The 288,358-nt window shown below is 39.9% G+C and overlaps 8 protein-coding genes, 2 long non-coding RNA genes and 2 pseudogenes across 23 annotated transcripts; 5 read left to right on the forward strand and 7 right to left on the reverse strand.

Annotated features, from left to right (window-relative positions):
- Positions 1-9,024: 9,024 nt before the first annotated feature.
- Wdr31 (WD repeat domain 31) lies at positions 9,025-30,146 on the forward strand. 5 transcript variants are annotated; one of them, XM_063260513.1, is made up of 12 exons: positions 9,025-9,149; positions 9,936-10,032; positions 11,371-11,398; positions 14,405-14,545; positions 14,979-15,111; positions 16,666-16,740; positions 19,673-19,817; positions 19,916-20,016; positions 21,774-21,841; positions 22,719-22,860; positions 24,429-24,591; positions 26,373-30,146. In XM_063260513.1, the coding sequence occupies exons 4-12, from the start codon at positions 14,433-14,435 to the stop codon at positions 26,531-26,533; spliced, it is 1,101 nt and encodes a 366-aa protein (XP_063116583.1). In that variant the 5' UTR covers positions 9,025-9,149; positions 9,936-10,032; positions 11,371-11,398; positions 14,405-14,432; the 3' UTR covers positions 26,534-30,146. The 5 variants fall into 5 exon arrangements, with proteins under 5 accessions (XP_063116583.1, XP_003463876.1, XP_005001014.1 ...); XM_003463828.5 differs by lacking the exon at positions 11,371-11,398; XM_005000957.4 differs by lacking the exon at positions 11,371-11,398 and having other exon boundaries at positions 14,982-15,111.
- Positions 30,147-31,899: 1,753 nt separating this feature from the next.
- LOC134478658 (uncharacterized) lies at positions 31,900-43,239 on the reverse strand. Its single transcript, XR_010051407.1, has 2 exons — positions 43,074-43,239; positions 31,900-32,023 (listed from the first exon to the last, which is right to left on the reverse strand). It is a non-coding gene; the product is annotated as an uncharacterized LOC134478658 (long non-coding RNA).
- On the forward strand, positions 38,490-44,878 carry Rnf183 (ring finger protein 183). 5 transcript variants are annotated; one of them, XM_023562416.2, is made up of 4 exons: positions 38,491-38,746; positions 38,986-39,057; positions 39,567-39,675; positions 44,113-44,878. In XM_023562416.2, the coding sequence occupies exon 4, from the start codon at positions 44,137-44,139 to the stop codon at positions 44,734-44,736; it is 600 nt and encodes a 199-aa protein (XP_023418184.1). In that variant the 5' UTR covers positions 38,491-38,746; positions 38,986-39,057; positions 39,567-39,675; positions 44,113-44,136; the 3' UTR covers positions 44,737-44,878. The 5 variants fall into 5 exon arrangements, with proteins under 5 accessions (XP_013001358.1, XP_023418184.1, XP_013001355.1 ...); XM_013145901.3 differs by lacking the exon at positions 39,567-39,675 and having other exon boundaries at positions 38,492-38,746; XM_063260546.1 differs by lacking the exon at positions 39,567-39,675 and having other exon boundaries at positions 38,494-38,746; positions 44,045-44,878.
- A 2,227-nt stretch (positions 44,879-47,105) lies between these two features.
- On the reverse strand, positions 47,106-63,188 carry Prpf4 (pre-mRNA splicing tri-snRNP complex factor PRPF4). 2 transcript variants are annotated; one of them, XM_003463795.4, is made up of 14 exons: positions 63,032-63,188; positions 62,064-62,241; positions 60,970-61,156; positions 56,853-56,940; positions 56,389-56,468; positions 56,155-56,248; positions 55,564-55,658; positions 54,428-54,486; positions 53,684-53,807; positions 51,991-52,080; positions 50,127-50,249; positions 49,918-50,025; positions 49,715-49,833; positions 47,106-49,201 (listed from the first exon to the last, which is right to left on the reverse strand). In XM_003463795.4, the coding sequence occupies exons 1-14, from the start codon at positions 63,056-63,058 to the stop codon at positions 49,008-49,010; spliced, it is 1,566 nt and encodes a 521-aa protein (XP_003463843.2). In that variant the 5' UTR covers positions 63,059-63,188; the 3' UTR covers positions 47,106-49,007. The 2 variants fall into 2 exon arrangements, with proteins under 2 accessions (XP_003463843.2, XP_063116601.1); XM_063260531.1 differs by lacking the exons at positions 56,389-56,468; positions 56,853-56,940; positions 60,970-61,156; positions 62,064-62,241; positions 63,032-63,188 and having other exon boundaries at positions 54,428-54,525.
- Positions 63,189-63,247: 59 nt separating this feature from the next.
- On the forward strand, positions 63,248-72,924 carry Cdc26 (cell division cycle 26). 3 transcript variants are annotated; one of them, XM_003463794.5, is made up of 3 exons: positions 63,248-63,400; positions 65,569-65,690; positions 72,492-72,924. In XM_003463794.5, the coding sequence occupies exons 2-3, from the start codon at positions 65,610-65,612 to the stop codon at positions 72,666-72,668; spliced, it is 258 nt and encodes an 85-aa protein (XP_003463842.1). In that variant the 5' UTR covers positions 63,248-63,400; positions 65,569-65,609; the 3' UTR covers positions 72,669-72,924. The 3 variants fall into 3 exon arrangements, with proteins under 3 accessions (XP_003463842.1, XP_005001013.1, XP_023418183.1); XM_005000956.4 differs by lacking the exon at positions 63,248-63,400 and adding an exon at positions 63,409-63,572; XM_023562415.2 differs by lacking the exon at positions 63,248-63,400 and adding an exon at positions 64,864-64,952.
- Positions 72,925-74,713: 1,789 nt separating this feature from the next.
- On the reverse strand, positions 74,714-136,818 carry Slc31a1 (solute carrier family 31 member 1). Its single transcript, XM_003463793.5, has 5 exons — positions 136,595-136,818; positions 105,283-105,449; positions 104,498-104,570; positions 79,183-79,351; positions 74,714-78,226 (listed from the first exon to the last, which is right to left on the reverse strand). Exons 2-5 carry the CDS (start codon positions 105,409-105,411, stop codon positions 78,025-78,027), a joined length of 573 nt encoding a protein of 190 aa, XP_003463841.1. The 5' UTR covers positions 105,412-105,449; positions 136,595-136,818; the 3' UTR covers positions 74,714-78,024.
- Positions 113,533-113,691, reverse strand: LOC111755203 (U2 spliceosomal RNA; annotated as a pseudogene).
- A 72-nt stretch (positions 136,819-136,890) lies between the features above and the next one.
- Fkbp15 (FKBP prolyl isomerase family member 15) lies at positions 136,891-205,952 on the forward strand. 3 transcript variants are annotated; one of them, XM_063260516.1, is made up of 28 exons: positions 136,891-137,058; positions 149,573-149,688; positions 154,608-154,692; positions 155,475-155,544; positions 161,337-161,411; positions 161,670-161,768; positions 163,643-163,792; positions 164,751-164,819; positions 166,163-166,309; positions 173,033-173,175; positions 173,630-173,687; positions 177,919-178,026; positions 180,242-180,347; positions 180,823-180,929; positions 182,321-182,435; positions 183,707-183,816; positions 184,110-184,217; positions 184,629-184,723; positions 185,830-185,932; positions 191,660-191,831; positions 193,877-194,013; positions 196,658-196,813; positions 198,914-199,066; positions 199,969-200,085; positions 200,583-200,690; positions 200,962-201,677; positions 202,628-202,718; positions 205,322-205,952. In XM_063260516.1, exons 1-28 carry the CDS (start codon positions 137,006-137,008, stop codon positions 205,397-205,399), a joined length of 3,645 nt encoding a protein of 1,214 aa, XP_063116586.1. In that variant the 5' UTR covers positions 136,891-137,005; the 3' UTR covers positions 205,400-205,952. The 3 variants fall into 3 exon arrangements, with proteins under 3 accessions (XP_063116586.1, XP_063116590.1, XP_063116593.1); XM_063260520.1 differs by having other exon boundaries at positions 185,830-185,902; XM_063260523.1 differs by lacking the exon at positions 136,891-137,058 and having other exon boundaries at positions 154,608-154,646.
- On the forward strand, positions 149,695-154,601 carry LOC134478657 (small ribosomal subunit protein uS14-like; annotated as a pseudogene).
- On the reverse strand, positions 169,552-171,593 carry LOC101787900 (probable RNA-binding protein 46). The gene has a single exon (XM_005000955.3). It carries the CDS (start codon positions 171,364-171,366, stop codon positions 169,912-169,914), a length of 1,455 nt encoding a protein of 484 aa, XP_005001012.1. The 5' UTR covers positions 171,367-171,593; the 3' UTR covers positions 169,552-169,911.
- A 2,729-nt stretch (positions 205,953-208,681) lies between the features above and the next one.
- Positions 208,682-219,495, reverse strand: Slc31a2 (solute carrier family 31 member 2). The gene is made up of 4 exons (XM_003463792.4): positions 219,362-219,495; positions 214,178-214,244; positions 210,948-211,137; positions 208,682-209,980 (listed from the first exon to the last, which is right to left on the reverse strand). Exons 1-4 carry the CDS (start codon positions 219,365-219,367, stop codon positions 209,812-209,814), a joined length of 432 nt encoding a protein of 143 aa, XP_003463840.2. The 5' UTR covers positions 219,368-219,495; the 3' UTR covers positions 208,682-209,811.
- A 29,902-nt stretch (positions 219,496-249,397) lies between these two features.
- LOC134478661 (uncharacterized) lies at positions 249,398-252,728 on the reverse strand. Its single transcript, XR_010051408.1, has 2 exons — positions 252,166-252,728; positions 249,398-250,448 (listed from the first exon to the last, which is right to left on the reverse strand). It is a non-coding gene; the product is annotated as an uncharacterized LOC134478661 (long non-coding RNA).
- Positions 252,729-288,358: the final 35,630 nt, after the last annotated feature.

The following is a 288,358-nucleotide window of genomic DNA, read 5'->3' on the forward strand; positions in this document are numbered from 1 at the left end:
AGTTAATGGGATGTGTAATTAAGACTCCAACCAATGGAATTTAAGTGACTTACTGGGGATGACAGTTACTCATAAGTGGCTATGAATGAGAAACTTTAGCAGTGATTTTTTAAAATCCATTTTATTTCAAAGAGAGAGAAAAAGCAAACAAAATTTCAAAACTTGTCAATCAGGGAACAACAACGGTATCTAAGCAGTGATTTAAGGTTATGATGACTTTTTTTTTTTTATCCTGGGGATCAAACTCAGGACCTCTTGCACCCCAGGCAAGCACTATACCCTGAAGTATACTCTAAGCCCTTACTGATAATTTTTAAAGTTGCAGATTGAGGTTTACCCAAACTTCAGTACAAATTTTCTGAATTTGAATTTGAGTTTTTTAAAAAAATTAGCACTGTGGAACAATAATGCATGTTTATTGTGAAGAAAGTTGACTTTCAAAGAAGAGCGTAGAAGAAAAACCTACCTACTACTTCTAGAAAGAATGGCTAATAGGGACCTGAGCCATTTTGGGGAACTCTCCCCAAATCTTCTTATGTCAAGATTAAGAGCCAGTCTGGGGCTACAAGGAAGGCACCATTCTCCAAGCCCAAACTCCTCTAAGGAGGTCTTGGCAGAGAGCTGAGCAAACTCAGCCAGAGGAGACAAGTCCCAGGCCTTTTTTGGGGGTTAATTCTGGACACAGATATCTACGGACAAGTGACAGCAAATCCGGGGGAAAAAAACCCTTACAATCTTTGAGATTCCCAGGGACTCAGGCGCCTCTAGCCTGAGGTTCCCCTGAGCTACCATTACACAAAGCTGACAGAACTCTTCCTCTTGAAGGCAATAGGCTTTAGCCCCAAGGAAGTAAGGGTAGCTAACAGCCTGGAAACCACCCAGAGCAGTACCAAATGGTGTCACCTTCCAGCATGGACACTTTATTACCCTACATAGACAAACATATCATATGACCAGACAGACTACAGAGTGGGGTACAGAGTGGGATTACTACAAGTTTCATCGCAGCTATACTACCTAAATCTATGGGACTTCAGTCAAGTTACTTGGTCCTTCTGGTTTCGATTCCTTCATCTTTCTGTTTGTGGTGGTGTGTGCCTGTATTCTCCATGCTCAGGAGGCTGAGGCAGGAGGATCACTTTGAATTAGAGGGCAGCCTGGGTGACATAATGAATTTGAAGCCAGCTTGAACTACATAGCAAGGCCCTCCCTCAAACAACAGCAGCAAAAAAAAAAAAAAAATCAATTTCTTGATCTCTGCAATGGGAGCAATAATAATATTACCCTGTTTAGGGTACTGAGTCAAGAATGAAATGAGATCTTATTTGAAGAATGTTTTCTTTGACATACACTTTGACATACACATGAATAATAAATGATTTCATTATACATTATAACATTATACATGTTAGGATCTGTACATATATTCCTATGGCAGGTCTGGGAATATAAATTGTGTAAGGTTATTTAGAGAGGTTTTGCAGTAGTCGTGGCATCAAAAGTTTTTCAGCGCACCCAGTGGGAGGGTGATGGCCTCATAATAGCATCTCTCCTCCTCTGGGGTTAGGAATGGAAATGGGCCATGGTAATTAGAGATTAGTGTTGTCATCCCCCCCCCCTGCTAAGGATGAGGAAGCTATGGGGGATAGGAGGAGGAAAAGGGGTAAGGTCCCTGAGAAAAGCTGGGCCCCTTCCTTGGATGTAGCCCTGCAGCAGTCAGTGGTCCTAGGAGGGCTAGGTCTGGAAAGTCACAGCAAAATCACCAAACATGTTCCCAGGCAGAGGGACTTGGAAATTCAAAGGGACATGATGGGGAGAGATTTGCCTTTTGTTTCTTCCGTTGCTCTTGCACTGAGGTGAACTGGAGCTGGAGAATCAGCCCCTTCCTGAAACAAGCAGCAAGCCGTGCAGGACTTGCATCCTTGCCAGGTCTAGGATACTCATAAACTCCCAGGTGGGGCCTTTCAAGTTCATCTAGCTCAGAGTCACTGAGGGATGGGGCACAGGAGATGGAGGTGGGAAATGGAGCATTTCTAGTAAGATTTTCATTCATTACATCAGGAATGGAAGCTGGGCATGCCTGTAATCCAGTACCTGGAAGGCTGCGGCAGGAGCATCACTGTGAGTTTGAGGCCAACCTGGGCTACGTAGAAAGTTCAAAGTCAGCCTGAACTACATAGTGAGACCCTATCTCAAATGGGGCTGGGGATTAACTCAACGGCATAAGCGCCTGCCTTGCAAGTGCGAAGTCGTGAGTTGGATCCCTGTTCCAAAATAATAATAATAATAATAAAAAATAGAAGAAGAAGAAGCCTGAAGCAGAACCAGGAATCTACATTTCTAGCAGTCATCCATGATTAGGAAGCAGATGAGGCCTCTGAACTGAACAGTGCCCTGAGCAGTGGCAGCTCTCTATTTGGTGGGGAGATGAAGTCGAGAAAGGAGCCTTTGTGGTGGTGGCTCCAGCCTGTAATGCTAGCACTCAGGAAGCGCAGCAGAGGTTTGCCATGACTTCAAGGCCAGTCTGAACTATGTAGCAAGAACTTGCCCTCACCCCCAAAAAAGAAACAAACCATTATGGATTAAAAACTGGTGGTCAACTTAACACCAGCTGAATTAAATCAGCGTGGTGTTGAGTGTAGATGGTCCATCTGAGGAAAGCTGCCAGTAAAGAAGGAGAGCTAGAGAGGAAGAATAGCATTGTGGGTTCTCCGAAATACTGTTGTTTGGAGTCATTGGCTCTCCTGGAGGAGCCTGCAGAGTTTCTTCCCTGATGTGAATTCAGCCATCATCATCAGAGGAGCTGGGGACCTTGTCACTGAGGATGGTTGTGATTCACTTTGGGGGAGCTCTGGTGCTTACTTTGAGCATCTGGCTCCGGAGGGGAAACTATGTGCTGTTTAACCTCCAGAAGCTTGTCATGCTGGCTTCCTGATGTTTACTTATCTGTTCTTTGGGAGAAGGAGGAGGTCAGGAGCTCATTGTCACTGAGGATAATTGTGGTACTTTTCCGGGGAGCCCTGGTCCTTATTCTGAGCATCGCTTCTTGGCTCCAGTGTAGAACCCTCAACCTTCTAGCGCAGGTCCTTCCCCTTGCTGGCATAGACTTTCTAGCTTCCACTGTTTACCTTTGGACCTTCCCAGTACAGATCCGTGAAGCAGACTTGCATGAGTCAGTGTCATGGGCTCTGGGCCTCCAGTTGGACTCTTGGGGGGTACTGTTATGGGCTCTAGGTCTTCAACTGGACTCATGTAGGACATTGCTGTGGGCTCCAGGCCCTCAGATGGATTTCCTTGGGTTTTTAGTATTGTGGATAGATTTCCTGCACTTCTTTGTATTTAACTCTTGGGTGACTATTACAAAATAATAAATTATAAGTTATGTGTTCTGTATGTAATTTTAAATTACGTGTCCTCTATGTAATTTTTCTCCTTTCAACCCCTGACTACAACAGAAAGGGAAATGACAAACCAAACAACTTTTAGTTCTTGTTTCAGTTAAATACATGTAGTTAAATAAAATTTATGGGAAGCCATTGTTTTAGCCTAGGCTCCTACACTAGGCCCGAATAGACCAAACCAAACCAAAATGGAGTCACTCATGCCATGCTAAAGTTCCACATTACCAAACTGAAACTAAGTTGTCACAACTAAAAGCAAAAACAAGAGATTATTGCCCCAAACAGGCCATATTTAGATAGTATGATAAAGGAAATTCCCTTTGTTTTGACCCTATAAGAAAATAACTTTGAAGTGACTTTATTTCTGCTTCCTTCAGCCCTGTTCTACCCATAAAGCCAACCTCTTTGTCTCAGCCCATTTGTTTTGTAGAATGAGGTGCATTGTTAATTTTAGAATTGTTAATAGAAACCAATTTGATCGTTTAACTAAATTTAGCTAAATTTGTCATAATTTGGTCTTCTGACTACATCTAAGTAAAACTATACATAGGCAGTGAAAACCAAATGTGTTTCTTTCAGACGGTTATGTTCAAAATGTCCAAAAGGGCTTAGGCTGTCTAGATAGAGACTTCTGGAGCCCTGTTGGGCATGAGGAGGGGTGTGCCTAAACATTAGGGTTGTGTATGTGGGACACCCTGAACTGGGGCAGAGAAGAAAGGCCATGTTTATTACATTCTAGTCATTCCGCAGGTTTATTGGGCACCTACTTGTATGCTAGGCCTTGTTTAACTAGGTTACAACAGTCTAGTACAAAGTTACTTCCATGGACAAATGAAACAAATGAATATGTAATCTAATGTCAGTAATGAGAAATGAAAAATATTCAAACATTATATATTAAGAGAAAATCTCTGAGATGTCCTATATTTAATTAGAATGACTGGAGGAGGACAGATGGAGGGAGGACAGATGAAGGTCATCAATCATCTAAAAAAATCACAGGCCAGTGACAAAAGATGGTTTTGTATTCATGAATGTATATTAAAACTTTAACTCAGGGCTGGGGATATAGTTCGGTGGCAGAGCACTTGCCTGGCATGCAAGAGGCCCCAGTTCCACCCCAGCACTGAAATGCAAACAAATCCCCCTCTCATTAACTCAAATACCACCATGAATGCTCTGCTTGCAACCCCTGCCAACCCAAAAGCAACCATTACTTCTCAGAGATTGCCCTCCAGCCCAAAGCTTTCCCCACTGCTCATAATCCCACATTTCTTTCTTCCCTGAATTTTAGAAACAATATTCCTGATTCTGGCCCTGTGGGCACATTCCCAACTCTTCCCTAGCCCTGCTGCTAGGAGTTATGGGAATTTGTCCCAGGGCCTGCTCCTTTTTCTGGCTAGCATCTAACTGCTAGCATGTAACTGCTCCATAAACCTTTTGTTTCAGAGATCACAGTCTCCAGAGTTTGTTTGAACAATAGGAAAGAGGCGTGACAGAGGAGCTGTCCAGGCAGAGAAGGTAGCAAGTGCAAGATTTCTTTTTATGCCATGGTTCTAGTGAACCTCATGAAATTCCACGATGAGATAAATAACATGCTAAAAGTACAATTAGAAATCTTCCCACATATGCCAAAGCATCCACCCTTTTTATTTTATTTTATTTTGAGACAGGGTCTGACTAAGTTGCCCAGGCTGGCCTTGAACTTGCAATCCTCCCACTCCAGCTCCTGAGCAGCTGGGATTACAGGTGTGTGGCAGTGCACCTGGTCTTAAGTTATTTTTAGTGAATATTTGGAACAGCTTTGGGGAAGAACTACCCTTCTCTCAGATCTCCATGAAAGATCTAGCTTGTCTGCTTACTCAGTTGGGCCCTTGGCCCATCCATCTCACCCTGCCTGGCCCTGTCTCCATTCTTCATTCTTCAGACCCTTTTGCAGCGTGGCTAGCGTTAGTGGTAGAAATCACCTGACTGGTGTTTGTCTGGTTTCTACAGGTATCAATGAGTATCAGCCCTGTGGGGCTTTTTGTCCTTCTGTGACATTTTCACTGCACAGTCAGCTTCAACCATTACCTTTAAGAGGGCTCGGCAGCCTGCCAGTGCAGACAAACTCAGACCGCATGGGTCCCATGTGATGGAGCCCAGGCCTCAGGGAGACAGCACTTTCTGCTCAGGTCAGACCAAACCGGATGTGCCGAGACATTGTCTCCAGAGGACTGGGACCAGCTCACTTCACAGGCAGGACATCACCAAATAGAGCAAGCCCAGGAAAAATAGCCAACCTAGGCAACAAAGAATCCAGAGCCAAGATTCTATTTATATTAGACAGAGCTGGAGGCACTGTTAGTGTTAGGCTGAGGGGTTAAGAGGTAAAGGACCTCTTTATGTTGCTCACAGCATAAAATCCTATTTTGTGGTCCAATGGTCTTTCCATGACTGCCTTTCCTTCTCATTCCTTATTCAAAAAATTTCAATAAGGAACTGGGAATGTGGTTCAGTGATAAGAGTGGTTGCCTGGCATGTGTAAGACCCTTGCTTTTATCCCTAGCACTGCCAAACAAAACAAAACTCGATAAATGCCTAGTGTATGCTAAATTTGCACTAGTCCCATGAGGCTATTTAAATTTGATCTTAATTAAAATGAGTAAAATTTAAAATTCAGCTCTTCAGTTGCACTAGCCATAGTTTAAGTGCTCAGTTGCTATATGGAGCCAGTTGAGCTGGAACTGGTCAGTGCAGAAATGCTATGGAAAGCCATAAGTGGTGGAGCACACCTGTTTAATCCCCAGCCCCACAAAGCTGAAGCAGGAGAATCACTGCAAGTTTAAGGCCAATTTGGGCTACGAAGTCAGTTGAAGGTCAACCTGAATTGCATAGTGAGACCCTGACCCCAAAAACAACAAACAAGAAGAAACGGTATGGTATGGTGCTATGGGACTGCTCAGGGCAGAAACAGAACATCGCAAACATGGTAGAAACTTCTATTGCAATGTTCTGCTAGACCCTGTGTTAGGCACCATCCATATAGTTGTAAATGAGACTTAGTCGCTGTCCTCAATATGAGGAGAGAACCTGTCACAAAATCAAGAGATAAGTAAAAAGGCCTGGGGGGTGTAGCTCAGTGATAGGAGTACTTATATAGCATTCACAAGACTGTGGGTTCAGCCTGCAGTACAGTGAAAAAGAAAAAGGAAATAAAAAATTACAGTATGTTGGAGAAAGTGTGCAGGCTTTGAAAGTGCAGTGGTTGGCGATCTCACCCAGTCCAGAGCAGGACAGGAATGATTAAGGAAGGCTTGAGGGGTGAGAAGGAGAAGCTGAGGATAAAGAGCCAGACAAAAAGACCCACAAGGGAGATGATGTAGGTAGAGCACCACACACAATGATCTAAAGGTGGCAGCTAGCACAGTAAATTGAGAAACTGCAAGTAGTTTAAACCACTGCAGTGCAGTGTGAGTGGCAGAGGTAAAAGATGACGCTAAAAAGATTAAACCTTACAGAAGGAATTTCCATGTCACCTCAGGTATCTGCTACTATTGTGTATAACAATTTTAAGCTTAACAGTTCACAGTGACAATTATTTATTTGATCAGAATTTGGGGACTAGCAAATGGGACTAATCTCAGCTAGGTGGTTCTTCTGATGGCTGCTCATGGAGCTACAGTCATCTGATGGCTCAGGTAGTAGTCTAAAATGGTATCACTCACAGCCAGGTGCCCTGGTACACACCTGTAATTTCATCACTCCAACAGGCTGAGGCAGGGAGATTGTAAGTTCACGCCCATCTGGTGCAATGGATTGACTTAGCAAAACCATGTCTCAAAAAAACAAATAAATTAAACATGGCTGGGGATGTAGCTCAGTGCAAAGGCCCTGGGTTCAATCCTCATTGCTGTTAGTAATGGTGATTTATGATGTCTCACTCATATGTCTGTTTGTGCTAGCCATTGGATGGACCATATCTCTCAAACTGGCTAGTCTGGTGCTCCTCCCATGGTGGCAGTGGTCCAAGAAGATGAGAGCAGAAGCTGCAAGTCCTTTAGATGCTTAAACTCAGAAGTCCTGCAGTCCCATTTCTGCTACATCCTATTGGGCAAAACATTACAAGGCCAGCTCTAATAGAAGCTACAAAGAACCTGAGTCATTTTTAATCTATCACACTCTAGATGACCTTGGCCTGATAACAGTGGAGACTAGAGAGAAGGGCAGATTTTTATTTTTAGGATATTTAGAAGGTAGAATTGAGGAATCTTGGGGATTTTTCTCGAACAAGGAAGAAGAGAAGTCACAAGTGTTCATCCTTGATTTGGCTAATTAACAAATGGCAGTGTTAAAAAAAATTGGCAGTGTTCAGCATTCAGAGAGAAAAGAGGAGGAACAGGTTTAAAAGAAAGATGACGTTTGAATGTGAGTCATGTCAGGAAAGAGGTGTCTTTTAGACAACCAGGTGGAGACAGGTGGATATACAGGTGGCTCAGAAAGTGGTCCTGCTACAGATACCAGTTTGGGAGTAGTAGATGCTACAAGCCTAAGGCATCTCTCAAAGGGGCGCCATGCCATATCAGGAGCAAGGTAGGAAGCGAGTAAATCAGTCTGTAACCATACTGAACCTAGCCCAGTACCCCAGAACAAAGCAATAGGTCTATCCTAGTTATAGGGAATAGGAATATGTGTGTAGGGAGAGCCCTTAGCTCTGAACTAATATCATTGTTGCAAGTGGCATAGGAGTAGAGCTCAGCTCCTGCCAGGAAATATGTCTCCCCACAGAACAGGCCACTAACCAGAATAAAATGAGTATATCATCAAGGAGGAAGCATAGACAAGGAATGCTTTAGAGATTCCTTCCCTGGGGTGGAATACACTGATTCAGTGGCCAGCAATGACACCTTGCAAAGGCAAACTTCTCTGGCCACCCTCGTTCTGCTCAGGCACCCAACTTTCAAAAACTCCACAAATCTTCATTTGTGGCAGTTTGGGAGCTCTGCCACCAGAAGGTCTACATACTAGAGTGCAAAAGAACATTGGCTAGGATCTTATTTATTCATTCACTTGCTCACTCATTCATCAATTCAACAAACATTCAAGAAGCCCAACGCTGTGCACCAGAAATGCAAAGATGAATCAGTTTTAGTCTGGAAGCAATGGACTGTAGATGTAAAAGTTTGTCTGCTGTTAGTTTGGGAAACTCTCTCACATTTGGATCTCAAGAAGGTGCTAAAGGGTCTTCTTGCCGTTGTGCTGGGCTGCTATGGTTTAATGAAAGAACGATTGTAAGGAGTAGGGAAGTAGGGTACTGAAGAAGCATCCAAAGAAAGGATCTGTGTCTGGCTGGAATCAGAAAAAACTCCAAAGAAATAAGGTAGCCCACTTTTCTGGGAGAATAATAATTAAAAGATGACATTTAAGCATTTTCTCCATGGCTACTAGATACACCACTTTTCTTCATTATAGAGATTCTGCGGACAGCATGGTCTTGGGTACATCTGTCCTCTTTTCTGAACCTTACCAATACATTGTTACATTAAGAAAGCCATACAGAGAGCTCTTGTGTCCCCAGAAGACTTCCAGCGAGCGGAACTTAAGTTTGGAGGCCTGCAAGAATGCCGGAGGTCTTTCTCCAGCACACCTGCCCTAGCGACGCGCGGCTGGTTACTAGGGGCGGAGACGCGGGAGCGCTGAAGGCTGCGGATGCCCTCCTGCTCCGTGTCCCCGTGGGCCTCATCGCTACACCTGCCACTTCACCCGTGGGTATGAAGCCCCAGATGGTAGAAAGAGTGCCGCGGAGAGGTGGGATTGGTCGCGCTCCCAGGCCGCAGCCAGCCACCTGCCCGAAGCAGCAAGGGGGTTTCAGAGGGTCAGCGTTGAGCAGAGTGGCACCAGGTTTCTACCTTGGGAAAATACTCCTTGCTCGCAGAGATACCAGACTTAAACCTTAGCCGTTTAGATGATGGCCAGAAAACATTTGTGATCTAAAGAGCCAGAAAGGAAAAATTGCATACAAGTTGTCCCCAACCTTGGAAGTTCCGACCTAGGGAGAACTATATCCAAACAAAAATAAAGTGAATAAAAAGGGCCGGGAAGTTGGTCAGAGTGAATACCTTATCAGTGTTGAACCCATAGCACGCGTTCCTCTGCTGGCTGTTTATCATTGAAAGCTCTGAAAGGTTCGCAATCACTGCTAGGTTCAATTCGCAGTACCATGCTAAAATAAGTAAGGAAATTGCCTTTTTCTCAAAAGCAGTAATCTCTAAAGATTTTTGATTAACATAAGTAAATCAAGATATTTAATGATAAAATTAAATACATTTTGTATATTTAAAAAGACATAGTGAACATTACAAGATGGTTTTTCTGTTGGAAACGTGAATTATAGAGCTAGGAAATTTTATAAACTATTGCTTTCCTTGTAAAGGAAAATTATACTTAACAATCTTTCTAATTAAACAGAGCCCTTATTTACCTTGTAAATCTATTTTCAGTGCAAACATATGCTTAGAGAAGAGATTAACCTGAGCGTCTTTTCACTAATTACAGAGATTAGGAAGTGGCTACCTGAACTATTTTTCAAAGGATTAAACGTTACAAATCATTGAATATGGCAACTCACTAAGAAAATCCTATTGGTTCGAGGGTAAGTAATTCTACAAGTTACATTTTCCTTAAAATATACCATTAATACTCTTTATTTGGGAAGTGTAGCTCTTAGAAGTTGCTATACTTAGGAAGAACTATGCTCCAATCAGTTTTAAGCACAACCAGTCCATTTATAGCGCTCGCAATTTCAAATGACCTAGATCTCTGGATAGCATCTGCTTTTATAATTTGATGGCAATGTCAGAAATTGGGTTAGGCTGGCAGATAGGAAGTCTTATGTGCTCTATAAACACAACATCCCAAGTATTTTGAAACTGTTCTGGAGCTTTTTCTTTTAGCACATTTCATGGCCTATTGTGGAGAATCTTAGAATGCCTAAATTGGGATGTTAGAGTCACTGCTTCACAACAAATATTTTTGTTGTACTGTGCAAGTCACTTGGAGCACAGTAATGAATAAGGAAAGTCCTTTTCATTATGGAGCATATAGTCCACTAAAAATCATTTAAGATCTCATGTCCTAGTTGTTTTTTAGTACTATGTATTGAACCCAGGCCTTACACATGCCAGGCGAGTACTCTGCCACTGAGCTTTATCCTCAGCCCTTTTTATTTTAAGACAGGGTCTCACTAAGTTGTCCAGGCTGGCCTCAAACTTGTGATCCTCCTGACAGCCTACTGAGTAGCCGAGTGTAGGGTGGGCTGGAAGTACTCAAAGACACGTCATGAAATGAGGCAGAGCGGGGGCCTGAGCTCAGACTCTTCATGCAACAACCAGTGTTCTTGCCACTGCCTGTACTTCTGGATTACTTACCTATTCCTGCCAGGTCGTCACTTCTGACAACAACTCAGAATTATTCTGGGAAACTTTTTCTGATGATCGTGACATGAATGAGAATACTTACATAGTAATTTTAGCTGCTGTTCTCCCTGAAGACAGTTGTTTCTAGAGGTAGGTTTATTTAGTCCATAAGCAACTCATCTCCTAGAACTTTATAGAGAACCCCTGAAGAAATGGGGTCTGGGCACTCTACTGCCCCATTTACTTCCCTCAGCCTTCTCTGGCGTCTCATCTCAGGGTACAGCTAGTTGTGGAAGACACAGGACCTAAAGTGGCTGAGATTGGGCCCTATCAGATTCCTTCAGTGTCAGCAAATTATCATGCTGGCCAATATTTTCAGTGCTCTCTCTTTTTCTCTCTCTCTTTCTCTGATACACACTCTCTCTCCCCTCTCAATCTGTTTTTCTCTGTTTCATTAGTGACTGGTACAGGGCATGAACAAGTTAGGTTCTTTGATGTTTATTAGGTACTTAGGAAGTGTTTTCTGAGAATGAATGAATGGGCATCTTTGAATGTATAATTCATTCTCTTTTTAGTTCTAGCTTTGTTATTGATGGAGACTATGTAAGTAAATCTGGGGAACAATAATTTTTTGATTCTAATATGTATCATCTAGCATTAACATGATTTTAATTTCTAGGCCAGTGGTTCTCAAATTTTTTGCCCTCAGGACTCCTTTTCATTTTTAAAATTCATTGAGGCCTCCACGGTGCTTTTGTTTACATAGGTTATAGATTGGGTTCAGATTCCTGCTTTGCTACCTCCTATTGACATAAAACAGAAATTTATTTATTTGTTTTAAAACTACAATATATAAACTTGTTGCATGCTAAGATAAATAATATAATTGTATGATAAACTTTACAAACAATTTAGTTGGGAAAATTGTATTACATTTTTCTAAGCTCTTACATGTTTGGCTTAAACAGAGAATAACTAGATTCTCATATCAGCTTCTGCTTTCAATCTGTTGCATTTTATATTTAGGTTGACGGGTTGAGAAATCACACAGAGGTCTAGTTGGAAAAAGGAGGAACTCAAGGCCTCCTTGAAGACGCAGGAATCCCTCCTGGTCCTTAGGCCATACTTTGAGAACTGCTGGTCTAGGTCATTACCCGTACCGTACCATTTAGTGTCATTACCTCTAGTATCTCATTCTTATTATGGAATAACCTCATGATCTTGGAATGCTGATTTAGAGAAGTACACAATAAAATTATTAATTTAATGCAATCCAGCAAGCAAGGAAGTCCTAACACTTTGGAATAACTAAGTTTCCTCTCTTGGAAGAGGCTTCATTAATGTAGCTGATTTTTCTGTTTTTAATTATCTGCCCTTAGTATTTATTTTATTGTGATAGAGTAGAATTTACCACCATAAAATTTACCACCGGTGACATTTGGTACATAGATAATGTTGTACAGTCACCACCACCTATCTAGTTCCACAACATTTTCATCACCCTGAAAGGAAACTCTACCTGTTAAGTAGCAAAATGCTGCCCCGCCCTTCACCTCACCTTTGCTGTTGGCAACCACTGATCTGCTTTCTGACACTATAGACTTGCGAACTATGTAGATATTTCATATAGGTAGAGTTACACATTGTGTAACCTTTTGAATCCGGCTTTTTCTTGTGTGCTCTTGAGGCTTTCACACTGAGCTACATCGCCAGCACTTTTTAGTTTTCACTTGTGACACAGGCTGTCACTAAGTTGCCCCAGCAGGGGTCAAATGCAGTCCTCCTGCCTCACTTTGCCCCAGAGTGCTGGGATGACAGGAGTATGCCACCACATCTGGCTTGTGGCTTGTAGCATGAAACTTACAATCTTCACCCAGGTTGTAGCCATCCACTGATGAAGGTGTTTTGCACTTTTTGACTATTATGAACAGTGTTTTTATGAATACTTATGTGCTAATTTTTGTTTGAGCACCTATTTTCAACTTTTTTGGCTATATCCCCAGGAATAAAATGGCTAGATCTTAGAGTAATTCTGTATTTTTAACTGACTGAGGAATTTATTAGTAGTACTTTTACATATTTTTAACTAATACATAAAGACAAAATTTGTACATATTAGTGGGATATCATGTAATGTTTCAACATATGTTTACTTTGTGTAACATTTAAATCAATTTAAACATAATTCTTATTTATTTATATTTGAGTTTTTAAAAAAAGAGAATAAAGCAAAATAAAACAAAACAGAATAAAGCAAATCAGAACAGAACAACGCAAGTGATACAAGACCTTAAAACAAGATAACAGGACATTACCAGTGTCTACCATAATGCCTCTCATTTTCTTCAAAATAGCTGTCTATACCATCACACACGATAAAATCAAACAAAACAAAACAGAATAAAACCAATCAAAACAAAAGTAAGGGGCTGGGGATTTAGCTCAGCGGCATAAGCGCCTGCCTTGCAAGCAGGGAGTCATGAGTTCGATCCCCGATACTGATAAAAAGGAAAAAGACAAAAAACAAAAGTAATAGCATTATAGGACTTCAAAACAAGATGAAGTCCTGTAATGCTTTCAGGACTTTATTTTATTTATGTTTTTGTATTTTAAAGAGGGAAAAACAAAACAAAACAAAAATATAAGAAAACAAGAGATAAACAATGATAACAAAAAACAATAACACAATAACAATATAGGCTTTCTTAATTTTTTTTTTTGTCTTTTTCCTTTTTATCGGTACTGGGGATCAAACTCACGACTGCCTGCTTGCAAGGCAGGCACTTATGCCGCTGAGCTAAATCCCCAGCCCCACAATATAGGCTTTCAAAACAAGGTGGTAGGAATTTAACAAAGATTGTTACTTTGCATAGTTATTTTCAAAAGAGTTACTCAGATTGCCAGATATAGGCATGCAAAATTGATCTAATCCTATGAATGTTAACTATTTTGTTCCAAGAACTAATAGAATTAGTGGTACAATCATATTACCTACCTTAGGTGTATATATACAAATTTATATCTTTTTTCTTTTCCCTTCCTTCTTTTCTCCTTTTCCCTATCCAAGTTATTTTTCCTCTTTGAGCAGTTTCTTACCCTTTCACAATATTTATTGAACATTTTGTATCTTATTTACTCTTTCAGTTTCTTATACCAGGGAGACAATATGGTATTTTTTCCTTTTTTGTACTCACGACTTTGCACTTGCCGAGAAGGTACTTGTGCCACTGAACTAAATCCCCAGATTTTTTTTTTTTTGAGACAGTTTTGTCTCAAAGTTTAGGCTGGCCTTGAACCCACTGTGTAGTTCAGACCAGCCTCAAACTTGCAATAGTCCTCCTGCATCAGTCTCCTGAGTGCTGAGATTACAAGTGTGCACCACCATGCCAGGCTAATTCTTAGCATTTTTAAAAATTAGTTTCATTTTTATTAATCTGCTATTGCCTTATTGGCAGCTGCCATCCCAAGACCATAAGAGGAGAAGCAGGGAAAAGAGGAAAAGCAAATGCATAAGATTAGTCTTTTAAAAAAATAAAGGTTTGACATAACCATACTTTATTGTTGTGTCTAGCAAAATTCACCGTGCGCATTTGTCTTTTTAATAAACAGGGAACACAATTTCCAGCCCCTGTAAGGGATGCTGCTATTCCACTGCCTATGGAAAGGAGCCCTTCAGAAGATTTCTTGTCACTTCTGTGCTGTGATGGGGAAACTGCAAAGCAAGCTCAAACACAGCACTTACAAGTACAGGTACAGCAGTCTTTTCCTGAGGTCTCCAGTTTTATCAAGTCCTGTTACAACTCTCTGTGAAAGGAAGGGGAAGCCCAGAGTGAGTGTTGATGTTTTTTTCTCTGACCCGTTGCTCTGCTTTCTTTTAGATGAGAACAAGTCACCTTCGTAGTTAATATCGGCACCCGTACCTGGAGGGCCCTACATCTTGGGAGTTAGTCGGGTGTCAGCAAAGACGCCTGGCTTCAGGGTCCCCCTTTATCACATTTCAATCACTTAGTCATCCTGAGCATTTTCAGATTAACCAGTACTATTTCCAGCAGTGGCAGCAGGTCTCATTTGTCCTTATTCCCCTCAGCCTGATCTGAATTGCGACTGTCACCCACATTCCTCTTCCCCTTGCTCTCCTGTCTGCTCTGAGGCTCTAGACTTCTCACTGTCCATTCTTCTTTAGCAGGCCTGATGGAATTATAGAAGAGAGAATCCAAACTAAAACTCTCCAAGAGTATAGCCCCGCTCATGCGGATTCTGTTTTCGTTGTTGCTGCTCTGAACTCAGAACTTTGTATCTCTGGAGGAAAAGATAAGGTGAGATTTGCAGTATTTCCTGGGAATCCACCTCATTATGGGAAAGATATTTTGAGGGAGAAATCTAGGCTTGCATTTCTGGCAGGAGCAGAACTAATTAGTGTAGCAGGGTAGACTTCTGTTTCCTGGTGTTGGAGATCTAACCCAGGGCCTCCAGCACGCTAGGTAGGTGCTGTATCACTGAGTTACATCCCCAGCCCACAAGGTGGACTTGAATTTAGGAGGACTGGATTTAAATCCCTATTCTGCTCCTTCCTATTACTTTGGGCAAGTGTTTAAATGTTCTGAGTTTCAACTTGCTTGCTTGTTAAGTGGAGGTGATAAACCCAACCTCACAGGGTACTGCATGGACCAAATGAGACAACACAGGTAGGATCCCTAACACTGTGCCATCCCTCCTACATGCTTTCTATGAACAGCAAGTATTACTCCAACCAACCTGTTTTTGTTGCTATAACAGAGTCAGGAGTCAGCAAAAGGAACTTTCTAGTAGCTTCCTATATGCCTTTGTTTTGCTGAAGTCTACACTGCTATGCATCATGATTCTTCCCTCATATGTTCCTGTCACTGCCTCCTCTCCTTCCGATAGCTGTATCAGAGCACTCACTGGCAGGCTACCATCAGCAATGGTGCTGAGTTTTTGTACTGAATAACATTAATAATGCTTCCCATTTTCAGCAGCCTTGTAAACTCTTCAAATTTCTTTCATATACTACATTTCCCTGATTCTAAGATGTCCCTATTTTCAAATTCTAACACCTCTGAGATCAGGATGCACCCAAGTATCCTAATCTAATTAACAGCATTTTTGTCTTAAAAATCTGTATTATCTTCAACATAAAAAATGTTATACGTCTCCCTTACACTTGTGAGGAGTAGATAGGGCAAGGGTTATCTTTTCCACTTTGCAGATTAGAAAACTGATTTTTAATGAGGTGAAGTGCAACAAGGGCTGAGTCCAGTACAATGCATGCTCTTTACTGATTGTAGCAACAAACCACGGAGATGGAGCCAGAAGATGTGTTCATGGTCCCTCTTAGAAAGGCTTACAGTAAAACATTAAAATATAAACCTGTGAAAGGAGAAGAAAGAAAATATTAAAAATGAGTCTCTTTGGTATTTGAGATTATGGGTGAGGTTTTTCTTTAAACAAAAAAATGCAATCTTTTCCACAAAAATGCGAATATATTTAACAGTACCAGACTGTACACTTAAAAATGGTTGAGGTGGTAAGTTTTTAAAAAACAAAAATAAATGCAACACAATAGAGACAAAATAATACCACACAGAATTTTCCTTCACTATCTATGCTAGAACCTCAAGTAGAATCCATTTTCCTTGGGAATGTTATCCAGACCCATGAGCATAGTTTAAAGGAGTGGTCTAGTGTCTTGGAAGAGACAGAGGAACGATCATGAGGAAAGAAAAATTCAAAGCAGATAGATGTGAAGTGAGACCCTTGACAGGGAGCAATGAGATAGGAATGGAGTAAAGCCTAGTTTCAGTTAAATGGAAATTGAGTAATTGAACTAACCTGTTCTCATCACTCTGCAGACGGTTGTTGCCTATAATTGGAAAACTGGAAATGTGGTGAAAAGGTTCAAAGGACATGAACGTGAAATTACCAAGGTCAGTGATTATTATGCAGGGAATTTGGAATGATAAAGGAATTTCTCATAGCTCTTGATATTGAGTGATTGATATTTAAACACAAAAAGCTTTGTTTGATGTGGTAAAGCCCCACTCTAGGAAAAGCAGAGCGAAGCATTCCAGAGTGGAAACAACCCAATATCCATTGACAGCTCATGGATAAACTAAGTGCATTAGTAGACTCGCAATGGAATATTACTCAGCCTTTAAAAAGAATGGAATTCTGATATGTGTTACAACCTTGAAAGCATTATGCTTACTGAAAGAAGCCAGACAAAAAGGACAAGTGTTGTGATTCCATTTAGGGAGGTACCTATAATAGTTAAGTTTACATAGACAGCAGAATAGTTGTTACTAATAACAGTAGGGGAGATGGTATAAAGTTTTAGTTTGGGATGATGGAAAAGTTCTGGAAATGACTAGTGGTGGTGCCTACACAACAATGTGAATGTACTGATGTCACTGAACTGTATACTTAATAATGGTTTCCCGGGTGTGGTGGCACTGCCTGTACTCTCAGCTCTCTAGAGGCTGAGGCAGGATTATTGCCCTGAGTTCAAGGCCAGTCTGAACTACATAGCGAGAGCTTGTCTCAAAAAAAAAAAATCGAAATGATAACTTTCCTATTATGTGTATTTTATCACCATTTTTAAAAAACATGGAAGATATTAGAACAGGGGAAAAGAGTGATCAAAGTTATATCAGGAAAATGCAAGCCAAACAAATCCAGGAGTTCTAAAGTGAGAACAGAGAAGTGGGCTGGGGATTTAGCTCAGCGGCACAGCGCCTGCCTGGCAAGCACAAGGTCATGAGTTCAATCCTGGTACCGAAAAAATAAAAACAAACAAAAATGCAAAACCAGAAGTGAGAAGCATTAAATGGCCAACCATTGATGCACATTTGTAATCCCATCCATTCAGGAGGCTGCAGCAGAAGGATCATGAGTTCAAGGCCAGCCTGGGCAACACATCAAGACTCTATTTCAAAAAATAGAACAAAACAAAGCATTAAATGGAACAGAGACTCACTTTAAGTTGATCAAGAGAACAACAGAATCACCTGTCATAACAGGGGAAACCTTAATGGTTTCAAAAGAATTCTTTTTGATTCATAAAAAAATAATAGATTTGCTACAGTGGAAACCCTTAAGGTGTAGAGAAAAGGAATAGTCTTAATTCTTTTATGTGTAATATCAGTAGCAAAACCTAACAAACCACATAAGGCAACTGCACGCCAGTGAGCTTCTGAGTTCGATGGAATTAGGTACGGCTCAGATCACAGAAAACCCAAGTACGCCGTGGTGGCTCCTGGTCATGAGGGAGCCAGACTCCCATGTGTGTATTTTTTTCTTTCCTTTTTCTCTTTTTCTTTCTCTTTTTCTTTTTCTTCCCCTTCTCCTTTCCTTTCCTTTCTTTATGTTTCTCTCTGTCTTTTGTTTTCTTTCTATCTTGTTTCCTTCCTTCCTTCCCTTCTTTATTTCTGACAGTGTCTTGATATGTTGCATATGTTGCCCAGGTTGTCCAGAGTAGTTGGGACAGTAGGTGCCGGTCACCACACCTGCCCTTCTGTAGCTTCCATCTACCATCACTGGAGTTCAGCTTCCTCCTGCAAGGTTATCTCCCATTTACAAGATGGCTCTGCAGCTCCAGTCATTGTATTTGCTCTCAGGAGCAGGAGGGAAGAAGGGGCCAGAGCGAGCAGTGCCTGCGAGCCCTTGTAGAGATGTTCCGGACATCCCACTTCCACTGCTCCATCATTGCGTACCCTGTCTCCTAGGAGGTTATGAAATCCGAATTTATGGCTGAGCACAGTGCCACACCCAACAGTAGAGAGGTTTAATTATTAATCAAGAATGGGAAAGTGAATATTGGATACATTGCTTGCAGACTGCTACAAGTATTCATGTAAAAACCTTAAAAATGATATATTAGCAAAATAGAATTTAAGTTTTCCTAGAATAGCATACTATGAAAAATTGAATTTTATTCTAAGAATGCAGAAATGGTTTACTATTAGAGAATTGATAAATTAAGGAATTGATGATGGTTGTCTATTACTTGGTCAAAAGAGAAGGATATGATCTTCTTAAGTAGACCAGATGACCTCGCAAACATCCCTGCAGAATCCCTTTGTATAATTAAAAATGAGTATAAAAAAGGCCTCTTTCAAGACAAAGTGAGCGCCATCACAACATGAGATAGGAGGCGGCATAGGGCGGTTAAGAGACAGTACTCATTAACCTGGTATGCTGATGACCCAGTGCCCCAGGGTCACACAGAGATGTTGTACAGTGGACATGAGAGGTGAGACAGTCTGGGGAGGTTCATGGAGGACATGAAGGTTTACAGCCTCACCTTGAAGGGCAGGAGGAAGTCTGTTTTGTAAGACAAGAGAAGAACACAGCCCAGGTGGAAATTCAGCCCAGCTGTGCTTCCAGCCACAGATTTCAAATTTAGGCATTCCTCTTAAAAGAGCAGAGCAGTACAGCAAGTTCAAGGCTAGCCTGGACAATGTCATTTGTTTTATTTTGAGTTTTTTTTTAATGGTACATTTTAGATATACATAGTGATAACATTCATCAGTGGAATTTGTATCTGTACCAGCTATGTCTAGCTTCCTTTTTTTTTCCCATTCCTTTCCCCTTCCTTCAACCCTTCTTCTGGAAATTTAGCAAGACCCTGTCTCAATACAAAATTTTCAAAGGGCTGGTAGTGTGGCTCTGGTAGAACACATAGATAGCATGCAGCACTGGAGTCACTTTTCTCTCTGTCTCTGTCTATCTGTCTGTCTGTCTTTCTCTCTCTCTGTCTCTTTGTGATAGGGGGAATTATCCCAAACTCATCTCTTTGCTATTTTAAAGTCCAATCCAGCCAGTGTACCAGAGCTATCTCTTTTTTCCCTTCCTGAGCAGCTGGCCTGCATCCCCAGATCAAGCCAGTTCTTCAGTGCCTCTCGAGACAGGATGGTAATGATGTGGGACCTGCATGGCTCCTCACAGCCCAGGCAGCAGCTGGCTGGCCACGACATGGTGGTCACTGGGTTGGCTGTGAGTCCAGGTAAGATGAATCAGATTTCTTCCCAACACCTGCCTGCTTTCCCCGAATCCCATGAAAGTCCCATCTCATGGTCTGGCTTCTCACCATTGTTTCCAAAGACTTGACACAGCTGTGCACTGGCTCTCGGGACAACACCCTGCTCCTGTGGGATGTGGGGACAGGACAGTGTGTGGAGAAAGCCTGCATCTCCAGGAACCTGGTACGAATTCAAACTTGGTACAGAGCAGGGCTCCAAAAGGGAGCAGGGGGTAAGGGAAGGGGCTGGGTGCACTCAGTGGAAGAGCACATGCTTACAGTAGTGTGGAGGAGGCCCTAGGTTAGGTTCTCAGCACCGCGGCAGGGTCGGGACACAGCCAGGCCTCAGCACCTCAAGTCCTATTGTTGCCCCCACTAACTTTCTGTGAGTCCCAACCTCTTGGTTTATTGCCTTAGCTGATATCTTGATTCTTCTGCTCTAGAGAATGATTCCTCTGGTTTATACTGGAATCTACAATGGTATCATTTGTTCCTTCAATATATATATATATTTTTTTTCCATTTTTCCTGTGGGCCAGACACAGCTGGAATAGGATTAGTGACTGAGGCATAGTTCCTGCCTTCCAGGAGCTCACTGCCTGTGTATACTGTGTATACAGAAGGTGGCTGGCTGTTCTCACCTCTGCATGTGTAGCATCGTGTCAACAAATAAGCCTTTCCTTTTGCATTCTGTGAGTTACTGTTTTAGAAGGCCAGTCGTTTTCTGGTAGTAGGCTGACTGATACATAAACTGCCTGACTTTTTGAGTCAGTCATACTTTGCTTCAGATCCTCTGTTTGTGTGAGCTTTTTGTTTTTTGTGGTGCTGGGGATCAACTTCAGGGCCTTACACATGTGAGGGAAACTCTCTGCCACTGAGTTACATCCTTACTCCTGCCTGCAAAACCGGAATCTATCACTCACTCATTAGCTGTGTTATGTAAGCTCTTGGAGTCTATGTATTCATTTAAAAGATGGGGAGAATCATATCATTACCTCACAGCCTTCTAATTAAGTTAGATCACATATGTATGTGAAACACCTGGCACACAGCCGATGCTCCTCTAGTGACTGTCAAATGTCAGTCATAGGCATCTTTTCAATTTTTTTTCCTTTTCATTAGTTAGGGTCTCCCCATTGAGCTGCATCCCCAACTCTTTTATTTATTTTTTTTTTTTTTTTCATTTTTGAGACAGTGTCTTGCTAAGTTGTTCTGGCTGGACTGGAACTTGAAGTCCTCCTGCCTCAGCCTCCCAGAGTGAAGTATACAATGCCATGCCTGATCTACCCTATGCAGTCCAGGCTACCCTTAAACCCACTATGTAGCCAAAGCAGGCCATGAACTGATGGTCCTCCTGCCTCAGCCTTTCAAGTGTCAGTCTTACCAGCATGAATCACTGCACATGACTTCATCTTTTCTACTTTTGAATGTAACTGTTGATGGCAGGATGTGTTTGCCAAGACCTTTCATATGTGTGGCAGTGGCTGTACTGCAAAAGGAGATCTTCTTATCCTGATTTGTTTTGAAAACTGTCTTGTGCCTGCCCAGCAGGGGCTTCAGGGGAAGAGATGACCAGTGTCACTGTTCTGAGCCCTGGGAGGTATCGGGCCAGAGCTTCTGTGGCCTTACCTTACCATCAGGCCTATTTTCCCACCTGCTGCCAAGCACCAGCAGCTGCCCATTGCCCGCTGAGTCACGGGTGCTCTCAGGCTGTCCACTGGCATTTGGGCACAAAGATTGGAGGAACACTACATCACTGTGAGCACCAGGAGTGGCAGGCAGAGCCCAACTCATATAGATATCTACAAAACCTTGAATCCTCTAATTTCCCACCTCACAGTCCTTGAGAAGAAATTCAGAGACACTGCTTGCACGATTTACAGGAATTATAGCAGAAGAGTAACTCAGTAGGGAGGGGCTTGAGAATGTTGCTTTTTCCAGGTCACTCACCTGTGCTGGGTCCCCAAAGAACCATATATACTGCAGACTTCTGAAGATAAAAGCATTAGGTGAGTGGCAGGGAGGGGTTTCTGGTGACACTTACATGACTGTTCCTCATACCGCTGTTCCCTTTCCTGGTCTCCCACTATCCTCCTCTTCGCTGATGTTAGGATCTCTCTGGTCTGGCTTCATAGATGATCTGGGTACAGACTGGTGCCAGGAGATCAGTCAGGAGTCAGACCAAGTTCTAGTCATCTGCTCGTCTTGCCCTGTCAGGCTTCCTGGCTCCCTGCTTGCTGACCCTCAAGGCTCCTGGGACCCCAATCACCTGCCCTCCTCAGCCAGACCCTGCCAGAGGAAGCAGAGGCAAAATCTCCAATAGGCAAACCAGATGAAGTCCATAACTGTTAGATTGGAGAGCTTGCTAGAAACTTTGGCCCTTAGAGGAGATTCTACTTAGAAACTGTCAAGCATCAGATAAAGAGAGAAAAGCAAGACCATAAGAAAAATAAAACTTTCCTGTGGCCCCCGAGAGTAAGGTGGCCAATACCTGTAAATCTTTTGTATCTGCCTCTGGAATGATGACTGCTGACTGTATCATAATAAGATAAAAAAAATCTTATCTAAAAAAGATTAAATCACAGGCACAGAAATAACCATTGTGAGCTGTATCCTGAAGAACCAAATTAACAAGTTAAGTTGAATAGTTAAGACACATGGTCTAAGTTCCTACTAGCTGATCTCAAAATAGAACTCAGATGTCATTCGGTTTGGTTATGTCCTGAGGGCGTGTGCTGGTTCATGCCACACTGTTCAGGTAAATCATGACATTCAGTTCTGACTGGCTTAAGCAGCAAGAGCCAAGGCTTTTATGCTGGTGGGGTATTACAGGTGTGTGTCAGGCATATCTAGCACAAACTCACTAATTGCTTTCATTTCTTTCAGATTATGGGATATTCGGGGGCTTCAGGTGGCTCATGTGTTTCCCCCAAAGCAGCACATTCAGACCTACTGCGAAGTCAGTGTGGATGGACACAAGTGTGTTTCCTGCAGCAGTGGCTTTGGGGGTGAAGGCTGTGAAGCCACGGTGAGAGCTTCGTGGGGCCCAGGTTCTGGCTGCTGCTGAACAGATTATACCCTCTGCCCTCAGGCCTTTAGCCAGGCTACAGGAGGCAGCTGTACTGATGACCCAGACCTATTCCAGTGCACACCATGAGTGTGCCTTTACACTCCCAGTGCTCTTTGAGGAAGTATCCTTTGATCTAGGGCTCTTTGTGCTGGTTACAGACAGGAAGAATGAGGTGAGAGCCAAGCTAGAGAAGGGCTGAACACAGAACCAGCCTGCCAGTGTGTTTCCTGAGCTCTGCTCAGATAAGGCAGGGGATGCTTTAAGAGCACTTGTGTTGGGGCTGGGGATTTAGCTCAGTGGCATAAGCGCCTTCCTTGCAAGCAGGCAGTCGTGAGTTCCATCCCTGGTATCGATAAAAAGGAAAAAGACCAAAAAAAAAAAAAAGAGTACTTGTGTTCCGGTTGCACATGTGGCCATCGGAAGGAAGTTCAAGATATTTTTTTTTTAAAGTCAGTAAAATTTAGCAGTGGGGGGGTGGCATACCAACTTTAGTGACACTAATGTTAATAAGTTCTGATAACCCACTGCCATCGGACCAGCCGAAGTTCAAGATTTTTAGGGAATATGGAGCTCTGGTGTTGGCCATATACCTTCTTATCCTGCAGTTATGGCAGGATAGATTTTTAGGCTCCTCCACAATACCTTACATTTATAATTGTTTATAATTATAGGTGCTCAGTTAAACAAGTTATGTAGTTTCCAAATAGGACAATGACAGCTCCCATTTTATCAAACACTTATGTGTCAAGTACTGAGCCAAGCACATTACTTGCACTATCCCATCTAATCCTGAAAACAATCCTGTGAGTTAGTACTATTACAATCCCCATTTTACAGACACAGAAACAAAGGCATGATAAGTTGAAATCTCTTGCATATGACTACCTCCCTGGTAAGTGGTAGATCAGTGTTGCACACTTTGGTTGTAGCATCTTTCATCCAGGATAATGGATGCCATGATCTCTAGGGACATCATTGTTCTAGGGCACAGTTCAATTTAATCTCCTCTGCATGTTATTTTCCTGTGAATAACATTCACGTAGGAGAAATAGTATCAGTAAGAGTGGAACCCAGGGGCGATTTCACTTCCCTTATTGTAGATAGTGGGCATTAAATCAGAATGCCTGCAGCTATATGTAGTTATAAGAAGGTACCTCTAACTGGGAGGTCCCTGAAGTACCCCCACAGGTGCCAAAAAGCTGGTATAAAGCAGCTTCTGAGTTATAGTGGAAATCAGGCATCTCCATACTCTTCCTTCGTGCTGTAGGACTGGGAAAAGACAAGGACCCTTTGGCACTTCTTTAACAATGTTGTTTGGTACATATTTGATGATGGTACATATTTGATATTTGTATGAGTGTTTGGATATAATGGATGAAGATAAAAGGTTTTTGTAGCTAAAGGAGTAGGGAAGTGCATGGAGTAGGTGGAGCACTGGAGGCCAAGAAGAAGGATATTAGCGTTGGAGTATGCATGAAGCTAGAAGAACATGTATGATCTAGTCTGTATTCTTTCTTTCTTTGCAGTTGTGGGACCTACGGCAGACAAGAAATAGAATATGTGAGTATAAGGGACATTGCCATACAGTGGCATCCTGTGTTTTTCTGCCCAAAACACTGGCCTTGATGCCCATGATTGCTACCTCATCACATGATTCCATGGTGAAGATCTGGAACCAAGACACTGGAGGTAAGGAGCCTGCTGTCGTTGCTTCTCATACACACATGAAGTGCCCAAGCCCTTTTTATTTCTCATCATATACATAGTCACCCAACTCCTGCTACTGTCCAATCCTCTAGTGGTTAAGAGATGACACTGAGATGCCAAAATCGTGCTGGTCAGCCTTGGTTCTGGTACCAGGCCAACCTTCTGGTGTCTTGGTGTGCAGACTCACTCCTGAGAGCCTAAAGCAGTGGCGGCAAACCCATGGAACGCGTGCCACAGCTGGCTGCTTGTTATCATTGGAAGCTCTAAGAGGTTCGCCACCACTGTCCTAAATAAAATATATTTGGCCCTTCTGTTCTTTCTACCTGAAGTTCCTCATCAGGTTTTAACTTGTGGTGCTCAAAAGTCCTAGGAAAGGGAACAAGAATTACCATTTATGAATTTGTTTTTCAAGTGTTAAAACAAGAGCTTCAATCTATGGTGGGTTTGAAGAGGAGTAAGTACAGTCTCAGAAAGCTGCAGCCTGTGTGGACTCTGAAGCTGTGGTTTAAGGTCACAGTAAAGTTGTGACACTTCAAAGCACCAGAGAAATAATGGTGTCTTATGAGTACAGCTCCCTAGACTTCTCCATGTCCTCCTACTTGTGGATTGCTAAACATTCAAGAATTTATATGCTGTTTAGGTTTTTAAACCATTGGTATCATGAAGTCTAGTCATGGTGGAGGTATTTATATCATGGATATTGGCAAATAAATGTCATATATATATATATATGGAAAATGTTATATTTATATAGAAAGCTGGTTTCCAAGCACCCAATATCCTTTATGATATTCTGTCCTAGACACAGGATTCTGCAAGAGACAAGAATAGTATTTAGAGAACTTCAGCTCCTTCCTACAACATATTCCAGGAACTCAGTTTCCCCCGGGGGAAATAAGATACCCTCTCAGAGAAAGGAGATGGGACTGTCTGATGGCACTGTGCAATCAGCTGTGGCCTCAAGCCAGGCTTCCATAGTAAGAACAGACCTGTTGGACCTGTACCTAGAGTCAGTTTCTCAGCTGCCTGCGTGTAATAGTGGTGTCAGAGGGGGAATAAATGTTTTAAATTTGATGATCATGACCTATGAACAGCGAGTGAGGTCCGAGAGCACTGACCTGAACAGACTGGGCCAAAGCCCTTCCCTGGGGCATGCACCCAAAGGTCTTGGAACAGTGGCCTCAGACGTACAGATGGAGGGAGGCCAGGTGAGTTGGGAACCTCCAAGATATCCCACAGGTCCCCATTCTCCTTTATCTTAAAGGAAGCAGCAGCTGCAGATCTGTTCTCCCTGCTTGTGCCCTGCCTTGTTCTCTGGGCAGGTGAGCTGGGACACCTTTTTAGCATGTGTTTAGCAGGTAAGGCCCAGCTGCCTGAATCCGCCTTTTGATGGCCTGGATCTTGTTTTGCATGGGTGCCATTCTCTGCGGTTGCAGTCCTGGAGCAGGCCGCTCTCCTGTGCTTTAAGTCGGCACAGCACATGTTGTATTTCCTTGGGTTTCTCATGAGGACATGGTGTTCCATGATACAGTCACACACTGCAAAATGATGTTTCAGTCAACAACAGACCACATCCATAGTGGTATAAGCCACATGGCCCTGGCTGTATCGTCTCAGGGAGTGTGAGTTTGTGTGTGCTCTGATGTTGCACAGGGATGAATTTGCTTAACAATGCATTTCTCAGATGCATCAGTGACATCACCCAGTGATGTAGACCGCAACACACTCCTGGCCTAACCTACTGGCGCCCTTTCCTCCCTCAGCCTGCCTTTTCACTTTGTCTCTGGATGGCTCAGGACCCTTGACATCCCTGGCTGTTGGTGATACCAGCTCCTTATTATGTGCAAGTTTCAACAGAGGAATTCACTTGCTCCGTGTGGACCACAGCAGGGGGCTGGAACTGCAGGAAGTGGCAACATTCTGAGGCCCACAGGCATTCCTTGGATAACATGAAACTACAGCCTCTCCTTGCTCTATGTGGCGTTGTGTGTTTCTATAGTGTCTTGGGAGGACCGGAACATAGGCCTGGTATTCTTTGCCTACATTTATTTAGAAGATATATCAGTGTTAGAAGTCGATTTAAACCCTGCACTTCACAATCAAGTATAGAATTTAAAAAGATGGACTCAACATAGATTCTCAGTCTAAATTAAATCCAACTCTTATAACATGTGTTGCTCAAAATGATGACCAGAAAGTAGATGGGTGGCAGGCCTGTCTATGAGAGTAGAAACATGGACTTGAGTTTGTCCAGCTGGTATTTTCCTTGTCTCCACAAAAGAGAAAAAGGCAGTAAGGACAGAAACTCTGCTTTGGTTGCAGAGATGGGAAAGCACAGTGCAGCTGCATGGAGGAAACAGTTTGTAGACAGTGAAATTAAGCTCCAGTCGCTTCTCTTCAGCAATGTGAAGAATCAGAGTGACAGTGAGAAAGCTAAAGCCTTGGCTTCTTTTCAGAATAGCAGAGCAAGCCGTGTGTGGTGGTGCACTCCTGTAATCCTAGCATTCGGGAGGCTTTAGAAAGAAGATTGCCATGAGATTGCCATGAGCTCAGGCTGAGACCAGCCTGAGCTACTTAGTGAGACCTGGTCTCAAAAAACAAACAAACAAAAACTCAGAGGCAGGAAGTGGAAAATCCCAGTTGTCCTCGGTATAGCTTCCTAAACAGCGCTGCTGAGGGTGCATGAAAACCAGTGCTGAGGTGGCCTTGAAGTGCCTGACCAGCACGAAGGACACTACCAGGATTACAGGAGTGGCCAGAGTAAGGCCGGTGAGATATGGAACATACAGAATATGGAGAGAAAGAGTCTACTGAACCCCAGCCTCTGTCTCCCACCAGTGTGGAGAGGAGGGTGCTCTGGTTAGCCTGTGTGGCCCCAAGAGCCCATCCCCTGCCTGGTGCTCATAAAGCCCATTTTCCTTGAGAGAAAATGGAGTCCCTCCTGCCTTCAGGTGAGCCCAAGGATAAGGGAACTAAGATTAGATTAGGAAATTTTTCTTTTTTTTTAAAATTTACTTTTTTTTTTTGGACATGGGGCCTCACTGTGTTGTCTGGGCCAGCTGAAACTTATAAAGTCCTCCTGTCTCAGCTTCCCACTAGCTTGGACTGCAGGCGCAGGCACATACTACCATGTCTTTCTTTCTTTTTTTTTTTTTTTTTTTTTCCCAAATTCATTGTTTTTTCAAAGAGAAAGAAACAAATAAAACAAAATTTCAAGGGACAACAATGATACATACATTGCACATTGCCATCCCCAAATCAGTCATCCAGAGCTCAAGACATCTGCATTGGAGACGCCTTTTCTAAGGAGTCCCAGTCAAAGAAGGAGTTTGCATTTGTCTTTTCTGGCTTTTGCTTGTTTGTTTGTTTGTAACAGGGTCTCTCTGTGTAGTTCAGCCTGACCTTGAGTTGTACGAGCCAAGAGCTGGGATTATAGGTGTGCACCACCACACCTGGCTGTTATGTTTTTGAGGCCAGTTAGTCCAGGGCCTTGTGTGCACAGGCCAGCACTCTGTTACTGAGCTACACACACTGCCCAGCCATAAACTCATTAACTATCTGCCTGGTCCAAGGGGGCAGTAGACAGATGTCTCAGGGCGCGTCCTAGCATGTGCTGCATTATTCTTGCTGCAGCTGAAATTTTCTGGTAGAAGGAAGATCAGCAGAAAGTCCAAAGATGGGTAAGGAAAAGATTCCATAAAAACAGAACAGGCTGCTGAAAGGGGAAAGTGAGGAAACAGCAGCCTTCTCCTGAGTTTGCAGGGCTCTATGCCAATATAAACCCTTTCCTAAACTACATGTATTCTCAATGTCAGAATTCCTTCTCTCTATATCATAAGTAGAAATTTGTTGGAAGTTGGGCACAGGCTTATAATCTCAGCAGTCTGGAGACTGAGGCAAGAAGACTGGCTGGCCAGGTAAGCCCCACTTGCCGTAAGAGTGAGTTCTTGTCAGTGAGCTGTGAATGGAAGTGACACATACAACTTCCAGCTTGTTAGTGTCAAAGGAATGTGCTTGTCCAGGAGTCCCCTCAGGGTCCTGCCCAGGAGTGGAATTCAGACAGCCAGTAACTGCTGCAGAAGAGGACAAGATGATGGGACAGCAAGATAACCTAAGTAACCCCGAGGAGTGAGCTGCTCTGCCAGCCTGCTTGGCTCCACTGTTACTAAAAGGGAAATGAACTCTACTTTTGAAGCCACAATTTTTTAACTTTTAATTTGAGTCTAGTAAATTTTCAGATGTCTTCGAAGGTTGCTGAATTTTCATAAAGGGCACAACTCTAGTAACCAGGTCCTAGATGCAAAAGTGTAATATACTCAAGAATCCAGATCGTCTCTTATGCTCCTCAGGCCTACCTCCCATGATTCTGTAATATGAATTTTTGTCTACTTTCCTCCTTTATATAAATGGGGTCATGCTGTGTTGTGGTCAGTGGAAAATATGGCCACAAATGTCTCCTGTTGCTGTATGTGTGACCCTTCAAAATGTGACTTCCTCTCATCAAGAGGAACCTCTGAATCCGTGCTGGCCTTTAGACTTGGTTTACTCAGACAATACAGAGGAATGGGCACTGTGTACCCGCTGAGGCTGGACCTTCCTTAAAATGTCTCATAGTGCCTACCTTCACCTTGGAACGCTGCCCTCAGATCACCACATAAGGAAGGTGGTTTGGGTCACGCGAAGAATGAGGTCACCTTAGGTCTTCAAACCCAGCCAACTGCAGCTGAATGCAGCCTTGTAAGTAAACTCAGGTGAAATCAGAAGAGAAACTTTATAACTACTGCAGAAGCTCATGAGAAATAATAAATAATTGTTCTAAGACACTGTTTTGGAACGATTTCTTATGCAGCAAGAGATTTAAGTGAAAGAAGCATGTACTTTTTTGATTTCTGGTCAGATTTCATTTGGTCAGACTTCCAGTCAGATCCACATTTTTGAGATTGTTTCATATTGCATGCAGCTGGGTACCTGCTTATTCTCATTACTGATAGAACTCCACTGTGAAACGATATATATATAAAATTCATCTATATACTGATGGCTATTTACTTGATTACAAGTTTAGAATGTTCACAGTGTTACTATGAATAGCCTATTAACAGGTTTTTTGGTGAACATTTGTGTGTATATGTGCTTATTCCAAAACTAGCCGGCAACTTGGTAGGCTACTGGGAAATTCACACAATAGTTTTTTGGAGATACTGCCAAAAACCTTTCAATGTACTTCTTACCAGTTGTTCAGGGGAGTTAGAGTTTCAGTTGCTCACAGGCTTGCCAGCATTGTGCCCTTGAGTTTTACAACCTTTGGTTTTAAGATGAGCCCATAGATGTACAAGAGTGCCCCAGAGGAGTGGTAGCTCCAGGAAGCAACTCTAGGAGAAAACTAGACCAACTGGTTTGGTTTCTACCCCTCTCCCTGACACCTCCAGTAAAGCAATCAATAAAATTTTACATGTACATGGTGCACTATGTTTTACATAGTGCTTCCACCATAATGTTATCTGAGTCTGCCAATAAAACAACACTGATTGGAGAAACTGGAGACTGGAGATTGTTTCTTTCCATCTAGAGCAAAGATGTGCCTAAGCTCACATGGCTTGCAGCAGAACCCGGGTGGGAACTCTGGGCTTTGGACATGCAGACTGGTTTTCCCAGCAAGGCCTTCTCCTTTGTACAGTCCGTTCCAGTGGTGATAGCCATAAAGCTGAAAGGGAAGGAAGCAGGTAGGTGTTTGCACCTATCAAATGAAGGACATTGATTAAAACATCTCAGAGGGAAGGAACATTCAATCCATTCCCAGATATTATCTCCCAGGGTCTGCCACACAGCATCCTGCCTTGTAGGAGCTTGCACGCAGACTCGAAAAGCCCAGCTTTAGGTGATGGGGGCTGGTGCCACCTGGACTGCAACCCCAGATGCGGGGCTCTCAGTTCACCTGGAAATCATCTTTTAGTAACTGGCTAACATCACGTGACTAATAACCATGCACATGTTTAAAATGAGGCTGCTTGGAACAATGACTCATTGTAAGTGAAAAACACAAGTAACAAAACACCATGCAGCATGGTCCATCCCATGGTGGTAAATATGTATCCGTACATTCAGAGATAAAGATCTGGAAGAAATATGGCAAAAATGTAGACCGTGTTTAGTGTGGATACTGAGTTTAAAGATGAATTTATTTTCTACTTTATGCCTTTCTGCATTTTTTTGCAATTAGGATATAGTAATTTCATTTTCTAAACTTCATTTTCAAATAGATAACACATTCACAGTCTCTATAAAGACTGTAAAATGGCATACAGTGAAAATTCTCTCATCCCTGTCCACCTTCCGTCTGGCTCCCTCTGGAGGTCACCAATGTGGCCAGCAATGAGGGCGTCCTGTTTTATACATATGCAGGTAAATACATTTTGGGGTTTTTTTCCTATATCATTTTTGCAGCCCTCATTTTGAAAGAAAGGCTGCAGAAGACTATTTTATAGTACAGAAATATGATAAAGTAAAAAAAAAAAAGGTATAGAGGATGACATAATTTACAAAAAATACTTATTTCTATATTTGAAAAGAGAAAGGCTATACATCCCAAACATGATGGTGATTGTTTGTACATATAGAATTTTTTAAAACTAGCCTCACTTTTTTTTATTTTTGGTACCTGAGATCGAACTCACAACCTTGTGCTTGCCAGACAGGTGCTTGTGCCACTGAGCTAAATTCTCAGCCCTGCATATAGAATTTTTAGATGAGCTAATTTTTTCCTTATAGGTGGCAGTGTGGCCTGGTGATTGAGGGTGTGGACTCTGGCACTAGACTGCCTGGTTTAGGTCCCACTCTGACATTTGCTAGCCCTGTGATCTTGGGAAAGTAGCTTAACCACTCTGTACCTCATTGTGTTCATCTGTAAAATGGAGAAGTACCATCACATAGAGTTGTCATCAGAGCTCAGTTATAAAATTCAGATTGAGCCCTCCAATGTGCCTTCCATTGTTCCTGTCATTATATTCATCTGAGTGTCCTAATTTTTCCGTATTGGACACATCTTACAACGAAGATTGAAGAGTAAACTCTGGGAGAAAGGAAACTGTATAGCTATAGAGAAGGGTACAGATGGGAGAGAGTGTGGCCTCAGAGAATGGTGAGAGGCCAGGAGGCCCTGGGAGGAACAGAAATGCGAACCTGCAAACCTCAAGAGGTGAGAGAATAGCTTCCTGATTCTGACAGAAGCCCTGTGGGAGGGGCCTGTGTTGCTCTGTTTACCAGTGCTATAGAGGACTCTCTGAGGCTGGAGAATTTGTAAAGAAGTTTATTTTATCCTATGGCTTTGGAGAGTGGGAGGTCTAGTTGTGCAGGCTTCCAGTAAAGGCCTTGTGTTTCTTCAGCTCATGGTGGATAGTGGAAGGGCACACAGCACCTGTGGAAAACATAAGCATAGGGTCTGGAACTGCTTTGTGACAACCCCTCTCTTTAGAATGAATACACAGAAAAAGGCATTTGCCCCTCTTAATGACCTCATCAGCTCTTAAAGGCCTTCTCAACACAGTCATACGGTCAAACACCCAGGTGAGTTTGAGGAGCAAACTAGCATTCCACCCCTGCCCCCTTCAATTCATGTCCTCCTCACACTGTGAAATATAATCATTCACTCCCAAAACTTTAACTTGTCCCTAAAGTCTATCCCAAAAGTCTTGTTCAAGCAGCAATTTAAAAGCCCAAAGTGTCATCTGTGAGCCTGTGAAATCAAAACAAGTTATTTCCAAAATACTATGGCAGGACAAGCATAGGGTAGGTATTTCCATTCCACAAGGGAGACATAGGCCAGAAGAAAGGCCCGCTAGATTACAAGCAAGTCTAAAACTCAGGAAGGCAGAAATTAAGTGTTACAGCTGGAAGACCATTGCATGTGCCACCTCCTAGACACACTGGGAGACCTAGCTCCCAAACGTGGGGCAGCCCCATGCCTGTGGCTTTGCTGGGCTCAGTCCTGCTTCAGCTCCCTTGGTTTGGGGTTGCACACTGATGCTTGCAATGGGCCTAGGAAGACATCACATGCTGCATGTGGCTGTGTCATTGTGGGTCCCAGTAGTAATACTGTACTCATGGCTCCTCTATACATGGGCCTGGTGGGGAATCTCTCCCTCAGTGCCACCCCTGTGGCGGATTTCTGCCTGGCTCCCAAACTGTCTACAGTATTCTTTGGAATCTAAGTGGAAGAAGCCATGATTGCACAGCTCTTGAATACTGTCCATCTGAAGACTTAACACCATGTGCCAAGGCTGACCACTTGTATCTCCAGAGGAACAGCACAAGTCACAACTGAGCCCACATAAGCTGTAACTGGGCTGGCCAAAGAGGGCCATACTGAGATTTGAGGAGCAGCATTCTGAGATGGATCTGGGAGTGCAGTCCATGGCTATAACCCAGGCCAGTCCCCTGATCCCATTTACCCCTCTCCGGCCTCTAGTCTGTGATTGGAGGCACAGCCTCGAAAATCTCTGAAATTCCTTTTGCTCATTGTCCTGATGCATAGCACCCACTCACCTCTACCCGTTCTAAGCTCCTTAGCAAAGAGTTGCTTGGTAGAAAAAAAAAAGTAAAAAACAATAACCAAAATAAACAAAGACAAAAAAAGTTTTAAAAAACTAAAAGAAAAAAGATAACAACAGTGAAACCTCAAAATCATAGGGCCTGCTTGGCTTCACTTCTGCGTGCCTTTTGCTCTTTATATGGCCAGAGGGATTTTCTAAAGTTTTACACTGTTTTCCTTTTAATGATAGAGTCTGTCTTTATCGTCTCTTGCTGCTCTTTCATGTCTGTGTAAGTGGTTAAAAATAACCATGTGGCCCTTGTATTTTGCTTAGAAATTCCTTCTAGACCTGGAAGAGTGGCACATGCCTATAGTCTCAGCTACTTGGGAGGCTGAAGCAGGAGGATTGTTTGAGACCAGGAGTCCAAGATCATCTTGAGCAACATAGCCTTGTTGCTAAAGAAAAGAAATTTCTTCTTCCAGAATTCCTAGTTCATCACTTTTAAATTCCGTGTTCATAAGGCCTAGGGCATTGATTTAATGCAACCTTATAATAAGAATGGCTTTTACTTTAGTTCCCGGTAAGATATTTCTCATTCCTACCATCAAAATGGCCTTCACTGTCCACAATTCTATCAGTGTTCTGGTCATGGTAATTTCTAAGTCCCGACTTTCCCTAGATAAGAACTCTTTTTGTCTTCTTCTGAGCCCTCACTGGAATTTTTCTCAATGTTCTATTCATAGCATTGCACACTGTCTCCAGCACTCATTTCAAACTACTGCTGCTTCTTCCCACCACCCATTTCCAAACCACTTCTGCATTTCCCACTATTGTTATAGCAATACTTCACTTCTTGGTGAGACAGTCGTACTTATGTAGCCCAGGCTGGCCTCGAAGTCATGGCAATCCTCCTGCCTCAGCCTCCTAAGTACTGGGATTATATGTATACATCTCCCTACCTGGCAATACCACTTTTCTGTCTCAGTCTGTTTTCAGTGGCTATAACTGAATTGCTGAGAATTGGTAATTTATAAGGAAAAGAAGTTTGCTTAGCTCCCAGTTCTGTAGGCCGGAAGGTTTCAAGAACGTGGTACTGATATCTGAGTGGCTTCTGGTAAAGCTTTAGGTTGCTTCAACTCATCACAGAAAGCAGAAGAACAAAAGAATCCATGGGAAAAACAGTCAAGAAGGTCTGGGCCTGCTTGATAACAACCCATTATTGTGAGAATGAACCCAGTCCTGTGAGAAAAGAATTAATCCTTCTCAGTGACCTTTAAATCCATGTAAAAGGCCTTGCTCCTCCTCAGCTCTCATGGTGGCAAGTTTCAACATGAGTTTTGAAGGGAACAAACCATACACCAGGTTCTTTCACCAGTGTTGCCACCTGAACGTTACAAAACCAGAGACCGACCCTGGTCCAGTCATCTCCTGAGATTTGGACGAGGATCTTAACACTTCCTGTTAACCGCCTGTACGAACAGCCCCCAGCCAACTCTGCCAGTGTCTTCTGGCAGGACTCACTAGGAGAAAGACTTCAGCAGAATAACCCTGCCAGCTCATCTGACCCTGCCTGGGACAACTCACACCACAGACCTCCTGGGGCCTCTTACTGCCACCTCATGCAGTCTGATAGTCCGAGGGGTTGAAAGATGAGGTGCTTCCAGACCTGCTGGAGGAAAAGCTGTCCAGTTTCAGTCCCTTGTTTTTAAACACACCAGTGGGCATGAGCAGGAGGGGTTTTATCCCACATCCTTCAGCTAGAGCCGGTTCCAGCACACAGAATGTGAGAACTGGGGGAAGGAGTCCTGCCCAAGAGCTCAGACCCTCTGTGGAGGGGGAGGCGCAGCAGCATTGGACCACAAATTGGAAGCCCTGGGTTCCAGTATCAGCTCTGACATTTAGCGTCAGTGTTAGCTGGGACGAATGGCTTAATTTTGCCAAAATCCAGCTGCTCCTCACAGATCCCCTTGAGTTGAGCTGAGTCATGAGGGATGTGACCTGCTTAGAAAGATGAAGTATGTGAACTACTTTACCTGAAGGAATATCTAGACATTGTAGTTCCTGCAAGGTTTGAGTTTAACAAGAGCTGAGAATTTGAACTACATCAGTGTTTCTAAATTTATTCAGTTGACATAGTATAAAAGCAAAAAAAAAAAAAAAAAACAGCTCATAAGTTGATTTTCACACCCTGAAAATCAAGTTTTTTCACTAAATTTGGTCTGATCCAGTTTCAGATGTTTTATTTATTTATGTATTTACTTGGTGCCAGTATTCATAACAGACAGCAACATATTGTCCTAGAACCCACTGAGACTAACTTAATGTATGGTAAACATAGTGCCTTCCTAAACTATGAAAAGCTCTGAAGTACATTTGACTGCAAAGGTTTTTCCTCAGGGATTGTGACTTGTAGTACCAATTCTGATTTCTACCTATGGGAGAATATAATCAGTTCGAGTCAAGCAGCACAGATTCAGGGAATTTCCCCTAAATTAGTACTCCTCATTTTTTGCTATATGTCTAGATCTGCTAAGGATCTTGTGAAAGTAAATTCTGCCTCAATTGTTCTGAAATTGTGCCTCTTTTTTTTTTTGAGTCTGTTTCTGTAAATCACCAGGTGATGCCTACATTGCTAGAACTGTCCTAAAATTCTGGACAGGCCTAAGGCAAAACTGCTACGACTGAAATTAATAAGAGATGACCATGTAGTGACCCTCAGGGAGAATGACCCTCTGCCCTTGGCTGGGGCGTGCTAAGCACTGTCATCTATTCTGAACATGTCATCACTGGTTTTTTTTTAGATCCATCCTCTCTTTCTGGGAATGAAAAGAGAGAAAGCAACAGCTTCTTCCCAGATGCTGAATCCCACCCCTCTGATCTCTGCCTTGGCGGGGCTCCAGGGAGTCTCCGGACTCTGCTCCTCCGGCTCCAAGGTACTGCTTAGGCAAGGTGCTTTTCCAGCTGGCTGACTTCAGTCCCCAGCCCGGCCCCCAAGCATGAAGTACCTTAATTAAACTCTCAGATTCCTGAGATGCCTCACTATCTTTCTCTGGTATCTCTTCAGAAAGTTTCCACTGTTTGCAAAGGACTCCTCGGTGCTGACCACCCACAGACAACTATGATGATGCGTTTACTCACTAGACAATCAGTGACCTAGAAAAAGTCCATAGCTTGTTTTGTGTTGATTTCACTGCTTGCAGTTCCTTGTCTGATTCTTTACCCACCTCATCTGTTCACCTATTCAAGTGCTGAATTCCCTGTCTGTAGAAAATTCAGGCTACCTTACTGTCTAAAGAAATTTTCTTTCTATAAAGGCAAAATATATTAATTTGAAAATTTAGAAAATGCAGATAACAAGGAAGAACATAATGTCCATTGCCCAGAGATAACCAGTGTAAGTAGCAGTGTATGGTGGAAACTGCTTCCTCCTCCTTATACAATATGTTGTGGCCATTTTAATAAGTCAGTAAAGTTGTCATACAATCATTTCAAATGATTATGTAGTTTCCTACTTAGGAGTAATTGGTGGGATTTGAGTTGTTTTCAGTCATTGAGTTGTAGTTAAAACTTCAATGAACATCTTCATTCAACCAAAATGTATACTCCTTTTGCATACTCCTGGGGAATTAAATTACTAAGTGAAAATCAACTTCTTCATGGCTTGCTCTAGTCTTGTCAAGCGACTCTCAAATACAAACTGGATCTTTTGAAGTAAATAAGTGTCTGGAATCCCCCCTAGCCTTAGCAGTGATAATAGGAAGCCCAGAATTCAGAGCAGAGAGGAGCCTCCAGCCCATCAACACTCATCCCTCTGTCACCAGCTTAGAGAATTGCTGAGAGTGCTTTTTGAGAGCTCTAAAATGTTCTCAGGTCCACAGTCTTTTCTTTCTTTCCCTCCCTCCTTCCTCCTTTCCTTTTTTGGTTTTTTTAGACAAGGACTGGTTATGTAGTTCAGATTGGCCTCAAACACATAATGATCCCTCTGCTTCAAGTGCTGAGATTACAGGCATGCACCATCATCCTTTGCTTCCAGAATTTTATTTCATATGCACACAATTATAGGTTAAATTAAAATCATTTCTGTATTTATTCTTTTATCCAATATTTATATATTTAAAAATGAAGGATTAGGTCAATAGGTGACTGGTTAAATAATTTATTATAGTCATTCAATGAAATGTGGTACAACCACTAAAAAGAGATAAATACTGTGTTAGTATAGAATGGTATCTCAGATTTATTAAGTGAGAAAAGAAAGGTACAGAATAGTTTATACAATATGTGTATTTGGGTAACTGGAGAAAGATGAATACATACACATTTTGGACATGGACATTTTGTTTGTGTATGCATTAGACATTTTTGGAAAGTTACAGAAGAAACAACACAATACCTTAATTTCCAGGAAAACTGGGTGGTTGGAAGACGGTAAGTTCCTTTGTATAATCAAACCTTTCACATGTTGAGTCGTGTGACTATCATCTATTCAAAATAATATTAGATTTCAATGCTTACTTCAGCAGCTCATGAACAAAATAATATTAAATTCTAAAAAACTTTAAATGAGGGAACTAGGGCATTTGACTAAATCCCATTTAGGTATGTTTACTATTTGTTTGTGTTTACTTTCCTCTGCACTTCATTGAAAATATCACTGCAGGAATGAAAGGATCTTAGGTACAAAGAGAATTGAGCCGTGTGAACACCCTTCTGGAAGAAGGAGAAGCCAGGACACAGTTTGCAGAGTGACTTCCACACCTTGCTCTTTAAACTTACTAGGCTCGCGCTGCGCGCATTGCGCACGCGCATGTACAACGCATAGGCACCCTACACAGGCACTGCCTGCGGGCATGTGCACACGCTTGCACTCGTGTAGTTATTTGCATTCATTCTTTATTTGATTTTCCTGATGGTACTACAAGAAGAATAATAGTCTAATGAACATCTGCTATGTATGTCATCTGTGTGCCATTCACGTTACAATCTATTATTTCATTCATAGATCAGCTAGGTGGATTATTACCCTCAATTTCAGATGAAGAAAGTGAGGCTTGGAAAAATTAATTTATCTGGCCCCTCCCTAGTAAGTGGAGTCTGGATTCTGAGCACAGACTCGACTTGCTGAAGAAGCCACTCTTCCTACTAGCCTCTCCCCTCACTACTTTTCTGCTGGGTTATTTGTATTTTGCAAGAGGTCTTTGTGTTTTCACTGGAGGCCCTCAGAAGAAGGGTCAGAGGTCTCCCGCCTTCCTGTCAAGGCGAGGCTGTGCATGGATCCAGGCAGTCACCAGAAAGGGGCGTGAGCAGTCTCAGCCCCACCGAGAGGCCGGCACGGGTGAGTGGACTTCACCCCACCAGTGAAAGAACAAGAGTGACTCACAGGAGGAAGATGAAGAGATCATAGTTTCCGGGTGTGCGCTGTACGCACCAGTAGTCCAAAGTCACGAGAGAAGAGCAAAACCCTGCTGCAGAGAGTGGCTGGCAGGAGCTTCAGACACAACGCAGTTGAGGCCCGCCCCTAGCGGCCGGACAAGCCCAGCAGCCAGAGCCCAAAAAGCCAGGGCTGCGCTCCCTTGGGAGAGAGGAGGAGACAGAGCCCTGAGGGACCGGTAAGAGAGGGGCTTGGAGGGGCAGGCAAGGGGCCCTAGGTCGTGAGAGGCAGCTGGGCCCAGGCAGCAGGTGAACTTAGGCCTCTGAGGCAGGCTTCGAGGGGTCTGTCTTTCAAGGTCCCATCACCATGTTGAGCCTTAGCTACCCAGTGTTTCCAATGGGTGTAAAAAAACAAAACAAAACAAAAAACCGATCATGCTAGCTAAGGACTAACCACCTGCTGTGTTCTGCCACACAGGTGACAGACCCTTCCTCACAGCAACCCTGTGAGGGTTGCTCCCTTTCACGAGAAAAACACAGTTCCGAGGAGGTAAGCCATTTGTTCAATACAAGCACAAAAGTCTAGTTTTTTACTCCCCATTCTGCCTCTTGCACTGGGTGGTTTTAGAGACTCAAATGGCCTTGTGCAAATAGAAACAGGCAGTTAACTATCTAGATGTGTTGCCATACTTGGATCCTAGTAAGGCCCTTTGAGAGCCATGAAGGGCTATCGATTGATCGATCGACCAATAGATAGGCCAGTTTGCCATCTCTGCCGTGCTGATGTTGAAAACGAGCAGGTGCTGCTGTGGACAGTGTATACTGGCGAAGAGTTCTTTACAGACCAGGGTGGTGACTGTGGGGCGGTGCTTAGGACTTGCTGTTGCTTAGGTGGCCTGGCCAGGCTGGGGGTGGGGGGGACGCATGGGAAAGTGTCTCCCGGAGAGACTGAACTCTGACCGGCTGGTCCTGGAACCACAGAGAGCTCCACAGAGAGCTCCGAGGCTGAGCCCTGATGATGAGGGCCAGGCTACAGTCTCCATCTCTGCCCCTGAACAGCTTGTTACAGCTTTAGCCACAGATCTGCAGAGAATGTAGTTCTGACACGAAGGAAACGGGAAGGTCTGTAAGGCCAGCAAGACAAGCTGAACAGAGTTAGAATTTTCAGGTAAGAGAATTAAAACAACAGCTACCTATGTAGTCTTGCCTCCAGAAATAACTACTATTGACATTTGCTTGCCTTTCCAGATATTTTTTACATTGTACACGTGTTTTTGAAAATAGGATTATACTGTGATATGGTTTTATTACTAATCCTTTTTCTTTTTTTTTTTGTACCTTTGTATTTTTACCGGTACCAGGGATCGAACTCACGACCACACACTTGAGGCAGGCGCTTATGCCGCTGAGCTAAATCCCCAGCCCCACTAATCCTTTTTCTTAATGACATATCATGGATATATTTCCATATTAGCAAATACTTTATCACATCATTTTAAAGGCTGCAGAGCAGAATTTACTTAGTGTTCTCTTATTGGGTAATGAGGGAACTGGCTGTACCTCACTGTGACAGTAGTACCTCTGTGAGCATTGCTGTAATCAGATCTTTGCATAGGCCTTCCTTGATTATTTCCATGGGATCAGTTTCCAGGGGAGGAAGTACTCGGTCCAGGTGATGTACATTTTAGACTCTGGACACATGCTGAAGGTGTTTCTGACACATGCTGGAATTTAGGGATGCTGTAAAGCTTGATGCAGAAACTTTCTCATGGATTTTTTTTTTTCTTTTTAGACCAAGTCTTTCTTTGTGGTTCAGGCTGGCTTTGAAGTGACCTGGCCTTGTGGGGCTCCTGGCCTTGTGGGGCTCCTGCTGCCTCAGTCTCCTAAGTGCTAGGATTATAGGCATGCTCTGCTATGCCTGGCTTTCTCATGGCTTTGAAGTCAACTGTGATCTTTTCTCTTTCTTAAATCTAACTTTAAGTAGTAACAACAACTTCCTTATCCTATATTTAGTTTTTACTGGGTGCTGGGCTCTATCCACAAGCTTGACTACTTTTATCTTTCTTTTCTCAAGGGGATCGGAGGCATAGGAAGGTTAAGCAGTTCAAATGGAATCACAGTTCTAAAAAGCAGTGGCTCTGGGCTCATGAGCCTTATAAACTTGGCTCCAGAGTGTGTACCCTGGTTCCCAAGAAGGCCGCAGCTTATTAGGAAGTGGCTTTGATTCTGGCCCCACGATATCTTTTATGCTGTCCGTCTGTTTATCTTCTCCATTCTTGCCTGGCCTGTACCACACATTACCATCACATGTCTGAGCCACACTGCTGCAGCCCCAACTTATCTGCCATTCCCACTCCTGTCTCTCTCAGTCTGTCCTCTTCTCAGTTGCTAGAGTGGCATTAAAAAAAAAAAAACTCCCCTTCCTCCCAGAATAAAATCCAGATGAGGGCCGGGGATATAACTCAGTGGCACAGTGTCTTGCCTGGCAAGCACAAGGTCTTGAGTTTGATTCCTGGTACAAAAAAAAAAAAAAAATCTGGATGAGCTCTGGAGCTTAAAGGTCCCATTCTCCACCTTTTTATCTCATTCTAACCCTCTGTCCACCCTGGCTTCCCATAGGCCCCTTCACCTGGCCCCTTTTCACTTTATCAGATTGGAGGAATTTCTCTCCTCGGACTTTGATTTGGCTCTTCCCTTGGTCTGTCATGTTTTTCCTCCACACTGCACAGTTGAATTCTTTCTTTCTTTCTTTTTCTTTTCTTTCTTTTTTCTTTTTTTTTTTTTGTTTTTATCGGTACCAGGGGTTGAACTCACGACTGCCTGCTTGCAAGGCAGGCGCTTATGCCGCTGAGCTAAATCCCCAGCCCCTAACAGTTGAATTCTTTCCATCCTTCAGTCTCAGCTTTCATATCACTTCTTTGGAGTAGCTTTCCATTTCATGGCCATTTTCTTTTGTCTATTTGTCTCTGTTTCTCTCCCCCTTTTTTTGGGGGGGGGGCGCATTTTGGGATTTCAATCCTTAGACCCTTGGTACTGAGCTACATCCCCAGCCTTTTTTATTTTTCAGAGAAGTTCTCAGTAAGTTATTTAGCTGCTCAGATTAGGTTCAACTTGCAATTCTCCTGCTTCAGTTTCTCAGAGTACTGGGATTACAGGCATATGCCACTACATCCAGCTCCCTCTTTTTCTTTTCTCCTTTCCCTCCCTCTTCCTCTCTCCTCTGCTCCTCCTCATTTTTCTTTTCTGAGATGTAGTCTTGGTACTTATTCTCATTTCCTTTTTCCCTTTTGTCCCTTATAGCATTCATTAAAACTATGCATTTCCAGGGCTGGGGGTTTAGCTCAGCGGCATAAGCACCTGCCTTGCAGGCAGGCGGTTGTGAGTTCGATCCCCGGTACCGATAAAAATGAAAAAAAGACAAAAAAAAACCTATGCATTTCCTTATTTCCTGTTACACAGTAAATGTCTTTGTGCCTCACTAGCTTCTGAATACCACAAGGTTAAAGATGATGTCAGTTTTGTCTTCATTTATTAACCCAATCCCTAGCACGGTGCCTGCTGTGAAGTAAGCACTCAGTGAATGCTGAACAGATGGTCACTGAGGAAAGCAGTGGTGTGGCCGCTGGCTTTGGGTGTTAACTCAGGATAGAGAGTGTCTGAGGGAAATGCTTTACTCCTAGATCTCCCCTTGCATAGCTTCTATGTCCCCACCACAAGAGTCTTATGGCTATAAAGATTCTTTTGATAAATGCAAACACTTCCTACTGATAACACACATCCACTAGGTGGACTGAATGGCTGTAGGGTCTCTTTATGACAACAGTATGGCGGTAGACTGGGAATCCGAAGACAGTATCACCAAAACTAGCTGGGTAACTTTTGTCTCCATCTGCAAAGTGAATGATTATGACAGACAAGTGGTTTGTGAGTACTTTTCCCCAGCAGGTCAACTCTTCAAATAACTTAAATGACAAAAATGAGAAACAGATAAAAGCTAAACGTTTCTGATGGAAATGGGGAAACAAGGCTGGCCTGCATTTCTCTGAGAACTGCAAATCCCCAACATTGGCAGGACAGTTGGCTCTGGATTGAAAGATCTCAGCTGCTGACCGTCTGCGTTCCAAGAACAAAGCAGAAGGTAGCAAGGTTTACCCTCTGATTATAGCTACTTAGGCACAGGAAAGCTAGAAAGAGATGGAGAGGACTTGCTGGGTCTGATTTGGCTGTGAAGCAGGTGAATTTCTCAGTAAAAGAAGTTTAGGACCAAGCCAGGTGTGGTGGCACACGCCTATAATCCCAGCTGAAGCTAGTCAGGAGGATCATTGCAAATTCAAGACCAACCTGAGCTACAATGTGAGCCGAAGGCCAGCCTGAACTGCATAAAGAGACCTATCTCAAAAGACAAACAAACAAACAAACAAAAACTCACAAGTGCAGGACCCATGGCCCCTTTGTGTGAGGAAGAAGTTCCAACCACTTTAGAAAAGAAATGAGGCCCCAAGAGAGAACAAGCCCAGAAGACTCAACCTCCCCACAATCTAGAGAGCGGAAATTGCCACCCCTTACCATTCCGGATCAGGGATTTCAGGTTAGGAAAGAACCACTCACAGTCTTGCAGACACTTGGCCTCTGAGTTTGATTGGTTGCCATGCTGAAGGTATGGGGGTGAAACTTAGGTTCCCTACCTCCCAGCCACCACCCAGACGGCTCTCTAGCCTTGGCTTCAGGCAGGTGTGCTCAAAAGGCTCGGCCGCCTGGGCCACCTGGCAGCTCCAGGTGCTGTGAGTGCGCTGCCATGGAGACGGCCCCGGATTTGTGGTGAGAAGGCAATTTCCCAAAGCTTTGCAGATTCAGGAGAGGGAGAGCACGGAGCCCCAGCTCTCCAGAATAGTTTGCCTGACCATCCCAGCACCCTCGGAAGCCCAGGTGGGTGCCATGAAGTTCCCCCAGGACAAATAGTGTAGAGCCAGGAGAGGCTGAGTACTACTGAAAAGAGACTCTGGAAAGGCTGGGGGACCCAGTCAGGGAGATTCCCCGAGGTTTCCAGGTCAAGGAGAAAAAGCTTTAGCAGGTGCCTCCTGATCAGGTCAATCTAAAGATTGGTCTAGGGGGCTCTGGAAGATTTGTCCCACAGGGAGGAGGGAAAGCAGCCTGGCATTTGTCCCCAGAGGGACAGACGAGGGAATTGACAAAGCCCATCTCTGTCCGGGTCAGGGATTTGAGGTATCGGAGCAGGAAAGAAATATTTGTCCTCTAGCAAAAATCAGAGTACATCTCAGCCACCTTCTCCCTAGACTCAGGGCAGCCAATGGCAAACACACTGAGCACAGGGGCATTTTCAGGCATTGCCACAGGCTGGTACTTTCTTTACTGACACCAGATCATTCACGACTGTTGGTGGGCTCGACTGGTACAAGGTAGCTGTGTGTCTTATGCTGAACTTTAATGTGTAGAGATTGCCTGATGTGACACAAAATGCTTTTGATCCCAAGCTTCTTCATCTGAAAAGCGTGGGTGATACCTTTAAACCCCCACAGAATTCAGCTCAGACCAAGCACAGGGGCAGAGCTTCGTGGGTGTGACTGTGCTCCTTCCTTTCTGCTAGCACAGTCCCTGGGAAGCCTCGCAGATGGCTGACCCACAGGGCCGTGAGCTGGAGGCTGAGTGCCCTGTCTGCTGGAACCCCTTCAACAACACGTTCCACACCCCTAAATTACTGGACTGTTGCCACTCTTTCTGCGTGGAATGCCTGGCCCACCTCAGCCTGGTGACGCCGGCCCAGCGCTGCTTGCTTTGTCCACTATGTCGCCACCCCACCATCCTGGCCTCTGGGCAGCCAGTCACTGACTTGCCCACAGACACTGCCATGCTGACCTTGTTGCGCCTGGAGCCCCACCACATCATCCTGGAAGGGCGTCAGCTCTGTCTCAAGGACCAGCCCAAGAGCCGCTACTTGCTGCGCCAACCTCGAGTCTTTACACTGGACTTTGGCCCCGAGTCTGGGAGCCACACTGGCCCCCCCCAGGTTATGGCCCCTGCCACTGTACCCAGGCCCATTCCCATCCCCAGCCACTACTCTCTGAGGGAGTGTTTCTGCAACCATCAGTTCCGGATCTTTGCCTACTTGATGGCTGTCATCCTCAGTGTCACTCTGTTGCTCATCTTTTCCATTTTTTGGACCAAGCAGTTCCTTTGGGGTTCTGTGGGACCAAGCAGTTCTGGGGGGTGAGTGCTGTTCACGGACAAGGTACAAACTGCTGGGGCTGGAAACTGCATGCCCTCACTTGGTGCTGTCCTCCTTTGCAGCATCGCTCATTCACAACCCAGGGATCGGTGTTTGGCCACTCATTTGCTGGGAACAGAGAAGGCAACACTCCAATGAGGGGGAAAAAATGAAAAGCAAAAACAAAAGCTGAAGGACTGGTGGACAGAGACTTCCTGGTGTGAACCATGGGGTCACAGGACAGAGAAGTGGCTTTATGGCTACAGAGCCACACAGCAAGTTGTGCCAAAGGGCTAGACAATGGTATCCGGGAACCTGGCTGGCCCAAACAGTGAGTTATGTTTCTCACTGGAGCTGCTCTGGGCTCACTCACTGAGTTGCTCTTTTCATTATGCATTGCTAAAATTTTTGAAAAACGAAGCTTCCAATCTGTGGGCAAACATGCTTGTCCCCACAGAGCTTTCTATTTGGATGTTTTGCTACCAGTCTCAGTAAAATGGTCTATATTCATTAATTCATTTATTGGGGACACTCATTCAGCAGCTTATTATGTAAGACAGCCTTTTATCAGCATTTAGCTCTTGGAGTGTCAGAGAGTAAGAGTCTAATGATGAAAGATACCAGGATCAGTGAATTAAGAATCTGGAATTCTCTGCTGGTAGGTACAGAGCCTTGACCAGATTGGGTAGAGAGCAGAGCTCACTCTGCTCTTGCAAGTACTGTAACTTTGGCCTCAACACATAAAACAAACTCCTGACAGAGGCAAAACTTTAGCTCCAACCCCAAGATACAGTAGGGAGGGGAGGGCCTGGTTTTCACTTTACATGACAGAATCCAAGAACCAAGGAAACTGAATGTGAATGATCAGGCTGCTGTTTGGCAGACTGCCACTGTCGGTATCTAAAATCCACTTGTTTCCCTAGTTTTAACCTGGCCTACTGCTGTGGGGCTCTGAAAATCCCCACGTGGCTAAACTATCACAATCATGGAAAAAATAACATTTGAATTAAAATAAATTGTATAATAAACTGTCAAAGGGCAGAACTTGAGTGTTTTACTTTTTAAATCAAGTTTTATGGGACTACCGTCTATAAACTCCTTAGAGGTTTTAATATATGAGATGTATTTCTTGCATTTAGCAAAACGGTATGGTTTTTAGCTCCAATGTAAAGAAAATCTCTACATTATGAAACTGGAAAGCTGCATATGTAGCCCACCAGGGACCAGAATCTACCTCTTCACTTTCGTCATCAAAGATAATTACACTGATGCAGGGACTCACTGTCTCTATGGACTTCATTTTTTTACGTCTTTTGCTCCCTAACCTGTGGCGGACAAGTTAAGCAATGAGCTCACCATCGATGTCTGAGCTGCCCAGCTCCAGCTGCCCAGTATGGGGCACAGAGAGGAGCCAGGGAGCCCAGGGAGGGACATCTGTTTCGCTCCGTCTTTTCTGATGAAACTCAGGCTCTGAAAGTAAACTGCCTTCTTTAAGGCCACCTCACTAGTAAATAGTAGAGTTCTTTCAATCAAAAGTAGTTCTTCTAGAAGTGGCTGTTATATCACTCAAATAAAATAATAGGTTTGAGTTACTTCAGATAGGAAGAGATACTTAATACGCCAGCATCTTCTATTTTCCCATCCAGTAGATCTCACGTTGGGGCAGTCCCACTCTCCGAGGGGGCATTTGGAAATGTGTGAGAATACCGTGGTACTCAATCAAGAGGGTGTTTCTGTATTTAGTGCAGAGGTTAGGGACACTTGAGACCTGCTGCTATGCTCAACTGTCAGTTATCCCAAAATACAAATGGTCATTGTGCTGAGTAACACACTAGGCTGCTCCTAAGTTCACAAGGCAGCAACAGGGGAATGAACTCCATTTGGGATGTCAGACAGTGACCTATCGATAGGGCAGTGTTACAAAACTATAGGAAATGGGCTGTACCTGCCATAATGGTCTTGCTGCCAAGGTGGCCAATATACTCATCTTCACAAGATCCAAATGGTTAGACATCTGGAACTAAAATTCAGTTCTACCACTTACTAGTTGGGTAATCTTGAGCATTACTTCAAGCATCAGTTTTGCTTGTAAAAAGGGAATAAAGTAATTATGAGGGTCAAACAGTAACAGTACCTGGTACATTATGCAGGCAGGAAGTTAAGTATTCTGTTAAGTGATGGCTACGATGTGATGAAACGCTATACCTGGCTTTGGGTTTCTTAGCAAACCATTTCTTACAATGATGCTTGAAGAAATGGATTATTCCAACAGACAATCTGCCAAAGGGTTTAGATGATGTTTTTGCCCAAATGCTACCTTTTTGGAACAATAACAAAAAAACCCCTAAAACAACAAACAAACCACAAAAGACAAGTCCAAGGGAACCAAGAGTAAAATTCAAACAGAGAAACTAAAAACCTTTGTCAGTATACTGTATCTAAGTTGCATGCTAGTACACCAACATCTATCACTATTTTACACATACTATAAAAATGGTGTTGAAAAAGTCTCATGGCAAACCATAAAGGAAACAAGAGTTAAGACTTGAGCATTCTGAAGCTTAGCAACTACACAGGAAAGGTAACTACTTGGTTATAACTGAAATCTGATTAAAAACATTACATTTGGCTACAATCACATTCATAATTTGCAGAAGAGGCAAGGCTATCCTCAATCTCGGAAACGGCAAATAAAAAGGATTTGGAATATTCAAAGCCTATTATAAAGCCTTTCCTTAGTTCTCCTTATTCTTTCTTCTTCCATTCTTCTACTTGTATGTAAATTTACTAGGTCATTTCAGAGTGCACAGTATGTTTATCTGGGGTGGAAAGAGGTGGACGTTAACACTAAGCACCTGATGAATAAGAATTATGGAGTCCATATACAGTTGTTAGTCTGGCCCACCAGGCCAACACCCGTTGCTCTTTGTTGAAAAGGATAGTAGAACACTTTTCCATGAGACAGAAATTGGGAGGAATCCACATCTGAAATCATTCTAGATTAAAAACAAAATGACTAAAAAGACTTCTGGATTAATGGCTAGGAATCAGAAAATGCTTTAACTTCAGATATTTTGTGTTTTTGGGTGCTGGGGATAGAACCTAGGGCTTCATATACCCTACCACTGAACTATATTCCCAGTACCCCAGAAAATAATTTTTTAAGGAATAGTTTTTTAACGGTAGGATTTCATTCTTAGCAAATTATATACAAAAAAAAGGTTCATGTTTAAGAATGCCTATTAGGGGGCTGGGGATTTAGCTCAGCGGCATAAGTGCCTGCCTTGCAAGCAGGCAGTCGTGAGTTCGATCCCTGGTACCAATAAAAAGGAAAAAAAAAAGAATGCCTATTAGGTGGGCTGGGGATTTAGCTCAGCAATATACCGCTGAGGTGCCTGCCTTGCAAACCTGCAGACGTGAGTTTGATTCCTCGGTACAAAAACAAACAAACAAATAAGAATGCCCATTAGGGATTTTTTCCAGTTATTCTGACATGACATACCCTGTAATACATGAAGTACATCCTTTAACCAACAGAAAAGCAAGCTGTACCAAATGAGCTGTGCAATTTCAAAAATTTCTTTGAATCCTGACACAATGGCTGTGCTTTAGGGTAATAGGATGTCAAACTTAAAGCAAAATGGAAGACTGCTCTGACCAAGTAGATGTTTGGTTCTGAGTTTCCTAAGGCAGGCAGTGTTTCAAGTGAATTCCACAGGAAATGTCCAGTCTCTTTCCTGCACGAGCAACTTTCCTACACAATCTACTGCTTCCTCTCTCATTCTCTAGGACAGGAAGTGGGGTCGCTGTCGCTGTCAGGTCAGGCACTGTTCAACCAGTGAGTGGCCAGCTGCTCCTCGTTATGCCAGGGCTTCCGGAATACAGTCCAATCACCTTACTTGCTGAATGGATCATATGCAGTCGTGAAGCATGTACCATGAAAAGGCAAGTTTTTGAGAACTAAAATGCAGTGTATTCACAATTTTGAGTGCTGTAAGATGGTAGGACATTTAAACAAAGATTAATAAAAACAACATCCTACATAATTCTTGGCAAGGCCTGAAGATGAGAAATAAATTTTCAATCACAAAAGGGGTTTACCACCATGTAGGGACTGGGCTGCTTGGGAGTTGATGTGAAAATCAAATCTATTGAGCATCTATACTTGATAACTGTAGAAACATGATAGAACAAAATAAAATACATCAATTTTTTTCTTTTGAGAAAAATGGCTCCTAAGGGGCAGTTTGAGGCGAGTTTTTCTCCCATGGCCTTGCCTATTCAGCCATCCAGAGCTTGAAGGTCCTATCATATGAGCAAGTGGCTATGAGCTGCCCATCAGAAGAAATGTCCAGACCCATGACTTTGCCTTCGTGGCCTGCCAGAGTCTTCAGCGGGGACCAGCCCGGGTGGGTCCAGATCTTGGCTGTGTTGTCATAGGCACCAGTGAGCAAGAAGTTCCCATGGATAGCTATGCGAGAGAGTAAGCAGAGTTGTTTTAAGCATTCAAGTGTTCAAAAGAGATTAACAGAGCATAAAAATCTGCCTAAACGTACTATTTTGAAAAAGGCATTTCTAAATTTAGCAAGACCCAACATTCTGATTCTATATTTCTACTAGGTTCTCATAAAACGGGACAACCACAGGCAGACTGAAGAGAAAAAATAACATTATTAAAAACTTTAGGCTCTTTCCCAGGTAGATAATCATATAGAGTAATATTAACAACTCAGTGTTAGGAATGTCCAAGGAAGAAAGAAGAAAGCATAGCATTCATAGGAGTCTTTAACTTTTGGCAATAAGAAGTATTCTTTAGCATAGCTTAATTTAGGGGTATAGTACGAGGGAAGGGAATTATAATTTTTTCCTTTAACAAAGGTCCAATTACATCCTATTCCACTTTGACACTACGCTAAAGCCTGGCCTGTTTCCCATGAAACAGTCTTTGTCTGCTGTTTAGGCCTAAAACAGGAGGAAAGCTTACGCTCAAACTTGACCCCGGTCACTAAGTTCTGATGGGCAGGGATGGTATAGATGCAACGCCGCTGTCGAAGGTCCCACACTTTGCAGGTATTGTCACCACTGCCAGTTGCAATGTGGTAGCTGTGGATCGGGTGCATTATCAAAGTTAGAAACACAGTACTTTCTAAAGCACCCTCTCAACCCTCAATCGGCAAGTTCATTTACCCATTGGGGGAAAAACTTATTCCGTAGATTTCCTTTAGGTGGCCTTCTAGGAACATGATGCAACGTCCTGTGCGCAGGTCCCAAACTCGACCAAATGCATCCAGGCCCCTGATGAAATAATGCATCAACAGTGAATCCAGTGCTCTGTGCAAGCAGGCATATGAAAGAGTGAGACTGCTGAGATGTCCCTGGTTTCACTGAAGTCTTACCCAGTGCCAGCCAAAGAGCCATCTTGATGGAAGGCAATGTCATATACACCCATGCTGTGACCCTCCTGATGCAGGATTTCCTCTTGAGCCTCCAAATCCCATAAGCGCCATGAACGATCATAGCTTTAAAAACACAAAACCGAACCATTCTACAGTTAACCAGCAAAATGATTCAATTTCTGCAAAGTACTATAAATAACCATATTTTATGAACTTTTGCCTGTGAAACCATTCATCCACATTAATAAGAAATTCCTTTCTGCTTCAACAACTAAATCCAAAGGTCTCCGGTACTAACCGGGAAACCCTGGACTTGCTATTAATCCACTCCAGCGGCTAACTTAGAATTCCTAAGAATGGTCCAGCACACATTCTATTATCTTTTTTCTTCCCTCCTTCCACTGTTATGTCCTTTCATTCACTGAATCTACAGGAAGGAATCAAACAGATAAACAGATCAATGGAAGAGAACAGAGAATACAGGGACGGACCTGGACACATACATAGTCTTAATGTTTTTAACAAGGATAGCAATGTGATTTCAATAGAGAAAGAAAAGCTTCATCTATACATACTGGTGGAACTGGCTACATAAATGGAAATACAGACGAGGAAAAAAAAAAAAAAAAAAGGATATGCAAATGATCACTAACCATATGATGAAGTACTAAATACCATAGTTACCAGGGCAGTAATTACTGACAAAACTGGTCGTGGTGATATACACCTGTAATCCCAAAACTCTAGAAGGCCAAGACAGAAGGACTGCAAGTCTGAGCCTAGCCTGGGCAACTTAGGAAGACCCTGTCTCAAAAGTAAAAAATATAAAAAAGTATGAAGATACTGGGTTCAATCCCCAGTAATGCAAAACATCACAAACCAGTAACAACAAAAAGATATCACTACACTCTTGATTTTACACTGAGTAAAATGTTAAGACTAATGAGACCTAATGTTGAGAAGGAACTAAAACATCCAGAACTTTGTAGAACCACTTTGAAAAATTGCTTGGAGGTTTAAAAAGAGTTAAGTGTGCACCTATCCTATGATCTAGCAATTGGATTTAAGATATTTACTCAAAAGAAAGAAAAGCATATGCTCATGAAAAGCCTTGCACAAGAATATAACAGCTTTAGTCTGACTCACCAAACAGTAGAAAGAAGCCCAAGGATCCATCAATACAACAATGGGTAAGATGTGGCATACACACAATAAACTGTTCCTTAGTAATAAACGGGAACTACTGATACACACAACAGGAATGAACTTAAAAGTGTTCCACTAGGTAAAAACAACAACAACAACAACAAAAAAAAAACCCAACAGGCACAAATGAGTTCATACACTATGAATAGACAGAATTTATACTGACAGAAATCAGAGCAGTAGTTTCTTTGTAAGAGAGAACAGACTAAGAGGAGTCATGACAGAACTTCCCTGGGTGACAGAGAAATGTTCTCTGTTGTCATATGTTGACAGGGTTGTGATCACACAGGTGGTTTGCATTTGAGAAGACTAAACCGTAAATTTAAAAATGTCTATTCCACTGTATGTTAATTATACCCCAAAGGAAAAGTTCTTTAACAGATTCTATTCTCACTAAATTTACAGAACCAGAAAGGCAAACTGATTCATTAGCACAGACTTAAAACTATATATAAGGGGAAAATTACATCTCTAAATCACTTGCAGCAATTTAAAAAGCAAATCACTTAGCCTTTCCTGTATCATACACATTCTGCTGATACAGCCTAAGAAAGTCCTACCTGAAGAACTCTGCTCTAAAAATTTACCTGGCAGATAACTAAAGAGGTTAATGAAATGCCACAGGCCTGTATGGATAAGACAGTAAGTAGGGGATTACCAGGTGGTGCCCAGGAAACGTCCTGATGGATGCCACATTACTCGGGCTACACGCACGGTATGGCCTTCAATATCTGCCACTGGTTCATCACTGAAAAGGAACCAAACGTATGTAAGTGGACACCTTTGTTGTAAGACTTGTACATATTCATTGAATTTATTTACTAGGCCACTCCCAGTAAGTGGGGAGACTGAAGTGTAACCACACCTACTAATTTATTGTTAAAACATTAGAGCTGGGTGGGGATGTGCAGCACTTGCAGTTGCAGCACTTGTCAACATGGCTTGGATTCAACGCCAACAACAGCAAAGACAAAATAAAATCTTCCACTTTAGGGGTACAATAATTTAGGACACTTACAAGGTTTAAAAGATTTGGGATAGTGGCTGAGCATGGTGGTGCACACCACAGTCCCACTACACTAAAGCCTGAGGCAGGAGGATCACCAGGCAATCAAGACCAGACTGGACTACATGGTTAATTCAGGACCAGCCTGAGCTACCTAGAGAGACCCTGTCTCAAAAGCAAACCAAGCCAAGCCAGGCAAAGCCAAGCCAAGCCAAGCCAAACCAGAACATAACATTTGGGATAATTTCAGGTACCCACAGAGCAAGCTGACCACCTTCTTTAACTCACTGTGATAATAAATTCTTAAGGCTATACCATTTAGGATTAAAGAAAAATAAAGTACTTTGGCCTGAGAAGGATACTCTGCATCAAAACAGTGATAAGATTTTAGGAAAGAAATGTATTTTGGTAAAGACAGGATACAGAAATTAAAGTTTTGGTGTAAGTGGGTTACACATAAATCTTTCTCTAATCTTAGGACAATTCAAGGATGTAAATGGAAAAAGGAACTCCTAAGGAGACAGAGGCTTTGCCCTTTCTGCTGGTCATTATATTCAGCTACCCAGCAGTCATAGAAAGATCTGAAACACTAGTGCAGGGAAATAAACATGAACTCTAAAGAGGGCAATTAAAAAGGGAACTTTTATCAATGTGCATACATAGAACTAACCAGCACCCTAGGGGAATAAACACTGTTAAGTATTACCAAAACCAATTAAAAGTTGTTGGGCTCATTGGTAAGGCCCAGTCTGGCAAGGAGTGGAGATGCTAATTAGCTCTTTAAAAAAACTCAGAATAAAAACCTTCCTGTGTTTTCCCAAAGAGAAAAAACTAAGCAACTGAATTCATATTTTAGCCAATAAGGTGCTTCCAAAATCTTGGGGGACTAGCAAACATAACCACGTTAAAAAAAACTGTGCAGCTGGAAAATACACCATAGGAGGATGACGTCGGGAGCAGGAGTGTTCCTTGGCAATACTAACAGGCAGAATACTACCTCTCCCCTATGACGCGTGCTAAGAGCCAATAGACTGCCAATATTTTTCCAATGTCACTGTACTGTGTAGGAAGTAGGTTAGATCTTTCCAGAATAACAAGAGCCAGTTACAATTACAGTGCTATTAACAAAAAACTGAGGCCTAGAGTTAACTATAAGAAAAACTTGGCATGTCTCCTATGCTGAGAAAAGCTCTAAGAAAGAAATCTCCATTCTGTTTTCATGGCATATTATGTTGCTGCCTGCACTGTCTCTGGGATTAGGGCGAGACCCTTACCCCGAGGTCCTGAGGGCCACCACTCACGGACCTAAGTTAGGGTCGGCAGTTTAGACTTAGAATAGCAATACCTGTCAAGACTCCAGAGCTTCACAGACCCATCAGCAGCACAAGAGGCCAGGTTGACATCTTTCTGATCCAATGACACAGTGGACTTGGGATGAAATACAATTGCTCCTACATTTGTATTATGACCTAAAGAAGTATCAAGAGGTAGAAGTTAGTGACTTCTTGCCTTTTTATAGTTTACATGCAAAATATAGACTATGATGAGTACTGTAATACAAATAAGTTTACATTAGGGAACAAATATGGATACAGAGAATATTAAAGTGACTATTCAACTACTAAAAAAGAATTACTTAAAATGAGTATTTAAAAAGTAAAACAAAAAACCCACGGTTTTTGGTTTAGATATCTGAAAATGTCAAGACTGTGGCTGGACATAAAAGCTTAACAAAGTCACTACAGTCTAGTCTTGTGGCTTAAGAAAACCAAACTATGTTAAATCAAATCAAGCATCAACTGATGATGCATGCCTTTAGCTCTGCTACTCAGGAGATGAGGAGGGGATCATGAGTTTAATCATGCGTAACCGCACAACGAAAAAGAAAGAAAAGAAAAAATGAAAGAAATAAGACAGAGAGGGAAGGAAACAGGGAGGAAGAAATTAATTAATCCACTGATTTTTTAAAAAAGTCAATGCAGCATGGGGTCTGCGTGCCCCACTTTTACTGCTTAACAGAATTTATGCTGGGAAAAACACTGTGATCTAAATAAGGTTCTAAGTTATCCTGAATAAGACTCTAACTTACCTCGAAGAGTGTGAAGGAGGTTACAATCTGGAACAGACCAGAGCTTGCAAAGCCCACTCCTATCAAATACAAAGGAAAGCATCTCAGCCAGGGTTGGTCTGGGAAGGAAAAGGTATCTTGGTAACATTAATAAAGGACAATCTCTTCTCACCCCCATACACTTTATAGTGGCAGACAGAAAAAAGAAAAGGCTGATAATGTGAAGAAAGCTCTACAATCAGTTCTTAGGCAAGCAGAGGCTCTGCTGAACTACAATGTGCACAAGTTGCTATTCTTAACTTTTGGATCAAACTGTGGGGGAAGACAGGACAAATTACCTATTTAAAAAGATGCTACCTTAAATCTGAATCATATTTTATCATCTACAAAACCCTTTTGTTCTGGAAATTTCCTAAAGAATTTCTTTTATACAGTATAAATATATGATCTCAAAAGATCTTTGTAAAAGACCAATGAGGCAGATAAGGCAAGAATTACCATTTCTAGTCTACAACTAAGGTAACTGAGGCTGGGAGAGGCAGAGTGATCTGTACAGATCGTTGGCTTTTTCTTCAATCAATTTCTCCCTGGTTACATAGTTTTTATCTCAGTTTCTACATTCAATGTAAGTAGTTCCTATGCATTCAATGTAAGTTTCCTCTCTTATGAGACAGTCACGTTTTCCTCAAAGAAGCAAAACCAAAATAAAACAAAATTATGACATCCTAAGAGTTTTCAGCATATGTGGCGATAAAAAGGAAACAAAGATAAAACCATTACTGAACATTTTCTGAGTTCTTACTGAGTACTAGGCACCATCAAGGTGAAATGTTTTAGAAATACTACCTCACCCCACTTTACAGAGAAGAACACTGAGCTTAAAGGGATTATGTATCTTAGCTAGACCACAGAATTTGATCTATAAACTCGCTATCTCCAAAGCGCCAGTGTTGAGAATGACAGACTGTTATATGCCATGGATCTCTGAGGCCTCTGCTCAACAATAAGAACTTTAAACAAAGCCTATGTCTTACTACACAGCAGGTAGAGCCCTAGCATTTGTAGTTTGGAAGAAGAAACAGTTAAGGCAGATTAGTTTTTTTTTTCTCTGAGCCTGTCCCCCATTTGGTAAAATGTCACTGTAAAACAGAACTTACCAACAAGCTGTGGCCAGCATTTTGGAATTGGGACTAAAGTGACAGTAGGAGATAGGCCGATCGTCCCCAATTTGGCTGCAGAAATTATTCAAAGACTTAAAAAAAAAAAAAAAAAAAAAAAGACAAATGGTAATCATCAATAGGGCAGTTAGAGAGTTTCTTGGCTTTTCCACCAACCAACCAACCAACCAACCAACCAACCAACCTATCTACCTTTCAGTTTTAACTCACTCCAAGACTCTTCCATTTTTGTTAAGAGACATTAATGTTAAGCCATGAGTGGAATCATAGCTTATCGTAAATTTAGCTGTTTTCCATTTTTTTCACTAGTTTCTGTGCAGCTACATATAAACAGAAAACCCTGGAGAGATATAAAACACATGTGTGACATAAAAAAGGAAGAAGCCAAGAGCAGAAACATTGGCCTATGCTGAATATGAAGCGTGGTGGGCTGCTGCTGCCTTACCTGATGGGGCCACTCAACCCAACAGCTCCAGGGGAGAAACGACTGTAGCTGCCTTTATTTTTACTCAACATGGACCAAAGCAGAAAATCTAGTAAGATATAGGACAATCACTGAGAACATCTTACCCGGAGGGATTTGTGCAGCTCTTGCATCTGGGATGTTCTAGTTGTCTCAGGAATCTCTTTATGGAGACGGGCCTCTTCCAAGCGTTTCATTGCCCTGTGAAACGAGCAAAGGGATGGCCAATGAGGGTCTGCATACAACTATAACTTAAATTTCGCATAGCCACCAATATAATAAAGCCAATCCTCAGTGCACAAAAGAGTAAGTTTCTTTTTTCTGCTAGCTACTCTGCTTACCTGGGCAGTGAATAATTAGCAATCCACAGTCTAGCCACCTTCAGGCTGTTTGGTCCTTCATGGTACCAGGTTTGCTGATACTAGAAGGCAAATCAAGAGCAGAAAGGTTAAGTCTGAAGTATATCTGTGCCTCCCACGCTTTACCTTATAGTGTCACTTCCTACAAAGAAGGTGAATTAGTTCAGCAATAGGATGAAGCCCAGGCATATGTACTTTCTACCATTTTTTTTTTTTATGATATCTTATTAGATGGCTTCATGAGTTACTGCAAGAGTATTAGGACTTTTTTCCTGAAAACTCAGCCCCACTTATATCCACACAAGAATGACAAACCATTGTCAACAGTATTCCTGAATAGCAGAAAAACATTTTCCTCCTCGTCCAAGAAAATACTGAAAACAGAAAACAAGAGCAGTGCCTTATTTCTTTCCTGTTTATGCTGGGAAGCCAAAAACATATTTTACCTCTTCTTTGGACTTCTTAGATTTCTCATCATCTTTTTTTGTCTTTTTTAAGGCATCAGTGCCAACCACTGAGAGAATATTTCTTAACCTGTAACAACAACAACAACAAAAAAAAATCAGAATACAAACACAGTTGATGTTAAGATGCATTAGTCTTCCCAACCTCTATCCACAGTGGGATATGTTTGAAGATCTGGTGAATCATGAAACTCTACATATACTACGTATTTTTTTCTATTTATACGTATCTATGATAAAGTTTAATTCATAAATTAGACATCATACAGAATCAGCATTAATAAAATAGATGAACCACAACAATATCCTCAAATAAAAGCTATATGAATGTGGCCTCTCCCTTCTGTCCCCTCACAGTGTTTTACTGTCCTGCACATACCAGTGCGTAGATCATCCTATAGCATGGATATGAGAGATAAGATGGTTTTCTTCCTGGGTGCATGGAACAAGATGGTGTAAGGTATGTTACTAAGAATGGTGAACAATCGTAAAAACTTACAAGTTGTTCATTTCTGTAATTTTCCACTAATAGTTCTGGATTGTGGGTGACCATGGATAACTGAAACAGTGGACAGGAGAACCACAGGGAAGGGGGAAACACTATTTATTATTTGCAGTAGAGGGAGTGGGTCAAACAAATGCAATCAAATCTTTAGCAACAACTGTCTTTCTGTGTCAAAAGGGTTTGTCTAAACTTTCACCCAACTGACCTTTGTCACCTTTTTTTTTTTTAAATTTTGAGATTAGGGTCTTGCTAAGTCACTAAGTTGCACATGTTGAGCTTAAACTTGTGATTTTTCTGCTTAGCATCCCAAAGTGGGAGGGCACAGTGGTGTGCGCCTGTTATCATGGTACTTGGGAGACTAAGGCTGGAAAACCACTGAGTTCAAGACCAGCCTAGGCTATAAAGTATGGCTATAAAGTAAGTTCAAGGCCAGCCTGAACTCCATAGCAAGATGTGTCTCAAGAAAAAAAAAGTCTTAAAATAGTGCAGTTACAAGCGTGTGCTACCATGTTCCAGCTTTAGTGTGATATCATTCAAATCTTTATTTCAAGATTCTCTAAATCCAACTGCAAGTAGTTACTGCATTCCACTCAGTTAACCAGCCTGTGTACTGCAACTACCTGGTCTGTGAAGATGGCCATATTTCACTGAATGACACAATGTGGTGGGTACTTACTCAGATATAAAGTATACAACAATGACTAAAAAATAGCCACACAAGTCTATGGCCATACCACCCTGAACCCACCCGATCTCGTCTGATCTTGGAAGCTAAGCAGGGTTGGGCCTGGTTAGTACTTGGATGGGAAAAATAGCCACACAAGTTTCAAGTAGCACAGTTCTTGCAGCAAGAAAGTAACAGGGATGTTATATTAAATACCATGACATCAGTAAACCTAGTGCTAAAAGGAACTGCAAAGGGGATCCAAACTTAGGTGTAGAGAATCAGGGAGGGCTTCACAGAAAAGGTGTTAACCTGAGTCCTTTGTCAGGTCAAGGGGTGAAAAATGGGAAAGGACAGTAGAGGGAGAGGGACAAACAAATGTAAAGGCCTGGAGGTTTGTTGAGCTTGGGATCACATACAGTTCAGGATAGCCGGAGCGTAAAAAAGGACTGGTGCAGCATAAGGCTGGAGAGTTAGTAGGGGCCAGGTCACCAGAGCCGCTAACGGTCTGCAAGGAGGGCTACACTTGAGAAAGGTCTCTAGAACGGCAGAAAGAGGAGACTGAAGAGGGAAGAATAAAAGCTGGAAACTGAGATGGAACACAGTTGTAGAATTTTTCTGCATCATACTGGTGGACTTGAACTAAGATGGAGGCGGCAGGGATTCAAGGCATTCATAAAAGGGGTATAATAATGAAATAAGATAGGCTTTGCTGGCGGAGAAGACAATAAACAGTAACAAGCTAGTAAAAATAACATTCTTTGATAGAAAACAAAAGAACATACTTTGCAATGGGCCAGGTAGTGTTGAGACTTAGAATAGGTGGCATTATGCTGAACCAAAAGAATTAAAAGGTTGTAAAAGGCAAGAGAAGAACAAAAAGACAATTAATGGAAAGACAGTAAAAGAATGTAAGGTAACCTTGACTCCAGTTAAACTGGGGAGAGTGGTAGAAGTAAGATAGAAAGGGAAATTAAAATTTTAAATAATTTTAAAATTCCAAGAATGCCCTTCAAAACCAGGACATATCCAGACAGGCCTGGTAACAAAATGGATCTTCCTTTGTGTAACCCCCGCCTTTAATGTCTCTGTTTAACTGATGGCCTTGAAGTGTAACTTAAAATGTAACAGGACACTTCTTCCCTTGCAAAACCCATGCTTTGTATAACTGATGGCCAGGCCGTGTAACCTGAAATGTTTACACTCCCTTAGCAGCCCAAAATGTCTCCTAACCCTGCAATTATAATGCACGAAATCTACTTTTGTACCTCCTTACTTACTCTCACTATAAAACCTAGAACCCTACCACAATGGGGCTCTTTGGGGGAATTTCCAGTCAAGCCCACTAGTGTAATTAAATGCCTCCTAAACCTCCTTGGGGTTATGTCTTCCTGTGTTTGGTCCGTTTTCCATAACATTGACTGCAGAGTACACTGAAGCTAACTAGGAGTTTTTTTTTTTTACCTTAAGTGTAATGGAAAAACTCTGTAGGATTTGTTTTATTTGTTTGTGGTACTGTGATCAAGCGCAGGGTCTTGCACATGCTATACAAGTGCTCTACCACTGAGCAGTATTTGTAGGTCCAGACACCATAGGATTTTAAGCAGTTAACACAGTTGCAGCTAGCACAACAGCCTAGATGTGAAAGCAATGAAGACAGAGCAAAGACAGATCTGGGCTATTGGGGAGTCTGCACAATATACATAGTAAACGATGCCACAGATGTAGATCTGCCTAGAGCAGTGTGGTGAACCTATGGCATACGTGCTATATCTGGCTATTACCATTGAAAGCTCTAACAGGCTTGCCATCACCGGCCTAGAGAATCGCATAGGGCAAAGAACTGCAGCCTACAAATGCTAGGTGAGAAGCCAAACAAAGTAGTACATGCCCGAATCCCAGCTATTAGAAGACTGAGGTGAGAAGCTTGCAAGTTCAAGGCCAGTCTGAGCAACTTAGTGAGCTCACATCTCAAAATTTAAATAAAAGTAAAATTAGAGGGTGTAGCTCAGTGGTAGAAGACTCTAGGTTCAATACTCAGTACTGGGGTGGGGAGGTAGGGTGAAAAAGAGGCTTAAAAAGTGAGGAGAATGAGCTGAAGAAACAAGAACAAAATCAGAGGAGCAGGATTTGGCCTTCTCTGAGTGAAGGGAAGGGAATGCTTGAAGGAGGAAGTCTTTTTAGTAAAGATGGTGACTTTTATAAAGCACAATTTCCAGGTGAGAAGGGTTAATCAGTTTGCAATGGGTTGAAGAATAAATGAGGAGTGAGGACATTATGGGTGCAAACGTAAACCAGCTTTCCAAGAAGGCTGATGGAGAGACAGGGTCCCATCAGGATGGTCAAGATGGTAGCCTCATAACTGCATATTACTAACTCTTCATTAACACTTCAGAACCTTAAAATCATAAGAGGAGTATTATCCAAGAAAAAAACCCTTCAATTATATCCAGAAAAATTTTATGTTTTATGTCACTGATATGGAATGCATTTGATATCAAAGTTTTCAAAGCTTAACCATGTTTACCCAACTCAAATTTCATACTGTAGTGGGAAGAAACTATGTTTGCACCCACCCTCTTCACAGATTGTAAAAAGAAATTAGCAATGCAGTAAAATTGGTCTAAGAACAGCCAGGTGTGGTGGTATACACCTGCAATCCTAGCACTCGGGAGGCTGAAGGAGTAGGATGACTGTGAATTTGAGACCAGCCTGTACTGTGTAGCAAAACTCTGTCCACCCCTACACCCCCAAAGAGAAGAAAAAAGAAAAAAGGAAATTGGCCTAAGACTGTGATCCAGGGCTAACCTATAGAAACACAACCCAAAATTTTGCTAACACTGATATTAAAGTTTCAGGTAAAAGATCAATTGTACTTGGAACTAGAACCCAGTGATTAATAAAGAAGAGAACATAGTTCAGAAAGGCACCTTTCTCTTCTTTCAGCAGGGCCCTCTCCAAAAAGTGTGATGGGTTCCCCCAAGGCTCTGAGGCAAGCCTTGACTTCTGAGTCATCTGTGGAAACGTTGATTTGTCGAGCTCGCTTCCTTCTTTCAAACTCAGCCAATACTTCTGCCTGTCGCTCACTGATGTGTTCTTCAATTTCAAATACCTCTCCTATAAAAAAAAAAAAAAGAACAGGCAAAATCAGCCAATTACTAGATCTTCCAATGAGGAAAAGAAATAATTTCTAAGCTAGGTGTGGTGGTGTATGCCTCTAATCCCTGCACTCTAGAGGCAGAGGCAAAACTGCCTTGAGTTCAAGGCCATCCTAGGCTATGTAGTGAATTCAAGGCAGGTACATAGCTAGACTCTGGCTCAAAAACAAAACAAAAGTGAAACTCTTTTGTCACTAACATGGTAAGATATCCTCAACAATTCTCAACAGTATGTACAGTGAAAAATGCAGAACAAAACAGTATATACATTGGGGCCAGGGATTTAGCTCAGCAGCATAAGTGCCTGTGTGGCAAATACAAGGTCATGAGTTGAAGCCCTGGTACTAAAAACAAAAAACGAAAAACAAAACTATCTATCTATCTTTTTATATATCACATGGCTTCATTTACAGAAAGAAAATTTTATATTTTTATAATTATGTTAAAATTCAGATATATGCCCAGTTAATAATGCAAGACTTTCTACTGCTTGATCTTTTAAAATAAAACTTATCTTTATGAGATTATTTTATTTTGCAAAATAAATGAAAAACAATTCTAGCTGCAAGCCAATACTAGAACTGTGTTATTCCTCTAGAAGACATGTGTAATCAATTTGAATCCAAATATGCACTGAATAAATTCGATTACTAACAATTCATGAAAGAAAAACTGTAAAATCTTGTAAGAAAAACACTCTCTGGATGATGCTAAGAGGGGTAAGCAAAATATAAACCTATTGCAGCAAGTTGAACAACTGAAGTTTTTGACATTAAAGAACTGGCAATACCCAAGTTTGGGAAGGTGTTCATTACAGAAAACGGAGAGTACCAAAGCTAATAATGGACTTGTAATTTGCAGCTTACCAGAAGTTATATTAATATTTCCTGCTTCAATGCCTGCTTTAAGTCCTTCTTTTCCCAAAATTCCAGACTCTCCCTTGGCAAGGCGTTCCCTTTCCTTCTCTTCCAAACTTCCATAATAGATGTGTGGTTTCTTCACAACAGGAGCGACTAAGTCATCGGGTGCTTTAGTTTTGGTTGCCTGTTAAATCAAAGACCTTGATTAATCTAGGGCTTAATTTTGGAAATCTACCAGACTTCTCCAAAGGATGAAGATCATTCTGAGGTTAATTCCTAACTCCTTCACAAACCAAAAGTACAGCTATACACATTAGCAAATAAATTCACTGGACCTTTTATTCAGGTAAAGTTGTTCTTCACTGTTTTGCAGGGTGAGACAGCGGGTGTTTCAGTCTCTCATTTAAACTTGGCAAATAAGATGTTCATGAAACTAGTAAAGTTATCTTGGTTACTGTCTATTAAAGGTTTGTTTTGGAACTATGTTTATTTCATTCTTCTGGAAGTGCAATCGATTTTATGATACTTGAGTTTGCTGCTCATCACTTGAGAAACATCAAGGATGACTGAAGTAACCAGCGTAGTGTTAAAACGGGAACAAGTCACAGCGTTACTGCTCCATACGTTTCAAACATTTCACATGTGCGTCAGTAAATTTAGAGTTAGGAGGCCGCATTAAAATTCCAAGGATAGCAACTCTGGGCAAGACACTTCTCTTTTCTGAGCACCGTTTTTGGGCCAGTCGTAAGAAGTGCTCATCGTTCGGGCCACGATGGGAGAGATGCACACAACAATAACACAAGAACGCGCTTAGAGATCAGAAAAACTCTTTCATTCTCTAGGACATCAAAGTCCCGCAGTCTTAATCCCGGCCCCCCTATTCCCTTAGTCTGCTCCCTAACGGCCCATTCCTGGAGGCACCCCACCCTCTCTGCGCTCCCCGCCAGAATGAGCTGAGATCCCGAGCTCTGTACCGTGGAAGAGGCTCGCGAAGAAGCCATGCCGGGCTCCGGAGCCGGGAAACCTCTGAGAAAGCCTCCTTCTAAGTTTCAGACAGTCCACAGCGCGCCCAGCAAAGCGGAATTTCGTAACCAGCCGGAAGTGAATTGAGGATCCACACGGAAGCCTGGGAGGCGCGAGGTATGATGGGAGTCGTAGTACTATAGTAGTTTCTGTTCTCGTCGAGGGGCGTGATCCGAAGAGCCTTCTAGGAAAGGACACTGAAGACCCGGGTTCTACGGGAAGAGCGTCGCAGGGCAGTCTGGGAAATGTAGTTCATTTGGCCGAGCAATCGATTTGTAGTGGGGGCCGAGGTTCCGGGAGGGACTGAAGCTTCAAAAGAGGTAGGTATGCGATTCTCATGGCTGGGAAGTGAACTGAAAAGCAAACCGAGGGTCGTCAGGCCTACCGGAGCTTTCAGTTGTCCGAGGGAAGAGGGCTGTGTTGCCATGGGAATCCTTGTCCTGGACCCAAGAGTGCTGCCCTGGAGCTGTAGGAAGAAAGCTGTTCTCTAAGGTCTGGAAGTCCTCCAGGGGTTCCAGCGAGCTGGGTGGATTTGAGATGGATTTGGGCCATAGCGAGAGCTTAAACTCTAAGAGACCTCCTGAGTAAAATAGAGCGTCTAAGTGAAATAAAGATGTCGAGGGGGCGCTTCGGCTTGACTTCGTTGTCTTCAATCCTTTCTTTAAATTGGATATAGAATGGGGTGATGGATAGGAAGGCACCAGGTAAACTGCATGCAAACGACTGTGCACTGCTGCTTGCTGGGACGTCAAAGATAAAGATCAGGTGGTTTCTTTTTTCTCCCCAATATGGCCCGGTGGGAGTGAAGATTCCAAGAATATTTGTTTGCTGATCTGGACAACAGACTTCTCCCCAACCCAATACTCCAGGCAGCCCTCCCCTATTTATTTTTTGAGTGCTTAAGTGTGAACTGTGTTTCAGGAGATTACAGTGCATCACAGCGTTCAAGTCACGCCACACAGTAAAGACAGAGAAACTAAGGTCTTCGTTTTGTTTTTGTAGTGCAGGGGATCGAACCTAGCGCCTTATGCATGCAAGGCAAAAATTCTACGACTAAATCATCCCTAGCTCAGAAACTAAGGTAGAGCTAATCGCTTAAGATCAGTAGCGGAGAGGGTTCAAATCAATGCTATCGTCGCAGAACTGGCGTGTTTAGCTGTTATTCTATACTGCCTTGTAGAGGCGAGTTGGTGAGATTTTCACAGTTGGCAGAAAAGGCTGTCTGCTGGTTTTTTATTTTCTTTTTCTTTTTCGATTTTTTTCTAAGTATGCTGCCTTACCCTCTTTGGAACTTTGTTTTCAAGATAGTATGTGATTTAATACAAAGCAATTTAAAATGTCAAGTGTCAGTGTTTTGTGTTGCTGTCATGTATATTTGTCCCAATCCTCAGGGGAGAAGGAAATGTTTCTTCTTTTATAGACTTCATAATCCCTGGTTAATCTGGATAATCTATATCTATATCGTTTATATCTGTACCTACTTAATAGAATTTTCATTTACATCATCAGCCTTTAATCTTCACCATGTTGACCTATATGTAATTTTTATAGGAAGCCAGCATCGTTAAACTGAACAGCTCATTTCAACTTCTTTATAAAATGGAGATAATTTTTCCACACAAAGCCTTGCCCGACATCCCTGTGCACCCATGTGCAGACCAGACTGGACTGGGATCTGTGTGGTGCCACTGTATTACTTGTATCAGTAACACAGTGTAATACACTGCGTTGCAGTTTTCTCTTTACTTGTCTATTTCCCTACAGATTGAGACTGCCTTTTAACTCTGTAGTTGGAGCACAGGAAGAGTTTGTTTAATCAATGACTAACTCATTTAGGATTGAGTTAGATCCTGAGGATAATCTTGTAAATTGGTGAGTTCACAATTTTCATGATAGTTAGCAAAAACTCATTTTGGCTCCAGAGTGATCACAATCTCTGATGAGTTCCCTGTGGAGCAGATTAAATTTAATGATTTTTCCATTCACCCTGTTACTATCCGAACTAAGATATAATAGCATGATTCTTTTTTACTTTTCTTTTTTTATTTCTTTTTCTTTTTCTTTTTTTTTTTTTTTTGAGGCAGTATCTTGCTGTTGCTCAGGCTGACCTTGAACTAGCTCAAGCAATCCTCCTGCCTAGCTGGAATTATAGGCATGCACTGCACCTGCCTACCTTTAGTTTTAGCTAGAATATTTTTGTGATTATGACTATAACGTGAAATTAAAGTGATTGTTGCCTGGAATTGTTTCACAAGCACTTTGCTGTTTTTAAGTTCTTTTAGAAAGATTTTTTTAAACGTAGGTGTTGTAGATCTCCATATCCTATAATGAAAATGTAATAATCAGGCACCTAAAGACTTTAGTTGTCTGAGTGAATATAAATGAATTTTTAAATACTGCTTTAGTGTACACACTTACAAATTGATCTCATATGTGTAGCTGCAACTTACCACCTATAGTTTTTCTTCTTCTCTGCCACCTTTAACAGCTAGTAGTTTACTGGGTCTCACTGTTAGTGTTGACCTCAGTATGCTGCGAAGAAAACCAACACGCCTGGAGCTGAAACTTGATGACATTGAAGAGTTCGAGAACATTCGAAAGGACCTAGAGGTAAAAGTACAACTTTCAAACCCTTAGGACCTATTTAACCCCATGTTTATAGGTTCTTGGAATTAGGACCTGATAAGTCTAGAGGGTTCTGAACCTTAGACTTTAGACTCTTATACCAACAGTTTATTGGAAATCTCTGATGTTAACAAGCATCTCATATTTAATGTATTAGTTTCTTGCCATAGCAAAGTACTGCATGATGGTGGCTTACAACAACAGAAACTAATTTTTTCATAGTTCTATAGGCTACAAATCTTAGTATCATCAGGATTGAGATAAAGGTGTCAGGGGCTGTGCTTCTTTTAGAGGATCTAAGGAGAATCCCTGATTTGGCTCTTTAGCTTCTGATAGCTGCTGAAGTTTCCTTGCTTGTGGTCACCTCACAGCAGTCTTCTTTCTGGTCACGCTACCTATTTCTCTTCTGTGTGTGAAATTTCCCTATCCCTCTTTTATATGTGTGAGTAGTTTTAGGGATTACTTGGATAATCCAGAAGAATCTCCACAGCTCAAGATCCTTAATTTAACTACTTCTGCAGAAAATTTTACTGCCTATTAAAGGCAGCATTTATGGGTTCTAGAACAGTGCGGGTGCACCTATGGCATGCGTGGCTCAGTAGGTTGTTTTTTGTTTCATTGAAAGTTCTAAAAGGTTCATCATCACTGTCCTAGGAATTACTGTTCCTAGAACACTGTTCTAGAAATTACTGTTCTGATAGACTGAGGGAGGGCACCTATTCTTACAGGTTAAAAAAAAGTCTCCTATTCTTACAGGTTAAAAAAAAATCCCGACATTTTGAGTTTATTATTATCTTTTTTGAAGTCCTATATTGCATTCATTGTTTTGTTTTTACTGGTTTTATTCTGTTCTGATTTGTTTGATTTTACTAAGTCTGATGGTATGGGCAGCTATTTTGAGGACAACAAGAGGCATGGTAGCCACTGCTGATTTCCTATTATCTTGTTTTGAAATTCTGTATCATTTATACTGTTTTGCTTTGATTGACATTATTATGTTTTATTTTGCTTGGTTTTATTGTCTTTAAAATTAAAAATTAAAAAAATTAATAGTCACAATGTTGTGCCCCCCACCAAAAAAAAAAAATCTTTTTTGAGGCAAGATCTTACAGTGTTGTTCAGGCTGATTTTGAACCCACGCTAGATTACAGGTGTGTCACCATGCCTAGCTAAAAACTCTTGATTTGTCCCTCAAATCAGTCCTCTGTGTCAGTGTCCATTCAGCTGCTCACACCTGAAACACAGTTATTTTGAGTCCATCCTTTCTCTCACCCTCCATGTTCAGTCTGTCTATAAACCCTGTGATTCTGGGCAACTAGAATCTACCCAGGTATCACTCCCTGTGCAACTGTAGTAGCACACTAAATGGTCTTTCTATACCATTTTTCTTTTAACAATTCGTTGTCCATCAGGTGGATACCTAGAATGTTCTTTAAAATTTTTTGGAGAACATTCTATTTTGTCGTTTAAAACTCCTCAGTGGCTTTCTGTACTTGGACTATGATCTGAATTACTTCCCGTGGCTTCCAAGCCTCTATGTGTTTGAACCCCTCTCTAGTTCACCTCATGCCACCTCCACCTTGCTTTCTGTACCTGGTGGTGTTTTCCTTCTCTTTCCAGTGTTTGTTTTTTTCAGACCCAGGCCTTCACATTGAACTACATCCACACTCCTTTTGTATTTTTCAGTTTTGAGACATGGTCTGGGAAGTGGCCCAGCCAGGGCCCAAGCTTCATGCTCCTGCCTTGGCTGCCCAGAGTGCTGGGGTTGTAGGTGTGCCCCACTACTTCTGGCTTTTTCTTTTTGAATATGATGAGACATTGATCATTTCTGCACGTACCAGTTTCCTCTGCCTTGAGTGTATCTTCTTTCTTCATTCCTACTTTCAGTGTTGCCTCCCTACTCTGAGAAGCTGTTTTGAACCCATCCAATTAATTGGGTGTATCCTTCCTGTCCCAGTGACATTGATCTCATTAGGTTCTCACAAAGCATCGCATGTTTTTCATAGCATTTTTTCTTTTTTTTTAGTGTTTTGAGACAGGGACTCACTGTGTAGTTCAGGTTGGCCTTGAACTATGTATCCCTGGCTGACCTCAAACTCACAGTGATCCTCCTGCCTTTATTTATTTATTTTTTAGAGACAGAATCTCGCTATGTAGCCCAGCTGGCATTAAACTCACAGCAATCCTGCTTCGCCTCCCAAGTGCTGGGCTTATAGTTGTATGCCACCATTCCAGCTTCATACTATTTTTTAGAATTTACATTTTTGTTTTTTGAAGGGGAGGTTTCACTATGTAGTCTACGCTGGGATTGAACTAACTATGTAACCCCGGTTGGTTTCAGAATTGCTGCAGTCCTCCTGCCTCAGCCTGCCAAGCAGTGGGATTACAAATGTGCACCATCACAGTGGGCTATCAATATGTACTTTTAAATGTGGCCTTGCTACATTGTATTAAATGTCGCTTGTAAGACATAAATTCTTCCAAGCCTTTCGGAAAAAGTCCAAGATTCTCATCGTGGCACATAAGAAATGTGACCAGGGGTGCTCATCTCTGCTTTATCTTTAATTGCCAGATTATCTTCAAATTAAATCTCAGTTCCTATGCACATAGTGTTCTCGTTGCCTGAATGCCATTTTCATCTGTTGACTCAGCATCTTGCAGACCTAGCCTCTTCCCCCATCATAGGTACTATCACTGTCTATTGTAATTTTCTATTTTTTTCTCTTTTCCTCCACTGGGCCATAAGCTCCTTCAAGCAAAAGTGGTGTCTCTCCTGGGCATGGTGGTACACATGTGTACTGCTAGCACATGAGAGGCTGAGGTTGGAAGATTTGTGTGAGTTCGAGGCCAGCCTGAGCTACATAGTGAGTTCAAGGCAAGGGAGACCCTGTCTCAAAAAATAAACAAAAAGGATTAGTTTATCGATCTCTGCAATTTCTTCCCAAAGGAGGGCTCAATACACATCTATTTTCATTTGTTATCCTAATACATATTTGTAGTATATGGCAGGGGACATTATATCTTGCATGTATTCAAAAAATGGTTAGCTTGCTTTGTATTAAGACTGATAAGCTTACATTCTCCACCCATTTTTATCCCAGCAGTCACATTTTAAGAGCTTATATCGATAGTACCTTACTAAGCATATATTTTAGGTATAGTGAAGCTTCAGATGTAATGCATCTTATAAAAATGCCAGCAGACTGAACATTGCAGAGTCAGCTTGCTCTGCTAAACACAGAGACCAGTTATCGCAGTGACTGCAGTGGAGGTAGTGGGCCAAGATGGCGTGGGAGACACTGTGCTTGTATGACTGAACACAACAAAAGTATGGATATGGGAAACCAACATACTTCCATTACTAGCCTTTAGAAAATTTAAAAAGAAGTAAAAGGTATACTAGAGAGGATTCTAGCAAAGCAACAACATTTTTGAAATAGACTCTGTACCTACAAGAGACATTCAGCAAACTAGGAAGAGGGTGGATCCACCTTCTCAAAGAGTGGAACAGAATGCAAACCACCCGCACCCAGATCAAAATATAGAACATCTTTAAGGAAGTCTGGCCTTTGAGGAAGAGGAGATTGTGCCCTTTTACTGTGGAGGCAGCTACACAACTGATAGAATTGAGAAAGGGTATAATTCTGAGGCTGACAGTCCTAAGAGCAGGCATGATAAGTACGTGCAGGTCCCATTACTGTCCATTCTCATTGGAAGCATGACCTGTACTTCACTGGATTTATTGTAATACTTGGCTTTAAAAAATAATTTTTTAAAAAGATACTGTAGAGTGAAGCTAGGGTGCCTGCTCTGAGTTACATCCCCAGCCCTTTTATTTATTTTTTTAAAACAAAACTTGCACCAAGTTTCCCAGTTAGGCCTCTTGAACTTGCTGTCTTCCTGCTGCAACCTCACGGAGCACTGGGACTGTAGTTGTGAACCACCAGACCTGGCTCTGACTCACTGTAATACTTTGATGTTGTCCTTTAGATGCTCACAGTTCACTGTGAGTGGTACAGAATGGCAGTCATTCCAGTGATTAGAGCAGCTGATCTACTCTGGTAAGGAACTCCAGCTCAAACTTTTACTCACTTTTAGAGAAAGCTGTTATCATCCAGTAATTACAGTCAGGTCGTAGTTGTTATGGGATCATTGTTAGTCTCTCCTTTTGAAAATAAGCTGAGATATACTTTGTGAATTGAGTAGTCACTTGTGATTGAAGAGCCAAATGGTTATACAAAGATAAAATGAAGCCTGGCCTCCTCTTCTCTGTCTAATGTAAGATAGATGTAGCTCAGCATGAGTGTGATCACCAAGTGGCAGTAAAGCACTGCCTGGTCACCCCTAGCCTGACTGCAGCCTGCCATAAAGAGCCACAGTTGAAAGGAGCCAGGGCAGTTGAGAAGATTTATTTGCTTGTCTAAACTTTGAAAGTGCAGAGGATAGTATAAGAGAACACTGGGAAAGCTGGCACACTCACAGATTGTGTTGATGCAAGAACTTGAGTACATAAACTTGATGGGCATGGAGTAGAACTGAAGAGCTATTTCTAGAGAGGACTCTGTAAGCCAGATACACATCTAACAGTGAAGAAGATTTTTGTTGGCAGCATTAAAGATGATACAGAAAATAATTTGAGAGGCTACTTTGAGAAGTATGTCAAGGCTGAAGCAGAAATGGGGGTTGTGATACACACCCATTATCCTAGCACTCAGGAGGCTGAGGCAGGAGAAGAGGCACTGGAGACTGCACAAGTTCAGGGACAACCTGGGCCTCATAGGAAGATCCTATCTCAAAAAATTCAGAAATCACACTGTTGATGGGCATAAGTGTAAAGTACAAAAGACTTTATTTAGAGGAAAAAAAGCAAAACAAGGGTAGAAATAATATAGAATTTCAAAAAATAACACAAATCACTAGTTGATAAATTATATATAGTTATCTTAGAAGTAGTTGTTCAAGTCACAAAATCAAAGCATAAAAAGTGATCAAACAATGACAGTAAAAACTATTCTATTTGATCAAATAACAAAAACAGCAGTATGGTTATTTATCTTGCACACTTAAACATAGTTAAATCCTTTAGAGCACTGTCTTTGCCTTTCATTATCACAATATCTATTATACATTTTGGATCTTACTACTCTTTCAGCTTTTTATTTTTATACTAGACAGACAATATGATATTTGCAAATGTGAGTCTGATTTATTTCACGAGGATAGTCTGAAGTTGCCTCCATTTACCTATAAAGGCCTCAAGACCATGCTTTTTTATAGCCGAGTAATATTCCATTGTATAAAAATACCATTCCATTGTATAAAAATATCTGCTTCATCTATTCTTCAGTTGATGGGCATTCTGGTTGTTTCCAATATTTAACTATTGCAAATTACGCTGCTCTAAACATGGGTGCATATATATTGCTGAAACATGACCTTTTCAATTTTTCTTGGAAAATACCCAGGAGGGTAATAGCTGGATTGAATGGAACTTCCAATCCTAGTTTTGTGAGGAATCTCCATACTGATTTCCACAGTGGCTGCACCAGTCTACACTCCCACCAACAGTGGAGCAGTGTTTCTTTTTCTCCGTAGCCTTATCAATATTTGTTATCGGTTGATTTCTTGATGGCAGCCATTCTTCCTGGAGTGAAATGAAATCTCAATGCTGTTTTAATTTGCATTTCTTAAATGACCAGTGATGGTGAACATTTCTTCATATATTTATTTGCCATTTGTGTATCTTCATCTGAGAACTGTGTGTTCATCTCAGATGCCCATTTTTGGAGAGGGTCTTTGAATTTGGGGGGCTTGATGTTTTTCAGTTCTTTGTATGTTCTAGATATAAGTCCTGGGGGCTGGGGATTTAGCTCAGTGGCATAAGCGCCTGCCTTGCAAGCAGGCAATCGTGAGTTTGATCCCTGGTACCGATAAAAATGAAAAAGACAAAAAAAAAAAAAAAAAGATGTAAGTCCTTTGTCTGTACCATTCTGTGGGTTTTTGTTTCACTTTGTTGATGATTTCATTTGAAGTGCAAAAACTTTTTAGTGAGATGAGATCCCAGTTGTTGATTCTCTTTTTAAACAAGAAATGTTGCCAAGTGGATCACAGAGAGGCTGTGGAGGAAACTTTGGAGGTAGTGGAAGTAATTTTGACTTTGGTGGCAACTGGTGGAAGGGGAAGCAATGGTGGCTGTTAACAGATTTAGGTGATTGTAGTTCAAGTAGTACTGGGGGCTAAGGAAGTGGGCCAGGCTACTGAAACTAGGATATTATAGAGGATATGGTAGCTGTGGTAGAAGCCATGACAGTTACATTAGAAGTTTTGGCAGCTTCTTGATTCAAACCTCTTCTACTGTACCTCCAACTTTTTACTTGTGTTTGACAATGTGGGCTTTCCTCTGTCCTATCGCTGATCATCCACTGCTAAACAGTTTATTTGCCTGTTTCCCAACCGCACTATGATATCTTGGAGCAGAGATATCTTTATCATTGTATGTCTGTATCCCTTTTATACTTAAATATCCAAAATCTAGGATATTCAGTTTATTGTTCATTAGACCCTAACTGTTTCCTTTACTCCATGCCCAGTGCAGAGTAGGTACCAAATAAACATTTGCAATTGAAAGAATATTGCCGGGGCTGGGGATTTAGCTCAGTGGCATAAGCGCCTGCCTTGCAAACAGGCAGTCGTGGGTTCAATTCCCGGTACTGATAAAAAGGAAAAATACAAAAAAAAAAGAAAGAATATTGCCTTAAATCCTGAAAAAAACTTTTGTACTTTCAGACCCGCAAGAAACAGAAGGAAGATGTGGATGTTGTAGGAGGCAATGATGGAGAAGGAGCCATTGGGCTTGGCACTGACCCCAAAAGCCGGGAACAGATGATTAATGATCGGATTGGTTATAAACCGCAACCGAAGCCAAACAATCGCTCATCTCAATTTGGAAGTTTTGAGTTTTAAAGATGAATTCCCTTGCATGAGAGAGTCCTGGAATGGAATAAAATGATGGCAGAAATACAAACCAGATTTAGAGAACTGAGTACATGCAGTGAAGCAGATTCTTTTACTTCCTGCAGAGAAAGATAAATTCTGCATGAAATTACTGATGTTCACCTTTCACACTAAGCTGGAATCTGAACTCTGGTTTGTCTCTGGAAAAATTTATTCTGTGAAACATCTGATTTTTGTTTTTAAAAATAAATATATTTTTGGAAAATATGAGACATCTTTAATGAAGCAGAGTAGCACTGCTAAGTCCTGGGCCTTGAAAGATAACATTGATAAAAGTAACGTCATGCTAAAAGACTCTAAGCACAGAACATTTCTGGTTGGTCTTTGTCAATGTCATTTAACTCATTTGTTCAAGTATTTGAGTGGCTTCCAATTGTAATCAGCAAAGATCTCTGTCCTTATGGCCATTAGATCCTATTGATTTGTATTAATCTAAGCAAATTGTAAGTGCTGGATAGGTTTTCCTGAATGACTCTGTAACCGGTTTGAGTATAACATAGAACAGAAAATTAGTCGAAACTTAAGGAACTCTCCTGACAATGTTACTGTTTTTCTAGTTTTCTTCCTAAGTTTTTTTTTGTTTGTTTGTTTCTTTTTGAGACAGTTTCACTATGCAGTTCAGGCTGGCCTTGAACTCACTTTGTAGCCCAGGCTGATCTCAAACTTGCAGCAATCATCCAGTCTCAGCCTCCCAGGTGCTGGGATTACAGGAATGTGCCACCACACGCAGCCTTATCTCAATTTGTGTAGTCATTTTTCCAGCATGAACACATTTTAGCACAACTCAGGATAATCTTGAATCATCCATTAAATTCAAGGACAAGAACTGGTACAGAAGCACGAATACAATGTACCTTCTCAGTATCTTCTCTGTTCTTACTGATAACAAGCTCTAGGACTGTAAGATACGTAGCATGCTCTATGCAGATAACTCCTATGAGGATACTTAATTCTGATTTTAAAAAAAATTAAGTTCAGCAGTTAAGTGGTAGAGCTGAGATTTGCACACAGATTGCTTTCTGAACCCATGCTTGTGAACTTCACTGTTGCACTGCCTTTTTGGTCTTCCTTTGCGGAGTCTAAGGAAGTGGCGATATCAGATAGAGGCTACTGTATTTAGATTTCGAAAAATTTTCATGCTGTTTTATTAGCAGAATGAGACTATTGCCAGATCAGTTAGGTAAGGTCTTACTGCGGCTGTTAATCTCTTGGTACAATTGAAATCACATGCATCAACTCTATTTCTTAGAATCTATCTGTTCATTTCTGGATTAGCCAAACTCAGGAAGTTGGTTAGAAGCTTGTAGAGATACTAACCTTATCTAGAAGTGTTTATCTTTTATTTTCCTGAGCACTGGAGGAAGAATATAATTATATAATAAACACATGGCTGGGGTGCCTTACCCAAATTGCTAATTGAAATAAGCACTATTATTGCCGTTTTACAAGTGAGAAAATGAAAGCTTAAGGTTAGATAACATTTCCTAAAGTCACATTGCTGGAGTGGTACAGTTCAGAGTCAAACCTACTGACTCCAAAATCCTTGCTCTTCACGTTATACTAAGGACAAAACTAGCAATGGCAAGATGCACATGGAGGGGACAGCAGGACAGCAAACACCACCAGCATTCTGGCATTACTGGAGTAACAGGGAGAGGCAGGGCTCATCACAAGTTTTGCAGTGAACTTCTGGGCCCAGTTCAGAGCTTCCTCTTGATGGTATAAACACAGGAAAGGGATTATGATGACTAGCTTTTAAATTCAGGAATACTTGGTATATGGACATACACAACTTCGTGAAGAGCCTGTGTCCCATGCAGAAGGTAACGTAGATCTTCTGGTGTATACTAAATCGTTATCTTAAGTAGAGTGAGATGACAATGGGATTGTGCCACCCTAACAGGCCCTGACATCTTAAAACTGATGCTAATGGCCAGCACGTATGCTGACTGAAGAGACCAGCTTTTGATGCCATCTTGAATGGAAAGACATACTAGAATCACAAAATCAAAATATTTATTTTGTTCTTTTGCACATGACACTGTTAAAACATTTCTAATTTAGCAATACTGCTCTCAGGAGCTTACAATCTAAAACAGTCAACATGAATTGTAGACCCAGTGATTAAGGCATTATTTGAAATGTAGATTTTGTATCTTTAAATGTATCTTCTGTAGAAGCAGCTCAAAAGGGCAGGATCAAAATGAAAGGACATGAGTGTGCACCACCTGCCTCATTCCTTTGTGACTGGAACCCAATCCCAGTACATACAATCTGAAAGGGCATTCTCTACAATCCTACCATAGAAGTACTGAAAGAAACTAATTTTCAATCCTGTGGTGGACCCAGGATACCACTTGTGGCCAATGGGGGTGTTAAGTATTCCTTCATCACAGACTAGAGAAGCACCTCAGATTTATAATGCTGGCATCAGTACTAGGTAGCCTTTTACCGAGCTGTATAGAAATTCCAGTGGGGCATTTGCTTCCAGACACATACTTAAGGGATCTACCAGGTTTATAAATACCTTTATGGTTGGTAGTTATATCCATGGCATAGCAAAGACTGAGAGATAGGGAGGTCAGCAAAGATGGCAAAGAAATGGAGACACACTCTTATAGCAGGTGTAAAAAGGGAAGAAAAAACCTGTTTAGATATAAAATACCAAAAAAAAAAAAAAAAAAAAAAAAAAAAAAAAGCCAGAGAGTTCAGGCATTAAATTCCAAGTGAACAGGGATACAGAAGTGAAAGTCAATGAGATCACTGTATCATCAGAATCCATGAGCTCAAGAAAGATGGGAATTTAAGCTTTAACTGTTTTGTCCTTCACTAGCTTCAGCCTTTGGCAATCTTGTCTAAGGATCTGTAAAATTCGTGTGTTTCAGATTATCTCTACCCCAAACGCCTTAAGAGTTGTCTGGGAACTGAGATTTCTCTCTGAGTTTCAAATTTGTAGCACTTTATCTCAACTGGCCTAGATTTTTCTTATCCCACTGATATCTGTTCTCTGAAGGTATTTTATAGCAGCTCATGCCTAGATTTCTAAAGAGCACCAAAGTCACCAATAAACATTGATTCTTATGTTCACCTCATGGTATTATTCCTTGACTTTTAAGGAACAAAGCTGTTTAATGAAGGCTATTTATATCTACATTAAGGGTGTTAAATGCCTGTGATTCACTTTGCTCATGCTAAGTATTAGCACTACAAGGGGATGAAATGTGAGAGAAGTACAGAGGTCTAAGTGTTGATTCTTGCATTTTAATCTCCACCCAGGAGGCTTATAACCCTCTCTTGGTTCACAGATGTGGAAGTACACATTCTTTGCGCTCCAATTTTAACTGGTACCCACAGAGAAAGTAAAAATTTCAAAACCACAACACAGGACAACAGGATAACTGTGTTTCCTCTCTTCTGCCCTGAGGCACAACCAGATCTAGCACCACGGAGGGCAAGAATGAACAGACCAGTACAAGAAGAATCACTTTCAAGAGGTAGTTTGGAAACAAGACTACAGCATAGATTAACAACTGAACAGAATAAAAATCCAATGTAATTCTTCATTGAGAAAAGAGGTTTTGGCCACTTGTGACCTAATAAAGCCCCCAAGTATAATAATAATAGAGGTGGTCACGCGAAGCATGAGGATGATGTACCTAGTATAGACAAGAATGTTGGGGACTGAGGAAAATCTGGGCATCAGCAGACCACACTCTATGTCTCTATAAAGAGAAAGGTGGACTTCTGTTTGCCCTTCTGGCCCCATGAGTGGCTCATTTTTACTGCACAGCAAAGGTCTCTCTCAGCCTTCAAACTGTTTCCAAGGAATCATAGATCTTTTAAAAAAAGGACTGACTTCATATGTGCTGATGTAAGTACTTTACAGTCCTTCACACATGTGAGTACACATACACACAGTTGGCGCTGAATAAATATTTGTGGAATGATTAAGTATTGACAACATTTACGATGTGAGGTATGCCCAGACATACCACCTATCAACCAGCAATTCAAATTCTCATGCCCAATACAGGTAGCCTTCCCACCTCACAGTTTTCTAGTGTAAAACAGAGATTCTTAAAATGTGGTATTCTAGTTCAGCAGCAGGGCATCACCTGGGAACTTAGATATGTTATATTTGGGGCCCATAACTGGTGTTTTAACAATCTCTCCAGATGATTTATTTTTTGGTACCAGGAATCGAACTCATCACTTTGAGGCAGGCACTGTGCTGCTAAGTTACATCCCTAGCTCTCCAGATAATCCTAATGTAAGCGCAAGTTTGAAAACTACTGGTTTGAGCCAGGTTTGGTGGTGGTGCACTTTCCTAATCTCAGCACTCGGGAGGGTGAGGCCGGAGGATTGCTGCAAGTTCGAGACCATCCTGGGCTACAAAGTGAGCCCAAAGCCTGCCTGTTTCAAGAGACCAAAAAAAAAAAAAAACCCACAAAAAACCAAAAACCCCCACTGGTTTGGAGGTGGGTGCATGAAAACAAAATGAGGAATAAAAATCAAACTCTTGCTTTGTGCAGCTGGGACAAACAAAGATATCAAGTGAAAGCAAAATGCCAATGGTTTTATTTAAAAATGTCTAGTCTATTTTCTCAAATTGATTGTCATTATTTGATTAATAAGCTCATTCTAATCAAAATGTTAAGTGAGAACCCAAGCTAATGAGTTAGCAACTCAAGAATACACACTCTACAGGTTCTGGGCCTGTATTTAGTTTCAAAATCACTCTTCTGCATACTACCAAGATTTTGGTGCAACACATTGCAGCTAAAAAAGGCACAATGTATTTCCCCGTTTTGGAGTCTAAAGACTGAAGCTTAATTTTAATGTGAAGTTTGAGTCTGGGAGTTAGGTGGGCAAGAATATCCTTCAGCTTCCATCAATACTGGCTCAAGTTAATCTCTTTCCATCACTGACTCAGGGTTGGGGAGGGACACCAAATTCACATATCATCTGTTAAAAACAAAAAATCCAGAAGACTAAAAAAAAGGAAGCAATCAAGTCATTGACTAGAAAGCTACCTAGATTAGACAAAAATTTAGGATGATGAAGGAAAAGACATCTCATGGGTAGTTTCTCTTCAAGGGTAATGGGAATCTCAGCTTATTAGAAAAAAATGATTTTCCTTGGAGAAGAAACTGTAAACTAGACCTCTATTCAGCAGGTGTGTGGGTGTGTGTATGTGTGTGTGTAAAGAGACAAGAACACGGAGGGATGATTGGAGCAGGAATTACGTCTTCCAGTCCTGAACTGCTTCCCACTTCAATCAATAAGGCCACGCCACAGACTGACATTAATGGCAATGCTCTGTGATGTCCACTACCACTGCCTTCTTCCAACTGAAGAGAAAGTATCCTGTTCCAGCCCCTGCTGCTACTGCAATGCAGAGGTACCCGTTGTAGGTCATGAAGATAAGCATGAGAAAGTAGCTGATGACCACCTGGATGATGTGCAGCACTGTCTGCAGAAGGTGAGGAAAACTCAGCATTTGCTGCCTGGGGAATAAATAAGGACACAACAGTCAGACTCAAAGGAGCTCTGCAGATCAGAAGAAAGAGGCAGCAGGTATGGCCACGAGGTCAGCCTCAACTGGACTGCCTGACAGCCAGTTGCCAACTCATGGATAATACATGTGTGTTTTTATTGGTTCCTGAAATGAAATACCATAGGACTGTCACTGTACAGATATGGTTATGTGTTGTTGGTAGGAGGCACAATTCTTGACAAGAGGGTAAAAGGAGAAATAATCTTGATTTATCCCCACTTTAGACCCTGAAAGGGAAGCCCAAAACCTTTCCATATGTATTAATTTGAAGATTTTGGAGCTATCTACCTTTGCAAATTTCAGTCGACAAATAAATAGAATTAAAATTGAGAGCTGGATGGTATACTAGAAATTAATGAATTAGAGATCAGGAGGTTTTACTACTCATTCTCTGTGTCATCTTAGGGAAGTTTCAATTATATTAGGTCTTCAAGCTATATTGAGTTTTATAAAATCCCATCAACCAACATCCTGCTTTTAGGCAAACAATATTATTTATTTCCATTGTACTGATGAGCTTCCTAAAGCCTCAAATGAGTTTTTTTGTTTTTTGTTTTTGTCTTTTTGAGACAAGGTCTCACTATACAGTTCAGACTGGCCTTGAGCTCACTTTGTAGCCCAGGATGGTCCTGAACTCGCAACGTTCCTCCTTCCTCAGCCTTCCGAGTGCTGGGATTACAGGCATGAGCTACCATGCCCGGCTTGTTTTTTTGTTTTTTGAGACAAGTTCTAGCTGTGTAGTTCAGGCTGGCCTTGAACTCACTTAGTGCATACTGGCCTTGAACTTGCAGCGATTCACCACCTGCGTCTACTTCATTCAAGACAAGGCTACTACAAATAGCTGCTTTGCTGCTTAACTAAGCCAGCTCTCCAGAATTTCCATGTAAACCTGTTGAATCTTCTTACCCAACAGTTTTGTGTGTTTCCATGAGGATGGTTCCATTTGGTCCTGGGACAGGCATGGAATTGTAGCGAATGCTGACTTGTGATTTACGCAGGAGACCTTCTCGGGCTATCTTGAGTCCTTCATAGAACATTGCTAGTAAAAACACTGCCACAAAAGCTCCAGCCATTTCTAGGTAGGGAAGGAAGGGACAGAGATGCCATTAAATATGTGCAAAACCATTAGCCAGTGTGTGTGTGTTCAGCTAGAAAGACAACATAGAAAAAGAGCTATTTTCAGTTTTTGAGAATGGTTGTATAGTTAGTTTTTCACCTGTCCAGCAGAATAGCTAGGATGTTGTTAGTGAAAGCCATTCCCTCTGCTGAAGAACATATTTCATATTTACTTTTTTGGGGAGAAGGGGGTTGTTATGGATTGAACCCAGGTGCTGCGTATGCTAAGCATATGATTTACCACTGAGTTAAACCCCATCCTCCAGTTTACATTTTTCTATCCTTCTTTTCTCTCTGTCTCTTTCCTCTTTTTTTTTCTTCCCCAGACAGACTCTTATTTATTTGCCTAGGCTGATCTCAAACTTCTGGGTTTAAGTGACCCTTCATTCTGCCTTAGCTTGCCCGGTAACTGGGATCACAAGTATATGTCACTGTGCCTAGTTTTTTATTATTATTGTTTTCATATTAAACACTTAATTTTTTTTGACATGGTCTCTCATTTTGTTGCTTAGATTAGCCTTGAACTCCAGGGCTTAAGTGAACTTCAGCTGCTAGAGTACCTAGGTATTTAGGCTTGTGCTACTGTGCCAAGCTTAGTTTGATTAAGGTACAAAAAAACTCTGCCTGTGATCCCAGAACTCTGAGAGGCTGAAACAGGAGGACTGTAAGTTTGAGCCCAGCCTGGGCAATTTAACAACTCTGTGAGAACCTGACCCAAAGTTAAAGAAAAAGGTGAAGGGCTGACGATGTAGCTCAATGCAAAGGCCCTGGGCTCAATCTCTAGTACTTCCTTCTCCCTCAATCATTGGAACAACAATAATCTTTTGGTCTGGCTGCTGAATGGCATAAAATTAGCTGTTTTACATTAAAACACATAAAGTAGAGTACTGAGAAAGCTAATAAATCTGGGCATGGTGATGCATACCGATAATCTCAACATTTAGGATGTTGGGGCAGGGGGATTATGAGTTCAAGGTCAGTCTGGGCTTCATAGTAAGACCCTCCTCTAAAAATAAAAGAAAAAGGAAATAATTTTGTTTTTTTCCTTTCTCCTCAGATGGGATAAGGTATCACTGTGCTTTTCAGGTTGGTCTCAAACTCCTGGGCTCAAGTGATCCACCTACCTTAGCCTCCTTAAAACAACCTATTTTTAAGTACTTTGCTAGATTTCTTTTTATTTTATTTTTTTTTTCTTTCTTGAGACAGAGTCTTGTTATGTAGTTCAGGCTGGCCTCCAACTCTTCCAAATAGTTATCCATATCTTCACACACAATAAATTCATACAAAACAAAATAGTACTAAACTGATCAGAACAGGATGATGAAGTCTTTATTATAAGTCTTTATTATAAAACCAGACAATAGGGAAATCAACAATGGCTGCTATGTCTCTTGTTCTCTTCAAAATAGCTGTCCATACCTTAATGAATGTTGAAATTAAACAATACAAAACAGACTAAAATCACTCTGAACAAAGAATAATAGCGCTGCTGGATTTCACAGTATGACACTACAGAATCAGCACTGGGTACCACAGTGTCTCTTTTTCTTCAAAGTAGCTGTTCACCTCATCACACATTATATAATTGATTCTCATAAACTGTTTAGGAGAAGTTCTATGCATGAATGAGTTTCTACATGTATATCTATCCTTTCTGCATTAGAGGGAAAAACAAAACAAAACAAAATCCTAGAAAACACAAAACAAAAAAGACAAATAACAATAGTAAAGAGCCCAAAACACTGACAATTATATAGGCCTTCAAAACAAGGTGGTAGGAGCATAACTAGGGTTGTTATTTTACATAATGATCTTCAAGAGTTCCTCAGATCAGCATACACTAACATGCACAATTGTTCCAACCCTATGAATGTTAACTTTTTGTTCCAAGAACTTATAGAATCTGTAGCATAGTAATCTTAGCTATCCTAAGTGTATTTTTTATAATTTTAGATATTTTTTCTTTTCCCTTCCTTCTTCTTTTTCCTCATTTTCCCTGAGATAGTTTTTCCCCTTTAAGCAAATTCTTATATTTTCACTGTATTTACTGAGTATTTTGTATCTTCTGTACTCTTACCATTTCTTTTTTTTTTAATTTTAAGAGGAAAAAGAGAAAAACACAAAACAAAACAAAGCGGTATAAGGGTACACGTAATACAGAACTACAAAAAAAAAACATAACAGTAAGCAATCACCTGTTAATAGATTACATATTATCATCTTGGAAATAGTTCCTCAAATCACAGTATCAAAGAATACAAAGTGGACATTCAAACAGAGAGACTGCAAACAGCTGTGTTCAATGATCCAAAAACATTAATATAGTCAGCTATTTAACACCCCTAAACACACTTGCTGTTATATCCGTTAGAGCTCTTTTTTTTTCCCATCTCTTTTTTACAACAAAATTTACACATTTTGGATTTTATTACTCCTTAGTTCTTATTACTTTTTGGGGGGGGAGAGAATAAAGTCAAATATGGCAAAACAAAGCTGTCAGTCAAAACCAAGGATAGACATAGCACATGATGTAGAAGAGTACAAGGTTATCAACAATGGTTATCAACAATGTCTCTTGTTTCCTTAAAAAGAATTGTCTATCTCATTAGATATTATAAAGTTGGACAAAACAGTAGAGAACAAGACCAATAAAACTTAGGCATTGTAAACATTACAGGACTTCCAAAGGAGACAATAGTCAAACCAGAATGGGCATCTTAGTGAATCTTATTGCCTTCAAAGTAGTTGCCTATAACCTCAAACTTGATACTATCATACAGAATGGAACAGAGTCTAATCAGTCAAAACAAGATCGTGGGAGTATTACAGGACTTCAAACCAAGTTAATAGGAAATCAAAAAGAGATACTATTATATATCCTAATTTTTAAAATTTTTCCCCTTAATTAAAACAAACATAAGAAATAACTAAATAATTTTTTTAAAGAATAAGGGAGAGATTGAGATAAAACAGGACATAACAATATAACAATACAGGTCAAAGCATGACTGTGTCAGCAACCTAGTGCTTCACCACCAAATAACCCGACTTAATAGTAGTTACCATAGTGTCTGTCTTTTTCCTTGAAATATTTGGATAAAACTTCATATACTATAGCTTCAAATATTTCCATATCAAGAAGCCCAGAATAAAGCCTTTCTAATTAATAAGTGAAAACCTTATAAGGCTTCAAGGCCACATAATGGGGAATCATGATTACCACATATTTTTATATATTTGAATCATTACTTACATTAGGGAAACTATTCAGTATTCACACATGTGAGATTGATTTATTTCACTTATGAGTATGGTCTCAAGCTGCGCCCATTTATTGATAAATATCTCAATGTGATCCTTCTTTATAGCTGAATAATACTCTATTGTATAGAAATACCACAACTTTTTTATCCATTCCTCAGTTGATGGACACCTGGGTTGTTTCCAAGATCTGGCGATTACAAATTGTGTTGCTATAAACATAGGTGCACATATATCACTGTGGTATGATGCTTTCAGTTCTTCTGGGAATATGCCTAGAAGTGGAATAGCTGGAATAAATGGGGTTTCCAATCCCAACTTTTTGAGAAATCTCCAGACAGAGCTCCACAAAGGCTGTACCAGTCTACACTCCCACCAACAGTGCAGGAGAGTTCCTTTTTCCCTACAGCCTCTCCAGCATTTGTTGTTGTTGGTTTTCTTGATCCTGGCCATTCTTTCAGGAGTGAGATGGTATCTCAGTGTGGTTTTAATTTGCATTTCTCTAATGACCAATGATGATGAGCATGTTTTCATGTATTTATTTGCCATTTGCATTTCTTCATCTGAGAATTGCGTATTCATCTCAGATGCCCATTTTTGGATTGGATCTTTGAATTTTGGAGGTCTGAGTTTTTTTAAAATTCTTTATATGTTTTAGATAAGAGTCCCTTTAGTGAGAGAGAGTTCACTAAAATCTTTTCCCAGTTTGTGGGTTTTCTTTTCACTATGCTGGAGATTTCTTTTGACATGCAGAAACTTTTTAATAAGAAGTGGTCCCAGTTATTGATTCTGGGAAGTATTTCCTGTGTGGTTTGAGTCCTGTTCATGAATTCTCTACCTACTCCTATGTCTCCAAGGTTTCTACCCAATTTGTCTTCCAATAGACTTAGTGTTTCTGTTTTAATATTCAGATCTTTGACCCATTTAGATTTTAATTTAGTACATGGTGATAGACATGGGTCTAGCTTTAGTTTTCGGCAAATGGAGAGCCAGTTTTTCCAGCACCATTTATTAAAGAGACTGTCGTTCTTCCAATGAACCTGCTTGGCTCCTTTATCAAAGATAAGGTGGTTGAGTGTGTTTGTAGTTGTGGTTGTATCTTCTAATCTATTCCATTGATCTTCGGCTCTGTTTTGATTCTAATACCATGTTGATTTTACTACTGTTGCTTTGTAGTATAACTTCAAGTCAGGGATTGTGAGGCCTCCTACTTTGTCTTTGCTGCTTAGAATTGCCTTTGTGATTCTAGGTCTCTTCTGGTTCCAGATGAAATTTAGGAGTGATTTCTCTAGATCTATAAGGTATGTTGATGGTATTTTTATTGGGATTGCATTGAATCTGTATAACAGTTTTGGGAGAATGGCCATCTTCACAATGTATGAGCAAGGGATGTCTTTCCATTTTCTGAGATCATCCTCAATTTCCTTTTTCAGTGTATTATAATTTTCACTGTATAAGTCTTTCACTTCTTTCGTAAGAGTAATTCCTAAATATTTCATTTTTTTGCTTGCTAATGTGAATAGTCCCGTTTCTCTTATTTTCCTCTCTGTGATTTTGTTGTTCGTGTATAGGAATGCTATTGATTTCTGAGTATTGATTTTGTATCCAGCCACATTACTGAATTTATTTATTGTATCTAAGAGTCTTTCAATGGAGTTTAGGGGGTCTTCTATGTAGAGTATCATGTCATCTGCAAACAATGATAATTTAACTTCTTCTTTTCCTATCTTTACCCCTTTTATTTCTCTTTCTTGCCTAATTGTTCTGGCTAGTACTTCCAGTACTATATTAAATAGGAGTGGTGATAAAGGACATCCTTGTCTTGTGCCTGATTTTAAAGTAAAGGCTTTCAATTTTTGGCCATTTAGTATGATGCTGGCTGTTGGTTTGTCATAAATGGCCTTTATTATATTGAGGTAAAGACCATCTATTCCAATTTTCTGTAAAGTTCTTATCATGAATAAGTGTTGGACCTTATCGAAGGCTTTTTCTGCATCTATAGAAATGATCATGTGATTCTTAGTTTTGGCTTTATTGATGTGGTGGATTACATTTATTGATTTGCGTATGTTGAACCATCCTTGCATTCCTGGGATGAATCCCACTTGGTCATGGTGTATAATCTTCTTGATGATTTGCTGGATTCTATTTGCCAATATTTTATTGAGGATTTTTGCATCTGTGTTCTTTAGGGAGATCGGTCTATAGTTCTCTTTTTTAGTTGGGTCTTTCTCAGGTTTTGGTACTAGAGTAATATTTGCTTCCAGGAATGACTTAGGAAGGATTGCTTCCCTTTCAATTTCATTGAATAGTTTGAGGAGTGTCGGAATTAGGTCTTCTTTGTATTTCTTGTAGAATTCTGCAGTGAATCCATCTGGGCCTGGGCTCTTCTTGGTGGGTAAGGACTTAATTACATTTTCAATTTCATTAACAGAGATTGGGTTATTCAACAGTTTTACATCCTCTTGATCTAGCTTTGGTACTTCATATGCTTCTAAGAATCTGTCTATTTCTTCTGTGTTGTCAAACTTTTGAGAGTAGAGGTTTTTGAAATAGGCGTTGATGATCTTCTGTATTTCTATTGGGTCTGTAGTGATTTCACCTTTTTCATTTCTTATTGTATGAATTTGAGCTTTTTCTTTCCTTTTTTAAATAAGGTTGGCTAGAGGCTTATCGATTTTATTTATTCTTTCAAAGAACCAACTCTTTGATTCGTTGATTCTTTGGATTGTTTTCTTAGTCTCTATTGCATTGATTTCTGCTCTGATTTTTATAATTTCCTCTCTTCTTTTGGCTTTGGGCTTGACTTGCTCTTCTTTTTCTAGCTGTTTGAGGTGTAGCATCAAGTTATTTATTTGTATTCGTTCTGTTTTCCTGATGTGGGAACTCAGTGCAATAAATTTTCCTCTCAGGACGGCTTTCATTGCATCCCACAGATTCCGGTAAGTTGTATCTGCATTTTCATTTTCTTTTAGGTATTGTTTAATTTCTTCTTTAATTTCTTCTGTGACCCACTGATTACTCAAGAGTGTGTTATTCAGTTTCCAGTTGTGGGATTTTTGCAGTATCTTTTATCATTAATTTCTAATTTCAGAGCGCTATGATCCGATAACATGCAAGGGATGATTTCAACTCTTTTGCATTTGTTTAAATATTTTCTGTGAGCTAATATATGGTCTATTTTAGAGAATGATCCATGTACTGCTGAGAAGAATGTGTATTCTGATGTTGTTGGGTGGAACATTCTGTATATGTCTATCAAACCCATTTGTTCACAGGTGTGATTCAGTTCTGTTATTTCTTTGCTCATTTTCTGTCTGGTTGATCTGTCCCTTGGTGTCAATGGCATATTAAGGTCTCCTGTTACAACTGTGTTACTGATAATTTGAGTTTTCATTTCTGTTAATAATTGTTTTATATAACTGGGTGCTCTGGAATTTGGTGCATATATATTTAAGATAGTTATCTCTTCCTCTTGGAGTTTTCCCCTTACAAATATGTAGTGACCTTCTTTGTCCTTTATGGTCATTGTTCGTTTAAAGTTCACGTTGTCTGCAAACAAACTGGCTACTTCTGTCTTTTTTTGGATTCCTGCTGCATGAAGTATTGTTTTTTATCCTTTGGGTTTCAGTCTGTGAGTATCCTTCTGGGTTAGATGGGTTTCCTGTAAACAGCATACGTTTGGACTTTGTTTCTTGATCCATTCTGCTAGTCTGTTTCTTTTGACTGGTGCATTGAGACCATTTACATTAATGGTTATTACTGTTAAATGCTGGTTTATTGTTGACATGTTATCTCTCTGCTGTTGCATCTTTATCTTTCTGTTCTGTTTAATTACCAGCTTTGCTTAGTGGTTTTTTCCTTTGTGTATCTAAACTGTCTTTCTGGGGCTGGGGATTTAGCTCAGCGGCATAAGCGCCTGCCTTGCAAGCAGGCGGTCATGAGTTCGATCCCTGGTACCGATAAAAAAAGGAAAAAGACAAAAAAAAAAAATAAACTGTCTTTCAATATTTTGTGCAGGGTTGGTTTGGTGTTCCTGAAGTTCTTCAGCTGTTCTTTGTCATGGAAGTATCGTATTTCACCACCAATTTTGACTGATAGTTTTGCAGGATACATCAGTCTAGGTTGGAAATCATTTTGCTTTAGGATCTGGAATACTTCACTCCATGTTCCTCTTGACTTTATTGTTTGTGCTGAGAAGTCTGCTGTGATTCTGATAGGTTTTCCTTTATAAGTGATCTGTCTTTTCTCTCTGACAGCTTTTAATAATCTATTCTTGTGTTGGATTTCTGGGATGGTGATTATTATATGTCTGGGTGTAGTTTTATTTTGGTTATGACTATTTGGAGTTCTATATGCTTCACTGATCCTGATGTCGGTTTCTGATCTCATGCTTGGGAAATTTTCAGCTATGACTCCTCTAAATATTCTCTTGACATCCTTTATGTTGTCTCCTTCTTTTTCATTAATCCCTATCATTGTTATGTTATTTTTCTTTGCATCACCTTGCAGTTGTTGAATTGTTGTTTCCTGATTCCTTGTTATTTTTAAAAGATCTTTCCTTTCCTGTTCACTAGCTGCAATCCTGTCTTCAAGGTCTGAAATTCTATCTTCACTTTCATTAAGGCGGTTTTTACAACTTTCAGTGGAGTTTTTTATTTCCTGTATATCTCTGTGCATCTGCATTATGTATTGTTTGTTTCTTATATTGCTCATTTAAGGATTCTTTTTGTTTAGTTCCTCCAATTTTTTATCTGTGTTTTCTTTAGATATATTCAGAATCTCTTTCATTTCTTTTATCATTTCTTCTTTTATCTGGGAGATTATTTCGAGTTTGAATGTATTTAAAGCTTCCTCGAGTTGCTTGTCAATTTCAGTAGCTATTGTATCCGATATTTGAGGTGGATGGGATATATTTTCTTCTATATACATTGCTCCTAGGGTTTCTTGAGATGGGCTGGAGGTTTGAGGTTGTAATTTGGTCTTTCGTTTTGTCATTTGCCTATATTTCTGTGTTTCAAGTGTTATTTGAAAGCTTCCTCAGGATCTGTTGAAAATACCCTTCTATGTTTGCAGCTACTGAGACTCTGGCACCATGCTACTCCAAGCCATTGGGCCCACAGAACCAATGGCCCTCCTCTGCCTGCTCAGAACTCCGCAGTTCCAGACAAGCTGGGCCTCAGGGACACTGTGCGCCCACCTGCCCCTTGGAAGCTCCACAGCTCTTCAATCACAGCCGGGTTAGGGTAGTCACCACAGGCCGAGGTGCCTCATGAACCCTCTACTCCAGTTCACTGCACCCGGAAGCCTGGAGGGTCCAGAACAGTCTGAGATCTGGGCAGAGTGCGCCGAGCACTCACCGCAGGCCACGGTGCCTCAGGAACCCGCGATCCCCCCTGCCCGCTGAGACATCCACAGTCCTCCAGACACATGGAGGGGCCGATGTAGGCACCCCAGATCCTCCCAGCTCCTCCTCTGCACATCGATGGCTAGGCCCAGCAGCGAAACAGGTTGGGCTCCAGGGATAGTGTGGGCCCGCCCACCCGTCGGAAGCTCAGCAGTTCTCCAAGTGCAACCGGGATAGGGAGGCGGATGTAGAGGCCTCAAACCCACCTCTCCCCTTCACTGCACCTGGAAGCCTGGAGGGACCCAAACAGTCTGGGCTGAGATATCCACAGTCCTCCAGACACATGGAGAGGCTGATGCAGGCACCCCAGATCCGTCCAGCTTCTCCTCTGCACACCGATGGCTAGATGCGGCAGCGAAACAGGCTGGGCTCCGGGGATAGTGTGGGCCCGCCCACCCGTCGGAAGCTCAGCAGTTCTCCAAGTGCAGCCGGGATGGGGAGGCGGATTTAGAGGCCTCTAACCCACTACTCCACTTCACTGCACCCGGAAGCCTGGAGGGTCCGGAACAGTCTGAGATTTGGGCAGAGTATGCTGAGCACTCACCACAGGCTGTGGTGCCTCAGGAACCTGTGATCCCTCCCTGCTTGCAGAGATATCCACAGTCCTCCAGACACACAGAGGGGCCGATGTAGGCACCCCAGATCCGCCCAGCTCCTCCTCTGCACACCTATGGCTAGGCGCAGCAGCGAAACAGGCTGGGCTCCGGGGATAGTGTGGGCCCGCCCACCCGTCGGGAGCTCAGCAGTTCTCCAAGTGCAACCGGGATGGGGAGGCGGATGTAGAGGCCTCAAACCCACCTCTCCCCTTCACTGCACCCGGAATCCTGGAGGGACCCAAACAGTCTGGGCCGAGATATCCACAGTCCTCCAGACACACGGAGGGGCCGATGCAGGCACCCCAGATCCGCCCAGCTCCTCCCCTGCACACCAATGGCTAGGCGCAGTAGCGAAACCAGCTGGGCTCCAGGGACAGTGTCACTCTTACCATTTCTTATACTAGGAAAGCCATATGGTATTTACACATGTGGGTTTGATTTATTTCATTTATGAGTATGGTCTCAAGTTGCATCCACTTATAAATATCTCTATGTGATCATTATTTATAGCTGAGTAGTACTCCATTGTATAAAAATATCACATCTTTCTTATCCATTCCAAAGTTGATGGGCATTTAGGTTGTTTCCAAGATCTGATGATTACAAATTGTGTTGCTATAAACATGGGTTCACATATATCACTGTGGTATATTTCCAGTTCTTCTGGGAATATGCCTAGAAGTGGAATAGCTGAGTCAAATGGGACTTCCAATCCTAGCTTTTTGAGGAATCTCCAGACTGATCTCCACAGTGGTTGTACCAGTCTACAATCCCACCAACAGTGCGGGAGAGTTCCTTTTTTCCCATAGCCTCTCCAGCATTTGTTGTTGGTAGTTTTCTTGATTCTGACCATTGTTTCTGGAGTGAGATGGAATATCAGGGTGGTTTTAATATGTATTTCTCTAATGACTAATGATGATTAACATTTTTTCATGTATTTATTTGCCAATTTGTATTTCTTTATCTGAGAACTGTGTATTCATCTCAGATGCCCACTTTTGGATTGGGTCTTTGAATTTTGAGTGATTTTTAAAAATTCTTTATATGTTCCAGACGAAAGTCCTTTGTCTGAGGGACAGTTCACTAAGATTTTTTCCTAATTCATGGGTTTTCTTTTCACTATGCTGGAGATTTTTTTTTTGACATGCAAAAATTCTTTAATAGGACATGATCCCAGGTACTCCTTCTGTGAAGTATCTTGCGTGCAGTTTGATTCTTGTTCATGAATTCTCTACCTACTCATGACTCCAAAATTTATACCTTTGTCTTCCAACAGATTTAGTGTTTCTGTTTTAATATTTAGATCTTTGATCCATTTAGATTTTAGTTTAGTACATGGTGATAGGCATGGGTCTAGTTTTAGTTTTCAGCATATGGAGAGCCAATTTTTTCAGCACCATTTTTTTTTTTACAGTACTGGGGGTTGAACTCATGACCTCAAGCTTGCCAGGCAGGCACTTATGAGCTAAATCCCCAGCCCCACCAGCACCATTTATTAAAGAGACTATCTTTCTTCTAGAGGATGTGTTTGGCCCCTTTATCAAAGATAAGGTGGCCGAGTGTGTTTGTAGTGGTAGCTGTATCTTCTAATCTATTCTATTGATCTTCAGGTATGTTTTTATTCCAGTAGCATGCCAACTTGATTACAGAAGCTTTGTAGTACAACTTCAAGTCAGGGATTGTGATGCCTCCTTTCTTGCCTTTTTGTTTAGAATTGCCTTTGCTATTCTAGGTCTCTTCTGGTTCCAGATGAATTTTAGGAGTGATTTCTCTAGATCTGTGAGGTATGCCAGTGGTATTTTGATTGGGATTGCATTAAATCTGTATAACAATTTTGGGAGAATGGCCATTTTCACAATATTTATTCTTCCTATCCATGGACAAGGGATGTCTTTCCATTTTCTGAGGTCCTCTTTGATTTTTTTCAGGGTATTATAATTTTCCCTGAATTGATCTTTTACTTCTTTTGTTAGATTGATTCCTAAGTATTTCATTTTTTTGGATGCTATTGTGAAGGGTGTGGCTTCTCTTATTTCTCTCTCAGTGATTTTGTTGTTAATGTATAGGAATGCTATTGATTTTTGAGTGTTGACTTTTTATCTAGTTACATTACTGAATTTATTTATTATACCTAGGAGTCTAAATGGAATTTTGGGGGTCTTCTATGTAAGTATTATGTCATCTGCAAATAAGGATAATTTAACTTCTTTTCCTATCCTTACTGCTTTATTTCTCTCTCTTGTCTAATAGCTCTGGCTAGTATTTCCAGCACTATATTGAACAGGAGTGGGGATAATGGACTTCTTGGTCTTGTGCCTGATTTTAGGGTAAAGGTTTTCAGTTTTCGGATGTTTAATATGATGCTGGCTGTTGGTTTGTCATAGGTGCCTTTATCATATTGAGGTAAAGATCATCTATTCCAATTTTCTGTAAGGTTTTTATCATGAATAGGTGTTAGACCTTATCAAAAGCTTTTTCTGCATCTATAGAAATGATCATGTGATTCTTAATTTTGGCTCTATTGACATGGTGGATTCCTTTTATCAATTTGTGTACTTTGAACCATCCCTGCATTCCTGGGATGAATCCCACTTGGTCATGGTGTATTATCTTGATGATTTGCTGCACTTTGCTTGCCAATATTTTATTGGGAATTTTTGCAGCTATGTTCATTAGGGAGATTGACCTGTAGTTTTCTTTTTTGGATGTGTCTTTCTCAGGTTTTGGTGTAAGAGTAATATTCGCTTTCAGGAATGGGTTAGGGAGAATTGCTTCCCTTTTGATTTCATTGAAGGTTTGAAGAATGTTGGCATTAAATCTTCTTTGAATTTCTTGTGGAATTCAGGTGTGAATCCATCTGGACCTGGGGTTTTTCTTTGTTACTAAGGATTTAATTACATTTTCAATTTTGTTAATTGAAATTGAGTTATTCAGCAGTTTTACATCTTCCTAACCCAGCTTGGGTAATTCATATGTTCCTAGGAATCTGTCTATTTCTTCTGTGTTATCAAGCCTATGAGAGTAGAGGTTTTCAAAATAGGTAATGATGAACTTCTGTATTTCTACAGGGTCTGTAAGTGATTTCACCCTTTTCATTCCTTATTGGATGAATTTGAATTTTTTCTTTTCTTTTTAAAATAAGATTGGCTAGGGGTTTATCAAATTTATTTATTCTTTCAAAGCACCAACTCTGTGATTCATTGATTCTTTGGATTGTTTTTTTACTCTCTATTGCATTTTCTGCTCTGATCTTTATAATTTTTTCCCTTCTTTTGGCTTTGGGCTTGACTTGCTCTTCTTTTTCTAGATGTTTGAGGTATAGCATCAGGTTGTTTATTCATGTTCATTCTGTTTTCCTGATGTGGGAACTCAGGGCAATAAATTTTCCTCTGAGGACAGCTTTCATTGCAGATTCCGGTAAGATGTATTTGTATTTTTGTTTGCTTGTAGATATTGTTTAATTTCTTCTTTAATTTCCTTTGTGATCCACTGATTGCTCAGGAGTGTATTATTCAATTTCCATGTGTTTGTGGGGTTTTTGCTGTTTCTTTTGTCATTAATTTCTAGTTTCATGGTGCTATGATCCAGTAACATGCAATTCTTTTGCATTTACTTGAGCATGTTCTGTGGGCTATTATAGGGTCTATTTTAGAGAGCATTCATGTGCTGCTGAGAACAATGTATATTCGAGGTTGTTGGGTGGAACACTGTATACGACCACCAAGTCCATTTGCTCATAGGTATGATCCAGTTTTGTTATTTCTTTGCTGATTTTCTGTCTAGTTGATCTGTTCCTCTGTGTCAGACGTGTTAAGGTCTCCTGTTATAATTGTGTTATTGCTTATTTGATTTTTCATCTCTGTTAATATTTGTTTTTGTATAGCTGGGTGCTCCCATATTTGGTGCATAGATATTTAAAACTGTTATTTCTTCCTCTTGAAGTTTCCCCCTAACTAGTATGTAGTGATCTTCTTTATGTCTTAGGATCATTCTTGGTTTGAAGTTCACATTGTCTGCAAACAGAATAGCTACCCTGCTTTTTGGGGGGATCCTGTTCATGAAGTATTGTTTCCTATCTTTTGACTTTCAGTCTATGAGTTTACTTTTTGGTTAGATGTGTTACTTGTATACAGCATATGGATGGGTGTTGTTTCTTGATCCATTCTGCCAGTCCATTTCTTTTAATTGGTGAATTGAGGCCATTTACATTAATGGTTATAACTGATATATATTGGTTTACTTTTGACATGTTATCTTTCTGCTGTTTATTCTTTACCTTTCCACTCTAACTGTTTGCCTTGCTTAGTTATGTCTATCTAGAGTGTCTTTCAGTATTCTTTGCAGGGTTGGTTTGGTGGTCATGAAGTTCTTCAGCTGTTTTTAGTCATGGAAGTATCTTATTTCTCCATTTATTTTGAAGGACAGTTTTTCAGGGTACATGAGTGTGGGCTGGAATTCATTTTCTTTTAGGATCTGAAATACTTCACTCCATGCTCTTCTTGACTTCATTGTTTGTGTTGAGAAGTCTGCTGTGAGTCTGATAGGCTTTCCTTTACAGGTGATCTGTCTCTTCACTCTAGCAGCTTTTAATATTCTGTTCTTATGTTAGATTTCTGGGATGTTCATTATTATATGTGTGGGTGCAGTTTTATTTTGGTTATGGTTACTTGGAGTTCTATGTGCTTCACTGATCTATATGTCAGTTTCCATTCTCATATTTGGGAAATTTTCAGCTATTACTTCTGTAAATAGCCTCTTGATATCATTTGTGTTGTCACCTTCTTTTTCATTTATACCTATCAATCTTATGTTGTTTTTCTTTGCATCATCTTGCAGATGTTGAATTGTTATTTCCTGATTCCTTATTAATTTTAAAAGATATTTCCTTTCCTGTTCACTTGCTGCAATCTTATCTTCGAGATCTGAAATTCTATCTTCACTAGGGTTGGGGCGATTTTGCAAACTTCCAATGGAATTTCTGATTTCCTGTATATCTCTTTGAATCTGCTTCATGCATTCTGTTTGTTTCATATACTGTTCATTCAGGATTTCCATCTTTTTGCATTGTTCCTCTAATTTTTTAACTATGTCTTCTATAGATGTGTTTAGCATTTCTTTCATTACATTTATCATTTCCTCTTTTACCTGGGAGATTCTTTTTTTTTTGTCTTTTTGAGACAGGGTCTCTTACTGCAGTTCAGGCTGGTCTTGAGCTCACTTTGTAGCCTAGGCTGGTCTCAAACTCTGAAATGATTCTCCTGCCTCAGCCTCCCTAGTGCTGGGATTATAGGTGTGAGCCACACCATGCCCTGCTGGAAGATTATTTCTGATCTGAGTTCTTTAATACCTTCCTAGAGTTGTTTCTTTACTTCAGCTGTTATCTTTTCAGGAATTTCAGGTGTATGGCTTACATTTTCTTCTATGCCCATGTCTCTTAGGCTTGCTTGAGTTGGGTTAGAAGTTTGAGATTGCATTTTTGTTTTGTTATTTTCCTATACTTCTGGGTTTGGAGTGATGTTCCAAAGATTTCCCCGTGTGCTGGGAATCACCTGGCCCACTTTTGGCTTCTAGGGCAGATTGCAGGCAACTACTAGCTAGCTATTTGGAGGTCGCTGGCCATGGCCCAGTTTAGGCCTGCGGGGACCACCTATGTGTCCTCCAGTGATTTGGCATGCTGGGTGTGGTCTTACAGGCTGGGAGCCAAGTTCCAAAGCTTCCCCTATGTGTTAGGAAACACCTCGCCCATGTTTGGCTCCCAGGACTGAATTCAATGCCCTGTTAGCCACTTGGAGGTTGGTGGGTGTGGCTCAGTTAGGCCCATGGGGACCTCCCATGCGTCCTCTGGTGATCTGGGAAGCTGGGCAAGATCTTACCAGCTGGGAGCGATGTTCTAAAACTTGCCTGTGTGCTGGGAATCAACTGGCCCATGTTCAGCTTTCAGGACTGAATGGAGGCCCCTGCTAGCTGCTTGGAGGTCACTGGGCGTGTGGCCTCTAACTCTTGATCTTGACTGAGCTTCCTGAGTGCTGAGATTACTGCCATGTGCCACCATGCTCACCTTGACTACATTTCTTGAATAGACATTTTGATGCCTAGCCCTTCATCTTGAAGTGTTGATAATGAAACGAGGGTATTACACTAATTTAACATTATTACCTGACCTAAATATTCTCCCTTTCCCCAAAACAAATGAAATTTGTGGTTCAAGGATAAGCCTGCAATAGAAAAAGATATTCTATTAAACAGGACTCCAAAACCAAGCAGGAGTACTTCACCTATTTTCAGACACAGTGAACTTTAATCCAAAGCTGATCAAAAGAGAGAAAAACATTACATATTGGTGAACAGATTATTCAACAAGGAAGAGATAATAGTTATAAACATATAATGGACCAAACCACAGTGTGCCCAACTTCATAAAACAAACACAGACATAAATGACCAGATAAACATCAATACAATTATAGTGAGGGACCTCAGTACCTACTATCAAAATTGATCAACTAAATAAAAAAATCAAAGAAATATCAAAAGTGAACCAGACCTTTAACCAAATGGACTTAATATCTGTAGTGTTCCATCCAATAACAGAATACATATTCTTTTTGGAAGCACAAGGTACTTTCTCTAAAATAGACCACGTATTAGCTACTAAAGCAGATCTAAGTAAATACAGAAGAATAGAACTTTTACCATACATATCACCAATATCATCAGATCACAGTGCAATGCAAGTAGAAATCAGTAGGAAAAGAAACCTCAGAAACTATGCAAACATATAGAAATTAAACAACACACTTGAATAATCAATGGTTCATAAAAGAGATTAAGGAAGAAATAAGGCAGAATTAAATGATAATTTAACATACCAGAACTTACGGAACCCAATGAAAACAGTGCTATGAGGGAAGTTTACAGGTGTGAATCCCCACATCAGAAAACCAGAAAAAGTTCAAATAAATAACCTAATGATGTATCTCAAGGTCTAGAAAAACAAGAACAATCCCAATTCAAAGTGTGGACAGGAAGGAAACAATAAAGATCAGAACAGCAATTAGTGAAATAGAAACTAAAACAACAATACATGGACTCAGTGAATCAAAGAGCTGATTTTTGAAAGAATAAGCAAAATAGACATACCTAGCCAGTCAAAAAAAAAAAAAAAATGGGCCGAGGATTTAGCTCAGTGGCATAAGTGCCTGCCCAGCAAGCATGAGATCATGAGTTTGATACCTGTTACAAAAAGGTGAAAGAAGGACAAGAATCAACGCATTTAGAAATGAAAAGGATTGTTGTAGATTGGGGTTGCAGGGAGAACAAGACAACACAGGACACATAATTTACAATATTATGTTTTAATAGTCACCCAAGGGTTAAATACAAGAAATTCAGGAATCTGTCCACACACTGTGACCCAAAGAATTCAGCTAAGGGCCTGGATCCCCACAGCAATGTGCTATATGAGTCCAGCTGAAGACCTAGAGCTCATAATAATGCCCCACCATGTGTATAACTGGAGGCCTAGAGCCTACAACAATGACTCATGCAACTGTTTCATGGGTCTGCACTGCAAAGGCCCAAAGGTCAGCGATGGAAGCTAGAAAGTATATGCCAGAGGGAAGAAGGATCTGTGCTAATAGACTGAGGTTTCTATACTGGAGCCAAGAAGCAATGCTCAAAATAAGAACCAGGGCTCCCCTGAAAACTACCACAGCCATGCTCAGTGACAATGAGGTCCCGAGCTTCTCTGAAGATGATAACAGATGAGTTCATATCCAGAAGGCAGAGTGACAAGCTTCTTTTTTTTTTTAATTTTTTTTTCTTGGTACCAGGGATTGAACTCACAACCATGCGCTTGCAAGATAGGCACTTACGCCACTGAGCTAAATCCCCAGCCCATGACAAGCTTCTTCTAGAGACTGAATAGGACACATCTTCCTCTCTGGAGACAGGGAAGTGATGCTCAAAGTAAGGACAAGATCTCTCCCAAACTGAACCACAGCCACTCTCAGTGACAAGGTCCCGATCTCTTCCATTGATAACAGCTGAATTCATGTCAGGGAAACTAGCATGACAAGCTCCTTCAGGAGAACTAACAGCTCCAAAAGAACCAACAGCTCCAAACAACAGCAATACATAGGAGAACTCACAATGCTATTTTTCCTCTTTAGGTCTCCTTTTTTATGCTGGCATCTTTCCTCAGGTAGGCCATCTACACTCAGCACCATGCTGATTCAGTTCAGCTGATGTTTAAGTTGAACACCAGTTTTGAATCCATCACAAAGATGGGGAAAAATCAAAGGAGTGAAAAAGATGAAATCACAACAGTTACCCCTGAAATCCAGAAAATTATCAGCAGCTATTTCAATAACCTGTATGCCAAAAAACTGAAGAACTCAGAAGAAATGGAGATTTCTAGATACATATGTATTACCAAAACTGAACTAAGAAAACTCAAAAATCCTGAATAATCCAATAATAGGTAATGAAACTGAAGAAGTAACAACAACAATAAAAAAATCCTACTGACAAAGAAGAGCCCAAGACTTACTGGATTCACCACTGAATTCTGAATTCTACAAGAACTTGAGGTAAAATTTACATCAGTACTCCTCAAACTTTTTAATAAAATTGAGAGAGAAAATCATTCCTAAAAGCTAGCATTACTCTGATTCAATAAAAGAAGACTTATAGGCTAATCTCTCTAATGAATATAGATGTAAAAATCCTCCACAAGATATGGACAAACAATGCAACAAATCATCAAATAGATCATACACCATGACTGAGTAGGCATTATTCCAGGGATCAAGGATGGTAGATATGAGATCTTGGGAGAACATGGTGGACAGATAGCAGCAGCTACGGAGGCTCTCTGATAGACCCAGCTTTGAATTCAGGAATGGTGCGGAGTAAGGAATCATAAGCAAGAGGGGATATGCCCTAAGCAAGAGGAGATATGCCCTGCTGACCCAAGAACAAATTGGGCTGAGAGAAACCAACTGGGAATGCAATCCTGGTGCTATAACAGGAACAGAAAAGCCTCAGTGTGGAAGCTGGAGCCCGCGCCATAGGAAGCTGCGATTTGGGTTTCCTGCTGCCGCCGCTGCGTCTACATCGGCTCAGCAGGGAGAGATGCACGAAAGCTCTGAGAACGGGAATCGGTGAATGGAGATGAGAGCGGGACGGGTGGGCAGCCATGTATCGACCTGCAGTGAGTGAGAGAAACTGGGACTCTTCTACGGTCTAGGAGACTCCAACAGAGGACATTCTGGGACCGGGCAGACTTGCGGGAACAGGGCGCTGCAGTGACTTCAGTCACGTATCCCCCTCTCAAGCAGGATTGGTGAGCAGTGCCTAGCCTACGTGATGCTGCTGGCTGAGACCCAGTAGGCTAGCACAACCCAGATCCCAACTCCTGAAGGTGACCTGGGAGGGGTGGGCCCTGCATAGGCTGCCTGGTCTGCAACTTCCTGGTGTGCTGTGGTGGGCGGGAACACGTAGCCGGCGCAATTCAATCAGACTGTGGCCGACAGAGAAGGAACTGGGCCTCCTATATACGCTTGCATATATAAGGAACAAAGAATATGGGAAGAGGCAGCAACAAGAAAGGCTCCTCGGCTCCTAATCCTGAGAAAGAGGCAATAGCAGACACAGCACCAATAGATATAAAGCGCTATCTCCAGAGCCTCAAAGACAAGCTCAGGAATGAAGCTATTAATGACCTGAAGCTAGACATAAGCAGAATAGTTAAGAGAAATGCTAAGCACCACCGAAGAAAAAACAGATGGTGGAATGGAAGAACAGAAAAAGAGGGGAGAATTGTTTGATGGAGAAAATAGAGAAAGCATAGAATACGTGAAGCAGGTTCAAAGAAATTACCAGGAAACTAAAAATTCTATCGAAAACTGGCATAACAGCTTGAAAGAAACTAAGGACAGATTATCTGAACTGGAGGGCAGATTTGTAATATGGGAGCATGAAATGAAAAACTTCTTAAAAATAACAAAGAAACAAACAGCAATAATACAAAGACTAGAAGATGATAAGAGGATCTATAACTTAAGAATTAAGAACATAAAAGAAGAAGTAGGGACACAAACAAATGAACTACAAAAGCTACTCACAGAAATAATCCAGGAGAATTTTCCTAATTTAGCAAAAGGTAAAGATACTCAGTTGTATGAAGCATACAGGACCCCAGCCACCTACAACCCAAACAGAGCAACACTCAGGCATATAATAATTAAACTTCCAGAAATCCAATACAAGAACAGAATATTAAAAGCCGTCAGAGACAAGAAACAAATCACTTACAAGGGAACACCCATCAGAATTACAGCAGACTTCTCGGCACACACCATCAAATCACGAAGAGCGTGGGGGGAAATAATTCAAGCTTTGAAAGATAATAATCTCCAGCCAAGATTGATATATCCTGCACAACTATCCCTGGAAATTGATGGAAAAACAAGGTGCTTCCAGGATAAAGAGGAACTAGGGGAATATGCAACCACCAATTCAACTCTACAGAGAATACTGTAGGATATTCTAAAAAAGAAAAATATGAAGAATCCAGAAATAGTGGCAGAGAGGCCATAATAAATGGAACAGAAAACAAAATGAAGAAGACAAACTGACAACTAATGACAGAAAAAGAGCTCAACAGAAATGAGGCAGAGAAGATTGGATGATAGGAACAGCTATTTTGGAGAAAATGATGTCTTAATAGGTAATACTGATTTAGTATCATCTTGTTTTGAAGTCTCATCAAGCTTTTGTTCTTCTGTCTCCATTGGTCTAAACAGGTTGTATCTTATTGGATTTTATTATATATGATAGTACAAGCAAAAACTTTTATAGACAAGGAGATTATACAGAAACCATTGTTCATTTTCTGTTAGTTGATTCTAAATACCCTGTAATACTGTCATTCTCTTAAATGGTTTTATATTGATTTGATATATTTGATGCTATAGTATACGAAGTTATACTCAAAGATTTCAAGGAAAGAGACAATATGGTAACTACTTTTATGTCGGGATTATCTTTTGGTGAAACACTATTTTGCTTAAATGGTTATGTTTTGATCTGCGCTGTTTTGCTGTTATGCCCTCTTTTATCTCAATCTCCATTTTATTATTTACTTTTTTATTTTTATCCTTTTAATTAAGGGAAAAATAAATAAAAAAATAGCAGGATATATTATAGTAACCCACTTTGACTTTCCATTATCTTGATTTAAAGCCCTGTATTGCTCTCACCATCTTGTTTTGACTGATGTTCCTCTATTCTGTTTTGCTTGATAGTACCAGGTTCAAAAGTTTAGGCAACAGCTGTGAAGATAGTGGGATTCATTATGACACCCATTCTGGTTGACTATAATCTACTTTTGAAGACCTATAATGTCTCCAACGTTTTGGTTTTGTTCTTTACTGTTTTGTTCAATTTTATTATAACTGATGATATAGGAAATTCTATTAGAGATAGTGGGAGGCATTATGGTAACCATTGTTCATCACCTTGTATTATGCTTTTATTATCTATTATGTCCACCCTTTTGATTTGACTGACTCTGTTCTGTTATGTCACATTTGGTTCTACTCTCTTCCAAAAAAGTAATAAGAACTGTGGGAGCAACAAAATCCAAAATGTGTAATTGTCATTGTACAAAAGATAGGAAAAGAAAGTGCTCTAAACGATATAACTGCATGTATATTTAAGTGTATAAGATAGATAATGATATTACTGAGTTTTGTTGGATCATTGAACAGAACTGTTTGCAGTCTCACTGTTGGAGTGTCCACTTTATAAGCTTTAATTTTGTAACTTGAACAATTATTTCTAAGATGACAATATGTAATCCATTAACTAGTGATTTCCTACTGTTTATTTTTTTCTGTAAATCCGTATAACTTGTACCCTTTCTCTGTTTTTTGTTTTCTTTTTCTCCTTAAATAAAATTAAAAAAAAAAAGAAAGATGGTAGATATGCAAACTGATAGATATATTTCAACACACAAAAGAAGGACAAAAATCACATGATCATCTCAGTAGAAACAGAAAAAGCCTTTGATGAAATGTAACATCCATCCATGATAAAAGGATATTATGTCAATCTGATAAAAGCCATTTAAGACCAAGATACTGCCAACATCACATGAGATAGGCAAAAACTGAAAGTTTTCCATCTAATATCACACAAAAAACAAGGATATCACTATTACCACTCCTATTCAACACAGTCCTCAAAACATTAGATTCAGCAGTCAGGCAAGAAAAAGAAAGAAAAGGGATATATACAGGAAGGGACAAAGTAAAAGTACCATTTGTAGATGATGATTCTCGAATTTACAAGACCCCAAAAAATTTCATCAAAATTCTCCTAAAATTAATAAACAGATTCAGCTGTGTGATAGGGTACAAAATAAACACAAATCAATAGCATTCTTCTACACTAATAACTCACTGAGAAAATTAGGAAAACAGTACTGTTCATAATAGTGCCAAGAAAAATTAATTACTTAGGAATTAACCTAAGGAAGTAAAAGACCACTATACCAAAAACTACTGTACTTTGGAAAAGGAGATCAAGAGGACATCAGAAAATGGAAAGATGCCTCCTATTCCTGGAAAAGCAGAACTAATATAATCAAAATGGCTATACAGCCAAACTGTTATATAGATTTAATGCAATGTTAGTCAAAATACTCTTGAATATGTCTCTCAGAACTAGAGAAAACAATCCTAAAATTTACATGAAACCAGAAGAGACCCAGAATAGCAAAAGCAAACCTGAATGACAAAAGCAAAGCAGGAGGCATCACAATCCCAGATTTGAAGTTATACTACGAATGTGACTATAATATATAATGATTAAAATAGCATAATACTGACACAAAAAGGCATGTAGATCAATGGAACCGAACAGAGGAAGCAGAAACAATCCCATTCAGTGTTGATCTTTGAGAAAAAGGCCAAAGATAAACACTAGAAGAAAGATAGTGTCTTTAATAAATGGTGCTAGGAAAACTGGATACTCTCATGCAGAAGATGGAGTCTAGACTCATATATCTCACCTTGTGGCAAAGTAAAACCAAAATGGATCAAAGATTTAAATGGTAATACAGAAACAATTTACTAGAAGATAAAATAGGTAAAACTCTTGAAGACACAGGGATAGGCCAGTTTTTCTGAACAGAATCCCGGTGGCACCAGAAATAATGCCAAGAATCAACAAATGGAATCATATCAAATCAAAAAACTTTTGTGCAGCAAAGGAAATAACCAACAGACAACCTATATAATGGTTAAAAAGTTTTGCTAGCTCAGATAGAGGACTAAAATCTAGAATATGTAAATTACTCAAAAAAATTAGACTCCCTCCAAAAAAAGATTCAATCAAAAAGGGCAACTGTACAAATGGCCAATTAATAAAAAATATTCATCACTGCTAGTCTTTACAGAAATGCAAATGGAAACTACATTGAGATACCATCTTAACTGTAAAAGAATGGCTATCATCAAAAAATCAGTAACAAATGCTAGCAAGGATTGGGGCAAAAAGGAACTCTTTTTACATTGTAGTTGGGAAAGTAAGTACAACCACTATGGAAACCAGTGTGGGGATTCCTCATAAAACCAAAACTAGAAATCCCATTTGACCCAGCTATCCCCCTCCTAGGTATCTTCTCAAAAAGTTAAAAGTCATCATGTTACAGAGATACATACCTATGTTAATAGCAAAATTTATAACAGCTAGATTTTTGAAACAGATATATGTCCATCAACATGAATGGATAAAAGAAAATATATTTATACACAATGGAGTACTACTCTGTCATAGAGAAAGATAAACTTCAGGCATTCAGGTAAATGAATGCAATTTGAAAACATAATATTAAGTAAAAAAGGCCAGATACGCAAGCTTAAATATTGCACAGTTTCTCTAATATGAGAATTTCTCTCTCTCTCTAGATATATAGATATATATATACATATATAGGGGTAGATAGATATCTACATATAAGAAAAGATAGCTAAATAGGAAATAGGGTGAAGTCCAAATAATTCCCCAAATTACTAATTCCATTGTTTCCAAAGTATTTTAAAATAAATGCTAGTTTGTTTCTTCATACTACTAATTTCTCTGTTCATTGAAAAGAAGTTTTGTCCTTTTGTTTGGTTCCTCTTAAGAAGAGATTCTTTTCAGTCTATAAATTGTACTCTGAGTGACATTTTGTCCATCCTTTTAAGATCATGATACATAATGTAATAATTATTGTTATTTCTAATTTTTTTCTCTTTTTGAGACAGGGTCTCACTATGCAGTTCAGGCTTGTCTTGTACTCACTTTGTAGCCCAGGCTGGCCTCGAATTCATAATGATCCTCCTCCTTTGCTTCACAAATGCTGGGATTATAGGAGTACACCATCATGCCTGGCTCTAAATTGTTTTGTTATGAAATTTAATTTTATTTTTTAATAGAAGAGTGCTTTTTATATTTTCTTCATTAATTATGACTTCTATTATTAATACAATTAAAATAATTTAAAAATATAAGAAAACAAAAACAAAACAAAACAAAACAAAACAAAACCAAGGTAAGTCTGGTACCAAAGGCTGGTACCAACTGACTGCTGGGCTCTAGAAATCTGAATTTAAAGCATACTGAAGAGATGGATGCTCAGCTACACCAAAATTAAGAATGATTAAGGATCAGGAAAGATATGAACCATCATTTGGTACACTAGAAACAGCTCTGGTCTAGGCAGCTCAAGAAGGCCTGGGCGCTTGTCTTAGCTCTAATATATTAACTTTAGGATTTAGAGCAATTCATGTTAAGATTTGAGCTTAATGTATCTGTAAAACAGGAGTGTTATGGTTTGTGTCTAGGTGTCTCCAAAACCTCACAGGATAATAGGTGGGGCTTTTCAGAAGTGGCTGGATCTAGAATAGGTGATACTGGAATGTGATTGCTAAATTAGTCCACCGATTGGTTTAGCACAGTTCTGGGAGTAGATAATGGGAGGGCCCACGCTAAGTGTGAGTGCTACCCACCCTTAGGGTGGGTAGCCTGGATAGAATTTAAGGGACAGCAGGTGGGCTATTGTTGTCACATCCTACTTTGTTACTTTGCTGTTTCTTCACTGCTTTGATGCCTTCTGCTTGCCACGTACCGTTTCTCCTTTGTAATTCCCTTCTGCCATGCCACCCTGCCTTAGAGCCAGCTGACTTTGGAATGGAACTTGTACAAACTGTGTACTAAAATAAACCTTTCTGGGGCTGGGGATTTAGCTCAGCGGCATAAGCGCCTGCCTTGTAAGCAGGCAGTCGTGAGTTCGATCCCTGGTACTGAAAAAGACAAAAGCAAAACAAAACAAAACAAAAAAACAAACCTTTCCTCCTGTAGCTGATTGTCACGTATTTTGCCTAACAATGAGAAAAGTAGCTAAGACAAGGAGGATTATATTAGATGAGTAGTTTTTAATGTAGGGTTATTTTGTGGAATTTAAACATGTCTGTAGCAGACAGTGCAGTACCAATAACTTATCCAATAAGGAAACCCTGGGAAAGGACACAAACTGCAGAAGATTTTTATCTAGGATCTGTAGTATTTTTAATGGTTTCAAAACATGCACATGTTAATTAAAGGAGATATATTGAAAGACAAAACTATTACATCTTCCAGGTTCTAGTTAGGAAACAAGAAGCATCAGAGTTATACAACATGACCAGACTGATTCAGATATTAAGTCAAAAAGAGGTGCTGGGGATCCAAATACTTTAGCACCATCTCTCCTGTGAGTATCACCTTCAAACACATCTGATAGTTTACTTACCTCCAGCTGTATTGATCACCAAACCGGAAAACAATAGTTCCACATCTTTAAAGCCAAAGTAGAAGGTCATAGGCTGCCAGAAAACCAAAATAAGTTAATTAGAGATGACTGAAGACAGTAAATAAGAATTTTAGTCAAAGGAGTCTAGTAAAGTAAATATTTAAGATAAAGGTCTGGATAAGAATAGCTATTCAAGAAAATATTGGTATCAATTTATTAGTATCAAAGCACTGAACAATAGAACTGTCCTGTGCTTCTTTTTCTCTTTTCTACACAAAATATAAAGACTAGAACTTAGCCGGATGTGGTGGCGCACACCTGTAATCCCAGCACTCGGGAGGCTGAGGCAGGCAGATCATTGGGAGTTGGAGATCAGCCTGGGCTACAAAGTAGCCTAAGGCCAGCCTGAACTGCACAGTGAGATCCTGTCTCAAAAAGACAAAAAAAAAAAAAAAAAAAAAATAGGGCCAATATAAGCGCCTGCCTGGCGAGTACGAGGTTGTGTGTTCAATTCCCAGTACCAAAAAACAAAACAAAATAAAAATAAAACAAAATCAAAAGAAGGGATTGGAGAAGAAAGAATTCTAGATACCTTGGTTCTACTGTGTCTCTAATTTGCCACATGTATTTAGGCAAATCAGTTGACTTAGGGTATTTCAGAGTCTGCTTTAGTTTTTCCTCATAAGTAAACTGACCTTTATAGATACCTCCTAGTACTAAAAGTCCTTTATTTCTAAAACCCAAGTGGTTGGGAAAGAACTTGCGTCCTCTCCCATAGCACTCACCATCATCTTCATGCTGCCATCTCCTTCACCATGAGAGTGTGAAGGTGAAGTTGGGTGATGGTGAGATGGTGGCATAGTGCTGCTGCTGTTGTCCATATAGTTTTTTCCCTTATGGTGGGAATGATCCATTTTTCCAGGAAAGTTGAGAGCACTGAAGAGTCTAGAGCCTAGTACCACCGAAATTTAAAAAAAAAAAAAAAAAAAATATATATATATATATATACACACATAGTTTAAGGATAGAAAAGTTTTGTTTTTTGGTTTACATGCAATTTCAAATACTTACACAGAATTTCATCTGATGAATGAATGCTGTCCTATAATTATTTTTCAAGATCACATTTGAGACTATAGTACAAAGGATTTATACTTAGGTCTTCAGACACCTAATCTTTCTTTCTTTTTTATTTTTTTTTTAACCAAACCTTTTTTTACACTGCAATTCTTACAGAATTATTCTTTTAAGAGACATATTTAGGTGGGTGTTGGTGGCGCAGGCCTATAATCCTAGCACCTGGGAGACTGACGCAGGAGTATCATCATGAGTTTCAGGCCAGCCTGGGCTAGAGAGTTCAAGACCACTCTGAACTACACAGTGAGACCCTATTTCAAAAACTAAAATGAATTTACCTTCACACATTTTTTTTTTTTTTTTTTTTTTGTACTGGGGGTTGAACTCACAATCTCCTACCTACCAGGCAGGGGCTTAAGCCACTGAGCTAAATCCCCCACCTAAATTTAATATATTGTTCAAATTTAAATATGAGATAAGGAGAAAAGTAGCCTTTTAGGGGTTGCAGGAAACAATTTGTGGCAATACACAAATAGATACCATTAAATTTAATTGTTCCAAGCCCTTCTAAGCTCAAATAGCAGATAAAAAGCCAGTATTTCAGATAATTTAACTAATTTGGATGGGCTGTGTTTACTCTGATTAGATTTCACTTACAGGACAACCAATCTTCAGCAAATTTAAATTTGAAGAAAGGTCTACTGTTGCCCTAGGCAAGCAATATGCTCAGACTTCAGATACACTTTCCATCTCACATTAGAGAAGAACTTTAAAAACAAAGTTAAAATTGAATATTCTATATTAAATTAAGTCTACACACTGCATAATCGGCATTGTATCTTTCCTACTACATCAATACTGAAAAAGTCAGCTTAGTACATAAATCTGTACCAAGTAATTCCTATAGCTGGAGTTGGGTAGGGGACTGGAAAGTCCAGAGTGGTGTGGAGAGAAAAGTGTTAGGGCGATCTCTTGATGTGTCAATCAACTTCCATTTGTGGAAAAAAAAGAATAGCTTTAAAATTCCAAGTAGATATTCATGTCCATGAGCCTGAGTATGTATCTCATTATTTAATCACTACATGTTTTTCAAGCTCCTAATATGGGCTAAATTATGAGCAAAATGCTCATAATTTAATAGTGAATAAGATAAAGTTCTGATAGGGAGAGAAAGAAAGAAGTAAACAATAATTTCATGCCGTCATTAGTGCTATAAAGGAATAAACAGTGATATGACATTAGTAAGATGTACAGAAGTATATCTTAGTACAGATGTATATATACTTTATATAGGAAATTTATATATTCATGGAGCCATGTATCCAACTCTAACACAAATAGTCATTTATTTCTTCCACTTTAATTCCTATTCCACAATTTTATGACAATAGGCTTAAGAAAAAGGGTTGATTTACAGTGAAAGATAAAGTTGCACTTTGAATCTGAATAATTTTCATGTCAGGTACTATGTTATTTTATAATTATAAAGCTTGATAATCTGGTATTAATACTACTGTCCTAAAAGGACTAGATTAGAAGTACAAAGAGAGATTTAGCAGGTTTTATAGTAAACACTATATAACAGGACACACAAAATATAGTAAGCACAAAGTGTCAATGATGGGGACAATCAGTAAATGGGCAGCAATTTTCAGAGGAAATCACAGTGGGATGGGATCACTGGTGGAGATCACTGGTAGAGAGATCACTGGTAGAGTGATGATATGATTATGATTTTGAAACAAGCAAACAAATAAAAAAAGATTTTTGCTAGCCAGAACAACTGATAACACATCTCATAAAGAAAATTAGAATAACAAATTTTGTTCTCTTCCAATAAGAGCCTAGAAAATAACGACAGTATTAGAGAATCATAAAGTGTAATTTTGTTCCACATTATCAACATGAATTCTTGCCATGAAGACACGGAGAATATTTATTTGCGAATGCCTTTTGTTGTAACAGACAGAAAGAGATACACAGAACTGTATATACTATTTCCTCAAGGATATTCAAGCTTAAAAACTAGAAGGGGAAACTGATAGCAACATTTTTTATTTTGGAGTATATGACAAGTAAAGGACAGTTTAAAAAAGCAAGAACATAGCACTACAAACTACCTAAGAGTTGTACCCTTGATTTCTTCGGCGAACATTTACAATGTTCTTCTTATTAATAATGTGTTTGTTTTTTTAGTTAGAGTATCACAAGGGAGCCAGGCTAGCTTAAAATTCTCATCAATCCTCCTGCCTCAAGGTCCAAAGTCCTGGTATTACAGTTCTGGTGTTACCAGCGTGCACTATCATACTCACTCCCATTTTTTCTTTTTGAAGACACACAGGTCCTTTTGGTGCAGGCCCCTCAATATGTACTAGAAAAATCAGTTCAATGGAGATGTATTGTCAAATTTCTTGAGATATGTCAGTGACCCAGGAATTCGTATGTTCAAATCTTCAGAAAACATTTTAAAGTATGCAATTGTTTTATTTTTCATAGTACTAGGGGTAGTATTCAGGCCCTCGAAACCTGCTAGGCAAGCATTCTACTACTGAACTACATCTCCAGTCCCTATGTACCTGTTCTGAAGTGTCATCTGTGCAGGACACATTTCACATTCAAATATACTAAGAAATACAGCAAGAATAGAACTGATTTGCTTTCCTTGCCAGTGGACAACAGAATTTTGTAATGGAATCTTATGCAAGGCTTACCCAATGGTATCTGAATACAAAAGCATAAATCTGGTGGAAATTAACATACAAGTGTATTGAAACAAATCCTGGTAAGTCCCAATGCTCACTAAAATACTCACTAAATGCCTTATTTTGGGCTGATTGGCAGCTCTATGGTATAGCTTTTGCTTAGCATGTACAAGGCCTTGAGTTCAATCTGCAGTTACTGAAGGAGGAAAAAAAAAGCTTTATTTTAGGGAGGTTTTTGAGGTAATATGTCAAGCCTAAAGGTGAGAAATTTAGAAATTATTAAAGCATAACAAAATTGATTATATTTATCTGTTTACTTAACACTTCAGTAATGTGTCATGTGTATTTTTGCATAACCCACTTTTTTTTGTCTCTTTGAGATAGGATCTTGTTTTACAGTTCAAGCTGGCCTTGAGCTCACTTTGTAGCACAGGTGGATCTCAAACTTGCAATGATCTTCTGCCTTAGCCTCCTGAGTTCTGGGATTACAGGAGTGCGCCACCACACTAGGCCCTACAATCACCTTTTTAAAATAATCAAACACATCTAACCTAGTCTCTCTAGGATAAAAATCTTATTTACAGGAAGTAAATTTACATTGTAAGTTTTCATCTCTTTCCTTGTATAGTTTTAATCTAAGATGATTTAAGCATAGCTTCCTAGAATAAATCAAAATCAGGACACAGAAATATTGTCTGCTCTCTCAATCTGTAATTTGAAGAGAATGGTTTAATTTCATGGTAATCATGAGCTGTAGTGTTCCATCTTTGGTTCATTCAAGTTTCTCTAGATTTCACAGCCAACTTTACTTGCTTTCTAAGAACTGTTTTCTCTAATTTAGCTCCACTATTGCCATCTAAGAATTGCATTCAAGATCCACAGAGCAGCTGGACTGTATTTTTATGGAGTCAAGGTTCTTGACTGCAAAGCAATTACAATTAATTGAAATTAATGTGCCAAGTGTAGTGATATATGTCTTTAATCCCAGCGAAGAGAGGCTGAGGCAGGAAGATCACAATTCAAGGCCAACACTGGCAATTTAACAATTCAGGGAACCAATCTCTCTCTCTCTCTCTCTCTCTCTCACACACACACACACACACACACACTCACACACGCACACAGCTCACAACCAAACTTAGTGAGAACACTCTGTATTCAATCCCCAGCAGCCTTCCCTCTCAAAAAAATAATGATAATGATGATTGATAGGTGGAAATTTAGCAAAATCTCAGAGAGAGAACTGAAAAACAGACAAAATCCCTTAGGATTCTAAACTTTAAAATTATGATAAAGGTTTAGACTAAAACTAAGTGAAAAGACTAGAAATACTATACTTTATTTATATTTTTTGTCAATTCAAATAAACTAGTTTTCTTTAACAGAATTCAAGATGGATTCACACTAGCCAGTCACCTGTGCATCAGATAATGGAGTGATGGAACTTTACAACAGGAAAATGTCTTTCAAAGAATTTGGAAGTACTTTGCCTTTAGAAAGTTACTTAGCCTTTCTGGAGCTGGTTTCCAGCCCAGTGACCTTGGAGAAGGGGCTACTGGGAGTACTGAATGAGGTAATTCATATAAAACATCTAGTGAAGTATCTAAAAAAATGGTAGCTATTATCATTATGTGGGATAATAGGGCATAAAAGATCTCAAGTAGGAGAAATTCAATAATCAAACCTTGTGATAGAAGACATTAATCAACATACTAGCATTCCATTAGCATTTCTCCTACACAGGATTTTAGCAAAGACCAGTTGCAAGTTCCTTTTTGCCTATTCTGTCTCTGTCTCTGTCTCTCTCTCTTTTGGTCCTGGGAATTGAACTCAGGACCTCGTGCTAGCTAGGTAGGTGCTATACCACTGAGCTATATCTCTGGCCCTATCCTAACTCCTAAAGTCATAAAATGACTTATTAACGTTCATAGGAGCTCCTTCTTGTAACACAGAACATCTCTTGGATCTTTAAGGAAATGAGAAATGGCTTAGGGATTATTAAAAAATTTCTAGCACAAATATGTATGGAACTTAATACATATAAAACAAAAAAAGACTTTCTCAGGGAGACTTTACACTATTCAGTTTCTTGGGAACATTTATCTTCTCTTCATTTAGGTACCTCAAGTTGGCAATATGTCAACTTGTTTCTGCTGACCTGAATACTGACAGGTGAAATGGCACCTGCTACTCTGCCAACCGGGAAACCTTTACATTTTGTTTTGCTTCCTCCATTTCTTTATTTAGTAAGTGTGGTGCAGTATTTATACAAATAGCCTTCAAGACTTCCTTGTATTCAAAGTATAATTCTTTCACAGTTTACCTCTGAGGATTATCAAAACAGGAGTTTCCCCTATGCCTGTCCCAAGAAGGACTTGTCCATTGCAAAGCTTGATGGCTAAAATCTACACGCTACAATCTCAAGTAAAATAAACTTAAATTTATGGACAGAAGCTAGGAAATTAGCAAGAAAGCTAAATTCTGGTGGCTATTCTGAGTCTTAGCACTAGTGTTATTTCTAATAGGTTTAGTCTAAAGCTCAAATTATCTCTTATTTTCCTGATATTGCACAATGATGGATGAAAAACAATTCATAGGGACTATGAAGATTAGATCCAACAAAAAGTCTATACAGAAGTGGTCGTACATTTGTCACATGGTCCCTCTTTCATAGCTTAGCAGGTGTAATCTGGAGTTGTGGGGGATTCTTCTGGAGACTGCCTGTAGTCTTTCCTGACTTTCATGATAAGGGAGATAAGGAAGAAGGTTTTTATTCTTTAAACGATTAGGCTCATGTTCCTTTTGAGGTTTATAAAAACAGAAAGTGAAGAGAAATCTAGTTGTTTTTCTGCTTTCTGTAGCCATTACTTATGATTGGTGGCTTAAGCTTTTGGCAAAAACAGATACGGCAAACTCAAGGTCAAAGGCATTACTCCACCATAAACCAGGATTTAGGCTTCTGAACTATGTCCAGTGATCAAGAAACTAGTTTAAATGAGTCAATCTGCCTTTTGATGACATATATGCAATTGGTAGATGTTTTGCTTTACATTTTCTAAATCTTTCACATTTTAACTCTTTAAGAGAGATTGTAGGTGAAACTTCCTGTAGATGAACTTTAAAATTCTTTTATGGATTTATGAATTCACTTTTAAGTTGTCCTTTTGGGGGAGGAAAGCAGTGAAGACAATGGAATAAGGGGGAAACCTTGATAAAATAAACAGTAGTAATATACTATTATATATAATAAATAAATAGTAATACATAGGGCATCAGTATCTATCTGTACTTTACCAAGTACCAAAGCCAATATGCTGGAGTTGCTTGGAAAAAATGTAATAATTCCTAGTAAATGGGAGGGAAAAATATAATTTGATGAATGTATAAGGGAGAAGGCCCTTCTCCTTGAGGGCTATGATGTTGTTCCATTCTCTGGGATCTGGACTTACATACCTATTAAACTGATTTGCAACATTGTGGTCATAGCTGGGTGTGATGGTGCTTGCCTGTAATCTCAGTACTAGGGAGGCTGAGGCAAGAGGATCACTACAAGCCTGTGGTACATGGTGAGTTTGAGGCCAACCTGAACTACATAGTGATACCCTATCTCAACCAACCAAATAAACAAACAAACTAGCCAAAGGGACATATAATTATATTCATACACTATATATAACCACATTTTTTTTTCTTTCTGTCCTTTCATGGTTGGGGGGCTTGGTTGGTTTATGCTTTTTTCGAGGTGCAATGGTTGCAAATATACTTAATTTTTATCAATTTCTCCTACAAGGGGTATTAGGGTTAAGTAAATCTTAGGACTCTGCTAGAAATGGCAGAAACATGACTCCTAAAGTTTTGTTGTATCACTATATTAAAAGCAGCAAGTAAAATGATCAGTAGAGGAGGTGAGAAAATAGTTCAGGTCAACAAGACATTTAAAGAAAAAGAAAAGAAACATGAAAGACCTTAAAATTATATACATTCAAAAAGTGAGAACTATTAAGATAATCTTCACAGATTACCTGTGAAACAGTTTTCAAGGAAAGAAAACTGTAGAAAGAAAACAACTGTAGGCTTCCAAGGGCAGTCACAATGCAGGGGAATGATCCCCAGAAATCCAAAACATCATTATCTCCACCCCACCAGGATGTTTAGATTTTTATCTTTTACAAAATTCTCCAACAAAATAAAGGCTACCATTTTATCCTCTGATTTTTTTGCCTCTGCTGAAAATTAAAAGTCTAGGGAGTTATCTATACATTCTCATTAGCTTTTCTTCATAGCACTGGTTGGGCTGACAAATACATATCCGGCCAACAATTAATTTAGTGATTATTTGCACATTCCAATCATCATTATTACTACATTAGTTTCTCTTTCTTCACCATACACCAAAGCAAGAACTCCCACTTCAAATAATCTTTACAGAAGTACCTGAAAACATTTTTCAAGGAAAGAAAGAAAATTATGTACAGTCTAAATGTTCAAATAATAGCAGGATTTATATGGCTGAATTACTCATACATCAGACTCCTGGGAGACATCAAAAGTAACCAACTGCCAGACACATAAAGGGGACACTACTTCAAACAGTTATACTTAAAACTTAAATAGTCTTCATTTATGAGTGGCCAATGATCTAGGCAAACAAGAAATGCTGCATGAATTGACAAAATTTAAAAATAATGAGAACAGTAGCTATGAATTAGTGGGAGTGGCTCTTTTACTTGGAAGCTCATGGCTAAAAATAGATCCCCAGTAACACACACACACACACACACACACACACACACACACACACAGAATTATCTATTTTAGCAAAAATAATAGTAACTCAAGAGCTGCCCTGAGACTCTTACTCTTAACCGTATGGATGAAAAGATAGAAAGCAAACCCACGATTTGGTTCTCATAAGAAAAAAACAAAAACCATTTATTTCCAGATATTAGTTCATGGTAACTATTTTTTTTCTATCATGAATCTATTCACATCATTCTACATTATTAAGCTGCTCACCTTGTGCAAAGGAGATGAGAAACCTGCTGGGGCAAGACAGATCCCAGAGGAACCAATTACATGATGAATTATTAGCCACCAAGAGCTATTATTTTCAAGAGAAAGCTAACATCAAACTTAATTTTTAAAATGCTCACTGTCCAATCTCTAGATGATTTATGTCTGGGAGACAAACATGAATAAGCCATACCATTACCATACAAGCAACAAAATATAAAGAAAAGAAACAAGTTTAAACATGAGAGATGCAGCTAATAAATGCTATATTGTGCAAATTATCCTCTATTTTAGAGCTTCACTTTTAACTGTAAAAACAGTAAATTATATGATTAACATAGTTCTACTCAGTGCCTAAACTGTATTCTACACTTGATCTTAGCCAAAAGGCCGAGAAGTGATCTAAACTGTATTCTACATTATTTCTCAGTTTCTAGGAGAGAAGAATGCCTCTCGCTCTCTCTTCTATTTGATAGTAAGCCCCGCCTTTTTTTAGCCTTGCCTTATTTATTTAACTTTTGTTCTCTTTAATTAATATCTTTTTTTTTTTTTTTTGGTCTTTTTTCATTTTTATCGGTACCGGGGATCAAACTCACGACCGCCTGCTTGCAAGGCAGGTGCTTATGCCGCTGAGCTAAACCCCCAGCCCTTTAATTAATATCTTACACACAGCAGGAGATTATAAGAAATGTCTGCAGAAATAAATTGCTCTTTTTTCTGAACTGCTCTCCTGGCAACTTAGACAAATGAATTCCTTAATGTTTTAATGACACATTGGGCAAACTTCAATTCTCTCTATACCAGTTTAATGAATCTGAATGCTACATAATAGTCCCATCTGATGGATGTGCTAAGAAATTATTCAATAGCTCTATCTTTAAAAAAAATTTTATTTGAGACTAAAACAAAACAAAACAACAAAGCAGATCAGAACAAAACAACGCAATCAACACAGGACTTCAAAACAAGACAACAGGAAATCAATAGTGGTTAACACAATGTCTCTTGTTTTCTTCAAAAGAGTTGTCCATATCTTCACACACAATGAATTCAAACAAGAGAAAATAGTATAAAACCATTCAAAACAAAAGAATGAAAGCATTACAGGCTTTCAAAACCAGACAACAGGAAAATCAACAATGGCTACCATAATGTCTCTTGTTCTCTTCAAAATAGCTGTCCATACCTACACATATTGAAATTAAATAATACAAAACAGACTAAAACTAATCTAAGCAAAGAATAAAAGCATTACTGGACTTCACAACAAGATGATACGAAATCAGCAATGGCTGCCATGATGTCTTGTTTTCTTTAAACTAACTGTTTCTACCTTCACATGCAATAAAATCAATTCTTGTAAACTCTTTAGGAGAAGTTCTAGGCTATATAGGAGAAGTATAAGCCTACACATACATCTATTCTTTCTGTATTAGGGGGAAAAAGAAAAGAATAGAAAACGAATTACGAGAAAAGCGAGAAACAAAAGACAATACACAAATACAAAACACAAATAACAATAACAAAGAGCCCAAAAGAATGACAATACAGGCTTCCAAATCAAGGTGGTGGGAACACCCTAAGGTTGTTATTTTGCATAGTTATCTTCAAAAGAGTTACTCAGATTACCAGATATAAACATCCAAAATTGATCTAATCCGATGAACGTTAACTGTTTTGTTCCAAAAACTAATAGAATTGTAGCACAATCATTTTAGCTGTCTTAAGTGTGTACATTAAAATTCATATCTTTTTCTTTTCCCTTCCTTTTTTTCTCCTTTTCTCTACCTCAGTTATTTTTTCTTTTTTGAGAAATTTCTTACCCGTTCACAATAGATTTTGGATCTTATGTATTCTTACCATTTCTTACAGTAGGGAGACAATATGGTATTTACACATCTGATTTATTTCACTTATGAGTATGGTCTCAGGTCTTATCCATTTACCTATAAAAGTCTCAACGGGATCCTTTTTTATAGCTGAGTAATACTCCATTATATAAAAATACCACCACTTTTTTTTATCCATTCCTCAGTTGATGGGGACTTAGGTTGTTTCCAAGAGCTGACTATTACAAATTGTGCTGCCATAAACATAGGTGCACATATGTCACTGTGGTATGATGTTTTCAATTCTTCTGGGAGTATGCTCAGAAGCAGAATAGCGGGGTCAAATGGGACTTCCAATCCTAGCTTTTTGAGGAACCTCCACACTGATTTCCACAGTGGCACAGTCTACACTCCTACCAACAGTACAGAAGAGTTCCTTTCTCCCCCACAGTCCCTCCAGCGTATGTCATTGGTGGTTTTCTTGATCCTAGCCATGCTTTCTGGAGTGAGATGGAATCTCAGTGTGGTTTTAGTTTGCATTTCTCTAATGATCAGTCATGCTGAACATTTTTTTCATGTATTTGTTTGCCATTTGTATTTCTTCATCTGTGAAATGTGTATTCATCTCAGATGCCCATTTCTGGAGTGGGTCTTTGAAATTCAAGAGTCTGATTTTTTTAAAAATTCTTTATATGTTCTAGATAGATGTTCTTTGTTTGAGAGACAGTTGACTAAAATTTTTTCCAATTCATGGATTTATGTTTATGGCAGCACAATTTGTAATAACATAGAAAAAACCTAAATGCTCATCAACTGAGGAATGGATTAAAAAATGTGGTATTTTTATACTACTCAGTTATAAAGAAGGATCACATTGAGACTTTTATAGGTAAATGGATCAAGCTTGAGACCATACTCATAAGTGAAATAAATCAGATTCACATGTGTAAATACCATATGGTCTCCCTAGTGTAAGAAAATGAAAGAGTAAATAAGATCCAAAATCTACAATTAATATTGTGAATGGGTAAGACATTTCTCAAAAGGAAAAAAAATAACTGGGGTAGAGAAAAGGAGAAAAGAAGGAAGGGAAAAGACAAAAGGTATAAATTTGGATATATATATATATATATATACACACACACACACACACACACATAAGATAGCTAAGATAATTATACTACTAATTCTATTAGTTCTTGGAAAAGATCAGTTAATACTCATATGATTAGATCATATTTGTGTGTCTGTATCTGGTCATTTAAGCAACTCTTTTGAAGATAATATGCAATGTAACAATCATTGTTAAATTTCTATCATCTTGCTTTGAAAGCCTGTATTGGTTTTTTTTGTTGTTTGTTTGTTTGTCTCATCTGTTTTTTGTTTTTTTTTTTTTTTTTTTGTATCTATGTTCTCTTACCCTCTCTTAAAAAAAAAAAAAAGAGTTGTACACACTAGGCATAGTGGCACTTGTCCATAATCCCAGTACTCTGGCGGGTCGGGCAGGAGGATCACTGTGAATTTGAGGCCAGACTAGGCCAACCTAGAGACTACAGCGAGACACCTTGTCTCATTCCCCACTCTCCCCCCAGCAAAAAAAGAGTTGGACAAATTGGCTGGGTGGTGTGGCACTCTGCTTCCATCTACTCAGGAGGCTGAAGCAAGGGGACCACAAGTTTGAGGCCAGCTTTGGTCAACTTAACAAGACTCTCATCTCCAAAAATAAAAAAAAAAAAAAAAATAAAAACAAGGAGGATGTACATCAGCACTCCTTTGGTTCAATCCCCAGTAACACCTCAACCTCTAAAAAACTTGGACAAATTCATCTAGTTGCAACCATTCATTTTAAAATCCTAGAGTCTGAAACCACAATGCTCTCTGAAGAATCTGAATGTTTACATTTTTTGACAATTTGTCTTAATAGCAGTTTTTTAAAGGAAAAAAAAATAATACTTGTGAGGAGAGACTGTAAACAAATCTAAAAATGGAAGAAGAGGAGAAAGTATACTTGCTGCTAACTGACCTTTAGGTGGGCTGAAATGTCAAGTCCAGGCTCTTCAAATGAATTAACTCCCTAGGCCCCTAAATTTTGACAAATGACACATGAAAGGACAGTAAACAGAGAAAATTCTAAAATCAACTTAAAAGTATTTTTGCTTTGTATACCTACCAAACAAAGAATTGCATAGAACCTGAAAAATGACGTGATAAGAAAAAATGGCATTTCCTTCCTATAAATCTAACAGTAATATTTTATTCTTACATATCTCTCTTTCTAAGAAGAACCAAGGCACAGTGAGCTTAAGTAACCTATACTAGAAAGGTTACTTTGCTAGAGCCGAGGTACCTTTGCTAGAAGATAGGTATCCTCACCCCTAGTTGCAGGGTTTATTCTCCATTGAGCCTGCCTTACTCTAGTCCCAGTGTCACCTTCTAAATCCTTGAATGTCAGTTTTAGTCACTTTTCCTAATCTCCAACAGCAGTCTCTCTCTGCTTTTCACCATTAGCAGCTCTATTATACGTATGGGTTGTCCTAATGTTACTCTGTCCTCCATCCATTCTATATGACACATCAATAACCGTCTATCTAATACATTATTATATTTACCTGCTCAAAAAATTTCAGCACCTATTAACCTCTCCCTTTGCCTATCAACTTTCTTGGTCTGAAATCACAAATTTCCAAGACAAACATCCCAGCATACCTTTTTGCCTACATGTACTTTGTGTTCCAGCCAAACCTGTTTGTCTGATGGCTCAAGTTTCTAGTGATCTTACAGCATATCCCACGCATTTTTTTGTTTTGCTGTTATTTTTTTTTATAATGTTTCTTCAGACTGGCCTACCCAGCCTTAAAATCCCTACTGCAACAAATCCTCATCATCATCCAACAAGACAACAATCCTCAGGCAGCTCATCCACAGTGAGCATCCAAAGCCTAGTTGTGAGACTCAAAGATATTTAAACATCTATAGCACACTGTGCTTTTTTTTTTTGTACTTGGGATTGAATCCAGGGCCTTTGTATTGAGTTGCATCCTCACCTCCCTTTTTATTATTTTTTATTTTAAGAGAGGGCCTCATTAAGTTGTCCATGCTGGGCTCGAACTTATGATCCTCCTGCCTCAGCTTCCTGAAGTAGGTATTACACCATTGTACCCAGCTCACATTGTATCTTTCCTAGTAATTCTAACTGGGAGTAGGTTTCACCAATTACTTCTAAAAATTTAATGATTTTTTTCAATGTATGCCTATTACTGTCATGCTAACAGAATGATACTGAGGAAAACAATCAGTTGAAAGTAGTTATATCTCTAAAATTTCTTTTCATTAACTGGAGGTGTTTAATGAGCACCTCTTGGATGCTACTCTTTCTTGACCCTGCTAAGGAAAAATGTCTAGTTCTAAAGAATTAGGCCTGGAAAAAGGTAAATGAGACATTTCTTCATCTATATGGAGATCACCTAAAATTGAAATCTGAGTGTCTGGTCTCTTAATTTGTGGGTCTCAGAATCTCACTAAGAATTGGAAATACCTTAGCAGTCACTGCATGGAACACTTCAGTAATAAACAAATTCTATAATAAGCATTCTAATACCTTTTAGGGACTTGTCAGGTAAATACGTTTTTCCCTTCCAGGAACATAAATACTCTCTTTTTAGCCATGCCACATAGAGAAATTTTCCACAGGATTTTGAATCTTGCTATTTGCCAGTGATGAGGTGAGTTAAAGAACAAGTATTTCAAGGTAAAGTAGTATTTGTACTTGTTGTAGTCAGGGCTTTCAAGGAAAACAATTTAATACAGAACACATAATGTATAGAATCATTTTATAATAATCATCCAAAGTATCAAACACAAAAAACGTGCAGGATATCTGTCCATACACTAAAGACTCAAAGAATCCAGCTGAGGCCCTGGATCCCACATCAATGTCCTGAATGAGTCCAGATGAAGACCTAGAGCCCATGACAATCCCCTCCATGAGTCCAACTGGAGACCTAGAGCCCATGACAATGTCTCATGCAAGTCTGCTTCATGAATCTGCACTATGAAAGCCGAAAGGGTCAGTGGTAGAAGCTAGAAAGTCTCTGCCAGTGGGATGAAGGATCTGTGCTAGTAGGCTGAGAGTTCTGCACTGGAGCCAGGAAGTGACATTCAAAGGACCAGGGCTCCCTGAAAAGTACCACAGCCATCCTCAGCAACAGTGAGGTCCTGAGTTCCTCTGACGATGAGAACAGCTGAGTTCATACCAGCATGCCAGAGTGATAAGCTTCTTATAGAGATGGAATAGCATGTATCTTCTCCTCTGAAGCCAGGAAGTGATGCTCCTCTGAAAAGTACCACAGCCATCCTTTAGTGACAATGAGGTCCCAAGCTCCTCTAATGATGAGAACAGCCAAGTTCATTTCAGGAAGCCAGTGTGACAAGCTTCTGGAGATTGAATAGCGTATTTCCTACCCTCTGGATCCAGGAAGCAATGCTTAAAGGACGGACCAAAGCTCCCCCAAAGTGAATTGCAGCCATTCTCAGCAACAACAATGTTCCAAGTTCCTCTGATGATGAGAACAGCCAAGTTCGTATCAGGAAAGAAGCTCAACAAGCAACTCTACGAGGACCAATGGCAACAGGAGAACCAATACTACCATTTCTTCATTTTCAGTGCTCTTTTTTTATGTTGGTAATGATCCTCAGGTGGGCCATCCACACCGAGCACCACCTTGATTCAGTTCAGCTGGGTGTTAAAAGTTGCCTACCAGCTGTCAGTCCACCACAGTACTCCAGACGCTTATTATTTGCCTGTATTTCTCAATCTGTGATTTGCTTTTTAGGCTGTACTACCAGGAACAAATTTCTGCCTGCAAAGACAAACCTTAGTATCTTATCCTCCCTCTGACACTAACGTAGTGATTTTATGCTTCCTATCAAGCATTTAAGTCTCTGTTCTGAACTTATTTTTTCAGTCTCATCTCAATCCTCTTCACATTCATTCATGTTTTCCTTTAAAATTGATCTCCTCACTTTTCTTGAATAAATTTAACATTCTGACACTTATTTACCTTTGTTGGCTTGTGTAATTTCCTGGCATTCCTTTCCCAACTATTTTCTGTATGTGTACTAATCCTGCCACTACTTATTCAATATTTATCATGCATTATAATGTGCCAAAATCAAGGAGAAAGCTAAAACATGGCTCTTGCCCTTGTGAATTTACACTCTAACTCTTAATGGTTTGTTAAATGTCACTCCTATGAGTTTTTCTTGAATTCCTAACAGAAGGACTCTTTTTTCTAAATTTCCCTAGCAATTTTCTCTCATGGAAATTTAAACTTCTAGTTCTTGAGATGTAAGATTTTTTTTCCCGTCTTTTTGAGACAGGGACTCACTATGCAGTTCAGGCTGGTCTTGACTTGTTTCTAGCCCAGGCTGGCCTCCAACTTGTAATGATCCTCCCACCTCAGCCTCTTGAGTGCTGGGACTGCAAGCATACGCTATGACGCCCATCAAGATATAAGATTAAAAAACTACTATATATACAACAACAAGTTCCTAGAGAGCAAGAAACTAACTTCTATCTTTTTACAGCCTCCTGGAATCTCAGCTTTTTGAGGCTGAGGTAGGAAGATTGTGAATTCAAGACCAAACTCAACTATATGAGACCCTGTCTCAACAAACAAACAATTCTTACAAAATCCATGTATGTTTCAGTGTCTACCTATGGGAAACCAGAGACAAAAGTCAATGTGTTTGCCTTTCTGGAGCTATTTCAGAGGAAGAAATTTTTATTAAATATGTAAGCAAATAAATGCGGGTAGGTATACTTAATTACAATTTATAATAATTGCTATGAACAAAGTAAAACATGAAAGGTAGGAAAAGAAAGGGAAAGAACAAATTTATATGGGGAAGGGCAGGTAGGAAGAGAAAAAAACAGATTAATAAATTATTAGAAGTTAGTACAAGGGCAAGGAAATGCCCTTCCCTCTTCCACTGATCCCTTTTTGCTTCTCACTGCCATGTCATGAACTGTTTCTACTTTGTCACAGCCCTCTGCCTTGGAGCCAGTGGTCTACAGACTGAAACCCCTATAAACTGTGAGCCAAAATAAATGTTTCTTCCTTTCAGTTGTGGGTGTCAGGTACTGTTTCGCAGTGAGGAGACGGTAACTAACACACAGTCCTTGGGGCTCTGATTCTTCTCTCAATACAGTCTTTTTATACTATGTGAGGTATAGTACTTCTATACAACTATCTTGTGTCCCTGTCTCTTAAAACAAAGTTAGCTTTTCTGCTTTCTGGAGGCAATTTAGAAAAAGTAAGATAAGGAAACAGTAATACTTTTTTGAGAAGCTTGGAAAGGAATGCAGACATATTCCTATTGCGAGGCACTGCTGAATAGTCTCTACATTCAGACTAAGGCAACTTCAAATTATTCAAGCATTCTGTCCAGTACATGAAATTCTTGTCAGTAAGTTGTCCAGAAGGAGCTACCTATCACTGGAGTAGTTGTGGTCTTACAGTAATTTATACCATGCTTATGACACATATATGCTAATACTGTTGACCACATTATTTTTGGCTATCCTATCTCCACATGGCTCTAAGTGAGATGAAAATAGAGCCCCAGGACTCATTTCACCATGCTTTTACTCAAACACCATTCTACATATTTGCAGTGTCAGAAACAGAACTTTAGAGAGTAATTCATAAAAATGTCAACATTGGGGCTGGGGATTTAGCTCAGCAGCATAAGCGCCTGCCTTGCAAGCAGGCAGTCGTGAGTTCAATCCCTGGTACCGATTAAAAAAAATGTCAATATCTATTCTACTTTTTTAAAATTCAGATCACTTCTGTAATGCCTTGTATGAATTGTCAAAGGCTAAATGCCGGTACAGAGTTATGATTTCCAACTATTGACTCAACAGTTTTCTGGATAATTCTCAGTCAATGAATGGTTTGGAGTCTTACTTTAAGCTTTATAATGCTTACAATTTGAAAAACATAAGATTAGAAATTTTAGTTATGATTTTCATATTACATTAGGTAATTTAGCCTTTCTGATCACTGTTCCCTTAGTCAAGAGATGAAATAACTCATGATTAGAGCCTATTCAGTTAGAAAAGTTTAGGTCCATATAATAGTTTTAATGAGAAGCAAATGCATATCTGCCTTTTCTAAGGCAGACTGTGCCTTGGACTGCGACTGTGAAAAAGTTGATAAATTTTAGACATTCTCACATTTTAGGGGCCTTACCATTTACTTATCAAACACATTTCAGAGCATCTATCATTTTCAAATTTACTAATCTTAAATAATCAGTTTCTCTAAGAGGCATTCTGCCAAAGCAGAAATAGCAAGAGCAAGAGCCTTCCCCCTGTCCTTGAAGTTAGACAGCTGACTACTAAGGGTCCTGACATCTTTGAAAACTTTGTGAGATTGATACCCATAAAACTGGATAAATAAAATCTCTCATTGATAATACCATAAGTAAATATACACATGAAAGCTCCTGGCATATTAATAACACATATGGTAGATAATAAATGCTAATTATTTTCCTGCTAAATCAGTTGTTTCTCAAAGTACTGTATAGTCCAAGGGCAGCATTGATCAAGCCAGGCATAGTGGTACACACTTGTAATCCTACCACTCTGGACACTGAGGCAGAATTGCAAGCTTGAGCTCAGCCTGGGTAACTTAGTGATACCCTAACTCAAAACAAAAAATTAAAAAGGGCAAGTGATGTACTCAGTGTGAAGGCACTGGGTTCAATCAATTCCCAGTACCATACACAAATGAAAAGGAAAAATAATAATAATAAAGGACTGGATCAGAATCACCAGGGAGTTTTCCTGAAAATAACAAATTACACAAACCCTGCACCATTTCAGTGAGTCATCATTTAGGAAATAAGGCCTCAAAATTTAGATGTTCATCAAGGTACATAGGAATTAACACGCACTCTAAAACTTGAGAACCACAATTCTGAATTACACAGCTATGCAATCCAGATACATAGTACAATAATCCTTATCCATTTATGATTTTGCTTTCAGTGATTTGAGGAGTGAATTCAATACACTAAGATATTCTTTAAGAAACAGACTTTTAATTAACATATTATAACTGTCTATTAGTTATTGTTAATTTCTTATTGTTCCTTATTCATAAATTAAACTTTATCACAGATATGAATGAATAGAAAAAAACAAAATATATAGAGAATTCGGTAATCAGTGGTTTCAGACACCTGCCAGGGTCTTGGAACAAATCTCTCAGGGATACAAGATCAGGGGGAATACTATACACAAAATCTAAGATTTGGATGTTTAATAAGTGAGTACTTAAAAAAGAAAAAAGGAAGCAAAACAAAAAACAAAAAAGAAAGCCAAGACTCTACAAGAAACTAAAATATAACATTTGTTTATTTTGAAATTGCAACAAAAGCACAGAAGTGGCCTACATTCACTTAAAATTTACATGTACTACCATCTAATGATTGAACAACCTTCTATGTTAACATGGAATGTAATACTGAATCACTCATCTTTGCGGTTTAGAGAGGTGAATTTAATTCTAATGTGAAAAAATTGTGGCATGTAATTCCTAACATAATTAATGATTTTAAGATTTGCTCCCAGTGCTGGGAATGTAGCTCAGTGGTAGAGTACTTGTCAAACATGAATGTGGCTCTAAATTTAAAAATTTGATCCCTAGCATTGGAGGGGAGGGGGAGATTTGCTTCCAGCTGAGCACTCCAGGGTCTCGCCCTAACCAAAAACTGCATTTCTGACATTGTATTTTGGTCTGCGATCCTGACAAGCCCACCAAAATCAATCAATCAAACAAACAATGAGAAGGAAGTTGTGAGCAGAAAAGATATATTCCCTTTGTTACAGTGACTTGCCAAATACCTAAGTGATCTATATTCATTCTCTAACTGGTAAAACTGTACTTACTGGTTATGGGCGCTTTGGCAAATTACTTAATAATTCTGTGTCTCAGTTCTAAAATAAAGATAATAAAACAATACATCATATTGTATTGTTTTGAGAGTATCACTCCCTCAGGCAGTTCACTAAGGCAACAGCACAGGTGTTAAGAGAGCGAGTTAGTTTCTTCTAAGAGTGTGAACAACAGCATCTATCTGTATCTTATTTTATTAACACGTTTGTAATTCATGAAGTTTACAATCAGCTTGGGGAGTGGTTACATGCACATACTACTTTTTTAAAATCTCCTTTCATTCCCTTCCCATAGTTCCTCAGTCACCTTTTTTTTAACCTATTGATATTTTTTGTCTTAGAACATGTTATGGGTTATACTGTTTATATTGATTGGAGTTATTAGGTTTTTGGAAGTGGTATATTTTAATTACTCTCATTAACCCTCCCAAACACACACATACACTCCTCTTCTTGTTCCCTTGGACCATTTTTCACTATTGGATGAGACCAGTTTCCTTGTCTCTTTCTACCCATCTTATATAGTTTTGTTTGTACTTTGCCTCACTCAAATGAGAGATACTATACAATATTAAGCTCATGTGTCTGATTCATTTTGCTAAACATTACATTTTCTGGTGCATCCATTTTCCGACAAATGCCTCAGATTTATCATTCTTTATAGCTTAGCAGTATTCCAACGTATATAGATATCACGTTTTGTTTATCCAATCACCTGTTGATGCATATATAGGCTGCTTCCAGGATTTAGCTATTATGAATTGTGCTGTTATAAACATTGGTATGCAAATACGGCTGTAGCAAGATGACTTTAAGCTCTTTGGGGAAGATACCCAGTAGGGAATAGCAGAGTCAGATGGAATTTCTAATTTCAATTCTTTGAGAAATCTTCAGATTTCCACAATGGTTGTACTAGTTTGCATTTCCACCAACAATATAGGAGAACTCCTTTTTCATTATAGCCATTATTGCATTTGTTAATGATTTGATTTCTTGATGATTGCTATTTTTTCCAGAGTAAGATGGAATCTTATTTATTTACTTACTTATTTTTGGATATCAGGAATCCAACTCAGGACCTTGTGTTTACCAGGCAAGCACTATGCTGCTGAACTGTATCCCTAGGTTAGATATTGCCCATTAAACTATGACTGCAGGATGAGTTACAGTCACATCTACATTTTCTCAACAAGCTTTTCTTTGCATTTGCCTCTTTTCCAACTTGCTGAGACTTGGGTTTGCATTCAATAATTTTTTTCTGTCTTTGTCCAGTTTTAGCCTGGTGATAACTTCCTTCTTTGGGTGAATGCCCACATGAATGGTTGTGCCATCAGCCTTCTTACGCTGCACTCACTGGCTGAAGATGACATATTTCTTTCTGTACACCTGAACTGCCCTGCTGATTTTGCTGTCTTTTGTAGTGTCCTCAAACCACCTGGACCTCATCGTCCTTGCAGATGGGCATGGAATGGTTATTGTACTTTTGCCACAGTTCCTTCAAAAGAGGGGAAGATGTGATTTTTCAGTGCAAGGATGAGGGGGCCTTGAAGTGCCATTTCTGGTTTTTGCTGTGGTCTGAGGTCACAAAGGGGTTCATGATTAGAGTTCTATCAAGCACTGGCTGGTTCAGGCTGGGCATGCAAGGTGGAAGCCTCTAGCTCATTTTTTATTGGGTCTTTTACTTTGGATGATTTAACTTTTTCAGTTCCTTGTATAGTCTGGATAATAGTCCTCTGTCTGAGGAATAGCTATAAAATTTTTTTGCATTCTGTAGGTTGTTTCTTCATGGGTGTGCATTGAAACATTTACTTAAGCAGCGCCTAAACATAGCAAGTCCTTCATAAATCATTATTTTTAATGTGCTCTTCTTTCCAAAATTGATATAAATCCCCAAGTCCTTGATTTGTCCTCTACAGATTACTGCATCTTTCTAATCTCTGTTGCTCTCAGTTTGCAGATTCCACAGGTGCATAAGTGAATTCTAGGTACTTACTTTTTAAAAATTTTTTAAAATTTTATTTTAAGGGGCTGAGGATTTAGCTCAGCGGCATAAGCACCTGCCTTGCAAGCACGCAGTCGTGAGTTCGATCCCTGGTACCGATTGTTATGGTTTGAGAACTGGTGGTCAATTTAATGCCAGTTGGATTACATCAGCATGCATTGAGAGAAGATGCTCCACCTGAGGAGGGTTGCCAGGATAAATAGGTGGAGAAGAAGAGAGGTGGAGAGGGATTGAGGGGTTAAGAAGACATTGTGGGTTCTCCTACGAGTTGCTGTCTGAGCTGTTGGTTCTCCTGGAGAAGTTTTGGTCCTCACATCGAGCTTGCTTCCTGGCTCCGGAGGGGAAGACATGTGTTGCTTGGTCTCCAGGATGAACTCGTCACGCTGCTTCCTGCACGTACCCGACTATGCTTGTGGTCGGAGGAGCTCGGGGCCTCCGTGTCGCTAAGGACAGCTGTGGTGTCTTTCAGGCTAGCCCTGCTCTTTGTTGTGAGTGTAACTTCTTGGCTCCAGCATAGAACCCTCACCCCACTAGCACAGCTCCTTCATCCTGCTAGCATAGACTTTCTGGCTTCCACCGCTGACCCTTGTGTCTTCCCGGCACGGATCCATAAAAGAGACTGGTGTGAGTCCTTCTTGTGGGCTCTGGACCTCCAGTTGGACTCATGGGAGGCATTGTCCTGAGCTATGAATTTTTATCTGGACTCATGTGGCACATGTGCTGTGGGGTTTAGACCCTTGACTAAATAATCTATGTCTTTGGTGTTGTGGATAAATTTCCTGCATTTTCTGGTGTTAACTCCCAGTGACCATTATAAAAATATTATAAACTCCATGTCCTCATCTGAATTGTTCTGTGTGTACAACCCCTGACTACAACACTGATTAAAAATTTTTTTTTATTTCGAAGAGAATAACACAAAAGAGGACAGAGCAAAACAGATTAGAACAGAAAATGTAATCAATATAGCACTTTACAGCAAGACAATCGGATATTAACAGTAGCTACCATAATGCCTCTTTCTTTGAAATAGTTGAGCATACCTTCACACACAATAATATCAAACATAACAAAATAGTATAAAACTATTCAAGAGAATGAAAGTATTACAGGACATTCAGAACCAAATAACAGAAAATGAACAATGAGTACTACAATATCTCATTTTCCATAAAAAATTTGTTCATACTATCATGCATTTTAAAATCCAGTAAGACACAACATGATAGAACCAATGGAAACAAAAGCATGGTAAGACTTCAAAGCAAGATGATATTAAATCAGCAATACCTGTCATAATGTCTTGTTTTCTTTAAAGTAACTGTTCAGACCATCACAGATAATAAAATCAAACAAAACAGAGTAAAACCATTCCAACTAATGAATGAAAACAGTAGAAAGCTTAAATGCAGTGTAATGGGGAATCATGATTACCATAAAATCTTACGTATTCTTACCATTTCTTACACTAGAGAGACTATATGGTATTTATACATGTGAGTTTGATTTATTTTGCTTATGAGTATGGCCTCAAGTTGCATCCATTTATTTATAAATATCTCAATGTGATTGTTCTTTATAGCTGAGTAGTTTATTGTATAAAAATACCACAACTTTTTTTATCCATTCCTCAGTTGATGGGCACTTAGGTTGTTTCCAAGATCCTGGCTATTACAAATTGTGCTGCTATAAACATGGGTGCACATATATCACTGTGGTATAATGTACCCAGAAGTGGAATATGCCCAGAAGTGGAATAGGTGGGTCAAATGGAACTGGGTTATCTCCTAAAGGAGGTATAGTCCAAAAATGAACCAAGTTATCTCCTATCACAGAGCTTATCACAACTTTTTAACGGAGATTAAATGCATAAAACACGGGACAGAAAAATTTATTCTAAAATAAGCAAAATGAACACAATTAAATTGTCTTCTAAATGTGTAGTTTAATTCAGGTATATGAGGAGTTCATATTCATCTAATATTTACCTTGATCTTCATGATTTTATACACACAAAACGAGATTTGTAAGCATAAAAATTCATGTCTGAGTTGTACATTTCTATGCTGTTTCCTGTGAGTATACCATAACTGTTCTATGCTGTTTCCTGTGAGTATACCATACTAAACACACACAAAAAAATAATTTTCCAAATTTTAGATTACAGCACCAAGAATGGCAATGGGAGCTAGAAAGACATGTTTACATTTACTTATACAGACATATACTCATTTTCAAGATCAGTAATTACTTAGTCTCTTATTTTTTCCTGAACCACACTAAGTATGCAAAGGAATGAGTAAAAAGGTCTGTCAAGATTGTGTAGGGAAAACGAAGGATGTAACACTTGAGAATACAGCAAAGGAGGGGCTAGGGATTTAGCTCAGTGGCATAAGCACCTGCTTTGCAAGCGTGTAGTCATGAGTTCGATCCCTGGTACCTATTTAAAAAAAAAAAAAAGAATCAAGAATACAGCAAAGGAGAAAACGGATCACTTTGACATCTACTCTAACTCAGTTCAGTAAGTATTTATCAAGTTCCTCTGTCTTTGGGGCAATTGGGAATTCAGATACAAAAAGGACAGTAGCCATGGCTTTAACCTGTTATTGTAGAGCAATTTCATAAATGGCTCGTGACAACCAGAAGGAGAGTAAGGAGGTGAGAAGAAAGGACAATTCGGTGCTTAAAAAAGTATGAGGGGATGACATAATCTTGATCTACTTTATATCTCTACTTTCTCAAAAAGACAAGTGACTGTGATGGTATTGCATTCTTCACCGGGGATCGAACTCACAACCTAGTGCTTGCCAGGCAGGCGCTTATGCCGCTGAGCTGAATTCCTACATACTCCATAATTATCAAAACATCTTGGAAGATTGAAAACACACAGATATTAGTTAAGCTGACTTTATCTTTTAATTTTCATGCCCTATATTGATTGTATTAAAAGCAGATCTTTTTCTAGGTAAGTACTGGTAAACATAGTTGGGAGACAATCATCTTTGTTCTGAGCCTATAATATTCACTTTGCAAATTAGCTCTTGAGCAATGGCATACAGAAAAGCACTAAAAAAATCTCCAAGACTGACTTTAGTACAGTGTACAATTCAACATAATTTTGATGAAGTTACCTATATATAGCCCTTACTTAAGACTTAGTTTCTGAAAAATAGGATATAAAAATCAAGATTTTCCAAGAAAATACTTTTCATCTCTTTCACTACTCACTGGAATAAAAGTTTTAACAGATGAGAACTAGAAGTCTTTAGCTATCAGTCTAATGCAATTTTGAGACAGCTTCTAAATATTTATTTTACAGATATATTTGCACGTGTGTAAACTATTATGTGTACAAAGTTATTCATTGCAGAAATGCCTGTAATATCAAAATATTGAAAATACAACCTAAGTATTCACTGATAGGGCACTGATTAGACGAATCATATTTCCACAAAAGAGAATATAGCTATAAATAAGAACAAGGAAGCTCCACACAATTGATGTAGAATGATCTCCAAGATATATACATCATGAAATAAAACAAATCAGGGTGCTCTATATGCAATAATTTGTAAAAATTTGCAATACATATTGTTTGTACTTTTAAAAATTAAAATGTTAAGTTTTTAATCTCTTTCCTCAACTGTCCTATTTCTCTCGACTGTCCTATTTCTCCAGATGGTTTGGCAGAAAGCAGCTAAGCAGAAGGAGTTTCTAGCTTCACATATCCTATTTTGGAGGCAAACAACACAGAAGCTCTTATTTCTCTTGCCCACTCCCACCTTTCTGTACAAAGAAGATCAAGTATGCAACTACACTTCACAAAGGCCTTTAGGAAACCTTTTATTTGCTTGGTCCAATAGCACAACTCAAATTTGATATGCCAAACAAACAAACTGAAAAGGACTTTTAGTTATGCAATGATAGAAGGGCCTAAGTCCACTGGGGAGTGGATCTTTCAGCTACTATACTCCACCTCTCTGATATCCTTTATTGCTAGCTAAACCACATCCTGGAATAATGCAATCACGAGATGCACCCTTTCATACTCCTCTTTCTGGACCTTTTGTAGTCCTGACAGGTTTTCAGTCTGTTAACCACGACTACTTTAGTGTGATTTATGTAAAGATTTCCAAGTGTTTTATAGACAGTAGTGGGAGGCCTTGAACCAAGTTTGGCACCTATCGGCCAAGTGATACCAAGCAAATCACCCAAAGCCAATGAGACTAGTTTCTTTAAGTGCAAAATAGACATAAAAATATCTACACTGAGAACCTCACAGTCTTATAAAGATTGAACAAAACAATGTATACTGAACATTTTTCACTGTAAGGTATATTAAGTGTGAAATATTACTGATATTTTACCGGCTTTTTTTTTTTGTCTTTTTGAGATAGGGTTTCACTATGCAGTTCAGGCTGACCTTGAGCCCACTTTGTAGCCCAGGCTGGTCTTGAACTTGCAACAATCCTCCTGCCTCAGCCTCCCCAATGCTAGGATTACAGGTGTGAGCCACCAAACCCAGCTTACTGGCTTTTTAGATAGGAAAAATAATGTTGGAGACATCCAAGTCACAAATGGGGCTCACCTTCATGTCACCTATAGTACATGCAATAGAGCTTTTAATGATAGAAACATTCTGCTGTGGCACAAGTTCCATAGACTTGCCATCACAGTTATATGTAGCTTTTTATAGTCTGATTTTAAAAAAATACCAGCTAGCCAAATACATATATATTAGAAAGCATTTCTTTGACTACCTTTTTGGTATAATCAAAACAGAGTATTTAAAGTTTTCATTAGATACATAGGATTTCAACTGTCTAGACAAAAATGTTGTTGACATGCCTGGGAACTAATACGGTGTAAGGTGGAGACTAAAAAACATTTGAACTGTTTTTTTTTTTTTTCCCACTCAGTAGGAAAATACAATTAAACATATTATGCAGGGATAATAGGAATTTATGTCTCACCAAAACATTGATCAATGAAGCATGATTTAATGAAAGTGCAGTAAGAGAATACAATTGAAAATAAAGACTTGCTCAAAAATCGCAGAGAGAAGCCATGTGGCGGTGGCACACACCTATAAACCCACCACTCAGGAGGCTGAAATAGGAGGATTGCCGAGTTCGAGGCCAGCCTGAAATGCATAGTGAGACCAGGGCACAACAAACAAACAAACTCCAAAAACTTCAGAAAGCAGATGCACAGAGTGGTAGGTAATAAAGTATGGGGATAGAAATTGGAAGATCATGGTTTGAGATCCAGCTCTCGAGAATTACTAGCTGTGTGACCCTAAGGATTTCACTCATTCATTGATTTGACATTTATCGAATGCAGGTACCATGTGAATCCCTGTTCTAAAGAAGCCAATCTGATGGAAGAGGAAAACATGTAATTAATCAAAATAATCTGAGATGCATAGAGTTGATTAAACATGGGTGTTGATTAAAAAGGCAACAGAAGAGGTAGGGTTGAGGAATGAGGGTTTGTGGGCACATAGGTATAGCACTCTTCTTTCATAATGGAATAACTAAATTCTAGGTGCTCTAAACTGCTTTAAAATTACATAAACATTTATCACAATTGTAGAATAATTTTACTATCTATTCAGGGAAAGACAACATTGGTAAAGTAGGTTCTTTAATATGTCACTGGATACTAGCATTCTGCTCTCTTTATGTTCCTTCCAAACAATTTGTCATAATTACTTTTGAGAAGCGGGCTTCCATCCCATTATACTGTATTGCATAATGTCCTCAATCTACAAAAGCAAGTTGTGTACAAAAGCTTAGGGCCATTGTGTAAAGGAAAAGTGGTAGGGTGGATCCTTTCCAACCCTTTCCTTCTCTGCAGGGGTTTGCATTCCTAAGGATGCCCCCTACCCTGCTTGGGGATGTTACCTAAATCATGAAATGATATTACTCAAAGCAATAGAACTTCAAAAGCATTTCCTTCCCAGTGCCTACTATAAGATTCTTTTTGGCATAAACTGCCTGTTGTAATGGGTTAATGATCAGACTTCTGACGACTTTTCATACATAAGTCACAAGCTACAGGAGAGCAGTGAGTTTTCAAATGGCTTTGTTACGCTAAGACCTGCACGTGCAAGAACAGGCACCAGCAGCCTGCTGCTGCTCTCCTACTCGCTCCCCAGTCACACCTGCTTGGCCAATTGGCAGCGCTATCTGGATGCTGACTTATTTGACATCTTCTGGGTCAAGTTATCTGGTCACGGTAAACAATTTTCAACTGATAACTGCCATCTTCTCTCTCTTGCAGCATTTCTGGGGGGAAAGTTAAAGAATCAACAGCCAAATTGGAAATAGGAAAAAGGAACTGACTCATGGATCAGAGTCTCTTCTAAGTCAGTATAAATAGTTCCCTTCGGAGCAGTCATTTCATTTTATTCATCCTCAATCTGGAAGCTTTATTTTTCTCAATTAAAATTTGAGATTATAATCCAAAGAGAAGCTGGACTGAAGTTTCTAACAGTTTAGTAACAGTGCTCTAAATGCTCTTTATCTTATTTAATCTTCACAACCCCTTAAGAGACTACTAAAATAACAATGAAGGGATTCTCACATGGAGTAGAGCTATGCAAACTATTTGTTTTCACTTGATAAATTCCTAAGCCATTTGATTTTTTTTACATTAGTCATGTCATTTAGAATGAAAATTTTCATTTCCTACTGATTTAACTGCAAACTTGTCATCTTAGACTTCGAAGTATCTGAAAGATATGGTTGTGAGAGTCCAATTCAATTTTAATATACAACTTTTCTGAGTATATTATTATACTCTTTGTAAACTATCCCACTCTCTTAACCAATTTAACAGACAATACACTTGCTAGACTATTCTCCAGTATCACAGGATCAACACTCTTTCCCTCAGTGAAGTTGTATTCTCATCAAGGTTGTCAGTTGTGTTTGTTCGCAGAACAATGTAGGCCAGTTGTGATTACTATTGTACATATATAATTTAACTTAGTACTATGTAAATCAATGAAGTATAGATAGGAAAAATGCTAGCTAACACTAATTCAGTACTTACTACCTGCTAGGCATTGTTCTTAGTGCTTTATGTGAATTACCTAATAATCTTCACAAGAACCCTAGGAAATGATACTATCATTATACTTGTTTTACAGAGGAAGAAGCTGAGCAACTTGCCCAAGGTCAACATAACAAGTAGCAAAGTGATTTAACTCTAGAGATGAAGAATATCACTACTAATTCAACATTAGTCTCTATAGTAGTTGTTTTCTATGAAAAGCAAGTAAATACTTAGAAAAAATAAAGGTGAATCACACAGACACACATAGTCTGCTGTTAGGTGTGGGAGAGTCACTATAATGGCTGGGAGGAAATTTTATAAACACCTAGAAAGATTCTGTACTCACTGCAAGTGACTTTAATCACTTTCTGTTAAAGAACCATAAATGATATAGGTCAGGGATTGGTAAACTGTTTCTGTAAAGGGCCAAATAGCATAAACATTTTAGGCTTTGTGGGCCATGTGGTTTCTGCTGTAAGTACTCAATTCTGTTTTATAAGATGTGGCCATAGACAATATGTAAATAAATGAACATGGCTATTTCAGTAAAACTTTGAAACAGACAGCAGGCTGAGATAAAACTGGGATGTCATTTGATAATCCCTGAGACCCACACACCAAGAAAAGACTGAAGGCTCAGGTTAAAAGAATGGAAAAGAATTTTTGTATCTTAAGTTAGAAGTATAAAATATGTGAGTAACGAACACATATGTGAATCCCTGCTTTAAGTTTTTCGAGGGGAAGTTAACCATTGTCCTAACTTTGTAATATATGAGGGCAACTCCTGTCTTGTATGGAATTTGTGCCTCTTTTCTTGCCTTTATGTATTTGCCAAAGCAGCCATTTCAACCCGGAAAGCCCTTCTTCCTTACATCTATTTGAAATCCTACTTGTCTTCAAAGCCCATTAGCTAACTCTATCATCTCCTTCAGACTAGATATGATCTCTTCCTCCTTTGAAATCCTAAAATTAATTTCTTCTTACACTACTTACTTTGGTTTGTCCTCTTTATGGTTACTTGTGTATTCTAATTACCTTCTATTTGACTATAATCTCTTTGAAGGCATTTTCTTATCCTATATAACACTCAGCAAACTGACTTACATATAACACTCAGCAAACTGCAGGCTTTCCGATCAGAGCTCTTGAACTGTACTCTGGCTTGTTGTTGTTATTTTATTTTTTGAGATGGGGCACCACTATGTAATTCAGGCTGATCTTGACATTGTTATGTAGGCTAGGTTGGCCTACAGACAACACTCCTGCTTCCATCTACTAGGATTATAGGTATGCACCACAATGCCCAGATTTGTGTTTTGTTCCTTTTTTGGGGGAGAGTGTTTATTTTTTATTTGAGACAAAGTCTTACTATGTAGTTTAGGATGGCCTTCAACTCCCTACATAGCCCAGGCTGGCCTTGATTTCACCATTCGCCATCTTCCTGCCTCAGCCTTCTGAGTGCTAACATTATAAGTGTGCACCACCATGCCTGGCCCACTCCTGGCTTTGAACATTGGCATTCTTTTGCTTTTAGTGTATGAGTAAACAGAACACTATACTAATCTCCTCTATTTGAGTCATAACCGTGTACCATATTTATAATGTAACTTGATTTATAATTTTATCAATTTTAAAAAGCAGTTGAGACTAGTATGGGTGTACCTGTGTATAAAACTCATACTTGAGCTGAGTGTAGTGGTGCATGCCTATAATCTCAGCACTTGAGAGGTTAAGGCAGGAGGATTGCTGTGAGTTTGAGACCAGCCTGGCCTAAAAAGTGAGCTCAAGGCCATACTAAACTGCATAAGGAGACCTTCTAAAAAAATGACAAGCCTTCCCCACCAAAAAAAAAAAAAAAAAAAAAAAAAGAATGGAAGAGCTCAAATATTTCCTTGACATTTTAAAAAATCAACATGAAAATATTTCCATGCTGGAGTGAAGAAGGATTAGGGAGGCTATGTATCCAGTTCATTTTTCCCCCCACTGAGAGGTAATGAAGTTCACATTCTAACAGAGCTTCAACAACAAGTCATATTCTTGTGCATTATTGTTTTAACATTGTCAGTTTTTGCTGTTTTAACCATCTTTATCTGTAAAATAAACAAGAAGCAGACCAAGGGGCCTATCTTCAGTTAAACAGAGAAACAATTTAATTACAAAAATTACAGTTACATATAATATTTCTAGGTATTGTATTCCTCACTACCTCCTCCCCTAGAATTTTAGACAACAGTACAATCACCTTCAACTAACAAAAAGAAACTATGCTACCCAGATAGTTCACAGCCATTATAGCATTTTTATCTTTCTACAAGCTACCTATAAAAGACAAGAGCCATAGGAGGGTTCTCTGGGTCACACGGGGGGGGGGGGGACAGGCAAGTTAATTAAGGAATAAGGAAATAAGAGTAAATTCTATTATTCAATCTAATAAACAATTTATGAGAATCCATTGTGGGTCAGGAGGCTTACAATTTAGTAGAATACAAAGTATAATAAAAACCTCAACAGAGTAAATGACAAACGGTACAGAGTCCCCTAGGAGGAAGCTACCAGTCATTTCAGTATCATGCAGATAAATTAAAACATTCAGGTAAGAGACACCTGTAGTGCCAGCTTGACTGAGAGGGGAACCCGAGGGTGAAATTCCTCTAGTGAGATTGGTGCAAATGGACGCTACACTAGGACACTATCTGCTTGGCTAAGCTAGACATCAAACAAAATTGTGCCAAGAATGACACCAGGTTAATGAAAGAGATACTTATGTAAAATATAAAGACGGTGGAAATTGGAGGCAAAAAAGTCGATCACAATGGATATTGACTTAGGACCTAGGCGGGAAAACTCAGCAAAACCCAGGCCTGAGCTTGAGCTACACTGGGGCTTTTCCACCTCCAAAATGCTATCACCCCTCCACAAGACTTTACCTGCGTGAACTGCATGCAGTAAGGGATCTTTCCTTTGGAGCAATAACTACTCCAAAAAACAACAGTGTTCACAGCTAGTAAGGTTTTCGTTCACTCACCAATTAGGTAAATCATGTATCAAAGGACCAGGAATCTATCCCCAGCCTGTCCTTTATTCTGTCTAAGCACTTACATAGTGCTTAGTACCTTCTATTCCTTATCTGCAAATTCTGGGAGTATGGGGAGACTGAGATTGGATTCAATGATCTCTGAGGTTTAAAAGCTTCTCGACCAAACCGGCACCTGGAGACACCGGGCACACGGGCCACTGCACACACTGGAAAGCAGAGGCGTCCATCAACTTGCCTAAGGTCACCCAACTGTGTTGCTGCAGGGGCCAGGCCAAGGCTCACGTCTCCAGAATTCCAGTCCCGAGCTCCTTCTCCTTCCGCCCAGCAGAGACAGGCGGCGGAGGGTCCTCGTCCGGAGGGAAAAGGTCGGTCCCATTCCCGCGCGGTGAGAGGGGGCGGGGAGGCCTTACCTTCCCAAGTAGAGTTCAGCCACAGACTCCTCCCTCTCAGAACCCGAATTTGTCACCCTCTCCGGACTCCTCAGAAGCCCCCGTCACTTCTGTCCGGCTCGACGTGTCCACCACTGCTAGAGGCCGCGTGTTCCCGCCTCTTTCCCGCCCCCTCGACTCGCTGACCAATCCACGCACAGATCCTCGGAAATCCGCCCCCTCGTCGCGTTGGAGAGGCCTTACACCACAAGACGCTCGACCTCTCATTTGCCTTTGCTCCACCTTCTTTAGAGTCCGTCTCCTCTCCACTGAGCTAGGGTGAGAGAGTTTGCCCTGCCGGAAAGTAGCACGCCGCCGCGGCGTTTTACGACGTGTGCGGTGACAGGCACTGGGTACAGCCGGCCTCTTCTGCGCCTCGGGGAAAAGCCCGCTATGTTCGGTGCCGGGGACGAGGACGACACCGACTTCCTGTCGCCGAGCGGCGGGTGAGTAGCAGAGATGCGTGGTCCAGAGGGAATGGCTGAAACCGAAGGAAGATTGTATGGGTTAGATCTCTTCTCAGGCCTCACCTCAACTTCCGGGTCCAGGTCCTTGCCACATTCCAGTGCTTGGACTTCCCCATCTGGGCTGAGTTCGCAACTGTGCTGAGTCTGTGGATCTGGGTCCTGGGCCCAGCATCTCCCGTGACACTCAGTGTGACCCGAGGTTTCGCCCTTTGGTTTGTGAGTCACAATTTCTCCAGGAAAAGGGGGCAGATTGCTGATGAGACTGCCTGCTTCAGTATTTATGAGAGTCAGTATGAGGCTTTCTCTTCACTGTGTACAAAACGGTGACACTTTAGAACCAGCACCTGGTGATTCATTCAAAACCAGTATCAATTCAAAATCTAGCTCGGATGTCATATTTTGTGGTGCTTTCCCTTCTTCCACTGTCCCCAGCAGAATAAATTCCCCTCTCATGCTTATTCCCATGACTGCCTTTCCACACTGGACCTACTAGGTTATAAACCCTGACAAGAAGGAACTGCTTATGTTGTTGGTTTCTATTTAGCACCCAGCATAGTACCTGGCACATATGGATGCTCAGGAAGTACCTGTTGAATGAATGATAGCTTTGAAATTGTACTCTATGTCGTAAAGCTTAAAACCAATGTGAAAGACTGCATTCATTATCCTTTTGCCATAAACGTTATATATCTACATATATGCATTATATCTATTTATCTGTCCGTCTGTCTGTCTGTCTATATATGCGTGCCTGGGATAGAAGTCTTCAAAGATAGGCAAAGCTTTATTTCTTTCAATAATTAGCGTTTTCACTTATGTTGTGTCTGTGGATACCTTGACTTTAAACTTATTAGCTGCCAGGTTCTAGTCTTTGCAGAGCCTGTCTTTGAAAGTTTGAGCATTACAAATTTTGTGCATACTGAAGAATGCACTGAAAAATGGTAAATACATCATCATATGCTCCTCATTGTACATGTAAAGAGGTTACAAAGATATTTAAGCTGTGGTATCTTCCCTCAGATTGCTTCCAGACCTGTTGAAGACATCAACACATGAATGACTATAAAATGATTAACTTACTTTCTGTCATTTATTCTCCCTCTCTCTTTCCCTCCCTCCTACTTCCCTTCCTGTATTCCTTTTCTTCCCCTTCCCCCCTCTGTCTTTGGACAGGATCTTACTATATATCCTAGACTGACTACAACCTTTGATCTTACTGCCTCAACTTTCCAAATGCTAGGATTATAGGCATGCATCTCAATGCCTGGCTCTCTTTTAGTTAAATAGAATCTTTTGACACTCACCTACTAGCTCTGTATTATGTACTTTATATCTTCTTTTCATTGTCACTACATTGTTCATCCCTTATTCCCATGTTAAATGATCTGCATCCATTTAGTTCCACTTTGATTTTTTTTTAGTTGCTCAGTTATTTAGAGTTAAGCCATCCATCAGTTCCTTTCTTCCCTATTTCACTAAAAACATTCATTAAAATCTCTATACAGTCCAGCCTCCCTGCTGCTGTTGTCTATGTAGTCAGGCTTTTGAATTAATGTTTTTTCATACACACACTTGTTTTGTGTGTAGCTGTATGTTAGGCCTTTTGAAAATACCCAAGATGTACTTTAAATTCATATTTTTTACTATGTGAAAGTATTTGAGACAAGTCTGCAAAGGAATGTTAAACTCATGTATTAGGCAATCCACTGTGGACTGAAATTATAGCATAGGCAATACACAGTCGTATACCCTTTTCTAGATTCCAGATCCAAGATAACTTCTTGGTGAGTCAACTATTCTGTTATCCTGAGCAGGCATATCAGTATCTTGAGGCACTTTAAGTCTAGTCATGTGACTAAACATAGACAACAGCTAATTTGATGATAAAAGACTTAAGAAGGTTAAACTGATTAATTAATGTGTTCCCCAACAGTAACTAGGAAAACAATCCAACATAAGATTGAGAATAGAGAAAGTTTATCAGCATTCTTGGATTCTGCTATTTCTCTTTCGGTTTCTCCAAGGAAGTAGAATACATGTCCATGGACACTACAGCTGCTTTTCAGTTCCTCTTTTATAACTGTAATTTACTTTAAATATACTTATTTAAATTTTGTTTCTCCTAACTATAGGACTTACTTGACCCTTTTTAGTGTATTCAAGCCTAATAGAAGTGGGAGTATTAGTGCCTAAGTTGGTTGTCTAAAGTTTCTGGGTCTCTTAAAGTCCTGGTTAATTTATAATAGTAATTAGAAGGTATCCTTTTTGTTTTTGTTTTATCTCAGTTCTCTCCCTACCTTTGTAGGGGTAGGTATGATATGATATGAAGAAATATGTGAATGCCTACGTAGTGCATGATGTTTGGCTTCAGCTAATAATCAGGGTGTTTTTGCTTTTAGACACTGTGTTGTGTTTTTTAGTCACTGTGTTGTCCTAAACCCTGGGTTCAAGTGATTCTCTAGCCTCGGTCTCCTAAGTATTAGGACTATCAGTGGTACAACTACTACAAGTGTGAGCTATACTACCAGTGTGTACCACCACTACTAGTGTATTAGACTTTTTGAAAATTTCCTAGCATGTCACCATGCCCAGCATTTTACAGAACATTTTGAAGGGACAAGTTATGTATATATTTATTTATAAGACATATGTGTAGGGAAATCTGATTATCATAGTGATGATAAAGTATAAACTTGTAAAAAAGATAACCACAGAACTAACTGATCAGCAAAAGGCACTGTATATTCTATAAAAGATATGGAAGAGTCTGCATTCTTCTATTGATTCTTCTCCCTGTTAGGAGTGTGACTTTGGACAAGTCACTTCCCATTCCCATTCTTCTTTTTTTTTTTTTTGGTACTGGGAGTCAAACTCATGACCTCACACTTGCCAGACAGGAGCTGTACGGCTAAGCTATATCCCTAGCCCTCACTTCCCATTCTTATCCCTCCATAGCCTAATCTCTTAAATAATGATATTTGTCTTTGAGATCTTTTCCAGTTTGATAGTTTTGTGTTTATGTTAGTATCAGTTTATAATTCGTGCATTGATCAAGCATTCTCTCTCCTTTATAGGAGTATCTAAGTTGAGTAGGCATTTGGATGTGTTTTCAAAGCATATAAAATAGTATGTATTTATCAACAGGCACTGTACTGAGGGAAAAATATATGATCATATTTACTCCTTGCTTCTGTGTGAGGTAGTAGTTTTAATTGTTTTACTCACCTTACAAATAAGAACAGCTCAGAGAGGTAAGTTGCTCAAGACTGCACAGCTTTAAAGTAACTGAGAGAGCTTGGAGTTAAAGTCATCAAGAAGATTCCAACAAATCTGTCCATTTGACATTATTGTCATTATACAAGTAGATGCTGATGCCATGGTTCATAAAAGAAGTTCTTTACCAACAAAAATATGTAGTTATTAAAATACATCAATATAGCATAAATGCATGTTCTTGATGAGAAAAAAATATGAAAGTGAGGTAAGGTAAAGACCTTGGTAAATAAATTCATTAACTAACATTTATTTTTAAAATATGACTAATGCCATGATGACTTTACACATTAATTTTATTTATTTATTCTTTTTTTTTTTTTTTTGGTTTTTTTTGGAGATAGAGTCTTGCTGTGTGGTTCAGGGTGGCCTTGAACTCACAAACTCACTATGTAGCCCGGGCAGGCCTGGAACTGAACTCGATCCTCCTGCCTCAGTCTTCTGGGTGCTATGATTACAGGTGAGCATCACCACACCCAGCTTCCTATGAATTATTAACAGAAATGTTCAAATCTAGACTTAGCAAACTCCTTCTTGCCAACATAGGAAGATTACGTGCATTTGAGAGCACCTTAGAAATGGAAAAATTTAGTAATTCACAAAAACTTACACTACTACGAGTGTATAGCATTCATTTTTAAATCTGAACAAGAAATGGAATTAATCCAAAAGATAATTAGATTGACCTAGCTTTGAATTGATTTTACGATGATTACTTAAGTGGCTTTTAGGACATCTGTGGAAACAGTTTATCAGTGACACTTTAGACTTTACTTTGAAAAAGAACGTACTTTTTTTTTTTTTTTTGTCATTTTTCTTTTTATCGGTACCGGGGATCGAACTCACGATTGCCTGCTTGCAAGGCAGGCACTTATGCCGCTGAGCTAAATCTCCAGCCCCTAAAAGAACGTACTTTTTTTAAAAATTAAGTTTATTGATACAATTTAGATATACGTACTAATTATATTCATTATAGTGAAGTGTATCTGTATATGATATATCTGGATTCCTTTTTCCCCCAATCCTCTTCCTCTCTTCAACCTGTCTCCCCTTATTTACAAAGCTTTGTTTCCATTTTATCCTTCTTTTATCACTTTTTTCCTTTTGGCTTCCTTCTTTTCCCCCTCTGCCCTCCCTAGTTCCTCTTTCCTTTTGAACAATTCTTTCCTATTTCACAGTATCTATTGTACATTTTGGTCTTTATTTACTTTTTCAGTTTCTCACACCAGGGATACAATGCAATAGTTACATATGTGTTCAGTTTATTTCACTTAAGAGCATGCTCTCAAGATTCATCCATTTACCTAGAAATGTCTCGTTTACCCTTTTTGGCTGGGTAGTACTCTATTTTATATATATAAAAAGCACATACTTTTGTTGATTCCTTGGTTGATGGGCATTTGGGTTGTTTCCAAGATTTAGCTATTACAAACTGTGCTGCTGTAAACATGGGTACTCTTATATTGCTGTGTTATGATGCTTTTAATTCAAGAAGATACCCAGAAGGGGTATAGCTATGTATTCCCAAATAAACTAAATAGGACCTATAATCTTAGTTTTTTGACAAATCTCCACATTGATTTTTACAGTGGTTGTACCAGTCTACACTCCTACCGCGATGGAGAAGGATTCCTTGTTCCCCACAGCCCCTCCAGTATTTGTTATTGGTTGATTTTTTGATAATAGCCATTCTTTCTGAAGTGAGATAGAATCTTGGTGTTTTAATTTGTATCTCTCAAATGACCAGTGATACTGAGAAGTATATATTCATCTCAGATAGCCACTTTTGGATTGGGTTTTTAAATTTGGGGGACTGGACTATTTTTTAATTTTTTATGTGCTCTAGATAGTTTGTCTGAGAGATAATTGGGTAAAATTTTTCCCGCTCTGTGGGTTGTCTCTTCACTTTGTTGGTGATTTTTTTTTTTTTTTTTTGCTATGCAAAAACTTTTTAATAGGATGAGATCTCAGTTATTCTTTGTAGTATTTTTTGTGCGATCAGGGTTTTGTTCATGAAATATTTCTCTACACTTAGATCTTCAAGAGTTCTACCTATTCTCTCTTCTAGCATGTTTATTGTTTCTGTTTTAATTTTTAGATCTTTGATTCATTTTTATTTTAGTTTCCTGCATGGTGAGAGAGATGGCTCTAGTTTTAGTCTTTGGCAGATAGAAAGCCTGTTTTTCCAGCACCATTTATTAAAGAGGCTGTCTTTCAGGGAAGGTGTTTGGCCCCTTTGTCAAAGATAAAGGTGGCTGGTTGTGTTTGGAGTTGTTTCCGCATTTTCTAATCTGTTCCATTGATCCTCAGTTCTGTTTTTTTTTACTGGTACCATGCTGTGTTTTTTTTTTTTTTTTTTTATCACACTAGAATTGTGATGCCCCTGCCTTGCCTTTGTGGTCAATAATTGTTTTTGCTATTTAGTGATGTGGAATTCAGAACCAGACCAATTGGAGACATGGCACCAGGAGGACTTTAGAAGGCAGTTTTATTATGCTAGCAGGCTGATGAGAATCTCAGTTCTGAATCTTCAGCCCCAACTTAAGGTTACCAATCATTTAGATGTGTTTCCAAAAGGAAGTTCAAAAACAGATTAACATAATATCCTATGGTTGGGTACACATGTCTTTATCACTAATTGCTAGGCAGAATTCACTCTTACAGAAACAGCAAACTAAATGAAGTTACTATTGTATAACACAGAAAAAGAATCTGTCATTGTCTGAAACCACGCAGAGTGTCCTTGAAGTAATAACTCTCTGGGACTTGGAAGTAAGTGAAACATTTCTTCCTTGCTAAATTTATCTTGCAGTTGGCATCAGGAGTGTCAAAGCGCCTTCCTTAAGTTTGTAGCTTTCTAACTATAGTAACAGGCTATGTCTCCTAGTCTCATCCTTGAACAGTGTTAGAAATATGCTTAGCATTAGAAATACAAAGTTTTAAAATTTTCTCTGCATTAAAATAGTTTCTACACTAGATGTTTTCTGGTTCCAAATGAATTTTAGAATTGTTTTCTCTATTCTGTAAGGTATGCTAATCGCATTTTGATTGGGGTTGCACTAAAATATTAATAAGTTTGGGAGTATGGCTATTTTAACTGTTGGTTCTTCCAAAAGTTAAACAAGGAATATCTTACCATTTTGTGATATCATCTTTGATTTCAACAGAACATGGTTGCAACATTAAAATAGCAAACTGTCTTAGTTACTTTTCTCTCCATGCTGAGTCCATTACAATCCACTCCTTGTGAAGTTGGCAACCAGAAACATTTCCTTAAACTGGTTTCCAGGTACAAAGACATGCTTATTCTTATCATTTTACAACTTGAAAATTATAACACAAATTTAACAATCCTTAAGAACTAGTAGTAAGTTTATTAACATTGTATTAGAACCATAACATTCTGCCCCTGGTCCCCTGAAGATTCCTGCACATCCCTTCATGCAAAAGGCATTTAGTCTATCTCTAAGAAGTGACAAAATTCTAACAGTTTTCAACATTGCTGAAAAGTCAAACACCCAAATCTCATTCAAAATATAATGCAAACTCTTCATTGCACACCCTGATATAAATGAAAAAACAAAACAAAACAAAAACCACTTCCAATATTCAATAGCACAAGATAAATATTTTCATTCCAAAAGTTGTAAGTGGGAATACAAGGGATTGGGAGCCATGCAAAACCAAAATCCAGCAGGGTAAACATTAAGCCCTATCATGTCTAGTGTGTGAAGCAATCTGTGGCACATTGTAAGCTCCAGAGAGCTTGCAAGGTTCCACCTCATGGCACTTTCAGTGGTCAGAACTCCCATGGCTTCTCTCTTGGACTGGCTTTGCTCCCTCCTTGCAGCTTTCCTTAGCCAAGCCATATTCCTGGCTTCTTCAGATTCCTGAGTTCCCCTGCATCTTTGGCTTCACTCACAGCTTCCCACACTGCCCTGTCAGGGATACACTGCTTGCTTTTCTCTGAAATTGAGGTGGAAATCTTTTTAACTCCTCAACTCTTGCTTTCTGCATCCTCCTAAAAGCAGTGTCACATGGATGATGCTATGGTCTGCTGCCAGCTAGAGCAGTAGCCAGGCTTCTCTCTCTCTTGGCTGTAAGAGTTAAGTGTCTGGATTGCTAGGCACTTGGAATCCAAGTCTGAGGAACGAATTTTTATGATGCTGCCATTCTGGAACATGGTGCAGCCCCTGCTATTCTGGAACAGGTGCTCTGTGGTTTTCTCTTCTAAGCAAACTTTCACTTTTGCAGTTCTGAGGCTGCAAAGGGTGGAGAGTTGCTGCTTTGTGATGCCTTCAATCCATCTTTGCTATTCTCCTGTTCCTTCTCAGCAATAGTGATTTCCTCAGCTGTACCTTTGTAGTCTACAGCTTTATCAGAGCTTGTTTTCTAACCAAATTCACAATGTTTTAAATCATCCTGCTGGACTCTTTGGTCTTGATTAGCAACACAAATCTGGCTAAAAGCACTCAACAATAGCCATGTCATATTTCAACATTTGACTGCCATTTCTTCTGCTAGATTAGCTAATCACTGCCCTTAATGTTAGTCTCAGACAAAGTCCCTACACATGAGCAAAATACAGACAAACTTTCTTCCCAGCCATAACGTATATATATCTTCTGGAGTTCAGCAGCCAGCAGCCAGTTTTCTTTGTCTCCTCTTTGTCTCTCCTCCCTCCATCTTTGATCCCCTTCCTGTTTGAGAAAGATCTATATCCCTGCTAATTATATTTTAAATAGGTTCTAAGTGTGTAAATTTTTATTACATTAAAGATACTGCCCAAGATACTGTCTTCTGCCCTTTGCACAAAAACCTCCTGAGCCTAGTCTTCACTGGTTTTCTAGTCTTTTGAACTGACCAGAATCTACCATACAGAGCAGCCTCAGAGGTTCCAGCTCTACTCGTCCAGGTGATATCTCTGAACCTTTCCAAACTCCTCACACAAGCCATTCCCAAAGGCTCTTGAACCGCATAGCCCAGTATAGTCCCAGCAGTGACCTCACTTCTCTGGCACCAAATTCTGTCTTGGTTACGTTTTTTTCATTGCTGAGACAAAATACTCGGCACCCAAAATTAAGGAAGCAAAGGTTTATTTAACTCACAGTTTGTAGATGTATCAATTTGTAGAGGGGCAGCACTTCACGGTGGCAGAAGACAACAAAAGTTGAGCAAAAAGGGAGCAGAGCAAGCCTTTTCCTCTCTTATATTATAAGCAGGCTACTACCCTCTAGGCAAGTGTAACACTCACACTGTTTCCCTGCCCTCTTGCCCAGGATGAGGATGTTTACAAAGTGAGGACCCTGATCCACTGCCAGGGTTCTCAGTTAAGTTTGTAAACTTTTCAAATTTCTACAATATATCAACCATTACACAAACCCAATATCCATAGTTTACTGAAAATTTTTTTATATCACTTATTTGCACAGAAGCAATTATATATTGCTTTTCAATTTTTATTTTGTATTAGTACTTGTTGGGTATATAATGAACATTCCTCTTGGTATGTGTACAGAACATATCTTCTTTCTTTATTTTCTTTGTCTCCTCTTTGTCTCTCCTCCCTCCATCTTTGATCCCCTTCCTGTTTGAGAAAGATCTATATCCCTGCTAATTATATTTTAAATAGGTTCTAAGTGTGTAAATTTTTATTACATTAAAGATACTGCCCAAGATACTGTCCTAGAATCTTACTATTTTAGAAAATCTATTCAGATTGCCCTGGCTAAAAGGAACAAGTGGTTTCTTCTAAATTATTTAGCATATGTTGATATTTTACTTAAGTGAACTCTGCTTTTCCTCAAATAATATACTTGCAATCTCATTTAACCCTATTAGTCTTTAAATTAACTATTCTGTTTTTTTTTTGATGTGGGGGATTGAACTCATGACCTCACGCTTGCCAGGCAGGCACTTATGCTGCTGAGCTAAATAAATTCCCAGCCCCTGAATTTAGCTATTCTGGACCCACTTACAGGAAATTTACAATAGATTATTTCTGAAAACAAGGTAATATTTTCAAATCACAATGAATTTGTTTTGAAAAATGCTAGTATGTATTTATGTGTATGTTAAAGTTATTTTTAAAAAGCCTAAAAGAGTTGGGAAAATGCAGTGTTTACATCCCCTAGGCTAAGAATGTTTTTTGGAGAAGAGAAGATGAATTAGATTAAAGTTCCTTTATCCTTTAATCCATTTTGTGTTGCTATAACAAAATATATGGATAACATATAAATAAATTTATTTCTTACCCTTTTGGAGGGTGGAAAGTCTTCCAGTATCATGGTGCCAGTATCTGTGAGAGCCTTTTTCCTGCAAACTCACAGCCTAAAGCTCTTTTTATAATAATTCAGTTTTGATGAATTTATTAGGACTGGAGCAGAGTCCTCATGACCTAAACATCTTGACTTAGGTCCCATATACTAACAGTATTCTGTTGTGTATTAAGATTCCCACACACTCTTTAAGGGGAACATATTCGAACCGTAGTATTTATTAACCATGTTATATACTAAACTCTGGGCAAAATGTGCAGTCATTTGGTGATTATAATGAATAATTAGTCATCATGTTACATAATGATTGATGAAATAACTTCTATTAATTTCTGTACAAAAACTTCCCTTGTGTATTTGTCTGATTTCTTATCACTGAAACATGGTTCCCAACACTCACAATTTAAAAAGACATTTAATTTTTTTTTTTTTTTTTTTGTACTGGGGTCTGAACTCATGACCTCATGTTTGCCAAGCAGGCACTTCCTCTGCGGAACTAAACCCCAGCCAGAGACATCTAATTTGAACATGGTTTCAGGGAATTAAGTCCTTGGTTAGCTGGCTCCAAGACAGAAAAATCATGATGGAAGGGTATAGCAGAGAAATGTTGCTTAGTTCATTACAGCCAGGCAGCAAAGCAGGAGAATAGTATCAGAGAGGAAGGGGCTAGGCACCAGATAAACTACCCAAGTCATGCCTCCGTGACCCACTTAGACACACCCAGAGTGCTTTAATAATCCCTGTGGCAGCTCAAGCCAATCAAGTTGGCACGATTGACCTAACCACCATGCTGTTTTATATCTTATATTACAATTTACAAATATATATTAATGTCTGATTTCCCCATGAGACTGTAAGCTTGAAAACAGAATATAATTTTGCCACCAATGTATACCCAGTCTGTACTGTAGTACCTGATGCATATTTCTTGAGTGAAATACAATGAGCCTTGGAGTGCTTAATTTAGATTAAAGGTAGATTCCCAGGAAGGGGAAGAACAGGAATGCCACAAGCAGAGGGAATAGCACATCCAAGGCTGAGGAAAAAAGTCTTGCTTTAAATGAGAAAAGTTCCTTAGGGTAGCTGGTACACACAGTTGGAGATTGAGATTGCAAATGGCTACATACGAAGGTGGGGAAACACAGAGGTAAGTTTGGAAAGGCCTTGTAAAGTTATTTTGTGCAATTTGGATTTTTGTCTTGGTAGTGTTGATACCTCATTGTTTTAAAGAGGAGAGAGAGTTGGTCAAATTTGGTTTTTAGAAAGATTGCTGTTGGTGCGCTGGGGAAATGAATAAGAAGCAGGGAAGAACAAGGCAGTGAGATGAATCCAGAGGTTTTTTGTAATAAAGTTAGGTGTATATGATGGTGATCTGAACTAGGGAAGTAGTAGTGAGGATGGGGAGCAGTGAATGGGTTTGAGAAATATTTATAAAATAAAATTAAACAGACTTGGAGATAGGGGGGGTGCTCAGATTTCAGCTTTGATTGGCAATATTTGCAGGTAAAAGTTAACATCAAGCCTGAGCCTGCCATCCTTAGAAAACCCTACTTACAAGATTGGCATTTCACTGGAGTCTGGGAATTTATTGGTGAACACTTCCCCACACTGGTATAAACCTCTCCTTAAATGGCACACTCTGCTTAATATAGTTTATAATGAACAAGTCCTTGTTCTTGGAATCAAGAATTTTGGTTCGTGCTTGGCAAAAGGTGTCTTCTATGTGACCTACTCTCACTAAAACTCTCAGTCACTGGGTATCTAATGAGCTTCCTTAATAAATCATACTTCACTCATTGTTGGAGAATGTGTGTTTTAGTTTGGACATGTGGTATGTATGTGTTGTCTAGTATTGGGGACCAAGTTCTGGGTCAGGGAAGACAGATTTATCAAGACAAATGAAATTGCCAAGGGAATGTGAAACCTTGAGGAGATGGACATTTAAAGACTGGACATACAAAGAAGACCTGAAAGAAGTAAAGCCAGAAGGATGGGAAGAAAATAAGAGAGGAATCCAATTAGCTTTATAAAATGTCTTATTTAGAACTATGGGAAGAGGCACATCCCCAAAGAAGTCAAAGCAAGAGTTTGTTTGAAGACGAGTAAGTTAGTTGATAGTGTGAAAGGGTAGCATAAGGTCAAATAAGAAAATGACTGGTAAACTGAGTTTGGTAACAATTAGGTTGTTGGTGGCCTAAGCAAAACCAGTTTTAGTAGAATATATTTTTGTTTTTGATACTGGGTCTTGCTATATTGCCTATGCCAGTCTTGCATTTGAGATGCTACTTCAGGCTCCCTGAGAAGCTGGAATTATAGGTGTGTGCTATCACACATGGATACCCTCTTTTCTTTTCTTTTGCAATTCTGGGAATGGACCCCAGAACTTTGTGCATTCTAGGCAAGTACACTCCCATTCTGCCATATCTACACCCCAGTTATAGTATATTTGGAGGCACATGGTTCTTTAAAAGAGATGATAAAAGAAGGTCCTGCAAGTTGGATAAAATGATAGAAGGGATCATATTTGAATAGTAGGTTTGTAATATAGTTGCATTGCAGTCTAGTAAATTAAGCTGCTTAGGGAGTAATCATTAGGGGTGACAGGAAACTATGATTTTCTAAGAACAAGGATTTATAGTTCAAGTAAACTGTAAAGAGCATCTGAACTAATCATTTTGCTTTATAGGTGGAGAGACTAAGATCTGGGGTTTGGGGGACCAACATCTCAACCATGGTCCTATAGATGGGTAGGATCAGTTGAATGATTTCAGATCACAAAAACAATCTTTATTTCAGAGACGGTTAGTTGGTAACTCCAATATTAAATGGTGGGGTATACAGTCAAAGAGGTATTTTTTCAAGGTTGAAAGTGAGTAGCTTTTATAATGATTCCAGGTTTGGCATATGTTAGATGAAATTTTATTTTCACTTTCTACTAACAGTGCCAGATTGGCCTCTCTTTTTGGACTGGATCAGGCAGCTGCTGGCCATGGAAATGAATTCTTCCAGTACACAGCCCCAAAACAGCCTAAGAAAAGCCAGGGAACAACAGCAACAGGTAAGTTAAGAGGATTTAGAATTATGCCTTCCCAGGTTAGTTGGCATGGTAAACAGCCTTCCAAAATGACCGGCCAAGTCATACACCTTTCTTCAGTCTGGCTAAGCACACCACTAGTGGTTGGTGCTCTCTGAGCTTTGGGATCCTGAGTTTCAGCAGTATAGAATTGGCAATTGTTAGAGAAAGCTGCAGGGAAACTCTTCTGCCCATGTGGCAGTCTTCAAGACTCTCCCCAAGACACTGTTCATAGATGCTATTCAAAGTTTTGATGAGAAGGAAGAATTAATTTTCATTTGGATGAGTTAGCTGTGTGCTGAATTTACCCAGTTAGATAGTGACAAGCATTGTAGTAAGGGACAGGAAACATTTATTGAATGAACATCTGCTGAGTAAAAGGAGAAAAAGAAATATTTAGAAATATTTCTAAAATACTTGTTATATGTCTAGCTTCAAGAGCTTTACATGAGTTTTCTTACTTTGTTCTCCCAGCAGTTCTGTGAAGTAGGTGACATGACCAGATTTCAGAGGCTTAAAATGATTTAGTGCTTGATCAAGGTCAAGGTAGTAAAAAACAATCGAAATTTTAACCTATCCTGACTGATATTAAGCTTTTAATCTTCCACAAGAGCAAAAAACAGACTACACCCCTTGCCACATAGTTTTTATTCACTGACAAGACATTTTGCTGACCCTAGTTATGTGTTTGGGTGCTCGCTTCCACTGAAGAATTCTACAGCTGATGCCAACTGTGTATGCTATAATTCATTTCACACTGAAGTTATTTACCTGGAAGTATGGTCAGATCCCCTGGACAAGGACTTGGTTCCATAAGAGTGTCCCCTCTTGAGAAATGAGTACTTTTACTCATCAGCTACAAACCAGAATTCCCATGATACTCATTTCTTGGGTTCAGTTAATTCATTGGACACTTTCATAGAACTCAGGGAAACATTTTCTTAAGTTTGTTAGTTTATTCTAAAGGGTATTATAAAGATATAGATGAAGAAATGAATAGGGCAAGGTTTGGGGAGTACAGGTAGCACAGAGCTTTTGTGCTCTCTCTGGGTACACTGTATTCATCAAATCTTGTTGTCTAAGAGTTTTTTATAGAGCTCGATCTTCAATACCTCTACATCCCCGTTTCCTGGAGGTGGGTAAATGAAGCTAAAAGTTATGACCCACTAATTGTCTAATCACTCTTTTTAGTGACTGCTTTGAGACTGTTTTGGGGCAACATTGTGAGTCGCTTCAATAGCATTGTCAAAAGGCAAAATTACAGTGCTGGGTGTTGCGGCACACGCCAGTAATCCCCAGTCCTCTAGAGGCTGAGGCTGGGGTGTGAAACCAGCCTGGGCTACATAGTGAGTTCAAAGCCAGTTTGAACTGCAAAATAAGACCCTGTCTCAAAAACAAAAACAACCAAAATAAACCTTTTGCCTCCTTGGACCTGTGGAAGCATCATGGGTCATAAGCAGCTCTACTGAAGCCACCCTAGGAAATTTGTCTAGGGCTCTTGCTCTTGCCATATCTGCTCAATCTTACATGGTCTGATTCAGAAATACGGCCTGATCATGTGCCACTAGTGTTTCCATCAGCGGACAAAGGATATCAGCTTCGTTGGTTTGGACTAAGTGATCTTCTTTCTATGGATTATCCACAATATCCACTCAATGAAAGAGGCTATGCTAACTCTTTATATGTAAAATAAAAATTGTAAAAGTTTTATTAGAAAAAAGACAAAATTACAACAAATTTAGCTTTAAGATCATTCTTAACTAGCTTTTATTTGCCATTGTGGAATTGGGCAGTGCCTTGTTCTATAAAATGGAATATTCTGATGAGTAGGAGATTAGTTTTATAGGGAGAAAAAGACTAAGAAAACAGAAACAATGAAAAGTGGATTGATCATTTAAAAGTTGATTTTTTTTTGTAAAAGAGAGAACTTCCTTGTTATGCTGGCCAAACTGGTTTGTTTAGATATTTGGTCATTCTTGTCTCATGATTTTTTAAGAAGGTCAGATAAACAACTCAGTCTTATCTTGGTGATAGGGAACTTTAGCATAAATGACTGTTTTGGTTTGGTCTGTTTGGCCTAGAGAGTCCAAACCAGTCCAAACCAGTGGCTTCTATAAAATTTACTTACTATAAAATTTACTTAACAGCATCAACTCCAGTGTGATCCAAGAGTTGTGCTTTGAAACACACACACACACACACACACATATACACACATGCACACGGACATGCACACACACACAAAAGAGTTATTACTCAGGAAATTCTGAGAATTTTAAGAACTTGGAGCAAGCCCCTGTCATCTTTGCTCCTAGAAAATTGTAAGAGATTTGGGAACTCTGTGGTAGGAATCAGGGACAAAGCATAAATATATTTTATTTTATACCACAGCCCATAAACCTTGAAATATCTACTCTTTGATCTAACAGCAAATAATTGCTGACCCCTGCTTTATATCTTACATGTAACTTTGGGCCGTTTTGCTGTGTTATTCACCAGTAACAGAAATCTGTGGCTATATTTCTAATAGATGATGCTTTTTCATTTCCTTTGGTGCATCTTATCATTAGTATGCTTCCGACGTAGTTTAAAGTGGTTGAGTTCATGGGTATGGAGAAAAAGAAACGTTAGACCTAACTCAAGGAAATAACTTGATCAATCCACTTTTCATAGTCTCTTTCATTGTTATTGGTTGATTTCTTGATAGCAGTCAGCTTTTCTGGGGTGAGGTGAAATTTCAGTAATGTTTTAATTTGCATCTCTCCAATGACCAGTGCTGTTGAATACTTTTTTCACGTATTTATTTGCTGTACTTCTTCATCTGAGAAGTATATGTTCGTTTCAGATGTCCATTTTTGGGTTTTTTAAATCTGGAAGGACTGATTTTTTGAGTTTTTTATATGTTCTCAATAATAATCCTTTGTCTGAGGAACAGCTGGCAAACATTTTCTCCCACATAGTGGATTGTCTTTTCACTCTGTTGGTAGTTTTTCTTCCCATTTGTTGATTCTTTAGTATAATGGGTGACAAGTGCAAGGTGGTAAGTTCGATCCCGTGCCAAAACAAACAAATAAACAAAGACTTTCACCCTTTGTTGATTCTTTGCATAAGTTCTGTGCACTCTGGGTTTTATTCATAACGTCTTTGCCTACAACTAATGTCTTCAAGAGTTTTATCTACTCTTATCTTCCAGCAGATTTCATGTTTCTCTTTTTAATACTAAGATCTTTAATCCTTTTTGATTTTAGCTTAGTACATCATGAGACAATTCATTTTTTTAAAGAGCTATAAAAATGTTAAAATTTCTACTTCTTGTCATCAATAAATGCAAATAGAGGCACCAGAGATATTGCTCTCCTTTTTCCACTGACCCCCCTGACACTGGTAACAAAACAGGTGCCTTGTTACACTGGCAGAAGGTAGAGATGTTAACTGGTGTTCTCTTGTTTTTGTTCCCTGAGGCAAGGTCTCTGTGTGCTGTCCATGCTTGCCTTGTGCTTGTAGTCCTTCTGTCTTCTGCCTCCTGAGTAGCAGAGATTACAAGTGTGAGCCAAGGCACCTAGCTTTGGTGTTGCATTTCTGAAGAACATTTGGGCAGAATGTAACAAAATCTTAATTTTTTAAAGCACTCCTTCACTGCATAATCCCATTTTTAGGAATTTATCCCACAGAGTAACCAGAAGTACATACAAAAGATGTGTTTTAAGTACAGTATGTTCACTATAGCATTCTGGATATAAGAGAAAAATAAAAACAGCCTAAAGAAATTTCAAATAATAGCAAGTTGAGTAAATTCTGGTATAGTTACAGTATTTCATGTGGGCTCTGAAAAGCATAAGGACTAATTTGTTTTGTTTTGAAGAGTGTAGAGCAATGAATGTATTAAGTGAAGAAAAGAGTTAATTTTCTTTAAAAAAAAGAAGCTGCAGAGTTTATGTGTATAGAGTACTATGAATAAACATTAAATTGTTAGCATTGTTCATTTTTAATTGGTAGGCTTTTATACTTTTCTATCTTTCCTGTGTTTTCTACAATGTACTTATCCTCTGAGGTAAAAAATAAAATCAATACAAAAAGAAAGAAAACAAGAGTATTTTGAAAATCAGTTGTTGCTGGGTATAGTGGCACATGTCTGTAATCCCAGCACTTGGGAGGCTGAGGCAGGAGGATTGCCATGAGTTCGAGGAAAAGAGGGTTATCCCTGCAGCCCGGGTCCAGGCCAGCCTGAACTACACAGTGAGATCCTGTTTAAAAAAAAAAAAGTTGTTGATTTTTATGTGACTATTACCTTGCTATTATGACGGCATATTTTCTTAGTGAATATAAATAAGCAATTACTCTTTTTTGGTCGTAGGGACTGAACCCAAGGCTTTATACATACTGAGCACTTGCTCTACCACTCAGCATATCCCCATCCTGCAATTTCCTGTTAATATACTATTTTAAAATAGTGTTATTCTGTAGCACCCATGAAGTTAAGTACTAGGTATCTTTTGAATTTCATCCTGAATTTCCTGCCCCAGAAGTAATATAAAGAGAAAAAAGTTTATTTTTATATGTCATAGCTATCAAAATATTGAAAGGAGGAAAGAATATACATGGATAAGACCTTGCTTTGTGTGTCTTGTCCAGCCCAAAGACTTGTGGTAGGTAGCTTGGGAGCTGGATTCATGAGTTCTAGTCCTAGACTTTGCTACTGTTGTTATAAGGCATTTGAGTGTGTAGGGCCTGTTTCCTCACCCCATGAGGTTATAGGACTGTTTCATGAATCAAATGAGGATATGGCCATGAAAGCTTTGTAATCTAAGTATAAGGTATAAAGAAGAATTTGAAGCTAGGTTAGTGGTTAAAATCTATTTCAAGCAAGAAATGAATGATTACTTTGTTTTCTTCTTCATTTTCAGGAAATCAGGCAACTCCCAAACCAGCACCAAACACCACAGGTACTTCCACAGTGCTGGTTGCAACAGCAGTCTATGCTTATCGATAGTAAGTAGCTGAAAAGGAAAGCACTCCAGAATTTGGTGGAGGGGAGGCATGGGGAGAATGGTTAAGCTCCTGTCTCCTCAGAAAGCCTCTATTCATTGCAAACGTGTTACTTAGCCCTTCCACAGACAAAGCATTGTATCATTTTTTAATATATTTTAAAAATTTTAGTTCATCGTGCATGTCTATAGTACATATCCTTTACATTCCTTGAGGGAACTTGGTACATGTACATGGCACATCTTAATTTTTTTTTCGTACCCTTTCCCTTTCTCTTCCCTGTCCACCCATCTTTTCCTTTTTTATGGTATGTTTGCATGCAGTAAGTAATGTTTATATCCATCATATGGAGTTGGTACATGTTACAGTAACACTTTTAACCTTTCAGGTGGAGATCTTTTCACATAAAACTTGCAGAGCCATTGTCTTGTCTACTTTCTTTAAGCACTTGTAGCTTCAATAATTGACTTTTTTGGGGGGGTGCTGGGGATTGAATTTATGACCTTGAGCTTGCCAGGCAGACGCTTCCACCACTGACCTAAATCCCCAGCCCAATAATTGACTTTTTAAATTCACAAAGAAAGCCATTCCACTGGAATAACATAAATAATAGGTATATAAAGAGTAAAAACGTTGTGTAAGAGTTTTAAGTTGTAAACTTCTTGCTTCTTTCCCTTTCTAGAGGCTGGACGAGTAGATCCCTCATTTCTATATGCCACTAAAGAAAGTTGGTTCTATATAATTTAGAGGAATATTAATGCTTATTGTTTTTCTTGCTTTAATAGCACAAATGGTCAATATGTAAAGCAGGGAAAATTTGGTGCTGCAGTCCTGGGGAATCACATAGCCAGAGAGGTGAGAATACCCTGTATTTCATGTCTATTAAGATGTTCCAAGTAATACCACTGAGCTAGATTTTAATCTGGGCTTGCCCAGTGTCTTGTATGTCAGAGGATTAAAATGATTGTTGGTATTGCACATGAATGTATAATATTAGGGTATAATAAATTATTACAGTTTGCCTACTGTTGTGGATTTTAAAGCTCACCACTCAAAAACTTTACACATCTCTTTGGGGATATGGTCCTAGTTTTAAGAATTTGGAGAGATTTAGAGTAAATCATTTATCAAGAGTATACTTTTGTTGGATAGGTAATGGACATTCGTTTTGTGTTGCTTAAACCACTATGTTTTTATGCTCGTGTTAATGACCATTGTTTATCCTTTGAAATTTTGAAAATAACATTGGACAGTTGATCATAGCATATTATTGATTTGGGTCAAAAAGTAGATGTGGCTAAAAACCTGAGACTGATTTCTTTGTGGTGGTATCTCACTTCGAATTGTGCTCCAGGTTAGTTAGTATTCAGAATACCCACCCCAATCTGTCTTTTAAATAATTTTTTTGAATCAGGATCTTAATACGGTCATACATTGCAGTTGATTGCAATAGCCCTTAAATCTTTCCTTCTTTCAGGAGACAAATGATGTCTGGTTGTCTCGCATTGCATTGCATTAGTAACCATTGATAATGATTACCTACATTTATTATTTCATTAGGGATTACTATTTGGATTTCTAAAATTTAGTATTGGGACTTTACCATATTTTGCTATTACATGGGAGATAGTGGTTATATAGTGATGCAGTGATCATGAAAGAGAAAAATAACAAAAGTTGTACTTCAGAATTCATTGGAGAGATGTGGAATTGAAGAAGACTAAATGAGCTAACATTTCAGCGAAGAAAGAACTAATGAGATAACTGTTTCTTTGCCTTCAGTGTTTTGCTGATTTTAGCTGTAGCCTAGGCAGCTGGTATGGCCATGCAGAGTGATTACTGGAGAAAAGAGAAATTAGCAGAACAGAGGAGCGCCAAACTCAAGACTAGCTTTCTCCCCATGGGATATTTGCTGAGTTCTAGGATGGTGAGGAAGTCCAGGGACTGTGCCAGAAATGTAGAGAGAAACTTCTGCCATTTTGTGGTGTGTAGGAGATGCAACAAGAAGTCTTCCTCTCAGTATGTTCCCTACAATTTGAACTTCGTGGGGCAGAAGGGCTCTGGTCAAAATCTCTGATAGGTAGAGGTTCTAGATCCAAGGAGTTAGAGACCTTCTCTTAGTCAAAAGCTGGGGAAGGTCATACTTGAGCATCAATCTTAACTAGATTGAAGTGTTCAACCCTCCCTAATTTAAGAAAAGGAAAATCCTTTGTGGTGGAACATCACATAAATCCTCACAGTTCCCCTACCTCAAAGAGTGAACTGTGTTTGATTTTTTTTTTTTTTGTCTTTTTCCTTTTTATCGGTATCAGGGATCGAACTCACGACTGCCTGCTTGCAGGGCAGGCGCTTATGCCGCTGAGCTAAATCCCCAGCCCCTTGTGTTTGATTTTTGTATTTGTTGAATTTTGGTGTGGTACGTTTGTGCACACATACACCCACATACATGTGTGGGTACACAAACACAGTTATCCCTTTGTGTCTGTAAGGGAATGGTTTCAGGGCCCCCTGTAGGTATAAAACTGGATGACTACCATAAGGAATTTGTACATATCCTCCCATGTACTTTAAAAAATCATCTATACTTACAATGCCTAAAAATGAAAATACTTCGTAAACACTTGTTATATTAGGTAATATGCTAAGAAAAATAATCTGTGTGTGTTCAGTGTAGGCACTTTTTTTGCAGTGGTGATATATATTGGGGATTAAACCCAGAACCTTTATGTTGAGCTATATCACAGCCCTTAGAACTTTTTAAAATGTTGAGGCAGTATCTATCTGAGTTGCTAAGTTGTCCAGACTGGGCTTACACTTGCCTCAGTCTCCTAGAGTACAAGACACAATTTTTTCCCCAAATATTTTCAATTTGATTTGTTGAATCAATAGATGTAGAACCCATGGATGTTGAAAGTGAACTTAATATATGCATATAATACCATATATATATAATTGCCATGTATGTATGTAATTTGTCATTTAACCTTTTTTTTTTTTTTTTTTTTTTTTGTCTTTTTGAAACAGGGTCTCACTGTACAGTTCAGGCTGGCCTTGAGCTACTTTGTAGCCCAGGCTTGTCTTGAACTGAAATGATCCTCTTACTTCAGCTTCTCTAGTGCTGGCATTACAGGAGTCTGCCACCATGCTCGGCCCCATTTAACTATGTTTAAATGCACAATCTTTTAGCATTAACTGCATTCATAATACTGAGTAACCATTGTCACTGTTTCTACTTTTTCATAATCCTAATCAGAAACTGTAACTGTTAAGCAAAAACCCTCTCTATCGCTGCCTTTTCTCATCTCTGCATAACCTCTTTACTTTCTATTTCTATAAATTTGCTTGTTTTAGCTGGTTGTGCTGGTGCATGCCCGTAATCCCAACATTCTGGAGACTGAGGCATGAGGGTTGCTTTGAGTTTGGGGCCAGCCTGAACTATAATAGTGAAACCCTGTCTCAACAAAACAAAACAAAACAAAACAAAACAAAACAAAACAAAATATAAAAAGAAAAGAAAACAGTACTTTTTTTTCTGTGGTGGAGATCAAACCCAGGCCGTGGTGTATACTAGGCAAACACTCTAGCACTGACTCATCCCTAACCCCTACAACATTAATCTTTTAGTATATGTCCATCTCCTCTCTTGGGTGCATTGTAAGTGCACAATAATATCCTGAAAAGACTTTTTCTTGAGTAGTAGGTCTGAACATTTGGCTTAAAAATATTCAGTAACGTGTTGTAAGCAGATGTACTGTCCCGCAGGCTTTGCTGTTCCATTTATAGCACAGAAGTTGAGTAGATTTTTTTTTTTTATCGGTACCAGGGATCAAACTCACAACCGCACACTTGCGAGGCAGGCGCTTATGCCGCTGAGCTAAATCCTCAGCCCCAGATTGAGTAGATTTTATATATTTCTTAAAGGGTCTTGGGACTTTCAGAACAGGAAACAAGCATTGGCTTGGACTTAAATTCACCAACCCTGTTACCACTAATTTGAAAGTCAGCCTAACCTTTGAAGATTTGTTTGTTTTCTTCAGTACTAAGGACTGAGCCCACGCCCTTGACACTGACGCATATCCCCTACTTTTTTTTTTTTTTTCTCTTTTTGAGACAGGGTCTCACTGTTGCAATACAGGCTGGCCTTGAGCTCACTTTGTAGCCTAGGCTGGTTCAAACTCACAACGATCCTCCTGCCTCAGCCTCCTGAGTGTTTTTTTTTTTTTTTTTTTAAAGACAGAGTCTCACTGAGTTATAAATTTGCACAGTCTGGGGTCAGACTTATGATCTTTTGCCCCAGTCTCCTAGAATGCTGGCATTACGGGTGTGTGCCACCATATTTGAGGCTTTGAAACCAGGCTTTGAGATTTTCTTTTTTGCTGTGAAAGTCCTAGATGGCATCTTTTTCCAATATAGTATAAGGCTGTTTTGTCTACTTTGAAAAATCTGTTGTTTGTTCATCAGTGACCTTAGCTATATATCCTGGATAATTTGCAGCTTTTACATGAACAGTTGCTGCTTCACTGTGCACCCATATGTTATGGAGATGGCTTTTCTCAAACTTTATGAACCAGCTTCTGTTTGCATCCGACTTTTCTTTGGCAGCTTCTTTGTCGCTTAGAGTTTTGATAGAATTGAAGAGGGTCAGGACATTGTGCTTGACTAGGCTTTGGATACAGGGAGTGCTATAGTTGTTTTGGTCTAGTGAAACTGCTAAAACTTTCTTCACAACAGCTGTTTCACTTAGTATCATTCACATGTTCTGTGGAGTAGCAATTTCAGTTCATTCAAGAACTTTTGCTTTGCATTCACAGCTTACCTGTTTGACCTAAGAGGCCTAGCTTGGCCTTGGTCCATCCTCTTTAAGCTTGAGCATTTTAGTGTTTGGCTTAAAATGAGATGTGCAACTCTTCCTTCAGTTGAACACTTCATGGACATTGCAGGGTTATTAATTGATCTTATTTCAATGTTGTGTCTTACAATAGAGTTAAGGAAAGGCAGAGATAGGGACCCGCTGGTTGGTACAGTACTTACAACTCGCACAGCATTTACCATTTAAGTTGGCCAGCTTATATGGGCACAGTTTATAGTGCTCTCCCAAAAATTACAATGCTAACATCAAAGACCACTGATGGCAGGGCTAGAGACACATTGTTGTAATCCCAGTACTCTGGGAGGGTAAAGCAGGAAGACTGGAAGTTTGAGCCCAGTCTGGGCCATTTAGTGACTTAGTCTTTATGTTAAAAAAAAAGTCACTGAGCATCAATCACCATAACAGATAAAATAATAATGAAAAAGTTTGAAATATTTTAAGGATTTCCAAAATGTGACAAGATGTAAAGTGAGTATATAATCCTGGAATAATGGTGCCAGTAGACTTGTTTGATGCAGAGTTGCCAAAAACTTTCAACTTGTAAGAAAATGCAGTATCAGTAAGGCATAGTAAAGCAAAGCATAACACAAGGAGTTGTATTCAGTCATATGACACTTCTGTCTTTAGCTTTTTGAGGACCTGACAAACTGTTTTCCATAGTGGCTATACTGCTTAATGCCCCTACAAGTAGTATATGAGGGTTTCTTCACATCCTTGCCAACATTTTGCTAATTTGTATTCTAGCCTTTCTAGTAGGTGTGAAGTAGTAGTTTATTATGGCTTAATGTGCATTAAGTTCTTTTTCTTTTCCTTTTTTTGTGCTGAGGATTGAACCCAGGGCCTTATCCATGCTAAGCATATACTCTCCCTCTGAACTGTATTGCACCCCACATCTAGAATTCTGTATCAAGATAAAGACCTCTCAAAAATGAACACAAAATTAGTTTTCAGACAAATGAAAGCTGAGAGGATTCATTACCAGTAGATTTGTACAATAAGGAACTTTGAATTCTTTGAGTTGAAGGAAATGAATGTTTATATGCCCCATAAGACACAAAGATGTTACAGCAACACTATTCCTGATAGCCTCTGAGGGAAACAATTTGAGCATCTACAACGGGAGAATGATTAGTAGACTGGTATATTCATGTAACACAGTACTGTCTGACAAAAGAGAGCAGTGTTCTGGTATATGAAACAAGGCTTCGTGTTACAGACATTGTTAAGTGAGAGAAGCAAGATAAAGGAGGGTACACTCTGAAATCTCATTTATATAAATTTAAGAGTAACAAAATTAGTGATTGAAGTCAGACTAGTGGTTACCTCAAAGTTGGGATTACTAAAAGTAGGGACAAAAGGGGTTTTCCAGGGTACTGCAACACTGTGCTTATTTCAGTCTGTTTGGTGACCATGTGATCATATATATATGTAAAAATTTATTGAGGTGAATGTTTAAGAATTGTACATTTACTGTGTGATTTTCCTCAATTTTAAGGTTATTTCCTTTAAGTCACTATCTCTCAGTTATCTTTATAGGAATGAAATTATTGACAAATTAAAGGCATTGCTAATTACACTTACTAAAAAATAAGGCCAAAACAAGAAAAGAGAAAAATGGATAGTGGGAAGATAGAATTTGAAACCTAAACTTTTAAAAATGCATATTTTCAAATTTCATAGCTGTGTAAAACACAATTCTATGTCTTACTGATGACTTTGTATTGCCTTTTAACTCTGGTTTTTTTTTTTTTTTCTGCCCATCTGTGATTGAGTACAGTACAGGATTCTTCTTTATATCAGTCAGCAACAGCCAGTTACTGTCGCTAGGATCCATCTGAACTTTGAGCTCACGGTAAGAGTGGGAGGTTTGCAGGAGGTGGCTCTGAACCTAATACTGCCTGAGTCCTGGCATCAGTGTGAACATCTTTCAGAAAGGTCTCTTGGCTGTTACCTGGGCGTATGGACTATGGGGTGGTATATGGTATAGAAGAAAGTTTGCTGATTTTTCTTTTTGACTCTGCTTGAGTCCAGCTCTTCTCTGAGTTTAGACCTCAGCTTTAGTCACTATGTTTTGTGCTTGAATTATCCCAACATTTCTTCTTTCTTTCAGGTTCAGCCCAATAACTACAGCACGTTTTATGATGACCAGAGGCAAAACTGGTCCATCATGTTTGAGTCAGAGAAGGCTGCTGCGGAATTCAATAAACAGGTGATATCATCATACTCTTTCCTGTGCAGACCCAGAGCAAATTTCTTTAATTTTAGGAAAATATATGGCAAATGCATAACTTGTATATTGTTAGTGAAAAGAATAAAAGTCATTGAATTTGCCCCTTCAGTCTCTTGTATTTTAGGAAAATAGAAATACTGAAATTGCTTTATAATGAGACTTTTAAAGAGGAAAATAGATTAAATTTACTTGTTTAGGGCTGGGGATTTGGCTCAGTGTCATAAGTGCCTGCCTTGCAAGCAGGCAGTTGTGAGTTCGATCCCTGGTACCGAAAAAGACAAAAAAAAAAAAAAAAAGAAATCCTCTTTTATTCTCCCCCCCCCAAAAAAAGTAATAAGAACTAAGGAGTAATAAAATCCAAAATGTGTAAATTTTGTTGTAAAAAAGAGAGGGAGGAAAAAAAAAAAGAGCTCTAACGGATATAACAGCAAGTGTGTTTAGGGGTGTTAAATAGCTGACTATATTAATGTTTTTGGATCTTGAACACAGCTGTTTGCAGTCTCTCTGTTTGAATGTCTACTTTGTATTCTTTGATACTGTGATGTGAGCAACTATTTCCAAGATGATAATATGTAATCTATTAATAGGTGATTTCTTACTGTTATGTTTTTTTTTGTAGTTCTGTATTATGTGTAACCTTACACCACTTTGTTTTGTTTTGTGTTTTTCTCTTTTTCCTCTTAAATAAAATTAAAAAAAAATGTACTTGTTTAAAACACTTTTTAGCTTATGGAATTAAAACTTGTGTGTGTATGTGGTACTGGGTTTTAAACTCCAGGACTCCTGCATAGCAGGCAAATACTCCACCACTGACCTACAGCCCAGCCCCCTTTTTTATTTTATTTTGAGACAAAGTCTTGCTTAAGTTGCCCAGGCTGGCCTGCAACTTGGAATCTTTCTGCCTCACCCTGCTGAAAGCTGAGATTATAGGCATGTAGCACTAAACCTGAAGAAACTGTTAAACATAATGTTCTGAAAGACTTTTTTATGTTATCACATATTCATTATAGGATATTTAGAAAAACGTTTCAAAAAGTCACTTGTATCCTAAGTGTCTTTATTAACATATTGCTTTTCAAGGCATTATATATGCGAGTAAATGTACTCCTTTAAGAGTTCTGTATGTTGCTTATTTTACCTTTTTTTTGGAACCAGGGATTGAACTCACAACCTTGTGCTTGCCAGGCAGGCACTTATGCCGCTGAGCTAAAACCCTGTCCCCAGTTTTTTAAAAAACGTTTTAAAGACTGCATTATATTGTTGACTATGCTTTGAATGTATGTGTCTCCAAATTTTATATTATTGAAATCAAAGAGGTAAGGTCATGATTTAATTACCTCCTAAAAAAACCTCCACCTAACTCTAAACACATTGGAGGTTAGAATTTCAAGTACAAATTTTGCAAGAGACACAGACATTTAGTCCATAACAAATACTTCTTAATTATTTAATCATCCCTTTATTTTTATATTGTTTTTCAGTCTAGCAATAAATGACACTAAGTGAGCATTTTAGAAATATGAATTTCCTTACCTCCATTTCTTTACACTTTATTTTCAGAGTTGAAATATTAGGTCAAAGGATTGAGATACTTTTTTTGAGGGGCACCAGGATTTGAGCTTATGACCTAATGCTTGCCACGCAGGCACTGACGCTGCTGAGCTAAATCCTCAGCCCTTTTTTTTTGGAGACAGGGTCTCATTGTGTAATTTAGGCAGTATATAAACTCACTACGCAGCCCAGTCTGCTTGCTTCCACCCCCTAAAATGCTGGGATGACAGCCATGCAGCACACCATGCCTAGCTAAGGATTGAGTACTTATTGAGCTAAATCCAATTAATGTTGTTTTGCAGGTGTGCATTGCCAAGTGCAACAGCACCTCCTCCTTGGAAGCAGTGATCTCTCAAGACCTCATTGTGGCAGAGGGCTCTGCTGTAGAAGTGGGAGATTCTTTGGAAGTGGCCTATACTGGCTGGCTTTTTCAGAATCATGTTTTGGGCCAGGTAAGAAAATGTACTCTGCCAGGTTTTATAATTTAAGAACACAAAGACTATTTACATGGAAGGTATTACTACTTTTGGCAAATAGAAATCTTCTAGGAGCCCTGCCTGCCTCAATCATTAGAGCTGCTTTTAGCACATGTTCATGAAATTGTTATGTGTAAAATCTGCTCAGTGCCACTTCCTGTCTTCTACTTAGGGCAAGTAGAAATCAGTTTTCCAAGTATTATTTTTGCCAGTTGTATGTCCATTTTAAACGAATATATTCTCATGGCCTTAGATCTTAGTCTTTAAGGACATTTTAGTGTTTTCTTGGAGCAGACACTATAAATAACGTGGAACTTGTTGAGTTATAATAGTAAGGCCTCAAAAGCAATATGGTATGACGGAAGATTTTTAGATTATTAGTTAAAAATATGTGGCTGTATGTTTCAATTTTATCTGAATTTGACCTTATTATGTAAGATCTTAATTTTTTTTCCTTTTACAAGTGAAATCTATCAATCTTTCTCTGCTTGCTTGGTGGAATTGGTTTAGCCATCAAATGAGATAATTTATTTGAAAATTCTGTGTAGATGAAAATACTTAAGGCAGTAAAAATGCATTTTGTAGACTGGGTATCGTGGCTTATGTCTGTAATTCCAGCACTCAGGAGGCTGAGTCAGAAGGATTACTGCAAGTTCAAGGCCAGTTTGTACTACAAGTGAGTTGAAGGCCAGCCTGAACTACAAAGTGAGACCCTGTCTCCAAAAGATAAAAAAGAAGTATTTTTCCCTTAAATCTGGAAAAGTCTCAGATATTTACTGTGATAACACTTGTTAGCCATGATATGATCCCATCTTTTCAGGTTCTTCAAAATCTGTTTTTCTCATTACTAAACTGATATGTAGTTAGTTGAATATTATAGTGATTATTATTATTTTTGAAATTGTCAGACTTATGTACTTTGATCAAATTACAGGTTTTTGACTCTACTGCTAATAAAGATAAGCTGCTTCGTCTGAAATTAGGATCAGGAAAAGTCATCAAGGTAAAATGTGTCTTTAGAGTTCAGATTAAATTTTGTGGCATCTCTAACTTGAATATATCTTATGAGAATCTGGAAATGCTTTGTTGAAAGGGAGCAGAGCAGAAATAGGTTATATTATCATGCGGGAGATTTTAAGCTTAGGAAACTATATTGAAGATAGATACATTTGTGTTCTGTAATCTCTATCTGTTTTTATCCTGTGACTCTTAAGGAAATTGTTATATCCTTTCTATAGCCTATCAGGAAAAGAGGTAAAACTGTTTCTTTTGGAATTGTGTGTCACTTGAGTTCATTTTGTGAATTTTGTTTGTACTAACTGTGCCAGTGTTTTATAAAATATAGTACTTTATGTATGTAGAATTTCATCATGTCAGGACATCATTGGTGCATTTTGGCATATTCAATCTGTGTACCTAAAAACTTTTCTCCATTGCTTTATGACTGTTTTTCCTGGAATTCTTTGGACATGTTTTTTCCTTGTAGATCATAGCAGTTAAGGCATGGTTCTTAAAGTTAGACAGCTCTAGCATTGAATCTTGATTTAATGATTTGCTAAATGCCTGATCTTGGGCTAGTTAATTTTACACTTTTTTTTTTTTGGTACTGGGGATCGAACTCACGTCTGTGTGCTTGCAAGGCAGGCACTTACGCCGCTGAGCTAAATCCCCATCTGGGCTAGTTAATTAACCTCCAGTTTTCTTATTTATAAAACATGTCTCCATACTCAGTTTTCTTATTTATAAAATGGCAATAATTCTGTCAACATTTTGAGATTATTGCGGGGATTAAACAAGACAATGCATATGAAACAGTTAACCATAGTATCTAGAAAAACATGCTTAATAAATAGTAGCCTTTTTTATGCATATAAAATACTTTTTAGGCATATGAAATACTTAACCATAGTATCTGGAAAACCATACTTAATAAATGGTAGCCTTTATTTTTTTCTTATTGCTATTTAATTCCTCTCATTTTCTCTCATCATCTAAGATAAGTACACTTTACCCAACCCCAGATATGCCAGCTTTTACCAGTAGATTTTAAAGCTATATTTTAGGTTATTTATTTACTTATTTTCAGGGTCTCCTTACGTAGTTTTAGGCTAGTCCTGAACTTACCCTACAGCCCAGGCTGACCTAGAACTTGTGGCAATCCTTCTGCCTTAACCTCCCAAGTGCTGGCATTTCAGGTTTAGTCCTATAATCAATGTGGGTAATAGTTGTACTTGACCTGCGGAAGAAATGTCCAAACCTAAAAGTAGATAAGTGAAACCCAGTGTTCTACTCGTCTTATGCTGTGTTTCCTGTCTGATGAGGGTTTTTCCATCTCTGATTCTGAAGGCCTGGGAGGATGGAATGGTGGGCATGAAAAAAGGAGGAAAACGGTTGCTTATCATCCCTCCAGCCTGTGCAGCTGGCTCTGAAGGAGTAGTAGGCTGGACTCAATCAACAGACTCTGTCTTGGTGTTCGAGGTAGAAGTTAAGCGGGTGAGTGAAACTTTTGAGTGTTCTTGAGTTCTCCAGGTATTGCCTTGCTAGTTAATTAAATGAATAACTAAATGAATGTGCTTGAAACAAGTGTGCCTTTCTTTTTTTTTAAAGTAGAAATAGTATAATTGGAAAGAGCCACAGCTTTGGAATCTTAAGACCAAGGTTTATGTCTTTTCTTTTCGCTTTTCAGAGTCTAAAGGTTATAACTTAGGGTAAATTACGTCTCCATGCTAAGCTTCTTTTTAGATTGTCTATAAAACAGTAATTTATAACATATATATATATATCTTTTGAGTTAATGATTCCATTGCTACAAATTTATCCTGTTGTAGCTCAATGATACAGTACTTGCTTAACATATGTTAGGTCTCTGGGTTCAATTCCCAGCACAGCAGAAGTCAATCCTACTGATGCATTTATATAAAAATGGAACGATATGTATCATGTGTATGTGTGTGTATTTTCTTTGTTCTGCTTAATTGTTTGTAATAGTAAGAAACTGGAAATAATATTCTATTAAAAGTATAACAAATTGTTATTAATACCTCCTCTTCCTAGAGTGACTTTGTTTACTTTTTACTATAATTATGTGGTTCAAATGTGATTTTGACTGTAAATGTGTTTGTGACTATAAACTAAAATACAATACAAATAACAATATTATGGCCATTTTTTTCATGTGGCTATTATTAGACTTGCTGCAACAGAGAAAGGATCTCTCTCACTTCCTTCCTCTCTTTTCAATACTGAGCATTGAATCCAGGTCTTTATTTTGAGCCAGATCTCACCAAATTGCCTAGGCTGGCTTCAAACTTGCAAGTATACAGTACTGTACCCAGCAAATTCTTTTTTTTAGAAATAGTTTTTATAATTATTTTCAATTTTCCATTGAATCAGAGGAAGTAATTGCTGATAACAAACCTATATGAATCTATCAAGATTAGCATTTTGTGAACATAAGAAAAAAATGTTCTGAACCAAAGAATTAATTTGACATTATATTAAATTGACAGGGCTGCTAAAGAGTGACAATAGCTAGTGTAGCAAGAGTGTTATGGAAGTTGCACTACTTTTTTTGTTTTTTTTTGGAGACAGGGTCTTACTATGTAGTTTAGGATCACAGCGATCCTCTTGTCTCAGCTTCTCGAGTGCTGGGATTACAGGTATGCACCACCACATCTGGCTTAGCTGACTCTTTCAGGTGGGAATTTTTCATTTTTCATTTTTGAGACAATCTCATTTGATAGTCCGGGAATTGCAAGCCTCGAAATTGCAACCCTTCTACCTTACCAGCTCCTAAGTGCTGCAGGTGTGAGCCACTGCCTCTGGCTTTCTGGTGGGAAATTTAAGACTTACGTTAAAAGTTTTTGAAATCAGCGTATCTTTTTGTTGGTCAGCTTTACCTGACACAACTTAAAGAAGAGTTTTATTTGGCTCAGTTTCTTTTTTCTTTGTTTTAAAACCATTACATATTTAGTATCTTGAGTTCAAATTCAAGTACAAAAATTAACACGATTTTAACACTAAAAGCCATAACACTTATTCATATACACTGAATATTAAGAACACAAGTGAAACATAACTATAAAAACCTTAAGTATATATGTTAACAGCAAACTTAGAATTTATTTCTATAACAAATAATTATTCCTTTGAGATTTTTTTTTTGGTACCAGGAATCAAACTCATGACCTCATGCTTGCCAGGCAGGTGTTATGCTGCTGAGATATATCCCTGGCTGTTTTAACAAATAATTATTAATTAAAGTATGTATAGTTATTTTCAAGGATCAAAATGGTAGATTGTTTCATCTTTAGTATTACATGAAATTTAGTTAGGTGTCTCAATCTTTTTGTGTCATTATTTCTCCCTAACTAATGTATATCTGTTTCAATCTCCAATGCAGATAGTGATCCTGGGTTATCAAATCTAGTATAACTGTTGCTTTCAGTAGCTTAATATTTGCGATTATGTTGCAAAGGTAGTTACACAAAAAATAACAAACTACTAGAATCTGTTGCCCACTCAGGAATTACAAGAAAATTCCAAGTTTAAAAAGAATAGCAGTTTGCTAAACTAATGAATAACTTCAAATAGCGCATTTTTATAAACTCTATAATTCTGTTATTCTGAATTATAGCTGATGTTTAATATGCTGGGATATATTATTTTTACATATTATTTTTATTTTTTACTTTATTATTTTTTCTGGTGCCAGCAATCGAATTGAGGGTTTTGTGTTTGCCAGGCAGGTGCTGTGCTGCTGAGTTACATCCCTGACCCGGGATATATTATTTTTAAAGCTAAATGTGCAAACCTGACTCTAAAATAAAACAATAATTTGCATGCTTTACATAAGTAATTTTCATACTGATATTTTTAGATTTTCTTTACAAGAATGAGGCCTGATTGGAGATACATAGTCATTGTCCAACTTCAGTTGGCTTCAATTAGCAGGAGGTATTATTGGTGACAAGGGGTAGCTTTGATAAGAATAATGCTTTGATATATAAGTAAGCACACTCAGAATCTCAGAAGAGAGGGTAGCACCGACAGGTTAAAGAGTATTAACTGAGCTGCAATGGAAACTGTAGTCTGTAAATAAATACATGGACAATTACACTGCACATCTTTATGGACACAAATTTAATTGAAAGAGACAAAGCATTAAACTAGAATCACATTTTAACATAACGTTCTAACATTTCAAAATCTTGATGATACTGTACTAGTGGTAAAGATCACTTCCATGTTCATCACAATGCAAATCCTCACAGTTTTATCAAGTCAGTTAATGTTTTCCTTCACTGATAGAATGCTTCAGAGATCTTACTAGAATGCATTTTTGGAATTTTTTAATGTAAAGAAAGTTTCTCTTGCTCTACAAAGAAGCTTCTTTTAAATTTGGTTCTAACGCTGAGGAGTAGTAGTTCATGAAGAAAAAAAATAACAGTTCATAGTTACTTTTTAGAAAAATTGTATGCGTTATCAAACCAGCACAAACATTTGTCATAAACTAATTTATTAATTTTATCTAAATGCTAATGTAAACATTTATATGCCTTCACATACCAATTTAATATTTAGAGTCCCACTGGTACCACAAAACATTAAGATGAATCATCTTTATAACATAAAGATTAAGAAATCACTATCAACTTTTAATATAGAAAAATATTCAAAAATTAAACCAAATTATTAAAAACAATTATATTCAAAATATTATTTTTCCAGTTTACGTTCATCATATGTACCAATAATTTCCTGCTTCATTAACTATAATAATTGTGTGTGTGTGTGTGGGTGTGGGTGTATTAAGGACCAAATTGGTAAATCCTGTACTTTCCAAAAACTCAACTGTGTTTAGTGTAAAATAAGTCAAAGGTATGACACTGACTATAAAATGGTTCTTTATAAAAGTTAAAGTGTTTCTAGGAAGGTGGGAATTAGATCATTTATTGTACAGGTGGAGTTATTTTCTCTGCAATATTGTCCTGATACCATAAATTAGGCCTATAACACATAAGCATTATGTTTAGCCAATAAGAATGAGAACAACTGCAGGAGATTAAGTTCAAGCAACATCAGAAAGGACCTGCTTATTGTCTCCAGATTCTTCTACACAGGTCCAGGCTGAAGAGACTGTGTTCCCTGTCCAAATGAAGTAATGTAAACTGGGCTGCCAGTTCCTTTGCATCTTCTAATGTAGTACAGAGTTTGTCTGGCATGAAATAACTCTGGGATCCATTTGCAATAGCAGGAATAACTATTTTGTATACCAGGAGTACTTTCCCATCAGGGCCAGTTGTTGAATATAAATAATATTCTGGTGGTGCCCAGTTGTTTTTGTTGCAGTAATAATCCAGGTGCATTACTGCAGAATTAAAATGATTGGATTTTAAAGAATACATACTAATTGGAGTAAGCTTTGTTCCAGACAAAAAAGGATAAGTGCATCTTTCAATTTCAGGGGAGCCTGGGCTATGCTGACCATTCAGAAGAGCAGGAAAAGTTGTCAACTTGCCTAGAGTTTTGGGGTGGCTCTCCTCTTTGTTAGCGTACACAATCAGGTTTTCAGCACTGGGGCTCATCTGACCACTAAAATGCTGTCGCCAAGTGCTTTCTTTATTCACTGGTTTTGCAAGTGTTACCTCAATACTTGCTCCATCGATGCATTTTCCATTCATAACAGACATAGCAGCTACTGCATCTTCTCGGCTGAAAAAGTGAACAAAAGCATAATCTCTAAGTTTTTTTACTCGTTCAACTGCACTAGGTTTGAATCTACTGAATTCTGCTTTAATTGTTTCTTCTGTAGTTGAGATCATTAAATTTCTTACATAGAGAACTTTAACTCTTTGCATGGTTTCCTCATCAACCTCTTTCTCTGGATCAGCCCAGTCGACCTGAATGGTATGGCCCCATAGCTGGAATGTTCCTGGAATTAATTTTCTTCTAGCCATAGCAGCAGCTCTGTGAGATTCATACTCAACAAAAGCAAAACCACGATTTTTGGTCTTATCAGTTGCACTTGGATAAACAATGACATCTACAACTCCTTCTGTAACCTTCTTCATTTCATCCAAAATTTCTTCTTTCTTCTTTTCCTTGGGAATAGCTCCAATAAATAATCTGCAATTATCCAAGCTTACACACACACCAATAAACTTTCCTTGTCGGATTTCATAATTATTAAGAATTCTGATGGCCAACTGGGCTTCTTCTTTTGTAGTATACATCACAAAAGCATAACCTCTGTTTTCTCCACTAAACTCCATCATAAGCCGAAATTCATATATTTTCCCAGCTCTTTCAAATACAGGAACTAACTCATCTTCATATATATCACGAGGTATTTTTCCTACAAAAACTTCACAGCCTCTAGGTGGAGGTGGACCTTCCCAACCCGGAGGAGGACCACCAAATTTCCTTTGTCCGTTTTCTTGAACCATGTTGTACCCAGTTTTTTCCATTAAAGCAAGCAGTGCTGCTTCATTCTGAGTACCAGTTCGAGCTTTACTACATTCATTTGTCCCATCCATATTTTCATTCATGGCTGCATTTCCCCTTCAGGTCTTAAAAAGGTTGGTCTTAAATCTCTGAGACTAAAAACGGCAAACCGCCGCCATGGTTCTGTGCCAGTAGATGGGGGAGGGGCGTCGCCACAAGGAGGAGGAGCGCGAGCTGGACCTCCTGCCTCTGCTGGGCTCCCAGAGGGCACGCTCAGTGATTTAGCCGTGGCTCACAGTTTGGGAAGATTTAGTTCATGGTTGGATGGCTCGGAGGCAGGAATATCATGGTAGAAGGGCAGAGTAGAGCAGAGCTGTTTGTGGTGGCTGCTGGGAAGCAGAATAGGGAAACAGCACCAGAAGGAAAGAGGCCAAGGAGCAGATATGATACACACCTTAAAAGCCATAGCACCCAGACAAACCTGCAAGTGCATTTTACTAATTGCCCAGGTAGCTTCCTAGCTAATGAAATTGACAATGAAGTTTAACTATCATAATTTTTTTTCAGTACTGGGGGCCAATGCCAGAGTACTTTACCATCGATCTACACATCCAATCTTTCCTGCCTTTCTTGTTTCCTTCCTTCCTATATTTCTTTCTCTTTAAAACAGTCTTGCGGTTTAGTTCAGGCAGGTCTTGAACTCACTTTGTAGCCCAGGCTGGCCTTGAACTCAATCTTTCTGGCTCAGTCTCCAGCATGTGCCACCAATCCCAGCTATTTTTTAAAAAAAATTTATTTATTTTAGTCTTCTGATACAAGGTCTCACTTTGCAGTTCAGGCTGGCCTTGAAATTTTTACATATCCCAGACTGGCTTTGAACTCACAGTGATCCTCTTTCTCAGTCTGCCTAATGCTAAAATTATAGGCGTGGGCCACCATCCTTGGGTCTGGTTTTTGAAACAGGATCTCCCTATATTGCCCAAGCTGAGCTTGAACTTGTGATTCCCCAGTCTCAGCTTCAGCCTCCCAGGCAACTAGGATTAAAGGTGCACTTCTGAAAATTTATACTTTGGAAATATTCAAAATTATGTGCAAAGATATATAGTGAAAAAGCTATTCATAGAAGCATTATTTATTATATAAGTAAAGTTTATAACAGTGAGGAATTGGCAAACTCTTTTGTGATAGCATAGATATTTATGGCTTCTGTTTTAAACATCCTTTGAAGACTTTTCTTCGTAGATCATAGTAACAAAGCACATGATCTTTAAAGGCAGACATACTGTTTTTTTTTCCATTTTCTTTTTTGTCTTTTTCATTTTTATCGGTACCAGGGATCGAACTCACGACTGCCTGCTTGCAAGGCAGGCGCTTATGCCGCTGAGCTAAATCCCCAGCCTCGACGTACTGTTGAATAGTAAAAATAATATTGATAGTATTTAATGACAGAAATATGTTAGTATGTCAGTGAATGCACAAAGCAGGTTACAAAATAGGATGGACCATAATTATAAAAAAATACAGATATGCACACACATATAGATAATATAATGGTAGCTGAATTGCAAGTGACCATTGCCTTTTGTTTTGTGTCTTCTTCTTCGTCTCCTCCTCCTCCTCTTGTTTTTCTTTTTCTTTTTTTTTCTTTAACTTTTTTGATTTGCCTGCAGTTAGCAGGTGATGTTTTGTATACTAAGGAATAAGTAAAATAAGAGGCAGGATGGGAAAGGATGTTGTAGCCTATTTCACCTGTGCTGGCTCTTTCTCCAGGTGAAGTTTGCCAGAGATTCTGGCTCTGATGGGCATAGTGTTAATTCCCAGGACTCTGCAGCCCCTTCTCCCATACCTGGTGCTGACAGCCACTCTGTGGAACCTGTTGTGTCACCACTGACATCGGTGCCTTTCAGATCAGGGTAAGGCCTTGTATCAAGTTCCTGCACTGTTCACAAAAGTGATTCATCAAGGAATGCAGAAGAAAGATTTGCTAAACACTATAATAATTTTAAATAACTAGAAAAAAGTGGGATCAGGGAAATGGGGAAAGTATTTCTGATAAAGTATTAATATTCATTGTATGTTAGAAGCTCTAACTCACATAAGGATACCTAAAAAATTCTGGAAACAAATTGAGCAAAGGGCGAAAATGCCTATTTTTTCATGAGTGTATATAAGAATGAAAGCATTTGGATAAAAAGTTATTCATCTTCACAAGCATTCAAAGATTATACAAATTAAAGAAGACTTAAAATTCTGTTTTATAGCCATAAGTTGGTGAACGTTTTCCAAAACAGTTGTTCATCCAGCATAATCTGGTTTTGTGGTTGTGGATTTTGTTTTTATCTCAAGATATCTCTTACTTTCTTTCAGGGAACCAGCTCTTCGTACCAAATCTAACTCCCTGAGTGAACAGCTTACAATGAACTCAGTGAGTATAAGAATCTGTCTCCCAGGGTCTGGGCGTTTAGCTTAGCGGCATAAGCACCTGCCTTGTAAGCAGGCAGTCATGCCTGTCCTGCCTGGTTGGGAAGGGACAAGTATGCTTTGTGTGGATCAAGTGGTAGCCATGGCACTTCAACTGCCTCATGGCCTTTCATCTGCCATACCAGAAACAGAATAGGATCACTGAATGAAGTTGATGCTTCCTTTTACTGCAACCCTAGTTTACCTGTTTGTATTGAGCCGAAAGTAGAAATTACTAAGCATATAAGTGATCTTAGATATGTGAGACGTGATCTCCTAAACCCAGTTAGATTTTTATCGATACCTTCCCCGGTATCGATAAAAATGAAAAAGACAAAAAAAAAAAAAAAAATCTGTCTCCCCAGATGCGTAAGATATGGCAGGTTAGAGGAAAAAAAAATACAAATTCTCTGTTTAGCTAGAAATCAATGGTTCCTGTAAGCATAAGCCTGGCTTTCATATAGTCAGTCCTTGAGAAATTACCAACTTCTTAAATCTTTAGCTTCTTAATTGTTAGAATGGAAAAAATCTTTTTTAAGAGTAGGAAACTTTGTTGAAGAAAAGGAATAGGGGGCAGGAATGGGGAAAGGGATATTTCCTGTGAGACAGGAGGGGTCCCAAATGGGTTGCAGTAGAACAGAAATAATCTTTTTTTTTTGGTACCAGGAATCGAACTCACGACCATGTACTTGCAAGGCAGGCACTTATGTCGCTGAGCTAAATCCCCAGCCCAGAAATAATCTTTAAAACCCTCTCTTACAGTTCTTTTAAGAATTAGAGATATTTATAAACCTCTGAGTTCAGAGCCTACATAAAATATGTCATTAGAAATGGTAACTATGAAAAAAGAAAAGAAAAGAAAATAATGGTAACTATGATTACATTATTAGGAGAATGGTATTAGATTGAGGGAGAAGCTCTTCCATTAAAGTGAACTTCAATTTTAAAAAATATTGTTCCAAGAAGAATATGTTAGTGGCTGTTCCTCAGTTTTCTCTACTACCTTGAGCAACTTTAACTTCTCTAAGCTCTTTATTTTCCACATCTGTGAAATAGAGATACTTGCCAGTCTCAAAGAGATCTGTATGATTTTTAAATAAAATAATGGTTATGGAGTTTTTAGTATTGTGTCTGGAATATTGTAAAGGTTCAGTAAAGATTAAGTTATTACAGTTACAGCTAATACTATGTGTCTTCTTCAAACTTTTATTTTTGAGAGGAATTTGGGACTGAATTCACCAACTGTCTTTGAGTGGGTCATTGGACTTCTGTATTTGCCTAATTGTGAGATGAAAGAAACAACATATTGTTTTGTTTATTTTTATGGAACAGCATACTGTTTTAATAAAATCTGGATTTGAGTGCTTTTAGGAAGGATGTAAGGGTAGTTTATTGCAGCTCTGCCTGTCCTGCCTGGTTGGGAAGGGACAAGTATGCTGTGTGTGGATCAAGTGGTAGCCATGGCACTTCAACTGCCTCATGGCCTTTCATCTGCCATACCAGAAACAGAATAGGATCACTGAATGAAGTTGATGCTTCCTTTTACTGCAACCCTAGTTTACCTGTTTGTATTGAGCCGAAAGTAGAAATTACTAAGCATATAAGTGATCTTAGATATGTGAGACGTGATCTCCTAAACCCAGTTAGCTCAGTTAAAGAATCAGGAGAAAATTTTAAAATAATCATCTCAGATCTTTGGACAGTCAAAAAAGTTGTCCAATATGCATTCCATTCTACTTTCTAATCCTAGCTACTCTTGCCACCTATTTCTGAGCATCAGTATCTTCTGGTAGGCTAATAGTAGGCTTTCTTTCTTCTCCTCCTCCTTTGTTTAATAATTTTGCTCTTTTGAAGTTTTTATTTTTTGTTTTAAATAGGTAGTATGTTTATAATAATAGTTATCTGTGTACTATAACAAGAAATATATTGCAGCTTCTCATTCTTACACCTGTTCCCCCCATCATGTTACATTTCACATCCATTACCTAACTACATTCAGGAGTTTCTTAATATATTCTTTCAGTGTATCTTTAGACAGGTACAAGCAAATAGGCGTGTTTTTCCCTTATATCCCCACACAAAATAGCATGCTATATATATTATGTACCTTGCTTTTTTTATGTAGCAATGTAAATAGGTGTAATACCTTTTCATCTTAGTGCTTAATATTGTACTTAGTTGCTTAATATTTTTATAATCTTCAGATCTTATTTTTTTGTCTGAATGTGGTTTATATAATTAGTCTTCTGCCCTCTTTTTTTTTTTTTTTTTGTCTCTTTGAGATAGGATTTCACTATGCAGTTCAGGCTAGCCTTGAGCTCACTTTATAGCCCAGGCTGGTCTGGAACTCACAATGATCTTCCTGCCTCAGCCTCTTGAATGTTGGGATTACAGGCATGTGCCACCACACCTGGCTTGCCCTCTCTTGATGTATCCAACTTCTTTTGATTATATCAATCCATCAGTTAAGAAAAAACTGTGCATAGACTGCTGGGTAGATCTCTTGACAAATTATATACTATTAATCCCTATAAACTGTATGACCGGTGCCGCAAAGGAGACTCCCAAGGGCTCCGCTCTCATGCAAGAACAAAGGGGTCTTTATTGGTCCGTGCGCACGGGGTCCTCCAAACAGGTGGAAACGGAGAACCCGGAGTTGGGGCAAGGCTGGTGTTTTTAAGGGGAAAAAAAAGTGCAATGTAAGCATTTTTTTACAGAAGCCAATCACAGCAGTTAGAGCGGTATAGTCAGCAGTTTACCTATTTGTGGTTGGTCAGCTCATAAGGGATGACCAGCAGGTCAGAGTTAATTAACTGTCTTTGTTCTGCACAACTTATCTTTAGGACACCTGGTTTCTGTATGGCTCGAGTTTGACATGTTTCTACAACCCTGATTAGCGTAATGGCAGGCTCTATCTCTGAGTTTCCTGGCACAGCACAGCCCGAGCATATCACAGCTGCAGATATTTTCTTTGATCTTCCTGTGGGGCTAGTCCTTCCTCAGTCCTAACTGAGTCACGAGGCCCAGTGCTGTTTCTAGCTGAGAAACAGCATCTTGTTTTTAACCTTTAAATTTCTGGTCCTTCAAAACAACTAATGTTTCATATTGATAGCTGAAAAATAATAAAGATGGAGGAAATGATCATTTTTTCTGCATGTAGGAGATAATCTTTTGCACTTTTAGGTATATGCACCCTGCACTTTGAAGACTGTATTTGGACTAGTTATTAGATATAGAAGATTCTAGCATAGAATCTAGTTTGTGGTTCATGTCAAGTCAGATTTAAATGAAACCCAGTTTACAACGAAGAGCTCTTGTATCCTTTTCTCCATAAATCTCTTGTGAATATCTATCTACTGAATTGCTTCAGGCTTTTGGGAGGACCCTGTCACCTAAAATAGCTCCTTCCCTTACCATTTCTGCCTTAGTCTTTTTAATGAGGATCTTGGTCTAGCCCCAATCTGAATGAGTGGATGGCAAACAGTGTAAATAACAGATACCATTGTGTGATTTCGGAGCCTTCAGTAAGGTCAAAATTTGCTCAGGGAGTTCAAAACTCTCTGGAATAGAGACAAAGAACTTCTCCTGGCAACCCTGTTTTTTTGGTTTGCAAACAAAAGAAGAGAATACTAAAGCAAGCAAAGGAACTGAGCTGGACCTTGGGAGTCAGTTCAAAGACTTCTCCAAGCAGTAAATTTTGCCAGTTAAGAGAACTGTCTGTCTTATCTCTAAGGTTGGTAGTTTTATTGGTCTACAACAGCTATCAGCAGCCCATGTTCTTTTCTGCCTCAGTACGATGTTTATCTTCAGAGTCCTGTGCTTGTGCCCTTTTCCAATACCACCAGAGGTCCCTGAGTTCAGCAACTTAACCCTGTACAGCCCCAGTTTCCAACAGTTTTTCGTTTGCAAAGTGAGACTAATTATTCTCAGTGGGGAGACTTTGAAGGGATAATGAAGAGATAATGTGTATAAAGCCACTCTATTTCCAACAAGTAGGAAACTATTTTTACTGCTATAATTAATTGTATGCTTCTCTGGAAGACATGTTTAATTTTCATTTTTTAAAAGAAATGGTCTCAAAGAGATATGACAAGGAACTTGAAGAGGATTTGATACAAGAGCCAAAGAGGAAGAAAGCTTCCAGAAGGTTTTGAACCTTAATCAAAATGATATTTGTGACTTTTCTTTCTTCATAGAGTCCTGATACAGTCAAGGCCAAGTTGATCTCTCGGATGGCTAAAATGGGCCAGCCCATGCTGCCTATCCTTCCACCACAGCTGGATTCTACTGACTCAGAAATTGAAGTATGTCCCCTTGCTGTATTAGAATAAGTAGTACAGGTGCTGCCATCTTCTGTTCATTTGATTGAAATGACGGTTTTTTCTGACAACTCATAATCATTATTTAGAGGACTTATGCCAAAATTATAGAAATAAATACTGATACATATGTTTCTACTGTGATTAGCTTTTCCTTGGTAAACAGAAGTAATTCCATATATCTACCAAAAGAAGTGGGCTGTTTGAAGTAGTGAATAGTCTTTATTTACTAAAATCTGTTGTGTATAAAAATCAGTGAATAGGCCCCAGGATCCCTGACCCAACTTGTAGCAGGTAGCCAATTCATGTTTGCTGATTGAATGTTTAGATCCTTTTGGTTAATGTTGGTCTTACTAATGATGTTGCCTATTATTTAAAGATCAAACTGTTCTGTCTTTTGATCTTGTGTGTGGTATTTTTGTTTTTAATTAGAAGTTTAGGAATTTTATTGAAATCAAATCTATCAATTTCCTCCCTTGGTTTTTTTTTTTTTTTTCTTTTCTTTTTATCGGTACCAGGGATCGAACTCATGACTGCCTGCTTTATAAGGCAGGCGCTTATGCCGCTGAGCTAAATCCCCAGCCCCCTCCCTTGTTTTTAAAAGCACTTGACGTTGTTCTTATAAAGCCTTTCATATATTAGAAATATCACATGCATTTTTCTGCATATATCTTTTAGAAATAGTTTTTTTATATTAAGGTCTAAATTTTTAATCCCTCTAGAATGTGATATATGATATGAAATAATTTACTTTTAACTTAATTCTTTCCCCAATGTTTAGTTTCTTATTGAATAAAACTACACTTTCTCAATTGAATTGAAATGCATGAGATTGATTTTTAAGACTTTCACTTTGATATAAAATGAAGAAAAAAATGATAGTTAAGAATTTTCTGAAATAGCCTTTTTTTCCCTATCTTTTTTGAGACAGGGTCATGCCACGCAGTTCAAGCTAGCCTTGGGCTCACTTTGTAGCCCAGGCTGTTCTCAAACTTGCAATGATCCTCCAGCCTCAGCCTCCCAAGCTCTGGGATTATAGGCATGTGCCACCACGCTTGACTTGAAATAGCCTTTTAAAAATAATTTTATTTCCTTTTGGATAAGATCTAAGTAGACTTAACATTTTAAAGGAAAATAATATTTCTGAGGCCTTTTATTTTATGACTTTGTTTGGATTCAGAAACAAAGTTTGAATAATACAGTGATCTTCATAAAAATTTGAAGTGCTACTTATAAAAATAATTTGACATTATAAATAAAAAGAATCATATTTAATAAAAGGGTATTATTTTTATGTATTGCTTTGTAACCAGAATTCTAACTAAATGTTATATCATAAACATTTACATTAATATCAATAAGACAAACAAGCAAAATATTATTCTCTTTAAAATTAACTCCGTGTTCTGCGTTGATTTATCATAGCTCCTTTTACTCTATTGTTAAACATTTAGGTTGACGTTGCGCTATAATGATCTAAAACTGGAATGTTTTTCCAGAAAGTATCTGAGACAAGAGGAAGTTTTGAAGTAAAAGAGTGACCAAGAAATTTCAGCCCTTGAACTATACGAGATTAAAGTCGCTGTATATTGTGCTTTAAGAGCAGGAAAACATAGATAACTGTATTTAACATTGATTTTAAGAAGAGCTTGGATTTTGTGACAAGAAAGAATGGCAAACTTATTACCCAACACCAGCATGTTAATGAGGTGCCATGAAACCTGCTGTATCTAATTTTCACTGGTTGCTTGGAGGCCTGTAGAGATTATTTAGAGGAAGAAGAAAAGTTCAATCATTCCTGGATTTCCTTCAGAGAGCCCCTCTTTTGTTGGAGCAGATTAGATCAGTCTTAAAGTAGCTGCTGATTTGAGAAATGATACATTCCAGAGAAGTATTCATTTGGCTGTTTCAGACAAAATGTTAGGACATTTGTGGAAATTAACTATAGTTAAATGTTTATGATTTCCATAGAGAAGGACTTTTATACTCTCTTGCATAGAGAAGGACTTTTACTCTCTTGCATAATTGAGTAGTTCTTCCCCAGAACCCACACCCTCAAATCAGCTTTGTAAGCAGAAAGTGTTTCCTTCCTCCTCCTTTGCTGAAAAGCTGGTGTTAGAAGCAGGCTAAAAGCGGATGGTCAGCTGTAGCCTTCAGCTAAGGACTCACGCATGTAACCAAAGCCTTGTACCTGTCTCAGGATGTGACTGCTCTTCGAGGACCTGGACAGCCCCTGGTGACACCATCCATCCAGCCTTCTCTTCAGCCAGCCACCCATCCAGTGTTAGCACAGATGACCTCACAAGGTAAGAAGGGAACATCTTGAGACTCTGCTTTTGAATTGGATTAGTACCAAAATTATTGTCACTGTTCCTTACACTGTGAAGCTCTGTTATTTTAGTCCTAAGAGCTGAGTAAGGGTATAAAACTTGTCAATTTGCCCCTGTGTAGGGCATTTTCCTACCTGTAGATGCATTTGACCTGTTTATTATGACTTCTGCTGTGTCACATTGCCAGTTTTAGAAATGTGCACTCAGCTAATTGAGACATCCCCCTGTATGTTATTCTGCACTTCCTGTCACCTGATGGGATCATAGAGCTGAGTCAGGTATATATGAGAAAACCCAGTTTCCTTCCATTGGCCCATTTGGGACTCCACTGGAATTGGTTTTAGGAGTTGGGTAAGGAAAGTGAGTCTAAAGTATGGGGGTATTTAAGGTGCTAGTTCAAACTCATACCAAGAAGGATAGATAACAGTGGAAATGTCTTGCTTTACCTTAGCACCTCAGCCATCTGTTTCTGGGCTCCAAGCACCTTCTGCCGCCTTAGTGCAAGTTGCATCTGTTGATTCCCACTCAGCTGTATCTGGAAATACCCAGTCCTTTCAGGTAACAGCATTTTAAGACCATAGTAATTACAAGTTATGATTTCCTGCACATCTATAGGAAGAAGATTGTTCCTTCTTTCCTCTTCACATAGTAGCTGTCCCCAAAGTCAGAGTTTGTGATTTTTTTCTGCCTTTCTTGAATCACAACTTGATTATTTCTAAACCAGGCAAAGAATTACTTGCTTTATAAGATGTGAAAATAAAGTGCAAGAACACTAAAGCACCTAATACAAGGCCTGGGCCTGGTACCTAGCAAAGGTCCAATCAGTGAATTTCCTTTCCTTTTCACACATATTTAGTTGAGGCATATACATTCACATCTTCTATGTTCTTTTCTAACAGTTGATAGGCTAACATTCTGCAGTGCACTCAGCAGAATGTCTTTGGGTTGAGGATGGAGGGTGTATAGAAAATACAGCTGGACTCCACTGTGATCCCAAAGAAATTTCTTGAAGTAGGATTTTTGATTTTCTGTTGTCACAGAAGACAGTGGCAGTAGTCTATCTGCCTCTGCTATTTTTTAGGGCAGTGAATTCTTTCTTCACCCGAGCACACTTGATGGATAAGATTTATACTCAGTAACAACAGGGACTTGGTGATTCTAGGCAAAGGGGTGGGAGTGATGTTGGGTGGACTGTATTCTGTTAGTTTGGGGAGCATCAAAACTGAAAAGTCCTACCCCTCCATCAAATATTTAGGTTTTGTTGTTGTTGTTGTTGTTGTTTAAATAATAGATGGAGGTTGTATCTGTTCCTTGAAATGAGTTGGATTTCTGTATTTCAGAGAGGAATAACTGCCTGCATTAAAATGATAGCAGCTATTTATTACTTAATATCTTACAGGCAGTCAGTTTACCAGTTATTAAAAACTGTTAAGTCAGTATAACTCTATAGAATGATGTTATTATCTCCATTTTATAGTCGAGGTGATAGGTTTAGGGAAAAAAACAAGCTTTTGGTTTGATAGGTAAGCATAGTAATCTGGAAGGGGAGAGGCATCCTTTGGAAACAGGATGATTTGTCTTGGAATCTCGGTGAGCCCTTCTCCTTTTTGCCTCAGTAGAGACTAAAAAGAGTTTGCTTAGTTTAAAAATTCCTAAAATAGGCCAAATCATGGGGACTGAATCCTACTTCATTAATGATATCACCAGAAGGTAGTGAGCCATGATATCATCACTCAATTTCTGGGTAGGACTTCCTGGGTAGGAGCCACTGGGTTTCACAAATAACTAGTGTACTTGGTACCCACTGTCCAACCCTAGTTTTATCCTTCTCCAACGTCGGTGAGTTTGAGTATCCTAACAGTTTATCCACTTTATCCTAACATAGGACACTGTACGCAAAAAAGAAAGATAGTGTTTTGTAAAGTATCAGTAACTCGGCCCTCCCTCAGCCCTATGCAGGTATGCAAGCCTACACATATCCCCAGGCATCCTCAGTCACCTCTCAGCTGCAGCCTGTTCGGCCCTTGTACCCAGCACCACTGTCCCAGCCTCCCCATTTTCAAGGTATGGAGTGATTCTGTCTTCTCTCGTCTTCCACTCTCCTTGTGCTGTCTTCCCTCCATCTCATATTCATTTGTACTCTGATAGCTCTCTACCTTTTCTTTTTTGGAACAGCTTTGTTGAGGCAAAATTGCATGTCATATAATTTGGTCATTTTAAGTATACAAATCAAAGATTTTTAAAGGAAATTTACAGAATTTCAATATCCCAACATCCCATTCCTAGAACATTTCCAGTATCTTCAAAAGTTTCACTGTGCCCATTTTCTACTTTTTTTCTTTGCATTTTCTCTTACCAGCCTTTTAATGCCTCTGTCAGAGTTTATCGAAAAAGAAAGTATGAAGCCTGCTTGTGAATGTGGAGTATCTCAATGAAAAGTTCTTTTAATTATGATAAAAATACTAAAATGTCAAAGAATTCAAAGAAATATAAAGTGAAAAGTTACTGTTTTCCCCAATCATTAAGCTCCCTTGATCATAGGAAACTACTGTTAACATTTACTCTGGTGACCTTTCAGCTATTTTGTGTGCATATACGAAGTGGGCAACATGTGGGAATAAACACACCAAAATGAAATGTAAACAGCTGTGATGATGATGTTGTTCTGCAGTTTGTCTTTTGCTTAACAATTACATTACTATTCGAATAGTGGCAGGAAGAAGCAAGTACATCTTACAGTATAATTTGTAGTTCCAGAATGGTAATTGCTTCCTGGATGCAACCTTTGCTTGGTAGCCTCTCCCTTCTCCATTAGGGAAATCCTTTTGCATCCATCAAAACAGTCTGAGAAGCCTTCTCTGACTGGCATCATACCTTCATCTCAGGGACACAGAGGTAAATGAGTCTCACCTTTTAAAGTTGTTAGTTTTGTACCTTGTACATTGCCCGTTTTTTGCACTTGAAGTACTTTGTTGAGCTTCTCCATCATACTGAGAGCCCACCAAGGCCAGGAGCCACACTCATTTATTTATTGCTGTACAGTGACTGGCAGGCAGTTGGATGAATGAGAAAGCAGAGTGAGCTGCCAGGACTTTCACAGTCTAAAAGTAGGCATACTGGCATTTTTGGGCCAGGCTGTAGCCTCAACCCATTTATCTGGGACACCAGCTTAATTATTGTTAGTTTGAAGCCCTTTCCCTTTATTATCTCTTAATCACTTGTGGTAGTATTAGGGCATTTCGTTCTTCCTCCTGCTAGAAGCGCTATTGGTATTTCTTCCTACAGTTTCCTCTGCTCCCCTTGTGTAAGTTTCTTTCTGGTTTGTGTTTGTTTAGGGTCAGGTGACATGGCTTCATTTCTCATGACCGAAGCCCGGCAACATAACACTGAAATTCGAATGGCAGTCAACAAAGTGGCTGATAAAATGGATCATCTCATGACTAAGGTGATTAAGTCAGGGTTGGGGCAATGTTCAAAGATGGGGCATAATTGGTTGTAAACAGGGAGCAGCCAGAGGTATAGGTAAACTTTTGTTTGGTTTCCTGTGTTCGTAGTCATAGTTATTTCACTAGGAGGCCAGTTGTCATTACTGTAGAATCTGTTTAACAGGAAAAATCTCCAGCTACATTTAGCAGTTGTCTCAGAAACTTAGCCCTTGAAAAAAGCTGTAGGATCTTGGGTAAATCCCATTTCTCTTTTAATGTTTGTCATAAGATCTTTCTGGCATCCTTTTCATAGGTTGAAGAGTTACGGAAACACAATGCCGGCAATTCTATGCTTATTCCTAGCATGTCAGTTACGATGGAAACAAGTCTAATTATGAGCAACATCCAGCGAATCATTCAGGTGAGCCTGGTTAGGAACACAGTGTTTGGCCCTGCTTTCCCAAGATGAGCTATGCTTTAAAACCTCCACCCCAGAAACACAGCATGTGACAAATGTTACACTGGTTACAAAATCCTAGAGGATCCATTGTGGCTTAATTTAGTCCAAGTCACTTATGTATATAGTCAAAAAGACAGACTGCTTTTTGGCCCTATTTCAGAATGTTTCTTCATTTAATACCCATTTATACACTCATTCCATTAGAGTGATTTGTATCTGTTGGGGTTATTTTGATGTGTTCTTTTAGCTATTCTATCTCTGGACATGAGATCTAGTTTTTCATTTCAAAATATGTTAGCAGTGTCACAAGTTGATTCCCTGGCATTTTTCTCTTAAGATATTCACCTTGTATGTTCTGTATTTTGAATTTAGGAAAATGAGAGATTGAAGCAAGATATCCTTGAGAAGAGTAGTCGGATAGAAGAACAGAATGACAAGATTAGTGAACTAATTGAACGGAATCAGAGGTAATGACAGGTACGGGGCCTGTCTAGGATGGATGAAAGGATGTAAATACCCAATTTAATACTCATGTTTGTTTAGGGCGTAATATAAATATTTCTGCTGTTTCGTGTGTGTGTGTGTGTGTGTGTGTGTGTGTGTGGTGTGTGAGGATCAAATTTAGAACTAAGTACATGTTCTACCACTGAGCTATACCTGCAATCCTAATTATTTTTGTTTTTGTTTTGTTTAGCAACTGGGGATTGAACCTAGTTTTTCACTGAGTTACATTCCCAGTACTTTTTATTTTTTGTTTTGAGACAGGGTCTAATGAAGTCACTAAATTGCCTAGGCTGTACTCAAACTTGCAAAGCTCCTACTTCAGCCTCTCAAGAATACTGGATTTTGTGGATGCATCACTATACCTGGCACAGCTCTGTTTTTCTTATTTTGGTTTCTTGCCCTTTATAAATTATCACCTGTTTTCTTTTTCAGTAGAAACAGCTCAGAGGGCTATGACTTAACTCCTGGCTATACCCCTCATTTATTGTGGGCTTTGATCATTTTGTTTATTCCTCCAGTTTTCTCATCTCTGAAAACAGTGTCAATACTTAGAATACTCTGTTGTCAACTCTTCTCACTTCTGTATGGCCTGATTATTTTATTAACTAGAACTCAACAGTAGCCTCATTGATTTCTGTATAAAATTCAAGCATTCTTTGATTTTTGTGGCTCCTTCTAAAGATTCGGGGATCATGAGAATATGCTACCACACAACATTTCATTTTTTTAAATTCTCTCATTTCTCTTACCCAGTGCCTCCTGTCTCCCATATGGCAGAGACTGAAGAGTATCTATTCTCTCCTGTTTCTGGTAGTTGTCTTCTTTCCATGTCTTTCCCTCCTCATCTCCCCTTCAAACTTCTCTCCCCTTCGCTATGCAGAATGATGTATCTCTGACCTAGGTTGGTACCTCTAAAAATGATTAATAAAGATCTAAGGAAAGCAAAATACTCTATGAATTATTTTGGTAAAGGTGTAGAGCAATGTTACAAGCCCTGAATATGCATTGGGTTGTGTCTTCGTACACTCAGTGTTGATAAAGGCTTTCTTCTTGCTTATTTCTTTTATAGGTACGTTGAACAGAGTAACCTGATGATGGAGAAGAGGAACAACTCCCTTCAAACAGCCACAGAAAACACACAGGCAAGAGTATTGCATGCTGAACAAGAGAAGGTAAAGTAATTGTGCAGAGAAAAGCCCAGGTCAGGCTATGTTGAGCTGAGCAGTGTTCCTTTGTCTGTACTTAGCAGCTGGCCTTTCAGGAGAATTTTTACCATTTCTGGCAAGTGAACCAGAAATTCCCACAGATTCCTTGTATTCATCATCTACATCTCTATTTTATAATTTTGCTCTGCAGTAAGTTGACTCAGAAGCAATCACCAGTCTTAGTAATTTGGTTAAGGTAAGAATTGCACAAGTTTGTTAGAAACTAACTGTTGATTTTGTTGACAAAATTCATAAACTATTTTGTGAGAAAACAAGCATATAGATTGTTTTTAGTGGACTATAGAATTGTCTGGTTTGCTCCCTCATTATGCTTAGTTTGCTGTTTCATCTGGATGTGCCAAAGCATTTTAAAGTTCTAGAGTGACTTAGTCTTTCCACAGTGAGAAATTTGGATGGTTGCGTGAGTTGTAGTAGGGAAGATGCTGGTGAGTATTGGGGTGGGACTGACTGATTCAGGGCCCATTCCTCCTTCAGTGATGCTCGTATCCAGAGTAGATTCCTTCTTCTTTGGGCTATGACTCCTCAGCTGGGAGATCTTGACTCTTTTATCTACTCAGGAATTTTAAGAAATAGTTTATATTTGTTTTCTTTGAAACTATGAAAAGTTGAACGGAATGTATTTGATAACTAGTGGAGCTCACTCTCTCATATTCTGGTAATGATCAGGGCTCCTTACTTAGGTCTTACGCTAACCTTTATGTTTGTTTAACCATAGTATTCAGGCAACTCATGTTTTGACTCTTTATTCTCAGAAAAGCAATGCCTTGCCCTGCTCATCCCTGTCCAGTTCTGATGCTTCTTTCCCATTGCTCCTTTAAGTCAATTCTTTGTTGTGGTGAATGCTAATGTGCCTAGATCAAGTTTAGCAGCCTGTGACATTGATGTCAAGTAGTACCAGAGTCACTTCACCACTCCTTACAAAATGTACCTTGTACTATTTCTCCTCTCTGCTTCAATTTTTTTCTCAGTCTTTACTTTTCTTTTTTGTTTTTTCTCCCTACCCTCTTAGGCTTGCTAGGGGCATTCAAATAGATATAAAGATTGTTCTCACCTTTGTTTTTCAGGAATAAATGTTTATTATCCTCGTTCTCTATCAGAGGTCCTCAAACACTGTTGACTGCCTCAGAATCAGTCACTTGGGAGTTTAATTAAAGCTGTTATTGCCAGAAATTGTAATTAAGTATATCTGGCCAAAATAAAACTTTAAAAGTTCCCCTTTATTGTGATATTTACTCAGTATTTACTGAGTTTGGCACAGTCTCTGGAGGTGGCAGCCAGTCATTTTGTTTTTTTCGGAGATACAGGCTTAGCTATCTATATTGCACAAGCTGGTCTCAAGCTTGTGTGATTCAGTGCCCCTCCCAAGTAGCTGTCAGCTTCCTAAGCAGCTGTCACAACAGGCACCTGCTGCTACACCCAGCTTCTGGACATCTTTGTTCTTAATAAGTTTGGCATGTGATACATGTTGAATATCATTGGAGTGTGTGGGTGTATATGTTCCAATAAAGTTTGTGTGTGTGTTTTGTTTTCATTGTTTTGGTTTTTTGGTATCACTATGTAGTTCAGGCTGGCCTTGAACTTACTCCTTAGTCTGGGCTGACTGTGAACTGTTGGCAGTTCTCCTGGCTCAGCCTCCTGACTACTGGGATTATAGGTGTGTACCACCATTCCCAGCTCAGTAAAGCTTTATTTATAGAAACAGTTTGGCCTATATCGGTCTATAGTTTGATCTAGGATCCAATCCTTGAATTAGCTCATTAATCCACCCAAATGTCTTCATGTTGCTAAATCCCAAAGATGTCTAGGTACAGCACATTGAACCAACACACTGAATCAGTACTCTGTAGAGTACCTATTTATGGTAGCAAAAACAGTAGTAGTCATAATAATTGCAGCCATAATCACAGCTAACATTTGGCAAACATCTCCTAAATTCTAGATCCCATTCTTTACATGGATCTGCTTGAGGGACTCTTCTGTGCCAAGTACCAGTATTTTTGATGATGTGGGCATAGGTACCACATATTTCCCGTGGCCTCCTTTGTTTCATTGATTCTTCCCTTCTGGGTGTTTCTTTTTTTTTTTTTTTTTTGTCTTTCTTTCTTTTGATTGACCTTTTACTGTCAGTCTTTCTGTTCTCTCTTCTCTGAATGGGAGAAAAGCCAGTAAGGTCCTTCCATGCCTGGAGGCACTTCTGTGCCTTTGGACAACTCAAAAGGATATGGTTAAATGGTCTCTGAATGTTTGGTAAATTACATTATTTTCTCTGTGATATAATTAATTATTTTCACATAAAACAATGGAATAATGAGTAAAGCTGGAAGAACTATTAGAAATCATCTAGTTTAATCTTCCTATTTTACAGGGGGACTAGCTGAGGGCCTGAACGAGCCAGAGTTGCCCATGATCTCACTTCGTCAGCAGTGTTCTGTTTCCTTGCCTAATTGCTAGCTCTTTTTCTGATACTGTTTTCCTGCTTCTAGCTTAATATTTTTTCTCTTGTTTTCCTGAATTCTGAGGTTTTGTTTTTAATTTTTAAAATTTTATTTTAAAAATAGTAAAACCCAACAAAATACAACAGAATAAAGCCAATCAAAACAAAGCAATGAAATTGATACAGAACTTCACAGCAAGGTAATAGGAAATTAACAAAGGCTATCACAGTATTTCTTGTTATCTTCACAGTGGTTGTCCATTCCATCAGACATAAAATCAAGCCAAACAGAATAAAATCAATCAAAACAGAATACTTGAATAAAGCAAAATTTTAAAAAAATCAGAACAAAACAGTGAGATCAATATTGGATTTCAAAAACAAGATATGGCCTTGAGCTCACTTTGTAACCCAGGCTGGTCTCGAACTCACAATGATCCTCCCACCTCAGCCTCCCAAAAGCTGGGATTACAGGCGTGAGCCACCACACCGGGCTCCAAAAACAAGATACAAGGAAATCTCCCATGTTTGCGCTCAGACCACCGGCCCTAGGCCTGCAAAGTTAGTCAAACAATGCAAACATTCAGCTGCTTTTTGTACTTCAGTCGGATCAATTCAGCCTGTCCTCTGAACCAATTGGCTGCTTTGGGGATGGTGTGGGGTGGGGATATCTTGATTTTCAGCCCAAGCTCTGGTAGGCACATGGGAGGTGCTTTTTGGCTTCTCTCTTCCTGGATCCCATATAGCTTGCTTGATTTCTGAGTTTTTCCTGTCATTACTTTCCTTCCCCAGCTTTCCATATTAACAGTAGAGTTTGGTCCAGGTTGGGAATCAGGGAGCCCTCGCCATTCTACCTGCTGTGTATGCAGGTTTCTGCTAGTTTCCTAACATGCCTTTTTATAAAATTGTATTCATGTATATAATAATACAAATACATACATATAAACATATATACATACACACAAAAGTATATATATACTTTTTTATGATTATAAAAGTATCTGTTTATTTCATAAAATTTAGAAAATACAAATAAAGCTTAAATATAAATCACCTATAATCTTTCCACTTGCAGAGAATCACTGTTACTGTAATATCTTAAGGTTCTTTTGTGTATGTACATGTGTGTTTGGGTGAATGTATTAAGTTTTATGCTTCCAGTAGGCCTTGCTTGCTAAGGACCTGGGATAAGAAGAGCTTCTGGATGACCTTTCAACTCTACTGTCCTTTGGCAAGATAGTGACCATCATTCCATTGCCTCTCACAGGGGTCTTAGGTCTTGCAAGCTCTTGTGAGATTGGTAATTGCCCTGGTGTTGGTGAACTCCATGAACCACAAATAGATGCAAAGCTCTCTGAGCTCTGTGGTAGTTCACTTTTCACTGGGCCATTTGAAGCAGGGCAGTGAATCAAACGTCTTTTCTATCTGGGGGAGATGACAAACACATCCAAAAATTCTAGATGCCATTATCATCTGTATTTTAGCAAGTAAAGACCTCAAGCTGCCAGACAGCAAAAAATAAGTATCTTAGAGGTTACTCTAAAAGCCAGTCAGACATACTCAGAGATACTTCATTGTAGCCTGTTTATTTTTATTTCATATACAATTTTAATTTATTTCTCGCACCTTTAAGAGAGTTAAACTATCAGATTTTAAATGGATGCTAGAAAACTGTTCAAGACTTTGGATAAGGCAAGAAGCAAATAGGTTTAAAATAGGTGGGCACAGTAAACACTGTAAGAAGGCACAGATGATAATAAAAAAGTAGACAGTTGCAAAAATGTGTGTAATATGTATGAGTAGAATAATAGTAATAGTGGTGTGACATAGAAGAGAGTCCAATCCCAGAAATTCGTAGATATCAAAACATCAAGAATAGTTGTCCAAACATTCACTGCCTTTCTGCCTTCTGCCCTCTCTTTTATGTTATGGGAGTGTATCCCGTTCGGGAGAAATGGGTCTGAGATTTGTCTTTTATTTACCATTGTTTTTTATTGCTCATCCTTTCATTTGTGATTATCATATTGCCCATAATATTTAGAATATCATTAGAGCATTTTCCAGGGTAGACATTTCAGTCTCATCAGATGTTACTTCAGACCATTTAGATTCTTTAAAATAAACCTGGCTAATGAACTGCACCATTTAAAATTCTTTGAAGCAGTCACGAAAAGTAATCTATTGTAGTTACAGGAAAAACTGGAGACTTAGAAATTAATTGCTTTTGAAAGTATTCAGTTTAAATTTTTTTTTTTTCCTTTGGTCTTTTGAGACAGGGTCTCTCTATGCAGTTCAGGCTGGCCTTGAGCTCACTTTGTAGCCCAGGCTGGTCTCAAACTCGCAATGATCCTCCTGCTTCAGCCTCCCAGTGCTGGGATTACAGGCGTGAGCCACCATGTCCAGCTCTCAGTTTAAATTTTACAATATCATTTTTTTTTTGTACTGGGGATCAAATTTATGATCTTGGTGCTTACCAGGCAGGCACTTGTGCTGCTGAGCTAAACCCCTGGCAAAATACCACTTTTTTTTTATTATAAAAATGCGTATTTATCATAGAAAAGTTAGAAGTGACATGAATACTGTTTCTCATATATCACATTGGTAGAAATTCAAATTTTTGATGAGAATACTTGATACTGGCAGAAGAGTGGTTCATGGAAGGAAACTGACAATGTACCAAATGATAAAAGGAGCTACAAAAAATAGTAGGTTGTGACTATATTCAATTCCATTAAGTGTTTTTTTTAACTTTTTTTTGAGACTGGGTCTCTATTGTAGAGGCTGATATTTAATTCACTGTGTACCCCAGACTGGCCTCAAACTGGTGGTAATCCTCCAGCCTCTCGAGTGCTGGGATTACCGGGATATGCCACCTCTCCCAGCCTTAAACACCATTTTTAATAGCTGCGTACAAGATGGATGCATCATCACTTTTTAAGCATTTTATGGTAGTTTTCCTTTTTTTGTTTTTTACAGCTTCAAATGATGCCGTATTGAACATTCTTATAACAAAATTTTTATTGAACATCCTTGCAACAAAATTTTTCAGTCTTTGTAATATTTCTTAAGGACAAATTTTTTGCATGAGGATGGGGTTCGAGAGTTTGCATAATTTTAAGGGTAGTCTTAGCTTCCTTTCTCTCTATCAGTTCAGTCAGCCTAGGGTCCCGTAAGATTAAGTCACCACTCAGAGAATACCAGTGTTTAGAGTGATATCATCCTTCTTTGTTACTGCTCAGGCAAAAGTGACAGAAGAACTAGCAGCAGCCACTGCACAGGTCTCTCACCTGCAGCTGAAAATGACTGTGCACCAAAAGAAAGAAACAGAGTTGCAGATGCAGCTCACAGAAAGCCTGAAGGAGACGGATCTTCTCAGGGGCCAGCTCCTCAAACTGCAGGCAGAGCTGTCAGGTATGTCCATGGTGAGGAAGATAGCATCATTCCATTGAAACTTAAGACAGTTACCTCTCCTTCCTCTCAGTCCCTTTGACATAATGCTTCTGAAGTTTATGAAGAACTGAGCCAACAATCAAAGTACACTAATCGAAAGCCTGTGTGATTATTTTACATAAAGGACAGCAAAAGGATTGACTTTATCCATGTAGATTTGATCAGTTGCTATTGTTCGCTATTGAGGAAGTCTAAGGCGAACATCTTTGATACTTATGACTGGCCTCATCTGACTCTTGACCCAGTGGATGTTTGAGGAAGAGGTGCTTCCTGTTGTAATTTACTCCTTCCTAGAAAATAGGTTGCAACACTAGTCTGGCACTCAGGCCCCCTGCCCAGTTCTTCTGCCGTTACATTGCCTGATTCATCCTAGCTTTGCCATAAGCCCTGCTGACTATGCCTCTGCTCATCCTGTCTTGCTTTTTATATAACCTTTGAGCTTGCTGTGCAGAGCAATATTTACCTCCAGTCCACTCTACATTCTGTTTCTTTCAGAAGATTTCTCAGTTTTTCCTGGAGCATTTGATCCCTCCTTTACAATTCTTTTTGCTTAGTGATTATGACCGTTGTCACAGATAGCCTGTGATAAGCACTGTTTCTGTATCTGTTCTCCCTTTCAGAATTCAGGCTCCTGGAAGACAAGGGTGGTGTTTTACTTATCTGTGTAAAGTCCTTTCCTCAATGGATGCTAGTTCAGTACTCAGCACAGAAGTGATGCTAAATATAGGTGATTCCTGGGGGGTAGTGGCATATTACCTGTAATCCCAGCACACAAGAGGCTGAGGCAGGTGGATCATTGAGAATTTGAGGCCAGCCTGGGCTACATGGGGAGTTTGAGATCAGTCTGAATTGCCTAGCAAGTCCCTGTCTCAAAAAATCTGGAAAAAAAAGCGGGGGGGGTGGTGATCGAATAGAAGATTTGTGAAAACTAGCATACTGATTCATCTGCCTTGCTGTACTGAAACCAATGCAGAGCTGGCTGTCACTCTGGCTACCAAAAAAATTGAGACTATCTTTCCTAGGCAGTGAGAGAGTGTCAGGTCCTGACCTAGATCCCTGTTCTTCCAAATGAGTGTACAGCAGAGGTTAAATTAAAAAAGACAAATTGTATGAATTTTAGGGCTCCAGGAGGGTCAAAACCCTTTAGTCGAGCACGAGACTCCCACAAAGCGTTCTCTGGATTAGCCCACTTTTATTAGGACTAAGACAAAAGGTGGGGAAACTGAGGAAAGCATAGGAAATGAGCAGGACCTGGCTGGGGGGTCACTTCAAAGACTTCCCCAAGTAGTAGGTTAAGCCAATATAAGAGAACCATCTTATCTCCAAGATAACATTTATGGTAGGAGTGAGACTGCAGGAGTGAGATGCCTGCAGCTGCAATCTCTATTTACTTCATTAGTGTTGGAGCCAAGGTGTCTTCAGCTGTGGCCTTATCTTGCTCTTTGAGGTATCTCTGGCCTCCCAGGCCACTGCAGGCCTCAGCCAGGACTAGTGATTCATAGAGGTTCACTTACTATGAATCAGCTCCCATCTCCAAGCAAAGGCCTAGGACAGACTCATAGATAAACATAGAAAGCCAATTAGTGAAATTTAAATCTTGCTCAGAGTTGCTGGGTAGTGGTCCCCAACAAGAGAGGCCCAGGACTAATACTATACCAAAGCCTGTTTGGTGAGGTAAAATGGTAAAGGAGATGAAATTGCCAGAGTGATCAGTTTTGAAAGTAGCCTGTGGACTTGGAATGTTCCTTTTCATTTTGCATGTGTAGAAGATGACACTCACATTAGAGATGACTCATTGTGTGGTAAATATGGGTTGGTAAGAGGGCAACTTATTGCTTGTTAGAATATGATGTACGCCCAGGAGGGAATGGCTGAAAGAGGTGAGAGCTGGATGCTTGTGTGGTAGGATGGTTAGACCCTGCATACAGCTTTAACAGAGCTGCTAGGATGCCACATTGCCCCCTGCTGCTCTGGTTCTGGTTCAGTCTCTCTGCTCTTCTCTCCAGAGCTTCAGGAAACCTCTGAGCAAGCACAGTCCAAATTAAAAAATGAAAAGCAGGGCCGGAGGCAGCTGGAACTCAAGGTGACAACTCTAGAGGAAGAACTGTCAGACCTTCGAGCTGAGAAGGAGTCCCTAGAAAAGGTAAGTTCCACAAGCCAGGTCTCTCTCTTGGACCCAAGTAGCCAGCGTTAACTGTTTAATAAACTTTTTTATTTTCCTTTAAAAATTACAGTAGGGCCAGGTGTGTTGGCACAGGCCTATAATCCCAGTACTTGGGAGGCTGAGGCAGAAGAATCCTTGCAAGTTCAAGACCAACTTGGGCTACAAAATGTGCTCAAAGCCAGCCTAAACTGCATAATGAGACCCTGTCTCAAAAATGGCAAAAAAAAAAAAAAAAAAAAAATTACAGTAGTATGTATCCATTAAAGCAAGTGTAAATAATACAGAAAATTGTAAAATGCAAAATTCTTGGTCCCATCTCTCCTGTTTGAGTTAGAGATAACAGCTATAAATACTGAAATGTATGATCCTTCCAGATTGTTTTCTGTTATGCATAAAATATACATACTCTCTGATACCTACATATACATATGCTGATAACCTTTTTTTCCCCCCATGGGGATCAAACTTACAACCTCATGCTGGCTTGTCAGGCAGGCACTTATGCCACTGACCTGTTTAAATAATAATGGCCTCATGTTTAATACTTTTCTAAAAAGTGTTGTGAACATCTGTTTTATATAAGAATTAGAGTTTGGGGGTAGGGCAGGGCTGGGGATTGAACCTGAGTACTCATACACAAGCACAGATCCATGGTCAAGCCTTGTTTTTTTTGTAGCTTTTCATAATAATGAGTCTTTATGAGTCTAATTTAATTATTTATCTTTTTTTTTGGTACCAGGAATTGAAGTCATGACCTTGAGCTTGCCAGGCAGGCACTGTGCTGCTGAGCTATATCCCTGGTGGTACTGTTTGTTGGTTTGTTTGAGACAGGGCCTTGATACGCAGTGTAGACTGGCCCTGAAGTCACTTTTGTTTCCCAGGCTGGTTGCTAATTTAAGTCCTTTTGCCTTAGCCTCCCTTGTGCTGGGATTATAGGCGTGTACCACCACACCCAGCCCTCAGTACGTATCTATATATCTACTTTTTATTATTTCAAGGTGCTGTGAACATCCTTACATTGTGATTATTTTAGTGACTTTGTTTAAGCATTCTCAAAGGATAGATTGCTTGAACTAAAGTCATAGGTTCGATGGAAATGCTATGCATCCCAAATTTTTTTAATCTTTTTGTTTGTTTGTTTTTTGTTTTTTGGTCTTTTTTGTTTTTATTGGTACCAGGGATCGAACTCACGACCGCACGCTTGCAAGGCAAGCGCTTATGCGGCTGAGCTAAATCTCCAGCCCCCTTAATCTTTTTTAATCAAATTTTATTATTCTCAAAGAACATGCTACTTACACTTTCAGTACTGTATGAATAAACTCATTCTCTGTACATATATCACCTTGTCTAACCTTTATTGACACCATAGGTGTAATGTAATGTTTTCCTTTACTATGCATTTTTATTAGAAGTAAATTTTTCATGCATTTAATGCCTACTTGTATTTCTACTATGAATTCTTTTAATGTCCTTTACCCTCTTTTCTATTGGTAAGTTTGATTGGCAAGTCCTATTAAGGGTATCAATCCTCTGTTAGTCATGGGTTTTGCAAATATTTTTCCATTTGGCTCTTTTTTGTTGTGTTTTTTGCAGTACTCAGGATTGAACTCATGGCTTTTATATTAAGCTACATCCCTTGCTTTGTTTTTATTTGTATCTTGAGACATGGTCTTGATAAATCACTAAATTGCCCAGACTGGGCTCAAATTTATAATCCTTCTGCCTCAGACTTCCAGAGTACTGAGATTATAGGAATATACCAGCACACCTAGCAGTCACCTTGTCTTGAGCCCTGATTTTATGATAGGCAGTTTGCTATCATCTAATTTTGTGGTGTATCTTATCTTTGTTGGTTGCAGGATATTTAGCCCTATAGAACAAAATGAGAACATTCCTCATTTTCTATGTTCTAGAACAATTTAAACATGAAAAGAACAGACTGTTACCGAAAGTTCAACCAAACACTAACAAAGCCTAGTGCCTTCTTAGGAGAAATCTTAGTCTACACTTAGTTTCTTCTATGATTTTATCAGTTTTAGTTTTAAGCCATTGGGGATGGGGATTTAGCTCAGCGGCATAAGCGCCTACCTTGCAAGCAGGCAGTCGTGAGTTTGATCCCTGGTACTGATAAAAAGGAAAAAGACCAAAAAAAAAAAAAAAAAGTTTTAAGCCATTTTTTTCCTGTTTTTTTTGGGGGACTGATTTCAGTTTTACCTGAAACAGTTTTACTGTTTTTAAGTGATTATCCTTATAATTTTTATGAACATGACTTACTGCTTCCTTAAATTATAGTTTGCGAAATTTCTGGATGTGTGTATTTTAAAGCCTTTCATAAGACAGCTATCCCAAGAGAATATGTCCATTTGTTTTCCCACTAGCAAGGTATGAAAGTATCAGCTTCCAATTGCACTCACCAACAACAAGGTGTTCTCTAGCTCTTTATAGAGTATTAAAGTCCTTATTTGCCTTTTTTTAATCACAGTTTTTCTTACTCATAGCCAAGAATGTTAATTATGCCATAATTCCCAAAATGGAATACAGACTCATCTAAGTAACTGTCGCCATCGCCCCTTACCTTCTGGTAACCATTAGAGCTGATAGTGACTGTTCTCTTATTCCTAAGAACCTCTCAGAAAGGAAAAAGAAGTCAGCTCAAGAGCGCTGCCAGGCTGAGGAGGAGATGGATGAGATCCGCAAGTTGTACCAGGAGGAACTGGACAAACTTCGACAACTCTTGAAAAAGACTCGTGTGTCCACAGACCAAGCAGCTGCAGAGCAGGTAATGGGAAAGTGAAGTTCTCTAGGAATAAAAGGTGTGAAGGAGTGAGAAAAACTTCTAATTTTTCTTCCCTATCCATTAGTATCATTTCTTACAGTTGATATTCTTCACTTTGGAGAAAAGTTGAAAAAACTTATCCAAATATATTCAGGAGAACAGGATCAAACAGAGAGTCTTTTTGCCTTTAAAGATTAGTTCTTTAATATCTAATTGTATAGGGGCTGGGGATTTAGCTCAGTGGCATAAGCACCTGCCTTGTAAGCAGGCAGTTGTGAATTCCGTCTCCGGTACCGATTAAAAAAAAAAAATCTAATTGTATAAGTAAAGCATGAAAAAAAAATCTATTGAAATTCTAACTGTGTGAAGTCCTCAGTGGCTAGATGACCTAGGTGTTATAACTTGGGCCCCGGTATAAAATCCAAGGAAACAAGAGTCCAAAAATTTAAGTAGCAAAGGCTTTATATTGAGCCAGTCCTGGCGGCACAGTCTCTCCTGGATCGACCCAAAGACTGCGCGCCCAAGACTGGGGAAAGGGGTTTTTAAAAGTAAGGGAAAGTGGGGGGAAACCTGCAAGGCCATTAAACCTGTTGACCTGCATCTGGAAACTATATTGCTGTCCACTTAGCTCTGACAATCTCGGGAGTTCCTGGTATTCCTTAAATTACTCCCATCCTGCAGACTGACATTATCTCAGAGTGGCACGTCTGCAGCAATATTTGGAGAAGAAAGTGGAGAGTTAATTATCTCAGGACAGCTTGTCTTCGCTAGTGAGTGCGAAGGGGTCACGAGTTATGAGACGCTGGAACTTAAGTTTTACAAAGATCTGATATCTAACTCATTTGATACATACAGAACAAAAGGAAAGCACCGATCGGGGTTTGGGCCATAGTATTACCCGGTAATTTCTTTTAAGCTAAGCATTTCTTAAAATTGGGGCAGGCTCATTTTATGACAGATCATCACCAGGTCGGGGAGAGGTCACCAGAAACCCAAATTCTTTATGGCCCAGATAGGTGGGTGGGGGGAGGCAATAAGGCGCGCTACAGGAAAACGGCGAGTATCTATCTTGTGGGAAAAGTAACTAAGGTTAGGTAAAAAGGTTAAACTCATACACAAATCTCCCTGCATAAAAACAAGTTACTTCAAACAATGTGTAAATTAGTGGGCCTTCTAGTCTTCTTTAGCTCTTTAGCGAAGAATAGAGGCGCCTAACCGTGATTAACAACCCTTGTTAGCTTGTTTTAGCACCACTCTTCTTGTTTGTAGAGGGCCGCTCTGGTTAACATCTCAATTAAGTGAAATTCTTGCAATTCTTTACAGAGGAGAGTATTGCTCAACATATCAATTGGGTCACTTAACATATCAGTTAGGGAAAAAGGATAGAAAAAAAAAAAACATTTAGTAAGCCATGGTACAAGTTTGCTATAATACACATATAACGAAGCTATTTTCTTAGAGTACAACACTAGGTACATCATCTGCCTTGAAAAGGAAGAATTTATTTAGTAATCAGGTAAAACTGACAACAACCCAAAAAAGTCAGAACTTATGGACAGTGGCAGGACACAGCTGAATGTTCCACAGTCTTTCTCACTGTACCTTTAAAACCTTTACATGTAAGTTAGAGGGCACTGGTGCCCTCAAATTAATTACCTCTGGCAATTTTGGCAAGAAAAGAAAATGTTTCTGAACCTATAGAGTTTAGGGTGTGGACACTATAATTTTGTTTAGGTTTTAAAGTTAGAGGACATTGGTACCCTCAATTTAATCACCTTTGGGAATTTTGGCAAGAAAAAAATGTTTCTGGTGCAGTAGAGTTTGGGGTGTGGACCCTAAGAAGTGCACATTATCGCTTTGCCTTCGGGGGTCCTGTCTGGACAATCACATCTTTATCTGGTTGGAGTGACTTTTGGAGTCCTAATAACCAGTGATACCTTCTTTATTTAAAAAGCACAGTTACTTATAAAAGTAGTTAAGGTCTTTCAGGCTCTTGTTTCTTGATTAAATCAGGCCATTTATATATTCTTTTGCCCGATGAGAATGGGCTCCCTTCAGCGCAATGGGACCACCTAGGATGTGACTTCTGTTTTCTCTTGGCAGCTGTCTGCAGTGCAGGCTGAGCTACAGACCCACTGGGAAGCAAAGTGTGAGCATCTGTTGGCCTCTGCCAAGGATGAGCACCTGCAGCAGTACCAGGAGGTGTGCGCAGAGAGGGATGCCCACCAGCAGAAGCTGACATCCCTTCAGGAAAAGGTAGCTGCTTTCCCGGGCCAGGCAGTTAAGCAGCTCAGCTGACTGGAGCCAGCAAGGTGCTTAAGTCCGGTAGACCCATTTGATCCTAGATGTGTTAATAGCTTGAAAACAAAAACTCACTTGTCTCACTGTTCATTTTGTCAGTTATCTTTTATATGTACTGATGTGGAATGACAGCAGTGACCTGGAAAAGATTAAAAATAGCACTAGTGTTTAGGAACAAGTCTTTTTTTTTAATCCTTTATTTATTAAGCAAATATATATCCCTAGCCACTGTGCCAGAGAAAAGGTACACAAAGAACTCTGTCTTCCCACAGTTAAGAAAGGGAAACAAAGATTTCCTTTAAGTGCTATGGGTCCAAGAAGAGGAAGTGCCTAGGGGAATTGGGAAGGCTTCCCAAAGGAGGTGGCTCTTAAGCAGAGCCAAGAACAAGTGGCTGTGATAAGTAGATAGGGAGGCAGAACGTCCTATGCAAAGGCATTGAGATAGGATCAAGTCTTCATGTATGAAAAGGAAAGAGGTAGAAGGTGGCTCAGGGTCATGGTATTAAAGCCCCATATCTGGAGGTCAGCTCCTTCCCTTAAAGTATTTAGTCAAAAACCTTTAACTCAGACATCTTTGAAGTCATCTTGGAGGTAAATGAGTTGCTCCTACTGTTGAATGCTTATGTGTATGTGATTATAGTTCTTACCTATTGCCTTGCCTCTTCTTGAATTGAATGATGAGGAAATAGATTGTTCTTCATCTGTGGTCTGGGGTAGGAGCTGAAGAGGTGGTCCCAGTGGACCTATGTGAGTCTGTGGCTTGATACTTAGGATGATTGTCCTCCACTTGGGTTTCCTGACCTTTATGTAATATTCTAGGTTCCTGAGCCCACAGCCATGGTCTGTTTGTTTTGCAGTGTTTAGCCCTCGAAGCCCAAGTCACAGCCCTCATGGAACAAAATGAACAGCACACCAAGGAACTAGAGAAGAACAAATCCCAGTTTGAAGTCACAGCTGCTGACCCCTCAGAGAAGGTGAGAGCTAGTACTATATTTTGAAGAACCAGTAAACTACATCATGTCAAAGGGTGGTATATGCATATCAGGCATTTGGAAAGCATGTGGCCTATATCTTTGGTGGCTGACTTAAAAATCAAACCTTTAGAGCCTTAAACTCTGGAAATTCCAAAAAGGGCTCTATTAGCCTTTGACAGATACAGGAAGTATCTTTGAATAATAGGAGACTAGAGGGTGACCAATCTTTGTCACTCATGACAACTCTCATTGGTGGGAAGGAGTAAATGGTCTTTAACAGTTATGGCCCCATGTACCACAGCATGCCTGACCCTCTGTCAAAGTGGGCTTGTTATTTGATATTTCTCTCTCCACAGTGACAGTTCTTAGTATCTCCTTTTGTGTTCAGCTGTGTAGAATGTTAAGATGGTGTCATTTTAGCCTTCCAAACCCCTCTGGAATTTCAGTACATCTCTTAATGAGTTGATTTTGGCAACATGTTTTTGATCATCACACAGGTCAAGAAGATCATGAACCAGGTGTTCCAATCATTGCGGGGAGAATTTGAGCTGGAAGAATCTTACAATGGCAGAACCATTCTGGGTACCATCATGAGTACAATCAAGGTATAGCCAGCTAGCTGCTGACTGTTTCATTGGAATGGGTATTTTACTCTTTTAAGCACTCTGCAAGGGATTGTGAGTAAGAACACTGGGCTATTCATCAGTAACTGGTTTTTCTTGGAATGACTTTTTCCTGGCGGGATATGCCAGCCTTTTCCAACATGGAGAAGCACAGTCATTTTACCTAACAGAGAGCTGTGTTAATGAGGACCGAGGAGCTCGCATGGCTTCCTGTCTTTCAGTGACAATCTCTTCCTTCTTGGGTTTTAAACAGATGGTAACTTTGCAGCTGTTGAACCAGCAGGAACAAGAACAGGAAGAGAGCAGCAGTGAGGAAGAAGAGCAGCCTCAGGGACCATCCCAGGAGCAGTCAGGTTCAGCCACTGCTGGGCCGTCTCTAGCATCCCTGGGTGGGGAGAGACAGGAGGCCTCAGTGATGCCATTGGAGCTGGGAGTCGGGGAGGCTGTCTCATCACCACCACAGGTGCTTGCTATGTACCAGGATGGAGTACAGAGAAGGGAAGGGGCATCATCAGAAGCAGAGATGCTCCCAGATGTCAGAAATGGTTCCCTGACCCCTGAAGCAGCTTGCATTCCAGCCCACAGATTTCCAGGGCCCCCAACTTCAATTCCTCCTAAGCCTCCAGGTCCTGTGACCATGGACTGTGAGTATGAGGAGACACTTGCTGATTCCCCAGTGGCAGCCAAGCTTGACAACCCACTAGGAAAGTTGCATGTTGGGGAAATAGCCCAAGATGACAATCCACAAGAAAGCTCTCAGATGCTGTCACTGACTCCAGACCCAGAGAAGCAGGACCCACCATCCTTGAAGTCTGAAAGCCCAGAAGGAGACCCCCAGCCCCCAGAGTTCAAAGAAGGTGAGACAGACATTAGCACCCCTGGTTCCTGCGTAGCACTGTCAAGCATAGAGACCAGTACTGCAACTATAGAGGCCACCCTCGGACCCCTCCCCGACTCTCAGCATTCCAGGTATGTTCCTTTGAGCGCAGTGTTGGTAACTCTGTGTGAGAGTTGTCTCTGTTTTGTCCAGTACTGGCACTCATCACTCTTAGATTACTGACTAGACTACTCATTCATTCATGTATTTACTTCATAACACCTATTATGCACAGGGCTTTGTGGTAGCTGTGCTGATGGTGGGTATGGAGGGTAGATGTGGTTTCTGAGTTCTAAAAGCTTACAGTTCAGCTGGGCATGGTGGTGCATTCCTATAATCCCAGTACTTGGGAGGCTGAGGCAGGAGGATCACCATGAGTTTGAGGCCAGCCTGGTGAGTCCAAGGCTAGCCTGAACTGAGATCTTATCTCAAAACAAAAATGCATTAATTAATTAAATAAAAGCTTACAGCCCAGTGGGGAAGACATACATATTATACCATAGGGTGGGTATTAAAAGAAACAGGGTATTGTGATAGAGACTAAGGTGTGATGTTCTAAATTAGATAGAGTAGTTAGGAAAGGATTTCGAGACTGTAACATCTAAACTGAGACTTGAGGATGGAAAGGAGTCATCCATACCAAGAGCAGGAAGAAGAAACTGCAGAAAGAAAAGCATATGCAAAGGCCCTGTGATGGGTAAGAATATACTATAATCAATGAACTAAAAAAATAAAGGTACAGTAAATAGGTGAATGGTATTAAGATGGAAGTCAGAAAACCAGGGAGGGCCAGGATACATGAGATAGTGTCACTGTTTAAATTTGATGTAAGTACAGTGAGAAACTGCTGAGGGGATTTAAGCAGAAGAGTCATGTCTGATATTTTAACTATAGAGGACTGCTCTAGCTGTACTCTGTGGGAAGGCCTATTGCAGCGTGTGGGAACAGCCACTGGCACGGAGGTGGGGGTTCCTGAGTGATTCTTAGCACAGGGCAGGTGAGCAGGGACAGTAACATTGTCTATGATGTGATTTTCCTTCAGTTCTAAGGATGAAGAGGAGGAACTGTTTCAAGGAGCAGCTTTGAAACTTCCAAGGCCCAAATCACAGTCTGAGGAGGATGAAGATGAGGTGGTAAGGAAATCCCAGGTCCTGCCGGGTCCTCTCACCAACACCTGGGGACCCTTTCCCACCGGCTTGGAGAAGAGAAGTGCAGTCTGTTGGTGGCCCACTGCCTGGACCCTGTGTCCTGGGCCCTGTGGGAGCAGACTTGGAGCTGGGAGAGGGCAGCTCCGCAAGTGTGGAGGAGATGGTCAGGTACCACTTTACTCTTGACCTCTGGCCACATAGGAATGAGTTCTACTCAGAGTGAGGGATGGTGGGCTGCTTAGTCATGCATTGGCATGCCAAAGCTTGGGTTTTCCCGGATCTGCTAGGATGTTATTTATATTTTAGAATTGGAAACGACTTTGAAGATCACTTTGTTGGTATCTTTATTAGACAAAGAAACAAAGGCTCAGCGGGATAACTTACCTAAAGCCACAGGAATGAATGGTGGGGTAGGGATCGAAACCCCAAGTTCCTAAGATACCTGTTGCTGAGCACTTTGTTTACTTCGCTCACTTTCAAGTGGCTGCCTTGTGTTATCATCACAACACCTGGGCATCAGATGGGCTCAGTATCGATAGTGTCACCTTGCTTTATGGAGTGAAGGCCAGCAGTGTAAGCTTCTAGCAGAGCCTGGATTAGAGGCTGCACCTGCCATGCCCTGTTGTGCTGGTTAACATGGCTGGCTGTGGGCCATTGTGACTGCTGTGATGAGTTTTCACTGATGCAGAGAATACAGATAAACTTCAGTCCACATTTCCAGAGACAGAAATGTGAGGCTGAATGGATGCCATTTGTGTTCTGTCATATGTCACTGAGAGGGTTTTTGCCTTTTGCCAAGAGGCAGTGACAAATCTGGATTCAGCTTGTTTGTGCCAGAGCCCTTCTCTTTGGCTTCTCTGCTTTGAGGGAAGTATGCCAGTTCCTGCCATTACCCTTTTTTCAAGAATTAAATTTTGCTTTGAGAAAACCAAGTAAAAATTCTGCAGTAAAAGAGTAAAAGAAAAAAAAAGAAAATGGATATCCCAAGTGATTGCCTATGTATAGTTGGAATTTTTAAGTTAGCAGTATATAATTGGCGTTAATGCTCCCACCACCAAGTTAACATCTGTAGCTTGTATGTAGTGGAAAATATTTCATATCGTCACTTAATCCTCTACTAACCCAGTGAGGTAGACACTCTTACCTCATTTTATAGATCCTAACACTGAGAGATTAAATAATGTAACTCAGTTTTTATGGCTGTTAGAGGGGGAGAGCCAGAACCTTAAAAAGAAAACAGAAGGTATGAACTATACTAAGTCCTGTTCTGTCAGAGTTTAGCAGTCACCTAGTTAATGGCCACAGAAGTATAAGTTCTTTTAGCTGGTGGTCAGTGGGATTAACTCAGAGACCTCTGAATATGTTGCCTTCTCTGGGTCTGGCCTGCATGGAGACTGATTGTAGTCAGCAGGAGCTTACTGAGCAGAAAGTACCTTAACAGAGACTATTCAGTTTGTATCTGTCTCTAGTATCAATCCTTGCTGCCCCATTGGGATCTGTTCCCTTCCAGTCCAGAGAGAAAAAACCAGGAGTTCATGCTATGAAAATGCTGGGAAAGTCTTCTACATGGCCACTGTGTTAGTCATGTTTTTGTTACTATTACGTGATACCTGAAATTATAAGCTCATAAAGGGAAAAGGTTTATTTTGGCTTACAGTTTCAGAGGTTTCAGTCTATGGTTAATTGGCTTTGTGGCTTTCGTGCCTAAAGCAAAGCAAAACATGGCAAAACCACACAAAACCATTCACATCATGGTGGTAGAAGGGAGAGAATAAGGAAGAGGGTATGAGGTCCTACTGTCTCCGTCAGGAGCTCCCCTCCATTATTTAAAGTTTCCCCTCAGGTCCAATCTTTTAAAGTTTCCACTATCTTCCAGAGGTACCAGGCAAGGGAGTAAGCCTTTAATAACAAAGAGCCTTTGGTGGACTCTTAAGGTCCCAACTATAGCAATCCTTAATCCCCCTTATGTCCCTTCCTCGTTGAAAGTACGGGTGGAGGGAAATCAGGGTTGTGGGCAGCGGGGCCCTGTGTCCCTGGGTTTTCTTCATGTCGGGAGGTCCCCACTTGGGAGTGTGGCCACCCCTCTAAATTCAACTCTTTTTCAAAGGAGTCACATCCAGAGGCAGGCAGGTTACTAACTTAGGCCACAGCAGCTATTGTTTTTGATGTGATTGTATTCTTCACAACTTCCTGTCAACTTCCTCCATCCTTTTTCCTCTCAGGGTTGTTCTGTTCCTCTGTTTCTTTCTTGCACTTCCAGCTCTTCTCTTTTATGACTCCTTTTTCTGCACAGAAAATGTGTAAGTTACCAAAAGAGAGAAAGATCTGTCAAATCAATACACATGCTTGATAAATAAATGACAAAACTAGCCAAACAAAGTTGGTCTTTTTGTCTCTGTTGCAAGACCGCTTTCCGCATGCCGTCTCAGCTTTATCTGGCAGCTTAGGTTGCAGGCCTCTGAGCTGGTTCCCAGGACATCTCCTTTCAGACCTGGAGCTGGGAACAGATGTTGAACCACTTCACCTTACAGGCAGGAAGTTGGGGGCAGGAACAAGTGAGGACTGACTATTCTTTCCTGTTTTGTCAGAGCATGAAGGGACGCCCACCCCCAACACCCCTTTTTGGAGATGACGATGATGATGATGACATTAACTGGCTGGGATGAAGACCCAGGAAATTGGTGCACAGATTTCTCTACTGGCCCTTCCCAATAAGCTTGATTTTGCACAGCCAGCCCTGGGTCTAGGCAAGCCGCAGGGTGAGGTCAAGGTGAGCAGTTCAGATCCTGAGTTAGCCTCTGGGAGCCTCCACCTGACTTGGTGAAGAGGATCATGACTCTTGCTTCAGAGCTGGTGTTTGGAGCAGCCCACAGTGGTCTTGCCTGCAAGGCCCATGTGGAGGAAGGGCTGCCAGGTTTCTCTCCCACAAAATACCTGCCCTCTCGCAAGCTTCTTCTTTTCATTCACTCTCAGACTGACCTGAGAGCCCAGCTTCGTCTGTCTGTCAGAACCAGCTGTGTCCCAGCAACAAGACCTGTCTGCTGGGCCGAGGTCTCCCTGGAGAACCGAAGGGAGACCACACCATCTCCATTCCTGTTGTCAGCAGCCTGGCCTGCTATCCTAGGATATGTATCTTTTTTCTCTGCCTTAAGTCTTATACATGAAGTCAACAAGTATTTGAAATTAACAAAACTAAAATAAATGACTAATGAAATTTGACTCAACCCTTGGGGAAAAATTGGTTCCAAGGGCTGTCAGTGGTTCTCTTGAGAATCCAAGGGTGGGAGCAGTAAATGGATCTGTTAATGTGCACAAAAGTGTTATCACCTGTTCCCTTTGGTACTGGAACCTGAAACTTAGGCTTCCAAAGAAGGTTACCACTTAGCTGTCCCAGCTTGATCCGGCCTGCAGATCAACAAGTCCAGAACTCCTGGAGGGGAAACGGGGATTAAATAAAAGACATAGGGGAGACAAAAGAGACGAAGGCAAGTTGATGTAATCCAATCAAGCCTCCGGTTTATTCAGAAAATGATCACACCTTTTATAGGCTAAGGGCGGGAGCTGGGACAGGAAGAGGTTAAACAGATGAATACAACAGGGTCACTGTCACATCTGGATACGTGACGTAAGCAGGAGAGGATTATGGTTAATGTAGGCAGACGCAGTGCCCATAACGAGAGTCATGGAGGCAGCAATGCCTGTCACTTGGCTCCCTATACCAGCTCATCCCAGCTACATAAGGCTCAGGGACTCATGTTATCTGAGGACCAGACCTTAAACCATTTCTCTCAACTAAGCCATTGTTCTTGACACCTGAAGGAGTCTTCACTTTGGGAGTAGCTTCATTCTCTCTGAGATCAGAGGACCAGGATTAATGCAGAGAAGAGCAGTAAGAATAAGTTTGTGGCCATATTATTCACCTTAGGCTCTTCCAAAAACCATGCAAGTAATCTTCAAAAATAAAAATGTTACTGACTTTAAGTATTGATAAGATAGGAACCTTTCAGGGCGAGATGATGAGCACCTATAATCCGAGCCTATGGGAGCCTGAAACAGGACACTGTGATTTCAAGGCCAGCCTGGGCTACATAGTGAGTGTGAACCACATAGCGAGATCTTGTCTAAATGAGTAAGTGTATGAGAGGAACCTAAATTCCAGTCTGTTTAGCCCTACATCACTGTTGTAGGATTTGTCCTTGTCTCCCCAATGTGGGCCTGGAGGGCATTAAGAACAACCAGGTATTAACTTCTGTTATTTAACAAATAGGCGCTGCTGGCTGCCTGTGCATAGACTTCTTGCCTGCAGCAGCCATTAAAGGAGACACAAAGGGTTGTCCCCTTTATAGGGACAGACTCAGACTTAAAGTAGTAAAGCAACTTGTCCAAAATTATATAGCCAGCAAGCACAGAACAGAGTTTTAGTTCCTGGCTGTCTGCTGGAGGAGCCTGGGCTCTAGAACACTGCCCTGCCAGACTGCCATTGGCTGAGAGGAATGAGTCATGCAGAAAAGACTAAGATTGTATTTGCATCAGCATCCTAGATGACTGTATTCGTTATGCATCCAGACATGTACTAATAAAAGTATAGGCTTCTGGCTTCTACCTGGCATCTCTGGAGACAGATTTTCTACCCCTTTAGAGTAAGATGCAAAAAACACAAGTTTTTCAGTCTTTACTTCTGTGTTCCATGAGTGTTGTGTGGCCTCAGCCAAGTTAGTTGGCCTTTCCTCACTAGCTCCCTCATGAAAACAGAGCTGATGAAGAACAATTTTAGCTGGGCATGATGGCACAGGCTTGAAAATCCAGCACGTGTTGGGAAGCTAAAGCAGGAAGATCACAAGTTTGAGCCCAGCCTGGGCAATTAGCTGAGACATGTGTCAGAATTTTACAAGGGCCAGGGTTATAACTCAATGCAGAGGGCCTGGGGTCAGTCTTCAGTACTCAAGAAAAGTAAAGGATGGAGTGAAAGCTGCTTCTGTGGCCTATTAACTGGGTGATTAGTTCTTTGTTCTTCAGCTTCCTCATCTGTAAGGTAGAGGCAGCAAAATTCCTATTTTGTTGTGAGAACTGAGTGAACTAACATTTGTAGAGTGCATAGAACACTGCTTGGCACACAGTAACTACTAATATAGATGTTGGGTACATTTTAAAAATTTGCCAGTAGTAGTAGTGCGTGCCTGTAATGCCTGCTGAAGCAGGAGGATCACTGTTTGCGCCTGGGCTACATAGTGAGGTCAAGGCCAGCCTGAACTACATAGCAAGATCCTTTCTCAATCAATGTTTTAAAAAAAGTAAATAGAGAAAATGCCACTTTTTGTGATTTGGCTCTGAAGAGTGTAGAAAAGACAGCAGTGGATTGCTTACTAAGTCTAATGTATAATCACTCTCTACAGCCTAAACTTAAAAACACTTTTTAGACCTCTCTCTACTATAAACATCACTTACTGGCCACCTTAAGGTTCCGTTTCAGCAGTACACAGGAGAGGAAACCCTAGGGCAGGACTTGGTGATGGATGGATGAGCCTCTACTGAAACTTTATACCTGTCGGGGCCCTGGGCAGCTTTCCAGTTCCCTGCACACTTGAGAATATACCTAGCAGTTCTAGAGACATCATATACCCCACCTTCCGTGACAGTGCTTATACATGGGAAAGAAGTCATTGTTTTGCTTCTGCCCTCACAGAGAGCAGGTGCTAATATCCATGACAACACAGGTTGTTTATGTGACAGGGTATCTTATTACAGTGGGCACACAACTAGTGCTTGTTATATGAACAAAAGAATGGTAAGTTCTGCAGGCACAGTGTTTCAGCCTGTTTCTCTGAGCACAGATCTTTTGTCTTCAACAGATGGACAGACTCAGGCCTCCAACAGTTGGACAGTATGCCTCTAGCTGTCACAAGAGTTTTGTGTACTTACTGTTAAAATGAGGAAAAACAGACCAATAGTTACAGACTGTTCAAAAATATATATTTATTAAAATGTATTTGTTTTAACTCTCAAAGCTTAAGAGCATCTTTTCATCTAGCTCATGAGGTACTTAAGCATAGATATTACAGTTTACAGCAGTGGTTTTCTCTCCCTGGGTCTTTTTCAGTAAAGTGAAGAAGTTCAAGCATCCAGAGTCCATCTAATTCTAACAGGGCACCACCTTTGGTCTCACTGCTTCCTGCATCCTCAGTCAACCCCCCTCCCCATCACCATCACCACCATGGCTTAATAAGTGACTGAATCATGTCTCCCCAAGCAAGCAGTAATAAATAAAGAGCATTAAGCACTGAACAGTGTTGAATGCAGTTCTCTGTTCTGCACGGAAGAGTATCTGGATGAGGGTGGGGGGTTCTCACCCAGACACAATGTCTACAAGACTGACCTCCCCTTGCAGGCAGTGCCATCTGATGGCAGGACTTCATTCTATCCAGGCGACAAGCCAGAGCCTTGCTAACTCCCGAGTCTGCCTTTAATCAGTTAGTGCTTATTGTTCCCTCGAGAAAGGGAGACAGGCTCAGCAAATGCTGCCATCCATCATATATACAATACAATCATTTCATTATAATTTTTGTTTTGTACGAACGTGCAAAATTGCCAACCAGAAGTCCAGCGGGAAAATGAAATCTTGATCCACATGATTCATTGAAGAAACAATCTTCATGTGTTCGAAGGCAAAAAGGTGAGAAAAGGAGCTAGCGTGGTCTCTGCCCTCTAAAGGCAGCTCAGTGGAAGATGCTCCTGTAGATAAGGCACAGAGCAGGAGGCAGGGTGTCTGGGTTCCATGACCATCATGTCACCCAGGGTCCATCTCCCTCCCCTGAAGATCTTTGGAAATTTGTAAGTTTGAGTCATAGTGCTGCATTGTCCGCCACAGGCTATAGCTCCTCCATCTGTCCCCTGGTCACAACAGCCCCCTTACAGTGCCACACTAAGCTAGGCCTGCTCAGGCTGGCTGAGGAGGGAGCAGCTGCAGTGCCCTAACAGGGAGTGAGTGCTGGCTTTCTGTTTAAAGTTGCTGCAAGATTAATGTCGGGAAGAAAGGGCTCTGGCTCCCGCCAGCTCTCAGGGCCTGCTCGTCCTCTGCCAGTTAAACCTTGCCGAGAAGTGGGTATACTAGGTAGTAGCCCACAGCTGAGCCCAGGACCACACCAAGAAAAATCCAGGCATTGTAGGACATTACAGCCAGCATTATGAAGTAGCCGATGACTACCTGGATGACATGGACTAAAGACTGGCCAAGATGACACAGAAACCACCTAGATAAAAAAGAGAACCAAGTGAATGCTGGTAATGTGCTGGAGGCAGGGAGCTCCTATCCGGGAGTAGTAAGCCCTTGTATTACAGCATAACATGCTTAACCAGGGAAGATGGCTTTTTAAAGAAACATCTTACACTTAGTCTGCTTGGTATTCTGGTATCCTCGGCAAAAAGGGAAATGATACATGTAATTTATCTTTTCTAATAAGGGAAAATCATGACTAGTTCAGGTTTATTTTTTCCCTGAATGTATTGTGGGAGATAGAGGCAAGATGCAATGGAAAAGGTGGGCACTGGTGGCAGATCAGTTCCTAGCTCTGCCATTTACTAAGTTTGGCCTAGCAAACATGTTTTAATGTCTCTAAATGTTAAATTCCTTATCAGTACAACAGGAACAAAACTCCCCCCTTGCAGGGTGGTTTGGGAAGACTTGAGACACTCAGGAAATGTGCCTTTGTGATGGTGCACACAGACTTAGCAAGCCCCAAAGGTGCGGCTGGAGAGAGAGGACAGATTGGAGACCCTAAATGGTTGCCTGATCTAAATGGAAAGGGAGGAAAGGGATGCTTCCCCTCGCCCACCAAGGTGGATACATGGCTGATGGCAGTTCTTAGCATTTGCTTTGGGACAGGTGCAGACGCCCTCCTGGATTTGGAAGCCTAGTGAGATTTGAGAGGAGGCTGACAGGTCATTTATGCTGCTAGACAGGGACCTGCAACAGTGTCCTGCAGGTCACAGGCTCGTGCAGAAATCTTGAGCTTCCCCAGTGGCTGCTGATACAGCTCCTGCCGAGGTAATGGGGGAGCTCAGCTGTAGTTCACCTTACTAACTACCCACTGTGGCCAGTTCTGGTCTTTTCCTGGGCCTCTGTTTTCTTTCCTGTCTGGGACTAATGCTCTCCAGGTCCAGCCTACTTCGCAGGGTGACATAAGAACTCTGCCCATCCCCCACAGCCAGTGCCTGTACCTGAAGGATGTTCTGCTGAGTGACAGTGAGTCTGAGTCTGCAGAATCCTGCTCTCTTGCCAAGATGAGGTCCTGGCTTGCAGGCGTGTGCAGCTTTGCCAGAGTATGGTAGAGGAGCTTGGCTTTGCCAACCTTGATGCCTTCGTACAATATAGCCAAGAGCAGGACCACCAACACCGAGAGTGCCATGCCTGTTGAGAGAGCAGAGTTAAAAGAAGTAGCCTCTGGTGTTCTATGTACAGTAGGGTGACAAAGACAGCCACAATGTAGTGTGTATTTCAAAAAAACTAGATGGATTATAGGCATTTTACCACAAAATATTATACATTGCAATAAATACACTGATTTAAACATTATACAATATACACGTGTATGGAAACATCACATAAATAGGTACAGTTTCTGGAAGGGAAAGGACAGGACAGGACAGGACAAGACAGGACAGGAAAAGAAAAGAAAAGGATTGAAGGGGGCTAGATTCAGAGACCTGGCCTGCCCCCTTAGCAGTCTGCACAGATCTCTGTCCCAACGTGTATGCCCACACATGAGTAGGACAGCAAGGTCCTACTCATGTGTGGGCATACCAAAAAAGCCTGGAAGGAAGGCTATATGGCAAAAAAGTAAGAGTCATCAGCTAAGTTTGGATACAGGTGGGTTTTTATTTCTTGCATCATTCTTTAAAGTCTTGCCTGTATCACTTTTTTTTGTCTTTTTCCTTTTTATCGGTACCGGGGATCGAACTCACGACTGCCTGCTTGCAAGCAGGCACTTATGCCGCTGAGCTAAATCCCCAGCCCGCCTGTATCACTTTTATAGTACAGAAAAACCCAGTAAGTTATTTTATAGAAATAAGTGTTCACTTACTAGAGCTGCTGTGCAGAATTAACTGCTAGTTCTACTTTGTTTTTACAAGTGAGGAGAGATGTAGTCAAGCTAAAGAGTTTTGGTTTGGTTTGGTTTTTTGTGGTACTGGGGATTAAACCCAGGACTCTTATACTGAGATACATCCTCAGCCTGTTTTTTATTTTGAGGTCGGGGTCTTGCTGAATTGCCTGAACTGTGCACAAACTTGCAATCTTCCTTCAACCCCCAGAGTGCTGGTATTTCAGGCATGTGCCACCATGCCTAGCTCCCAGCTAAAGCATTTTGTGGGGCTCTGTGACATAATAAGAAATACACATATTTGGTTTCTGCCCTGGTTTCCTGGTACATAACTTATAAAGACCTTGGGAACTGGCTAGAGGTGTCTTTTTGTATACTATTAAGTGTCTGGGGCTCTAAGACAGCTTTAGCATGAGGGCTGGTTACCAGATGACTAGAGGGTTGGAACTCAACCTCTGAAAAGGAAGCGAGATTGAAGGCTGAGTTAGTAACTAGGGGCAATGACTTAATCATATTTATGAAATATTTCCCTGAATTCTGTCAGCCTTCTAGCAAATAATTGGTCCCAAGGAAGGGTTCATGGGACCTAATTTTATAGCTGATTGGTGATAAGTAGAGGAGATAACCTCAAGTTTGCAATTAGTGTCTGGTGGGGGAAGTCTTACAGGATGATGCTCTTAACCTATGGGGTCTGTGCATCTGATTACTGTGAGAACTGAATTGTGGGACACTCCGCTGGTACCAGAAAATTGTCAATGTGGAGGAAAACTACAGAGCTGGCCATAGAAGTGTACTGAATGTGAGGAAAAGTAAGAGTAGGTTGGTGTTCTCCTTCATAGAAGAAATTCTCTATAAAAGACACAGGATTTTAAAACATATAAGTAATTGCATGCATATGGTAAAAATTCAAACAGTGCATTAGAAGGGTGTACAGTTAAAAATCAGTCTTCTCCCCAGCCTGGCTTCTCAGAACTCTGACTCTCCTCCCCATGTGTGTAGCAGCCTTAACGTGTCTAAATGACACATCCTGTTTCTGTACACTCTCTGGCCCTCATCTGTCTTCACCATCCAGCTGAACCTTGTGTATGAGTTTACACAGATCTGCTTGTTTTTAACCCCCAGTGGCTCCTCAGTATCTGTAACATTTTATTTTCCAAAATGGCCACCCCAATATTTAACCCCACAAGTTCTTAGAATGTTAACACTCCTCCCAACAAGTGGTGGGTGCCATGCTGTCTCCTATTAGCCTACGAAGACCTTAGGCCTCAGCCAATAAGGTGGAAGTCATGTGATTTCCAAGGATAAATCTTAAAAACCCCAGGAACTACTTCTGTGTTGTCTTGGAACAATCACATCTGAAACCTAGCCACCCTGCTGTAAGAAAGCCTAGGCCACAGGAAACACCACATGTAGGTGTTTAGCCAAGAGCTGAGATTCTAGCTCACATTCAACCACTGGACGTGACATGAGAGTCCCCAGGATGACTCCTGTTCCAGCCACTGTGTGACAGTACTTCAAGAGGCCTTCAGTGAGCTCCACTGAGCTAAGTCCAGTAAACCTGCAGAATCTTGAGAATGATAAAAGGACAATTCTTTTAATCTATTTACTTAGTAATTTTTAATTGGAATGGTAATCCACCATAGGGATGACTATAATTTATTTGATCTATACCTATAGTGATGAGCATCTGGACTGTTTTTAAGATTTTTTTTGTCCCGTTTGTTTTGTTTTTGGGACAGGATTTTGCTATGTAGTTTAGGCTGGTCTTGAACTATGTAGCCCAGGCTGGCCTTGAATTCACAGTGAGCCTCCTCCTGTGTCAGCCTCCCAAATGCTAGGGTTACAGGTGTGTGCCACCATGCCTGGCAAAATCATTATTTAGGCTGAAAGATAAACATGAATTAGTAACAAATTCTGCTCTTTCAAGTCAAAAGAATATTTTTCCCTTTCAAACTGGTGTCTCATCTGAGGGCCAAGGCTGCAGGGGCTGTTATGGGCTTCTCAGCCAATTCTGGAGAATGATCCCAGATGACAGAGGTCCCAGGAATCCCTGGTGGCCTCGATCTAGTTTTGGTCCAGTGCTTAGTCACTGTGTGCCCCTGCATGAGTCTCTGCCCCTCTCTGCGCTTTCCTTCCTTCCTTCTGGGATAGAGGGTAAGGCTGCCTCACCACTCTCTCTCTGGGCCTTGTAAGGATCCAGGAGATAATGGAGCCCTTTGCAATATGAAGGGTTGCAAATGGAATTGCAGTAGCAAAGTTCCTTCTCAAGAACTTTGGAAGAATGCCAGTTTCCACTGCCCCACACTACAAGGCTTCCCAAACTACAAGTCTGAGCTTCCCAATTCTTACCTGTAGGACTGTGAACACTCCAGAAATCAAACAGAAGCATGACCTTATCTGAGAAGACGAAATGCATCTGAAAGAGAAGGGAATCTATATCTCAGGGCACTTCAGGCAATGCAAGTCTTGGTTCCTAATGCTCTCCAGAAGCTTCCTTTGTAGGCCCAGGAAAACAGTCACAGGAGTTTCAGGATGAAAGGTCCATGTAAGGTCATGGCCAAACGAGGCCATGAAGGGAGGGCTTTCCTCAGTGGGTCAGCAGTGGAGCTGTGATTGACCTGGGCCTCCTTCCTGTGGCAGGGAGGATCTATGCTCTTGGGGATGTGACAGTGCTCTCAGACCCTGGATCTATGTCCCCTTGTACCCTCCAATCCCAATGGGGAAGCAATAGGCTTCCTCTTCTTACCCCCAGCCCAGCCCTTCTGCTTAGCCCATCAGGCTCTCCCAAAAGAGTGCAGAGTCCTTTTAGTCCCGGTGAATTCAGTCAGATGAATGGAGTGTGTCATGGAGGAGCCCAAAGGCAACTGTCAATGGTCTGTACATATCTGTCCACTTGCTCATTAAACACTGGCTGAGCCAAGTCCTGTGCTTAGCATTAAGAAGGGTTAATGTCTCTGCCCTCGGTGAGTTCATGGCCTTCTAGGAAAGACTGAAGGTAACCAGCAGTGGTCATGTGATGCCTGTCTGAATGTGTCTCAAGAGAGTGCTGTGTGTAAGATGTCATCAAGGGATTCTTTTGCATTACCTACCATGATGGCACAAGAGTCCTCTGTGTGACAGGGACAATTAGGCCCATTTTATGGGAAGGAAAATGGGGGAAGCTAGACTCAGAGAAGTTAAGTAATTTTCAGGATATTATAAAGCTAATATGTTGGCAAAGCTAGAATTCAAACCTGAGGGTTAGCTGGATCCCAAGCACTCCAGGATACTGTGAGCCTCCCAGTCTCCATAAGGGGAAGATAGGAGCTGGATGACAATATTAGATACCCAGCCAGGCTCAGGACTGTTTTTGGCAAGGCCACAGTCAGCTCAGTCAGTCAGTTCACCCTCCAAGGGAAGAGAAAGTCCCTTCTTGTCAACAAATAATAGAAGCTACTCTGTAGACGCCAAGCTGAGAAAATCTTGGTTGCACTGGGATCAGCTGGTAGAATCCTTTGCTTTCTAAGACAGTGGTCCAGTAGTAATGACCTGGTGTGTCAGAGCTGGAGGTATCCTCAGAGGAGTTCTGGTCTTTTTACCTTTTTTTTTTTTTCACCTTTTTTGCAAGAGAGCACTGGCAAACAAAATCTTCCTTATTGCTCCATTATAAGACACCTGGCTCTGAGTGAAAGGGGAGGAGAGAGGCTGGGTTTTGCTGACACTCAGATTGGAAAACAATGAACTGACCCAACTTCCACCCCCCTCCACCATTTCTCATTTACAGATGGGAAAGGGAGTCCCAAGAGGGAAAGGGATCTCTCATGACTTCGTAAGAAGTCTGGCTGCTCTCAATTTGTGTTCAAGGGGAGAGGATCTGGAGAGGGAGTATGGGTTGTTGAGGAGGTTGTGGAGGCCATCTGTTCTCAACTCAGAGAAAGGGAGTTCAGGCTGAGGCAGTCTTTAGTGGGTGGTGGACAGACAGGAACACTAGATGAGCTGCCATTTTTTCTGGAAACTGCCAGGTGGATGTTCTTGACACCAGTGCCACAAACTTCTGTCTACAAGCAACAGCCTGTCTACTTCTTCCTCTCTCAAAACTGAAGATCCGGGGCTGGGGATTTAGCTCAGTGGCATAAGCGCCTGCCTTGCAAGCAAGCAGTCGTGAGTTGGATCCCCGGTACCGATAAAAAGGAAAAAGACAAAAAAACAAAAAAACCTGAAGATCAGAGGAGACAGTAAGGAACAGTAGACTGAATCTAGGATTTAGAACAAACCAGATCTGTTCATCAAGGCCTCTCAGTGCTCTGTACCTCCTGGGAGAAGTTAGGAGAAAACACTATGAAGCCATCCATATAATGTAGCATGGTAAAGCTGACCTCTTTCCCACCCCTGTAGAAGCTGGAGGGGTGTTTCTCAAAAGGGTTCCATGAAAACCCAGGATGTTAAGAGATGCTCTGAAAATGGATTCTGTAGTCAAGGAAGTTTGGGAAAAATTGGAATTGGGTAAAATAATGTTTAATAGTCTCTCTGGTGTTAGGCAGCTGTAGTGCAGTGTGCCCAGGCCTGGGGGTCATGGGACAGCCATGAGCACCCCTAATGGCAAGTGGCTCAGTGAAGAGGGATAACAGTGTCTCCTCAGAATCTTCAGGACCTTATTAAAAATGCAGAAGCCTAGGCCTCTTCAGATGCCCCAATCAGAGTCCAGGGCAGACCTCAGGAGGCAGGGAAGCCCATGATTTTAACATGCCCCTTCAGGGGACTGTGGCACACACTTCATTTGTTATAACCCAAAGAAAGGCAGCAAAGCCTCTGCACAAGGACACAGATGATAAAGGTACATGTCCTGGTTCTGTCTCCTGATAGGAATCAGCCGCATGACCTGAAGTTACTGACACATAGCACAGTCCCTTTGGGTCTCTCAATCTATAAAATGAGGCCTGGACTCTAGGAACCCTCCTCCTGGTTTGCCCTCACTTTCATAGGCCAACTGTGCTGTGAACTTGGTACATGCAGATTCCTATCGTGAGCTCCACTCCTACCTTGGAACCCCACAGAGGAGAATACAGGAGTTGTGCCTGTCTGTGGGGTGGGTGGGGGATGTCATCCATGCATGTCCCAATCGTTGTGTACAGTGTGGACACTGTAGCTTTGGGTCTGCTAGAGACCTGGAAACAGCTGGCTGTTCTGCTCAGCCAACATGCCTCTCAGGTTTCAAAGAGGTTTGACTTGTTATCAACCCTGCCTATGCCTACACGTGTGCTGAGCTCTCTGTATCTGCAGGACAGAGAAGGAATGTAAAACCATGTGATGGAACCTTGTGGCTACACAGCTGCGGGAATTCTGATGGCCTGCATAGACCTACACTGTGTCATCTTTTGCATCACTCTCCTGACTGCTCTGAAATCACTAATTCCTTTAAATTGCCAAGAAAGGCACAGAAAGGCCCATTTACCTGCTTAAGGTGACCCAGAGATTAGGCATCAGATTCATAGATCCTTCTGGAAAGCTTGTATTGGTTTTCAAACCTAAGTGCATTCTATAAGCACTGTTTCTGGGGCTGCTGTCTATGAGGCCACAGTAATAGGAAACCATCTCAACCATGATAATGCTCCTGCCGCTCAGTAGAGACTGGCTAGGTAAATTTGTGTGATGGCTTCTGAATGGAAATCTTAGCAGTTACTTTAAAATTATGTCAAAAAATTTAAAAATAACATGAGTTTTTATCCCCCTAATATGAAATGGTACTTGCTCGGTGCAAAAACTGAGCTAGTACTAAATAGGCAGTAAAACTCATTTTGAGATCTACTATCCAGAGATGTCTCCTGTCAGAATTTCAAAAAGCCCATCTGTTGATATGGTGAAATGCTAAGAAAAGATTAACATGCAAAAGTAAACGGGTAGAAATACTTCCGTGAAACTTGGTTTGTACTGGAGCTGAACTCATTTGACTTCAGCAGACGCGGAAGTCTGCCACTCTCTGCCAGGTGAAGAATCTTACCCATGACCCTGTCTCTGAGTCCAGTTGGTAAAGCAGCTGGCATGAATGGCATGTCTTCAGTGGCTAATCACCCAGCAAGTTTCCATAACTGGGATCCTTCTATCATTATTGGGCCTGGGCCAGCTACCTCAGGCACCCAAAACAACTCCATGCTTTTTGTAGTGGACTAGAACACCTACAGACAGTAAAAGCCATTTGACCGACATTTCCTTTTGTTGTGGGATGAGAAAAGTTCTAGATCCTCATGGGGCTGACTGTCTAGTAGGGACACAGAGAACTGATCAGATAATTGCGACAGGGTATATGGCATCAGAGACAGGAGGGCATAGAGGAGACCTGGAAGAGCAGGTTGCAGGGGATAAAGCCGCCTCGGAGACACCTAACTGAAGGACAGGGGTACGAAAGGCTGTCAGTTCTGAAGAAGTAGTAGCCAAAGGCAGCTGGGATGACAAGAGGCCACACAGGGGTGCAGAACTGGACATACAGAGAACATTGGTTCTATAGTTGCCTTGCAAGTTGGAAGCCCAGGAGGGACAGAAACTCACAGGCCACTTGGCCTTCCCAACTCTTGTTTATTTGCTTGATAAAAGGGTTCAAATCAGCACACCCTGACTTGTGTGCTCCTGGCTGCAGTTTTCAGTTAAAGAGTTTTGTGATCAGATATACATGGGGGAGGGCCTCAATCTTGCCTTCCCATTTGGGAAGAATCTGGGCCATAACCCTTAATTCAGAGCCACACCCTGGGTGGAAAGGGGCCTTGGGGATTGCGGAGCAATCCGTGGGAATTGTTTTCTTCCTTATTTTCTCTTTGGGGTCATTTAACACTTTAAGAAACACTCTCATTTATTAACCAGACTTCAGAAGGAGATTTCAGGTCCCCGTGTTGCTGCTGACTAGCTTGGGGGACTTTTTCAAGGGTTTCACATCTATTTCCCGTTTTGGAAGACAGGCGGTTGACTACAGATTGCATAGGTTTCCTGTCTGTTAGCCTTCAGCATTCTTCAAGGGATGAAGAAAATGGTACGATTTCTCCAAACACCAGGCTTTTTAAAAATGTCATTCTTTCTTGCCCTGCTGAACTCCAACAAGAGAAAGTGCCTAGCGCACTCGTTACTTTCTGACCCTAGGGAGACTACGAAGTAGCTAGAACTGTTGTAAAGAATCACGACTACAGCCGAGGGCCGGGTCGGGTCGGGTCGGGATGTGTGCTCCCGGGCCAGGAGAGACCCGGTATCTCCTTTTAGTAGAAGCCCTTCCTGGGCGCTGCCCAGAATCCGGGGCTAGGTGTCTGTCTGCTGTCCTCGCCCATGGTGCCCGCACCTCTGGCCACACCACAGCCGGCGCTCATCTGGCCCGACTAGAGAGGAACAAACAGAAGCCCCGAAGCCGCCGTCAGCACCACCTGCCGCGTCGCCCAGCCCCAGTCCGAGCTGACAGTGCCCTCACCAGCCCCGGGCCAGGGCGGCGAGGATCCGGAGTGTCCGGGCAGCTGCTCCAGGGGACCCCGCCCCAGCTGCCCACCCGCGCCCATCCTCGGCGGGGCGCCCGGGACTCACCGCCATGGTGAGCGCGCGGGTCGGGCACCAAGGCAGCGTCCGCTCGCTCGCTCGGGTCTCCGCGCTCCTACTCAGTCCAGCGGTGGCGCCCTGATCGCGACCCGGGCCGCGCGGGTCACGTGGTCCCGCCAGGCGGCGCGCGGGCGCCTGGGAGTTGTGGTTTCCATCCCCCCCCCCCCCCCCCCCCCCCGGCCGCCTGGGCCGCGCCCTCTGCCCGGGGCCACGCGCGGACTTGGAGTTCACTCATTCGGCGGCCAGAGACTCAGGAGTCGTGAGGGATGGAGCCCACTGCCCGTGCTTTGGCCTGCCGCAATTATCATAAAAATGTTTATTGCTCACTGTCACAAAGCTGTGCTGTTGGTAATTAGAAAGTCTATCCTGTGGACACAATAACAAGGAACTAGGAGTAATTTTCGTGTAGCTATTTTTCTCTCTGATCTTTTCCAATCTAAAGAAAAGCAATGGACAATGGTAATTTAAATTATCCTGTCACTTTCTTTCTCTCCTGTGTGCAAGCAAAAACCACGATTACATTTTCTTTATTGCACAAATCTTTGGTTTTTCCTCAGAGGTAATATGTGGTCTTATCTGTTTGGGCCTATATAACGGAATGCCATAGACTAGAAGCTTGTAAGCAATACTTACCACGGCCCAAACGCTGGAAGTTTTAGATCAAAATGTCAAATTCTGTCTCTCCTTAGGACCCTCTTATGGGTTGCAAACTTCTGTTTTTTCATTATATCTATTAGAGAAACTGAGGTGCAACAGAGATCACTGAGGCAGGCAAAGTTGAAGCAAACTGCAGAAACTTTATTGCAGACTGGGTGTGGTCTAGCCAAGGGCTAAACCGTTGGCCCTGGGCATGATTTTATAAGGGAGTTTACCTAGGGGAGGGAGGTATTGTTGAGGGGGGTGCAAAATTTTGGGTCTCTGAGTAGGGGATATAAGGCTAGGTAATAGGGCATTGCTGGGTACAGGGGATGCTGGCAGGCACAGCACGTCTCTTGTGGTTTTTCTTGGAACCAGCTCTTTGCAGGTTGAACCTTGTGGGGACAGCTGCTGGCCTCCTGTTAAATGCCATGCTCCACCCCCTGCCCGCAGAAGCAAATAACAGATCCGTTTGGAGGAGGTTTTTTGCTCCTAGTTGGGCAGGGGTATAGTTCAGAGACATGAAACTATCCTCACATGGACATAATTGGTATTTCTTTGATGACTATGGTGGTAAACTTTCCTTCTTGTGGATATTTCTGTTTTTGTGTACTATGTGTGTATTTCATTGATCCAGTTTGTTGGGGAGTTTTTCTTGGTTTTGAGGGACTTTTAACATTTTTTTTTTTTTTTTTTTGAGGCGGGGTCTCTCTCTACAGTTCAGTCTGGCCTTAACTCACTTTGTAACCCAGGCTGGCCTTGAACTTGCATGGATTCTCCTGCCTTAGCTTTCTAGTGTTGGGATTACAGGTATGCATCACCAGGCCCCACAGTGTTTAATTCTTAGCCCTTTGTCAACCATCCTATGAGTAAGAGGTTTCCTCCAAGAAACCTTATCACAGACAGTATTTGCTGAGACTTTGAGGCTAGATCCAGACCTAAATTTAAATCCTGAGCCTTTCAGTATTAGCTATGAGACCTCAGGCAAAAAACTTTGCATCCTGAGCCTCAGTTTCCTGGTAAGATAAAAACCATAGACTCTATGTGATAGGAGTGCTGTGAGACTTAAATGAAAATATGAGTGTTGGGGGCTGGGGGCTTAGCTCAGCGGCATAAGTGCTTGCCTTGAAAGCAGGCAGTCGTGAGTTCGATCCCCGGTACCGATAAAAAGGAAAAAGACAAAAAAAAAAAAAAAAAAAAAATGAGTGTTAAATTCTTTGTATAAAACCTGGCAGCAGGGACCTTGCTTAACAACTGACAGCCATTGTCCTTATTACCAGCGAGTATTTCTGTTCAATGAGGAAAAAAACCATCTTCAAAAGGTCAAGCTACTTGCTTGTGGGAAAGAAGCCTCTCTGGGAGGGCTGCAGATGTCCTGAGGTGCCTAAAACCAACTCATGGTGTTTCGGGGTGCCAAGAATAGGGAAGGAATTTGGGTGTACTTTTTCACCTTTCCAGGCAAGAGTAAGATTTGATTTTTACCTAAGTAGGCTTTTGTGTACCCACTTGTTTACTGTCTCCTACCCAGTCTTTCACTCTTTTCCCTGTTGAAGATTTGCAGCACAGCCTCATTCATTTGGCTGTTTTTGTTGGCTATGTTGAAATCTCTTGACCTTCATGCTTAGTTGTGGCATGAGTAGTACTCCTCATGAGTAGTATGGTTACAGCACTTGGTCCTATGGTCCTAAGCACCTCCTTCCTTTTGAGCCAGCTGAGACCTCCCCTCCCTGGACCCCAGGAATGGGAACTGAGTTTAGAATCCTGGGTCATAAGATCATACCACAGCCACCTGTCTTGTCTGTGGCAAGAGATTCTCCCTGGATTCTATTTTGACAGCCTGTGGACTCCCTCGTTAGAGCAACAGAGTCTGTTGCTGTCTTTCCCAGCACACACCAGGGCAGAATCCCTAGTCAGGAAGGACAGTGCTGTAAGGAAGGACAGGAAGAATTGTAAGAGATCAGCAAAGGGCCCTTTAACCAGGGCACTGAGCTCCTGCATATGGTAGTCAGGTGGTAGAAGGGAAATCGGAGAATCTTTTCTCCTTCTGAGGTTTATTAGAGGAACTCAAGATCTCAAGATAGATCACATGCTATTCTTGCAGAACGTCTGTCTGCTATATGCAGATGAGGCTCCGTGAGAGTCTCTAAGACTCTCTGGGCCTTGGCTTTCCCATCTGTAGCAAAGGGGAAATGGACCCCCTGTAACTCACCCTTCACTTACTGGTGGTTTGCAGTGATAAGTGAGCATGAATGTGGAATGTAACACTTTTTGTCCAGGATTTTTGCTTGTTTTCCATTTAGCTCCAATGCATTAGTCTCTTAGGTTGTTCCACAGGATGCTTCTATTATTGTATAGTTATTCTATGAGGAGGATTTTACGTATATACATGTGGCACAAAGAGCATGTGCACATCTGATATTGACCAGCGTGTAGAAGGTGTGTGTGTACGTGTGTGTGTGTGTGTGTGTGTGTGTGTGTGTGTGAGTGTGTGTGTGTGTGTGGTTGGAGAAGGTCCAGGAGCCAGACTACCAAACCCACAAATTCGTGAATTAATTCTCAGACAATGGAGAAACACCAAAGTGTTTTTAATGTATATTTTTTCTTCTGAATTTTGTCTTTTTTTCTTTCCCAAATGCTACTCTTTTAGTAATGCCAGCCAGGCCACTACATTTAACACTTCAGTCTCCCTTGTACCCCATGTCCTGGTTACTCTGCTTCATTTCCCCCCATAGTATTTATGATCTTGTTGCATCCTATTTTATGCATGTATTTGTTATTCCTTTTTCTCCATTCAAATGGAAAATCAACGAGAGCAGGGATCTCTCTGCTTTTGGGAGGGCATGTGTCACACGGTGGACTGCAGTGGATGCTGGTTGAATGAATGAATGAAGTCTCTCTGTGCTTTACTGCTTGCCGTGGTAAGAGGAATAATATAAACAGCCTCTGAGACCTAAAAGCTTTGGTTCCCATGCAAGCTGTGGCTAATTTGGGGTGGTGGGCAGAACAAGTGAGAAAATAACTGCATAGAAGCTGAAGGAAGAGCAGCATCTCCCCATCTGCACCCCAAGTTGAAGTCCCTAGAAGTGAAAACTGAGGAGCCTAGAGCAATGGGCTTGTGCTGACTTACAGCAGGGTCTCTAGGACAACCCAGGAGGAATGGCAGTAGGGTAAGACCCAGCAAACAGGGTGCCCCACGTGCCTTTGGGACAAAGATACAAACTCAAACGTATCCTGTCTCATGAACTCAGGTCAGGGGGAAAGATGACCAATCATGAGAATCAACAGTCCATTCAGAGGAGACTAAATACAAAATGCGGTACCTATAGGAAGCCCTTGCCTGGAGTGTGAGGTCTTAGGAAAAATTAAACAGAAATGAGGCAGGTGAGTGACAGAGTCTGGGAACATCCTGCCCTTGAGCCCTCTTACTTGCACTTGCCTCTGCTGCTCAAATTAGTATATCACAGACTAGCCTAAGATTAAGATGCAAGAGGTCAACAGTGCAAAAAAGGACAGCCTTAGATCCTGGAGCAGTGTAGACATTTTACCCAACTATTCCTGAGATACTTCTGTGCATAATCCCAAACAGCATTCTTCGATCCAGGCTTCAGTGATGTGGTGATTTTAAATCTCAAGTTCTGAGACATTGCCCCTACAGAGAGGCAGAGTGTCTGTTCTTTCTGGCCAACCCTAGTGACTCATGACCAAAAGACTGCATTAGAAGTAGTGCCTAGGGCTTGTGAGGCTAGGGTCATAAAAGGCAACATGGTTTTACAAGGTGAAAGAGTTCTTGAGATTGGTGGTACAACAATGTGAAAGGATTTAATATTACTTAACTGTACATTTAAAATGATAATTTTATGTTATGCTGTATGTATTTTACCACAATTTTAAAATCAAGTACTATACATGGAATTTTATTTCACCACAAAAAGGAATGAAGTACTGATACATGTTGCAACATGGCTGGACCTTTAAATGAAAGAAGCCAGTAACAAATGGCCACATGGTATATGATTACGCATGTATGAAATGTCCAGGATAATCTGCAGAGGCAATCTGTAGTCCATTGGTTACCAAAGACTTGAAGAATGGAGAAATGAAGAATGGTAATAGGTAGGCCTTCTTTTTCAGTGATGAAAACATTCTGAAATAAACTGTAATTATGGTTGCATATATCTGTGAATATATTAAAATTTTCCACTTCTAAAAGGGTGATTTTTTAGAATATGTATTATATCTCAGTAAAGTTTTTTTCTAAACTTTATAGGTATTGCAGTCTAGTCTGCAACTAAAGTATTGCAGTCTTCACCTTGTACACTGGGATTCTGGCTACCAAGTATTAAAAACTCTCAATTCTCTGAGATCACCATATTGTAAGGCGAGCTAAGCTATATGGAGAGGCTATAGACACTTTCCATGTTTTTGTGCTGGAGACTGAACCTAAGGCCTTATGATGCTAAGCACACTCTGCTACTAAGCTACATACAGGGACCTGATGCTACAGATCGGTGCTCCAATTGAGAGCCCTAGCATTAACCACTATCTAGGAAGGGTGAAATCACCTTATATATCCAGGCAGTTGAACCTTTAGGTGAATACAGCCTCAGCTGACAGACATCTCAGAGAAATGACATGAGAGGGTCCAAGTGAGAACTATCCAGCCAAGTCCTTCCCAAACTTCTATGATACAATAATGTCTACAGCAAAATAACGATAGCGGCTTTAACCTGAAAAGTTCAAAGGTACATTGTTAAGCATTAATGGATACTGAAACAGTATGATCCTTATGATTTCTTCTGCATGCCTTGAGTTCATTCAGTGGAAAGAAGATGAGGACAGGAGTGGAGAATGTTTAACACTTTCTTTTTTTTCAGTTTTTGTTTTTAAATTTTTATTTTTATTTGTTTTGGTACTGAGGATTGAAGTCAGAATCTTGCACTTGCCAGAAAGGCACTTGTGCTGCTGAACTATATCCCTGGCCCTTTAATTTTTAAAGAGAATAAAACTAAGCAAAATAAAACAGAATACAGCCAATCAAAACAAAACAGTGTGACACAGGACTTCAAAGCAAGGAATAGAAAATCAATAGTGGTTACCATAATGTCTCTTGTTTTCTTCAAAATAGCTGCCCAAATCTTCGGACATAGTAAAAATCAAACAAAACAGAACAGAATAGAACCAATAAAAGCAAAACAATGAACACAAAAAGGACTTCAAAACAAAATAATAGTAAATCCCAAATGGCTACCATAATATATCTTTGAAACAGCTGCCCCTGTCATCAGATATGATAAAAGCAAACAATACAAAAGAGGATAAAACCCAGCCAAACAAAACAATGAAAATAATATAAGACTGCCAAACAAGATAATAGGAAATTAACAATGGCTACCACCTTCAGAAGGAGATTCCCCCATAGATGCTACATTGCATATTGTTATCCTCTGAATAGATGATCAGACTATCAGCTTTAGGCTGGCAAAAATCAATGAAACACTAAATACTACAAGCATTAAATTGCATTTCACCTCAATAGCTATCATTGCAGCCTGTGTTTCTCTGGATTACCCAGTTGCTTTATGGGGTGGGGGGAAACCTTGGCTCTAGTCTCCCAGCCCGCCTTTTGGAAGAAACTTGTGTCTAATTCTTCCTCCAGTGACCCGCACATAGTGTCGACTCAGAGCAAGGGCTTGGCTTCTTTTGGCTTCTTGTTCTCCTCCCCCACAATCCATGAATGGTGCTGACTTTCGGGAAATGGCTGGTGTCTGATTCTCCCCAAGCGGCCTGTGCATGGCGCCAACTTGCAGGGAGGGATCTTCAGGGTTTTTAAAAGTGATCATTTGTTTATTTATTCATGTATTCTGCTTCTCACAAAGGCTTTAAGGCAGCCGACAGAGAGAAAGAGAGAGTCCATAGAGGGTAACAGAAAATTGAATAAGGAAGAAAAAGATGTACTATGATAGAGAAGAAAAGCAATAAAGTTATTCAGAAGTACCCAAGAGTGTGATCACCTTATGTCTGAATGAGTGCTTATGAACTGGCACCTGTGATAGGATGGTGGTGTGGGGGTATCAGGCTCTTCTGAGGAGGCCCTACCAAGGAGGGCTCTCTGGTCATCATCAGGGAATATGCATAGAGGTGTCACTATGGTTGAGTTAGTTGCTTTCCCATCTCTAGGACAAAATACTTTGTGGGAAGAAACTCCAGTGACTCCCTTTGAATCCAAAACAATTGCTATGACTTTGAATATTTGGAGACTCGTTTCACTATACTGATATGTAAAAGGGTGGCTAGCGTATTTCCTTCTCTTCAATTAACTCCAAGCATGGCAAACAAGGCTAACCCAAGTGCTAATGTGCAAAATCTATAGCCATCAAAGAATGTGAGAGACAACTCCAGTGACTCCCTTTGGATCCAAAACAATTGCTGTGACTTTGATTACTTGGAGACTCATTTCTTTATACTGATACATTTCCTTATACTGACATGTGAAAGGCTGGCTAGGGTATTTCCTTGTCTCTTCAATTGGCTCCAAGCATTGCAAATAAGGCTAGCCGAGGTGCTAATGTGCAAAGTCTAACCATCAGACAGTCCTGTTTCCTTGCATAGTGCTCTCCACAATACCGGACTGAGCTGGCAAGATGTAGAGCAATTTACTCCGGGAATATCAACAGGGTAGGAGCCTCAAGATAAGAGGCTATGACTCCCCAAGGCACAAGAGTTTGCATATCACAAACCCAAGCGATAGTCCCCCAAAACAATTCCACTGCTACCTTAATCAGGTTATGTAAATTGATCCTTCTGCATGTCTTTATCTCTGCAAATCACAGAGATGCCATCCTTGCACCTGGCCAGCCAGCTCAAGTTACTCATTAGTGCCTGACATCCTGACTATCACTCATCCTTGAGTGACACCCTCTCTTTCTTCACAAGATAATAAATGCTAGGTGAGACCTAGGATCGAGGTCTTTGTCCACATGTCCTCAAGGGAAATGGACTTAGGACCCCTTGGTTGCCCTTAACTTGGAATATTTTTTGGTGTCTTTACTCTCACCGTGGGTTGCGTTGGTGGTGGTAGATTGGAATTGACTGGCTGGGATTCAAATAATGTCTCAATAGGATTACAAATATAACTTTTTGGATTGAGAGGAAAACTGGAAAGAGGATTACAATACTTGGATGACTGAACTCAATATTTGGGTTTACAATAATACTTGATACAATTTAAGGAGGAGAGGTTTTGTTTGGTTCACAGTTTCAGAGAATCCAGTCCATGATTGGCTGACTTTAAGGCAGGAACAACATGGTAGAATAGCTTTGTGGGAGAGAGTTCTTCATTTCATGGTAGGCAGGAAGCAGAGAGAGGCCATGAGGGTTGAACCCATCAATGCCATTGGACCAGGGCTGCTCAAGCCTTTTGGAGCTCACATCTCACCACAATCTACTCCAAGGGCAGGACCTGAAACCACAGGATTTACTATTTGCCCTGCTGAGTTTTGGTTGTGCTTTGGCTCATTGCTTTCTAGTCTGCCATTTCTCTCTTTTGAAATGGGAATGTTTACCCTGTGTATGTTGGAAGCAGTTAACTTTCTTTTTGATTTTTACAGGGGCTCACAGCTAAGAGTTTGCCTTAAGTCTCAGAGGAGAGTTTCGACTTGACTGTTCAGCAATGATAGAAATGTGAAGGTTTTTGATGACCTTTAGAGATGGACTAAGTGTGTTTTGCATAATTAGATGAACACGATCCTTTAGGGGGCAGAAATTAGTGTTATGGTTTAGAACTAAAATCTCTCAATTTGGAGATAGGAGCTGGTCAGGTGTGGTAATTGGAGGCATGACTTGGAAAAGTGGTTTCTCTTCCCCAGCTCCTACCTTATTTCTCTGCTTCCTTGCCGCCATGCAGTAGACAGGTTTCCTGTGCTGTTCTGCCATGTATTTTCTACCTTACAGCTGGCTCACCATGGACTGAATCTGCTGAAACTATGATCCAAAGAAACATTTTCTCCCTTAAATTGCTATTGTTGGGTGTTTTTTCCCAGCTTTGGGAAAGTGACTAATGACAGTGGTCAATCCATCATGTATCTTCAAACGCAGGGTCTTTAACTCCTTCAAGAGTCTTGGAGTGTTAGTTCTGGGCCCTGCTTTTCCTGAGTATTGCTGCAGAGCCTGAGTTTTGTCACCTTGCACTGGTTCTGTCTCCATCAAGATCCTGAGACTTTTCCTTGTTCTTGAATATAACCCTGCTCATCTCAGGTGGCTGAGCACCCAGAGGGCAGCTCCTGGGGGTTTCTATTAAATGTTTCCTGGTTCTCAGAAAGAGTGTTTTTTGTTTGTTTGTTTTCTTCACTGGCAAAGTTAAGCTTTGTATGAATCCATTCATTATTGAGGCCAAGGTTGAGGAGGGTAACACCTCTGAGAATTCAGTTCCCTTACACACCTGCCAGAGTTGTCCACTCCAACTGCCAAGGACCCCAGATCTCAACCACCTGCCTCCTTCAGGAAGACCAAAGGCCTCAGTGTATTCTCAGTAAAGGGACATTGAGCTCTGAAGGCCGGCTGCTCAGACTAGCCTGCAAAGTAAAGGAAATTGTTCTGAAAAACAGAGTTGTCCACATCTCAGTCAGGCTATGACAGCATATTCACAGATGTTTTTTCAAAAGCATTGTGGCAGCATACGCATATCAAATTCTACCATCTTAACCATTTCAAGTGCAGAGCTCAGTCATGTTATGTAATGTATCGTGCAACAAATCTCCAGAACTCTTTTCAGTCTTGCACAACTGAAACTCTACAACTGTTTAAACAAGAATTCCCTCCTGCTCCAAGACCTTGGCAACCACCATCATACTTTCTGCCTTTATGATTCTGACAACTCTAGATAACTCAGATAAATGGAAACACATAGCATTTGCCTTTTGTGACTGGCCTATTTCACTTTGCCTAATGTCCTCATGGGTCATACATGTTGTAGCATGCATCAGAATTTCCTTTCCTTTTAAGGCTAATATTCCAGTGTATGTGTGCTGCAATGAACATGTGCTTGCAAACACAAATGCTTTTAAAAAGTGTATTCTTACCATGAATCCCGAATCTGGATGTGGTGGTACCCCCATGTAATTCCAGGACTCAGAGACTGAGGCAGGAGGATTGCTGTGAATGCAAGGCCAGTCTGAACCTATATAAACAGAGCTTGTCTCAAAAAACAAAACAACAACAAATAAAAACTAAAAAGGAATCCTGACCCTGACCTACCCGTCCTTATGGAAAAAATGGTATGCACTGAACTTCTATTCCCTGTCTGTATGTGCTTCCTTGCCGCTTGCAGTCTTTGATAATCTCCACTGATTCTGACTGGACATAATTTCCTAACCTTAGGGAAAGATCAGGCAAACAAGTTTCATCTTATGCTTGGAAATCTTCCTCCTCAGCAGTATTTTCTTGTAAGAAAGAAAGAAAATCTGATTTTTATCCTGATTTATCCTGATTTTTAAGGAACCCTAAAACAGTTCAAATAGGAACATCTTGCCAGCATCCATTTGTTGATCCCCTTACACGTTCTAGTTCCTCATGTGCTGTAACTTGAATAACGTCTTCCTGCTGAGAAAGGGCCCAACTGGGTAAATGTTCTTATGTACGTGTGCTTATCACTGGGCATATGATAAAGTGTTCTTTTCAACCAGATGAAATGGCTGACAGTTGCCCGTTTTTAACCTGCCAGGATGGCAATTTCACATAGCTGAACCAGTATTGAAGCAATTGGAGGCAGATCCCCTTTGCTCTGTCTGAGGAAGAAGGAAGTTACTGAGAGACAAACCATCTGGTTCTGACACCATCACCTTGAGAAGACCAAGGAGAAGTTGGTTTTCTTTTGAGGGAAAAAACGTTTTTTCCAGAGGGTAGTCACGGCAGCCACTTGCATGAGTCTTAGCTCTGCCACAGTCCTGTGGGCAGCATTATACACACCCATGAAAATCACCTTTAAGACATCGTCCTATGCCTTCTGTTCTCTTTGCACAGGCAGGGTGGGATTCCAATAGCTAATCAGTGGCCCAAAGAAAACTTTTTTTTTTTGTTCCAATGCTAGAAATTGAACCCAGCATCTGCTCTGTCACTGAGTCACACTCTTAGGCCCAGGAGATGACCCATGTATGTCATCTCTGTTTTGAGCAACCTCATCCTAAGAGACACATCACTCCAATCACTTAGGAGAGATTAAGTAGAAACTGCAGGCCACACCACTGGGTGAAGGACATTCAGGTTCTAGAGTCCCTTTAGGGTGAAGAAAGCTAGTCTTTCTTAGGAGGCCTATCAGGGTACTTGAGAAGCAAGGACTGATTTTGTCTGAGTGAAAGAGGTTGTTCCCTGCACTTGGTTCCATGCCAGTGAATCCTATTTTAAGACTGTTTACCTTGCGCTGCACTGCCTTGGGAGTACTTTGTTTCAGAACATGTTTTGGTGCTTTTTCCTCATTCTTACTTTAATTATCCTTGCCTTTCTATACATTGTGGGTTCTTCTAGGTTGAGTCTATGTGTCACTTATTTCTATATTTCTGATCTAGTGCTTCTCGATATTACCAGGCACATAGTAGGTATTTAATCAATACCAAGTTGACTGAATAACAAAACACCAAGGGTCATGTCTGAGAATCTCCCTCAAATGACTGTTTTATATTTCCACTGACCTATGGAACCACATCTAGTAGGACAAAATGTGAATGAAGCTATGGGGAAAACACATTTTCCTAAGGTGACTCTTACCCTTTCCTCAATTTTTACTTTAAAAAATGAGTATAATTTAATGAGGTACAGTGGTACCTCGGCTCATGGACTTAATTCTCTCCATGATGTTGGCTGCAACCGAATTAAGTTCATGAATTGAGGTTCCACGGTATAATTATAATTACTCAGTGAGTCACAATGTACACATTGGTGAGTTTTGAGAAATGTATGTTTCTCTAATGGTATCACCTTAGACCATATATAAACTTTTCTTTCACCCTACAGTAACTTGTGCTGCTTTCTAGTCACCTCTTCCCACTATGCCTTCTGCCATCTGAAACACTGTTCTGATTTTTATCATTGTAGTTTAGTTTTCTGCGTTCTAGATGATCTAAATAAAACCGTGCAGTATGTACTCTTTTGTGTCTGACTCCTCTGTGTCCTATCAGTAAGAATCGTCCAGGCGGTTGTATTTGGTTCCTTTTTTTTAACTTGCTAAATTCCAATATATGGCTGTGTTGCCTATTAATGTGCATGTAGGTTGTGGATTCTCTCATCACAAGTGATTTTATGGACATAGGCTTTCATTTTTATTGACTAAATATCTGGGAGTGGAATTTCTGTGCCAGGCTATTTTCTTTGATACCTAAAGCTTTTTTGAAATTATTATAAATATTATTTTATTCAGAAATATGATTAATTAAAATGGCAAATCATCACCATGGTGTCTGGAGATTTCCTGGAGAATAAAAGTGATCCCTTAATTATGTCAAGTGGTTCCATTGCCAGGCAGTATATTCAATATACTGTATTCAAAATATTTAGTTCCCTGACAGCTCAGAGTAAGATCTGTAAAAGGGAGAAGCAGTACTGGGGATGGAGCTCAGTGGCAGAGCTCCTGTGTTGCATGTACAAGGCCTTGGGTTCAATTCCTAGTACCTTTCTTTTTTGGTGGAGAGAGAAAGAGAAGAAAGAAAGAATATAGCATTCACACAAAATCGTATGAAATTTTCCAGTGCATTTTTGGCTTGACTAGGGCAATGCAAGACACTAGAATCACTCTGTCAGTGCAATCTTTTGCAGAAAAGATCTGGACAGGACTATACAGGGAATCAAAGATGATAGGCTGGCTCTTTACTAACACATGTTCTAGCTGTGTGATTTTATATTAAGTTGCACAGCCATCTCTGCATCTCAGTTTTAAGCTTATAAATGGAGAAGTACATCTTGCGAAATGATAGCAGACGTCCTCTGACTTCTGCATAAGGACACTGAGGATGAATGAGAACCTCACCTCAGGGAACTGCGAGGTACTGTGTAACATGCGGTCCCTGTGGATAGAGGCAGGAACACACACACAGCTTGTTTTGTGCTCTGTTGACTGCAGTTGCTGCCAAAAGGACTCAGCCTCCCGTCTCTTGTGGTACTTTGAGCAAGGTTAGACCCACAGTGACAATAATTCTTTGTGCACTGCCGGCTGGGTCCAGAAATCGCTCGTCATTGCATTCATTTCTGCAGTGACGACTGTCAGGCTTTCTGTTAGCCTCTGTCTGGGGTTAGAGAATCACGCCACATATTACATTTACCTTTTCACCTTTCAGACAATATGCTCCTGACTCCTTTGGCTGTCACTAAACATGTTTACCCAAGTTATCCTCAGTCAACCACTGAAGATAATAAAAAGTTAAATATTTTACAAAAAGTAATATTGGGGTAGTTCTAGCAAAAAAGTGTCATGACTCCATAGATATGGGTATAAAAGGTGAGTGCAGGTACCATCATGTAGCTGCTGTTACTGACAGTTTACCCCTAAGTAGTAACTATTCACAACTATGAATTGGGTATTGTTATAATAGTCAGTTTACAGTTAAAGAAACTGAGGCACAGTTTTGTGAGAAGAACTCAGACCTTGAAGCCTGAGAACCTGAATTTTTCAACCATTGTCACTACACAGATCTCAATTTCCTCATTATAAAATGATGGAGGCGGGGGTAGGGAGTATCTTCTTTCAATCTCTGCTATTTTTTTTCCAGCTCCGACATCCTCTTGTAGCCATGTAACCTCTCTGAGACAGTTTCCTTATCTGTAGAATGGGGAGAGCCATCACCACCATACCCCATAGTGCTCTCATGACTATCCCCTGCTAGAGGCTGCCGTGCCAAGATGATAAGTTGAATGCTGTGGTCTTCCCAAGGTCTCTGAGCCCCTAGGAAACAGTGGAAACTTCTGATAAGGAGGAAATCAGGCTCCCTTCATGATACCTCATTTGCTTGGTCAGGAATGGGGAAGAAAGAGATTAGGGAATGCTTTGATGTACAAAGAATGGGAGATCATTTTGATAACACCTTCCCTTTGATGGAGGAGACAACTTGTGCCCAGAGAACAGGAAAGAAATGGAGCTACTCTCCAATCCAGCTCTCAAGGGGCACAAGGCACAGCAGAAATGGCACATCCCTCTCTGGGCCCCATTTCTCCTTTGATTTGAATCCTGCCTCGGCTTATAGGTTCTGTGAACTTGAACAAGTCACTTAAACCTGTGTTTCCTCAACTATAAAATGCGGTGATGACTACAGGTCTATTTCATAGGATTGCTGTGAGATTTTGATATAAAAAGAGCTTTTAGAAAACTGACAGGCAAAGCCGGAAACATTTGTAATCCCAGAACTTGAGAGGCTGAGTCAGGAAGATCACTGCAAATTCGAGACCAGCCGGGGCTAAACAGTGAGCTCAAGGTCAGCTTGAACTGCATAGCAAGACCCAGTCTCAAAAAGACAAAAAAGAAAAAGAAAAGAAAACTGGCGGGTATATGGGAACTCTGTGCAAGTGTTACTCATTTTATGGGACAATGTGGAAGGACAAAAAGAGTTAAGGTTAGGTCCCTGGTCTCCACTAGTTGGTGTACTAAATGCCTACTCACCCCAAACAGGTTTCAAGGCAAGAGAGATGCCATTAAACCACTGCAGGCATAGTCAGTGATGTTTAGGATGGACTGGAGGAATCACAGGTCATTTCTCAGACTCTAGGACCTACAGAAAGTGAGATTCAGCTAAGTCTGGAAGCTGGCATTGGAATATGCAGCAGTGAGGAGAGGGCAGCTGAAAGGAAAATCTCAGAGACCGATTGGGCATGGGTGTCTCTCTGAAGATGGAAAGAATTTTGATTCAACAGGAGAGGGGCTATCAATTTGGCAACCTAGGAAATAGCAAGCAGGTGGCAGGGCCTTAATAATTTTTTTTTACTGTAGTGTCTTTTTAAAATATAATTTAAAGAAAGACTAAACAAAACAGAAAACGGATAGAAATAATACATAATTTCAAAGAAAAACAGTAAGAAATCACTAGTTGATGATTACAGATTGTCTTCTTAAAAATAGTTATTCAAGATACTAAAGTGGAGCATATAAAGTGGGGATTCAAACAGTGAGATTGCAACCAGTTCTGTTCAATTATCCAGCAAAAACTTAGAAATATGGTTATCAATCCTATACACTTAAACATACATGCTGTTATCTATATCTTCAATTATGTTGAGATTGAATAAACCCAAGCAGTCTAATATCACTCTGAACAAAGAATAATACTATTGCTGGGTTTCACATTATGACACTCCAGGATCAGCACTGGGTATTTTAGTGTCTCTTTTTCTTCAAAGTATCTGTTCATTTCATCATGTGTCATAAGATCAGCTCTTAAAAACTTTTTATAGATTCTACACATGCATGAGTCTTAACATGTATTTCTATCCTTTCTATATTAGAGGGAGAAACAAAACAAAGCAAGACAAAACAAAACATATTCCTATAAACACATGAAATGAAAAAAAAACATATAAGACCATTGTGTAAAGAGTTCTACCATGGTTCCTGTGTTGTCTCTTGTTATCTCCAATAGAATTGGCTATATCATCAGACATAGTATAATTGAATATATCAGTACATAACAGTATTAATAAAAACACAACTTTGTATATAGCATAGAACTTCAAAAACCAGCAGTTATCAAACCAGAATATGTATCGTAGAATCTTGTCATCTTCAGTGTAGGTGCCTATACTCTCAGACTTGATCATATCAATCATATCAGTTTTGAATAAAATCTTCTTTGCCTCATTTCTGTTATGCTCTTTTTTGCCATCAGTTGTCTGCTTATCTTCTTCATTCTGTTTTCTGCTCCATTAATTGAGGCCTCTCTGCTGCTATTTCTGGAATCCTAGTACTTTTTTTCTCTCTAGAATGTCCTGCAGTATTCTCTGTAGAGTTGGATTAGTGGTTGTGAATTTCCCAAGTTCCTCTTTGTCTTGGAAGCATCTTGTTTCTCCATTAATTTCTAGAGACAGTATAGTAGGGTATATCAATCTGGGCTGGAGGTTATTTTCTTTCAGGGTTTGGAATATTTCACTCTAAGCTCTTCTTGACTTGATGGTTTGTGTTGAGAAGTTTACCATTATTCTGATGGGCCTTCCTTTATAGGTTATCTGTTTCTTGTCTCTAACAGCTTTTAATATTCTGTTCTTATATTGAATTTCTGCGATTTTGATTATTATATGCCTGGGTGTAGCTCTGTTTTGGTTGTAGGTGGATGGAGTTCTGTATGCCTCATATATCAGAATATCATTTCCTTTTCCTATGTTTGGCAAGTTTTCCTTAATTATTTCTGTGAATAGCCTTTGTAGTTCCTTTGTTTGTACCCCTGCTTCTTCATTCACATTCTTTATTCTCAAGTTATAGATCCTCTTGTCGTCTTCTAGCCTTTGTATTGTTACTGTTTGTTTCCTTGTTATTTTTAAAAAGTTTTCCCTTTATAACCCCATATTGCAAAACTGTCCTCCAGTTTGGATAATCTATCCTTCGTTTCTTTCAAGCTGATTTGCATTTTTCTGTAGAGTTTTTAATTTCTTGGTCATCTCTTTGAATCTGTTTCATGTATTCTATATATTTTTTATATTCTTCATCAAATGGTTCTCTCTTTTGAGTTCCTCCCTTCTTCTGTCTGTGTCTGCTTGAGGGGTGCTTAGTAGCTCTTTTATTAATCTTTATATATCTTGCTTTACTTGGCTAAATATTTCTCTTTTGAAGTCATCTATGAGGTCCCAAATATATCTCTTTATGTCTACTGGCACCATGTCTGATATTGTATGTTTGCTGTTCTCATTCTCCTTTGTATTTACCTGTCCTGGGTCAATGGTCTCAGGGACCTGGGGACTTTTTGTTGTTGCTTCCTCTTCCCATCTTTTTTACTTCTTCCAGGAGGCCCCAGTTTCTTTCTTTGTTGGTTACAATTCTTCTGAAGTGCACTGGCTAGATGACCCTTCCCACTACGGTGTGCTACTGAGTTGTAGACAGGGACAGCATATACTGACCCCTCCCCTCCAGATCAGTCAAGCTTCTGTGGCCTGCACTGTATTACTTTGCACTGCCTCCCCTCCAGGTCAGTCAAACTTCTGAGGCTTCACTGGGTTAGTGTGTTAGTGTGCACCACCACCATAGGGACTTGATTTTGGATAACCTATTGAGTCTCAGCCAGGTCTTATTACCCAGGCCTAGCTCACTCCACCAATCCCGTTCGGGAAGGGAAAAACTGACTGAAGTCACTGCTGCCCCTTGCACTTGCCAGTCCTGCCCAGTTCCAGAATGTTGTCCACCAGAGCCCCCCTTTCTGTGGTATGGCTCCACTCCCATCACTCACCACAGGTCAATGCAGGCACCCCAACAACTCAGCTCTCCATTCGGCTCACTGACCCCTGAACTTAGTGTAACTGCACCTCCAAGTGAGTTGAAGTGGTGGGACCTCAGATGGCTCAGCAAGTCACGGTGGGACCTTGGCAAGTCACGGCAAGACCTTGGATGGTTGGCAAGTCGCACGCTGTGGTGGTAACACAACCTTTAGCTGTTCCAGTAATAGCACCAGGACTCTATGTTTGGTTGGTTCTTCTCACCTTAATTTCTTCTTGGGACAAGAGAATTCATCTCCCTCTGTTTGGGGCTCCCCACTCTGTATTATGTTGAATTCTAAGTTGACTATCTCAGCGAGCCTCTGTAGCCAGTTGTTATCTATCCTCCATCTTTGCTCCTCCCCTCAGATGGCCTTAATAATTTTTATAAACTCCTTTTTATTTAAAAGGGCTAGAATAATTATGTCATTTGTAAGTAAAAGCCATGACTAGTACTGTCAGCATGCTCTATAAAAGATGTGGAAGGGCTCTGCAGCCCTTGTATGTGTCTCATTAAAACATTGATAATGGTCCCCTCACAGAGGGCCAGTCTTTCCTAAAGGATCACTGGGACTGCGCTAGACTTATCTTTCTTCGTGTTCACCCATACATCCAGACCTCCTGCCATCTCCTTTCCACTCCTACATTTGTGCTCCTGCTATGTCTTCACTCATCTCCATCTGATCAAATCCTTGCAAGCCCAGCTCAAAACCATCTTTTCAACCATGTCATTTCTTTGCAGGCCGAGTTAGCCACCAGGTTCTGTGAGCTCCTGTAACTTATGGTCACTCTGTCACACTGATGGCCAGAATTACTCCAAAATCTATCACCTGGGGATCTTTTTCAAACCACACAGGTGGACCAGGGGATGTAGCTCAAAGGTAGAGTGCATGTGCAAGGTCCTGAATTTGACCCCAGAATCACAAAACAAAATGAAACAAAACAAAACACACAGCTATCTGGATGGTGGTAATGGTTTCACAGATGTACACATGTGTCAAAGTGTAGAAATTTAAACATTTTAAATTTGGGTAGTTTATTGTATTCCAATTATGCCACAAAAAACTCTTTTTAAATACACATTAGTATATAGCAATTTACAGGAAAAAAATAAACACACATTTGGTAGCCTTAGAGAAACTACTTCCATAGTTCTATGATGGAACCTAGGGATGGGGACTTTGAGTAAGCTTCTAGCAGATTCTGGTGCAGTCCTGGACAGCACCATGGTTTTAGAAGGAGAAACATCTAAATCTGCCTCCTCCACACTAATACAAGCTCTTCCCAGTACCATTCCTGCTTCTACCCTTCTACCACATTCAGTAGAAGGTGCCTGTTCCAGATTAAGGATTTAGGTGCAGTTATTCTTTCCATCTATGTATTTTAATTTTTTTGAGACCGGGTTTCTCTGTGTAGTAGAGGCTGGCCTTGAATTCACTGTATAGTCAAGCCTGGCTTCAGATTTGCAGCAGTCCTCCAATCTCAGCCTCCTGCATGCTGGAATTATAGGGACTAGGTGCAGTTATTCTACTAGGATTAGGGGAGTGCTTCTATGTTGCATAATTGCACTAGTCCTACCTACAAAGAAGGAGTTATGCAAAGCTGCAGAGCTTGAGGCTGTAGTGGGCTTTGCTAGGAATTTTCAGGCCCTATAGATAATCTTGATGGGAAAAGATTTTCAATGTGCATACTTAGAAATACCTGAAATCACATTTACTCTACCTGAGCTGTACTTGACAACACAGATACCAAGTGAGTCCTAAATATGTCACATATATTTTAGCTTTTCTACTAGCCACATTAAATGTAAGAGAGAACAGGTGAAATTAATTTCAACAATGTACTTAACAGAATGTTTCCAAAATATTATTTACATGTAATTAATATAAAACTTGTTAACTACCTAGTTTAAATTCTTTCCTCATACCAAGCCTGCAAAACCTAGTATATGTTCCTTGCACACTGGCCATATTTCAAGTCAACTGATCTCATATGTGGTTGTTGGATACCTCACTGGTAAAGCAACCTTTAATAGTTTGGAGAAAAGCCAGTGTTTTAGTGGGAATTGGCCACTGGGTGGAGGTGGTACTCATTTTGGTCAGCACTGAAAGAAAACACTGTATACCAAGTGCGGGAGGAAGGCCAAACCAGCCAAGGTAATTTATTAGACTTGTGATTGCTTTATGCACTCTTCCCTGAGAAGACCCATTACAAAGAGCTGTTGGCCCAGCAAGCCTTCTTGCACTAAGTGCAGTAAGAAGTCTCAGAACCTCCAACACGACACCATGTGGGACAGTTTTTGGCTCTGAACTCCAAAGTCTGATGAGCAGATGGGGGAGAATGCCCTGTCCCTCTCCCATTTGAGGAGCGTATGGAATACCTGCTATCACCAGGCGAGTCCCTGCCACCTTATTGTGACCCTTCTCAAAGCTTCTTGGGTTGGCTGGGAGCCCTTGTTTAAGCTGGATCCTCTCCCAGGAGGCAGCTTGCTTACCTTCTAAGCAGTGGTACAGCAGAGGGAGGGAGGAGCGTTGGCCTAGAATCTAGAGGCCAAGCTTGCCAAGGGCACAGAGGCATTGGTGGCAGAGCTCAAGCACGGGCCAGTCCTCACTTGTCATCCATCTAGGTGTCCACCTGCTCGCAGCCATTTCTCCACTGCAGCTACTCCAACACTATGTCATAGTCAACACCCATGGTCTCGTGCCATCTGAGGACACTTGAGGAGCAAGGAGGGTGAGAGCAGAGATAGTCAAAGGCATGAATTCGGGGCTGGAGATTTAGCTCAGCAGCATAAGCGCCTGCCTTGCAAGCAAGCAGTCGTGAGTTTGATCCCTGGTACCAATAAAAAGGAAAAAGACAAAAAAAAAAAAAAAAAAAAAGGCATGAATTCTACCTGGACAGGCAACCTGGGTAACTTTGAACTGAGCATCTCCTGCTGAAGCTGACACAGCAGTGTTTTGGCACTGTCTACAAAGCTCTTTCTGCATATAAAGTTCACACTCATAAAAAAATAATCAAGCAAAGAAAAATAACCAAAAGCAAAGAAAAAAAGAGTTTCTTTGTGATTTCAAGTCTGTGGTTATCTTCTGGGGTCTAGAGTTTTATGTTAGTATCCAATTCAGGGCATGGCTTCACTGGCAGACAAATGAAGCAGATGGAGACCAGATTATGCTGGATGATCCCAGCAAGCCTGCACTGGTAGTAGGGCAGGATGCTGGTTGTGAGCTTTCAGCTCCACAGAAGTTCAGGCTGATCCTGGCCTCCGGTTGTGGACTTGAGTTGTTTGTTCTACAACACTTCAGGTGTTTCTTGCTGGCCTGACTTTGGCTTGCTGACCCTGGACATCTCTCTCTCTTTTTTTTTGTCTTTTTCATTTTTATCGGTACCAGGGATCGAACTCACGACTGCCTGCTCGCAAGGCAGGTGCTTATGCCACTGAGCTAAATCCCCAGGCCCCCTGGACATTTCTTGCAATTGTCCCTCACCCAGTCACTGTGGAATTTCAATCCTGGAAGTCCTGAGATAAAGTTAATTCACAGCTGCTCTGCCTCCTGGATTTAGTTGTTTCTTCTCTAAAATGGAATCTGGCTGAGCAGACACCTGGGAACATGGCAGGTGCTTGGGCTGGAGCCGCTCACCAGCTGTTTAGTGCACTGCATTCACAGCTCTGTTTCCCTAGTGCATTTCTCCCTGGAGGCCTCTGGAGTCACCTGCCCTTTCTGTGTCTCTGTAGGTTCCAACAATTTCACTCATGCTATGAGCTGGGAGCCAGAGAGAAAGTGCAGTTTGCCACTTTCTGTTTTCGCGTTGTGATCTGTCTCTTCACTTTCTCTCTGGGCTCCAATTCTCCTTTCAAATCCTTCTTCAGTCTGGAGGATCCATCTCTCTGCTTCTTTTCTTTCCCATATTGTTATTTTCCAGTGTATGAATTCTGAACCTTGGAGAGATTGATTTGTTGCAATTACCACTCTGCCATTTTCCTATTTCTTCTTCTAGTGTATAAAGAATCATAAGCTTGGCTTCTGAGATGCTTTAGAGTTCAAACATACTTTTTCTGAAGTCTTTGTTTGCTTGCTTGTTTGTAGTACTGGGAATTGAACCCATGAATTTGGCCCTAAATCACACCCCCTCACTTTGGAAAAAGGGTGTAGGTGAGGCTTGAACTTACAACCCTCTTGCCTCAGCCTCCAAGATTGATAAGATGACAGGTGTGCACCACTTCTTGGCCCTTTTCTAAAGTTTTAAACCCAGATCCATGGATTTGTGGGTGTCAAATAACCATACAAATTATTCACAAAGTGGTATGTGTGCATGTGCAGGAACATGTCTCTGGAGAGTGAGTCTATCATTTTCATCAGAGTCACAAAAAAGAAAATAATAATTCCTGTATTAAAAGACATGACCTCAATGGTTCACAAAAATCAGTTTGGTGACAGTTCCCATGGAAGAGTTAAGTTCCACCAGTTTCCTTATTGAAGTTATGAGCTTCATGACTAAGTAGAGACAATATATTTAAGATTTAATAAAGGAACAGTTTAATGAAGGGACACACTTTTTTTTTTTTTACATGAGTCATCTCCTTGACCCTCCCAAAGGTGACAGGCTGAGGGGCTTAAAGTCCTCTTGTGAGCAGTCCCAGGACTCCTGACCATCAGTGCCCTTTCAAAGCCAGCTGTGAAGCTGGAACTCCCTCCTCCGCTGGGCGGAAGCTGGCTCATCCCTGTCCCAAAGGTGGAGCTGCACCGTCTCTTTTTTCACACCCATAGATACTGAGAAATGATTGGCTTTAATCAGGTCTCGCTCTGAATGACTCTGAGTCTGGTCATACAACTGGGTTAAGAGAGCCGTTGCAACATAGACTGGGGTGGTGGCAGTTTTCTATTGAGCAAGTCTCATGTGCACATGCAAAGGGGCTGCATGTGGCTCTGGTGCAGAGGTGTGGATGGGGAACTGTGCAATAGAGAGCTGCCTCACTTTGTACTGTGGTTGCTCTGAATGGGTGCTCTGGGAAGGAGGTGAGGAGGGCCTGCCTCAGCTCACACAGGTACTGGTGCTGCTGCCTAGAATAGAGCAGGTTTCCAGGCCATGGGATTTGCCCTCCTCCAAAGTGGGCAATAAAGCATCTACCCTAAGCCTTCATGGCAAGCCCAACATTGGACAAAAAACCTCTGTGTTGTCTTCTGCGTAATCCTATTTTCAAGGCAATTTTGGGAAGGTGTGAGTGACCTTCATGGTACGAGAATATCCATAATGGAGAAGAAAAAGACAAAAATAAGATGATGATTTAAGTTGAACCCACCCAGCTTTATGAGGAAAATATCTTTCATGTCCAAAACAGTGCTTTAGAGTAGACAAGCTATGTTCCCATATAGATGTTCCTCATTTAACAATCTATCTGTTTAACAAGGGTTCAGACTTGAAACCCACTCCTTGGACTTATGATGTACCCTTTATTTGTACAAGACTGTGCATCTTGTCTATAGAGCCTCAATGTCTTTTTTTGTACAGTATATCTTGTTTCTGTGGTACTGTATAGTACTGCAGTCTTTGCTGATTAGACTGTACTGTGCTGTAGTTTTATGTTCTGTTATATATTACAGTACTGCATGTAAGAATTCTGTAAATAAAAGCAAAGTCATTGTTGTGACTTGTATCTATATATCCCCCTAAAGCTTCATGCAGTCATAGGTGAGGCTTTTCAGAGCCAGATATGGAATGTGTGATTTTTTGAGACCAAGACTGTGTGATTAATAAATTAGTTCACTGATTGATTTGCCATAGTTCTGGGTAGGCTTACGGGTGCCTCACTATGGGTGTGAGTGCTACCTGTCCTAAAGGCAGGTAGCCTGGACAAGAGTAAGAGTGAGAAAGAGGGTCTCTTGTTGATTGCTTGCTGCCTTGCTGACTTCTGCCTGCCATGAGCCGAGTCTCCTTGGAGATGCCCCTCTGCCTTGCCACCCTGCCTTGGAGACAGCAGACTATGGACTGAAACTCCTATAAACTGTGAGCTAAATAAACCTTTCCTCCTTTAACTTTGGGTGTTGGATATTTTGTCTCAGAAACCAGAAAAGTAACTAAGACAATCATCAACTTGACTATTTCCTTTGACCATTTCTTTGTTCTGAATATTTTTTGTTCTAAATATTGAGATGTACATATTATATACAGTTCTTTGTTTAGTGACAAGTTCAGCTAACAACCTAGTTGCTGGAATGGAAGTCAGTCATTAAGGGAGGGAAATCCATACTCAAAATATATCTATGGAGCACATCTATGTGCCAAGCACAGTGCTAAGTAATTAGAATTCAGCAATAAGCAAGGCATTTAAGGTCCCATTCTTCATGGATTCATACTCTCAAGAGTGAAGCTCAGATTTGCTGTAAAGATGGGGTTCTTTACAGGTAGATCATACCCATATCACTTCCTCTTTAACACAGGTCAGACAGAATCAAACAGAACCAAGACTTCCAAATTATCTGTTTTTGTTATGTATTTCTCATGTAAGAGGAACTGAGTCTCATATCTAAGGTTTGGTTGGTTGGACAGGGAATGTCTTTTTCTTCCTCAGGTATGGGGGTATGTGCAGGGACCAGTCTAGGGACAAAACAAAACAATACAAAATCCCTGCTTAACTCCCATGAGAATGATTGTGTCCCCACTCAGGGAATCCATTTTGGCAAAGCAGCAAAGTCTCAAGTTCTGACATTTTTGGTAATTTACTGGGAAGGCACGTGGCCCTGTTGGCTGGCCTGGCTTCTCTGCTCCACCCACTTGATCCTTCCCAGGCCATCCAGCACTTCAGGCACTGACAGAAGACTGCACACTTAGTAGCAGAACTGGTACAGCCTCTCTGAGGCCCAAATATGTGCACACCTGCTCTATGGCTTCATTAAGGAACACATTGAACTTTATATATTTCTCTCTAGACTGTAAGATATCAGCAGAAAGGACAAACACTCTGCAAACCCTAATCACCCCAGGCCTTAGCACAGAGTTCAGCAGTGATTAAATGTTTCCTGCCTTGATCAGAGGAAGGAAGGCTGTATGTCCACCTCACCTCCCAATCACAGGGACATAACTACCAAAGGTTGAGGAGCTATTTCAGATGAACATATTATATGCCCTGGGCTATATCAGATGTACAAGTGCAAAAACAGTTGTACTGCATTTTCTGTACTCTTTGAAGTGGCAGATAGTCACAAGAAATGTGCTATATTATAATCACCCAGATAGAAACAATGGGTCAGAGAAACATTGGGAAGCAGTGACAAGTTTCAATTTGGAGAAGAAGGAATAAAGGAAAGTTTTGTGAATGCAGCAGTGTCCTTAGAGCTTGGCTCTAATCATAGACCAGACATTTCATCAAGGAAAACTTCTAAACAAAAGACATAAAGGCTTTCAAAAGCAAAAGGCCACCACTATTGGCCAAGCACCAAGATGGTGCTTAGTAACTGCCTATCTTGACTGCTTGCCTGGTAGTCTATTGGGCCTCTGGATTAATAGAGGCAATGATGATCTTTCTCTACCCCTGGATACCTAGACAGCTTCTGCTTCCTCTGCACCAACCTGGGAAGAAATCTTTAGGAGATATGTTTGAATGACAACCACAAGGATTATTCATCCTGAGTAAGCTAACAGCCAGTTGTCTTATAGTCAAAGATATGCACAGCCCTCTACACACACCAGTGGGGTTGCTTTGAGAAGCAGAGTAGTACTGTGACCTCAGAGAATCTATGTGCATGAGGTCAATTTCTTTTTTTAATGGAAATTATTATTTTTTATTTAAAGAGAAAAAACCAAAACCAAACAGTGAAAGGGTACAAGTAATACAGAATTTCAAGAAAAAAATATACAGTAAAACATCACTTGTTAATAAATTACATATTGTCATCTTAGAAATAGTTGTTCAAATTACAAAATTAAAGCATACAAAGTGGACATTCAAACAGTGAGATTGCAAACAGTTCTGTTCAATGATCCAACGAAAACTTAGTAATATGGTTTTCTATTTTACACACTTAAATATACATGCAGTTATATCCTTTAGAGCACTTTATTTTCCTCTATTTTTTACAATAACAATTACACATTTTGGGTTTTATTACTCCCACATTTCTTATTACTTTTTTTTTTGAAGAGAATAAAACCAAATGTGACAAAGCAAAACAGAGTCAGTTAGAACAGAAGGATGGATATAGTACATGATGTAAAAACAGAATACCAGCTGATCAACAATGGTTATTTATGTCTCTTGCTATCTTAAAAAGAGTTGCCTATATCATCAAGTGTAATAGAATTGAACAAAACAGTACAGAAAAAAAACCAATAAAACCTAAACATTGAAGACCTTACAGGACTTCAAAAGAAGATAATAGTCAAACCATAATGGGCATCATAGTAAATCTTATTGCCTTCAAAGTGGTTGCCTATACCCTCAAACTTGGTACTATCAAATAAAACAGAATAGAGTAAAATCAGCCAAAACAAGATGGGGAGAGCAATATAGGGGTTCAAATCAGGTTAATAGGAAAACAAAAAATTTACTATAATATATCGCACTATTTTTAACTTAATTTTCCCTTAATAAAAAAAATAAGAAAAAATATTTTTTTAAAAAAAAGGGAAAAAAGGGGAGATTGAGATAAAAGAGGACATAACAACAGAACACACAGGCCAGAACAGAACAATTTAAGCATCATAGTGTTTCACCACCAGATAACCTGACATAATAGTAGTTACCATAGTGTCTCTTTCCTTGAAATATTTGAGTATACCTTCGTATACTACTATAGCATCAAACATATCAAGATAGTGTGAAACCATTCAAGAGAATGAAAGTATTACAGGGTATTTAGAACCAGCTAACAGAAAACAAACAACGGTTTCTATATTATCTCTTTGCCTATAAAAAATTTTGCTTATACTATCACAGATGTTAAAATATAATAAGATACAATATGTTAAAACCAATGGAAACAGACAAAACAGCTTCATGGGACTTCAAAACAAGATGATATTAAATCAGCACTAGCTATTATGATGTCTTGTTTTCTTCAAAATAGCTATTTGTACTATCACACACAATAAAATCGAACAATCCAGATTAAAACAATTCCAATTAGTGAGTGAAAAAATTATATGGCTTCAAACCAATATAATTGGGAATCATGATTACCACATACTTTTATGTATTTTTATCATTTCTCACACTAGGGAAACTATTCGGTATTTATACATGTGAGTTTGATTTATTTCACTTATGAGTATGGTCTCAAGCTGCGTCCATTTATTTATAAATATCTCAATGTGATCATTCTTTATAGCTGAGTAGTACTCCATTGTATAAAAATACCACAACTTTTTTATCCATTCCTCAGTTGATGGACACTTAGGTTGTTTCCAAGATCTGGCTATTACAAATTGTGCTGCTATAAACATGGGTGCACATATATCACTGTGGTATGATGCTTTCAGTTCTTCTGGGAATATGCCTAGAAGTGGAATAGCTGGGTCAAATGGGGCTTCCAATCCCAGCTGTCTGAGAAATCTCCAGACTGACCTCCACAATGGTTGCATCGGTCTACACTCCCACCAACAGTGCAGGAGAGATCCTTTTCCCCACAATCTCTCCAGCATTTGTTGTTGTTGGTTTTCTTGATCTTGGCCATCCTTTCAGGAGTGAGATGAAATCTCAGTGTGGTTTTAATTTGCATTTCTCTAATGACTAAGAATGATGAACATTTTTTCATGTATTTATTTGCCGTTTGTATTTCTTCATCTGAGAATTGTGTATTTGTCTCAGATGCCCATTTTTGGATTGAGTCTTTGAATTTTGGGAGTATGATTTTTTAAAAATTCTTTATATGTTTTAGACAGAAGTCCTTTGTCTGAGGAGCAGCTCACTAAGAATTTTTCCCAGTTTGTGGGTTTTCTTTTCAATATGCAGGAGATTTCTTTTGACATGCAGAAATTTTTTAATAAGAGGTGATCCCAGTTATTGATTCTGGGAAGTATTTCCCATGTGGTTTGAGTCCTGTTCATGAATTCTCTACCTACTCCTGTGTCTTCAAGGTTTTTATCCAATTTGTCTTCCAATAGATTTAGTGTTTCTGTTTTAATATTCAGATCTTTGATCCATTTAGATTTTTATTTTAGTACACGGTGATAGGCATGGGTCTAGTTTTAGTTTTTGGCATATGGAGAACCAGTTTTTCCAACACCATGTATTAAAGAGACTGTCGTTCTTCCAGTGAACATGTTTGGCCTCTTTATCAAAGATAATGTGATTGAGTGTGTTTGTAGTTGTGGTTGTATCTTCTAATCTATTCCACTGACTTTCGGCTGTGTTTTGGTTCCAGTACTATGTTGATTTTACTACAGTTGTTTCATAGTATAACTTCAAGTCAGGGATTGTGATGCCTCCTGCCTTGCCTTTGCTGCTTAGAACTGTCTTTGCTATTCTAGGTCTCTTCTCGGTCCAGATGAATTTTAGAAGTGATTTCTCGAGATCTATGAGGTATGTTGATGGTATTTTTATTGTGATTCCATTGAATCTGTATAACAGTTTTGGCAGAATGGCCATTTTCACAATATTTGTCCTTCCTACCCATGAGCAAGGGATGTCTTTTCTTTTTCTGAGATCATCTTCCATTTCATTTTTCAGTGGTTTTGGTAGTAGAGTAATATTTGCTTCCAGGAACAACTTAGGAAGGATTTCTTCCTATTCAATTTCATTGAATAGTTTGAGGAGTGTCGGCATTAGGTCTTTGTATTTCTTGTAGAATTCTGCAGTGAATCCGTCTGGGCCTGGTTTCTTCTTTGTAGGTAAGGACTTAATTACGTTTTCAATTTCATTAGTAGAAATTGGGTTATTCAGCAGTTTTACATCTTCTTGACCTAGCTTTGGTACTTCATATGTTTCTAAGAATCTGCCTATTTCTTCTGTGTTATCAAATCTTTGAGAGTAGAGGTTTTCAAAATAGGTGTTGGTGATCTTCAATGTTTCTCTAGGGTCTGTAGTGATTTTGCCTTTTTCGTTCCTTATTGCATGAATTTGAACTTTTTCTTACCTTTTTAAAATAAGGTTGGCTAGGGGCTTATCAATTTTATTTATTCTTTCGAAGAACCAACTCTTTGATTCATCGATTTTTTTGGATTGTTTTCTTAGTCTCTATTGCATTGATTTCTGCTCTGATTTTTATAATTTCCTCTCTTCTTTTGGCTTTGGGCTTGACTTGCTCTTCTTTTTCTAGATGTTTGATATATAACATTAGGTTATTTATTTGTACTCATTCTGTTTGCCTGATGTGGGAACTCAGTGCAATAAATTTTCCTCTGAGGACAGCTTTCATTGCATCCCACAGATTTCAGTAAGTTGTATTTGTGTTTTCATTTGTTTGTAGGTATTGTTTAATTTCTTCTTTAATTTCCTCTGTGACCCACTGATTACTCAAGAGTGTGTTATTCAGTTTCCATGTGTTTGTGGAATTTTTGTGGTATCTTTTATCATTAATTTCTAATTTCATAGTGCTATGATCCAACAACATGCAAGGGATAATTTCAACTCTTTTGCATTTATTTAAATATGTTCTGTGAGTTAATATATGGTCTATTTTAGAGAATGACCCATGTACTGCTGAGAAGAATGTGTGTTCTGTTGTTGTTGGGTGGGCACACTCTGTATATGTCTATCAAGTCCATTTGTTCACAGGTGTGATTCAGTTCTTTTATTTCTTTGCTGATTTTCTGTCTGCTTGATCTGTCCATTGGTGTCAATGGTATGTTAAGATTTCCTGTTATAATTGTATTACTGCTAACTTGGTTTTTTATTTCTGTTAATACTTGTTTTATATAACTGAGTGCTCTGGAACTTGGTGCATATATATTTAAGATAGTTATCCTCTTGAGGTTTTCCCCTAACCAGTATGTAGTGACCTTCTTTATCTCTTCTGATCATTATTGGTTTGAAGTTCACATTGTCTGCAAACAGAATAGCTACCCCCACTTTTTTTTTGGGTTCCTGTTGCATGAAGTATTGTTTTCCATCCTTTGACTTTCAGTCTGTGAGTATCCTTTTGGGTTAGATGGGTTTCTTATAGACAGCATACGGTTGGATTTTGTTTCTTGATCCATTCTGCCAGTCTGTTTCTTTTAATTGGTGCATTGAGACCATTTACATTAATGGTTATTACTGTTAAATGCTGGTTTATTGTTGACATGTTATCTCTCTGCTGTTGCATCTTTATCTTTCTGTTCCGTTTAATTGTCTGCTTTGTTTAGTGGTTTTTTCCTTTGTGTATCTAAACTGTCTTTCAGTATTCTTTGTAGGGTTGGCTTGGTGATCATGAAGTCCTTTAGCTGTTCTTTGTCATGGAAGTATCTTATTTCTCCATTGATTTTTTTTTTATTTAAGAGGAAAAAGAGAAAAACACAAAACAAAACAAAGCAGTGTAAGGTTACATATAATACAGAACTACAAAAAAAAGCATAACAGTAAGAAATCACCTGTTAATAGATTACATATTATCATCTTGGAAATAGTTGCTCAAATCACAGTATCAAAGAATACAAAGTAGACATTCAAACAGAGAGACTACAAACAGCTGTGTTCAATGATCCAAAAACATTAATATAGTCAGCTATTCAACATCCCTATACACACTTGCTGTTATATCCGTTAGAGCTCTTTTTTCCCCTTCCTCTCTTTTTACAACAAAATTTACACATTTTAGATTTTATTACTCCTTAGTTCTTATTACTTTTTTTGGGGGGGAGAATAAAGTCAAATATGGCAGAACAAAGCTGTCAGTGAAAACCAAGGATAGACTTAGCACATGATGTAGAACAGAGTATACGGTTATTAACAATAGTTATCAACATTGTCTCTTGTTTCCTTAAAAAGATTTGTCTATTGTCGATGTCCGCTCCCGGCCGGCAGGAAGGACACACGACATAGTCTGGTAGTGGACAACCTTTTCTTTTTATTCTTCTTCTCCGTACAGCCTGCCCTGGGTTCTCCCAGCTGAAGCCTCCTTTGGTCCGCTCCCCGCGGCTCCTTTTGTGCTTCAGTCTGCCCCGAAGCCTCTATCGGTCCGCTCTCTGCGGCTCCTTCTGGGCTTCTACTTCCGGGCTTCTACCTGGCTTCTACTTCCTCCCAGGGGTGGCACCGGTATATATACGGATACAGTGTCCAATCATGTTAAAGTAAGCAAGGCAAGCTGATTGGCTAACATCATCAGTTGCTAGGCAGACTATATTGTTGAGCGGGTTGTTTACGCGGTAAGCAGGAAACTAGCATATTCGATGGGAGGGGTAATCTACCTCAGGCCTCACTCTTTACTACAGGCCTCACGTCCGCCAAGTGAGGCGACCGGGCTCGGGGCTGCGGCTCCCAACATCTCCCCCTTTTTTATTTTTTATAAATGTGCGCATCGTAGCCCTTCCTGGACTGGGTGCAGAGGCTTATGCCCTATGCGTAGGCCCACCGTAGGTCCTTGGCTTAGACCCTGGTCGGCCGTCCCATGGTCTGCCAAGGCCCTGAGGCCCTCGTCCTTTTTCTAGGGCCAGGCACAAACTGGACGGAACCTGGATGCACACAAGCTTGCACTCATTTCCTCTCCGTAAAGAAATCCCCTCGGAGAGAAATTTAGACCTGGGCAGCATCTAACAGTCCAGCGGCTTACGTGCAGGATGGGGTAGGGCCTGGCTTAGGTCGAGTCGTGCTGGGGAGGCACGCTCTTACCCGTCATTGACTCATCTACCCTGCTGTGTATTGTCACCTTATGGAGGAGAATGAAGGATGCCCGCCATATCTAGACTCGGTCGTGGGCCAATCGAGCAAGCCATGCATATGCCTGAGGATCTTTTTGTCCATTTCGGGCTACCGCTATTTCTATTCATCTTGTTGGTTGGTCTGTGATGGATCTCCAGTAGGGCAGGTCTGATCTTCAGTCGAGGGCTTTGTTGCCCGTGTCAGTCTCTCCGGTATCCACAGTGGTTCTCGTCCCGGTTCCTGTGGGAAAACACAAACCGCGCCTCGGTTCCAGCTGACCACTGGATCCGGGCCCATCCATTGTCCTGTCAGGACATCTTTCCACTTCACCCACCCTTTATGGTTGGGGGAAGGGTTGCAGTGCTCCACAGCTGGGGAGCGATTATCATTATTTAAATTTAAAAAATTGTGTGTGAATAGTGCCATGGATAATCGTGCCTTTGGGGCCAGGCCTTGGCCTACTCCCCCTTTTTGTTTTTGTAAAATTTTTTTGAGGCTTCTATGAGCCCTCTCAATGATTCCTTGACCTTGGGGATTGTATGGGATACCATGTTTTAATTGAACCTCCATCATTTTGCAGAACTCATTGAAAGCTTTGCCTATATAGGCTGGTCCATTATCAGTTTTTAATATCTTTGGTTTGCCCCATGCGGCCCAAGCCGCCAGGCAATGATTGATCACATTAGACACTTTTTCACCTGTTTCTGCTGTTGCAAATATGACGCGAGAACAGGTGTCTGTGGAAACATGAACATATTTAAGAGTCCCAAACTCCTGTATATGTGTGATGTCCATCTGCCAAACATCACCAGGGATCAAACCTCGAGGGTTTACTCCCCCTTTTTGTTTTTTATTTTTTATTTTTATCTTTTTCGTTTTTTTTTTTTTTTTTTTTTTTTTTTTTTTTTTTTTATTGGTACCAGGGATCGAACTAACAACTGCCTGCTTGTAAGGCAGGCGCTTATGCCGCTGAGCTAAATCCCTAGCCCCCTTTTTCCTCGACCGGCGTTTTTCTCAGCCTGCTCGGCAGAGAACTCTGTGTACCAGGCTCGCCAATCCAGGTAACTGCCCGAGGGCAGACAGGCCTTTGCCAGCTGAATCCAGTCCGCGGGGGTGAGGGGCCCAGAAGACAGATTCTCCAGCATGGCAATGGTGTAAGGCGCAGTCGGCCCAAAGGTTGTAACTGCATTTTTAAGTTCTCTAATCTGCTTTATCTCAAAAGGCTCCCATACATTGCGTCCCTGGCCCATAGCTACTTGTACAGGAAATATCTCGTAGGGGCCACTATCTATCCCAGGTGGATGTACCTCATGAGACAAGCGTCCCCCCTGCCAAAGCCGCCTGTAAAAATACCGACCTGCCGGCGGCGGAGCATAAGACAGCGGCCGTGATTGGGCGGAAAATGGGGGCCCGTGCATCACTTCCTGTTCTGGCGAAGAGGAAGGGAGCTCCCGGGCGGCCGCCCCGCGGCGAGGGATCGCCTCCGGAAACGGCCCCCAAGGTGGGGCGGAAGGCTTCGCCTCCCTCTCGCGCCGGGGCGCACTCAGGAGCTCTCTACTCTTCCGCAGACCCGACTCCTTATGGAGCGACTTAGGCTCCTGACAGCTAGTCTCTTTGGCCTCCCTGCCATTCAACTTTCCCTCGTCCTCGGAGTCAGACGACTCCGAGGCTAGAGCCCCGTCCTCCTCCTTAGCATCCTTGTTCCCCTTGACGGACCCCTCTCGGGAGCTCCCTGACTGGGCCTGCTCAGATACCCTGCATACTTTTGTAAGCTCTTGAGAGCTTTCTCCACAACCACCCTCGCTCTTAGTGCCGCTACCTAGCATGTTTCCCATTTTTTAATATGTTACTCACCGCGTGAGGCCCAAGGAATCCGCCACTTACGCGTGAGCCTGAGGGGAGTCTAAAAGCCCTGTAGGTGCGCGCCACCCAGAGCCCAGGCTTATCCCCAACTCACCTGTCTCGCAGCTCTGTACTGGAGCGTTGTCCACTTCCACGTCGCGGGGGTGATCAGTCCCCGGGCGGGCCTCCAAATGTCGATGTCCGCTCCCGGCCGGCAGGAAGGACACACGACATAGTCTGGTAGTGGACAACCTTTTCTTTTTATTCTTCTTCTCCGTACAGCCTGCCCTGGGTTCTCCCAGCTGAAGCCTCCTTTGGTCCGCTCCCCGCGGCTCCTTTTGTGCTTCAGTCTGCCCCGAAGCCTCTATCGGTCCGCTCTCTGCGGCTCCTTCTGGGCTTCTACTTCCGGGCTTCTACCTGGCTTCTACTTCCTCCCAGGGGTGGCACCGGTATATATACGGATACAGTGTCCAATCATGTTAAAGTAAGCAAGGCAAGCTGATTGGCTAACATCATCAGTTGCTAGGCAGACTATATTGTTGAGCGGGTTGTTTACGCGGTAAGCAGGAAACTAGCATATTCGATGGGAGGGGTAATCTACCTCAGGCCTCACTCTTTACTACAGGCCTCACGTCCGCCAAGTGAGGCGACCGGGCTCGGGGCTGCGGCTCCCAACAGTCTATCTCATTAGATATTATAAAGTTGGACAAAACAGTAGAGAACAAGACCAATAAAACTTAGACATTGTAAACATTACAGGACTTCCAAAGGAGACAATAGTCAAACCAGAATGGGCATCTTAGTGAATCTTACTGCCTTCAAAGTAGTTGCCTATACCCTCGGACCTGATACTATCCCACAGAATGGAACAGAGTCTAATCAGTCAAAACAAGATCGTGGGAGCATTACAGGACTTCAAAACAAGTTAATAGGAAATCGAAAAGAGTTACTATTATATATCCTAATTTTTTAAATTTTTCCCTTAATTAAAATAAACATAAGAAATAACTAAATAATTTTTTAAAAGAATAATAGTTACCATAGTGTCTGTCTTTTTCCTTGAGATATTTGGATAAAACTTCATATACTATAGCTTCAAATATTTCCATATCAAGAAGCCCGGAATAAAGCCTTTCTAATTAATAAGTGAAAATTTTATAAGGCTTCAAGGCCACATAATGGGGAATCATGATTGCCACATATTTTCATATATTTGAATCATTACTTACATTAGGGAAACTATTCGGTATTCATACATGCGAGATTGATTTATTTCACTTATGAGTATGGTCTCAAGCTGCGCCCATTTATTGATAAATATCTCAATGTGATCCTTCTTTATAGCTGAATAATATTCCATTGTATAGAAATACCACAACTTTTTTATCCATTCCTCAGTTGATGGACACTTGGGTTGTTTCCAAGATCTGGCGATTACAAATTGTGCTGCTATAAACATAGGTGCACATAAATCACTGTGGTATGATGCTTTCAGTTCTTCTGGGAATATGCCTAGAAGTGGAATAGCTGGAATAAATGGGATTTCCAATCCCAACTTTTTGAGAAACCTCCAGACAGACCTCCACAAAGGCTGTACCAGTCTACACTCCCACCAACAGTGCAGGAGAGTTCCTTTTTCCCCACATCCTCTCCAGCATTTGTTGTTGTTGGTTTTCTTGATCCTGGCCATTCTTTCAGGAGTGAGATGGTATCTCAGTGTGGTTTTAATTTGCATTTCTCTGATGACCAATGATGATGAGCATGTTTTCATATATTTATTTGCCATTTGCATTTCTTCATCTGAGAATTGCGTATTCATCTCAGATGCCCATTTTTGGATTGGATCTTTGAATTTTGGAGGTCTGAGTTTTTTTAATTCTTTATATGTTTTAGACAAGAGTCCCTTGTCTGAGAGAGAGTTCACTAAAATCTTTTCCCAGTTTGTGGGTTTTCTTTTCACTATGCTGGAGATTTCTTTTGACATGCAGAAACTTTTTAATAAGAGGTGATCCCAGTTATTGATTCTGGGAAGTGTTTCCCGTGCGGTTTGAGTTCTGTTCATGAATTCTCTACCTACTCCTATGTCTCCAAGGTTTCTACCCACTTTGTCTTCCAATAGATTTAGTGTTTCTGTTTTAATATTCAGATCTTTGACCCATTTAGATTTTAATTTAGTACATGGTGATAGACATGGGTCTAGCTTTAGTTTTCGGCAAATGGAGAGCCAGTTTTTCCAGCACCATTTATTAAAGAGACTGTCGTTCTTCCAGTGAACCTGCTTGGCTCCTTTATCAAAGATAAGGTGGTTGAGTGTGTTTGTAGTTGTGGTTGTATCTTCTAATCTATTCCATTGATCTTCGCCTCTGTTTTGATTCCAATACCATGTTGATTTTACTACTGTTGCTTTGTAGTATAATTTCAAGTCAGGGATTGTGATGCCTCCTGCTTTGCCTTTGCTGCTTAGAATTGCCTTTGCGATTCTAGGTCTCTTCTGGTTCCAGATGAATTTTAGGAGTGATTTCTCTAGATCTATAAGGTATGTTGATGGTATTTCTATTGGGATTGCATTGAATCTGTATAAGAGTTTTGGGAGAATGGCCATCTTCACAATGTTTGTTCTTCCTATCCATGAGCAAGGGATGTCTTTCCATTTTCTGAGATCATCTTCAATTTCCTTTTTCAGTGTATTATAGTTTTCACTGTATAAGTCTTTCACTTCTTTCATAAGAGTAATTCCTAAATATTTCATTTTTTTGCTTGCTAATGTGAATAGTCCAGTTTCTCTTATTTCCCTCTCTGTAATTTTGTTGTTCGTGTATAGGAATGCTATTGATTTCTGAGTATTGATTTTGTATCCAGCCACATTACTGAATTTATTTATTGTATCTAAGAGTATTTCAATGGAGTTTAGGGGGTCTTCTATGTAGAGTATCATGTCATCTGCAAACAATGATAACTTAACTTCTTCTTTTCCTATCTTTACCCCTTTTATTTCTCTTTCTTGCCTAATTGCTCTGGCTAGTACTTCCAGTACTATATTAAATAGGAGTGGTGATAAAGGACATCCTTGTCTTGTGCCTGATTTTAAAGTAAAGGCTTTCAATTTTTGGCCATTTAGAATGATGCTGGCTGTTGGTTTGTCATAAATGGCCTTTATTATATTGAGGTAAAGACCATCTATTCCAATTTTCTGTAAAGTTCTTATCATGAATAAATGTTGGACCTTATCGAAGGCTTTTTCTGCATCTATAGAAATGATCATGTGATTCTTATTTTTGGCTTTATTGATATGGTGGATTACATTTATTGATTTGCGTATGTTGAACCATCCTTGCATTCCTGGGATGAATCCCACTTGGTCATGGTGTATAATCTTCTTGATGATTTGCTGGATCCTATTTGCCAATATTTTATTGAGGATTTTTGCATCTGTGTTCATTAGGGAGATCGGTCTATAGTTCTCTTTTTTAGTTGGGTCTTTCTCAGGTTTTGGTACTAGAGTAATATTTGCTTCCAGGAACGACTTAGGAAGGATTGCTTCCCTTTCAATTTCATTGAACAGTTTGAGGAGTGTCGGCATTAGGTCTTCTTTGTATTTCTTGTAGAATTCTGCAGTGAATCCATCTGGGCCTGGGCTCTTCTTGGTGGGTAAGGACTTAATTACATTTTCAATTTCAGTAACAGAGATTGGGTTATTCAACAGTTTTACATCCTCTTGATCTAGCTTTGGCACTTCATATGCTTCTAAGAATCTGTCTATTTCTTCTGTGTTATCAAACTTTTGAGAGTAGAGGTTTTCGAAGTAGGTGTTGATGATCTTCTGTATTTCTATTGGGTCTGTAGTGATTTCTCCTTTTTCATTTCTTATTGCATGAATTTGAGCTTTTTCTTCCCTTTTTTTAATAAGGTTGGCTAGGGGCTTATCGATTTTATTTATTCTTTCAAAGAACCAACTCTTTGATTTGTTGATTCTTTGGATTGTTTTCTTAGTCTCTATTGCATTGATTTCTGCTCTGATTTTTATAATTTCCTCTCTTCTTTTGGCTTTGGGCTTGACTTGCTCTTCTTTTTCTAGCTGTTTGAGGTGTAGCATCAAGTTATTTATTTGTATTCATTCTGTTTTCCTGATGTGGGAACTCAGTGCAATAAATTTTCCTCTCAGGACGGCTTTCATTGCATCCCACAGGTTCTGGTAAGTTGTATCTGTATTTTCATTTTCTTTTAGGTATTGTTTGATTTCTTCTTTAATTTCCTCTGTGACCCACTGATTACTCAAGAGTGTGTTATTCAGTTTCCATGTGTTTGTGGGATTTTTGCAGTATCTTTTATCATTAATTTCTAATTTCAGAGCGCTATGATCCGATAACATGCAAGGGATGATTTCAGCTCTTTTGCACTTGTTTAAATATGTTCTGTGAGCTAATATATGGTCTATTTTAGAAAATGATCCATGTACTGCTGAGAAGAATGTGTATTCTGATGTTGTTGGGTGGAACATCCTGTATATGTCTATCAAACCCATTTGTTCACAGGTATGATTCAGTTCTGTTATTTCTTTGCTCATTTTCTGTCTGGTTGATCTGTCCCTCGGTGTCAATGGCCTATTAATGTCTCCTGTTACAATTGTGTTACTGATAATTTGAGTTTTCATTTCTGTTAATAGTTGTTTTATATAACTGGGTGCTCTGGAGTTTCGTGCATATATATTTAAGATAGTTATCTCTTCCTCTTGGAGTTTTCCCCTTACGAGTATGTAGTGACCTTCTTTGTCCTTTATGGTCATTGTTGATTTAAAGTTCATGTTGTCTGCTAACAGAATGGCTACTCCTGCCTTTTTTTGGATTCCTCCTGCATGAAGTATTGTTTTCCATTCTTGACTTTCAGTTTGTGAGTATCCTTCTGGGTTAGATGGGTTTCCTGTAAACAGCATATGGTTGGATTTTGTTTCTTGATCCATTCTGCTAGTCTGTCTCTTTTGATTGGTGCATTGAGACCATTTACATTAATGATTATTACTGTTAAATGCTGGTTTACTGTTGACATATTATCTCTCTGCTGTTGCATCTTTATTTTTCTGTTTTGTTTAATTATTTGCTTTGCTTAGTTGTTTTTTCCTTTGTGTATCTAAACTGTCTCTCAATATTTTTTGCAGGGTTGGTTTGGTGTTCATGAAGTTCTTCACCTGTTCTTTGTCATGGAAGTATCATATTTCACCATCTATTTTGAATGATAGTTTTGCAGGATATATCAGTCTCGGTTGGAAATCATTTTGCTTTAGGATCTGGAATACTTCACTCCATGCTCTTCTTGACTTTATCGTTTGTGCTGAGAAGTCTGCTGTGATTCTGATAGGTTTTCCTTTATAAGTGATCTGTCTTTTCTCTCTGACAGCTTTTAGTAATCTATTCTTGTGTTGGATTTCTGGGATGGTGATTATTATATGTCTGGGTGTAGTTTTATTTTGGTTATGAGTGTTTGGAGTTCTATATGCTTCACTGATCTTGATGTCAGTTTCTGATCTCATGCTTGGGAAATTTTCAGCTATTACTTCTCTAAATATCCGCTTGACATCCTTTATGTTGTCTCCCTCTCTTTCATTAATCCCTATCATTCTTATGTTATTCTTCTTTGCATCGTCTTGCAGTTGTTGAATTGTTGTTTCCTGATTCCTTGTTATTTTCAGAAGATCTTTCCTTTCCTGTTCACTAGCTGCAATCATGTCTTCAAGGTCTGAAATTCTATCTTCACTTTCATTAAGGCGGTTTTTACAACTTTCAGTGGAGTTTTTTATTTCCTGTATATCTCTGTGCATCTGCATTATGTATTCTGTTTGTTTCTTATATTGCTCGTCTAGGGATTCTATCTTTTTGTTTAGTTCCTCCAAGTTTTTATCTGTGTTTTCTTTAGATATATTTAGAATCTCTTTCATTTCTTTTATCATTTCTTCTTTTATCTGGGAGATTATTTCGAGTTTGAATTTCTTTAAAGCTTCCTGGAGTTGTTTGTCAACTTCAGTAGCTATTATGTCCGATATATGAGGTGGATGGGATATATTTTCTTCTATATACATTGCTCCTAGGGTTTCCTGAGATGGGCTGGAGGTTTGAGGTTGTAATTTGGTCTTTCGTTTTGTCATTTTGTATATTTCTGTGTTTCAAGTGTTATTTGAAAGCTTCCTCAGGATCTGTTGAAAATCCCCTTCTATGCTTGGAGCTACTGAGCCTCTGACACCGCACTACCCCAAGCCATTGGGCCTGCAGAACCAGTGTCCCTCCTCTGCCTGCTCAGAACTCCGCAGTTCCAGACAAGCTGGGCCTCAGGGACACTGTGCGCCCACCTGCCCCTTGGAAGATCCACAGCTCTTCAATTGCAGCCAGGTTAGGGTGCTCTCCACAGGCCACAGTGCCTCAGGAGCCTGTGATCCCTCCCTGCTTGCAGAGATATCCACAGTCCTCTAGGCAAAGGAAGGGACTTCTGCAGGCACTCCAGATCCGCCCAGCTCCTCCTCTGCAGGCAGATGGCTAGGCGCGGCTGGGCTCCGGGGTTAGTGTAGGCCCGCCCATCCGTCAGGAGCTCAGCAGACTTCCAAGTGTAGCCGGGGAGGAGGGATGGGGAGGCAGCTGTAGTGGCCTCTAACCCACTGCTCCACTTCACTGCACCCAGAAGCCTGGGGGGTCCGGAACAGTCTGAGATTTGGGCAGACTGTGCTGCGCACTCACCACAGGCTGAGGTGCCTCAGGAAGCTGCGATGCCTCCCTGCTTGCAGAAGTATTCAGTCCTTCAGACAAAGGAACGGGCTTCTGCAGGGACTCCGGATCCGCCCAGCTCCTCCTCTGCAGGAGATGGCTAGGTGCGGCTGGGCTCGGGGGTTAGTGTAGGCCCGCCCATCCGTCAGGAGCTCAGCAGACTTCCAAGTGTAGCAGGGGGGGATGGGGAGGCAGCTGTAGTGGCCTCTAACCCACTGTTCCACTTCTCTGCACCCAGAAGCCTGGGGGGTCTGGAACAGTCTGAGATTTGGGCAGACTGTGCTGGGCACTCACCACAGGCTGAGGTGCCTCAGCTTCTCCATTGATTTTGAAGGACAGTTTTTCAGGGTACATCAGTCTAGGTTGGAAATCATTTTCCTTTAGGATCTGAAATACTTCACTCCATGTTCTTCTTGACTTTATTGTTTGTACTGAAAAGTCTGCTGTGATTCTGAGAGTTTTCTTTCATAGGTGATCTGTCTTTTCTCTCTGACATCTTTTAATATTCTATTCTTTTGTTCAGTTTCTGGGATGGTGATTATTATATGTCTGGGTGTAGTTTTATTTTGGTTATGACTATTTGGAGTTCTATATGCTTCACTAATCTGAATGTCAGCTTCCACTCTCATGTTTTGGGAAATTTCCAGCTATTACTTCTGTAAATACCCTCTTGATATCATTTGTGTTGTCCCCTTCTTTTTCATTCATCCCTATCAATCTTACGCTATTTTTCTTTGAATCATCTTGCAGCTATTGAATAGCTATTTCCTGATTCCTTGTTATTTCCTTTTATGTTCACTTGCTGCAATCTTGTCTTCTAGGTCTGAAATTCTATCTTCACTTTTTTTGAAGTGCTTTTGACAGCTTTCAATGGACTTATTGATTTCCTGTGTATCTCTTTCAATCTGCTTCATGTATTCTGTTTGTTTTGTATATTGTTCATCCAGGGATTCTATTTTTTGTTTAGTTCCTCCAATTTTTAAACTGTGTCTTCTTATGATATGTTCAGCATCTTCTTCATTTCTTTTATCATTTCTTCTTGTACTTGAGAGATTATTTCTAATTTTAATTCCTTTAAAGCTTCCTGGAGTTGCTTCCTTATTTCAGTTACTATTATTTCAGGTATTTCAGGCATATGGCATGTATTTTCTTCTATGTACATGGCTCCTTGGCTTTCTTTGGATGGGCTGGATGTTTGAGATTGCATTTTGTCATTTTCCTATATTTCTGTGTTTCAAGTGATGTTCCAAAGCTTCCCCTGGATGTGTTGGAAATTGTCTCCTATGTCCTGGGCTCCTGGGACTCCTCTGGTAGTGTAGCTCCCTCCTTGAGCAGCAAGGCCTCTGGATTATAAGAAAGTTGCCAGGCTCCTTTCAGGTAGACCTAAAGCTCCCTCAAGCTGCACAGCTCCCCTCTCTGGCAGCAAAGCTCCCCTGAGGGGAAAAAGGCCGCCTGATTTGATCCAGGCAATCCCAAATCCCATAATTCCAATTTAGTGTGGCTGCAAGCTCAGTGGACCCTCAACCCTCTACAGCAAGGATCTCATACTCTCCCGGGGATTGGATGTTGTGTAACCATCCAGCTCCTTGGATGAAGAAGGACCCCCTATGGCCTAGGTAGGCCTCAAACCTCCTCAGCAGGGCTGCTCCCTCCCCAGGCGGTGGCAGTAGTGCTGGTGCTCTCCAGGTCAAAAGAAGGTTGCAGGCAAGGCCGGAGCAGGTTCCTGCAGCTTGGCCCAGTTCCCTCCTTCAGGTGCGGCAGCTGTCGTGTGCCCTCCGGGTGAGAGAGGGCAGTCAGCAAGGCTGGAGTGGGGTCCTGTGGCTAGGCCCAGTTCCCTCTTACTGGCGGACAGCTACAGTGTGCCCTCCAGGTGAGAGAGGGTGGTCAGCAAGGCCGGAACTGGGTCCCGCGGCTCGGCCCAACTCACTCCTCCAAGCGGGCAGCTGCAGTGTGCACCCATGAGGTCAATTTCTATTTGCATGTGTAGCTATCCACTGTCTGAGTATAAATAAATGTCTGTAGTAAATACTTGTGTGTATATGAACATGTGGATAAAATCATGCAAACATTCAGTGTGCATATTCAACATTATACAGAGAGCATGATGATAGTGCTAGGCATCCCAGCATGCATGTGTTCCATACCAGTTTGTCAGTAGGAAGCCTGCTGTTAGCATCAGTATTTCAAGTCCAGTTACGGATCCTTTCCTGGCCTCTCAAAATGGGTTGCTGGTAACTGTCTAAAAGGAGGGAGGTTTTCCTAGCAGAAGGGAGAGGAACCATTATGAGAGATGCTGAATGAAGAGTAGGGTAACCCCAGAGTACAGCAAGTGGTCTGAGCTGGACATTATCTCTTTCACCTCATTCCAGAGTCCAAGTCTTTTCTGTGAAACACTTGAAAATGTACATCTGAGTAGTGAAAAAGTGAGAGTTCACTCTCTCAGACAGCTGCTTCTGTGGTTTGTAATATACAGTGTAGATTCTCCACTCTACCTACCTCCAAATTTTCACTCCCAGAATGTGGGTAACTAATGCCATCTGGTCCTGCTCTATGTCACCATTCACTCCATGTAAGGTCTCCTCTCCTTTATGTGGTTCCCACTGCCTTTGTTTTAATCACTGCTAACACCTGATACTCTTTGAATTCTCCAATCAAGTGTCCTCTAAAGATGCTATAAGGTCCTTGCTAGACTCAAGCAGGTGGGACTTGATGGGAAGGAAATACTTTCTGAGCTCATTTCTCCAGTTCCTTTCCTGCTTCTGTCTCCCTGAACTGTGAGAAGAGTGATAAAGTCTATCCTCACACTCAGGGGCAATGCCATGGGAGGCCACGAGAAGATTATTTTAAGAGTGGTGATTAAACATGTTTCTGTGATGTATGCCTTCTCCCCCCCCCCCAAGCACAGCTAGGTTGGCATATCATTCCTGAAGTACAGAAATGATCCCTGAAAGTACAGCCTGTGGCATGTGCTTCTCAAATGTCTCTGACACTTGTGAGGTGGATATTTTTATCTCCATGAAGCATCATTAATTTGAAACTGCCATTTCTGGAAGCAACACTCTCTCAGGTTCTTCTAATAAAAGAGCTCTTACATAGGCATGAGGGAAACCCATGTGGCTGCCTGACAGGGATCCCAGTGTGGGAAGGTGTTCACGAGCAGCTTTGCACCCTCCTCTCCCCAGCAGTGAACTCGCACTCCAGGAGACTTTAGTTCCTTTGGAATCTCTCCACCTGCCTGGCTCTGATTAAGTCTGATAGCATTATTTGCGATACTGAAGAGGCCAGAGGAAGATATGATAAAGTATTTTTCCTAATATCAAAAGCCACTATTTTAAAGCCCATTTTCTTATTGTTTAGTGAATAAGGTAGTGGTGATGGGAGGGTAATCTAGCATCTTTGTCTTTACCTTAGAATGGTAAGGCCCATGAATTTTTAGAGATGTAAAACTAAATTTTAGGTCTACTCTTTGTGATATATAGATTTGACTGAGCAACAGGGCTGTTTGTTCGTAGTGATTCATGGTGGCAAATAGTAAGTTTGTTCGGAGAGTGACAGGAATAACAGTACATTTGTTTTCTCAGTCCTCAATGACTTGGTTCTTTTAGAAAATTATCAAAAATGACTTGAGTTATTTCACACCATTTTTTTTTTGTTTTTGTAGTGCTGGGGGTTAAATTCAAATGTCAGGCTATATTCTCAGCACCTACATGCACACTTAAATTTTGTTTTTTTCTTTTTTTTATTTAAGGAGAAAAAGGAAAAAAGCAGAAAAAAGGTACAAGTTATACAGAATTTCAGAAAAAAAATAAACAGTAGGATATCACTAGTTAATGGATTACATATTGTCATCTTAGAAATATTTGTTCAAGTTACAAGATTAAACCATATAAAGTGGACATTCAAACGGTGAGGCTGCAAACAGTTCTGTTCAATGATCCAACAAAACTCAGTAATATCATTGTCTATCTTATACACTTAAATATACATGCAGTTATACCATTTAGAGCACTTTCTTTTCCTCTCTTTTGTACATTGACTATTACACATTTTGGGTTTTATTGCTCCCACAGTTCTTATTACTTTTTTTGGAAGAGAGTAAAACCAAATGTGACTTAACAGAACAGGTTGAATCAAAAGGGTGGACATAATAGATAATGTAAAAACATAATACAAGGTGATCAATAATGGTTACCATAATGCCTCCCGCTATCTCAAATAGAATTGCTTATATCATCAGTAACAATAAAATTGAACAAAACAGTCAAGAACGAAACCAACAAAACCAAAACATTGGAGACATTACAGGTCTTCAAAAGTAGATAATAGTCAACCAGAATGGGCATCATAATGAATCCCACTATCTTCACAGCTGTTGCCTAATCTTTTGAACCTGGTACTATCAAGCAAAGCAGAATAGAGGAACATCAGTCAAAACAAGATGGTGAGAGCAATACAGGGCTTCAAATCAAGTTAATAGAATATCAAAGTGGGTTACTATAATATATCCTGCTTTTTAAAATTTATTTTTCCTTTAATTAAAAGGATAAAAATTAAAAAGTAAATAATAAAATGGAGATTGAGATAAAAGAGGGCATAACAACTAAACAGTGCGGATCAAAACATAACCATTTAAGCAAATTAGTGTTTCACCATAAGATAATCCCGACATAAAAGTACTTACCATATTGTCTCTTTCCTTGAGATCTTTGAGTATAACTTCATATACGGTAGCATCAAATATATCAAAACAATGTTAAACCATTCAAGAGAAGGACAGTATTACAGGGTATTTAGAATCAACTAACAGATAATGAACTACGGTTTCTGTATAATCTCCTTGCCTATAAAAGTTTTTGTTTATACTATCACATATAATAAAATCCAGTAAGGTACAACATGTTAGGACCTATGGAGACAGAAGAACAAAAGCCTGATAGGACTTCAAAATAAGATGATACCGAATCAGCACTACCTATTATGACGTCGTTTTCTCCAAAATAGCAGTTCCTACCATCCAATCTTCTCTGCCTCATTTCTCTTGAGCTCTTTTTCTGTCATTAGTTGTCAGTTTGTCTTCTTCATTTTGTTTTCTGCTCCATTCATTGTGGCCTCTCTGCCACTATTTCTGGATTCTTTTTCTTTTTTAGAATATCCTGCAATAGTCTCTGTAGAGTTGAATTTGTGGTTGCATATTCCCCTAGTTCCTCTTTATCCTGAAAGCATGTTGTTTTTCCATCAATTTCCAGGGATAGTTGTGCAGGATATCTCAATCTTGGCTGGAGGTTATTATCTTTCTTTCTTTTTTAAAATTTTATTTAAAAGGAAAAAGAGAAAAAACAAAACAAAACAAAGCGGTGTAAGGGTACAAGTAATACAGAACTACAAAAAAAAAAAAAAAAAAAAAGTAAGAAATCACCGGTTAATAGATTACATATTATCATCTTAGAGACAGTTGCTCAAATCACAGTATCAAAGCATACAAAGTGGACATTCAAACAGTGAGACTGCAAACAGTTGTGATCAATGATCCAACCAAAAACATTAATATAGTCAGCTATTTAACACCCCTAAACACACTTGCTGTTGTATCCTTTAGAGCACTTTTTTCCCTCTCTTTTTTACAACAAAATTTACACATTTTGGGTTTTATTACTCCTTAGTTCTTATTACTTTTTTGGGGGGGAGAGAATAAAGTCAAATATGGCAAAACAAAGCTGTCAGTCAAAACCAAGGAAAGACATAGCACATGATGTAAAACAGAGTACAAGGTTATCAACAATGGTTATCAACGATGTCTCTTGTTTCCTTAAAAAGAATTGTCTATCTCATTAGATATTATAAAGTTGAACAAAACAGAGAACAAGACCAATAAAACTTAAGCACTGTAAACATTACAGGACTTCCAAAGGAGACAATAGTCAAACCAGAATGGGCATCTTAGTGAATCTTATTGCCTTCAAAGTAGTTGCTTACACCCTCAAACTTGATACTATCATACAGAATGGAACAGAGTCTAATGAGTCAAAACAAGATAGTGGGAGTATTACAGGACTTCAAAACAAGTTAATAGGAAATCAAAAAAAGTTACTATTATATATCCTGCTAATTTTTTAAAATTTTCCCCTTAATTAAAAAAACCATAAAAAATAAATACTTTTTTTTTAATGAATAAGGGAGAGATTGAGATAAAACAGGACATAACAATATAACAACACAGGTCAAAGCATGACTGTTTCAGCAACCTAGTGCTTCACCACCAAATAACCCGACTTAATAGTAGTTACCATAGTGTCTGTCTTTTTCCTTGAAATATTTGAATAAAACTTCATATACTATAGTTTCAAATATTTCTATATCAAGAAGCCCAGAATAAAGCCTTTCCAATTAATAAGTGAAAACTTTATAAGGCTTCAAGGCCACATAATAGGGAATCATGATTACCACATATTTTTTATATATTTGAATCATTACTTACATTAGGGAAACTATTCGGAATTCACACATGCGAGATTGATTTATTTCACTTATGAGTATGGTCTCAAGCTGCGCCCATTTATTGATAAATATCTCAATGTGATCCTTCTTTATAGCTGAATAATACTCAATTGTATAGAAATGCCACAACTTTTTTATCCATTCCTGGGTTGATGGACACTTGGGTTGTTTCCAAGATCTGGTGATTACAAATTGTGCTGCTATAAACATAGGTGCACATATATCACTGTGGTATGATGCTTTCGGTTCTTCTGGGAATATGCCTAGAAGTGGAATAGCTGGAATAAATGGGACTTCCAATCCCAGCTTTTTGAGAAATCTCCAGACTGACCTCCACAAAGGTTGCACCAGTCTACACTCCCACCAACAGTGTAGGAGAGTTCCTTTTTTCCCCACAGCCTCTCCAGCATTTGTTGTTGTTGGTTTTCTTGATCCTGGCCATTCTTTCAGGAGTGAGATGGTATCTCAGTGTGGTTTTAATTTGCATTTCTCTAATGACCAATGATGATGAACATTTTCTCATGTATTTATTTGCCATTTGTATTTCTTCATCTGAGAATTGTGTATTCATCTCAGATGCCCATTTTTGGATTGGATCTTTGAATTTTGGGGCTTTTAATTTTTTTAATTCTTTATATGTTTTAGACAAGAGTCCCTGGTCTGAGAGAGAGTTCAATAAAATCTTTTCCCAGTTTGTGGGTTTTCTTTTCACTATGCTGGAGATTTCTTTTGACATGCAGAAACTTTTTAATAAGAAGTGGTCCCAGTTATTGATTCTGGGAAGTATTTCCCATGCGGTTTGAGTCCTGTTCATGAATTCTCTACCTACTCCTGTGTCTTCAAGGTTTCTACCAAATTTTTCTTCCAATAGATTTAGTGTTTCTGTTTTAATATTCAGATCTTTGACCCATTTAGATTTTAATTTAGTAGATGGTGATAGACATGGGTCTAGCTTTAGTTTTTGGCAAATGGAGAGCCAGTTTTTCTAGTACCATTTATTAAAGAGACTGTCATTCTTCCAATGAACCTGCTTGGCTCATTTATCAAAGATAAGGTGGTTGAGTGTGTTTGTAGTTGTGGTTGTATCTTCTAATCTATTCCATTGATCTTCGGCTCTGTTTTGATTCAAATACCATGTTGATTTTACTACTGTTGCTTTGTAGTATAACTTCAAGTCAGGGATTGTGATGCCTCCTGCCTTGCCTTTGCTGCTTAGAATTGCCTTTGCTATTGTAAGTCTCTTCAGGTTCCAGATGAATTTTAGGAGTGATTTCTCTAGATCTATAAGGTATGTTGATGGTATTTTTATTGGGATTGCATTGAATCTGTATAACAGTTTTGGGAGAATGGCCATTTTCACAATATTTGTTCTTCCTATCCATGAGCAAGGGATGTCTTTCCATTTTCTGAGATCATCTTCAATTTCCTTTTTCAGTGTATCATAATTTTCACTGTATAGGTCTTTCACTTCTTTCGTAAGAGTAATTCCTAAATATTTCATTTTTTTGTTTGCCAATGTGAAGAGTGTAGTTTCTCTCATTTCCCTCTCTGTGATTTTTTTGTTTGTGTATAGGAATGCTATTGATTTCTGAGTATTGATTTTGTATCCAGCCACATTACTGAATTTATTTATTGTATCTAAGAGTCTTTCAATGGAGTTTAGGGGGTCTTCTATGTAGAGTATCATGTCATCTGCAAACAATGATAATTTAACTTCTTATTTTCCTATCTTTACCCCTTTTATTTCTCTCTCTTGCTTAATTGCTCTGGCTAGTACTTCCAGTACTATATTAAATAGGAGTGGTGATAAAGGACATCCTTGTCTTGTGCCTGATTTTAAAGTAAAGGCTTTCAATTTTTGGCCATTTAGTATGATGCTGGCTGTTGGTTTGTCATAAATGGCCTTTATTATATTGAGGTAAAGACCATCTATTCCAATTTTCTGTAAAGTTCTTATCATGAATAAATGTTGCACCTTATTGAAGGCTTTTTCTGCATCTGTAGAAATGATCATGTGATTCTTAGTTTTGGCTTTATTGATATGGTGGATTACATTTATTGATTTACGTACGTTGAACCATCCCTACATTCCTGGGATGAATCCCACTTGGTCATGGTGTATAATCTTCTTAATGATTTGCTGCATCCTATTTGCCAATACTTTATTGAGGATTTTTGCATCTGTGTTCATTAGGGAGATCGGTCTATAGTTCTCTTTTTTAGTTGGGTCTTTCTCAGGTTTTGGTAGTAGAGTAATTTGCTTCCAGGAATGACTTAGGAAGGATTGCTTCCCTTTCGATTTCATTGAATAGTTTGAGGAGTGTCGGCATTAGGTCTTCTTTGTATTTCTTGTAGAATTCTGCAGTGAATCCATCTGGGCCTGGGCTCTTCTTTGTAGGTAAGGACTTAATTACATTTTCAATTTCATTAACAGAGATTGGGTTATTCAACAGTTTTACATCCTCTTGATCTAGCTTTGGTACTTCATATGTTTCTAAGAACCTGTCTATTTCTTCTGTGTTGTCAAACTTTTGAGAGTAGAGGTTTTTGAAATAGGTGTTGATGATCTTCTGTATTTCTATTGGGTCTGTAGTGATTTCACCTTTTTCATTTCTTATTGCATGAATTTGAGCTTTTTCTTCCCTTTTTAAAATAAGGTTGACTAGGGGATTATTGATTTTATTTATTCTTTCAAAGAACCAACTTTTTGATTCGTTGATTCTTTGGATTGTTTTCTTAGTCTCTATTGCATTGATTTCTGCTCTGATTTTTATAATTTCCTCTCTTCTTTTGGCTTTGGGCTTGACTTGCTCTTCTTTTTCTAGATGTTTGATATATAACATTAGGTTATTTATTTGTACTCATTCTGTTTGCCTGATGTGGGAACTCAGTGCAATAAATTTTCCTCTGAGGACGGCTTTCATTGCATCCCACAAATTCTGGTAAGCTGTATTTTCATTTTCATTTTCTTTTACGTATTGTTTAATTTCTTCTTTAATTTCTTCTGTGACCCACTGATTACTCAAGAGTGGGTTATTCAGTTTCCATGTGTTTGAGGGATTTTTGCAGTATCTTTTATCATTAATTTCTAATTTCAGAGCGCTATGATCCGATACCATGCAATGGATAATTTCAACTCTTTTGCATTTGTCTATATACGTTCTGTGGGCTAATATATGGTCTATTTTAGAGAATGATCCATGTACTGCTGAGAAGAATGTGTATTCTCATGTTGTTGTGTGGAACATTCTGTATATGTCTATCAAATCCATTTGTTTGCAGGTGTGATTCAGTCCTGTTATTTCTTTGCTCATTTTCTGTCAGGTTGATCCGTCCCTTGGTGTCAATGGCGTATTAAGGTCTCCTGTTACAATTGTGTTCCTGACAATTTGAGTTTTCATTTGTGTTAATAGTTGTTTTATATAACTGGGTGCTCTGGAGTTTGGTGCACATATATTTAAGATAGTTATCTCTTCCTCTTGGAGTTTTCCCCTTACGAGTATGTATTGACCTTCTTTGTCCTTTATGGTCATTGTTGGTTTAAAGTTCATGTTGTCTGCAAACAGAATGGCTACTCCTGCTTTTTTTTGGATTTCTGCTGCATGAAGTACTGTTTTCCATCCTTTGACTTTCAGTCTGTGAGTATCCTTCTGGGTTAGATGGGTTTCCTGTAAACAGCATATGGTTGGATTTTGTTTCTTGATCCATTCTGCTAGTCTGTTTCTTTTGACTGGTGCATTGAGACCATTTACATTAATGGTTATTACTGTTAAATGCTGGTTTATTGTTGACATGTTATCTCTCTGCTGTTGCATCTTTATCTTTCTGTTCTGTTTAATTATTTGCTTTGCTTAGTGGTTTTTTCCTCTGTGTATCTAAACTGTCTTTCAATATTTTTTGCAGGGTTGGTTTGGCGTTCATGAAGTTCTTCAGCTGTTCTTTGTCATGGAAGTATCATATTTCACCATCAATTTTGAATGATAGTTTTGCAGGATACATCAGTCTAGGTTGGAAATCATTTTGCTTTAGTATCTGGAATACTTCACTCCATGCTCTTCTTGACTTTATTGTTTGTGCTGAGAAGTTTGCTGTAATTCTGATAGGTTTTCCTTTATAAGTGATCTGTCTTTTCTCTCTGACAGCTTTTAATAATCTATTCTTCTGTTGAATTTCTGGGATAGTGATTATTATATGTCTGCGTGTAGTTTTATTTTGGTTATGGCTATTTGGAGTTCTATATGCTTCACTGATTCTGATGTCGGTTTCTGATCTCATGCTTGGGAAGTTTTCAGCTATTACTTCTCTAAATATCCTCTTGACATCCTTTATGTTGTCACCTTCTTTTTCATTAATCCCTATTATTCTTTGTTATTTTTCTTTGCATCATCTTGCAGTTGTTGAATTTTTGTTTCCTGATTCCTTGTGATTTTTAAAAGATCTTTTCTTTCCTGTTCACTAGCTGCAATCCTGTCTTCAAGGTCTGAAATTCTATCTTCACTTTCTTTTTTTTAAATTTTATTTAAAAGGAAAAAGAGAAAAACACAGAGCAAAACAAAGTGGTGTAAGGGTACAAGTAATACAGAACTACAAAAAAAAAAAAAAAGACAGTAAGAAATCACCAGTTAATAGATTACATATTATCATCTTAGAGATAGGTGCTCAAATCACAGTATCAAAGAATACAAAGCAGACATTCAAGCAGTGAGACTGTAAACAGTTGTGTTCAGTTATCCAACCAAAAACATTAATATGGTCAGCTATTTAACACCCCTAAACACACTTGCTGTTGTATCCTTTAGAGCTCTTTTTTCCCCTCTCTTTTTTACAACAAAATTTACACATTTTGGGTTTTATTACTCCTTAGTTCTTATTACTTTTTTGGGGGGGAGAGAATAAAGTCAAATATGGCAAAACAAAGCTGTCAGTCAAAACCAAGGATAGACATAGCACATGATGTAAAACAGAGTACAAGGTTATCAACAATGGTTATCAACGATGTCTCTTGTTTCCTTAAAAAGAATTGTCTATCTCATTAGATATTATAAAGTTGAACAAAACAGTAGAGAACAAGACCAATAAAACTTAGGCATGTAAACATTACAGGACTTCCAAAGGAGACAATAGTCAAACCAGCATGGGCATCTCAGTGAATCTTATTGCCTTCCAAGTATTTGCCTATACCCTCAAACTTGATACTATCATACACAATGGAACATAGTCTAATCAGTCAAAACAGGATCGTGGGAGTATTACAGGATATCTTCACTTTCATTAAGGCGGTTTTTACAACTTTCAGTGGAGTTTTTTATTTCCTGTATATCTCTGTGCATCTGCATTATGTATTCTGTTTGTTTCTTATATTGCTCATCTAGGGATTCTATCTTTTTGTTTAGTTCCTCCAATTTTTAAACTGCTTTCTTTAGATATATTCCGAATCACTTTTATTTCTTTTATCATTTCTTCTTTTACCTGGGAGATTATTTTGAGTTTGAATTTCTTTAAAGCTTCCTGGAGTTGCTTGTTAATTTCAGTAGCTATTGTGTCCGATATTTGAGGTGAATGGCATATATTTTCTTCTATATACATTTCTCCTAGGGTTTCTTGAGATGGGCTGGAGGTTTGAGGTTGTAATTTGGTCTTTTGTGTTGTCATTTTCCTATATTTGTGTGTTTCAAGTGTTATTTGAAAGCTTCCTCAAGGTCTGTTGGAAATCCCCTTCTATGTTTGCAGCTCCTGAGACTCTGGCACCCTGTTACCCCAAGCCACTGGGCCTGCAGAACCAATGGCCCTCTTCTGCCTGTTTAGAACTCCATAGTTCCAGATAAGCTGGGCTTCAGGGACACTGTGGGCCCACCTGCTTGTTGGAAGCTCCACAGCTCTCCAAGTGCAGCCGGGATGGGGAGGCGGAGGTAGATGCCTCAAACCCACTTCTCCATTTCAGTGCACCAAGAAGCCTGGAGGGACCCGAACAGTCTGGGCTTTGGGCAGAGTGCGCTGAGCACTCACCACAGGCTGTGGGGCCTCTGGAACCTGCGATGCTCCCCTGCCCGCTGAGACATCCACAGCCCTACAGACACACGGGGAGGTGGATGCAGGCACCCCAGATCCGCCCAGCCCCTCATCTGCACGCTGATGGCGAGGTGCGGGAGTCCCAAACAGGCTGGGATCTGGGCATAGTGTGTGCCTGCCCACCCGTTGGAAGCTCCACAGTTCTCCAAGTGCAGGCGGGATGGGGAGGCGGATGTAGAGGCCTCAAACCCACTTCTCCACTTCACTGCACCCGGAAGGCTGGAGGGTCCGGAACAGTCTGGGTTTTGGGCAGAGTGCGCTGAGCACTTACCACAGCTCACGGGGCCTCTGGAACCTGCGATCTTCCCCTGCTTGCTGAGATATACACAGTCCTCCAGACATACGGGGAGGCCAATGCAGGCGCCCCAGATCCGCTCAGCCCCTCCTCTGCACACCAATGGTGAGGCGAGGGAGTCCCAAACAGGCTGGGCTCTGGGGATAGCATGCGCCCACCTATTTGTTGGAAGCTCCACAGTTCTCCAAGTGCAGCCAGGATGGGGAGGCAGATGCATAGGCTTCAACCCACTTCTCCACTTCACTGCACCCAGAAGCCTGGAGGCTCTCAAACAGTCTGGGCTTTGGGCAGAGTGAGCTGAGCACTCACCACAGGCTATGGGGCCTCTGGAACCTGCGATGCTCCCCTGCCCGCTGAGACATCCACAGTCCTCCAGACACATGACGAGGTGGATCCACACTTAAATTTTTGCTAAAACAAGGTTTTGTTAAGTTTTCCATGCTGTCCTTAAATTTATTTTCTTCTTGCTGAGCTTACTGAGCTGGATTACTGGTGTGAGCCACCATGCCTGCCTATTTTGTATCTTTTTCATCATTAGTGAAGATGTTATTCTTAACTGACTGCGTATTTTCATAAATTATGTGCACATTTGGGTAGTAAGTTTTATCAGCTCTTGCAATCTTTACTTATTCTTATATTTTATCGACTATTAACTGAAATGTATTTAGCAAGTGTTTAGGGACTTAGGAAATGTTGAATTAGAACCAGCAGGAGCTGTAAGTCATCTAGATCAGGAACCTAAACAACTGGACATTGAAAATGAGACTCAGAACAGTTCAGCTACTTATCTGATGTTTTAGCTGGTAATCCACAATATTCATCCAGATCTCAATCTGTCTGGCAATGTTCTAACCACTACCCAACAGCTTCAATTCTAGAGCAAAGTTTCCCAACCTTAACATTACTGAGATTTTTGGGCAGGTAATTCTTTGGGCAGGGTGGGGAGATCTGTCCTGTGCACAGCAGAATTTTTAGCAGACTCCCTTACCTCTATCTCCTGGAAGCAGTAGAAAACACTCCTTGCCTCCAACCTGTGACAATATGACAAGCAGAAATATCTCCGGACACTGCCAAGTGTTCCTCAGTTATGACCCACTGCTGTAGCAGGAACTAAAGACTTCTTAGGCTTGCACTGGAGCAGTGTGAGTTCCCTCTGCAGAAGGTTAGAGCTAGTGGCTGGCACTCCTCTCGGGAATCTGGGGAGCATACACAAAGCCAAGGAGCTGCAGTCTGCCTTTGTAGAACCAGCAATAGGGGTGCTGAGAACTCCCACCCATCATGATGGTTCTGAGTCAGCCCTTCTTGCACAAGGCTCACAGGGTTAGATTGACAGATAGGGGGTAGGCAAGGAGGTGAGGCTGGGCAGCTGACAGGGCTCAGGATGAGTATGCTTACTGCAGTCTTCTGGCTGACATGGAGGAGCAGTTCAGAACCATTCTGCCACAGTGGCAGAATGCAGCAGGCCTTCCCTAGGTAAGGAGTGTTAGACCCTTTGCGATCAGCACCACAGACAGCTCCAAGGGCGCTTGGGTTTTTCATGCCCTAGACTGAATGAAAATCGTTTCAAGAGCAATTAGGTAAAGAGAAAGCAACAAAAAGAATAAAAATAGAAAAGGAAGAAATTAAATTATCATTATTTGCAGATGGTATTCCACATAAAAGCCATCCAAAACTCCACCAAAAGACTTCTAGATTTTAATAACAAAATTCAATAACACAGCCGAATACAAAGTCAACACTTAAAAATCAATAAATTCCTGGACACAAATAGCAAACTCACTGAGAGAAATTAGAGAAACCATGCCTTTCACAATAACATCAAGAAAAATATGGTAAAAAGGTTACTGACTCCCAGTATTATTTTCCAGGTTGTTTACACCACTGTTTTGGTGACATGAAAATGAACAACTGAAAGCCACTGGATATTGGAAGAGACACAGTTATTAAATTTTCAATGTTTTCAAGGTTAGGAAAGAAAATTCTTAAGGAGAGCAAAGTAAAGGTAGAATTAGTTTCTGAGTATCTTTGAAAGTCAGAAAGGTCAAGCTTTGGACAGGATTTTACTGAACCTAGGGATTTGATAATGTTCTCCAAAGCATGTCAAGAGCAGACGGTCCCTTGGGGTTACAGAGGAGTTGACCTATTTGATAACAGATTTTTGGTCATGAATAAAGTTTCTGTGCCTGAGGAGGAATCAATTTTTAAGCCATGGAAAGGCAATCTAAAGGCCAGTGGTGATCTGGAAGCCCTGCTGAGTCTTGAACAACTCCAGCTTTTCCACAGGACTCTGAGGACAGGAGTCCCTCCCTAAAACAAGTTCATCCTTCCATTGACAAAATGTTGGCAGTCTTATCTTAGGGACTGAGGGCCTGATATAATCACTCCTGATGGGAAGAAAAGTGTAAGTTGAGAAAAGGCTGATTAAATGAATGAGTGAGATGGACTAGATATGTTGGCATGAAGCCTTGTGAGATTTAAAATAATTAGAGGTCACAAGGTCCACTTCATAAAATCATAAAGAAATCAAACATTTGGATGATAGACTGCAGAAAAAATAAGTGCCCTTTAGTATATGCACATTTTCAATAAAACAAACCAAATCTACAAATATACTACTATATTCTTTAAAGAAAAACTGGAAGAATCTCTAGCAAACAAAGGATAGGAAACTATGATTCTCTAAAATTAATTCTAGAGAAGTTTATCCTTCCCAAAATAATTTATAGGATTTTACTGAAATTCAATAAGATTTTTAAAATTCTCAAAATGAGTCAAAATTTCATCTGGACTAAAGAGAGAACAAGACATTTTTGAAAATTTTAATGATGAAAGATTCTATGAATGGATTATAACTGTAGTTGGACAATTTTTCAATGAGAATATTAATATTTTTCATATTAATTATAGAGCTCTTTATGCATATGTACATCCAAAGACACAAACTGTCACAGAGAGTGTATTAGTTTTCCCTAACTATGACAAAATACCTGAGAAAAATAACTTTTTAAAAATTTTTATTTTAAAGAGAACAAAAGAAAACAGAATGAAACAAAGCAAATCAGAACAGGAAAATGCAAGCAACACAGCACTTCACAACAAAACAACTGGACAGCAACAGAAGCTAACATAATGTCTCTTTTCTGTGAAATAGTTGAGCATACCTTCACACACAATAATATCAAACATAACAATATAGTAAAAAAAATTCAAAAGGATGAACGCATTACAGGACTTTAAAATCAAATAACAGGAAGTGAACAATGGCTGCTATAATACCACATTTTTCTCAAAAAATTTGTCTATATCACCCATAATAAAATCAAACACAACAGGATAGAACCAATCAAAACAGAAGAAAAAAAGCATGGTAGAACTTCAAAACAAGATGATAATAAATCAGCAAGAGCTACCAAAATGTCTTGTTTTCTTCAAAATAGTGTTCATACCATCGCACATAATAAAATCAAACAAAACAAAATAAAATCAGACCAATTAATGAAAGCATTATAAGACTTCAAAACAATATAATAGGAAACCATGATTACCATAATATTTCCCATTATATTCAAATAGCTGCTCTTACCATCTGAAAGCATAAAATCTAACAAAAGACAGAACAAAGCCAAACCTAATAAAATTATGTAACAATTCAAGAGTTCAAGATAAGATAATAAGAAATTGACAGTAGTTTTCACTTTCCCCTCCCTTTTCTCTCTTTTTTTTAAAAAAATTGATTTAAAGAAAGACTAAACAAAACAGAAAATGAGTAGAAATAGTACATACTTTCAAAGAAAGAATAAACAGTAAGAAATCACTAGTTGATATTTACATATTGTCCTCTTACAAATAGTTATTCAAGATACAAAAATGGAGCATATGTAGTGGGGTTTCAAACAGCAAGACTGCAACCAGTTCTGTTCAACAAAAAATCACTATGAACAAAGAATAATACTATTGCTGGATTTCATATCATGATACTGCTGGATCAGCACTGGGTACTGTAGTGTCTATTTTTCTTCAAAGTATTTGTTCATTTCATCATGTGTCATAAAATCAGTTCTCATGAACTGTTTATTGGTTCTACTCATGCATGAGTCTTTTTTTTTTTTTTTTTGGCTTTTTCGTTTTTATTGGTACCAGGGATCAAACTCACGACTGCCTGCTTCCAAGGCAGGCGCTTATGCCACTGAGCTAAATCCCCAGCATTTCATGCATGAGTCTTAACATGTATTTCTATCTTTTCTATATTACAGGGGGGAACAAAACAAAGCAAGACAAAACAAAACAAAACATATTCATATAAACACATGAAATGAAAAAGACAATAAGACCACAATATTAGGTGATCTACAGTAGTTACTGTGCTTTTTCTTGTTATTTTCAATAGAATAATTGAACATAGCATTACATAGATATTTTCATAAAAACACAACTTTGGAGACATTGTAGGACTTCAAAAGCAAACCAGAATGGGTATCTTTTTTTTTTTTTTGTCTTTTTCCTTTTTATCAGTACCGGGGATCCCGGGGATCGAACTCACGATCACCTGCTTGCAAGGCAGGCGCTTATGCCACTCAGCTAAATCCCCAGCCCCCAGAATGGGTATCTTTTACATCTTGTCATCTTCAGAGTAGTTGCCTCTACTCTTAGACTTGATACTATGAAGCTACCAAATTCAAATAAAAACAGTCAAGGCAAGACAGTGGTCTAATAAACCAGCTTCAAATAAGATCAGTCATAGTAAGACAATGTAAGTAATACAGGGTTTCAGTTTAAGTTAATAGGAAATTAAGAATAGTTACCGTGGTATAACCTGCTATTTTTGGGATAGCTGTTTGTGCCCTCAAATCTAATATGAGTAGACAGACCAGAATGAAATAAAATCAAACTAAGCAGAGCGATAAGCCTACTGTGACTTTTAAATCCTAATACACTTTTAACAATGTCCTCTGACTTCCTTTTTTAGGCAGTTTCTCACCTTTCCCCTTCTCAGGATGCTTTGTATATTTTGTATATTTTACTAGCTCCTTTAGTTTTCAGTCAGGGGTCAACCCAATATGTATCTGAGTGTTGCTGACCCTTTTTACCCCTGAGCTTGATCTTGAGCTGTACTCCTTTACTTACTAAAGCCACAAGGTTTTCCTTCCTTCCAGCTGTGTAGTTTTACACTGCCCAAAAGTGTCATAAATTTCCAATCTATTTGCAGCTGCAGGACGAGTTGCCCCTATTTCTCTCTGGTTTCCTGTCACATATAGCATCGTTTTCTCATATATTTTTTTTTAAATCGGTACCGGGGATCAAATTCATGACCATGTGCTTGCAAGGCAGGCGCTTATGCTGCGGAGCTAAATCCCCAGCCCAGTTTTCTCATGTTTGACTTTCAGTTTATTAATCCTCTTTCAGGTTGAGTATATTTCCTATTCAGAGCATCTTGTTGGATCCTGCCTCCTAATCTACTCTTCCCGTGTTTCTTTTTGTTAGTGTATCAGGGCTATCTATATTAAAGGTTATAACCTACCTTCTCTGCCTCATCTCTGCTATTCTATTTTTCTGCTATTATTTGTCCACTTTACTTCTTCATTCCACGGTCTGCCTCATTCATTGAGGCCTCTCTGCCACTGTTGTTGGAATCCTGGTATTTTTTCTCTCTCTTTCTGGAATGTCCTTCAGTATTTTTTGTGGGGTTGGATTGGTGGCCATGAACTCCCACAGTTCCTCCTTGTCTTGGAAATATCTTATTTCTCCATTAATTTTGAAAGAGAATTTTTCTGGGTACATTAATCTGCATTGGAGGTTATTTTCTTTCAGGGCTTGTACTATTTCCCCCCAGGCTCTTCTTGATTTGAGAGTTTGTGTTGATAAGTCTGTCATTATTTTGATGATTTTTCCTTTGTAGGTGATCTATTTCTTTTCTCTGGCTGCTTTTAATATTCTGTTCTTGTGGTGGATTTCTGGGATCTTGATTATTGTGTGTCTGGATGTAGATCTGTTTTGCTTGTAGGTGGCTGGAGTTCTGTATGCCTCATTTATCTGGATATCATTTCTTTTTCCTATGCTTGGGAAGTTTTCCTTAATTATTTCTGTGAATAACCTTTATAATTCACTTGTGTTTACTCTTGCTTCTTTGCTCATGTTTTTTATTTTTAATTTATAGATCCTCTTGCCATCTTCTAGCCTTTGAATTATGTCTTCCTGGTTCCTTGTTATTTTTAAGAGATCTTTTCTTTCATGATCACACATTATACATCTCTCTTCAAGCTTCAAAAGGCTAACTTTAGTTTCTGTCAAGGCATTTTGCCAGCTTTCAAAGGAGTTTTTAGTTTCCTGGTAATCTCTTTGGATCTGTCTCATGTTTTCTAGGTTTTGTTTATAGTCTTCATCAAAGGTTTCTCTTCCTTTTCTGGGTTCCTCCATTCTTCCATCTGTGTTTTCTTGGGAGGGGCTTATCATTTCTTTAATTAATCTTTTTATATCTTGCCTCTCTTGGACTAGAATTTCAGTTTTAAGTTCATCTATGAGGTCATGAAGGTATTTCTTCATGTCTGCTGATGTTGTGGCTAATATTGCATGATTGCTGCACTGGTTCTTTTCTGTGTTAACCTCTCCTGGGCTTATTTTTCCAGGTCAGTGGCTGGAGGTTTTTTTTTTTACTTCTATCTCTTGTCATGTTTCTGGTTTCTTTCAGACAGGTGTGTTATGGAGGTCCTTGGCCTTCTCCGTATTGCTTACGGTTTTTCTGAAGCATGCTGGCTGGGGTTTTGCTGCCCTCTTTAATTTGCTGTTATCTGAGGTACATGCAGGGATGATTCAGGCTAGCTTCTAGTCTCTGAGTTAGTCAACCCACAAGTGCCTTCAGCATTTTAGTGTGTGCTTTGAGGACGTCACAGGGTCAGTACAGTTTCGTCCCTGGCTATTGGGTCCCAACCAGGGGCATGGCTCAGCCCAAGCAGATCCCACAAATCTTCTCTGGGCCAGGGGCAGTTGACTGATGCCACCACAGCACTGGACTCTGCCCCACTCTAAGATGTCCTCCAGCCAACAACACCCGCCGCAGGAACCAATCTCCAGCATTTACTGGGAATCAATGTAGTTCTCCACCTTGGATCCACTCTACACTGCACTGAGTCCTCCTTCCAAGGGCCCAGGACTCACCAATTCCTGTTATTGGCAGCCGTGGCTTCAGCACGACCTTGAGTGGCCCAACTCCATGGCGATCCCAGCACAGCACGGACTGGTCTCAGCACGTTGGGCTCCAGCCCTCCACTCACATTTTTCTTTCCTCTTCCTATTTTACTTTTCACTTCAGTTTCCTCCTGGGTTCGTGAGAGTCCCTCTCTGCTCATCCGCCGGTCGCCATGTTGTGAAATTCCAGCGTCTGAGCTGTTTTTCTGGAGATGCTCTCCACCCAGCAACCTAGCAAGTTGCCATCTTCTCTAATCTCTGAGAAAAAGAACTTAAAGGAAGAAAGATTTATTTTGGATCATGGTGTCAGAAGATTCCATTCATAGTCACTTAACTCCACTGCTTCTGGGCCCTTGGTAAGGCAGAGCATCATGGTAGGGAGCATCTGGTAGAGCAGAGCCCCTGACTTTATGGCAGAAAAGAAACAACAAGAGAGAGAGAAATAAAAGGGACAGGGACAAAATATAATTCCAAGGGGTAGCCCCTATGATCACTCCTCTATCTCTGAACAGTCCACTCAACTATGAACTCATTAGTTGGTGTTAGTGTCCCACAGCCTAAGCACTTTCCCAGAGTCCATCAGCAGGCAGTGTACCAGACACAGAAAAACATTCATTGAGATTGGCACACAGAAATCCATAAGACAGATATCTTAAGCATTGATTTCATCAAGATATTCTGTTTCTTTTTTTCCTTGAATTGCAAGTTCAAGGAAAGATAAGCCTGGCCCACATGTTGTCTGTCCTTACTTACTAGGACCAAGTATTGATAAAGCTTCTGCCTGAATCTGATCAGGATACCGTTTTACCTCACAAAAACCAAAACAAAACAAAACAAAACAAAACAAAACAAAACAAAAAACTATATACCTCTTCGATTTACCTAGAATTGTAGGTTGGCAATGGTGAGCTTAGAAGTGAATTATATTCTTGATCATGTTCCTCAGAGGGTGAAATGTGGCTAAGGCTGTACTCATCAGGAGTATGGGGACCAGGCACTCTGGTAAGATGTCTTGTTTCTAAGGGAAAACCTTTTAAGAGGTACATCTAAGTATTAGATATAGTTATTAAAATGTAAATGTTTTTCTCGTTTTTAATTTTATTGGTGCATTTTAGATATACATAATGATAACATTCATCAGAGTAGATATGTTCACAACATATCCTAGTTCTTCTCTTTTCCCCATTCCTCTGCTCTCCCTTCAACCCTTCTCCTCCTTATTTGTAAAACTTTTGTTTCCATTTTCCTTCCATTGTTTTTTCTTCCTTCTTTCCTTTCCTCCTCTTCTCTCCATTGTTCCTTCTCTCATTTGAACATTTTCTTCCCATTTCCTAATATCTATTGTACATTTTGGTCCTCATTTATACTTTCGGTTTGTCACATTAAAGATACAAATTAGCATTTAAACATGTGTGTTCCCTGTAATGCCAGCACTGAGGAGGCCACGGCAGTGGGGGGTCACTGTGAGTGCAAGGTCCATCTAACTGAATAATGAAAGCCTGTCTCAAAAAGACAAAAAGAAAAAGAAAAAATTAACATGCGTGTTCAACATTTCACTTAAGGGTGTGGTCTCAAGGTATACTTTTCTAGCTAAAAATGCCTCGTTTATCCTTATTTATGGCAGAATTGTACACTATTGTATAAAAACACAACTTTTTTTTATCCATTCATCAGTTGGTGGGCACTTGGACCATTTTCAAGATCTGGCTATTACAAACAGGTGCTGCTATAAATATGGGTATACAAAAATCTCTGTGGTATGATGCTTTTAACTCTTTGAGAAAGATACCAAGAAGGTGAATTGTTGGGTCAAATGGAACCCTCTAGTTTTAGTTTTTTGGTTTCTTTTGTACTGGGGATTGAACTCATGACCTTGTGCTTACCAGGCTAGTTTTAGTTTTTTGAGGGATTTCCACACTAATATCCACTGTGGTCACATCAGTCTACACTCCCAACAACAATGGAGAAGGGTTCCTTTCCCCCAACAGCCCACTAGCATTTGTTACTAGTTAATTTCTTGATGATAGCTGTTCTTGCTTAAGTGAGATGAAATCTGAGTTGCTTTAATTTACATTTCTTGAATGATCAGTGATGTTGTACATTTTTGATATATTTATTTACCATTTGTACTTCTTCATCTGATAAGTGTCTGTTCGTTTCAGATGCTCATTTTTAGATTGGGTCTTTAAATTTGGGGGTTTGATTTTTGTGAGTTCTTTATACATTCTAGATATTATTCATTTGTATGAGGACCAGTTGGCAATAATTTCTTTTTACTTTGTGGGCTGTCTCTTTACCCTGTTGGTAGTTTTTTTTTTCTGTGCAAAGGGTGAGATCCCAGTCGTTGATTCTTTGTGATAGTTCTTGTGTGAGTAGGACTTTGTTCATAAAGCTTTTGCCTACATCTATACCATTAAGAGTTCTTTGTATCTTTGTATCTTTCACCAGATTTAGAGTTTCTGTTTCATATGTAGATCTTTGATTCATTCTGAGTTTAGTTTAGTGCATGATGGGAGATATGGATCTAGTTTTAATCTTCAGCATATAGAAAGCCAGTTTTCCAGCATGACTTATTAAAGAGGCTACATTTCTTCCAGTGAAGGTATTTGGCCTCTTTGTCAAAGATAAGGCATCTGGAGTTATTTTTGAAACTTTTACTCTGTTCCATTGATTATCAGGCCTGTTTGTTTGCCAGTACCATGCTGCTTTTATCACAGTACCTGTGTAGCACAATTACAAGTCAGGAATTGTGATGACCCTGCTTCGCCTTTGATGCCCAGCGCTGCTTTTGCTATTGTGGGTGTCTTCTGGTTCCAAGTGAATTTTAGGATTGTTTTCTCTAGTTCTGTGAAATATGCTATTGGTATTTTGATTGGAATTCCACGAAATCTGTAAACAGGTTTAACAGTATGGCCATTTTCAGTATTTTGATTCTTCCTGCCCAAGAGCAAGGGATGTCTTTCCGTTTTCTTTTATCCTCTCTCATCTCCTTTTTCAGAGTAGTGTAGTTTTCAATGCAAAGGTCTGTTTACTTCTTTCTTTAGGTTGAATCTAAGTATTTTATTTCTTTAGATGCTATGGGAAACACACATCTTTTGACTTAGTAATTCTACTTTTTTTTTAGTAATTCTGCTTTCATTAATTGTGAGACAGATATGGTGGTACACACCAGCAAACTTAGCACTCAGGAGGCCGAGGCAGGAGGATTGACATGAACTTGAGACCAGCCTGGACTACACAGTCAGACTGTGTCAAAAAACAGAAAACAAAAAATAAAAAAGGAAAGAAAGAAAATTTAAAAATTGTACAAAAATAAATGTTATAAGTTGAATGTCATGGAGAGCATAAATAAATTCTAAAAATACCATACACTAGAGCACTGTAAAGCTATTCAAAGAGGGCATGAGGATCACAAGTTTGAGGTTGGCTTAGGCAACTGAGCAATTTAATGAAATCCTGTCTTAAATTAAAATAAAAAATACTTAAAAGACCCTAGGTGCAACCCTCGGTTCCACAAAGAAAGGAAAAAGAAAGAAAGAAAGAAAGAAAGAAAGAAAGAAAGAAAGAAAGAAAAAGGCAGATACATACACACCAGTTAGGGAGCCAAGTCCAGACTACATTTTTAATTGAAAGTATAGTATGCACTGTATGGTTTCTTGCCTGCTTGACTCAGTGGCTTTTGTTCTGTTTTGTTTTGAGCAGTGCTGGAAATTGAACCCAGCCTGGGTTCAATGGGGCCTCATGTGTGCTAGGCAATTGTTCCAACACTGAGCTACATGTCTAGGCCCTTTTAATTTTAAATCAATTTAATTTTTTTGATAAACAGAATTGCTACATTGCCCAGCCTGCCCTCAAACTTGCTCTCTTGTTGCTACAGCCTCCAAAGTAACCAGAATTTCAAGCATGTGCCACCAGGCCTGGGTTGTGTTGAGGTTTTCACACACACTACCATGTCTTGTTTAATTCCATCGATGTCACACGATCCTAACTTCTGTTAACCTCACTTCTCGGCTAAGAAATTGAGGCTCTGGAATTTATGTAACTCTTCCACAAATAGCAGAACCAATCTTTAAACTTTCATCTCTCAAACAACCTGTTATGGATTATAACAGCTGTTTATGTCACTTCTCAGGGACATAAGGCCACTTACGGCAGAAATCCTGAATCCTCCTTTGAGCCTGTAGATGTCTAACAGATAAGGCTTGGCATGTCTTCTTCAATTGTGTCTGTCTCCTCTCTGCCTTAACTTTGGTCAGGGTCCACTCTGCTCTAGAAATACACATGCTGATTGCCTGTTGGAGTTGATATGTGTTTTCTTTTACTTCACGCTTATGCTCTTTCCCTTTGGGTGTTTCATAAGGGAAAGACTGAGATTGCAAGACTGAGGTGTTTGTGCCAGATGATGATACCAGCCATTAGAGGAAAGTCGGCCCTGACTACCTGGTGGCCCACATCTTATGTTGAGTGCTGTTGCAACTGGAAATTGAACACATGTGCAGGGCTGTTGCATGGCTGGGGTGTGGCCAACCTACCTGAGAACTAAGAGATGCCTCAAAGGACAAGATAAGTCCACAGCTCAGGACACCTGGCTCCAATTTCCATTAACTAAAGACTAGCTGCAAGCATTTCACTCCTGCAGTGAAATGGAACATGGAGGTCTTCTCCTAAGATCTTCTCCAAAATTAACATAAGATAGTTCTCCTAAATTAAATATAATCTGTTACTTGGAAAAGTAACAGATTACTCTCAAGGATTACTCTCAAGGACTGTTCAATTTTCTGCATTTTCCACTTTAATCCCTTCCTTGTTTGAAAAAAAAAATACAAGCCACCCAGAAGCATTCCTTGTCTTAACCACCAGAGTCTCGAGGTGCAGAGGGTTTTGATTCTCCTGGATCTCTCAAATCATACCACTTATCTCAGTTTTTTAAAATTTTATTTAAAAGGAAAAAAAGAAAAAACAAAACAAAACAAAGCAGTGTAAGGGTACAAGTAATACAGAACTACAAAAAAAAAAAAAAAAAGACAGTAAGAAATCACCAGTTAATCACTTACCTCATTTAAACCTTCACTGTACCCTCATTTGGAAGACTGAAGATTTATGTCCCCAATAATTGTATATAAGAAAGTAAATATCTTTTACAACTATGTCCCCAGTCAGCGAAAAATTACTGGATTTTAGTCTACTTATCCCCAGGTCAATTCAATAAATGCTTGCATTCCCTTTGTTGGGAGAGAATCTTGGTCCCTCTGTTAGTCAGTGTTGGCTCCATTCAGCTTCAGATGAAGTTGGATAGCTTGAGCTGATGCCTCTAGAAAGCCTTGCCTGTGCTTTCCTGACATCATCTTGGTCTTCTTCACTTTGTTTCTATTACTTTAGTACCAAAAGATTCTGTCTCTGGTGGCAGTTTATGCAGCATAATGCTGTCAGACATCCCCAAGCACTTACTAAGTGTGCCCTGTTTACTGCCTCACATATAAGGCCAGTTTTCCTCACTGTTCCCACCAAGGGAGGGTAAGAAGGGTTTGCAGAAGAGTCTGGCAGCCCTGATCTCAGAGCCAGACTCCAGGGTCCTCTGAGAGTCCCTGCATGGACCCTAGCACCATAGTCCACACAGGGGACATCTGTGTGAAAGCTGCAGAGGGATACTGCACAGCTCCCCAAAGACTGTGGCATCCTCTGGGAGTTACAAGCTCCCACATCTTTGGGTTTCAACACAGAAAATACCTCTCCTCTGGTGAAGGTCCTGGGATCTCAGCATTCACCCCGATATCTTCCACACACAATTAGTCCCTTCCTCTTTTAGGTTCTGGTGGCATTTCCACATCATGGTTACTCCTCCAGGTAAGCCTTGTCAGCTCCCAGGTGGTGGCCAGAGTCCCAGCCCAGAGACAGCTCTTGGTCAACTTCTTTCAGGTAAAACAAATGAGAAGCCCAGGACTCTTCACTCTCCCAGTGAAAATCTCCATACAAACCAGTTTTCTATTCTTTTGGATACTTCCTGTCCACTTCTAGTCATCAAAGGTTTGAAAGGGAAAACTAGAACCCCAGTCCCCATCAGATTAATAGGTCCTCACACCAAACCCTGTTTACCTCTTTCCTATTGTCCAAATACAATATGTAGGTCTGGTTTGCAATAAAAAATTACAAAGCATGCTCACAGAAATCTTTATTCAAAGAAGAAATATGGGTATCTGTAAAACAGATTTGTGGCATTTTTTTTCTTTTTTCCTTTTTTTTTTTTTTTGGTACTAGGGGTTGAACTCACAAACACATGCTTGCAAGGCAGGCGCTTATGCCACTGAGCTAAATCCCCAGCCCCTGATTTGTGGCATTTTAAATTACTCTAGAATCTAACAACCAAAGGAGCTGTAAAAAACCATCAGCCCATCAGCTTTCACTTAAGGTGAAAAAATATTGTTTGAATGTTTATCTCCATCCCCCAAACTCCTGTTTGAAATTCATTGCTTTGTAACTGTTCTAAGAAGTGAGAACTTTAAGAAGTGATTGGGCCATAGAAAGGTGATTCTGCCCTCATGGATGGGTTAATGCTGTTTTCTCTTGCAGAACTAAATTCCTTAATGGGACAAATTAGGCCTTTTTTGACCTACCCACAATAAGAAGATCTTTGTCAGACATCAACCCCTCCAGTATTGGACTTCTCAACCCACAGAACTGGGAGCAGATACATTTCTATTCATTATAAATAACCCTGTTATAGCATCACAAGAACAGTAGCACAGAATAGAGACAATAAGTTTGAAGACATATTTTATAAATATAAAATTCTAGTAAGTCATACAAATATACCTTGAAAATAAACCAAAAACAAAAAGGAGAGAAATTGAATATGATACAGATCACAGGATGAAAATCTCAGATATCATGGAAAATTAGCTTATTGAAAAAAATAGAAGAGCAGACACCCTAATTGATGTTTAGGATGGAGATATAAAAAGTTAAACTACCTTTAGGTCTTGAATTTTAAAATATGAAAAAATTTATTTTCAAAGAGTACATCTTATTACAAAGAGTTGACACTAAATTGAATATTCTGACACTGTAGGTCCTGCAGAGGTTTAATTATAAATGGCTCTAAAGCAGCATGTACAGTAATAGAATTTTTTTTGAAAACTGCTAATTTCAGTCTTTTTCAAAACTTACCTTCACATTGCGCACCTTTTACTTCATGTGATCTTATCCAAATTTAGAAGTAGTCTGTAACCATCTCTCTCTTGTTTTCTCTCATGTTTTGGGACAATGAAGATGAATCCAACAGAACAGCAAGCAGGAAGTGGTAGGGAATGGCCAAATGTGGGTTTATTAGAAAGAATTTTAAAAAAACCTCCCTGATTAGAAGAGGTTTCTGAAAGGCAGAAAAATTGATGTTTAAGTCCCTGGAAATTTTTCTTTTGAAATTTCATACTTTTGTTTTTATTCTTTAATTTTTAATTTTTTTTATTTTAAAAAGAATGAAACAAAACAAAGCAGAACAATGCAAACAACACAGGACTTCACAAGACAACAGGAAATCAGCAGTGGCTGCCAAAATGTTCCTGGTTTTCTCTGAAATATTTGTCCATTCCTTCACACACAGTACAATCAAACAAAACTAAATAGTATAAAACCAATCAAAACAAAAGAATGAAAGCATTATGGGACTTCAAACCAGGACAATACGAAATCAACAATGGCTACCAGAATGTTTCTTGTTCTCTTCAAAATAGCTGTCCATACCTTTGCACACAATAAAATCAAATAATAGAAAGCACTAAAGCCAATCAAAACAAAAGAATGAAAGCATTATAGGGCTTCAAAACCAGATAACAGGAAATGAACAATGGTTACTATGTCTTGTTTTCTTCAAAATAGCTGTTCACATCGTCACACATAATAAAGTCAAACAAAACAAAACAGAATAAAACCAGTTAAAAAGAATGAAAGCATTATAGGACTTCAAAACAAAATGATAGGAAACCAACCGTAATATATCCTATTATGTTCAAAATACCTGCCCATACCATCCAACAAAGTAAAATCTAACAAAACAAGACAGAACAGAACCAAATCTAACAAAATTGTGAAAACATTATAAGAGCTCAAGACAAGACAATAAGAAATTAACATTGGTTACTACCTTCTCCTTCTAGGTGTTTCCTCCTCTATCACTTTTACAATGTTTATTGTGTTTTTAAAACCACTAACTCTTTCTTTTTTTATGCCAGTGTTCACCCATATGAATTCAAACTGTTTCGCCAGTGAACATGACCTCCAATTGTATCCATTTACCTGCAAGAGCCTCGAGATTATTCTACTTTATAGCTGGGTAGCTTTCCATTGTATGAAAAATATCATATCCTTCTTATCCATTCTGTGGTTGGTGGACATCTTACCCTTGCTTTTTTCTGGTCTCTTGTCACATGAAATGATTGTTTTCTCTTTTTGATTTTCAGCCTACAAATTTCCTTTCCAGTTAAATGTGTTTCTTGTATATAGTATACTGAAGGATCTTGTTTCTTGATCCACTATCCCTGTGTTTCTTTTTATTGCTGATCGAAGGCCATCTACATTAATGGTTATAACTAGCATACATTGGTTTGTCTCTGCCATGCTGTCCTCCTGTTTGACCCTCCACTTTTCCCCTTCATTCAATTTTCTGTCCTGTTTGGTGATCCTCCTCTGCTGCTGTTTCTGGTACTATGGTTGTCTTTATCTCTCTCTCTCTTTCTTTCTGTGTCTCTCTGTCTCTGTCTTTCTGTGTCTGTCTGTCTGTCTGTCTGTCTGTCTCTCTCTCTCTCTCTCTCTCTGTCTCTATCTCTCTATCTCTATCTCTATCTCTATCTATCTCTGTTTATATTTTTAGGTTTGTTTTGTTTTGGTACTGGGTATCGAACTCACAACCTTGCACATGCCAGGCAGGTACTTGTGCTGCTGAGCTAAGTCCCTAGCCCTATCTCTGTTTATTTTGAGACAGCATCTCACTATGTAGCCCTAGCTGGCCTTATACTCAAGGCATCCTCCTGTCTCAGCTTCCTGAGTGCTAGGATAACATGTACACACTATCACATCTGGCTGATTGTTAGTTTCAAGGTGTATCTGAGGGTGTGAGTATTCAATGTGCTATAATGCTAAAGACAGTTGTAATTTCTATTTGTGTATTAGGTTTCTTAAATGATTCTCTGAAAAGTGTGACTGAGACAATAAAAATATTTGAGAGGTCTTCAGACCTCCAAAAGTTCTGGGGAAATGGTGGGGTACAAATCAATATCCGTAAGGAGGAAAGGACAACCCTGATGATTACTGTGAGTGAAAAACCTGCAGGTGGCAGTGAGAGAAGGGTGGAAGGACCCGGTGGTCATCATGCATGGTGGATTCATCTGGGCTTGGGAGAGGCCTTGGGTTCGCCTCCTTCCACCTCCCCCCAGAGCCTTTTTCAGGCCATGACTCTGTGAAACTGTGTCAGGTGGCCAGGACTCCACACTGGAGATGCCACGGGCAGAAGTGAGACTCAGATGATGGGG

This window comes from Cavia porcellus, unplaced genomic scaffold (genome assembly GCF_034190915.1).
Source record: "Cavia porcellus strain 051 isolate PalLab524CR breed Dunkin Hartley unplaced genomic scaffold, mCavPor4.1 scaffold_1, whole genome shotgun sequence".
NCBI lineage: Eukaryota > Metazoa > Chordata > Mammalia > Rodentia > Caviidae > Cavia > Cavia porcellus.

Bases quoted from the DNA above. Each gene is read 5' to 3' on its own strand.
- Wdr31 (XM_063260513.1), top strand. From the start codon at position 14,433: ATGCTGCTATTCCACTGCCTATGGAAAGGAGCCCTTCAGAAGATTTCT. The intron at 15,112-16,665 runs GTGAGATTTGCA...ATCACTCTGCAG, and splicing joins TCTCTGGAGGAAAAGATAAG to ACGGTTGTTGCCTATAATTG. The intron at 21,842-22,718 runs GTGAGTGGCAGG...CATTTCTTTCAG, and splicing joins TCTGAAGATAAAAGCATTAG to ATTATGGGATATTCGGGGGC.
- Prpf4 (XM_003463795.4), bottom strand. From the start codon at position 63,058: ATGGCTTCTTCGCGAGCCTCTTCCACG. The intron at 56,941-60,969 runs GTGCCTTTCTGA...TTGTTGTTACAG, and splicing joins CCTGCTGAAAGAAGAGAAAG to GTTAAGAAATATTCTCTCAG. The intron at 52,081-53,683 runs GTATTGCTATTC...GTTCCTTTTCAG, and splicing joins AAGCTCTGGAGTCTTGACAG to TGATGAACCAGTGGCAGATA.
- Rnf183 (XM_013145904.3), top strand. From the start codon at position 44,137: ATGGCTGACCCACAGGGCCGTGAGCTGGAGGCTGAGTGCCCTGTCTGC.
- Fkbp15 (XM_063260516.1), top strand. From the start codon at position 137,006: ATGTTCGGTGCCGGGGACGAGGACGACACCGACTTCCTGTCGCCGAGC. The intron at 184,724-185,829 runs GTAATGACAGGT...TTTCTTTTATAG, and splicing joins CTAATTGAACGGAATCAGAG to GTACGTTGAACAGAGTAACC. The intron at 202,719-205,321 runs GTAAGGAAATCC...CTGTTTTGTCAG, and splicing joins AGGAGGATGAAGATGAGGTG to AGCATGAAGGGACGCCCACC.
- LOC101787900 (XM_005000955.3), bottom strand. From the start codon at position 171,366: ATGAATGAAAATATGGATGGGACAAATGAATGTAGTAAAGCTCGAACT.
- Slc31a1 (XM_003463793.5), bottom strand. From the start codon at position 105,411: ATGGATCATTCCCACCATAAGGGAAAAAACTATATGGACAACAGCAGC. The intron at 104,571-105,282 runs GTGAGTGCTATG...GTTTTCTGGCAG, and splicing joins ATGGCAGCATGAAGATGATG to CCTATGACCTTCTACTTTGG. The intron at 78,227-79,182 runs GTAAGAAGATTC...TTTATTCCCCAG, and splicing joins GAAACACACAAAACTGTTGG to GCAGCAAATGCTGAGTTTTC.
- Slc31a2 (XM_003463792.4), bottom strand. The intron at 211,138-214,177 runs GTAAGAATTGGG...CTCTCTCAACAG, and splicing joins GAGTGTTCACAGTCCTACAG to GCATGGCACTCTCGGTGTTG. The intron at 209,981-210,947 runs GTACAGGCACTG...TTTTTTATCTAG, and splicing joins CTCAGCAGAACATCCTTCAG to GTGGTTTCTGTGTCATCTTG.
- Cdc26 (XM_003463794.5), top strand. From the start codon at position 65,610: ATGCTGCGAAGAAAACCAACACGCCTGGAGCTGAAACTTGATGACATT. The intron at 65,691-72,491 runs GTAAAAGTACAA...TTGTACTTTCAG, and splicing joins ACATTCGAAAGGACCTAGAG to ACCCGCAAGAAACAGAAGGA.